This window comes from Solea senegalensis, linkage group LG1, assembly GCF_019176455.1.
Source record: "Solea senegalensis isolate Sse05_10M linkage group LG1, IFAPA_SoseM_1, whole genome shotgun sequence".
Lineage (NCBI taxonomy): Eukaryota > Metazoa > Chordata > Actinopteri > Pleuronectiformes > Soleidae > Solea > Solea senegalensis.
Genome location: NC_058021.1, coordinates 40,667,153 through 40,955,510, shown reverse-complemented (window position 1 = coordinate 40,955,510; position 288,358 = coordinate 40,667,153). Strand labels below are relative to the sequence as shown.

General features: G+C 41.3%; 4 protein-coding genes across 9 annotated transcripts; 2 read left to right on the top strand and 2 right to left on the bottom strand.

The window, feature by feature from the left end:
• Positions 1 to 111,337: 111,337 nt before the first annotated feature.
• Positions 111,338 to 115,905, bottom strand: bambia (BMP and activin membrane-bound inhibitor (Xenopus laevis) homolog a). The gene is made up of 3 exons (XM_044027811.1): positions 115,373 to 115,905; positions 113,607 to 113,897; positions 111,338 to 112,469 (listed from the first exon to the last, which is right to left on the bottom strand). The coding sequence occupies exons 1-3, from the start codon at positions 115,446 to 115,448 to the stop codon at positions 112,054 to 112,056; spliced, it is 783 nt and encodes a 260-aa protein (XP_043883746.1). The 5' UTR covers positions 115,449 to 115,905; the 3' UTR covers positions 111,338 to 112,053.
• A 5,369-nt stretch (positions 115,906 to 121,274) lies between these two features.
• Positions 121,275 to 141,780, bottom strand: waca (WW domain containing adaptor with coiled-coil a). 2 transcript variants are annotated; one of them, XM_044027790.1, is made up of 13 exons: positions 141,523 to 141,780; positions 141,291 to 141,321; positions 140,269 to 140,461; positions 132,771 to 132,862; positions 131,487 to 131,602; positions 131,301 to 131,410; positions 127,693 to 127,947; positions 126,386 to 126,508; positions 126,004 to 126,155; positions 125,456 to 125,580; positions 123,243 to 123,477; positions 123,015 to 123,142; positions 121,275 to 122,921 (listed from the first exon to the last, which is right to left on the bottom strand). In XM_044027790.1, the coding sequence occupies exons 1-13, from the start codon at positions 141,561 to 141,563 to the stop codon at positions 122,852 to 122,854; spliced, it is 1,671 nt and encodes a 556-aa protein (XP_043883725.1). In that variant the 5' UTR covers positions 141,564 to 141,780; the 3' UTR covers positions 121,275 to 122,851. The 2 variants fall into 2 exon arrangements, with proteins under 2 accessions (XP_043883725.1, XP_043883734.1); XM_044027799.1 differs by having other exon boundaries at positions 126,004 to 126,152.
• A 2,401-nt stretch (positions 141,781 to 144,181) lies between these two features.
• mpp7a (MAGUK p55 scaffold protein 7a) lies at positions 144,182 to 272,961 on the top strand. Of its 5 annotated transcripts, XM_044041857.1 has the most exons (21): positions 144,182 to 144,456; positions 180,965 to 181,134; positions 194,742 to 194,860; positions 204,261 to 204,338; positions 211,511 to 211,591; positions 219,541 to 219,672; positions 233,379 to 233,460; positions 233,820 to 233,905; positions 234,643 to 234,717; positions 236,264 to 236,460; positions 236,849 to 236,913; positions 242,895 to 242,942; positions 243,341 to 243,361; positions 243,450 to 243,464; positions 243,996 to 244,028; positions 250,419 to 250,592; positions 255,906 to 255,986; positions 259,620 to 259,713; positions 261,850 to 261,958; positions 263,702 to 263,845; positions 270,706 to 272,961. In XM_044041857.1, the coding sequence occupies exons 2-21, from the start codon at positions 181,098 to 181,100 to the stop codon at positions 270,883 to 270,885; spliced, it is 1,851 nt and encodes a 616-aa protein (XP_043897792.1). In that variant the 5' UTR covers positions 144,182 to 144,456; positions 180,965 to 181,097; the 3' UTR covers positions 270,886 to 272,961. The 5 variants fall into 5 exon arrangements, with proteins under 5 accessions (XP_043897792.1, XP_043897810.1, XP_043897800.1 ...); XM_044041875.1 differs by lacking the exon at positions 242,895 to 242,942; XM_044041865.1 differs by lacking the exon at positions 243,450 to 243,464.
• Positions 167,225 to 173,303, top strand: LOC122768323. Its single transcript, XM_044024243.1, has 2 exons — positions 167,225 to 172,553; positions 172,920 to 173,303. Exon 1 carries the CDS (start codon positions 167,225 to 167,227, stop codon positions 172,355 to 172,357), a length of 5,133 nt encoding a protein of 1,710 aa, XP_043880178.1. The 3' UTR covers positions 172,358 to 172,553; positions 172,920 to 173,303.
• Positions 272,962 to 288,358: the final 15,397 nt, after the last annotated feature.

The following is a 288,358-nucleotide window of genomic DNA, read 5'->3' as shown; positions in this document are numbered from 1 at the left end:
AGCAATAGCTTAGCAAAATCCATCTAGAAACCTGGTAACACAGGTAACGAATCAAACGATCTGGCGACAATCCGAGCAAAGCCTGGAGCTTAAGAGCAGGAGCCAGAGTAATGAGCCGCAGGTGAAGGAGATCAGTGATTAGAAGCCAGCTGGCCACAGGAACAAACAAAAAACAAACAGAAAACACAAATAACAAACAGAAAACACAAAAAAACAAACAGAAATCAGAAAACACAAAAAACAAACAGAAAACAAACATGCAAACTCCATGCAGAAAGGCCCTTGTTTCAACCTGGGCTCGAACCAGGGTCCTCTTGATGCAAGAGTGCTACACCAACCATGTGACCCTATAAAAGACTAAATATTTTAATTCAGTGTTTTTTGAACTTGTGGCTCACTAAAACTTCTAAAAGAAAAAAGTAATATTTACATTTTTTTATTTTAGGGTCTTTCTGCATGGAGTTTGCACGTTCTCCCCGTGTGTGCAAGGGTTTCCTCCGGGTTCTCGGCTTCCTCCCACAGTCCAAAAACATGCAATATGGGCATTAGGTAAATTGGTCACTCTAAATTGACCATAGGTGTGAATGTGAGAGTAAATAGTTGTTTGTCTCTATGTGTGCCCTGCGATGGACTGGCGAACTGTCCAGGGTGTACCCTGCCTATTGCCCTTTGTCAGCCGAGATTGGCACAGCGACCCTCCGGTGGAGGATAAAGTGGTAGATTCTTACTGTTGTTGTGGCTGGAAAACATGAATCTTCATGGATTTTTGACTAGACTATAAAGCCTGTTACACTCACGTATGTACTCCTCTCCTACCAAGGCAAAGTGAGGTGAATCAACCTGCCCATGCACAACTAAGCTATCCTGGCTGCATACTGCATGACTTTGAAAGGGAAGGGTAAAGGTATCAGTTGAAAAGTATGATCAAACTTTGTCATCTGTCGAAAGCCAATGCTTCTTTGTGTGCTACAGTATCAAAGCGACATAGTGTAGGTATCGTCGGAGCATCTGCTTTGATCACTTGACGGCCGGGTGTCTGTGGAGCTCAGCGGCTGACCTTTCATCTGGCCCACAAGCTGCGATTCACTCTGACTGCAGTAATAAGATGATTAACAATAATAACCCCCCAAGAGAAGAGGAGGTGGAGAGTTCTGAGTGAAGAGTGCATAGAGCTGCTTCTTCTCTTCTCCTGTCATCTCACTTAAAATCCCCTCCCTTCATTTCTTACAGACATGACAGTTTGTGTGACATGATCTGCAAACATCATCCCCCCCCTCCCTCACTGGTATGTGTCCTTCATAGGTCCGGAGTGCTCACTGAGCTGCCCTGAACCTATGCTACCAAATTCACCCTGGCTTTGTCGGTTACACGAACGTCAAACCAGGATGAAAAGGCGTGGCTTGGTCGAGCCAGGTGTAACTTGTCCTGATAAGTGCGCGTTCGCGTCTCTTTGAAGTAGATAATGTGTTTGATCACAGACTGTCGCAAAAGTGGACAAGAAGTGTGTCAACAAGCAAGCAACAGCTTAGAAAGCAAACGTATGAAGAGTGAAACACTTGATACATAAAACAGAGATCAATTCAACGTGATTTGTGAAATGACCGATTCATATTCTTATAGAGTGACTTGTGTGCTATAGCAGGTTATGGCCAGTAGACGGTGCTATATGGGTTTTAATGCATGGCCTGCATTAAATCCGGCTGAACAGAAGATACATTTCTGTGACAGTGTATTGATATCCATAGATATCACAAATACATGAGCCACTGACTTTATCACATACAGTTCTGATATCGGGGCAAATTGGGCCTTTATTTAGATTTGAATATCAGAAAATGCTGTTTCAGATCATCTGTGAGTACATGGCTCTGTGCTGTGTGATGCTTGATTTTGGATACTATCACTGGATAATTAATAAATACATCTCCAACAGGTACTTGTCCCGAAAGACTGTGGTCTGTCAGAAAGTCTGTTTTAAGTATCAGAGACTCATCATCTAAAACATCATTGTGACAGAAACACAGATGCCATGAATATTATGAGTATTTTATATAATTGCCCTCGTCGCTGACTTTTGAAACCGTCTTTACAGCCTCAGTTGTTTCTAATCATCTCAACGACTGCAATAATTTTAAAACATAAAAAGAGCTTTGATGAAATACGATCAGTCATGAAATCATATAATCAGAATTAAAATAACACTGAACCACATGTAATCACTGCAATATTTGAATGCAGCCAATTAAAATGATAAAATACATCCGTAAGATCATGAATATGTTTATTTCTGATCAGCTAACTGACTAAATTGAGCAGCAGGATGTTGTACCAGGCTAACAAAGAATAAATCGGCATTGCTTTTGTGCAACCAACTTGAGGCTAAGTTCAGCCAGGATAAGTAACACAGCCAGGCTTAATCCCTTATCCCAGTTTGGTGCAACAGGCCCCAGGAAGCAATGAAGCCAGACGGCTGATGCTGTAGCTGCCACTGTTATGCATCGCTGTGCTGTCACTGTCACCTCTGCATTCAGTCGTATTGCATGCTGCGGCTAGCTTATTACAGTCTGTGTGCCTGCGCTTGTGTTACAGAGTTATTTACTGCAAAGCTGGGAGGAATGAAAAGAGACCTTCATTTTGGATCTAACCTCGCTTGACCACACACCACAAGAAATGTGGGTAAATATATATCCACAAGAGTTCCTTCGCTCGAGTCTGCCGGCCCCGGGGACTTAATGAAATAGACGCTGGAGGCCCCCCCCCCTCTCTACAATCAGCCGACTGAGGCCCAAGGCTCAAATTATAATCAGCCTCAGTTTACACATTGTTTGTTGTGGGGCAATTAGGCCATCCAAGCTCAGACAATGCGGTTATACTTTCCTGCAGCAAATGGCCTGCATCCTGCGCCTGAACGCTGCCAAGAAAACCCTCAAATAACAACGGAGAGAGAGAGAGAGGGAGGGAGAGAGAGAGGGAGAGAGAGATGTGGCTTCTGTGGGTCTTGCCTAAGAACAGGCCTCAACCTGGCTGCATGTTTGTCAGCAGAGAGAATCAGATATGGCCTCATTTCCCTGGAAACCACCTACCATCACCCTCTCCTGAGACTTTTTATATTTTCTTTCACCCAAGGTCATGCTTGCCTTTTGCAAATGATTAGTCTGCACTTTCTATTTTGTGACCCCTCCTGCTTTGTGATTACCGGTACTAGCAGGAATGGATTCATTAATACAAAGATGAAACTGCAGCTGATTTTTTGTCTCTTCAAGCATGCTCAGCGGCAGGGCTGGATTTAATGGGATGTTTTGTCTTTTTGCTCCTCTAATCTTCAGAGTCTCACATGACACTGATTTACTATCACCATGATACAGCGACTTGGCAGAAGATTCTAGTCCCCTGATTGTATCTAGTACAGTGCACAGCAGCACACACAAGATTTGTCAACACATCTGGCATTCAGGCATTCCTTCTCTCTTCTTTCCTCCTCTTATCAACTCCCTCCTCCACCACCAACCCCTTCCTCACCCTTCATCTTCCCTGGATTCACACAGGATCAGAGGCCTCTGGAACAAACATATAACAGTGACAGACAGAAACATTTTTATAAATCAGATCCCACTGCACGATGTCTGAATGAAGATGAAAATAAAAATAAAAAAACTAGAGCAAATTTGTCCAATCCTGTCATGGAATGTGGTCATAGATTCTTGAAGAAAAAAAAAAAGACTAATCTACGTATATCTGTGTATTTCCAGAGGTTCTGTCACGCTACAGCCAGGCTGAACCTCTCCCCATGAACACAGAAGGATTAGTCAAAGTCATGCAGACTCTGACAGGATTAAAACATGTATTGGTATTTCAGTTTCAGCTACTGATGAGGTAATATGAACATAGAGGTCTACCTCAATGGACATGAGGGAATTGTTTTTTTCAGTGTGTGCAGTAGGCAGAGAAGTCAGATATGACTACAGCAGTGGTGCGTTACATGACACGACCTACCAGTGCCGTTCATAAATGATAAATGCTGCAGGGCATTATCCAGCTGAGACTGTCACAGCAGCAGAAACATCACCTGGGACCTGGCTTGAGCAAGCAGGAAGCAGGATGTTTGACAATTCACTTGCTGAAAGTGTCCTTCTAAGTTTTCCAATGAGCTTACTCGGACTTTAAGCAGATATTATACCTGGGAGTTGGCAGGACGATCTCTGGAGAATCTCCTCGGTGATTTTGTGGATCTCTGCAAATCTCTGGAGTCTCCAGAGTTCAGTGCATGTCTGAAAGCAACGTTAGACGGGCTTTATACATTGAAGGAAAAATATAATAATGAAGTAATTTTACTAAAATAACAGTGAAGACATATGTTCTGGCTCAACTTTCCCAGCTAAACTTAGCCATTATCCACAGAGACAGAACTCTCCCTATATGAGCTTTTTCTTTTCTGTTCTTAAAACTATACAATTACAGAAATAAACAGAAGGAAGAAAGCCAAGGGAACTAAGTCAAGAAAATAACATTTATCTTAAAACAAATAGACCAAACACAAAAACAAGAAGACTGCCACATCGTGTCAGTGAATGCGAGAGCAAGAGCGAGGTGGGGATATGACATCATTGTTTTCCCAGAAACAGCATATTGGCTACGAGTGCAAATTGCTTTTATTTGTGTTCCCCTTTTAATTTAGATTTGTTCTCCCGTTCAGTTCAGAGATTTTTTCTTTTTACTCTGGGACAAAAAAAAGCATAAACACATTTTCACTTACTCCTAAACTCGTTTTTGTGTGTATGTCCCCTGGAATCTGAATCATTATACTTTACTGATTTTGCAACGTGATGTGGGACTTGTTTATCTTGAATCGGGACCTTGTAATCTCACCCAGGGACTTTGGAAATCGTATATTGATCAGACTTATTATCTCAATTGGGACTTGACCTATTTATCATCTTTAATTGAGACTTAACTTTGGACTTGAACTTGGTAAGGGATGTGACAATCCTTGAAAGGTGTTTCTTGCTCTCCGAGGCCTGTGGTTCTCAGCTGGGGATCTGCTGTAGGACAGTTGCCGCACGACACTGGATCTTTGCTTCTCCTGACGTTAAACAATTCCATATGGAAACTATTTGAGGCCACATTTCCTCATTTTTATACACACATTAAAACACTGTGTAAGGATTCACATATTGCACAGTCAAGGAAATCAAGGTCACGTCACATTTATCCCTAGCAGGAACAGACCGTACCATTGTAACTGCACAAACCTTGTGTATATTTAGAACTTGTATATCCAAACACCCTGGGTCTGATGAAAATGGCTGCCTCTGGAGAAATGCATGCATGGCCTTTTTAAAAAAAAAAGACTGTCTATACAATAACAAGCTGTGAAATGGGATACAGCACTGTGAGACCACCAGTCCCCACTAGAAGAGAGTTAAAGAGGGGGAAAGTGAATTCAAGTTGTGGAAAAACATTTGCTGGACAAAGAGTCACTGTGCCGCATGAAGTGTTTAAACAGTTTTTGCTGTTTAGCTCAGAGAAATGGCATTGTAATAAACCTCTCACAGCAGGAGATTTTGTTTTCTTTAATAAAAGTGAAAAGCTGACATCACAGTTCATTTCTCAGTGTCCATTCATAAAAACAATTCCGTGAATTGCCACGCTCTTTTTTTAATTTTATTCATGAAGATGAATGGTCCTGCTTGGAAACAGCCCCACTGGCAGTAGTCCTCATGGAGACCAAAACCTGGTCTAATGAGACCACAACCTAATTTCTTAGTAAGTGGTTAAGTTTAAGGCTGCAGTTTGATTAGGTTAAGGTCAGGGTTAGGCATTAACTGGTTATGGTGAAGGTAAAGGATAACACTTTAGTTGTTTAGGCTCAAGTCAATGGAAGTCAATGCAGAGTCCTACAAAGATTTGCTGCTCAAAGTCACTTCACTCTCACACACATCTCAGACAGTTGGTCCACTTTCTGTGCAACAGTAACTAGCTAACACCAGTATTCACCACAACTCAATATCCACATGCTTCTTGTTTTTCCAGTATTTGTCATACCTCTCTCCATCTCCCCCAGTCCAGATCCCACAGTCTCATTACAGAGGCAGGAGCCAGAGTCTCCCATTATCCCAGTCCCTTCTAATTACCCAGCCCATTATTCCCACTGTGAAGATAAAGTGAGACAGGAAATGAAATAAACAGCACAGCAGCTGAAAATGAATGGCTTCTGATTGAGACCACCACTTCTTGTTGTTTGTGGCGTCCATCCACTTACTTGTCTTTTCCATCACTCAGTTGCCGTGTCAGCACTGACTGGTCTTGGTCACAGCAGTTCACTGCCTTGATACTTATTATATACCAACAATCTGCAGCGACTGCAACAGCCAGAAGTGCCTGCTGCATACATTCTCATCCATCCATTATTCTCACTCTTTAAAGTCTCCAAAAGCTAATTGCAGTCAATCCCAGCTGACACTGGGTGGGACTTCAGTAAACCTTGGACAGGTACCCAATTTGTCACATGGCATTACATACAGAATTATGTTCCACACAGTTGAATGGAGTGGTGAGACTATAACAGTTTACTGTTATTAAAACACAACTTTTTGTCCAGTATTTAATTAAACAAGTCTGGGAACCTCTGTGTAAACGGGAATTGCATATGATCTGTTACCCCACACCATTTCAAAGGAGGGGAGGCCTGGTGTGAGACATGATCATAGTCTACATCCATGTCCGAAACGCTGCATGGAAATGATAGTTTGATAAATGAGAGCCAATGTCACTGCGAGACACATTGCTTTAACTGTGGCTGACTGAATGATGCAGAACAGTAGCAAACATACAAACAGCACAACAGGGAAGTCAAGTTCAGGAACTCTAACATTAAGATGACATACTTTCCTGTGTGCACATGAAAGAAAGAAATGGCCGAGAAACATAAAAAGCAATAATATTCCCTTGAGTTACGGCTGAAGTGCTAAGCAGATGTTTTTGCGCATTGATACAAATATCAAGGGATGTGCTGTGGTCTGGATGATATCTTGATATCAGACTTGTCAGGACTCCAGCCGGCAGCCTTCACAACCTGCCAAGTAACTTGGACAACTTGGAGATAAGTAAGATTATCTTTGGTCTCTGAAGACTGACAAATTAAGCCAAATTAACCCAGCATGAGCCTACAGTCAGTCAGGCCATTCGCCATAAAATGTGACTGTAAGAGGCTGTAAATCACAATATTACCTAATAACCCCAATATACTGAACACATACAGGCAAAACAGCTTAGACAGGGAAATCTGACCAGTGGCCACAGGTGAGGTCACTGCCATTAGATGATTCCTATGGAGTATTCAGAAAATAGAATAAACTCCACAATCTTGACATTATGTATACTTTCATTCATTCAAAGAGTGAAAAAGGTTGAAACCATTGCACTGTTAAGCTTAACCTTGAATGAAGCATATCAGTCCAATACTGGTCAAAATTATACCAGAAGGGCTGCAGTAATCCTGTCAGCTGTGCAGACAAACAAAAAACACAACTAATATTGTTTGTGAAAATTTCAAAGGAGAAGCAGCAGCATTACAGTAGAAGTAGTGATTTTTTTTTTGCCAATGGTAAAATAATACCAGCACATACTAGGTGAAATAAAAACTATGAATTAGCTTTTATGACTGCATCAATAATTTTAATTCCATATTTGTATTGGGAATGAGTTATAACATACGTAATATCACATCAAAATGTTTTTTGCTTGCCTCAGTTTATTGGCTTGTGTTTATTGGTGGCTAGAAATCCACAACACAGTGTTTTCCTTGCCTGTTGAAAGTAGTGGATCTCTGAACAAGCTGCAGCCACTTTGTCTCTATTACGTACTGTAAGCCACAGTGAATTGCTATGCTGCTAATGAAATGATAATGAGGCCGTTCCAAGAAAGGTTAAGTCATTTAAATTGACACTGGTGATGAATGAGCTGTACAAATGGTGTCTGTTATGAGACTGGAAAATATTACTACAATATTAGTGATGGACATTCTTTATCTAAGGACATTTTGGACGCGCATGGTATGACATTTTAATGGGAAACAAAACAGTAGACATACAGTAGTCTGTGAGAATATTAGTGTGCAGTGAAAGTTGTATATTTAACTTATATTAGAGAGGAAATCTGAGCATAATTGGCTCCGATTTCAAATTTGGAATTAAAGCAAATTTAATCTTACAGTTAATGGTTCGTGCTGCTTTTCTTGGAATTGGCCCGCACAACTTTTAAGTACTTCTGATTACTGGTAATGAGTTCAGGACATGCTTTCCAAAAGTCTTCACACAAAATGTATCACATCACAGGCTAATGCCAGAGTGATTATGCAAGAAAAACGTTTGCATAAACAAGTGAACCTTATAAACCAATGCCCGTTTTATCCAACTCCCTCACTTCCCCTGACACCATCACTAATGAAAATATCCCTGACCATCACCACTCTCTCTGCTGGCTGGAAACTCAGTGACACCATTACACTCAACTGCATTCCTGCGTTGTGAACTTCTTGGCCCCTGTTTTCTGTTGGTGCAATATTGTTCCAAATAAATAGGAGGGCACAGCTGTTTCAGTCTCGTTTAAACCTCAACTGCACCACAACCAAATGTTGTTCTTTGCTTCCACCACCCCTAGAGATAAAAGGGAATTTTCAGCATTATAGTTTCTATGCATATTGCTCTACTACACCATTTAATTGGACCACTGTCCTTGTCTCAGTGTAAGCACCAGCAGGGACTCAATGTATTGGTTGGAGTAAGATCTCTCTGCTTGTTAGTATTGGTTGTTGTCAATCATTTACGCTGACAGAGCACACATTCAGTCCAAAAACCTACAGGATTTTGCCTTTTTCTCTCTCGGTTTTGTCTTTTTTCTTCTCTGAACTAGTTTCTTCTACTATTTCCAGGTCAAAGTCCAGTGGTGGTAACTGTGAAGCATGCACAAAGTTTCAGTCCAATTGAACATAGGCATCCAATGGTAATTCAGCTCCCAACCACATTATCTGGATGTGTGGATATGACAAATTTGATTTAGTACAATTTCATCCACACTAGCATGTTTATTTTAAAAGTCCAGTTTTAGTCAATAATATCACTTTGTTAACGGTGCATAAATCTACCGACTATGGGTTTATGTCTGTTACTTTTCTCTGTAATGGTACCACCTCTCATCCCACTGTGCAAACAATAACAGCACGGCCTTCTTCCCTTCCCTGTGTCTCTGTTTACCTATGTGTCAAATTAACTGTCAGGCTCCAGTGGTGGTCTGTCTCAGTTAACCAATTTGCAAGGAAGTGTGCTGCTTTTACCTTCCACCGGGATCTAGTGTACCCTTGACAATATATCCAGTTGCCAAGGAAATGTGATATCCAAACAAACGTAGCGGGGGGATTGTTGACTCAGGATATTGCTAATGTTTTACATTAGCCAACACAAGCCCTGGTTTGTCCTGGCTGAGGAATATGCAGCAGGAGAGTGATCCAAAGCCGGACAACTGTGCAGGCTTTTAATAGTGTACAGCATCACCCAAAAGAGATGCACGTTTCCTGTCCCACACAGGCTCTCCTGTGAAATGAAATATTGTAGTTGCCAGAGCATTTGTTATGGCATTAGGCATATGTTCTTATCTTCAGACAGCACTGTTCTTTGTAATGAAACCCCCGCCATCCTGTCTCCCCCGTTTTACCTCCTCTGTCTCTCCTGTGCAACATCAGTATAACACTTCATTCATAATAGGTTTTGTGGTTGTGTGGATTAATATTAGACAGTCACAGAAAATAGAGTATATACTTTGCAAATGAATCAAGCAAACATCTGAAAACAAACAACAAATCATAAATAATGCACTTATTTACCATGGTTTAAATAAAACCTAACTATTCTCTTAGTCTGAATGAAACTAGACATTTAAAATGCAAGGAAATGTGATATTCTGACTGAAACTGTACTAAATTGAATTCCGCAAAGTCAGAATAATACACAATACAATAATACACAAAATGGAGTTGGGAGCCGATGATGATCGACGGCAATGGATGAGAGAACAGAGATGAACAGCAGTGGCGTGCACACTGACATGTGGAAGGGCAGGGGTGAAAATTAAAAGGGCACATACTATGAAACATTACCCACAATCTCACAGGGATAGAATGTCAACACTGAATATCGTTTCCTCTAAGAACACCCTTTGGAACACTGTCATGTAGGGGCAGTGGGGAACTTCATTATGGGGCCCTTTTTATAGGAAACAAAGTTACAAGGGCATCTTATAGGGCACTACTTTTGGATGGATATCTAATGGATAAAATACATCATAGTTCACCCTGGAGGGTACATCAGTGTGCATCTTGTGACTCAAATGGTCACTTTAGTGCGCAGTGTTTGTGTCTGTTATGGCACCAGTGGTCCACCCCTGGTCCACTCCTGCTCCCCCGTGCACCCCACTGATGTACAGTCACAGCTGGCTGAAACGTTCCTTTTCTGTTTGTTGTACACCGAGGATTTTACTTTTGTCCTGTCTGTGTAGTGATCTTGTTTATTTCCACCGACGACTTTCTCTTTCTCTCTCAACACATTCACAATTGATCAGGATGATACAATGCATCTAACTCTGCCACACACACTGGACTCCTCCTTTGCCTTAGCAGTTACAAAGACACTATCAGAGCTTTGTGTTTGCTGTGAGCTGCTGAAACACGACAGGTCAGTCAGTCATAGACAGATGGCGAACAATGTCTTTCAGTAGCTTGATCACTTCAGTAAATCTCAGGACTGCGGTTATCCTTCGCACCTGGCAGCATGGACAGTTTAAGTACACACACATGTAAACCAGCTCGACTTTTCTCATCTACACAGAAATCTGTTTCCAGGGTAAATTTGTCCCTTTGAGTCTTTGTGAGGGAAATAGGATGTGCTTTTTAGGATTCCTTTTTTTGGCAATAAAGCTCATTTACAAGACTGGGAAACAGGCAATGGAAACTCAAACATTAAACAGAAGCTTTTAGTAGCTGCTTTTTCAAACGCATGCAACAGAGCAGGCACACATACAAGAAATACACATGCAATTAACTCAGTCACTTCACCACAAACTAACCAAGGACCATTTGAAAAAGTCAAGCAGAGACAATGGTGCAACTCTCCGGCCGGGTCGTCTGATTGACACACAAGGCTATAATTCTCTGAATTTTGGAGAGGCTTTCCAAGCCATACTGACGTCTCTGAGACTGGAACGAGACAAGTTATGGCCACTGTTTACCACCACAAACTTCCCCATCACTATAGGACAGCCTCTATAAGTAGCACAGAGTAACTGAACAGATGAGGCAGCTTTAATACACACCACCCTAGCTTACCCAAACACACACACACAAGACAGAGCAACACAGAAGAACAGAAGAGAGAGAAAGAGAGGCCACTGTGTAAGAACAACTCCACTTAAACTGAGCCCACCCTCCCCCCCCCTTTCCACACAACCCCCTCCTCCCACAGCAGACACTGGTGCCAAACTGCCGGGTCGTGGTGGCGAGGGCACATGTGGTGTGCGTCTGCGTGTCTCTGCCTGTGTGTGTATTGGGAATGAAGACGCAGCGCCAGGACATACCTTAGGGCCATTAGTTCAGTCCTCGCTGGCATCAGCAGAACACAACTTTAATTGGACACAGTAAGTGCAAGATCACAGCGGCCCCTGCTAGTTTGTAAAATTAGTAAAATTGTCTGTCTTGTCTTTCCAGAGTGTGTCTTTGTGGCGGAAGGTGCGTTTATAAGGGAAATGAGATGGAACATGCCTCTGGAGGGGCTCTATTGTGTTTTTTTTTAATTCTACATTTGAACTTGTAACACAGTCATTTACATTTCAAAAGATCCCATGTGGACTTTATTTGATCTAAATCCAGTATAAAATTTCATCTGTTTAACTGTGAATTTATTGTTGGTCATATTTAATAAAAAAACAAAAAAAACAAAAACATTTTGACCACTGTTATGGAGCAATTTATTGTATTACTTGTGCTCCACTATGCAAATTAAATTTTAATAAATTATAAATAATAATAAATACATTTTATAAATAAATAAATTATTCTGCAGGTGCTGTAGGTTTTAACACTAAAAACCAGTGTGGATGGAGGTGGGGTTATTATTGTTTAAATAAATGATAACAAAGCATGTGATTCATGATGAACACATTTTAAATAATGACTTGCACTCGATACATGGTAGATTGAGAGTTCTTCAAGTTACATTAAACAGATCTAGGCTTTTCCCAAACATTTTATGTGGGTCCTTTAATATAAACACAAATAAATATTGCAGCCACGTGACAAGAGAGCAACTGTGTATTTGGCTATTACCACTGAAGTTTCTGTGACACAATGTTACTAATTAAAATAGATAAACCGGACACACTCTAGGAGGTGAAAGGCTGACCCAGACTTTTATTATATATAATAAAATATATTAATTTATTTATTTATTTATTAGGATTTTTCTCACCATTTTATTTAATAGTTGGCTCAGTGTTTTTTTTTGCCTATGTATGACTTTTTAATGTTTAGGTTTAGTAAAATCAAGTTTTATTGTTGTGCTTTATTATATTTGACCCTCTGTCATGTGTTATTGTTCTACAAAAGGAATCTAGATACAAATAAAATAAGCTGAATTGGTTATGAAAAGGTATGAATGGATCTGTGCTGATATAAAGTATGTGTATTCTGTAGAATTACTGCCTGCAAAGCAAATTGCCCGTTGGGAACAATAAAGTTTCACTCAACTCTACTCAATTCAACAACTCCTCACATTATTCTAAAGCTGGCTTTGGGAATGTTATGTGTGGATGTGGTTTGACTATGTTTGTTTCAAGAAACAAATACATTTGTTGAAAAATAGTATGTTAACATGACCAAAGAATCTGTACTTCAGTGTGCTAATTTATTTTCAATGAAGAGAATGTGAAATGTCCCGTAAGAAATTGAACTAACTGCATCACAAACTGTAATCTGTTCTAACAGACTCATTTTCCAGAGAGTATACTGCAGCAGCCGTAACACTGCTCGATGGAATCCGACATTTCTTGTGTCCAAAACCCACAGTGCCCAAACTGTACCCGAGTGAGCGCTCTACATGTTTATAGAAGCTATGTATACTTTCACAATGTCTGGCTGCAGCGCTGAAATGATCCCACTTTTCTCTTCCAAACAATGGCAGAAATAGAAAAGTGTTATCCACATGAAACTGCCATTTCCATCATAAAAAGGCCACTCTTTGTTTTCCGTGGTTCCTGCGGTGAGAGCGGAGGCCTGTGCCCATGAAGATGAATGAGTCAGTGCATTGATAGCAACTGGCAGAGAAACACTGTAGCTCTTTTGAGCTGCAGAGTCCTTCTGTCCCTCCGCCCGTCCACCCATGCTTCCTCCCCGTCCACCCCACACATGCTCATCAGGCATGTGGATGAGCACAAGAGCCTCCCACAAATCCTCATTTCCCTACAGAGAAGCATTCTCTCATCTCTCCGTCTCTCTTTCGTCCTGAGTGGACCGGCTGCGGTAATGTGTGTGTTCCTGATTCTCTTCTTCCGTGGCGGGGAAGGCATCTTGGAGTTCTGCCTGGACATTTGTGATTCATCAGTGAGTTTGGTTGCTGCCTTTGTTCTTAATGGCACTGGTGGAGAGGGTCCAGTAAAACAGTGATGACGCACTGCTGTGCTCCTGGCGCTCAACCTAAAACGCAACTACTAAACCCCACAATTCCACAGTCTTCACCGCCACCCCCAAACTTCTCTGAGCCTCTGCTTCCTCATGACCTCCTCACATGCCACACCCTCCCACCCACACCAACAAACAAACTCTCAGTCCCACATATCCGCTAACAAAAACCTCAGTGGAACTAAGCAAAAGGAGGCACGATTTGATTTCACATTTCTCAAGAACAAATCACAGCCCCATTTCCCCTCGGCTAAATCTTTTAATTCCCTGGCGTCACCTTCTCCCCTCTTCCCTTCTGTCATCACCACCTCTGGTTTTATGTGATTTTCCTTAAACTCTTCAGTTAGTAAATAAAGTATTGAGTACTTGGAGTCCACATGGAGCCAAAAGAGCACCATGGGATCTGTAGCAGTATGTGTGCGTTTCTGGGCGTTGACGGTGCGTATGTTTTACCCCGGTTCTTTGGTCAGAATTGCATCAGTGGGGTGGCTCATATGTGGCATATCTCACCACGCATGGTTGGAGCAGAGAGACGGGGCAGCTGAAAGAAGTTTAGAAGAGGGCCTCACCATCCAAACACTATTTAAACCGTGCTGTGGCGAGGAGAGGCGAGGAGAGCCAATGGAAATGCACCATAGAAGGAGATGTAGTATCAGGCTACATTGGAAAAACCCCTTGTAGTCGCCATGATGTGACCAGTGGTGACGCTGCAAACGCTAATTGCATATCACATATGTAATAATAATAATAATAATAATAATAATAATAATAACAACAGGACAACTCTATGGTCCATGTCTGATTAAATGCAGAGGCAGTGGATCAAGATTCATTGTGTATTGTTCTCACTGAGGTTTTTTCCACCTAAAATCACAATAGAAACTTCACGTCTGTTAAAATCCTGGCAGAATATTCAATAGTGAGTGTTTGCTATTACATTATTATGATATTAAATAGTGAGTGTTACAATTACATGGACAATTCAAGGAATTCATCCAGTTATCTAGAGCAATCAATACAACACACAGATATTTTTATCCTACTGTTTCCATATAATATACATGTTCTCTATTGTTTTTTCTTTTTTTAAACTTTCTCTTTGAGGGTTGTTTTTTTTCCCACATAAATTAAAGTGACAAAATATTTATTTTCCCAAAAAGTCGTGCACTAATACAAAGTGTTCACTTGAATGAGGGTCTTTATGGGCCCTCTCTGTGCCACCCCTATTTGGTCCGTCTGTTTGGAGAAGGAAATGGGAGGAACTTATGGATCATGTAACGCAATCCAAACTGATTTGGGTCAAGCCATGTGATAGGGAAATAGATTTTTCCATTTTGTTTTGCTTTTTAAATGTGCCCTACACCGAACATTACCTGGCCTGTGTGGCAAGAACTATGACCTTTTATGATTTGTCACTCAAAAGTAAATTCCATTCTTCCAATAACATGGCACAGCTGTTAGTCTCCTTGTAATAATGGATGTATAATAAAAAGTGGATACTGCACAGGGTTCTATGTACGTTTTTTAAAATACAAAATACGATGGATCGTTAATACAGAGGGTAATACTGTAATTGACCTTGTTTGCATTAGGGCTGTATCCTGATATAATCCAAATCCCAGTGTACTTTTTCAAGTGAATTCTCCTGGTTCTTCAAAGAAAGTTTAAATTCAAAAATCATCAGTTTAAGCCCATTACGTGCCATCTAGCTCCGTGAGAAGCCCCAGGCGGGACCAGACTCATCCCCATCACAGACAAAGACACACCTTTGTCTCGTAATTGAAAGCGAGACAATAGGAAGGGTTATTATTTTCAATTTTACCCCCCCACCCCCTTTCCCCCATACACACACTTCCCATTACAGACTTCATAAGACTCTTTGGTAATACTTTTCATCCATCAATAGAATGTGGGATTTCCCCCCTCTGCCTCACAAAGACATCCTATCACTCAGGTTTGCCATTGAGCAAATCAAACATGGCACATAAAATGGGCGTCTTTGTCAGCAGCCTCTATGTGTGGGACTAGGGGCTTATTCATGCTGTAGGGTGAAGGGAGGGAGGGCCTCTCTAACCACTGTAGTTCAGTAACCACAATCATTACAACACAGGTGAATTACTGTACTTATATCGTCTGATGTCTTCTCAAAAGAGTACTATCCTCAAATTCAAACATGCTAACTATCCAGATCACCATTTGTGTCTAATTGTATTTTTCATGTTGTGTATGCGAATAGGACTCCACATCCATCCATCTATTCATTCATTCATTCATTGTCATAATCAATCAGCTCTCTTCTCATCTACACTTCTTACAATCTGTATTGTCTGTTGAGTTTCCTGTATGTAATAAGTGCAGGCTGTTAATGAAAGAATGTTCATATTGTAGCACCAATACAGACAAGCTGAAAAGATTCATCCAGGGCCTTTGTTGGAAATATGATCACATAATAATCTACATCCACAGTTAATTTATTGTGTATTTATCTTAAATCTATGTATGGATTGGATGCAGCTGGTATGAAATGTAATATTAAATGTGAAATGAACGCTAAATTGCAGTCATTGTTTCTGGTGCTACCTCCTGCACCTACAGTGCATGGAGAATAGCTAGTTTCAGGTCTCATACATTTTTGTAAATTGGCCCTAGTGAAATTCACCATTGCATCTCACATCACCAGTTCATTTTGCACTCATCTAGACAACATAAAGACGGCAATGAATTAATTAAAAAGATGTAAATTGTTACAACTACAACAAGAGAAGAGAACGTGAAAAGAATTAAGCAGCATGGGAATAGGGAAGCAAGGCACCTACTGACCTTTCTGAACTGTGCAAATGTGTAAAAGTTCAGGGAAAGAAATCACCGTACTTTAAGTGGCCCCAGCCAATCTCTCTCTGTCTTTCTCACTTTCTGTCTCGTCCTCTCTCCCATGCCGGCCTCTGTCATGCCAGCCTTGGAAAATGTCAGGCCATGGACTGGAGGAGGTCACAGGAGACGAGGAGCGGGAACAAGGGCCAGGGGTAAAAGAACGATGTTTCCTGAGGTTTTCAGACACCATATTTGTCTTCCATTTCTACCCTTTTCAAACAAGTTCAGTCACAGTTCATGAAACAGAGCACCTCCATTTACCATTCTCTTTTGACAAGCCTGTACTTTATGCTTTGCACACTCATACAGTCAAGGAGAGAGAGCGAGAGCTAGTGTGTATGTAAGTGGGTCTTCCTGACTGCCCCTACAATAGGCATGAAACTTTAAATACACTTAACTTCTACTGAAAGAAGAAGAATAACCCTTACTGTACCCTGATCACCACTATGGTAAGTAGAATGAAATCACAGAATCTTTCCTTTTTATAAAAACAGAAATGTATTTACTCATGAAATAAATAATACAGTTTTAATAAAAAATAAAAACGCTCCTGTAAAGTGAATGAAATATCAACGTAAGCAATTAATTAAATCAAATGAAATAGGTTACCAATTACACCTTTACACTTCACATTTCTATCAGTGTTCAAACATATCAATAAACACATTGTGATCAAACAAATCGGCTATTAATTGAACAATGTCATACGACAGCATTTACAAACAATGAACTAATAATACTAATGTGTGTTGTCAACAAAAACTGAGCGCCCGCTTCGCTCGTGAGCAAAATAAAATGGCGCACCGTTTACCTGCAGAGTTGGAAGACCGGAAATGAGAAGATGAAAGCAAACGAAGCTCCGTCACACACCTGGGCTCGTGCAGATGTTGATCCTCTCTGTCCAGACGAACAGCAAACTCGACTCTGTTCCATCGACTCGGCGCAGTCCGTGTACGTGAAGAAACGCCGCCTCGGCCGTGAACTCTATGCTAACGTAGCAGCTACGGCTAGTCGCGCTGCTGAAGAGTCTCTTTACAGTCCAAACAACACAGCACCGACAATGTAGTTATCTGTCCGACAACTTTAATCAGTTAAAATATTGTCTTATAGCCTGGACAACGATTATAACTATGTCATGGAACAAAGATCAAGCTCGGGACTAGCCGTCTGCGCTATCCTTCTTCTTCGCTCGCTCCCGCGCGTGCGTCTTTAGTTCCGGTTCAGAGGTCACGTTTGTAAAACAGTTGGCAAAAAATTCAATATTGAAACAAAAATAATACAGGCCATTGGAAAAATAAATTAAATATTGGCATTATGCATTAAACATTTTTCCATACACATTTTCTTAATTTTTTAAACAAACAAAATTAAAAGAAACATATAGCACAGGGCTACATTTTAACGTGAAATTCACTTATTTTAACCAGAAGAAAGCAAAAGAAGGTGAAGAGGCAAAGGAAAGTGGGAAGCGGGAATGCTGTAAAACAACAAAAAACAACCAAGTCACTATAGAGCAATGTAAATCGACTCATTGAGCCCACAGGAAAACCTGACTCTGCACTTCCCATTCACTCTTTGGAGACGTTTAGCTGTGTTTTGGCTTCTCTTGCCACATTGTTCACATTAATCCAATTTCTAGCCACAGGAACCAGATATTTTCAAATTAAAGGTCAATAAAAACCCACTGAACACTACCATCCCTTTACCAAGAGGAAGGATGTGACTATCTGATGACCTGAAATGATGAAGCTAAAGACACAGATTTCCCTTCAAGAGGTGCAGACCACAACAAAACCAAATCTAGATTGAATATCAAACTTCATTTACCACATAGATAGAAAGCTTGTCTCATTATTTTGCCATATCAACTTAAGAAATGGAGTATTGTGTGTTCATATTGTTTTTAGCTCATATTGCTCCCCCAAAGTGGCCAAAAAAACACAATGCACATTTTTACATGTATTTTTATATAAAAAAAAATACATTTGTCATATTAACATGGATTTACCAAATCTACATACATGTACATACATATGTGAGTCAACGTAAAGCTTCTCAAACATCCAGGCATCTCTCATCTTGATAGATACATTAGGTGATTTATGACTTTAATTAAAGCTTGGTCATTTGGCAAAGAGGTCAGTCCAGTGTGTGTCAATGTGGCGCTGCCTCCAATGATCCATCAAAGGATGTTCGGTCATTCCACGGGACGGCAGACACGATGAGAGAGACAAAAGAATCATTTGTAGGTTAGATGACATGTCGAGATTGAGAGACTTACACATAAACATAGTAACCAAGATAAACGTGGGGCACTGCCTGGGGTTTAGCCAGGGTGGGCAAAGGGGAGCAGGGGTGGTAGGAGGGAAAGACATGGATCAGAGGCACTGACGCCTTCAGACAACAATGCACTGTTTCCCCTGTAATCCTGTGATTCATTGAGCTCAATGGAAGACACTTGATAGCAGATGATAATGAAACTTCAACCCCAGACAGCCTGGCTGCCAGGGGCTTTTCCTCACCAGGCCAACAGCTACTTAATGCATGCTGCTGTCTGACCAGACTGTTCGTCTTTTATTTGCAATTTCTAACACACGGTGGTTATTCCCAGCAATTCTATCCTTCAGGGGACAGGTTTTTTTTAATCTACTACTATCAGCCCAATTCAGAAGTAAAAAAATGTGCTAAGATTCATTGTGTGCATGTCCAACGACGTGATACAAACTTGAAAGGTCTTAGTTCTGGGTGAGTTTGAGGATATTGTGAATTATATCAGATCTCAACACCATCTCTGAACCTATATATATAAATAAATACAATGTTGGCGCTGGTGATGGGTCCAGTTTTGCTGGTATTTAGTTGGTGAGGTTCTAAGGCTTTTACTATTCAAATATGTGTGCTCAAGAATTACCTTTATCTTTTATGAGACACAAGATAGACGCAGGTGCTCTTGGAGGACAAGTTGAACACATGACCTCAGTCTTTCTTTTGTGGAGCAGGAGCTCTGTTTCTTGTAAATGGGTTAAGAGGCCTTTTTTTAAACATGGCTACTAAAGTTCAAAATCATAGACGACATCAACCAAAGCATTTTTATAAAGTTGGAAGGGAGCATCACCCAATCCTGACTGAGTGAATCCAGCTGTATGGCAGTATCCAAGCTGTCATGTTTTATTTGTAACACTAACAACCTTACAAACATACTTATTTGTCCTTATTTAAGCAGATAACGTTTGATAGACCGCGCAGTGCTCCAGATGAAAAGGACATAGGTACTTTTCTTTAGAGCCTGTGTTGGGCCATTATATGCACACTTGTTGTGACTGTAAAGGTGCTTTGCAGCAATGGGTAAAATAAAAGTTTTTTGTGCATTGCATCGAGTTACAATTTGTCTGCAGAAACAGCTGTAGCAACTAGTAAAAGTCATGTTGCAAGACTCCTGTAACTTTACATGCACATGAAATGAAGCCTTGTATTGTCAGTGCTTTTCAGACATCTACACATCCACAGTGTTGTTAACTTCAAACTTAATGCTGGCTGTAGTGTTTAGCGAGGCTAACATGTATGCAGGAAACTGATTGATGCCTTTTTCCCTCACTGTAAGCGTTCACACTCAGCATCGCACAAGCCCATAAAGTTACATTTACAGAGTATAAATGTCAGGGAAGTTATGAGAACAACCACAGGAAGTTAATATAACAAGAAAGATTAATGCTGTTTAGCATTTAACATCAGCAGGGGAAAACAGAGCAGTGAGGCTTGATGCCTGGCAATGTGTGTGGCGACGTTAGAGGGAGATGTCCAAGTTTCACCATATTCTGCACAGGGATTTGCCAGAGCCTATTCATGGTGAGAGAGTGTTCTAGTACACTAGTACAAAGTAGGGAGGGAGGGAGGGAGGGAGGGATGGAGGGGGTGAGGAAATATGAATCTGCTGTTGTTTTACCTCCCCTAGGGGAAAATCCATTGTTTTCCTCTGGTGTTAAACACATACAGAATGAGTGCAACGCAAACACACACACACACTCATGTAAATTCTTCACATATAGCAATACATTTGCACACACAAAGTTCATGCACGTCCATTCTAAGAAATGCCTTAACACACACTGTAAATGCTCTGCAGTCACACACAGCGTTGAAGTGCAGCCGAGCAGAATGTGGTGTGGTGATGACAGGTTTGGCTAAAACTTCATCGAAGCACTAGTTGAACTGGTTCAGTTCTGATGCGCACACACACACACACACACACTCTGCTCTCCGTCCTACGCTGTCCCCTCCCTTTCCTTCCATCCATCCAGAGCACCACTACCACTCAAACCGAGTGGAAGCCATCCACACCCTTCCCAATGTCTCCAAACAACAGTTATTTTCACTTCTTCATATTTTGGTGTGGAAAATAAGGAGTTGGCCGAATGAACAATGACCTTGCAGTTGTTATTTATGTAGCTCATACATCGGCAGGAGATTTAAGGGGAAGTAAGTAATTGTTTCAAACTCACAAAGATACTGGAATAAAGGCCTCTTCATAAGGGCCTTTAGTTACTCCACTGTGTTTAACAGATCTAACTCATTATCATCCTTATGTTTGACCATTTACTTTAAAATGTTTATATTTTCTTTTACAAAACATTCCCAAAGTACTTTAAGGTTAAGTTTTGTAACTGAGTTGAAACCCATCAGGCCTTGTGTAGCCACAACAAACTACACTTCATCAAAGTTTAGAAAAGACTGTAGACTGTAAAAAACAATTGTTGGGACATGCACCCCCTCCATTTATTCTGTACCACCTGAGCCACACCCATAAAGTTAATTGACGCAAAGAGAAAGAGTTCAAAGTGAAGATGTGTTCACTGGCATGTTAGAGCGTCAGGTTTCATGAAATATGACACGTGTCAAGCTTTTATATCTGAACAGGGCAAAGCTTTTAATGTGTCAGCTTAAGCGTCATGAAAATATTATTTACAAGAAATTGTCTTAGTGTCTGGTCCCATTCATACCTGATCTGTCCTCAGTGATCTGATCATGGCCTGTAGGACTGTTCACACATGGCCTGAAAATGTGTCTCCTGTGACCGCATATAATGGGATCTGTGCTTCCTGTTCAGATGTCGTCAAATGAGGATGGCACTCTCTAATCTCTAATCCAGATTGTGGCCAAACACGTACTCAAAACACCTCCAAATGTGTGAGGGGATGAAAGGATCACACCTGGTTCACATGGATTTTGAATTCTGAATGTTTACAGTGTTTGTTGATAAGCTGACCATTTGAGTCAGGTGTGTTGGAGCAGGGAAACATCTAAAACATGATGTGAGGACTGAGATATCCAGCTCTAGGTTTTTACGGAGGATGCCTCGTTTCCCTTGTGCTCGCTCATCCTCCCTGTGGCTTTTAATGCAACTGCTTGGCAGATTCATCTCAGGATGCAGGGTGACGGAGGTTAAAACCGTGGCATGTTTACTCACTTCGGGGCCAAATCTTCGCTTCCTTGGGATAAGACTGGAGAGGGGGGGAAGTCTGCCAGGAGCTGCGGCTCATCCTCACAGACATCATTCCAGTCAGAACTGGAGATGAGACCACCAATTATTTTTATTCTGGGTGATTTGGGTTTCTCTGTGAGGGGTTGGATTAACTATATATAAATCCAAGGAAGTGTGCATTCTGTCCTAAATGCCACCTGATTGCACATTTTCTAGACTTAAATAAATCAGTGCATCTGGCTTTTTAGAGAGAGAGAACTCTAAATCAACTACATGCAAGTAATATCCTTAAACGCTGAGGTGTCTGTCTGGGGAGGGTGTTTCGCTGACTCCAGCTTTGTCCAGGAACAAACCAGGATGTCTCTGGGAGAGGCCAAAACAGCCAAAAGGCAAGGAGGGACAGAGAGAGGAAGGAAGGGAGGGCTGAAAGAGAGGTGTGTTTACTGTTAGGGTTTTTTTTTTTTTACTCTCAATCCGCCAGTAAACAGGAAAAGGGTCATTCTGTCAAGTCAAAAACTTTCATTATAGCCACAGACCAGTCCTGTCCGGAACGGTGCGGGGGATTTCCTGCACCCGGATAGCCAAGTAGCACAAGCAGACAACGGTAGAGGAATGCCAGCTGTCCATCAGCACCAGAGCTGTCCAGCTCGGTGCCATGTGGGTCCCCACCTCATGTCACACTCCCTGACCCAGGCTTGGTGCTGCCAAGTTTCCAACAAAAACCTATTACCTCAATCTGGCACTTAGCGCTCAAAGACACATTCATTTAACTCATTCATTCCTTGAATAAATGCAGCTGTACATATATATATATATATATATATATATATATATATATATATATATATATATATATATATATATATAAATAAATGAATGAATGAATTTGAAAAAATCTGAAAAAGCTCAGGAGAGTTCTCTGGAGACGTGATGTAAATGACCACAGGCTCATGAATCGTGGCAGTCCACGCATGATGCAATGGTGTAAGTGGCATATTTTTCCATAGCTACTGGAAAGTGACCTGTGGGGCAGAATATGTGAAACTGGTAAGAATTTTGAAGAAGAGGTTTGAAAGTATGGGACAGAGTGAGGAGGCCTTCAAATGTTCTCGATAAAATCAAAACTGAAGAGAAAAATAAACTCTGCAGCACAAAGAACCCGTATAACACTTCATCTGTTTTAAGGGGCCTTGCTTATTGCTATAAGAAAGTTTGATGTTAAAGCAAAGGATTATAGAGAGATTAAACAGAACTCAGACTCTGAGGACGTTTGAGGTGCCTGGAGCAAGAAGCTAAAACACAACTCCAACATTTCACAGAAATTTGAGATGACAAATGGATGATAAAACCCTAACCCTTATACAGTTCTGGTTCTACTTGGCTCTACTCTACTCATGGCAATAGCTCATGCTGCAAACTGGGTTTGTATTAACCGAGAATTCTCTCTTTTTTCTACCATAACGGAAAAATCTGAAGCCTGTCTGTGATTATTTGAAGTTTTACGAACTACTATAACTTCATATAATTCATTGTACAACGCTGTCAAAAAGCACCGTAATCGTGTACCCCTGGCCTGTGATAGACCCGCCTCTCATGCAGGTAGAAGCGAAGGCCTTCTCCACTTTGCACACAGATGACAGGTGATTCCAGCGCAGTGTGGTTTCGGCCTTCAGAACCAAGACACAGAACCATGACCGTTGCCTCTGTGGCAGTCTCTCTTGATTATGTTGAAGTCGAAGGGTTTGAGTTCCTTCGGGGGTTCATTTAATGGAGGCAATGTGAACAGTGTAAGAGGCCAACATTCATCCTGGTGCAGAATAGTGTGTACGTGCACATAACCATGTTTGTGCATGTTTGAGAATTTGATGCATGAAGAGCGATGTTTGTGTCTGAAAGTAGCAGCAAGTCCTTATCTGGCCTGGGAAAGGAGATAAAGGGAGGTGCAGGGAGGTGTTACTGAGCCTCTGCAGACTGACAGTAGCACCTAGTATCCTGCCCTGTGCCTCCTCCTCGTCCTCTTCCATACTTCATCTCTCCTCTTCTATCCAGCACTTCACTCTCTTTCTTTATCTCGACTACCTTCTACCTCTATCTTCTCAGCCTCTTCACCTCAAGTCTTCTCTCTCCCCGACCCCCCATGCCCCCCTCATCTCTTTATCTCGGCTTTTAAGCCTCTATCTTTGTGCTTCTCACTGTGCATACCGGAATCCACTGTGGTCATATTCTGGTCTCCACCATGTAAGCCAAGCTTTGAGATTTATGCATTTGCCTAAATTGTTGTTTTGCTATTGTTTTTGTTTATGACAAGTTATAATCACAGTACTTAGACAGTCTGCATGGAAGTCCCTTCCTTCCTTTCCTTTCCTCTTTGCTTACCAGCTCATCATTCACTGTCACCTCTAAATTATCACTTAAGCCCTGGACATGACAGATGGGGCATTATAAGTGGGAACAATACCAAAGCGAGGGTTTGCATGAATATGTCATACGAAGAAAAAAGATCTCTTTGTGGGGAGACCATATCCTGGAAGTCCATTTCAGGAACAAGACTGCCTACTGAAACAGCTGCTGCGGCTTCTGAACCAAAAGAATGATGAAGTTTAAGTCGGAGCAAGAGAGAGCGAGTCCACCAAAAGCATCGCTTCATCCCTACAGAAGAGGGCTACGAGGCCTGACGTCTGCAACAATGCCAAGAGGAGATGATAGGCCGCACTAAAACCAGTCTGAAGTGTCTAATTTAGGAGCCCCGGATGGCTCACAAAATACAGTGAGGGAAAGAGAATAGCTCCCCGGCATGGAAACCGTCTGGGGGGAGTCGGAGCCAGTTAAAACAAACATGGAAATAATTGACATAGCCTTGCCGTTAGACAGATATGATTGGTGTTGTCGGTGCAACCGTGCAAGCGGCAATATAGTAGCTTTGACTGTGATATCTCCCAGTTATGACGCCAGAGTATCTGCTGAGTGTGTGTTATTGGGAGGTCTCCGGCCTCTCCATGTGTTAAAAGCCTTAAACCCATGAAGAGCCAATTAGCTGAGCCCCGCTCGAGGAACGGGAGGATGTCTCACAAAACCCCGTGTGACGCTTTCCACTTCCTGTTTGCACTCCCTTGCTTCCCTTCGTTCGCCTCACTGGGGGACATCTGGGGAACACATTCAATATAGACCTGCTGCCACCAAGTAAACCACACAGTAACAACTAACACACACCAGAGGCGGAGGAAGAAGCGCCGTCAATTTCCTGTCTTTTGAGCAAATGCAAGCATAATAATTCTCCTCTCTTCTCTTCATTTGTACCCCACAGTGTTCATGGCGATTATCCCGGTTGTTACTGACCTGTGGTCCAGGCTAAGGTCAGAGAGCAGAGCGATGGGAGTGGAGATGAGGCAGAAAGTGTCGGGCCAGGTCAGGCCACGGAGAGCCGAGGGGATGTTGAAGGTGGGTTCTTCATATGTAATTATATATTCATTATTATAAATGTTACAAAATCTGAATCATCAAAATAAGTCAATAAACTAAAGTGTCTCTCTGGATCTGTGGGGATGTTGTCCCTGTCGTTAGTCTGTCTCCAACTGTTGCGTTGTCTCGTTTATGTTGAAAATAGCCAGAGAAGTGATGAGTTTCCCTGACATATTACCGGTTTATGTGCCGTCTAGTGCAGTGGTTAACCAACCTTTTTTCCTTGAAGCCCTCCTTGCTTGTGTCCAGGACAAACCAGCCCCACATGGGAGCCACATTCCTTTCCTGTGTTTTTAATATGATCACTGAGAGTCTAAAAGCAGCTCGGTGCCAGTGAGCACCGGTCTGGCTCTGTATTTACTCTTAGTGTATCTAATCAGCTTCCTGCAAGCCCGCTCTGTCTGAGGGCGATCGCTGAACAACGGAATGGTTAACCATTGGCTCCGTGCACCGCAGTGAGACAGATTAGATTTATACACACTCACTGTGCTGGTGCCAGGACATATTTTGGCTGCAGTATCACACTTGTCGTCTAAGTCTACTTCCTGAATAACAGTCGGAATTTTATGGATAATTCCTAACCTTGCTTTTATCTTTTATTGTGGGGGCACCACTATAATATTTGCCATGGTTGCCTTGTACGTCAAAGGACCTGTTGGGCAACCCATTGACATCTGTGCACTTTAACGGTTTCTCTTCCATTGAAATCCCACCTCAGGTCCCAGACCTGTTCACTCCCAGACCTGATCCAAGAGAAGAGTGTGAACAGCGTGACAGGTCAATGGTAAATGGTCAGTATTTCTATAGAGCATTTCTTTTCTTGATGACCACTCAAAACGTCTTTACACTACAGTTTGGCTATTCACCCAGTCACACCCACTCACTCACACATTCACACAGCCATGTGCAGTGACTGTCTCATGGGTCATAACACCCACGGCTGGCCCAAACATTTATAGGGCCCCAAGCTGAATTGCATTTGGGGGTCCCCCCTCCCACCACCTCGGAATAATAATACAGCGTCACTCTGATTTTAACCTTAGAGGGCAGTCACATCACGAGTGTGTGTGTGTGTGTGTGTGAGAGAGGGAGTGACTACACTATTCATTCTCCTACATGTGTTTCAGGTTAAGAATACAGTTGACGTTGACTGGTTAGAAGTGGCAATCTCGATAATAGTTTTCAATTAGATACACACACACACACACACACACACACAAGCGTCACCCTGCAGCCTCCCACTTCCTCCTACCAGACAGCCGTTCCCTTTTAGGTGCGCTGCGATGGCAGAGGTGATAACATGTTGCATGGATGAGGATGAAGATGCTAATGACTACCTTCCATCCACACACGTCCCAACACGCTCTGGTGTGAGAGACCACACTGCGGAAAAAAACACAAAACAAAACAAAACAAAAAACATGTCTCAACACCTTATTTAGTTGAATAAAAACCAGATGTTTGAGATGTTTTACTTGTGTTCAGTGTGAATGTTGTCTGGTGATGATTCTCTCATGGATACTCACTGTCATACTGTAGTGTTGTCTGTCAAAGCCCAGTGTCTTGATGTCCCACGGAGAAACAGTCTGAAATATACACATCTGAATTAGTCCATGTGTCATTTAAAAAACACTCAACCGTGGCATTTTCAAGCAATTCAAACAGAAATGTTTGAATTTATCATGGATTCCATAGATTTTCTTAACGACGGGTTCTTATCAGTCTCAGAATAGATATCCCTCCTCTTTGTTGTTTCTCCTGAGCAGTCCTTTGTGAAACTAGTCAAACAACTGCAGAAGAGAGGATATACTTCCTGTTTACGTGTTAGTATGGAAGCAGATTAATGATGATGATCAACACGCAGATAGTTTTTGTTTGGAAACACAGTATGGAGGGTGGAGCTTGAGTGTCACACCATGGCCAGCCCCAGTAGCATACCCTGCTTTATATTATAAGATTTGTGTATTTATGTTTTAAATAGCATGCCAATATGTTAAAATATTACTAGGTGTGACAGAAACTGATCGACAGTGTGTCCATAACCCAAAGCACAGGTAAGGGGCAGAATATGTCAATGGTACACTCCTGTTTTTCATTTTGAAATGATTATTGAGAAAACTTAAAATGTAACCTTGCTGAAAGGTCAGCAGTTCCACCTCCGCCGTCGCCTAATATCAAATCTGCAGTTGCAAATGAAAGGTTGAAAGTTTTAAGGTTTTATTTCAAGACTTGAAGAATGGCTCCCAACACAGTCATTTTTGTGTCTTTGTCTAAACTTGCCCGCGTGTTTGTGTGTGACACGATCGGAGGCAGCAGTCGCTGCAGATTCTTCTTTTCCCTGGAGCAAACTGTGGCGGTGTGGCAGAGCGCTGAGGTGAGACCACAGACCAGGGGTCTAAGAACAGTGGATCCCTCTGTGAGGAGACAAGAAGGCAAAAGGGGGCGTCTCCCAGTTCCCACCACCCTCCAACACCCCCTTACCGCTTGCTGTAACTCTACGCCACAGACGACCATCAAACCGTGGGTCTTTGCCCCCCGCACCTGCCCACTGATCTCCGGGGTCACTGAGGAGGGGGCAACAACACGCTCACATCCACGCAGGCCCGTCTGGAGGCCTCTCATAGCTCTGCTGGAGCTGATAACTAGCTCACACATTTACACCATCTACCACGATCATAGTCACTGCTGGTGTGTGTGTGTGTGTGAAGCGCTGGTAGCTTTAGCACCATGTGAGAAGAGAGCAGCTAAAATCACATCCAAACAGGAGGCCACAGATTTTATGCACTGATGTATTAGGTTCACGCAGCATTGTTGGATAAGTAAGTATAACGTGGAGGTGGGCGTGGTTTCGGCCGTCCACGTTAGGAGAGAGAGAGACTAATGCTGATCAAACACTCTTTTGCAGCTCTGGAACTTTTTGATTTTGTGTTTAAGTTGGTGCGTTCAACACTGGGCAGCTTCAGTTAAAAATAAATGTTACCTTTCTTAAGTAAAAACGACGTTCAGTATGTTCTAAAATGCACCAGAATAGAACTCTTTGTGCTGTAACAACTGTGGTGCAGATGGGTTCATACCTGCTATTGCAGTATCTGAAGTCTATAAATAAAATCATTTGACGGAATAGTTTAACCACAGGGCATTCTGTAGCTTTCAAAGACAAAAATCATTTTACAAGTTGTCTTGAAAGATGAGGAAATTGAGCAACATCTCCAACAACCTCCAGAACAGCTTGTAAATTGTCTCAGTGCCAAAGAGATGTGAAGAGATTTGCTGGGACTCATTCTAATTGTCGGGGTTATTTGCAGGAAATACAGGATTTAAGAATAGATTTCAAACAAATTCATATTCCATCTTAAAATAGAATTAAATGTTGTGAAAGTAAGATAATTACTTGGAAAATGGCACGGTTTTGGGAAGAGATTTCGATATTTGGTTTTTAAGTTTGTTGGCTGTGCACTGGAAGAAAGATCATTTCACATTTTAGATACTATTCCAGATTCACACTTCTGTTCACCTTCTGTTACTTTGAATATGTACAAAAGCCTTTTCCAAGAGCTAAAACTGTGCAACACGATTGTATGCATGTGTCATTGAAACATACACATACATCTTAAGAGTTTATCTCGACCCAGTTTAAAGCTTGTGTCAGTCAAATACTTGTGTGTTAAAATCACTATCAAATAACACTTTTTTAACCAGTTTCACTTTCAAGTGTGTGTCAAAATGTCACTCTGTGTCCACAGCAGGAAACAATATGCACGGTTTAAGTTGGTCAGACAATGTTTCTACAATTGTTCAGTCAAAGATCAAGAATGAAGCTGAAAGCTAAGTGTCAGATTGTGGAGGAAAGACTAAACAACTTCTCAAGAGAGAAACATCAAGAAACCATGGAACCATGCAGCTGAGGACGCTTTTGCATTTACAAAATTACTGTTGAGAAACACCATGTGAAAATACAAAAAGGTGAGCAAAGGTCTGACACACAGAGGGAGTGAGCAGCAGGTTGTTTGATTTCCCTGTAATAAAGCGTAGGTAAACAAAGCTGACCCATTTCCACTAAGAAGCACCATTAATATTTCCCAATTATCAATAATCCAGTAGGGTGGTGTCTGATATGTGCCCATTTGCCTTCATGTGTTCATAAAACTGGAGCCATAGCAACTCACAGTCTTACATTCCTTTCTCTGAGAACTCGTCGTTAAGACAGAGCAGGGAAACATGGCTCAACTGAAATGTAATGTTGAGTTAAAAATGGTTGTTACACACACACACACACACACACGAACACACCCTTCGCCTCCCCCTCCCCACACTGAGTGGACAGTGAACCACTCAGTGTGGTGTCACGTTTCTGTTTGTGTTGGTTCCACTGTGTCCTCCATGAGATGGACGCACAATTGCTCAGGAACAATAGACAGTGATGCCACGCTGCTATGATTTTTAGAACTTGTTTAAATCTAAATGCACTGACTTGACATTTGTAAACAGATTTGGTTAAAAAGCAACAAAAACCACCGTGAAGTGCTGACTCTGGACTCCCCGGCTCATCTCATGCCGTTAGAAGGTTTTCTCTCGGTACAGTCCAGCTCTTGCGACACTTGAAAATCTCCCCTCATAATTGTCACTGTAAACTTGGGGGGGGATTTTCTCACTGAAAACAAATACGTGCATGTTGTTGTTTTCTTTTTTATTTGCTGAATGTATGTTTAACGTGCTGGTTACTCCACGTTCTCAGAGAAATACACGTTAATATTTAACATCAGACATTAGTTTCTCTTTGAAACCACAGCACTTTTGTCTGGTGTCCATTGATAATTTGCAGCAAAATAGAAAGAAAATAGACAAGCTTTGTTTAATTGCTGCATGATTCATGCTTGTTCTGGATTCCCAGGGCTGTGCATTTAATGTGTCATTAGATGGGCCAAGTGAACATTAGTTTCCAATAGTCCTCCTCACCCTGTCACCCCCCCCAGGCGCTGGAGTGTGGGTGTGATGTCTGCTTCTGGCTGTATGCCCATGTTCTACAAAGAGAGAGTGTGTGTGTGTGTGTACAAAAACTTGTCTACATATTTTATCCGTTGTTTAAATGTCAGGAACACGTTGACTCGTTGCAATATTCATTAATTAATAATCAGAATTTTATTGCCGAGTCGTCACAAGTTGCGACACGCCGAGTTCACATATAGTGAAGAAAAGCAACAGTGTCTACTGTACGATATCATTATATCACAAACCAAACCGTGAACTTAAAAATAGCTTCCTCACTTAAACTTTGACGATCCGGCGGACAGAAATAAAAATAGATGCCAGTAAATATACAGGGTGGTTTTTTTTGTGAAATAAGAAATGTAAAGAAAATGAATTACAGTAAGATACAGTATTTACTGCTCATGGGTAACACTGTTGGTGGCATTTTAACTACATATTGGGATGCAGTATTTCATTGTATTTGTATTCTGAAATAAACACTAACTCCACTCCTCCTGAAATAAAACTGAGAAACCAGTAACCAGACTCAGACTAAATAAACCTCTTTAACAAGTTTCAATGATTTAAGTATCAGTTACAGAACACACACTGCTTGATATACAGATTAAAGATGCTCACGGAAGGCGCGTAAACTCATTATGGGATTCTTTTTTATACAATTCAGCTTTTTTTTTTAACCACAGGGTTGAGGAAAATGCTCTCAAAGTGTTGAATGGAGCATCGATGTAATAATGAGAGTGTGGGTTTGATCTTCTCCACTTTACACTCATTGGCTGTCTAACGTCTTAAGGTTTAGGTTATTTTGTCATGAGTCCGGTAAACTTAAATTGATAAAAAACAAAAATAATGTGACATTCATACTAGGACATTTTCATCTGGCAAACATTTCAGGCCAATTTTAGAAAGAATAAGCATTCACCTGAATACACACCTGAACAAGTTTACCATGTGACCATAAAGGTACTCTGGACATGTGCCAGTGTGAACAGGAAGCAGATTCTCCCCCAAAAAATGTATATAAAAAGTATATAAGCTTGTTGAAAACTATGGCAACTGTGTTATACTAATTATACTAATTATTAATCACTATATCTATGTCGAAGCAAAAGGCAAAATCAGTTATTATTGGTATTATTATTTCATTATATTACATTATAATAGTAATACTATGAGATCAGTTTAATGAATTACTATGTGTAATCTGTCTGTCAATAATGACAATTCAATTCACTCATTTATCAATAAACCTGAATCAGAAGCATTGAAGTTATTGTTGCTCCTCCTCCTCCTCGTCACTAACGCTCTCTTTAAATGTTACAAACAGTGATGACAGCTTCAAGTGATTGTTCATAGTCGGGCATTTCTCCCGCAGCCTTTTCAAACGCCATTTTCAACCTTATTTTTAGAGCTCAGAAATGTGATTCTACTGTTGCCACTCGAGCATTTACAGTATTTAGTTGTCATGCCAGATGATTTAAAATAAAAATAATCACAGGCTTTAAAACTCCATTTTTTTTATAGTGAAGGTTTCTTTGTGTCGCAGCCACAACACAAAAACATTTGCATCAGACCTAAATTCCACATCCGCTCATCTCATTCACACTCACACAGTCCATAAAGAACCAGGATCAAATCACTGATGGTGAGAGAATGACTCCCTCCCTCCTTCCCTCCCTCCCCCCCCCTCCCTCCTGATCCACAACTGCCCCACCGTCAGCAAACACGATGTTGCCCTGACATTAAAATAGAACACCAACAGTGGGTGCCAGTGTGTTGGCAGAACAGGTAAAACACTCATTTTCTAACTGGGGAGCGTTCATATATTATTCTTAGAAGGTTTTACCTGAAGTGCTAACCTTGTAATAAGACAGAGGAGTGTCTGTAGCAGCTAAACAATCACACTCACACACACACACACACACACACACTGAGAGCCAGCTGACTCAGGCAGACTGGCGGGCTGGGGCCAGTGGTGGTGTTGGTGCCTGGGGCCCACGGCGGGTTTGTTTGTGGTTTGTTTGCAGGGTGGTTTGGGGATGAGAGGTTTACCCACAGCGCTCTTCCTGGCACCAGCCTGTCCCAGAGGAGAGAAACCCGCCTCTGTTCCTAGACGGATGCTGTCGCTTTGGGGATGTAACAGGACAGATACTGTACGTGGGAGGAGCACATCCACGGTTCATCAGACGGGACAGTTGGTCAGTTTGAATGTGCAGTGATTAATTAAACCCAGGCACCACAATCTGATTAACACACACCGTGATGAGTGATCTCAAATCATCACTCGCTCATTCTAATACTTCATGTGCCACGATGAAGCAGAAGTGATGTTTTATATCAAATTTTAAAAATAGGTATGTATGTACCGGGCCACAGCGATGTTGTATTTTTAAAATATTGGCTTTTATTTACCAAAGGAAACCACAGAGACATGGGAGAAGTGAACGTCTAAACCGGATCAGTGTAAACCTGTTACTGAAGGACACAATAACTAAAATGAGTCCAAAATAAACAGTAAGCAGACACTTTGGTGACAGACCGTTAATAAAGAACAAGCGCACATGTTACACTGACATCAAAAAGGGTTTGTGTCGTGTCTGTTAATCAATCAAACAATCAACTACTACATTAAACATCAACTTATTGTGTTTAAAGGCCTTTTTTTTTACCCAGATAAAACATGGGCTGTGATTTTAGCTTCAGGTTCCTTTGGTCCTGTATTTGTGGACAAAAGAAAGCGTTTGCAATGCTGTCACTGTGAGGTCTGGGAAACAAGTGAATTAAAGTGTAATTATCATAACTCATGTGCTGTAATGCATGATGAAATGATGTACTATAGATATATGGACAATTGTTGTCCATATATACTGTCATTCATTGTTGTTACACATAAAATGTGGAAATCTGAAACCTGGGAAATCAAAGCAAATGACTTTAATGGACAAATGAGTTTTTATTTATTGTATTTTTATTCTATTCTATGATTCTATCAGTCTTGTGACGTGGTTGCACAGCCTGTCGCCTGCAGCGCGTCATCTAACTTCCATTCCCTCGTGTAAAAATGTCAAACAGATCCTAAAGAAAAGGCTAAAAATAACCTTGTTACCTTGATAATAGATGCTCACAGAAACACACTGGACTGGAGTATTTCCACTTACTTTTTTTCTCTCTCCACAATATCGCATAGACAAAATCCCCATTGTGTTACCTCATCATGGGATAGACAGTGACTTAACAGACATATTCAAAATTGCCACTTTAACCAGTAAGAGGAACAATGTGCCAGTTTTCCTAAACCGTAAGTGCATCGCTCGCAGGCCACTACAATTTGTGCATATGAAAAAGCACTGTGTGTGTGTGTGTGTGTGTGTGTGTGTGACTTCAGCTATTATCCACTTGGTCTGTCTCCACTGTGATTTATTATTATGTTTCCTAACACAACCAGACAGGGCTTCACCAAATGGACTTTCTTGTAATTGTCGTCTAACGTGGAGTCCTCTTAAAAAATATAAATAAGCTATAATAACGGCTTTAAAAACACCGAATTACAAAATCGACTCATCACAGCGACGGGACGATCATATGGACGGCAGCTGAGACAGCAGCAGCAGCAGCAGCAGCAGCAGCAGCAGCAGCAGCAGCGAGAGCGCAGAGAACAAAGTGAAAACAGGAGCAAAACAACAAATATGAGAAAAAGAGTGTGAGAGAGGGAGAGAGGGAGGACAGAAAAGCAGTAAACATCATTTTAAATTTCAGGGAGCCAAGCCTCGGTCCTCTCCAGCTCCAGCCACGTCCATAATAGGAGCCACCTTTAATTTTAAATACATGTTTTGCATTAAAAGAACATATTCCCTTTTGCCATTGGTCTGCCAAGTCAGCGTTGCAGTCACAAATCAATCTACAGATGAGCTCCTACAAGCCTACTGTACATTACACTACACAGCTACTCTGACAAAGCAAGCTTTCAGTTTGTTGAAGAGCTGGAAATATGAGTCATGGGTATTAGCAAGGTCTTAAAAGAGAAATATCCCATGTGTGAAAATGAGTCAGAAAAGCAGCTTAACATAACCAAAACCATAATTGTTATGACTTATGACATAAAAAGTCCAGAGCAGTGAGAACGGGCTGTTTGCTCAATGCCCACTATTACAGTATTACAGTATTACAATATTACAGTATTACAGGTCATATATCTGAAATGATGCTGTAAGTCAACATTTTATTAGAGTCAGTTCATCTCTGGCACCACAGCACACTACATCAGATTGACTTGTATCATATTATCTATCAAGTACCGAGATAAAAGTACGAAGTATCTTACCAGAAAATTACTTTGGTAGAAGTCAAAGTATGTTTTTACAATATTACTTGAGAGAGTAAAGAATATGACATTAAATGTCATGTACTTGAGCATCAAAAGGATTTTTCTGTTATAGAATATTTTTCTAAAGTTTTAGAAGTAAAAGTATTTAAAAGAGTTAGAATTGAGCGAATCTACAACTGGAAGGTTGTTGGTTCAATTCCCAGCTCCGCTAGTTCTTCTAATTTTATAGTAAAGATTAACAAAGATGATCATGGAAAATGTATTGGAGTAACAGTACAACATTTACTTAGGAAATGCAGTAAAAGAAAAGTAAAAGTTATAAGAAAATTTATATAAATAACATAATAAAGTACAGATACATGAGTACATAAGTATCTGTACTTTGTTCCGTCACATATTGGTCAGACAGAACTTTTTCATAGGATGCTACTTCTCTTTAAGGACACATCTATAACTGAAACACACACTATCACAAATATAATATGCATTAATATTGACATAATATTGTCCTCCTCGCATTTATTTGATTAATTGAGTATTAACTTTGGCACGATCTGTTTTTGCACACTTAAGCACGTCCACAGCACAAAGCCAACATTTAAAATGGGGGCACTAGTCTTTCTTTAACAAACTGCGTCAGTAAAAAGACACTTAAGAATCGTATTGGAACGCCTATATTCACATGACTGAATCTTTTCCACATTAGATTAAACTGTATGACTGCAGACATCTGCAGTTAACCCTGAAATAAGGTTTAATACGGCACAAGAGGATGTTTTTGTTTTCTATTCTCCTTAAAGTACGTTTAGTAAGTTAGAAAATAATATTTCATTTCCTGTTTTAATCATGTTTTGCTTGTTTTACCAAATGAGAATTGAGTCCCCCTCACTTTAAGCTGTGCCATGGGTCTACACTGGGCCATCTTGTGCAAGCAGGGAAATCTTTTAATTCAGGTCTACACACAGTAATTATGGGTGATTAGGATTATGCTTAGGGAAGCCTACCCCCACCACCACCACCATTTGGACCAGTCAATAAAGCTGGAGTTGTGTTTATATGAGAGTGTCTGGGCATTAGCTCAAGTCCAATCCACAGGTCATAATCAGTGAAACCCCCCAAAACACACACATACAAACACACACACGCCCTCAAAGTTGTTTTTATGTTCATGTTTGCAGTGAATTCAAATGTCATTTCTGTCACCGTCGGTTTTAAAATAGTTTCCCATGTCGTGTCAGGAGCGTCCTGGGAGAGGTGAAGTGGATTCATGTTTTCCTTTTTGTTTTTGTGCTTGTGCAGAAAATGTTCCATCAGGGGGGAAAAAAAAAAAAAGAGTAAAGAAACAGAATGAGAGGAAAGGAAGCGAGGAGAGAGATGACAAATGAGTCATGAGGAGAGAGACGGGCAGGAAAAGCTGCTGCTTCCTTCTTCCCTCCATCACGATCACCCAGGGGCCGCGTCGGTATTTTTAGCTCTAATCAGAGAGGAAACATCACCTCTAGGTTCTCAGGGGTCAGTAAAGGCAGCATTGTTTGACCCATCAAGACACACACCAACATGGATGAACCCTGGGCCATGCAGGACAGCTCAGGTCAGAGAGCACTAGTTATATAGAATATTATTATATATCTATATAATATAAGTATATAAGTATAATATAAGTTATATATAATACAACTAGTGCTGTCAAGAGATGGAGAAAATGGAGCAATTAGTTAATTGTGATCTGTAATTAACTGATCGAATTAATCTCTTTTTTAATCACACCTAAAAATGACTTAGAAAAGCCCTCAACTTGAGGTATTTTTATTTAAATTCATTATTACATTATTGATGCAGATCAAAAGATTGCTATATAACAAAAAAAGTGGCTTTATAAAGTCATTTATTGTTTTAACAAACTTGAACAGATGTGTTCTTTTGTCAAACTCCAAATAATTAGAAAATACAAATTAAAAATAAAACATCAGGTCCATATAAAGTAGCAGTCGGTCGCAGACTTGCTCATATGTTGATTAACACGATTAAAACACATAACGTGCTAAATATGACTGTAATTAATAAATCGCAATTAACCCTAAATATAACTTGAAATGATTCAATTGAGCATAACCTGAATATAAAATGTAGTTTATTTTATTAGTGTAGGTAACAGACTTTCAGGTGCACACTGTACTTGTAATTGTTTGATTAAATCAGCTAAAACAGCTAATATGAACAATGTCGATAATTGGTCACATGGAAGTTCTGATTATATTACATTATTTTTTAATCATTCAGTGGTTCCATAGCAGTTGCTGCCTTAGTGTAATGTCATTATTTCTTATTTAAGGACGGAACAGAAAACATTTGTGTCCCTTCTGGTTTGATCGCAGTGAAAGACGTCAGTCAGGACATGGACGATTGTCCTCGGGATGTTGTTGTGTTGTGTTGTGTTGTGTTGTGTTGTGTTGTGTTGTGTTGTGTTGTGTTGTGTCAACATAAACACCTTGTGTGGAAAAAACAAAACATACTGGGGTGAAAGTTATTCTCATCATTGTTTTGGATACAGAACAGCACGTAGTGTAAATGTTACCCCATTTTTTTTCCATTAAAAAAACTGCCTTAGTGGCCAAGAAAACAAATATAAGGACCAATAATAAACATGGAGTTGTTTTTTTTATCACCATTACAGAGTGAAAACATCATCAATGACAAGTTTCAGCTTTAAGATATTTGTTTGTGTCAGAACTGAAAACCCTGGACTTCAAAGTGACATGAACTCCCTCTCCACCACCTATTTTCCTTTTTTTCCCCCTTTCAGGATATGGATACACACAAATTACACAGCTCTTTAATCTACTGCAGTGCAAACTGTTAGAGGAGACGCTAATCTTTAATCCAGATATTGAAAATTAGAGGCAGACTTCTTTTCTGGCTGCATCTCTCCCTCTCTGTTTTCCTCCCCGTCTTCAAATGGAGAATCCCTCTCCCAGATCCGCTGGTTAGGAAAATGTTTAGCGGTCGGGCCTTGCTTCCTGTAATTACTCCATTATTCACATCCCACTGGTGGAGAGAGACAGTAGGGCAGAGGGCGCCTGGGCTTTACCCAGAGTATAACAGGGGATTGAGCTCAGAATGTCAGACATGCAAACTGTGGCATTCCTGTTGGTGCTGCGCTGCGACACACACACACACACACACACACATGCATCACTCAATCCGTGCTGTTGCAAAGGTCACTGTCATTTGTGCTTGTTTTATGCAACATGCAAATAATGAAGACAGAATGAGAATAAAGGAGAGGAGAATATCCTGTCAGGCTGCAAACATTCGCTTGTGGCTCAAACCAGTGACTGATCAAAACCTAATTGGATTAAAGTAACTCGCTTTCCAGCCCGTTCAATCTAATTTGCCCGGAGCCGGCGACATAGAAATAACTGTCAATATGATCCGTTCATATTTGCTCCGCCTCTCTCTCTCTCTCTCTCTCAGAATAAGTGGCAGAGCTGTGCAGGAATGTAGAGGCCGCAGGATGGGCAGGAGGATGGGTAGTAGCATGCTGCTCGGTCAGAAATGTTGTGTTTCCGTCATGGTACGGTTCAGTTTGGTAGCATGACACAACTCCGAGTGGTAAAGTCCTGGTTCAGGCTTGTGTTTTGACTCGGAACAGAACCTGTACTTGGTACGCTGGGTGTGAACCCTAACCCTGACCAGCAGCCCTTTTCTCCCCTGCTCGGTTTGTGGCTTTTTGTCTCAACAGGACGTCAAACGTTACCTTAAACGTCCATGGGATATTTACACCAACGCAAGGGAGTGACTTTTCTGTCGTCCAATCAGCGGACTGTTGTGGGTGGAGCCAGTCTAGCTCCATGCTGACCATACTGCACCATTTTGCTATGGTACCCCAAGGGAAAAAAGTAAGTAAGTAAGTAAAGCTTTATTTGTAAAGCACTTTTAAAAACAGCAGTGCTTTCACATACATAATAACAAATACACAGAAAAGGAAGAAAGCAATGAGATGAAAGGATAAAGAGATAAAAAAAAGATAAAAAGACGACATCACATAAAAGCAAGTCTATAAAAAAAAGAGATTTAAGAAGAGATTTAAAAGATGACACTGAGTTCACAAGCCCTATCTCTCTAACGGAGACAGTGTGGTCACCCCTGGTTTTTAGCCGAGGCCTCGAAACAAGATCTAACAAAGATCTAAGGCTGCAAACAGGCTCGTACGGGGTCAGAATGTCCGTCTGGTAAAACCGGTGAGAAATAGAACGCTATGGGCTGGTCATTTTGGTACTATACCTCATGTTAACACTAAAAAAGTCTGCACTGTACTGTACACGTGTACAAGCCGAACATTTTATAACCCTGGACCACACCTACAGGTGCGGAAAAGCAATTTGGATGATGAGAGGGAGCACCTTTGTTTGCCATAGTTCAGCCTTATCTTTATCTGTGGGAAAAGTTTCATTCTGAACAAATGGAGCCGCAAGGGGAGAGAACACAGTAAGATTATTATATGATATGATGTTGACTCTTCTGAACTCTGGTGTCAGAAAGAAACTCGACAGAAACAGACTAAACGAAAGCCTGAGAGTGTTCTGACATGAAAAAAGACATCCAACAGATAAACAGTCCAACAGACTGTGTCCTCAGTCAAAGAGAGCACAGGCCTAACATCATCACAGAGTGTGTGTATAAATGAGTCAGTGTTCAAGTCAGCTGACATCTGTGAGTGTCGTGAAATGCTTCGCATGTAGACAGAGGGGATTTTCTCTCTTTACGCGTGTTTATGCAGGGTGGTGGCACACATACGTCTGTGTAAACACACAAGACGACTACGGCGTACGTTAAAGCAGGTCAAGGGTTCACAGTGAGATTCACTTGTCAACAGTGAAAGACATGTTTTGGTAAAACGGTGGATAGAAGACGCAGACAAAAGAAAGTGATCTGCGAACACTGGAGTAATGAAGTGTCTCTCACCGTGGCCTTTGTGCAGACTCTCACAATGGTCCATGTGATATGGATCCCTCTCAGACGGGCAAAGTGTCAGAGACGAGCTTCTCTCCTCAATGCAGTCAGAGTAATTATGATATAATTTTTCTTCTCACTTTACTCAAAGAGCCTGGAATTGGGCTGGAGTTAGGTGCTGAAAGCATCAACGCTGAAGGGCGTCAGGATTTCACCGCAACACTCTTAAACTCTGGGTATTTCTATGCAGTTCTGTGTGTTTTTGGAAGTTTTTGTACTGATACATTTTCATCATTCTTCATATCATAAATGGATGTGATTGTGTGTTTTTTTATTGCAATAATTAAGTAATTATTCACTAAATCAATCAATTGATAATAACTGACATTTCTCTGACATTTTATGGAACAAATAACTTCATAAAATGAATGTAGAATTATTGCCAGAATAATAGCTAATCAATACAATCACTACTTGTACAACATTATACCTAATGTTTGTTTACTCACTCTTTAAATCTCTAAATCCAAACCTTTAACTCCTTCTCTAATTATTATTATTCTTTATTGCTATTTAATCATGTTGTTGCCTCAGTATGCACAACCAGCAACAGTCTATAGTTCTTATGAATGACCTAGTTTTTAAAATGAACATCTGTGCATTTTTCCTAGATCCATCCCTTAATGATCCACATTCACACCTACATGTTATAGATTCTCCCCATGGCCACGTCTCACCCCTCCAGCAAGGGCGAGGGGGTGTGAAGTGGAAAGACCTGAAAGCCTCTCTGACCCCAGGTACTGTCACTGATGACGTGTCCGAGTGCATCCAGACAAATGTGTTACAAAGGTGAAGTTGTGTTTGCATATTCTTGTTAATAAACCACCAGACATCTGTCTGTCACTGTGTCACTACTAAACAAAGTCCGTTTCATTAAGAATCAGCCTCCAAATAAGCTCATAATAGTGATAATAATGACATGTTACCAACTTTAAACAAAAATGAACCACTGTTGACTGTTTATATTTTCAAATGTTATGAATAAGGGAATGATTTGAACTCAAGCACATCATTGTCCTGTTTTTCAAATTCACCAAGTTGCAAATCCAGAGATTAATCTCTGTTACTATAATTAGGTGCAGCTGCTTTCGACACTGCACTTATTTACTTATTGATGAGCTCAACCTGTCAAACACTAACTAAACATTAAATAAATAAACAACAACAAGTGTTTCCCAGAGGTTACAACAACCAAAAATACAGACAACACTTTCCATCTTGTCCTTCAAGTGTTGTTATCACAGGCTCTAGCGTGCAAACAAGCATCCAAACACTGTCCCCGACAGAAGTCCCACAACTTGTTGACACCCATATGAGCCGTCACCTGGAGCCGACAGGTCGTCCCTGCTGTTTACACAATAGGTCACGTCTGAGATGGACTGATAGTCCTCCTGTCCTCCTGTCCTCCTTGTCCGTGCCACAGTAGCAGACAAATGTATGATGACATTTCTATGCATTACAATCAAGTCACACCTGGGGAAAATATAAAGAAGAGGAAACAAAATGGTCTCAGCAGCCTCTTTGTTCTAGTGGAGCTGGCTGATGGTGAGGGGTGTGGGGGGGCAGACAGAGAGCCGGCCCATGTTTACCTAAAGCACGTGGACTGCAGTGCATGTACAATAGCAGCTCTTTGAGGTTTCGCGTCAACAAGGAAAGCAAGAGTGTATCGATCCCATCCACAGGGAGAGATAAGCTGTCGCCACTGATGAAGTCAGTGGAGAGAGAGTCCGTGGGCTATTATGTTGACACTAACACAAGATCTTGTTGCGAACGGTAGAAGGTAGTCGACTATGACACTGTGTTTCCCTCTGCTCATCAATCACACTTCTGCAGCCGTTCTTGGAGACTTTGTGGTGTGACATTTGTCATTTTAGCATATGATCCAAGTACATTTGTGCTGTAACAATGTTAGGAATATATATACAGTATATATATCTATATATACATATATATATATATATTTTTTTTTTATTATTATTATTATTTTTTTTTTTTATTACAACTTACATAATTTGAAATGTGTGAAACCTGACCGTCACCGAAAACAAAATACATTCATTCAAATAAATAAAACCATCTGTTGCAATACGAACCTCCAAACAAACAAACACACTGAATACGTTTGTATCAAGAAGATTTTGCACTGGTTTCTCTTGGTTGAGTCACATTAGTTTCAGGACTGAGCCTCCAAATGACAGGAAATGCTGAGGAAAAAGATCTCCAAATGCAGATTTGACCAAGGTAAAAAAAATAAATAAAAAAATTGCTTTTTGCATTAACCAAAATTAATACTGTTACTGAATTTAAAATAATAAAGTGGAAAAATTGTCCAAAGCATAATTCAACAGTAGTTTCTGTGGTTCTGTGCAGATCACAGTTTTCCCCATAGGGCTCTCTGAACTTCAACAGAGGCCGAGGTTATGTGAGAGGGGTGAAGTGCAGGTTTGCATCTGATGACAAACTTTCCTTACCTTGTTCCCCTCACTCATCACGCTCATTAGAGCCGGTTTCCGCTGCTGTGCTTGTGGACCTCAGGAACAAAAATCACTCTGGATCACATGTGATATAAGGCCCAGTCCACACGGAAACAGAATGTAAAGTCAATTTTTCATTTTTGTCGCTTTGAAAAAGTTCTCCGTAAACACCGCATCGTTTCAGAATGTCTCCATCCACACGCCTAACGTGACTCTCAATGCTGTAGTACATATGCCAGGCCTGTACATGGCACTGTAGCACTAAAACAGAGAAGGCGTTGAGCGTGCACGCTGTGTGATAAATAAATAAAGCTGCTTTTAAGTATATAGAAACAGAGACAGCATGAACCGAGACCAAAGAGTAGGATGATAACAAGGACAGTCAGGTGGGACTGACATCGTTGCTTTCTCAAAGTATTGTATGGCTACATGAAAACACTGCAAGAGCGGCCTTTCTGGGAACGATTTCCCAAAAAATCCTTCCAAAACGCCATTTCCGTGTGGTTAAAATGCCGATGGGAAACTTTGGTGGATTCCCCTCGACTTATTTTTGTGTGGACAGTTACTAAAAATAAAAGGCGGTTTTGTTTATTTATCTTTGTCTGTTCTCCTTTTAATCAACAAACTTTTGCTGCACATAAGTCAGACTTCCTGTATAATCAGTGTGCAATAGATAAAGCTGTCTGCCCGTCTCTTGTTGAGTCAGTTTTTTCCCCCACTGGTTTCTGACTGACAGTGGCGACCACAGAGAGTCAAAAATCCATCTATGGATTTGAGAGTCCTGTTGCTCGGCCCTCCCTGTCCCCGCTTCCACTCTCTTCCCCTGCCGAATCGATGCAGTGCAGGGACTTTATTGACTCAGGTAAAGGGGTTGTGATCCAGCAGTCAATGTCTGCGTCTGCACAGTGGAGGGAGGGATGGAGACACACAGTGAGCGGGCAGCATTAATGCACCCCTCTTACTGGGGTCAGGGGACCGATGTTTGTGTGTTTGATTGTCCCGTCTCTGTGCACGCACACATGGATGATGCACACTTTATGCCTGTGATGGTGCTCGTGTGTGTGTGTGTGTGTGTATCAGGAATCTTAATATGAGCTGAAGACAAAGGCCTGGGCCTCGGGATGCTGTGGGGCAGACATTGATTATCAGGCTCTGTGGAGCCACTGGTCTGTCTCCGTTGGTGGGAGGATGGCTGGGCTGGTATGGAGCTTCAATAGCTGGGGGCTGCAGGGAGAGACAGCCTGTGTGTGGGGTTGGGTTAAATGGTAATGGTGGGGTGATAGGTGGAGGTCAGTTTGGGAGGGGGGCCTTCCTGCTTCTTTATTGATTAAAGGAGGATGTGACACCCTCCCCGGAGTCACAAGAAGCCAAGAATCCACCCTGAGGTGCTTTACTGCCACTGCCCTTGTCACACCCACTGTTGTCACTCTGCTGACGCTGTTAGACTTCACCACTGGAGCCTGGATGAAAGTCTCGATCACACCTGGGGGAGACGCTCATCTCGCTCAGATTTCCCCAGGTGCCGAAGGTGTCAGTCGTAAGTTTGACTTAAGCTACAGCCACACTCACCCCTCAGTTTTCCTTTTAAATTGTATAAATTCTGCAGTTTTTGAAGCCTGAAAATGGAGGAGTTTTAAAAAAAACAAAACCCTGCTGGGTCCATTTCATTTGAGAACTCTGTGGGTTTGGTTTCATCGTAGATCCAGTCAGCCATATTTTCTTCCTGGTTGGTTCTTATCGCCACATCTTGATTATCTGTGTGAGCAGCTTCGGTATCCTGCTCATCCAAAGCCTTATTCTTGTTGGTCACGCTGGTCCAGTCGTGGTGCCAGCCTACCTCCAGCAGCCGTTTGATCAATAATGGCCTGACTGCCTCGTCTCCGATCCCCCATTCACTGCTCTTCACTTCAGAATGCTCTCTAACCCCTCCATGAATACATCTAATCCAAATGACATTGATCTTCATTTTACTCTTTTCATTTACTTTCAATGAATCCTCATTCCAGCTCTCCTTTGTTCTCATATTCTGCTGCATCATGAAGTAATAGATCAGCGTGTTTCTTCTCTATGCATGTCTGGCTCTTGTCCTGCACCTTACCTTTGTGTTTTTTTGGACTTATTGATTATTACTTTTCTTTTATACCCTATACTTATTTGATGTCCTCTGAATTCTCTTTCAAATTGAAGTTTTCCTATCTGATTTTAGGTGGCATTCCTCTGGGAGATAATAATGAGCGTAGGTGAGGGCCGCCGGCTCACCTGGGGACTGCAGGGCGAGTCTGTGCAGGTTGCTCTTCTCCATTACAACAGACAGCAGGCCAAACAGCCACACTGTGTGATGTGCCAATATGTAGCCTGCTACAAACATGCAATAATGGCAACTTCTCCATTACTCTACCAGTATTTAACGCCAATACATGGCATTTTATTCAAATAGCACAAAAAGCTACTATTGTAGCCTCAAACATCCTGAAACAAGTAACTGAATTTTGTGTTTGGCTGCAGATACAGAGCTAAAATAGGCAAATTGAATAATAATAATAATACAGACCATCAGAGAGAATTCAATTATTATAATTATTATTTTAAAGTCTACCTTGCAATGGAACAGATGATGCGTTTTCCCATTTCAGCTTCCAAAGTATTTTAAAACAACATTTGTGTCGCTGTCTGGTCACGATCATAAAGACACAGCAGTGGGAAAAAGCTGGTGATAAACTGATAATGTTGTTGTGTCATAATAATCATCACTACAGGAAACAAACAAAAACATGATAGACACTGGCTAAATGACTAAATCATCACACTAAAGCAAGATAAAGTGGTGGAAAATAGAATCAAATAGTCAAAGCATGGCTTACAGGGGATTATTGTAAATACAGATTGTGTTATTAATATCACTATTACTAATATATATTATTATTTTATACACTTGCTATTCATACATGCATGTCTACTTTTGTTCATTTGTGCACAGTAGGTTTGTTATGCACCAAATCACCTTGTTTGCAAATTCCGTGTTTGTTGGCAGTAAAACTGATGGTGATTGAGATGATAGTAGTCCAGTATGTACTGTATGTAGTACTCTGTAATATTACCACTGGCACATTATCCCACAGAGGAACATAAATAGCTTGAAAGAATAAAATAATAAAAAAGGGAATAAAAAGAGCTTCATACCAACCTGAGCTCTGCTCTAATCCCACTTTTATACTCTGTGCTGTATGTAAACCTGACCCAGAGGTTATCGCTCAGTCAAAAATGTGGAGATTTCTCTTTTGTTTTGTCAGATTTGAGAAGTTAAGCTGATGGAAAACCCAGTTGTTTTTCTGGATTCTGCACCGAATGCTCATAACATTTAAGAATACAAAGTGGATGTTGTAGTAAAAGAGCGGTTCTTGGTTTGTGCTGTTTACAGTGAGGTAATTGTGTCCACGTACGCTTTGTATTTGAACGTACACAGAAACTAAACATGCTGGATATTTCACTATGTGATTCTGTGGTTTTTACAGAAAAACTGAGGAGAGGAGACGAGAGGAGAGGAGGGGAGGAGAGGAGACGAGAGGAGGGGGGAGGAGGATGCATGGGCATCAGATCAGCAGAGGGAGCTCTTTCTTCCCTCTGTGTGTCTGTGTGTGTCTGTGTGTGTGTGTGCTGCCTCTTTAAGACATTTTCTAGTATAAACACAGACTTGTCAGGACCAGTGGGGACCAAAACTTGGTCCTAATCAGGCAGCACATCATTTCTGAGGAACTGGTTAAGTTCAGGACTTTAAGATTTTAAGTGTTTTTTTAGGTTAAGTAAGGGTTAGGTATTAACTGGTTATGGTAAAGGTTAAGGGTAACATTTTGTTTATGCTGTCCAAATAAATGGAAATCAAATCCTTATCCTCATCCTTAAAAAATTGGTGTGCTGACCTGTGTGTGTCTTGTACGCAGAACTGTCTTTCTATTCACTATCAGCTATAAACACCTCCTGCAGGGACCCAGACATGCTCGTAAATGTGGAAATGACAGATTTCAGTTACAGAGTCACAACGGCATGGTTCTCATTTCAAAAACCTTGACCACATCCATATCTGAGAAAGAGAAAATAAAATATATCTCGTAGACACTGCAGAGAGGGGACCTTTGGCCAACCGTGTGCATAACATGTGAAGCACACACACCCATAACATCATAGTCTTTGACACGGTGAATACCAGTGTCCATGATTAATCAAAAATGATGGACGTTCTGTGTTTTCTGATGCATTTCTGCCCTCTTAAAGATCACTGAGATCTTTTTCTTCTCTCTCTTCCATTGGTATCTCTGTCCAGAGTCAAGAAACCTGATCCACACTCTTGCTTCTCTGCATTCACCATGAAACAACCTGTTCCCATGGGTTCAGAGAGGAAAAGGTCTTGGAACGTCACACTTAATATCATGTGCTGCTGCTCACACACACACACACGGGTGGCTGCTGACCACAAACACTTGATCATTATGTTTCCCAGTAATTCTTGTCATCAGCACATTCAGCCCACACACACACACACACGCAGCTCCCATCTCCTCCAAACTACCATGAACAATTCTACTCATCTACGCACTGTGGGAGGGGTCACCTGGAGGTGATGAGGGGAGTGAGTCTCTATGGCAACAGTAATGAGCGAATGAGGTCGAGTGTAAGGACCCGAGGCTGTGATGCGCTTTATGCCTTTCTTTGTCTCACTAACAGTGGAAATTAAGAGATGCAGGAACAACAGGACTGAGTACACATGACCTAATGAGGGTCCAGGACTGGTCAGGCCTCCGGTTTGCAGGACGGTGGTGCAGAGGAGGGAGTTGGAGAATCAGAGGTGGGTTGAGGTTAAGAAGAATGAATTTTTCAAATTCTAACCCATACGTCTTTAAAATGACACATACTTCTACACAGATCTATAAGAGTCTTTGATTTTATTTCAGTTCCTGATTATGACTATATTAAATCCAAAGCACATGTTTCCCTTTTATAGGATGTTGTGGAGATGCTGTTTTTTTTTTTTAATGTTAAATGTTAAATCAAACATGTTAAATCGGATTCCCTGACATCAGACAAACACATCACATTTGAACATAGTTTTAAACCTAAGAAGGAACATTCATATCAGTGTATACCCCAAAGGTAGAAGGTAATTTTTACTCGGATACATTTGTCATGTGCTACATCGTTACTCGTTACAATTAAAAAAATGTTACTTTTCATTCCAAACACCACGTTATCAGTCACCAGGTTTGATGAAGCTGGCTCATCACTTGATCGCAGCGAGTCAAGCGATCAAGCTTCCGTTCCGCCTGTCACTGCTGCTGCCTGCATGGAGCAACACGTCAGTTGCCGGTTAGTTTGTTTCGAGATGGAAGAAGAACCAGAAACGCCACCTTCAACACCTTCAACTTCTCCCAGTGATGGTGGTGTTGAGGAAGGAGAATCTATGTTTTCATTTGTGGGCGTAAAAGAGCGTTCATATGGAATGAAATGTCCACCCTGCCTCGTGAAATAATGGCCTTCAACAAAGTCACCTTTGTTGAAGACACATATCAAGGTAACTTAATAACTACATGACAAAACAATCTACTTTTACTTTCAGTACTTGAGTAGAACATTTTAAAATAAACTATTAGTAATATTTAAGTAGAAAAATTGTTGAATACTTCAGTACTTCCACTTAAGTGTGGTGCTTAAAGAGCACTTGAGCTTCTACTGAAGTCACTTTTTGATTTACTTTAACTCAAGTCTCGGTCTCTATGATTTCAAAAAGGTTTCAACATGAATCATATGGTCACACAGGTTAAAATGTGTAAAAATAAAAACTTTTAAATCAGTTTTAAACCACTGGGAGACCATAAGCAGCTGGAAATGACATTTGCATTTAAGATGCTTTCATGGCTCCACTCGACTACTTCTTGAGAATTAGAAGATGATCTTTCATCATCATACTGTGTGTCACAGTGATAGAGAGCAGACATGACTGAGAGCTAGATAACTATAAATGGCTGTAAGAGATACTGTGATACTGTGTAATGTGACAGAATTTAAGAATTGAAATAAATGACGCTTGTCTTTAAATCTGCGCCTGTCTACGTGGATTCATTCTCTATAAGAGTCTATATTTACTCCACAGTCTGGTCTGGTCATTATGTTCACTTTGCCTGGACTTGACAGTAAAATTGTTAAGTAGTGAGGTTGTCATCTTTAATCAGGGTTGTCTGTTTTCCTGCCAGGCTGCCTGTCTGTCTGCTTACCCATCTGACCGTCTGTCTGCCTGTCTGTGGATAGGCAAGTTCCAGCTGCCATGTTATTGCACTTGGCTGCCTCTGACAACTTAATGAGATGTTTGATTTCCATGTCAGACTTCCTGCGCCGCCAATGCTCGACTTTTAGCCCTTTGATATTTTGACTTCCCCCTCCTCATTGCACAAAACTAAAAACACACACACACGCGTGCATATCCACAAACACATAACCACACAAACACAACTGACCCCATATCACCAGCAACGCACAGTAAATTCATTTACCCGAGCACGAGCACAGAGGTCAGAGCCAAAACACACACAGTGGTTGTTTGTTTTGACTTTTCAGCAAATTATTTCAATAGTTTAAAGTAAGCAAAAATACTTCTGAGCGACCAAAGGCCTTCGATTCTTTTCATCTGTCACTTCATAACATTTAGACCTCGTGTTTGTCATCACTTGCAGGCCATGAGGACGACCTACCCAAGAGACACAATACTCTCAACTCAGCAGTATCACTTACATGTACTGATGGCTATCTAGTCATCCGCCATGTCTGCTCTCCTTGTCTGTGACATACGATGATAAAATATGTCTTCTATTTCTCATGAAGAGATGACTCCAGGTTGCGGCCCAGCGTGACCTGTTTTAATCATATCCAGTCTGTTTGACTGTTTTGTGTAAAGGATGACATTGTTTCCACCAAACGGCCCCTATTATGTCTCACCCTGTATTTCTGCTCAAAATGGTTGCAATAGTTTAAAGTATAAATAGTGGCACCATAAGCAACATCATAAAAAAACAGGCACAGATTTGGCCTTTTTCACGACAAAGTGGGAAAATTGTGTATCGTTATTAAAACCTTAAAGTTTGGGCTTAGGATTCTGTGTAACATGTTTTTCTGAATGACAGCATCATTCTTTCATGAATGAAGGTAGAGTTTATGCAGCTGCACTTCATAAGGAAAAAAAAAATCAATGCAGAGCCTTGAGTTGCCAGTCCAAGAACTTCTAGTTTAAAAGACAAGCACTGGTGTCATCACTCTAGCCAGGTAGCCAATCAGTTGGGGGAGGGACTTGTCACTATGGTAACCATGCAGTTAATTCATGTCTGTCTGTCAAAGTGTCAAATGTATCCCTGTAAAGACAAAGTACTACCTAACATAGTGAATGAATTGTTGGGAGCGCCGGTACTGATACTGTTTATCGATACCGATACTTATCTCTTATTGATACCAGGGAATGCTTTGTTCTACCTGATACTTTTACATTTTTATTCACAATACTAGTCATTGTATTTCTGCCCAACTAAGCAAATGGGGGAACCCGGATGCCCTGACGGAACATTCACCGCGCTTCAGCTTTCGGCGCTGCAAAAGCGAATGGACCGACTTGGAGACCAAATGGACAAACAGAGTAAGTCGAGTCTACTGAAATGCGACGACTCGCCCTAGCCCAAACAACCATCATAATCTATGATGATTGTTTTTTTCACCCCACGGCACCCCCAGTGAGACGCTCTGTATTCCTATTCTGCCCTCCCTTCCTTCACGGACACCTGTTGATTGTTGACTCTGTCTGGGACCCGGTCAAGGACGTCTCCATGGCAACCTGCTGTGTTATCGCGATGGCATCCCGCGAACTGAGACATTGATTGTGAGGCTACACATACTGTCTTGTCTGTCTTATTGTGCCGTCTTAATGTGTGTATGATTGCTGTAATTTCGCTGTACTTTGGTATGTGTGACAATAAAGGCCTACTACTACTACTACTACTACTACTACTACTACTACTACCAACTTAGTACCAGTTTTCAAAACCATCCTAACCCAGTGCCCTATATGGACACGTCTTATGTATCACAATACTCATTCAGGACCAGAGACAATGTAAAATCAAACATTAGTTTCAATGTAAATAAGAAAATAAGGTGTAATGGTGAGTCAGCAGCAACACTGACGGGATCATAAGTTGTAGATAATGGAGCTGATTATTAACAATAATCTTATTTGCATGGACAGGTGATTTAGAGATATGAAAAAAACAGAGGGAAATATTCAGTGGTTATATTTCCGCTTTTTTCAATGCAATGGTAATTATTTAACATTTATCAGTTAACTTTTATCAATGAATCTTCTCTATAATATAACAAAGACTTGTTTGTGAACAACATCCTCTTTGTTCTTTATGATTAGTTTTCAGGTCAGATTTTAGAACTGTAGGCGTGGAACATGTATTTTTTCTCTATTTGGGAATTTGGGAACATGTATGAATATTCCTTTTTTTATGCCCAAGGCTCAGTAACCAGCAACTGTGAGCACGCTCTGAAACCTTCAGGCTCTGTGTGTGTGTGTGTGTGTGTGTGTGTGTGTGTGTGTGTGTGTGTGTGAGAGATCATGAGGTCATACAGGAGATTATGAACATGCAAATAAGGGAGCAAAGGATTAGGAATTTAAAAGGGAGACAAACACTCTCTGACAGTGTAAGTATTTGAGTAAACACAGAGCAAGTGTCAAAAAAAGTTCAAGCTTTGTATGTGTGTGTGTGTGTGAGAGAGAGGAGACAGTAAGTAAAGGGGGTCATACAAAGAGAAGTCCTGCTGGTCTGGCTCTCTGGACACACTCCCTCTCCCCTCATTAGATGGTTAACCAATGTCCAGTCAGGCACATAAAAAAAATCCGGCCCCTCCAACTGACCATCCGTCTGATTTCCAGAGACAGTAAACAAACGTCCTCACAGCATCAATGCAACGCTCTATGAGAACTCTCTCTGCTGCTCAGAACAATCCAAAAAGACAACTCACAGGAAGGAAAACAGGCCGGGGAGAGATTACACAATCAATCTGCTACATATAACCACGTATAGCATGCATGTCGGTAGCTGCTTGCTAATTACTGGCCAACATCTACACTAGGAGGCTGTTGTGTCACTGGATCCCAGGAACAATCGCCTGATTGTTGTGTGAGAAGATTGGTCCGACAAGGGCCGCCGACTTTCCCCCCCAATTATCCCCATTTAGTGGTTCTGCTTCAAGCTGCCTGGACAGGGATGAGGGGAAAAAGGGAGGAAGCAAAGGAAAAATGAGAGATGTCAAAAACACAAAAAAAATACAGAGGAAAGAAAACTGTCAAACAGTGGCAGAAACATTCTGTGGAAACTTGACTAAGTTCACAGCAATTAGGTTTTTATTTTTGCAGCACCGGTTATTTAGCCTCATGAGCTCGGCTACCTCCCCCCCCCTCCCCACTTACCCAACCAACCAGTGGGGGCAACAGGGGGGAGCAAAAAGGAATGATTATGAATTGAGTTAATGAGCTTGGCTTCGGGTGGGGGTAGATAGGTCAGCGGCACTCTGAGAATTCACCCTTTTCCCCCTCCCTGTAGCTGCTGTTTCCTTCCTCAAGCCTCTTTTCATCATTACTGAGTCTCCAGCAGGTGTTTCCAAAATGTGCTGATTCCTATTGATGGATTCCTGTTGTTAGAAGCAAAATGTGTCAGATTGTTCCGACGTGACTGTACAGTGATGTCAGATCTCTGACAGCGTTGTGGCTACCTCTCCTGACCTCTGGCCTCTTTGCGAGGGAAACGGCATGACGCGTAGAAGATGGAATTTCAACTTCACCTCACAGCAGCTCCTTTTCGTTGATTTGGACCAAAATTAGAGACGTCAAAGCACCCAAGATACATATTAACGTGCACATTTCCTGAGGAGGAGACAGATATTTAGCCTCAATAGCCTGGCTTGGAAACACAACTGGCAGGGATTCAGTGCTGTATCCTTCCCACATGAATTCTCTCTCTGTCTGTCTTTCAGTTGTGATCACGGCAACTGACCAGACTTGTCTAAACTCACAGCAGTGAGCTGTCATAACACTGATTCAAATGTCAACACATATGTAATGTATCGAGTCATAGATTACAGTAAATAACTATAGCTACATTCATCCTACTCTCACTTTTTTTCCATTTACAATGCGTGGATTTTGCTCAAGTGACACCTGCCGTCCACGCCAAAGTGTCGTCTAACTCTTGAAGTTCTTGACTAATGCAGTTGAGTCAAAGACAAAACTATCACCTCTATCCCCTCCTTCATCTATCCTTCCACGTACGGTATGCTGTTGTAGCATAAGAACTGAAACAGAGCCCCGCCCCTTTGGCGCTCAATTGTCCCAGTGTAAAAAAAGTAGTAAAAAAACCTACAAAAAAATACTGTGGGTAAATTGTGAAACAGTTTCAGTAAACTGGATGTTTATTTGACATCATCAAACAGTTTTATTGGCCACAAATAATGTTGTCATGGAGCTCAGGGATATTATACATTATTGTCTAAGATCATTTGTACTTATATTTGTTTTGTATTTTTGGTTTAAACAATTGTACATTAATTTGTAACTGTTTTGGAAAGGTGCTTCACAAATAAAGCTCACTATTATTATTATTATTACTAATGTCAGTGTTACATAGATACAAGAACAACATGTTAAAAATAGTTTCTTACTTTTTAATGTGTTACTCACATTTATTAACCAATAGTGAGGATAAGACAAACAGGAATCAATTGTGAAGCGACCAGGGTATTAGAATAAATAACTAATACCTGCTTTGTTGTAATATTTTGAATTAATAAGTTAATCATATAAATAAAATAAAAATATAAAATATAAAATATAAAATATAATATTATTTATAATATAAAATATAAATAAAAAAGTTATCATATCGGCAAGTATCACCGTTCCCAAGAAGGTTTTACAAAATTGAAAGTGCATGAAATAAAAATATTGAATATAAAGATCTATAAATACATGTCATACATTGGAAAGTCCTGGGAACAGTTTTACAGGCGTATGAAATTGCTTTTTGGGCCCGATGAGGTGTTTTTTTTTGTTGCAGTACCATGAGTGACCACTGGAAAAAGATTGGATGCAAAGCAACGGGGGCTGTGCTCTATCTATGCGGTTCTTATAATACATCCATGGAGTGGAATGGTGAGACTGTGGATAAAGCAAACTTCATGGGTGAGTGGAGCCTAGACGGTGGTCAGTGGAAAAGGGGAGGCGGTTAGAAGGAGAGGGTGTGTTTATGTTTGGCCTGGCCTACTCAGACTGATTTCCCGGTAGCAAAACTGATGGAGCTCCTGCACGTCGCCCACTGACCTCGCCTCAACACTCCGACTTGATCTCTCAACCATGTGACTCAGGCCTGGAGCCACGGGGACTGTAGTCAGACAGACAGGAGGGAAAGAGACAGACAGAGAGAGGCTTGATTCCATGAGTGGTAACATCGCTCACATTTATCAATTTAATTTTCTATCTAATAGAGCCAAATTTGGTGGCTGGAGATTTGTATCAAACCACTTATCTGTACAATTTATCAAGTACCCTCAAAGGCCCGGCTTATTAGCCGAGCCCATGGGGAAGACATAAGGTCAGAACGATGGACAAAAAACCTCTTTCTGTCCTCTTTCTTGGTCTTTAAACCAGGCTGAACTTTTCCATGGCAGATAATAGCAGACTGCTGATCTTCAGCGTCATATCAAAAGACGGCTGTTTCCCACACTGAGGACTGTCTCTTTCCCACAGGATCGCCCCGCTCTGTCTCGCTTTGTCCAATATCAGCCATGCCAAGCTTATCATCAGCACATTCTGACACAACTACTCACAGCTCCCCCACATTCATTCTCTGTTTTCATTCTCCTTCACCCCAAAAATGCACATTCTCACACACACACTCTTTGCTGAAACAAGAGTAAAAAAAAGAAAAAAGAGAAGTCAAACAAAAGAGCTTTTTGTGTCTTATTCAGGCACCGACTTCAGTAAGCAAAGTGAAATAATAAAAGGTCTCAGTTACAAGGCTTTTTATTTGCTGCAGCCCTGTTTGCTGACTCACTCCATTTCACACAGCCTCACAAATGAGCCGTTTCATAAACAGAAGCATTGTCAGAGACATGTTTATCTCCGTCTGTAGTATTTTAGATGATTTTGGGCGCCTCAGCAGCCAGACTGTAGCTGATTGTTGAGAGAGACAGATGGGCTGGACAGAGCAGGAGTGGCCTGCTGACATTTCACTGGCGACAGCAGCAACAGCCTGTGACCTTTCAGATCTGTGTCCTGCACTGAGGGGACACACGCTGCACTGATATGAGTGATAGGGATCTGTGCGTCTGTGTGTGTGTCTGTGTGCGTCTGTGTGTGTCTGTGTATGCAAGACACTGAAGAGTAGACAGTGATGTCTCCCTGACTGCCTGCCTGCCTGTCTGTCTGTCTGTCTGTTGGTGGACAAACAAACAAACATACTCACAGGGTTTGGAGTTTTTTGACGTAACATTGATGCTTTTCGCAGTTTATTGATTAGATAAAACAAACAAAAAGAAAAGAAAAAAGAAAATAAGGATATCAGAGCCACATGTCTTTTAAAAAAACATTTAAAGTAGTTAGACCTACAAGCTATCATGGTTGATTCATGGTGATGTTTTACAGCAGTTATTTTGGATTACTGCTTTGTTCCAGATGTAATCATCTTGTTACTTTTTCCGCGTACACCATCCATAGCTTATTCTTTGCATCCTTTTTTAATGGTATGGCCATTGCTGTCATTGTGGTCAGCTTGTCCAGGTTAGTAGTCATAGCGGTTCAGGAAGTTTTCTCTCCTGATTAAATCCAGTAAAAACATTAAATAAAGCAGTATTATGTAAAAAAAATAAAAAAACAAATAGAAACCCAACAAACTGAAATAATCTACCATATTGGGTCTAATAAAAGAAAACATAAAATAATAAAGTAAAATATGAAATACTTCAGTTAGTGCTGTCAATGTTAACACGTTCATTTTGGCGATTGGTTTCAATAATTTAACGTGTTAAAAAACACAGTTAACGCTGTTTGTTTACTTCCGATGGCGACTGACCCATGAACTTTGGTCACGTGTGCAGGCGAACCGAGCCATCCTGGTTTACAGGACCGTCTACGGCGCAAAGACGGATAATGACAAGGACTTTTAGGTGAAAAGGTGTCCACCAGTGTTTTCTGTGTGTGTTGTATTTCTCTGTGTAAAGATTTACCAACATGTTTAAAACATCAAGATGCCAAATGTGTACTTCACAGAAATTAAACTGTGTTCAAAGTTTAAAGAAATCCATTGAAACAGTCTTTGAATTTAAACATATTTTTGTGTCGATCCCACATTCATTCCATGATTTTATATAAATAAATATCTATTATAAGCTTCAGGTTTATTTTCGTAATTAATTAGTTAATTAGCAAATAACTAGTTTTTTTTTTTTTTTCAATTGATTAATTTCAATACATATGCAGAGTCTCCCTCAGCTCCCCAATATCCCTTAAGCTAATAGTCCTCAGGAACATTCTGGCAAAACAAGGTCATAAATAAGTGTTACTTAATACATTACAGGGGAACGTGGGGTGCAGGACGAGGAAACACACAAGGCGACAAAGGGAGGAGGGCGTTTTTAAAGGAGCATGAAGTGATTAACACCAGGTACAGATGATCAGGGAATCAACGAGACTCGACAAGACAGATGAAGTGACAGAAAAATAAAACCAGGAGTATTAAACTAACTGACGCAGACTAAACCCTGCGTATTAATGAATGACATCATTAATCTACCGAACAATGTGAAAGAGTATGCTTTTGTGTCATTTGTGCAACAACAGAGTCATGTAGCCTTTATTTGCTGTTGCCACTTATTTATGAAACACGGTCAAAACATTTGAACAACAATGGAGCACTAACTAACACTAATACCTGGCTTGTGTCTAGAATTGGGGATAAATATCATCAACATTCACTCCCAGGTCTAATAAGTGCAACCTGTGCAGGTTTTTATCTGCTCTGGCTCAGATTGATTGTTTTCGTTATTTTGATGAACACTGAACTAAACGTCCAACACTGCCTGACATTATATTCTGTGTGTCTTTCTTTCTCAATATCGGTACTGAGTTATTGATAAGCATTGTGTTTTATCTGTGAGGTAAAAGTTCAGTGTTGGATTTGTGCATTAGTCTGACCAAAGTTCATTGTCACACCACTGTCTAACCCAGGACTAAGCCTCAATACTCTCTCCAGAGGACAAATATATTAGATTTAAAACAAGAAAGTAAAGAGATGGTATTATAGTGTGTGGATTAGCTTCGATCATGTGTTGTGACACTTGCTCTCACAAAGTTTGCTGTGGCAGTTTCACCCTTTGCTCCCTAAAGCAAAAAGGTCACTACTGATTGTCATAAGTCTTTTAATGATAAATACATGTTCAACTGAAACAATTCTCTTTTTTAATTACTCCTGTGGTTTATTTTAAAGGATGATTCAAACAGCTGATTGAAACAGATGATTTCCACCAGTATGAGAGAGAATGAGAGAGAAAGAGTAAGCTAACCTGGGAGAAAAGTATCAACCCCAGCATGACTTTCACAGTACGCCATCAGCGTCTTTGCTTTTAGCTGTGTATGTGTTAACACGTCTCACCTGCAGATCATTCTCCTCTGGTTGAGACTTTTTTGAGAGGGGTCATGAGACTTTTTTTAAGGTCCAAAACAGAAAGACCAAAACTAAAATACAAACAGTTTGTTGCCCGTAAACGGACATTCTGACTGCTCCATTATCAGTGAAGCCAATTTTTTTTTCCTTCTTTCAGCTTCTTCTGGGCTATTACAGCTATGTGGTTTGGTGGAAATGTTTAGGCCTGACACAACCATCCCAGCACTTGGAGTTCACTGTATGTGACCAAGTGTTCAATTAACAATGAGCAATGGGGATTGGGTATGCTGTTATATTTTGGGTAAGGGCTCAGGGATAACCCCAGCCCTTGACCTGGTGGGAATTTGGCAAGCTTATGGTTACAAGCCAAGTTCCCTTTACACACAATGAGCTGCTCATTATCAATGAAGCCACTGTTTTAGTTTTAATATGTTCCTCAATCTCTGATGATACATCATGATCATTTTATGTCTCAATACTAAATTTCTTATATTTCTTATGGATAATAACCTTCAACAACAGTCATCACAGTTGGGCAGACTTAAGTTTCGTGATGTCACCACGGTCCTGGTTGTCAACCACGGCTTGGCTGAGGGAACTCATCATTTAGAGAAATTATGGAAAAGTATGACTCCAGTTGTAATAAACAGGCATTTCAACTTCATATACTGTATGTCAGTATTGGATAATGGTGGGTTACATTGAATGACCACAACATTCCAATAAAACAAGCACCAGATCAATAATGATGACGAGTCCCATTATGACCTCTCTTTAAAAAAAAAGTCTGAATGTTCCATCATATCCTCCGTATATAAAAAAGCTGAAATTAAAATGACCAATTGCTTTAAAAAAAAAAACTTTCCTAAGCACCTCTCTCACTATATCATCTACATCATGTGGAGTATAAAGCAGATGCCTACAAAAGACACACTTTGAACAGAGATCACCAAGTGAATAGAGCCCCGTGAGTCGTGCTTTAGTCTAAAAGAACAGGCTTATTTGTGTCTTAACTGAAATCAGTGGCGATGTCTTCACTTCACTTGTTCCCAAAGCAAACATAGCTCAACGCGTTGTTGAGCTAAAGCAGCACACTCCGCGACGACGATCAATTCCATTTTTTTTTCTTAACCACAGAATATCTCATTTGACTTGAGGGAGGAGGGGAAGGAAACTGCTGCGCCAAAGCCGACAAATTAATTAACTGATGGTTTCAGGGTGGGTTTTTTTTAACCTACGTGGCCACAAAAACAAGCTGCCACACAAAATGAAAGGGATAACGCAAAATCTCCTCATTCAGGCTATCAGCATTAAATCCAGGGCTCGAACCGATCAAGTATTTTCCTACGCCTCTCAATTGTTTGTTTAGATTTAGGCTTATGCAGAACTATCAGCCCTCAATTGCATGCATGTCCTCCAGTCTTTATTTTTATTTGAAAAAAAAAAAGAAAAACAGGGAGAAAATTATGGAAACAATTAAAAATTCCCTGAAAGTGCTGTTGATATGTGCTGGACAGGCTTCCACAAAAAGGTTATTGTGCGGCTTAATTGTGCTCAGTGTATTGTGACTGTGGTGGGGAGTGGGGTAAGGGTGCTGCCTGGACCGCGGGCTGAGCCGAGTCCTTATCCTTATGTCGCAATGGTTCCACAGCTGTCATCACTTTATTGTCCCACCAATTACCCATAATTACTCTTGGCAGCATCAACGCCATTCAGTGGCACTAACAAAGGACGCTACCTTCATGCAAGTTTGATTGGGAAAACTGAGAACGTTACAGTGGACAAAACGAAGTGGAATATTTCTTCTTCTTCTTTTTCCTCTTTCCTTCTTTCTTTTTTTGTAATTTTAGTTTCATTTGAAAATGGCACCAAAACAGCAAGCGGTTGTTTTCACTCCCTGTTTTATTAACTTTATTATCAAGATAAATGTGACAACATCGCAGCACATGGATCTGTGATCTTTTGAACCATCTCCTGTTCTGTAATGTTATGTTAGTGCAATGAAGCAAAGTAGGTAAGTGGATCATAACTCATAACTTCAGGCTACATGTGGTAAATCATCCACTGTGAAGCTTACTGTGATACAGTTTACGGCAGATGTTTCTGCTCTTCTAGATATCAAGACTTTATGTGTCTGTCTGCTACTAGTTATCCAAACCATTACAGAGAACACAGACGTGTTCCCATGCTGCGACTGATTCCACTGTCATTTTTCATCCGTGAGTGTCTGGAACAAACTTTACAGCCACGGCTCTTTCACTTAATCATGTTTTATTGCTTCTCTGACCCCCACTGCCAAGAGGAGATGGCAGAACATGGCGGGCCGGGGGCCTTGGACTAATAATTATAAACTAGCCCACTCTTTTCTACTTAGCAACCACATCGTCAGATAATATACAAGGCTGCAACTGAGGTCGAGTGCACATAATGCAACTACTAAAGCTGCTGTTATGAAATATTTCAGTTAAAATATGTGGTGTATATATATATATGTATATATATTTGTGTGCCCGCGGTCCAGGCACACAAATATATTATATATATATAATATATTTGTGTATGTATATATATATATATATATATATATATATATATATATATATATATACACAAATATATTATATTATATGTATATACATACATACATATACATATATATGTATATATATATATATATATATATATATACACACAAATATATTATATATACATACACACACAAACTGTGTACATAGACTGTGCATTGTTAAATAAATGAGCAAAGTGAAGGAGAGGTACATGCTAATGGCAGCAATGGAAAGGAATTTTTTATTTTTTAATATTTACATCAGCCTAAAATACTTGACTAATAAAGTAAAAATAAAACACAAGAACCAAAGCTACAAAGACACAATTTGTAATGCATAAACAGTCTAACATAGGTTAACACAGGCTGCTGGTCATACCAGATCAAGTAAGGCTAAAAAAAGGAAGATGTGTGAGTGTGTTGAATTGAACGAGAAGGTGTTTTATTGCTCATAAATGTAACCTTTCAGCTGCAAGAAGAAGACTGTGTTTTTTCTTCATTTCAACTCCTCTCTCAGCATTTATGTTATTATGCCTATCCCTTTGTAACTCCCATGAGCATAGACCTTGTTTGCCAAATTGCGGTATTTCACGCACAAGCTGAGGAAACGGTGGCACATTGAACAAGGAAGTCCTATGAAAGTCACAAGTGAGTACGATTCTGTGGTGTGACTGCATAACTTTTACACCTCGCCGTGCCAGCATCAATAGTCGCAGCCTCCAAACCACACGGCTCTCACTTCCAGGACATTCAGTGTCAACTAACAACAACATTTCTCAACAATTCGTTTAAGAAGACCGAACCAAATAATATCCATGCGAGGCAAGACCAAGGTCACCTGTCAGCAAGCCTCGCAGCACCGATGCCAGCGCCTCTGGCAGGCTGGGCGGATACAGTCTCGAGAAAGTGGTAACTTTCTGAGATCAGCCAACGTTTTTAACTTGACGTGTGAGACTTGAATAGAGAGGGCTGTGATTTCAGAGCTGATGTAATGTGTCCTGGAAGCCCTTCTCGACGCCATGATCCAGTGAATTTCCTCAAATTCAATTGACTTGTGTGACAGTCTCTGTCGAGCGAACACAGATCTGAAACACGGTTCTTCAGCTCGTGAACGTGAAAGAGGACACAGCTGAAGCTGGGCTCGGTGCAGCCGAAATCTATAAACTGGGAGGAACTGAGCTGCACTCAGATCCCACAGTCTGAATGAAGAGCCTTTTTATGATCTGTTTATGTTAGTCAAAGCAGTGGCCATTTTCCAGCCCCCCTCAGTTTGGTCCCCTGTACTCCCTCCCATAGAATGGATCAGGAAACTGCGAATCCAGCAGCGTGAGAACACAGAAACCAGCAAGAGCTACTGGCACATTCATCTGCCCGATTAGTCAGACACAAATACTCGTTCCACCACTCCACTGCACGTCCCCCTGCGCTGTCCTCACCTGCAGCAATAACTTTGTCACGTCATAAAGTCACAGTCACTAAAACCACATTTCCACGTCCATGCGAACCAGAAGCAGCAAGTGTGGAAGCACCTCAGCGTTGTTTAACTCACCTCAGTTTGCTAGAAGTCTTCAGCTTTCAACAACCGCGCTGCGTAACAGCTTCTTCGTACATGTTGCATGTCATTTGATTGCCCTTTGATCACATAATGCACATATTTATTTTCATGGTTTACGCAGTGGCACTGCTTTCTCAGGCCATGGAGATGCACAGGGCAGTGATGAGAGTCTCCATCTGACACACTCAGTCTGAGCTGAGGGAAAGCAGCAGTGGTTGCAGGCTCCGTGCCGGGTCACAACCGACCCAGCCCTGCCAGGACTTTCTGTTCATTTATTGTATGCTTCCCTTCTTGTTTTATTCCTTATGTTTCACAGAGCTCAAGGGTGGCCTTGGGGTTAAACAAGCATTTCCTTACTTCATTTCCATGTTCTTTGATTAACTTAGCTTATTTCTACACTTCACTTAAATTTAATAGTGCTTTCTTCTAACTGATAAATCTGATTTCAGTGATCTGCCAAACAACAGTCCTCCAGCACGCCCGTATCCCTCAAAATGGCATAATTAAAGTGGAAGTTTCGCAGGCCGAGACTTAATTGCAAAAGCTCAAGCTGCTTTTATATATGTAATTATGGGATTTATACCCCCATCGCTACCTATTACTCTTTTTTATTTTCTTAAAAATGTTCCTCCTCAATTTCCAGTTACATCTTTAACTGGCAAAAGGAGTTCAAATTAAGAGGCCACAGTGGTAATCTGGTTCCTATTTCAGGACATAAAAGATTGAAAAGGAAAAAAAGGGAAAAGAATAGAGAAAGAGAGTGGGCCGCTGCCTGCCACCACTGGGATGCTAACCATTTCCATGTGGCTGTGTGTCTTTGCTAAATCTCTGAGCCTGCCTACTCTTTTTTTTTTTTCTTCCAGCCACGTCCCGCTGCTTCTTCCTCTCACTAAACAAACTTTAAAGAGCATGCATGGAAGTGGGAGGGACTCAACAAGGTGTAAGCACTTTCAGCAGCCAACCACACGCCTCCATCCTGGACCCTGCTGCTCTTTTCCTACCGTCATTGGCCACGGTGGGTGCACAGATGTTCCCGCTTTAATGAGTTTTGCAACCATTAAGTTAATAGTTGTTTATGGCAGTGAAATACAGGAATGTTGGGGGGGGAGTTGAGGCAGGGGGGGGGTGTAGGCTGATGGATTGGGAAGTAGGGGACTTTGGAGAGCGGGCGGGGCAACGTAATAATGGGATGAATATGAGGAGGGTGAATGGCAGACTTTCGGCCAATTGCGGTGGAGACTGTGGCTGATGTTACCAGAGGGACGGAGACCAGGGGCCTCACACATACTCTGTCCTGTACATACATTCACACTTACACACAGCCACATCAACGAGGACCATCAAAGTCACAGAGACCTGGACAGAAAGGCTGTTACATATAGAAGATGAGGCGTGTACTGTATCTCCACTCCGATTGTCTGGATAGAAGACCTGATACAAAAACTCCAGGGTCACGAGTGGCAGAGAAGTATGTGAATGTGGTGCAGGACATGTATGAGGACAGTGAGACAGTTGTTTACAGTGGTGATGGACAGGTTGACCGATGAGGTCAGACAGGAGTCTCCGTGGATGTTGTTTGCAGATGATATTGCAATCTGTAGTGAGAGTAGGGGACAGGTGGATGAGAGCCTGGATAGTTGGAACTGAAGAGAAGAGAAATGAAGGTTATTAGGAGAAGAAGATTGACATTTTTACTAGAGCTGATCGCGATTAATTGCATTAATGTCATCGCTAACTCGTGATTAATCTCAATTAATATTGCACATTTTTGGACGCACGCTTGGAGACGGAGAAGCGCACGGCGCTCGCCGTCAACTCAAAGCGTAACGTTAGCCTACGACTCTCTGGCCGGCTCGCAAGGCCAAACAAGTGTGTGCAGCCTGTTGTTTACTGCAGGAGCCCCCAACATGTAAACATTAGTCAGCATTTAAAAAGGAAGCTTGTTGTTTATAATCTCACTTGTCTACTCTGGATTTATGGAGGCAGTAATGCACAGCATCATGCAGGAGTGTTTTCAGAGCACCAGAGAGGAGCCCCTGTCTTTGTCCACACAGGACCCCAGTGAGGGTGCGGCCTGCTGGTCTACAAAAAGAAAAGTGTCATAAAATAAAAAATACAAACGATGTCATTATGACATCATTACAAAATGGTATTATTGCAATATAAATATTCCCTCGTGGGAATATTTATGCTGTGCGTGTGCAGGGCAGGCATTCTCGTTTCAATGCTTTTTTGTATGCTTTTAATTAGTCTGGTCTATGAGTGTCACACTAAGTTTTGCCTCCTCAGCTGTGGACATTTGACAGGAGGTGGTGAGACCAACCGTCCTCCAGGCAGCTGCAATCTAAACCACAATGTTTCATTACAAAATTCCTCTCAACGCTTCACTGCTCCCTCCACACTACCTGTATGCATTGGCCTAATATCTTAGATTTAACGCTGCACTTCTCCTACCGGTCTCACCTCTGAACAGCTGAGTGCCACAGCAGCTGCCTAATCCCCCAAAACTGTTTCTATCTGCAAGCGGAGCGTCCATCAACAGGAAATTAACCCCAGCCTCCTTGTAATGTGAAACAGCATTGGGCTCCATAACAGCAATACTCATTCACAAGTCTTACACACATACTTGTTGTTGTTAAAAATATGCCCAGACACCTGAGACTGGGGTGAGGATGAAGTCATCAAGCCACATGCCATAGTTTGGATATGGATACACACACACACACACACACAGAACTGCAGGCAGTATTCCCACCAGTAACTTTCTGGCTGTGGAGACGGCGCTGTTATGGCTTCACTGTGGGCAGACTTACAGCTGGGAATGTAGGACGTGCACACTGGAATACCTGGCAAGGCACAAAGTCTGGGAAAGGAATGTTGCATTGACAGAAAGTTATGGATAAGAAACTAGATACTGTTTGTACATAGTGAAAACAGAGGCCACTATTGTCAAATGGTTAAAGGTAGGCATGTACTTTGATTGGTGTGTGGTGAGGAAAGGGGGGGATAAGCGACACATACGTAGGTTTAATACAAGTAGGAAAAATATTAAGCCTGCTGATCCAAGTCCACCTCTATAAGTCAGTAGGAGACATCACCAGAGCTGATAAGGTTTTATTAATGAGTGGGTCACACCAGAGATAACCTCAGTAGTGTGAGTTGCTCACAGACATGCACTGACGTTCATACATGTTCCTGAAACTGTTTAGAGGGGCTGTATGTGAAATGTCTGCAAAGCATTTTCCAGAACATCATCTGCCAGCTCCCAAGTAACATTTCCAGATCAGTTTTCTGCCTCCATGGACAACCCTCACCTTGATGGCCTTGATGCTCCCCAACCTCCCCAAACCAGAACCCCTGCCCAGGGCACGTACACAAGGAAGAATAAAAGTCAAAAGGTAGTAGGTTGTAGGTTTTAGTTCCTATTCTCACAGTGTGTATAGATAAAAAACTGTCCTGTGCTTCCATTAAATCAAAACCAAGATACCAGTGAGTCTTTGGTACTTTTATGTTTCTTACACAACAAGAACGTGATCAGGTGTTTGTGATAAATATCTTACTAAATTGAAAGGTGGCACAAAAAAAGACCATGTGATGTCTGATGCCCTCCTAAGGGGGGCTTGGACCCCAGGTTGGTAACCATGGTCCTAGACAAACTCTGGTCCAAATTCTCCATTCCATCCATGTCTAAAACTACATGATGAATTAACAACTAAGTTAAATGAAAACCAAAGCATCAAGCTCAACATCTAATTGAATGGCAACCCATTCAAGAAATGACCCCAGTTGGGGAATCAGTGATTTAGAGCAATCTGCACAGGGTTAGTCTCAAATGATGTCTTAGAGTCTGACAACCTTTGGAAATGTTGCACCACAAAAAAGGGGAAGAAATCATGTTCACATGCAACATCTGAAACTGATCTGTTTCCCATCCACTGACTTAGTCTGACACTTACATACCCACCAGTATTCACAGAGCTCTCCCAGAGTAACACCAACAATATCTTAAAACCCACAGAGCATGTAATCTCCCCATAGAATAAAATTCCTCAGAATCACTCGTTAACCATAACCTCATCGTGGCTTTGAATCATTCTGAAATCATAAATCCACATCCCCTTAAACAGCTAAAAATAAATGCATATATACTATGTTGTACATGTAAGGAGCTGCACTGTTTGTTAATGGCAGAATGTCATGCGGAGCAGACTGAGTCTATTAGCTGCCGCTTTAAAGCTCTGCACACTTCAAACAAAAAGAGCAGAGAAGAAGCAGATGTTGCTGATTTATTAAGACAACAAGGGAACTGCTAATGGTATCTCCACTTTATTTGTTTTGGCTAATTACAAGGGAGCAAAGTCCATGGGATTGACAGGCACAATACTGCTGAGAAGTTACTCAGGTTTACTTTCTCAGCAACCGCGAGACCGTGAATGTACAGTGGGCTTCAGACAAGAACGGCAGCAGTTTTAAAGGTTCAGGTCAAAGCGGTCGGTGCAGCCCTGTCGTCTCTTCCCTATCGTGCACTTCCATTGTCTGTGAGCTGTGAGCATTTCACATTTTAACAATGCAGCATGAGATGTTCAGTGGACAGTTTCCAGAACATTCAGGCAAGGGGTGGTGCTCACTCTGATTTAGCAGAGGTTTCCCTTCTGTATCCTCACATGGGTTATTTTAGGCAACGTGTCCAAAAAATATGACCGGGGGCTGGCAGGAGACGTTTTCAGACATTTGCCCTCTGGACAATTTCAGGTAAATATGTATCGAAGTGGGTTAATCATGGTCAGGGGTTTTCTTTATGCTTTGGGATACAGTTTGTTGTTTGTTTGTTTTAAATAACCTGTTGATTAAACAGGTCAATAGTCAAAGGCAGTATAAACAGAGAGGGGTGGGGCACCTTTTCGGAAGCTTCGGGAGGGCAGCATCATGGCTTTGTGGGGGTAATTTTCATACCTGTCCTATTGGTAATGGCACATAAATTGCATGGGGCCCCAAACGAGACTGTGAAGGGATTATATGATCCTCCTCCAGTGGAGAGAGAGAGAGAGAGAGAGAATTTATAAGATTTGTTAAGAAACAGAAACACACATTTTCAGAAAAGTGAAAAGTGAATGAGAGTGTGGCCCTGCGATGGCCCGGCAAACTGTCCAGGGTGTACACCGCCTGTCGCCCTATGTCACCTGGGATTGGCACAACACCCGCCTGCGGCCCTCCGATGGAGGATAAAGTGGTAGATAACGGATGGATGGATGGATGTAATTAATACAAATGAAAGATAGATTTACCTTCCGTGCACAACTATCATTCATTTTTTAAAGATAAAGAGGAAAGAAATGATACACCTATAATTCAGATATAACATATTATTCAGAAGCATTTATGTAGACAATGTGTATGTTTTTATCAGTGTGTGTGTGTGTGTGTGGGCACAGTGAGGCCGCCTTGTCATTTACAGTATTTAAGAAAGACAGCGAGTGACTGAGGGCTAACAAAAAAAAAAAAAGAAGGATCAGGAGGGTGGTGGCTAAAGAAAAGAGGGGTTGAAGAGCTGAAGGGTGAAAATTGCAGGAGTGGGATTATGGAAGATTACTGTGCAGAAGCAGCAGCAGGATGTGGGGAAGCAAGAGAGCGTTAGCTTTCATCTGGTCACACAAGACAAAGGAGCTGCCAGTGACGAGCCCATGAAGGTCCCCCTGCAGCCCTAAAGACCTGCTACATGCTTGATGAGGCATTAGGGAAACGTGGTGTGTGTGTGTGTGTGTGTGTGTGTGCGAGAGAGAGGGAGAGAGGGAGAGGGGGAGAGAGAGAGAGAGAGAGAATACATGTCTTATGTAGAAGCTGTGAAAACACATTTATCTCTGGCCTGTCCCCACAACTTTTTGACTTCGTTTTAGGGTTAGGGTAAAAATTGGGTTTAGGTCAGGATTGGGTTAGGATTTAGGTTTCAAGATTAGAGATTTAATTGTGACGGTTAAGGTTAAGGTGATGGACGAGGAAACACATTATTTCTAAATCTAAATCTTTTTACTTTATTAATCCCCTTAGGGAAATTATTTCTACGCAAGAATGCATGCGTGCGTGTGTGTGTCTTAGTAGTGAGACCGGAAAACCAAGAAGTATTTTATGAATGCAACTGTTGGAGACAACAGAGAGCATTTCTGTTGCTCCTGCCAGAAAACAAAACAAATATAGAGATACTTCGGACATTTCCACTCAGAAAGCAGCACTGCCGTCTGTACTCACATGTCCACAGACATAATGATGTCTCTAAATAAGTGTTTGCACTCCTTACAGAAGCCTCTCTTTCTCGTGGCTGAGTGCAGGCAGACGCTCTAATTACACCTCTGCACCACACACTGCTACTGTCTTAGTGTAGGGTTAGCTCAGTTGAAGGCTCTCTTTGTCTGTATCACTGCATGTGTGTATGGAGGTGAGAAAACACAGTATGCAGATGCAACACGGTGAAGACTCAGATTCACCCGTGTTTCCTTAAGTTTAACAATCACCTGCAAATAGACAAACTGGTTCCTGTTTGCACATACATGCCAAGTGCATGGGAACGGTCATGTGATGTACATTTTCAATTGTGTCAGTGTGGCCAAAGATTTCTGCCTCCATAGAATAAAGTCAAAAGGTAGTAGGTTGTAGGTTTTAGTTCCTATTCTCACAGTGTGTATAGATAACAGTGTGTCCTGTGATTCCATTAAATCAAAACCAAGGTATTGCCTTGTTTTCTTTTTTTGATACCGGTGAGTCTTTGGTACTTTTACGTTTCTTACACAACAAGAACGTGATCAGGTGTTTGTGATAAATATCTTACTGAATTGAAAGATGGACCAAAAAAAAGACCATGTGATGTCTTCGGATTAATCCATATTATATACACTTTCAGTATATTATTTTTAAAGACATGTGATTAAGATAATAATAAGCACAAAAAACATCAGAAAATGAACAATAAGCATACACGTGCAACAGCACTTGGCTTTTAAAGGGAAGAGAGGATGACACTCTCACTAGCACCAATGATTAATGAAGAAACTAACAACTCTTTTGAATCATATTCCTGGCTTTGCAGCCTTCTTTCTTGATTTGGACATGGACTGAAGGCACTTTAAACCACGGTGGCTTTACGTTAGGGTGTTTACACATCAGCATATCAGCTACTGCCATCTCTCCCTCTCATTCACTTATTCAGGAAAAGAGAAAGAGAGAGAGAGAGAGAGAGAGAGACTGCCACTGTCATCTGTCTACGTCTTCCGCTCAGCCGTATCTAATGACCACTAAAGGGCCATCTGGACTACCTCAACATATAGACCTTTACTCCCATTTCACCAGCCACAGTGTTTACACACTCGTGTATTCACACACATTTACGTCTCTGGCTTATCTGATCCGTCAATTAATCTCTGTCTGAATGCATTTATATGCTATACATACACAGCCATTCCCATGTAAATGTAACGATTAGCAGCTGCCATGTGCAGGAGTGGATGTGTGCAGCAAATACTCCGTCACAATTTACAGTACGTGCATTTGGTCCATATTGCCCATCCCCCCCTACTTAGTACTTCGTTTTTAAGACAAGTCAAACGAGTCGCTTTAAGACAAAAAATGACATAAAATGTAAAGAAAAATGAGATGTTTGCAGGAGACACCCCTTCCTACAGTGTGTCTCTGCCCTCAGGCCTGTCCTCTGTGTCTGTCTTGGCAGAGCTTAAAGCTGTCTCTCAAGTATCCCTCATTTAAGACTTTAATCTCAGCCAGAAACTAGAGCCACACACACAGCATTAATGGGCTATAATGGCTGACAAAAAGACACAGAACAACCTGCAGGGGCTGCCTGGCTTTTCAAAACCACCTAATTCCAGTGTCTCAACCTCTCCCTTCACCTATTCACCCTCTCTCGCTCTCAGTCTTCCTCCCTACCTTTTCTCCCCCCACCCCTTTACCTCTTCTCGGTCGTATTCCTCTGATCTTACTCTGTGTGTCTCTGCTGGTGTTGGCCGGGTCTGTCAGCAGCAGTATTCCATGAATAGTTGCATACTTGTGCGTCTGACTGAAGCTTTGTTTCGGGACCTGCTGACCCCACAACGACAAACGGGTTCTTCCAGTGAGTGTCCCAGTATGTTTTTTTCTTCAAAAGGAAATAAGCAAAGCAAATAATAAAATCACTATCAGAAATGCTTTATTGATCCCTGGGAGAAATAAGAGCAGTAATTAAAAGTAAAACTATTACACAATAAAATTGTAAACTTCCCAAAATCCCAAAAATGTTTGAACCAAAAATCAAATATCAGAGAATGTCCAAACAAAACAAACTTGTGTATTGTTTTATCTTATTTCCTCTACCATTAATCATCACAACTATCTGCTATCCTAGGTTATATAGCTGTATATTGTCTACTGTGTATAGCTCTACGTCTCTATATGCACAAGACACTTCTTTACTCATGCAAAGGATGTAAACAAAAGACTCCATAGTCTACTGTACGTGTATCATTTGCAGACAGACTCCACCACTGACGGCCTTTTGACTATAATTCCTTTTGTTGGCCTTTCTCTTGACTTAAGAGCTTTCCTCCGATTGTAACCTGAACAGTTTATTATTCTGCGCCACAGCGCGGGCGTGGCAGAGGCTGCAGAAGTAGCAAGAGAGCTGGAGGAGGCTTTGGAATGTGTGTTTGTTTGTTGTTGCTGACTTTAAAGTGGCATGACCTCCCTCATGCTTCAGTCGCAGCCACCCAGAAGAAAGTTTGCATGCAGGACGTATGTGTGTGTGTTTGTGTGTGTTTGTGTTTAATGAATCTCCACACAAAATGTGTCTCATTAGAAAATCTTGCTAAATTCCCTCACTCTCATTGAGGGTATTTAGAAAATAAAGGAAATGAGCCATTTATTTTAATACTAAAAATGACAGAATGAAAAAGGTTTTATGGGTATTGTGGAATATGTGGAATAATTTACATGTAGGAATACCTTATATTATTTCTTATTTCTATTTTTTCTGTTGTTTTCTAACCATCAATCCATTTAAAATGATGTGAAAGTTGCTTGAGATAGACCTCCAAGCTTTTATCTGCATCCACCATTGGCAGCAGTTGCGGAAATTTGACAAGCTGGCATTTTCCAAGTAAAATACACCAGCAACAAAATATGAAAAACACTGGAATGATCCTTATCTGGAAAGAAGTCAAGATACCAAACACATTTTTTAAGTGAACGTCAGTGCTTGATTTCCTTGTGATAATCACCAAATGAGTCACAGCAAACAATTTCATTCATTACATCAAACATCCTGTATCATTTCAAGATAATTCCCTCCCTCTTCCGTCTTCTTGTTTCCAGTGTAATATTATCATGAAGGTACTGACTGAGTCATCTAACTACAAAAGCCAAATCATGTGACAGGCTCCTGGAGCCAGGCAGTACGGGAGGTAGAGTCACAGTCTGGGGGGGGGAACCTTTGGCCACCATTGTATCAAAGAAGATACCGGTTATAAAACAACAATGTTGATGATGCTTCCATAGACAAACATAGACAAACTGTCACCCAGCTATAGTCAAATCCACACACCAATCAGACTCTGCTGCTGCTGCTGCTGCTGCTTTCGTGCTGGTCTTTGTGTCTGTGTTTGTTGTCTATGTTATTTCACCTCGCCCCAATTTGAATGCATGATGTTGCCTGTCATGACAAATATTAAGTTTTAAGGATAAAGTCAACACTAACTACTACATTTCATATTGTTAGAATCATCCTAAACATGTCACTCTGTTCAGCTGAGCTCTCGTATGCATGCATTACTTGATCTGAGTGCTAATATGTATATATGTATGTATGTATGTATATACATACATATATATACACATATATACATACATATAACATACATACATGTATATATAGACATACATATACACAGACATATATACATACATGTATATATATATACATACATATATACATATATACACACATACATATATACATATATACACATACATATATACATGTATATACACATACATACATACATACATATATATACACACATACATACATATATACACATACATATATACACATACATATATATATATACACATACATATATATATACACACATATACATATATACATACATGTATACAGACATACATATATACATACATGTATACAGACATATATACATACATGTGTATATATATATATATATATATATATATATATACATATACATATACATACATACATATATATATACACATATACATATATATACATATACACATACTTGAACATCGGATGCAAATATCTGAGGATGACCTTCTCCAACATTTATCAAAGTCTGAGCTTGCTGCTGCATGCCCTCCCTGGAAGTTTTCCCCTGTGTTTGACTACTCGATAAGTTCAATTAGTCACTGTCTTCCAGCAAAACCAAGCCTAAACAACACCAGAACCCTCCAACTCAGGCGGCCTCCCTGGCTTCCATCAACTTCACAGAGAATCTTCCCTTTTCCTCCCTGCTGCAGGAAACTCGGGTGAGTCGGGAAAATGAGGTTCTACGGTTTCATAAATTATGTTTGCCCTCTTTCAAGGGGAGGGTGAGGTGCATGTGTGTGTGTGTATCACTTTTCTGTGTGTAGCTGGACTCATTAGGAGGCCATATCACAGGGTATGTTCCCGTCACTAAAATACCCCATGCTCCACCTGAATCACAACATGACCCTGCAGGGAACTGGTTTTAATCAGTGTGTGTGTGTGTGTTTGAGGGTTTTACTTACAGAGTATTTATAGTCAACATGCTTGTGAGTGTTGTACTCATTCATTCATTCATTCATTCATTCATATTTCGTTCTGTAAGTAAGTGAACCTAACTGTATGAGAGGAATGTGCACATAAAGGGACAGCGTGCCCTCAGACAGCTAACAACCCTCTTACTCTCCCTGACAGCTCTGGCTTGGCACAGTTTGCTTTCAATCCAGTATGGAGAAATCATTTGCTTCAGCATTGGTGAGCTGCCTATTTCTGAGCTATTTCTGACCAGACTTAAGGATAAAAAGAGAAGAAAAATCCTCATTGTGCCGCAGCACGGCACACTGTCAAGCATGGACACCTGAGATGTGTGTGGGCAAATTGTTTAAATGCATTTCTTTATCTTTTTGACTGAGATAAAAGCTGTTTCGTGTCAGAGTTTGCAAGAAACTTCTATTCTCTTCAGCATTTACCCTATCTCTCTAACTCTCTTGTTATTTCTCTGTATTCCTCTCTTGATCCTATTCTTGCTCACTCTTTCCCTCTTTTAGTTTGCCTTTACAGAGCAGACTATAATCTTGGCTTATGCTCCGGCATCTCCTCCTACCCTTCAATCACATCCAGCCATAATTATGGCCACACCAAGCAGAGAGGCTTCTAAATCATTCTGAAATGGTTTGGCTTCCTGACTCCTTGATTCTCCCCCCCCCCACCCCTTCTTCTCCATCTTAAAGAAAGTGGGAGAGAAGCTTCGTTTGGGCTCGTTCTGAAGGCTAAATTATAAGTCTGCATATGTTGCTCTTTCGCTGAGTCGGCTTTTGATATTTTATCTCGCACTATTTCGAGCGCCTTATAAAAAAAAGAAAAGAAGGACGGGCTGTTTTGGAAGAAGCAGGGAAAATGTTGGTTCCAGCCCTCAAACTGACTTTTCATCAGCTCTCAGTCGATCTGTCATTCTGTTTTAAAACACTCTACACTAACGATGAATATTGAGATGTTGGTTTCTGATAAATAACTCTCCACTGCTGCTTGACAACAGAGCATTTACCACAAAATTGTTCCAAATGTAGTGCCGAGAGGAAACCTTGTCCACACGGAAACAGAACTTTGCCTGTACGATCTTCTTCTCTCACATTTTTAAAAAGTTTTCCATGTCATAGTTTCAAGAAATGTCTCTAAACTAAAATCAATTAGTGACAATTTCTGTATGTCACTTCACTTACATCTAAAACAATGTGATGGGGAAAATTGGATTTCTGCAAAATGCAAAACTAAAGTTTTACTGTCGTTTTAGATAAAAGAGGCAAGCACTTTGTGTTGACCTGATAACCTATGGAGAGGAACAGCAAAGCGAGGCTAAAACAGTGTGATGGTGATGGAGGAAGTTTGAGAAGAATAAAAAACGAACATAAAAGAGAAGAACGACGGAGACAAAGGTGGTGGTTGGTGGACGACATGAAACAGATCTCCCATGTTTTCTATATCTGCCATCCATCAGTTTGTGATCTTCCCTAAATACATTTCTCATAAGTTTATTTGCACGGAGCGAATCCCTGCGAAGGGAAGGAAAACAAAGTTCAAACACCACTAATGTGATTATGTTGAGATCAGAGTGCAGATCCTATCGCTCGCCTCGCTTCAAAAACACAGTCACACCGAGAGCTCCGCAGGCCACCGCACACATATGACGGCCGAGCATTAGAGGCTGCGGTGTACAGTGTCTTGGAGGCAGAGAACAAGGGAGCCAGTGTTTGCTGATTGGATCAAAGAGGAGGTGGTGTGGATGTGATTCATGATTAAATGTGACGTAGGAAAGAAGAAGAAGAATGGTGGAGGAATTTCTCTTTCCTTTTGGTGTAAAGACATTTTCAGACTTGGAATATTAACATCACGAGCTTTGTCAAACCAATGGATTTTGGCCTTTCGAGGAAAGTTCTTCACAATAATCCTGTTTAGCCATGAAGAATAATACATCATTTCTTTAGTTATTTGTTCCAGGGCATGAATTTTGCACAGTAGATGTTTCCTTAAAGAGTTTCCTCTGTTGTTTGGTCATTTATTTTACAGAATATACTTTGATAACTTTTTATATAATGATTTTACTAAACAGTGCAGCACCAAAAATCATGTTTGTTACACCATCTTTAAAGACAGTTTGTCTGTATTCCATTTCTTTTGCAAAACGTGGTCATGTTTATATTAATATATGTGTTTAATTCATCTCTGTGCGTAAAAATAATATTATTGGTCACAGTATTTAATTAATTAAATAACTGATATTGTGTTTATGTTGTAGATGCAGTGTGTGAAGTGGGAAAGAATAAGTATCAGTACCCCTCTTATCCACATGAGGCCGTGTGTCATTAAACACTAAATCGTGAAAATTGTCAGTAAATAAAAGACACCAGAAGATGTTAGTGATGTTATTAAAATAAGTATAAACTGGACACTTTGTTACACATTTTGCCAAGTTGTATATTAACATCATCCTTAACACTTATTTAAACTTCATCCACACTGTCCATTTTATTAGGTGTCCTGTTATTATCCCATGCTCCAGGACACTTAACATTAGTGAAACACCAATAGATATTGTTCTTATTTAAAAAGAACATAAATATTGTACTATATTACAATAAAAACATAAATAATAACTAAAGACAGTAGAATGAACGAGCCACCAGCTCCATCTGAGTCTCCTTACACCTCTGCATGTGAACCAGGCAACAGAACAAATGTTGTAGCAGAGCATGAAGGTGGGTGGGAGCAAAGGGAGGGCTGTTACATAGTCTTTATATTATACCAATGTTCATTCATGAGTTGGAAGGGAGGAACGTGCCAAAAGTTGGCAGAAAAACTAGCTCCCAATCACTCCCCTCTCTCCCCCTTCTCCTGGACAGGAGACAGGCTGTGTTTATGGCCTCTGTTAGTGATTTAACAAGGTACATGACCTTGGGGAAACTGAAGTTTGGAAACAATGTGGGGCAATGTGGAAAAATTCAAAACATAACTCTGGTAGAGTAACACCGTAGATTATGTAAACACACCGCGCTCACACGGTTCGGGTAATTTATCGGCAGTCAGGTAATGGTTATGAGTTTTTGGTGAGCACATGGTAGAACTGCGGGAGGTACACTGAGTGGGCTTGAATAAATTGTAAATTAAATATTGTCAGAAATGTTTTTGTTGCAAAGTATCAAGTGTATTAATTTCTTATTTGTTTCTAAATCAACACTGACAAAAATAAAAGTGTTGACTCTAGTGTGCAACGAGCAGCTGCCTCCCAATCTGCTCACATCTGGATTCATTCACCAAAACATTTTCAATGGTTTTACTGTTCACACAGCACACTGCACCCTCCAATCCGAGACAAACCAGGGCTTTAATGAATGAACAACTATGTCCAAGGCAACATCTATCTCACGGTGTATCCTCAGCAGCACAGGTGCACCAGGGTTAAGGGCAAAGGGGTGAAAGACGCTGTCTGGAAGGAACAGCCAACGGGGGGGGGTGATGATGGAGCAGTTACAGATAGTAACAGCTGAGCGTGTGTGCAGCCATTGCAACACCTGCAGTACCTTATCACCTACCATCTGGCCTATGAAGGACACACAGCAGAGACACCTGCACTCACTCAGACAACTGACTGAGAGGCGAGGGAGCCTCTCACAGGGGACACACTGACCGGGGAGGTGGGGGTCAGTGGACGGAGACGACTTTGGGACAGACACTGGACACATGGAGCCAGTTTGCCTCACTAAAAGCTAGTGTCATGTCTGCAGCATCCCTGCCTTGTCATTATCTGTCCCTGCATGCCCCTAATTTGAGCCTCAGTCGGTCCCTGGGACACCTATAATGATGGCAAGGCGGAGAGTAGGGCTGGTGCCAGTGGAGCAAGCCCTGAGGCTAGCACCAGTGACTCACAGTAGAGGGGAATGAGCACACAAACCGAGCAGGACTTTTAAGATACAACAGCAAATGAGAGGCTACAAATGGCATAAACACGCATGTAAAGACACAAAACACTGCTGAAGATCGTGCACCTTAGCCTGGAGACCTGCAGGCCACTGTGTGTGTGTGTACGTCGTTCTGTTGAAGCCTGTGTAACGGTTGAATCCCGGACTAATTCAAAGCTCTGCTGAGGCCAGCGTGCTGCAGGCGCTACACTTTAATGTCAAGGGGGGCAAGAAGGGAGCCTGCGGTGCGCCGTGCAATTATTAAGCATGATGGGACACGGGGAGAGGAGAACATCTGGCAGCGGTGGACAGGGGCGGGACACATCTCCGGCCCTCTCTCTCTCGTCCTCGGCACAGGAGAGGCTTCGCTTTGATCTCCAGCTGGAGCAGTCTGCTGTGCCTCTCCGGATCAATCGCGCCGACGCGAGATTAGCTTAACCATCGGTGTCATCATACTGCAGCAGAGGCGGCGATCTTGAAGCCTAAGCTACACATTAAAGGCTCAACCTAAAGGTTTGCTGGTCTGGAGGTAAAAGTGGGTTGTCTGTTCACCTCTTAACCCTGCTCTTACTGCACACAGACCAGTATGTCCACGTCTACTCACGTGCTCTCCCCTGCTGCAAGTGTGCACTGTCTAGTGCAACATACTGTCTCTATTTATCAGTGTTCCCACTGGCAGACAGACAGGCCGACTCCCAGATACTAAGTACAGGGTTATACGTTAACTTCAAAGTTCCCCGCACTGTAACCAGTTTTGGACATTTCTTACTGGCGGATCAGTCACTTAAAACAAACTTGCACGCCTTTACGACAAAGGGGCATTCATGCGTTATGGGCTCTTACTATAATTAATTCAGATCTAATATTACAACACACGATGTGCCAAGAGTCACAGAGAGCAAAACATTTACCTAACATTTCACTGTCGTGTTTACACGGCAGAGCTCTAATGTCTTCTAATGATTAGAGCTGTGAAAACATGCCAAAGATATAAAAAAAAAAAGAATGACAGAGACATGTGTTCTCCATCTTGTCATGTTTAGGACATTACAGAGCCTTGTGACATCATATTCCAGTCTCGCGGGCACACTGTCCTTTGTCCAATTAGAAATGTTTTAGAGTAAGGTAATGGAGAACGGATGTGTTCCGTGTAGAGACAAAAAGAGGACTGCTTTAATTGAAAAACTAAACAAAATAGTTAAGGAAATCTCTCTGGGCTCTTTGAGAAAGAGTTTCAATCGAGACCAGGGACACAATTCATTGTAATGAAACCAAACAAAAAGAGAACTGTGGTGTCCAACGAAGCCTTTGTACAAAAATCCAAAAGCACATCACTAATGTCATCTTGATGAAAATATATTTCAGAGCGCTCCCACTTTGTTAAGACATGAGGTTTTATGTACGTTTGCTTTGTTGTGTGTAAGTCACATTGTATCTGATGACCAAAAGCACCATCTTTTATTGAATGGCATTACAAACAGATGGTACATGAAGATGTTTTGGGCACTCTTTGGTCTCTAAAAAGTATTATATTGATACTTCTTTAAGCAGTATTTACTGGAAGCTTTTCAAAGCCCCCGTCTTTTGCATTTGAGGCACTTTGAAATAACAACCAACACAGAATTGTCATGAAGTCGTGAAGATAATTCTGGTTATTATTCTTTCTCCACATTGGTTTCCATACAGTGATTTACTCTTCTTGTAGACAGTGGGTTTGGACTTAATTGGTGAATGTTCTGACCTGTTATCAAAGAACAAACCTTTGATTTAAAGCCTTTAAATGCCCCACTCTATGGTTACTGTGTTCTAACTGCCACAGATAGCATCTTCCTCTTCTCTCCCTTTCTTCTCTAAATATGGGTTTGGGGGTTTCTCAGCTTTCAACGACTAGCTTGAGGCACGTTGAAAGGCCGTTTTCTTGCTGCCACTCCCTACCTGGAAATACAGCTCAGAATAACATGCTGACATCATGTTGTTCTGCAGTTAGAAGGAGGTGAAAGGCCTGCAGGTAACATCCTGGCCAAAGTGAGTATGAAATACTCACAGCAAAACCCATATTAACCCACATGTATGAATACATCAGTGCATCATATGTAGCCACATGACACACGATCATTATTGTAATCTGAAGGTTCCTGGTTTTCCATGCTGTAATGGCAATTAAACCATGTTGTGCTTCAGAGTATAATGTCATTATTTTTCAGTCAATATATAAAATGCTCCTTCCTCTTAGCAAAAGAAAAAAAATTATATTACTTTATAAATTAAGCCCCTTAGCTTAACCATTGTGTAATTCAAAAACAACCAACTGCCGGAAACAAGTCAACAAATAGAATTATTGAACTATTCCTCGGTGATCTGATCATGGCCAGATGTGCACCATCTTAATGCGTCCTGAATGTGCTCTGTGTGCGTCTTCTGAACTCTTTGTTACTCTCTGCCTCACACACACACACACACACACACACGTGCTAACAGGACACTTATCTGTACAGTCAGACTTATAGCAAACATCATTTCATTCTTGCAATCGGTCGTGACGTTAATATGTATTTGAATAAAGGGCGGGGAAGCCCAGCTTCGATCATATGTGGCAACAGGGGACACATCCAGGATGCATCCATTACTGATGTTGGTTAATAATACTAGGTCTGAACCAGGCCAATATTACAGTAAATATTGATTTCTGTGTCTTTCTATATTCTTCCAATTATGAAACAAACTGCTTTATTATTAATTACACAATATTATTTATAAAATAATTGCCTTAGTCTTATATTCGTAACCTATGCACTTTCAGTGGCTTTAAGTGTTTAAATGATCTAACTGCTTTCTTTTTGTATGCAATACTGCTGTATGTACAGCAAAATTACAATTTAATGGTAAGGGGTCACCTTGTCTTCAAAAAGACGTTGGTTTTACTCCTGGTTCCTTGCGTCCGCATGTTGAAGTAACCCTGAAACATTCTGAAGCCTTCATTGCCCCTGACTGCTGCGCTGGCAGTGCATGCGTGAGTGAATATCTATAATATATGATGCTTTAAGTACAAAAGTGCTATATAAATGCAATGGTTTTTTTTTTTTGCACTTTTCTATGGCGTCCCCTGAAATCTTCATTCTTACATTCATCCCATAATAACAGATAATGCACATTGTTGTGATGCCACACGGCCTCTGTAAATCATGTCATTACACTGTTTGAACAGGAGAGGTTAGGCCTAATTACATGCCTGCAGGGCAACCAGAGGTGTTAGAGGCGCCACGGTGAGCTGCAAGCATGTGTATGTAACAGAGGAGAATGTGGGGAATGAGAAAAAGGCCTGCAATAGGAAGGGTCCAAAGGGTTAAGAGGCAGCTAGGTCGGAATCTGTGCCATTCCGTTCGTTATTCTCCATCCAGCCACAGGAACAGGCTGTGCAAACTGACACACAACAAGTTTGCCAGGCAGTAAAAAACGGTGATCTTTGCGCCTGTCGTCGTGCTATTAATCAAAGCGTGATTTACGTCCCGCGCTCCGCATTCTTCTCACCAGCCAACGTCAGACTTCTCTGTCCGCAGCTCAAATGTAGGACGTTTCTGCGTTTTTGAGTGAAAAGACAGACAGGGGTTATGTTTGTGTGATGTGACTTGTAACATACTTTAAACTCTAATCTACAGCCTGTGTAAACAAAGCCTGGACCACCTTTAACACACTTGTACAGTATGGTCTTTGATCAAAAGCCACTTCACTGCAGGGTTGGTGCAATAATAAACCTCTGTTTCATCACAGTAACTTATCTCTGAAGGCCCCCCTCTTTCTCTTAGGAGAGAGATATGACCTTGCAGGGTCTCCTCAGGGTCATACAGACATGGTCTCAGAGATTGAGGAAGTGGCACCGGACCAGGAGATCTTCAGGCAGCTTGTGTGGAATTCCTTGCTCCTCCAAGGTGCTCAGCTGAACGACGGCACACACACACACACACACAGCAGATAACAAATGGGATCTCAGAAAACGGAACATGTTATCATGCAGAGAGAGGGGGAATGATTGGTGGGTCTAGTGCAGGGAGTCTGGAGATGAAATTCTCACAACTTTCCGTGCATATCCTACAGACTGCATAAGGTTCATTCACTTAAGAACGTCTTCTCTTGTTCATGCTATTTTACTGTCACACTGATAGGATCTGCTTGGACGGAGCCATTGTTTGCTACGAGCGACACCTGTGCTTTTCACAACACGAGAACTCAAACCCTCTGCTGTATAAAGGTCCAAGTTCAATGTCTATGTCAATATGAGTCAGTTAGGTCATACCTGCACAGCATACACGACTATGGCTACTAGTCACAGGTAAATATAGTGTTGAGAGTTTGGTGAATTAGATCAAATGAATTAAACCAATTGTTTAATTGAGTGTGGTCCACGCAGAGCAGTTGGGGAGTGGAATAGTTTGTTTTATTTAGTAATTAAAGGGTTGAAAAATGAATCTTTACACTAATAAATCTACGCACTAATAAAGGAATGTATTGTTTTGCATAATTGTTAACAATTTAACCATTAATTTGCCATTAAAAGTCCATGTCACTGCCATAAAACACACTTGATAATTTATCAGTGGGTGTTTGTTTTTTTGTAAGGTCTTCTGTTTATTCAGAGACAGATTTCTTATATAAATACATTGCTCTTGTTCCATTTCCTGTCCGCTCCATCCGTCTTGACTTAAAAGCCAGCAAAAACCTAGCCCTATTAAGGTGATATATATATCTCTAATTAAGCAGTTAACACAGTCTTTCCAGGAAACTACTGCATAGGAGAGGCAGCACCTCTGCATCCCACACTGGCCTCTGTCCATCCCTACAGGCTCCAGCTCACTAACCCTGGGTCTGGGTACAGCTTGACTTTGAGCAGCTCTTTCCCTCTAAACCCAAGGAGACTGCCCTAGACCCCGGTGCACACAAAGAATTCATTGAAAAGCAAAAAAAGCGAGGGAAGACAGTTTCTCAGGAGAGGGACAATGGGCGTTCTCCTCCATTTGGCTTACCCTTTTATCCTTGGACATCCACAAGGGGTGTAATTGTTTGGACACAATGTGATATGGGGCAAAGCTTTAGAAGACGCATCACTTTTAATTAACTGTTGGTAATGATCTCATTATTGGGGCCGAGCAGGTTCCCTGAGGCCGGCGTTGTGAACAGAGGTGAGTCTGGGGTCATCGTTCTGAAGGCCCCACATTAACCGACAAAAACAGGGGAAATTGTCATGCCACCGCAGTGCATTAGCTCACACATCATCAAACTGGACCACTTCATACTCTTTTGTATTAGTTAAACATTTGGATGTTCGATTTCACAACAGGCCTTTACACGGGTGTCATTTTTTTCTTTTTAGCTGTTTATATTGTGCATTTTATGAAACCGCAACAAAATTATAAATAAAAAAACACCTCAGTCACATACACTGCACAAACCGCGCTGCTACAAAAAACTTAAATTGATTTAAATCTTCTTCAAAAGCTCTGGTAATGGAGTAAAGGAATTTTGCTTGGCTGGAAATAGGTTTATAGCTTTTTAATTTATGAGAAATGATAATGTAAAATAAGTCTTTCTTTAACTCATTAATATGACATTGAGAATTTATACCTTTGAAAGTTTTTTTTGCTTGTTACTGATAATTAAAGCTTAAAGTAAGCTGTATATTTTATTAAGACAAAGTTAGATTAGATTATTTCTAATTAGTGCAAAACTAGCTTGCTAAGATTATTTTCCTTTTTAGGCAAAAATAAGAACTTTTTCTCAGAAATTAGCAGCCGAGTTCCATTTCAGATCGTATTCTTGCATTGGTTCATTCAAACCTGGAGTTCTAAAGCTTATTGTACCAGGGTTTATTTTTCTTGGTTGATGTTGAAGTTTTAATTTCTTCACCAATGCAGTGAAAGGTGTTTATTAAGGACAGAGTGTAGAATAGCAATAAACGAGTGTAAGGAGAAATGAGGGATGTTTTAAAGCCAATGGGAAAATGACCGAAAGCCACACTCATGGAATACTTTCTTTTTAGTTTCTGTTTTAGAAAAACAGCCACACATTGAGGAACAGGCTTAATTACACACTGTGTGAAAAAGACACAACACACCTGAAGGCTTGATGGGTGTGGTGAAAACACTAAATCAGTGGCCGTGGCTAATCTTTATACCAGCTCTAATTATGGGATAAAAACGTGTATCATTTGCCTGTGTATGAAAACTGAGGCGCTGGATGACACGGTGAATCCTTCACCATGACACATTTACTGTTCTTAGTTTGTCCTCCAGAGTAAAACGACAGCAGGTTTGGGATTTTCATTTACATCTAACTGACAAAGCCATATCAAGGTTTTATGCTGTTTCCCATTGTGAGTAAAGGAGGCAGTGGCGTGAAGTTCCAGAGGAGAGAAGGATGAGGATAGAGGAGGTAAGGATGGACATTTCCCATCTGACAGGCTTTCCGTGTTAACATTATAATCATGTTTATCATCATAACAATGACACTCAAAGTCTCCAAACCTTTGAAGTAGTTCTAAAAACTTGCCTTTAACGAAATGAAACACCAACATCAGTCAAAGTTCATAGTTCTGCAGGACAGTGAAAGAACTATTTACTATCATAATGATAAGGATTTAACTATACATCGGTGTTTTTTACTCTACTCTAATGTAACTAATAACCAATCACAACAAAAACTCATCATTAAAGCCCCTTCTCTCCTGGTAAAAAAAAAAAAAAAAAAACATGTTCACTAACATCTGGCTTTTGTCTGCAGTGGGTATCGTGCACACGTTTTCCTGCGTGACATTATGACGTGCCCCATTCAAGCTGCACTCTAAATTAATTCAGACACTGCTGACTTTGAAAGAGGGACCAAAGTGAAAGACATAAAAGTGTAACCACAATGTCAGAGCTCTGGTACTTTGTGTTGTGTGTTGCATGTAGGAAAACAGAGAGGCCAACTCCTCTATGGGAAATGACTTAAAGATAGAGTTAAACTCCTCTTTTTAAAAATCTTTATCCATTTTTTTGGCTTTAAGGAGGCATAATAATGACTAACAGGTACACACGGGGAAACATAGGTAACGTGTACTGTTTACAAGGTTGTTTAATGATTGACTTATTGCTTATAGGATCAATTATGTAGTCAAACCAGAGTTTGACCAAACTGGCAAAGGCATGTGCTTTCATTTAAAAGAAACCATACTAATTAGGTGAGACAGCACATGTGTCCTGCTAAGCACTTTTATGGTTAGTTGTTTCTGCTTACCTGTTAGTAGTAACTGGAGCCAACTGTGCTTGTTTTGGGCTATAAGTGATTGTGTTCCTATACAATAACCTGTTTTCCACATCAGAGTGGATTCAATTCCTTAATTGTGCAGAACCTGGTTATTATTAATGCACAAATCACTGACTAATAAGCTGGAAACTATTGTTGTGTGTCTTTAAAAGTGTTTTCATTTTTCATTATTGCCAAGAATCAGTAGATAATCACTGTAGATGTTAAAATCAGCAAAAACCTAAGAATATAATCAAAGAGAGAGAGAACAAATGCCTATTCAGGGTTATTTGTTTAAACCACATATATCTGCGTTACTCTGATATCTGAGCCGTTTAACATTCAACAAAAGAAAAGTCCTGTATTTTTCTAAAGCAGAGAAATCACTCTTCCTCTGAATTAAGGAGAACAAAAACAGTAGCACATTTTAAAAGAACAAGCTTCAGTATTCACAAAAAAATCTGTGGGAGAACTGGCTGAACAAATCTGAGCCGTCCCAGCGGTGAATTTGCCACAACTCATGTTTTATGTGTTCTCTCTGCTCCGCCCGGGGCTACACCGGTAACTCAATTTAAAACATGGTATTACTCTAAAACTGCTTTTATCACCCGAGTCTCAGGCTTTCTCTGTTATTCCATGTTTCTAACAGGGATGAATACACACATTGTTTATTTTATTCATTATTTGGAGGCTCGCCAAGGAGCCTATTACAGCTAATAGACCATTCTGTGGTGCATTATAATATAAACAGAATGTTTTACATGCCCGTAAAGACAAAATATGAACGTGCCTATAGTGAGTCTCTAACTGGATCCATACAGGCCGCAGCCACTCTAAACCCAGAGCAGGGGGAGATGCTGGAAGGCATGCTAAAGCTTCTTAGGAGCTTCAAAGGAGGGGCATTTCCTGGAGTTTTTAAGACTAAACACAAGGAGAGCACGCAACACTGTGTGTGTGTGTGTGTGTGTGTGTGTCTGCGTGGACATGGTCTCATGAGTCAGCCGCCTCATTTCTAAGACCCTCTTTCTAAACACCGTGTGGTGGGCATCCATGTCAAGTGCTGCACTAGAGGAAGAGGTCCAGAAAAATGAAACACTTCACACAGACAGACTCCACACCACGATAAGAACCGAGACAAAAGTTAGAGAAAGGCTGTGAAAGTGTTTTGGCCTCGCTCCTTAAATGATGTGGCATCTCTTGAAATGCTTTCATCTCCCATCATGTCCACTTTGATTCTCCTCTGCAGGTGCTGCACATGAGTCACTAACATGCATATACGAGTTAGTATGGTTGCTGCTGTGAGCTCATGCATCATCACAGGGCCGACACGCAACCTGCTGCCACCTCTAAAACGTCCGTTTGCACGCTATTCACCCATTCATACACCACCTCTACATGCACGTAGCATGTTTTAAGATCATTCAATCGTTCAAACATTACAGAGAGATGATGGTGAGCTTTCAAACACTGCTAAATGTTCAACTAATAATAATAATGCTCATTGTTTATTGATTGTTTTTGACTTGATGTAAGGCGACCTTGAATGCCATGAAATAAAATGTATTCTAATCATTTTCTTGCATTATAATTTGACGGCTTCACTTCTTTTTTGTTATGTAGTATGAGAAAAAGGTAAACATTACTTAAAAACATGAAACTAATAATCACAATAACATGACTGATAAATAATATTTTCCATTTTGACTATATGATTGATTCATTATGTATATTTTACACGTTACAACCGTCCCTATACACTGGGACGGTTGTATTTTGTACATATTTCATAAAACCACATGAATACATTATTTCAACAGTTGGCAGAAGTTTATAATAAAACAAAATGGTTATTCCAGTGTAAATGGTTTTCTGTCCCTGGTCTCCCCTACATTCAAATACACCATGGCATTTAAGACGGTGCCATCCACCTAATTGGAATTGTCATAACTATGATAGTTCTTAATTAGTTCAGCATTTATTTGCTTTCTCGACAGGAAAGTCAAGACAGTATCGATGTGTATAAAGTCACCAACAGTTGAGCAGCATCGATTTCCTCGTCAAACTCTTAGTACAAGGTTTGAAAACATCTGGATTATTGTATCCAGAGCTGGCTGTTACTTCTTATTTCCCTGCTTTTTCATTACAGTAGATGAATTACATGAAAACTTCTACTTTTGACACTACACAGTACTCTAAATGAAGCACGCACATTTACTTTACTCGCTTTGTCATTTCATTGTTGTGTTAATTCATTCTCATCAGCTGCTGTATATATGTTTGTTATGCCTGTTTGTTGACTTTGTGTCATGTTTTGTTAAGTTGACCTCTTGTATTGGGCCCAGAGTTCTACTCATTTGGGCCCAATCTTCTTTATTTGGCCACTTGCTCCATGACAGTCTGACATATCCATTCATTCATCCATATTCTACATTGCTCATACTTTTATTAAGACAATTTTGTAGGATAGCACAATAACGATCTCCGGTTTAAAGTTCTTTTTTCCTCCCAGTAACATTTGTTAGATTATATTTTATTCTCCCCTGCCCAGTGTGACTGCTCTGCTTGCAACACTTGTACACACACACACACACACGCCTCTGTGGACTGTATTGTAATGTGTGTAATGTGTGTGCGTTTGTGTCTGGTGCTAATGGCTTTAGAGTTAATTGATGAATACATCAGTTTAAACATCCCTATGGGGGTTGTCAGTGGACAGACAACATGAACACTGTTTACATAATGAACACACACACACACACACATCACCACATCCCCACAGATCTAGTGAAGCTTCAAAAACCACAGGCCCACCCTGAAAATGCCACTCGTGGAATTACAACGAACACTTTAATTAACACACACACTTACACTCACATCTACCCACGCAGTCTCTCCCTCCCTCCAGCACCACAGTAGCCGTGTGTGTACACAAACTACCGTCTGATGGTGGGAGCTGCTAATTGAACAGCTGCACCCCTCCCATGACCACGTCTCTTCAGGCCTCCGAGAAAGTCTGTCAGGTCAGCACAGTAAATATTTGTCCTATATCTGTGTCTGTGCTCTTCTGCTGACATGAGCAGAGGAGTCCCATCATCCCTAACTCCCTCTTGTCCTTTCTTTTTCATTCTTCTGCAAACAGAGAATGAAAGCGAGGAGCCAGCAGGACAAACAAAACGCAAAGGGTAAACATTCAAAGAGCCGCTTGTTAGGCTTAAACACATGTTATGCATCACACACACACACACAGGGAATGTAGCAGCTGCACCAAAATGCACATTACACTTATTTACTTTGCGAAGACACAGATTTATTCTCTGCAACTTGAAGTGACAAACGAGGCCGAACGAGGGCCTTTCTGCGTGGAGTTTGCATGTGGGTCTTCATGAAGAGGTTATTTGAGAACGTGAGAGTGAATAGTTACTTGTCTCTTTGTGTTGACCCTGCAATGGACTGGTGACCTGTCCAGGGTGTGCCCCGCTTTTTGCCCTGTGTCAGCTGGGATTGGCACCAGCAGCCCTGCGACTCTAGTTTGGAGGATAAAGCTGTAGACAATGAATACTGTATGTCTACTAACGTATGGGTGGCAACAGAGGCTCAGTAGTCTACCGATGTGTCCTTGGGCAGAGACACTTAGAGCTCACATTGATGGTGGAATGCACTGATTCAATGTCTTCTTCTCCGTTTTTGGCATATCCATTACAGCGTTTAGAGTCGTAGTAGGACATTTTGTGTGGATGAAAAATGTCTTGAAATGATGCACCACCTATGCAAAATCTTTTAAAAACAAAAAAGAAAATGATGGTTTCGGGAAAGTCCAGTTAACGTGTGGACAAGGCTTAATTTATGTGATGAAAACAAAATTTAAGACGCTTGAGACGTATATAGGTTTTTTTTTATCATTGATGTTTCCATTAAATTTATTTTAACGGTAACACTTTAGATTAGGAACACATATTCACTATTAACTACACTACAATGCATAAACAGCACACTAGCCCTTTATTAGTAATTATTAAGCACGTATTAACACCTTATTCAACATATTCTACCTCTATTACGACATGAATTAAGATTTTTCCTGATTAAGGAGTTAATACGTGCTTAATAATTACTAATAAAGGTCTGGTATGCTACTTATAGGCATGTTAGTAAGCACCTAGTTAATGGTGAATATGTGTTCCCTTTATTTTCATTACTGCATCAACATAGATGGATTGATTCAGACTTGTGGGGAAAGAAAACTGTGTTTGTAAACAAGAAGAGTGCGGACACGTTTAATGTTAGAACTCAACATTAATGAACAGAGGGAAACAAAAGTGAGGTCATGAGACAGATGAAAACTGTTAGGATCAGGTGTGAGTAAACAGGGGAAAACAAGCAAAATGAAAACGCACACAAAGACGTAAACTAGACAAAATACACAATATATTACATAATAGAACAGAATCAACTGAAAACCCAAACAAAACAAAAAAACAAAAGCTCAAAGAACAGAAAAAAAAGAGCATGTTAGCGTCTTTTAGGTAGTTGTGTTTTTTTTTTCTTTTGTTTACTCATGTTGTGTTTTCATCATGTTAAAAAAAAAAGAAGCAATTAATTCTTCCTCGGTTAACAGCAAAAGCTAAACCCTGTAGACATCAGAACCAAGTGTATTTACGCATTACAGCTTAAGATACAGAGCCTTTGCTGTGGCATTTTGCCCACAGGCCGCTCTCACACTTTACTTCCTTTTATCACCCACTCAGCAACACATGGAAATGTTCGCCCCTGTCTCTGTCCGTGTAAACGTCGGGGATCTGTGTTTACTGGCCATCATGAGTCGGTGTTGGAACGCGGCCTCAGGATGAAACCAGCGCAGACGCGGAGGGAAGATGAGCAGTTTCTCAAGGCTCAAATAACAGGGTGTTTGGGACAATAACAAAAGCTGTCCCGGACACTCAGTCTGTCAGCGGTGGCAGAGGATGAGTGTTTTGTTTGTCCACACTTTGTGGGTAATGTTTTAAAAATGTCATCCTTGATTTGGGCACATCATGTGTGCTCAGTGTAGGTTTCATATCATTGGTTTGGGTTCAAATTATACCAGTGAAAAGAAGAGCATTGCCAATGGGGCATGAATTGATTTATTTAGTAATTTAGTGTTATTGCATATATTTAGGATTTATCTTTTAACCCATGCTACGATGAGTATTAGGGCCACATTGATAAAAAATACTTTGAGGATAAAGTCATACATTTATGAGAATAAAATCGTACATTTACCAGAATAAAGTCGTAATATTCTCACCTGTTGTTTTAGAAGAGGAGAGTTGTGAAGATGAGGGCTGTGGAGCATTTCGTGGAATTGTACTTTAGAATAGGTTGCACAAACGAGGAGATAATTCATCTTTTGGCACATCAGCATCACATTGTATCAGGACTTTGAAATGCAAATCGCCGCTTTTGTGGAGGGTGAAATAGCTTTAACTGGTCCACTGCAGGGTGAGCGGTGGATGCATCAGCGGGCCATTCAGAGGGGTTTTGTGGTTTCTCAACAAACAATCTGACTGACAATTAAGATTTCAGCGGAAAAGATGCGTTTCCTGTTCTCCTCTTCTAAAACAACAGGTTAGAATATTACTATTAATCTCGTAAATGTACGACTTTAATCTCGTAAATTGAGACTTTATTCTCAAAGTCTGTGGATTTTGTTTCCCCTCAATGTGGCCCTAATACTCCGTCGTACCATGCAGGGTAGCAAGAAAATATCTGTTAAATAAATCACCAACTATTTTGATAGTTTTGTGTATATGCAGGCCTTTATTGAAGGGCCCTGTACACAGAAAACTTCTTAAGAACTAAAAAGAAACACAATATATAGGGAGAGTTCTGTTTCTGTGTGGATATGGCCTAATATACAGTATGCTGTACACTCTAATTGTATAATGTGAAACCAGCCACAGAACTGAGCAGCAACTGACCCTGTAGGTGTTGGAAAAGACAAATAAAAAGTAATGTTGAGACAAACGTTGTAATTGCTAGTTCACAACTTTTTTCTCTTTTGCAAACATGTCTATTCCTAAAAGAATTGTGATGTCTTCCCTCCCCCCAGTGTCAGTAGATTATTGAGATAAATAACAACATGTCCATTTGACAGGTCCAGGTCAACCCACTGCGGATCTGAGAAGGCAGTCAGGGCTCCTCGGTTGTCTCTCAGAGCAGTCAGAAAGTCCTGTTGAGCTGGTTGAAACCAGTTTCGGGGTTTAAATGACAGGTCTGGAGCTGCGGGGATTACACAGTTTGGTGGAAAGCTTCTGTTCACAGAAAATGATTGCAGAAACTGTCATTGTTCAAACCCTTTCATGTTTTTGGAGGGTGTGGCGAGAGCGAGGAGTGAATGCTCCGTCAGGTCTGTCACATCTCGATTTACTGTCCAGGGGAAGGTTGTCACCTGTGCTTGTGTGCTCACACCTGTGTTTGTGACGAGACAGAAAAATGCAGCACAAACAAACTTAGCCCTGGAAACCAGCTGCGTCTCCTCACCTAGGTGTGTGTGTGTGTGTGTGAGAATGTTGGCTCACAATCAGGTGCGTCTTATTTTGTTAGTACCACTTAGAAACACTCATTACAACGGTAAACCATTCCCAGGTCGTAGTGGCATTATACATTATCTGTTGCAAAGTGTTTAATTGCTGTAAGCATCACCGTCTATAGGTGATGCTGCCACGTCAATGTATATAAAACACTTTCAGGTTTCTTTTTTCTCTCTATTTGGGTCATTTATTCCTGCAACTGAACAGAAACATTCATGAAGATATTCATCTCACAGACTCCAGAAATCTACACCTTAGTTCTAGGAACATAATTGTCATCATAATCCAACGCTTCAGTTGATTCAAAGGATAACTATTCAGTATTTTCACCCTAATTTAACAGCTTCGGAGTCATGGAAAATTTGCTTATTGTGGAAGGATTGGGGGCTGTTTCCATGATCAGGAGATCTTGCAAAAAACACAAACTACACTCTCATGCCTCCCAGTCAGGCTTTAAGGTCAAGGCAGCGATAGCATTATTCTCGATGTGGCGAAAAAGCATTTTTGACTTACAAAGTTCCAATTTAATACTAGAGGTTATACTTTTTGGTCACGTGACTTTGAGCAATTCAAGTATATTTAGCTTGTCAGTCTTCATCAAATCGAAACTGACCACACATATCCACAACTTGACTCATTTGATGTCGCACCATTTTGCAGAGTACAATGTACAAACTGCTCCATCATCCATCCGAGTTCATACAAAGATGAAATATTAATTTTATGCCACAACAATATTCTGACGTTAGCTCCCTCACTGACTGTTGGATGTGGATGTCTGGTATTTACTGAAACCCAAATCACAACTTGAATTAATCAAAGTGTGAACTATTATGCATAATTAGGTAGTAAACGAGGGAAAACACAGACAGGGCAGACACAATCTCCCTCTGCTCTGACGCCTCCCACATACAGACAGCCGGCCCTTTTAATGCCTTTCTGTCTGTGTGGGCGTGTCCGTTTCAGGCGGCGAGAAGAGACTCTCGATATCATACCCGTACTCAGCTGTACTATACACACGTTTTTGCAAAATCACCCCTCAACAAATATACTTTTGGTTTGTGTGCTACGTCTTCTTGTGAGCATGCAGCTGTAACTCTCCATGAGGAGACACAAGGTAAGAACAAGTGGAGCGATCGCGGGCCCTCACAATGAAAACACATTTCATTTGGAGCTCTAAAAAAAGGAGCGACTTCATTCAAAAGTCTGTCTTCGCCTGCAGCCACGTTAAACGCCACGTTGCCTCTGCGGTGATGGTGTAATAACCATTTTTAGCAGGGCCTTGATGTCGCTCTGTCCAAACACTCACTGTGCTGCGCTGCATCGGTGACGGACTTTTACTGCATTCTTTGAACAGCCATTTTAGAGATGCATGTCATGTCTGGAAAACACTGGCTTTTATCACAGGGCGAAGGAAAATGCATTCCCTCAGCGTTTCTAACTCTTCTTTCTCTGCAGCAGGAAGTCTAATGGCGTCTGAAACTGTAACCAAAACGTGCTCCCGCCGCCCGCCGCCCCACCCTTCTCCACTGCCCAACTTTGATGAGCGTTATTGGGAGTTGGTTCTGTGGAAATGAAAAGGTAGGGCTGCCTCAATGATGTATAATCATCGTGTGCAATAAAAACAGTGGAGAACACAAACCAGGAAGGAGGGAGGAGGGAGCGCCTGACAAAGACCGGGAGTGTGCAGTACGTGGAAAACATTTTTTAAAAAGTTACGTTGGAATGAAAAAGAACGCAACCATTTTAAATTATTAAAAAAAATAAACCTCTGCATCTTCCCCTTCCTGTTTTGCGCTAATACTCGTGTCCTTGCATCTGTTTCACACAGGACGGAGACAGAGACAGACAGAGCCTGTAAAAGCTGCAGCACTGTAGCTGGTAGGCTGCTCCAGGCTGTAACTGGATATCATAATGAGTCGGCCCTCCTGCTGGGCATTTCTTCCTGTCTCTGCTCTGCCTGCAGCAAAGCACACTGTTCGCCCTCCCTCCATTGTCTCTGATTTTCTTTAGGTGGTTTGTATTTTTTCCTCGTCGTTTAACATTTTTATCTCCAGAGAAAATCGGTCCGTTGGCTCTCTTAAAACGATCAAATCGACACGTGCATTCTGTCGTCCGCACGACTACATTTTCATTCAAACACAAACAATCCACATAGTGAAAACAGAAAGGTATGAAAACGTTGCCTGAAAAAGCACTTTATCTTTCATTAATCCTTGTTTGTAACCTTTCACCATCCTTGTTTCTTGTTAGTACAACTTTCTGAAACCAAGCAAACAACTGCAGAGGAGGAGAATCTGCTTCCTGTTTACACTAGCACATGTAAACAGGAAGAACTGAACTCGTCTCGTCTGAATACGCTGTTTTCAGATGAAAACACCTGCTCAACAACACTCCAACACGACAAATAACTATGTCTATGTTTTTATTGATTGTCTGGCTATTCTTTTTCTTAATCTTCAGTTCCCTCCCTTTGTGTTTAATTTCATTTAATTGCGTCTTACAGGCACAAGCCATTCATTTCTGAGGACATGCCCAGCCAGTGCTCTAAACAATGGTTACATACACAAGGTAGTCATCATGGGCACGTGAACGTGGTATTTAAGGTGTTGTTTACCTGGTAGTTTCCCCTGTGTGATACAAATGTCATGTGCTGGTGTGATGCACGCCCCTTCATTGTCATTGGTTGTAGCCACAATCTGAGTTTAAGCTTCCTCCCACAAAAGAACTCCAGAAGATGTCCAGGATATTTGGGGTTAGACATTGTGTGAATGCAGTGGATGAGTATCCAGTCAGATGCATTCACAAAAGCAGGAAAATTGCATGGAACAACACGCCCAGGATGGGGATTTTCCTGCTGTGTTCTCACCTACACTTACTCAAATGTGACGAAGAAAGTGGGAGGAAAGTTTAATAAAAATGTCTGGAGTAACGTTCTCATTCTCACACACAGCCACTTTGGACGGTTTAAAGAGAATTCAGAAATGTAAGAGTGTGGCATGAACGAAAACAACAGGTGAAATGAATTATGGGAGGCGTGCCATGATGACTTCTCATCCTCATCCTGTGATCTCTAGTAATTACTCTTACAAAATCACGTGCTGATTGCACTCTGTTGCCGACTTAACAAGTTGTGTTTCACCGTTGTGACGTAGTAATGACTGTGTTAGATCAGCGGAGGAGATTCCAACACAGTATCGTGCTTATCCAGCAGTAAGGAATGAGAGGCGTGTCTTCTGATGAGCTCACACGGATAAAAAAATTATCTTTATCGTTGACAGTAGAAAAAGAAATGTTCCATTGATGAATAGCAAGATATATGACAACAACAATTAATTTCACTACCTGGATGTTGTATAGCTTCACCAGACAATGTTGAAAACATAAGATATCATGTTAACATCATGTTATATCATGATATCATGTTAACAACGCAACACGTTTGTGGGTTTTTTGAGGTAACCTGAAAAAAATGTTTCCTGATGTTGTCGTTTCTGGCAAAATAAAGTGATTTTTTTCAACTGCCAAATTCAGTGGAAACATGGCTTCATGTGCTCATGAGGACCATCAATCATCTGTGTGTTCAAAACTAGCTGTTGCTTATAAGCCATTGGTCATTTATAGCCACACACCGGAGAAATGGCTAGCACTGCTGTATTTACCCGGCAACAAGAAATACTGTGGCTGCTAATTCAAACAGCTGACAGAACACCACAAGAAATCTGCCTTGACATCATCGATTCATAGATTACCAATTTATATGCAGTGACTTTTATCACTTAGCGTGTGGCGTGTCGTTGGGTTGTTCAATTTTTTTACTAAAGAAATTAAAAGAAAAATAAATTACAGTGCAAATTTACAGTATAGTGTAATTTGTTACTTTCCAGTTTCCTCCCCTGTATTCAATTCTATTCGTAATTGTGTCTATTAAAATAATTGTTGTGACATTTGACATGGGAACGTCGAGAAAATGTGGTTTATGATCCAGAATGTGGTTATGAATTCATGTTTGAGTTTCAGGCATATTTTGTTGAAGCACTTTTTGACGCAAATAAAAAGGAAGAAGTCAACAGTTTCACTACTTGACATATCAGCAGCCATTCTCTCCTCAGGACTTCTATGATTCTCACTTTGAAATTCTCATTGAAATTTCACGTCTTCTTTCTGACATTAGTTACAGTACGGTACATGTTCTTTGTGTTTACCAACATAACCAGACCTAACCATTCTATTCTTTGGCACCCTTCCCTTGGGGTACCAGAGTAAAAGGGTATGGTATGGTCAGGGTGGAGCTAGACTGGCTCCACCCACAACAGTCGTTAAAAAACGTTACTCCTGATCAGTGCAAATATGGCCATCGGGAACCGCTTTCTTCTCATACATTCCCTTAGTGATTGGCTAAATGCAGCAAAATCATCACATCCAGGGAAGCTCAGCAACTCTGGAAGTCAATGGAGCGGTGAGCCGACATGGATGCTGAGTTATTTGCTTAACAATTATAGCCCATTTCCATTTGTATACATTACATTAAATACACTATTGTAGCATTGCCTTGTTCCAGTTTTAAGTTTTACGTAATTATTGTGTTTCCTTGTTCTAGTTCTAGTTATTTGTTTGTTGGTACATTTTTATCCTCTGGGTTTTTTTTAGACCAGCAACAGCCACTGGTTTTGTGTCTGTGGTCACTTCTCTCCATCTGTCAGCGGTAATCACACCTCATGTGGTTCCAGTTTACAGTTTTACAGAGCTGCTGCCATTTCTCACCTCGCCTCGCTCATGATTTCATCATTGCCACTCGCCCGCACTTGTACGCACATACACCTCGAGTTTGTCTCAAAGGTTGTGACGACAGGACACAGAGCTGTCATCGTGTTTCCGCCATTCCTCAGCCAAGAAACACACACACACACAAAGCAATAATGTGGTCCTCGCAGAGTCGAGATTAGATAAAAACTTTAATGATTCTTGTGGTGAAGCTGGACTGTTGCAGCTGCATGTAATTGGACACAGCTATGGTGGAACACGATGTAAACAAAAGAGTAAAAACCTAAAAGGCGAGTGGGGGGGGGGGCAACCAGCATATTAACAGCATTCGCGTGATCATACGTAAAGAAAAAAAACACAGCCCAGCCCGTTTTCATTAAGACTTTTACAGTAGGGTTATGTGCAGAAAAGCACCAGAGGGGAAAACAGGGGAAAAGCCGTCATAGTGTTTGATATTCACGGAGGTGACATCACACGCCCTGAGTCACGAAAACAGGGAAACAGTCGACGAAATTCCTGGACGCTGCTGTGAGAACAAGCAGATCCTGCCAACAGCGGATATGGTTCTCACACACACACACACACTCACTCAGGGGCACATTGTTGTTCTCTCATTCACATTTACACTGTGATAGTGACCAAAATGCTTAAACACACACGCATCACTATTCTGACATTTTATGAATCCAACACAGCGACAGTTGGCGCTGAAGTTCATGAGACTTGAGGTAATGTTTACATGTCTTTGCATGGACGTGTATGCGTGTTATTTTCCAAATGTAGTGATAAGTCTCTTTAGTGAAGCCGCCAAGACTAACCTGATAAAAAACTGGTGGAAATGTCAAGCTCTTCCTATCGCACACAGGAGACGTCGGGCCTTGACAAAACATGGCCTACATTCACAAACCGGATTTTACGTGACTGCTGTGTCTCTGTAAACCAGACTCTACATGCTTCCGACTCAGCACAGCGCAACTGTAAATGCAGCATTTTAATTTAATAGGAACAACTTCTCCATGCAAAGACAAATTAAAAGCAGATGCAGAGGCTTCGTGTTTTTATTTTTTTTCCACTCTGCCAGACTGAGGCTCTGACGCGGTACCAATCTGTCAGCTCACAGTGTTTATGAACTTATTAACAAGAGCGTCGGTGATGGTGTCAGTAGCTCAGACTGGCTCAGTAGATCAGTAGCAGAGTTTGACGGAGAGGTAGCGACTGTTTCTGAACAGAAAGCAACTTGTGTTTTCTTTTTTTCCCCCAGATGGAGCCCATCTATTCCTGATTTTAGCCAGGGAAAGGCCTTGAGTTGCTGTTAAATGCTGTTTAAACTCACAACAATAAATACTTAAGCCAAATGTATCCTGTTTCTCTTATACCAGAACACTGTCCTGAGTTTGTGAATGTAACTTAAATATACAGTACAATATTAGTTTTCATAATTGGGAGAGCTTATTTTTCGGTCTTTAACTTCATCAGCAACACCTGTGCTTTTCCTGATGAAACATAACAAAACATGTGCTCTGAAAAATGAAAAAAAACTTTCATTTACTTCAGAAAATATTAAATAACTTACAGTTGTGACTGCCCTTCAATTGAAATCAGGTCAGCAAATTCAAATTGTTTGGGGTTTTTTAATCAATTTACCCGACACACTAAATATTGATTTGATTTAGATTTTTCTTGTTAGCTCACTTACTGCATTTTGTAAATTGATAAAAAAAACTACTATATATAATTTTTTTTCTTTTTAATCATTCATAAAACACCATTTTAAACTTATCCATGCAGTCTATTTTCAATTTGTCTATAACACTATTTATAAAATCTCACGTTACTAAGTCTTTTTTCTTTTAAAATGTACATGCATTCATAAACTGATTACAATGAATGGATTATGAACAAAGTTACATCAATATAGACCACGAGTAAGTCAAAGAAAAGCAGTTAGGGTTTCTTAACATGTGATGTTGTTATGCTATTTTAATGCCGTTTAATGCTAAGAGACGATGAATACACACATAGCGTAAATATACAAAAAAAACAAACACTGTGCAGTTGAGCGTCATTTGATCAGCGCTAAAGTGCCAGATCCTATCAAAGCCAAGCCGTACCAGGCCGGGCCGGAGTCTCCTGTCATCTAAAAAGGGACAGGAGTTAAGCCAGTGCTTCCTGTCTGACTGCGGGGCTCTCAGGTTCCACCTCTGGTCTAAATTATGTCTGTCTGTCCCAGACGACCACACTAACCCTCGCTCTCTCCCTCCTACGGCATCATCCCCATGCCCACATCCCTCTCCCCCTGTCACTACTCCCCCAACGTGCAGCTTGAAAGATTCCCAGATACCCTGCCCAAGCACAGACTTACGGGAACATTGTGGACAATTCACCTCAGTGGAAGTAAAATTAGAGGGTTAAAAATAAGTTCAAACGATAGAAAGACTTTGGGGTTAATTTACGTAAGAGGAACAAGTTATGGTTCTCAGTAATCATTCTTCCTCACTACGGTAATCAACTAAAGTAGTATTATTATTATTATTATTAGTATTATAATAATAAATATACACTTGGGACACAGTCCAAGGCCATCTTCAAGTCCCCTGACGTCTGCAGATCTAAATGTCTTCATGTCCATGTCCGTGACAGTGCACATGGACTCCTGTGTGGACTGTACAAGTCTATTTGTGCACGCTCCAGTTAGAACAATTATGTTTAAATAGAAATAATTGAAATAGATTAAAATATGGAACAATGAATGTTTTGTAAGTCTTCCCTTAAACTTTGTTGTTGACTGTGTATGAGACTGCAGCAACAAATTGTTTGGGAGCATTCTAAAGGTTTGGTTTAATTTAGGGCCACCCAACTGTTATTTGCCTGGGGTCTCTAAAGTCCCTTGAAATGTCCCCGCCTGCATCGCGCGATCGAAAACAAAGCTACGACTTGCAGCTGTTTAGCGATGCTGAGCACCATGGCTAGAAGCAGTCATGCCCGTCTCTCAAAGAATTCTAAATTCACCATGAAGTGAAAGTTCACACATTAACACATCGTGTTTGTTTAATCCAGGCACAGAATCAAGTGTACAGCTGAAGTACTACTTATTGGCAAACTGTCAAACTCGTCCTTGAAAGTAGGCGGGGGAATTGTTTTTCTTGTACCTTTTAATGAACAGGAAAAAGTCAATCACAAATATTTAATATACTACCCATAAGTAAGACTTTTATATACTTTAGACAAGGGCCTTTATTTACAGGGGTTACCATCTGACACTACAATGTTTCTACAGCAGCCCTAACAGACGAGAGTGTGCATTTTGCATTTTGAAGCAGAAGCTTCAGCAGAAACTAAGAAGAATGACTTCGATAATTTATCGATTACTAAATTAATCGACAACTATTTTGATAATCGGTTTGAAGTTTTTTTCATGATTAAAACTAAATTTCTGATTGTTTAAGCTTCATAAATGTGAATATTTTCTTTTCTATAACACAGAAATCATTAAAAGTGAATCATTTTGGTTTGTGGACCAAACAAAACATTTGAGAACGTCGTCATTTCCAGGTTTGACAAACACCAATCAACATTTTTTTAAGGTTTTCTGATATTTTATGGACCAAACGATTAATTGAGAAAACAACTGACAGATTAATCGATTATAACAATTGTCATTAGTTGCAGCTCTAGCCAGTACTCCCCTTATCAGGCATGTATGTTATATCAGTATAACAAAATCAATAAACAGAAAATTATTAAAATCTTGAGGAAAATAAAATATATCAGAAGATGATAGTGATGTTCACAACATCTTCTAATATCGTTACAATGATTTAAACTTCAATCAGACAGGCCATTTATTTGGTGTGCTGTTATTATGCAATGTTATATTCATTTTGACACTTCTGTCCTCCAGGACACAAGTGTCAAAATGAATATAACATTAGTAAAAAAGTAAAAAAAATACACAAATAAAAGAACCAGTTCTCAAAATACTAAGATTAAGACTGTGTACTGGACAGTACCGGCCTTCAAGTACTGGACACCACAAATTATTATACACTCAACCTTTAATAAACTGATCAAATTTTCAATTTTCCTTATTTGCCTTTAAACCGCTCCTTTTATGACCAATGTTTTTTGCACAAATATTTTGAATCAACTAAAAAAAATAGCTTTTTAAAAGGTGGCATGATATTAGTGAAGACCAAAAAACAAACTGCAAAAACTTTCCTCAGCCAGAGGTTTTTTTTACTCCCCCTGTGGCCTCACCCCCTCCCTGCAGAGGTCTGCCCAGTGTTGGGGAGACAGCCTTAATCTGCTTCTCACTCTTAATGCTCCACAGACGAGGGACGCCAGCATCGCCCTAACCACACAGGACGTTCCTGGCTCCTGGCTGAGTCTCGCAAAGGTTCTGGAACAGTTAGGTGTTGCACGGGCTTGAAAGGAGAGGAGAGAAGTGACGGGTAGAGAGACGCAAGTCTGCAGTAAAAAGCATTTTCCTGTACACCCCCACAGGGGAATCAAAGGAACAAAGAAGGGGGGAAGGAGTGGATTATCAAAACGATCTTTTTGGTGGGGGGGGGAAAAAACTTTAATGTTAAAAAGGTTAGAGTGGTCACGTAACCTCCCACACTGAAAAGAAACACCAGATGAATGCCAGAGGTCTTGTTCCCAGCCTCACAGGTTATGGAATTATAAAGTAGCCATGGAAATATAATGTTATGTTTAATTCAACATGTCTCACGGGAAGTCTAAAGCTAAATAACATGACATTTGCATCAACTTAGTGGAATAAATAAGGTTTGCCGAGGCCACAGGAGATAGATAACCAAGCGTGGCGGATGTCTTATCCCGAAACTCTAAATGGGTTTTAAATATCCTTTCGTGGCTTGAACTTATGAATCTGGTTAAATGGGCTCCTCTTGGCCCCAGGGCAGAGGGGCCCCCGTTAGATATGATCTTCAGTGTGGCTGCTGCATGCTCAGGGTGCGCTTTAACAACAATGGCTCTTCTGAGAGCACCCGTAAACATGTGCCTGGGACCTTGACCCCGGCAGTAAACAGTCTTTCCACCTGATGATGAATAGCAGAGCTCGGGCATGGGCGCGGAGCGCAATGCATGCTGCTCTCCCTCCATCTCCCTGCTTCTCCCTCCATACTCCAACAGGTCAAGTCTGAGGTAACCAAACTTTTGCCACTGTAATTAACACTGGAAATGTTGCATTTTTGTGGTTGTGGAAACAAAAACCCGTTAAGAACAACCATTAGTTAATAGGTCCTATGAAAACAAACACTGTGTGTTCAAAGGTTGCTATACCTTATTCCTGAGTCGTAATGTTCCACTGTTGGAAAATACTGTTGCGTTGTTGAGTGACATGTTCCTTCATTAGCACAAACACACACACACTGTAGTTTATTTTTGATTCGCTCGCACGTATACTGTGCTGCTTCCAGAAACACTCACGAGAACACCACACGTCTGTTAAATCTACAGCTTAATATAGTCCCGTATAAATACAGTCAAACATAAATAAGCAAAGAAAGTGCAAATACAGACGCAGTTTTTACTATGTCACCAATGCGATGAGGTATTCTTTACATTAGACTTGACTCAACAGCCTCATTCCAAGATCCGATTACACAATATTAAGCCTAAGAAGAGCTGGATGCTACAGACATGGACCTTACAGACATGGAGCACTGATATTGGGTGATATAAGACAAGTGTCGCCCTTTTTGTTCCACATGCATGTAGCTATGAATGGTCCAAAAAGAACTTTAGGAAAACAGCAAAGTCTTTTAAAGGTTTTCTTAAGACCTTCCGTTTTTATCGTGGCATCCAAATCCGTCCGTTACATTCTGAGTTACGCTGCTCTCAGACAAACAGAATGCAAGCAAACCATAATCTCCTTTGCAGAGATAATGAAAATAAGTTTGAGATTTTTCTGGTTGAATGCAGTTATAACATATAACATATAACATATAGCAGACGGTCTCTCAGCTCACAGTGACAATCATTAACTCTCACTTGCATTAACACACATCCTCACTGACTGATGGAGTCGAGTGTTGTGAGGCTCAGTTAGCTACAGGGAACCTCCTGACTCCTGCTTCAATGATGAGTGGACAGAGGAAGGCCCCTGTTTATTTTGGTTGACCTGTTCAGAGGCAATCCCCAGAGATAAGCCCCATGTCCTGACATATTTATGTCTGTAAGTCAGCCCCCCGGCCCCCCTTCTGTCCCAGGGAAATGGAGGCACCCTGGGGTTTTTAGAAGGAGCTGTTTTTACGTTCATTCATTTATCAGAGGGGGAAAGTCTGGCTTCTTATAAAGTCATCCACCCAATGTGGAGCAAGTGGATCCGATGGTGGCTCATAGACAGAAAAGTAGAGGGAGGACGATGTAACTCCTCAGAATGGATCGTGGTTGCCATAGTTCCCAGAGTTTCACGGAGTTTTGTGCCAAGATTTTGTCTGAAAACTGAAAATCGTCTTCATCGCTGCACACCTCTAAGAGGCATCCTGCTGAGAGGCTCAAACACTGAGGTTAAGGTGAGGTAATCTAACACTAAAACCACTGGCTGCATAAAACCTGCCTAGAAAAGCAGCCGCAGCACCACAGAGCAAAGAAACACGTCGCTTCGCCTCTGCCACTGACCGTACCGATGCCAGTTTAACCCCCAAGGATTCTCGGTAACTGCTTCACAGTAGACAGGACAGATAAGCAGAGACACTACTGTTTATCTCTGCACGCTGCAGTTTACAAACAGTACACAGACTTGTGAGAGCACACGGTGGCCTGGTGTTGCCCTGGACTCCATTCAACTGATAAAACAAGTCAACTTTCTGGGTGAAGTTTATTTTTTTACTCCAGTCATTATTCAGAAAGTTATTTTTCCACAGGTACTTAATGCTGAAGCAATTATTATAGCTATTCTTGTTATGTGAGGTATAAAATGTATATTTAAAAAAAAATAGTGAGTTAAACTCATTTATAACTTTAAATTCTCTTTTCTGTTTTTAATAATTATCAGATCAATGCCAAATGGTGCGTGCAGGGATACTTATATATCACCTACATGTTTTCATTATGGTTTTCATTATTTTATTTTATTATTTTAATAAAGAGAAGACCATCTGACTGACCTGAAAGGAACTATTGTTGTCTCCATGTTGGAAGAAATATACAGTGTATTCAGGAAGTATTCTAGTCGGATAAGAATTTTCTGTCTGTCTGTCTGTCTGTCTGTCTGTTAGCAGGTTTACCCAAAAACTACTGAACAGATTTGCATGACGTTTTTATTAGAACTGAGGTGTGGTAACCCACTAAAGTACAGAGTTTTTATAGGTGAGGCTGCATGTTGCACCTCCACCTCCCCTTTCCCTTCCAAATGTGTTGGATCCTGCTCCTGATATTAATATAAAAGGCTCATTCTGGGGTAATGACAAACAACAATCCATACAGTCAGGTCAATTTACAAGTAAATTAATTTCAGCTAAGTTTTACACACTGGACCTTTAATAGTGTGGGATATGGCATTTCAGGTTCACATTATGCAGAAATAAAAATGTGCAATGAGATTCTTTGTTCCCCTTATGTTGACACTTGACACTTGTGCACTTTATGGTTAAAGACCATAAAGACACAGAATGGCTATTGGGTCTCAGTTCAGCTGTTACCGGACTCATTATCGTAATATGGTCATAAGAGGTGAAGAAGACGCTCTGCAGGCAAGTATCCGGTTGTACCCCCGAGAGACAAAGACTAGAAACATTGGTGGTGACTGACCATGGCTGATTTGTAATTTACTCCTATGTGAAGTAATTAAATAAAGACCGAACAGTGCCGAACTGTAGATCAGTTAAAAAGACTTAAAAATTCTGCGTTAATCTTTAACATTTAGCAAAGAAAATTCTTGTCATCAAGTGTTCAAACAAGTGAATAGTTAGCCAGAATTGTTTGATATGTAGTAACTACTATATGTCATGCCATGAGGTACAGCAACACTCTTAAAAATGTCTGTAACCACATTGTCAGACAATCATTACTTGGTTGAAGTTGTTTGAAAATGCTAAAATACATTTTTTGGTTGGTGACTCTGCACTCTTGACACACTGAGATCGATTACACTTACAAACACATGTACACAAAAAAAGACCAGAGAAATTGAGATGCTAATAACTTGGGTAACAGGGCTAGTTAGTGTTGTTCAAAGCTCTCTCAATGTAATTGCATCCATACCAAATGCATCCTTTGCTTTGGATGGCTTAAGAGATCCAGCTATCCTCATAACAGCTAATTAAATGACAATCCTTATGCTGAAAGCTGAATAAATGTTTGTTATTGTAGGTGAAAAACACAGTGCAATGTTTGCTGCAGAATCAATACAGAAGTGGTAAAAAGCTTCTGCTGAGTTGTTTGTCAGCTTGCCATTTACTTTAAGTTCAAGCAGCTTTTATTTAGTGTTACTTCCTGTTAGTTTCTTATATTGCCTTTTCTATTATAGTTATAATATATTAGTTATATGCAAAATAGTGGCAAGATTACTTTTAAAATGTATTAATCCAGGAAATAGTGTCTCTGTTAAAATCCTCCATAATGTTATTCGACTGTCTTCCTCCTGATCGATTCACAATAGCAGGTCATTCTATTTGATTTGTTGAGCTGCATTTTTAAAGTTATTTTATTTATTTGTGCATATGTTTTTACATATTTTTACATCCTGACCTCTAGCTGAAGACTTCTTAATTATTTTTCTTGCAACTAAAATGAGCGAGAGGCCAGTTAACATAGTGAAAAACTCATTTGTCGGCTGCATTTATAAGATCCTTCAAACATGTGACAGTGGAGGCGGCCCCTGAATTAGAACACAGTTCATATTTGGACAGACATTAACGCAAAGAATGAAGATAAACTGTGGCTTTACAAAGTATGCTGTTTGCAGATTGTGATACTTAGTGATAGTACATATATGCCAACAACAACTTAACACATGAATCAAGCTCCATCTTTGGAATATTCATTAGCAATTTCACTCAACGAACCTTCTAGTCTATTATTATTTTTCTGATGTGTTCAAGAAGCTGTTCTAGAGAGTGTGTGTGGTGTGTGACAACTAAAATCCTGGACTTTATCTCTCTGCATTGGTGTGGGATTAGACACAATCTCGCAACCACATGTTATTTTAGACCACTTCCTAAATTCTGATAGTGGTTTTAGCCTCGCTCACACAGAGAAGCTGTCAGACTTCTCTGCTTTCAGCCCGGTAATCCCTGGGATCTACTCGAACAATGAACACACAGCCAGTTAGCATCAAGCCTCGAGGCCACGCTGCCAGCCTCAGGTGCACATCTCTGTCAGGGGGAGAGGACTGGCAAGGTGCCAGGCCCAAAAGCTTTGAGGCAGACCGTTAGAATGCATGCAAGGTTTAGGAGGCTGACACATCCCCGGGTACCATTCCTTTTGCAATTCCTGTTTATTAAAGTCTCATTCATGACGCCATGACAGATATTGGTGCTGAAAATGTCATGAAAAAAATATTAATTTTAAGTGTCAACTCATCATGATGTCATTTTTGTAAGCCTCCAGTTTGGTATTTTGGTTATTTGACACTAGAAGTAATCAAATTAGGAAAAGCAGGGGTGCTGTGTAAGTCATGTGACAAGATCACCTTCATGGGACATACGTAACATCTATTTGTCAGTGGGAGCCAGTGAAGATGGAAATGAAGCATACCAGAGCTGCATCACCTCTCTATTTCATGTTACTTTGACTCCAATAAAACAATGCATGGCAATACATCACCACAGAGTGTCTCTTGTTTCTAATTCACCGTTAGCATAAGGCATTAAAGCTTTTGGGCTGAAGTTGATGTCGACTAAAGTAGTTTCAGTCAGTTGTTTGTGTACATATTCACAAGAAAGAAGTCTACCGGTCATGTACGCTACATGGTCCTATTCATGTCACATATTAGTGCACAAGTGGTTTGTGGGACTGTCAGTACAAGGCAGACAACATTGTTCATCCATCTGTCTTCGGGGGCCCTCAGCTGACAGATACAGGAGAGAGGCCTTGGCTGCAGAAAGAAGACGACATGCGTCACCGCCATGCTGACAAAGTGTACCTGCACCTGACACTAAGGACTCTGTGTGTGTGTGTGTGTGTATGTGTGAGATACACAGGCCAGTGGACCTACACACAAGTGTGTGCCATTTTGTTTAGACTCCTGTGTCGGGCATTGCTGAAAATCCATCTTTTGGGAACATAACAAAACTTTTTCACTATTTACACACTGTGACATTCAGCTTCAAGAAGCCCAGGCTGTGCTGTAAACATTCCCAACATTATTATTTTTCATTTGGGGCAGATTTATATTTAAGTGTTGACAACGCACTGGAATAAATGTTTAGATGGGGGAGGGAAGATGGGCGCATGCACTGAAGCCGTCGTTGTAGCCACTGGAAGGAAATAAGTTGGCTAAATATTTAGATTGTGTCTAATTCCCATAGTTGTCTGTCAGCACTGAGGATTGTCGCTGCAGTCATGTAGATTCAGCAGTTTAAATAGTCTCTCTCTTTTTCATATATATACATATATATATATTAGAAGCTGTGTTTATTTTCCCAAGTGTCTCTGTTTGTTTGTGACTGGGAAATGCTAAAGGAGATAGAAAAACCTCATATACATTACTAACTTGCTCACTCCTGTGTGCCAGAGACTTCAGAGAAAATCAGCATTTATAACTTGCAGGGACACATGAGCTGCTAATCTCCTGCTGATTCATCCAAATGACACAATTCAAACATTTAAGTTACAAAATAACACATTTGAATTTGTTGATGGGAGCAGCAGTCGGTGCTGTGATATAAAATCATTGATTTTCTCTATGGACTTTGGTACAAGGAGTGACCTGTTTATAAAGCTATACAAATGTAAGTCTCCAGTCGGAAAAGGCTGTCTAACACTACTACTCGCCTCGCCACACCACGGTTTAAGTAGCGTCTCCACTAGCATAGTACCTGGTACCAGGTACTATTTCTAGTACATGCTCCAGCAAGGTTACAATTATTTCATTTTGTTGATTTTCAGTCGATTGAGTAGTTCAAATTTCACTTAGTATTTTTTCCAAACAAAAGCAAATCTGAGTGTGTGTGTGTGTGTGTAAAATGAGGGGGATATGGAAGCTGGAGAAACACGGTGAGGACATGGAGGGAAGAAAACCAAGGAAAACATACATACATGGATTTAAAAAGACCTGGGAGGTGTGCATCCATTACTGTGCTCAGGTGTTAACAGGTTCCATGTGTGTTTACACTTCATATATTGTTCCACATGCCGCTGCTGCTGTCACAGTGGATACGAGGCCCCTCTGGGCCATTACAGCATTATAGTGAGGGTAGCAGGGGAGCAACAACACAGTGGCAGCACCTCACATTCAGATCACTGTAAACTCTGCTCAAGGAATGGTACCCCCGAGGAAGGAGAACATTAAGGCCCGCAGGTCGAAGGCCTCGGCAATGAAGCTGTAAAAGATTTCTGCTGGAAATCAGCAACAATAAAGAAAAACTGTTAGTGTGGAGGAGGCCACTTGAAGTCGCTTCAAAACAAATTGGGGCTCTTTTGATGGCGGCTGCTCGGCCACCTCATTAAATTTGCATGTGAATACAAACAAGTTGACCACCTAGTGCTGAACAAAATGGGCGATGGTAATGACTGTGCCGCTGCTGCTGGCTCAGACTATTGTGGAGGCTGAGCTGGTGACCGCTGGAAGCCATTGAGGACATGAGGACGCCTGGTTACAACTGCAGACTGAGGCGCGTGTGTGTGATTCAGATGGTATGTGCGTGAAATTGAGCTGAGGTTTGTAAATCACTCTCTAACCACCCCAGAGTCCATAGAGAAAAATAACAATTTTACATCATGGTACACAGGAGTTGATCTACTGCAGCCTCCCTCAGTAAGGACAAATTATTTTGTGACTTTGGTGTTTGAAATGCTTTGTTCGGATTTACTCAGGTGGCAAAAACTAACCAAATGATGCAGTAGAGGACCAGAAGTTCTCATGTCCCTATGAGCTAAAACTGCAGATTTTTGTGCTTTGGTACAAAGAGTTCAGCGGTTTCCAGCCAGAAAAGGCAAATGCTATGAACATGTTCTTAAGATATCATAAACTAAATCTTCTCCCGCACTTTTTAATAGAAAATCTATCAATCTTATATTTAAATATATACAACATTAGTTTGCTGGTGTTTATTAAAAGGTATATCATAGAGCTATTTAGGCAAGTATGTACAGATGCAAAAAATACAGTATTTCACTATACATTTATTAGGTGAATCTTTGGTTAAGTGGCCAAAATATGTTTTACTTGAGTCTCCACTGGCAGCCAAGAGTGTGTCTGTGTCTCATGCTGTGATCTATTTACATTGAAACTCGGAGGTCGGAACTGGGAGTGACGTCACCCCCCAAGTTCAATGTGTTCCAGTTGTATTTTGGGCTAGCCATTGTTAGCAATACCAGTCAATAACAATGCTCTACATGGTACTTTGTGCACAAAATGAAAACAGGACTATGTGTATGAATGATTTACTATGAAATAAATACAACAGAAGGTTCACTCCGAGTTTCCAAGTTGGAAATCAGAGTTTTAGGCGGCATTCCATTGAGTTGTCGAGTTCCAACAACAAATGGAACGCACCCTCAAGTGGCGCAAGGGTCACACAGCTCAGTTGTTGACTGCTTCTCATCAGTACTTGATGCAGCAACACTTCTAAATAACCTGATTAACCTTAAATGCAGAGCAAATTAGGAGTGGGTGTCCTTGTGTCTCATTCTACACAACTGCTTTGTCCCTGTGCAGAGATAAAAACAAACACCTTTCAAGCTTGTGTGTGTTTCCTCGAGGCTCTGTGGCCACCTGACACCAGCAAAGTGGAGTCTGGCAAAAGAAAACAGCAGTCACATTAGGCCAGCCTAGCTGAGGACATTGTTATTATTACAAGTGTAATAGACCTGAGGGAGGCCCCAAGCGTGGGCTGAGCCACGCTAATGCAAGCTGCCGTTAAGTGGTTATCCGCTAATAGTGTTTTCCTGTCCTCCTAATGGAAAGAAACAAGGGTCACCGCTCAGCACAGAGACACAGGCACTTCAGTGAAGCGGACCTCGACTTTAAACTGCTTACAGGATGTCTTTCTTACAGTTGCCCCGGTGACAGGGGGACATTGTAGGGTGTGAACTTTTCAACCCCAAACGGTCCCATCTTGCTTTGTGTGACACAGACGGCGCATAATGCACCAACTGTTGCCCTGTCACAACCACCACGACATTTGGTCTTCTAGAAATGTAAATACAGACTCCTGAAGAATGAGCACAAAAGAAAACTGAACACTGTCTCCAAACACACTGTCAAAAACAAAAAAGCCTCACTGCTTGATGTTTGCAAACACAATTTGCCCGATTCTACCTCTGACACTGACACTGTTAAAACTGTCCCTGCTGACACGACAACAAGGCTCATTTCATCACCATAGACAGTGCTATGAAATCACTGTGTACAACAAACCATGCACACAAATTTGTGAGCATCCTCAAACTACAATACAATTTAAATACACAAGCTGGTAATACAAAGACTATTTTTTAAGATACAATGAAGTGCGTGCCCTGCACCTCCGGGATCCCACCTCCATCTGCACGTGTTGGCCCTCACTTTCGCTGCGCACCACAGTCTTTTGGCGGCAGGGGAGAGGACCCGCGAGGGGATCCTTCCGCACACTCAGTTTTTCATATGTGTATGTGTTATTTTTCCTTTTCTCTAATGTGAATTTCTCTGTGAGATGTGAATTTCTCTGTGAGATGAATAAAATATCTATCTATCTATCTATCTATCTAGGAGTGTCAGAGCCACTCAATACACTGTAATGCAGTGCACATTGTAATGAAACGTCAAACGGATGAAGTATCCAGCACTTTTCAAACCACACGTAAGCTATGGTTATTGTCCCTGGAACTTTTAATAAACAAAGTGACACCCTTGATTTGGCTTAAAACATAGGCCTACCTTCCATTCGTCTGTCTTTCCTTGTGTAGTGGGCGATGGCAGTGTCGTTTGTCCTTTGACTTAAGCTCCAAAAGAAGTCCTTTCTTTATGGACATCAGTACCAAAGCTCCCGGGCGATCCTGTTCGGTACTGTTTCCGGCGTGTGTCTTGATTCGCTCCACGGGGGAGGTGGACACGGGAGCACCAGGCAGATGAGTGGACACAGCGGTGGCGTTCTCTCAGTCAGCTCCTTAAGTGTCACAAAGTGCAGCAGGTCTGATGGGCTCATTGTCTCAAAGTTTGCACATGACTGTAAGTTCAATGTTGAGCCGGCGGAAGTCAAAGTGCAGCCTGTGGTTTTCACAGTGCAGCTTCCGGTATGCTGTGCGCACGTCTCCAACTAATACTAATATTTGGTATTAAAATGCCTTTCCACTTACTACTAACTACTACTAACCTTTTCTTTTAGTTGGAGTTCTGGAGTTGGACTTCCATTTTTTTATTACTTGAAGTTTTTCTGTGAAATGCCGTCTTGACAAAGGCGATGCTATCAAGCTAGCCACAACGTCGCTCTCGTCTCGCAACCTCGCTCAGCACTCGGGGGGGCGTGGTCTGCAGTTAGAAATGCGCCGTTGTTTTTGCCCCGCCCACTTCAATTCAAACCGTGATTGGTCAATTTGCCCATCACTCTCCAAACCTTCTCCGGGAGAAGCTAACCGCCAGCTAACCGGGCCCAATAGAGACGGACGATTCTGATTGGATAACATGTTTCAGGACAGTAACCCTTTCATTGCTGATGGGAACTTGACAGTAAACTTAACTTTAGAACATAGATGAGAGAACATGTATTAAATCTATTGTATTAAATTAAATTACATAGATTTTTTTAAATATATATATATATACATATGTATATATGTATATATGTGTGTGTATATATATGAATACATATATCTATATCTATATATATAGATATAGATATATTATTTAATACTCTCTGAAGGCATAGAAGGCCCTAAAGGTTCTCCACTGGTGTAGATAGTAAATAAAATTCTTCTTATACAATTTCAAAATGCCAAGAAAACAAATATGTGTATCTGTTTACTTACAGAATCATTTTAAAAGTGGACCATGCATGAACTGAATGAAAAACATATGAAATTTGAGACAATATTTCTCCCAGACTTTTGTGTGAAAAAAAAAAAAAACAACTTGTAAATTTTATTTGATGTGGACATAAAAACTGATCTTTCAAACTGAAGTCAAATGATCCAAGAGAAGTATTCTTCCACACCACAGACTGGTCTACTAAACATGTACACATTGGCAACAGCTGCATATGCTGCACAGCAACCTAAAGAATGGAAAAGGTGTCAAAAAGTGTTGAACAATAAATGCTAATTAAGATGTGTCATCAGAGCCTTTCAGAGATGTTTCCAGTGATCTGCCTTTTATTATTCAATTGCCTATGTGTAATCTTGCCTACTGAAGATTTAAATTACACACAAAACAAAATGTTTTACAACATGCATAACTACTGCGGGAATCCATCGTTTGTTGCAGTTAAATGCCTCAAATAGGGCATGAGAGGAAACCGCAGGATGAAGGTGTTTGTGGAAACACATGAACAGGGGGATTCATTAATTGCTGGCTTTTCAAGGTATTTAACAACAATATGAAACATGAAATATCACTATCACTATATTCCATGTGTTTATATAAATTTTTTTAATACCCCATTCATTCCCATTGATCAAAAAACCTGTTTAATCCTGGGTTTAATGGGTTTAATGGGAACTTAAGACCCAGACGGACACACTTATTTCATTTTCGTCTGCTCTAGCAATTCTCCATTTTTAAAAAAATTGGGTCCTCACACAAGATAATTTATTTCATTAAAAGGGTTGATTTATAGAAATAGTAACCACCTTAACCCCATCAATGACCCTTTTTGTATCCGGCACATTTGTGACATCACAGTTCAAGAACAGATGATGCTGGAATGAAAGAAAAAAACACCCCAGGGCATAAAATCCCAGGTATATCGGCTCACTTTAGTGTGAAAGATATAGATACCCTGTAAAATACTGCTGCTCCAGTCAACAAAACATTATCACCATTAATACAGTAACAATCAATGTACTGTACATTGATAAAATGCTGTAATGAAACCATTGACGTGCCAGATTACCAGATTTTATATATTTTTTGCTTCAATCTTTAGACTTAAACGGTCATAACTGTCAATATCACGTTTATCTTTGCTCTCCTGACATAACTCTAGCTTCAGAATGGTAATCCATAACCAAACTACTTCACAGAGTTGACAGCAAAATTAATATTCAAACTCACGTTTAGAGACACTCAGGAGAGACAGTGTTTCCACTGACATTGACCGGGGCAGACTACACTCAGCACTTACTGGCATTAGAGCAAGTATTAAATAAAGAGTGTTATTACTTCCAGGATAAATCCAGCAAATGGGGGAAGGGGGGGGGACAGTTATTTGAAGCTGAAACCTGACCTGTGGAGAAGGTTCAAGAACAACAGAGACAGACGGAGCTGCTCCTCGCTAAACGAGACACGACAAACACACGGAGTACATCAATGCCACTCGAGCTTTGAAAATTGAAAACTCCACGGCTCGTCACATGCTTCTGGTTTTTTACGAAGAGCAAACGCTGTCTCACCACAGTGACCACCAGGTGTAAAACGATCATTATTATTATATATATTATATACCATTTTAAAACAAAACGTACCACAAAAAAAGAAACAAGAGTGAATCATGATATAAATAAAAAGACACTTTTATTGAAAGTTTTTCTTTCACACTCACAATCAAGCTTATAGTCTGATCACAGAGAGATGTTGGACATTCACCCAGAACAAGACACACACACACACACACACACAGTCAGTTTTATCAGACAAAAATATATATATTTATATATTTAAAATCTTTACAATAAGCTTGAATCATGAAACGCACACAGAGGAGTGTGCACACCCTACAGTCAAACACTGACGTTTTTTGTTTTACTCCTCACACAAGTCCTTTTTTGTACCCTGGTGTCAGTGTAAGATTCTTTTTTAAGCAATGACGACTTTCTCTTTTTTCTTTTTTACAAATGTGCAAAATAAGACAGATTTGGAATCCTTCAGCGCTCAGTGTAAAAGTCCAGGATCCACAGGAGCAGTAGTGGAGCTCGCTCCCTCCCTCCACCTCAGTCCTGCCCTCTCAAGCTTCAACACAGCTCCATCGCTGCTTTGCCTTTCATTTTCAAGTAAAGTGCTCCTCTAGTAAAAACCACACGGCAAGAGATCAGTCTCGTATTTGTTTTTGCCACTAGTTAAAAAGTTTCTTTTGAAAAAAACAAAAAAAAAAAACAACTGAAAACGTAGACCAAACAATCCAACGGACCAAAAACAAGGGAATGTCTTTTTAAGGAAAAGGAAAGCAGTCCTGGCAGGTTGTGAGGCGACAGTCACATAGTTCCCAGCAGGAAGTCATACAAACTCCAGCTTGCCGTGGCCGCTGTACATCCCCCAGTGCACCAGAGACAGGATCTTGTCGTTGCTTAGTTCCGTCTGCCTCATTTTGTCACAGGTCAGGCAGCAGTTTTCGTGGCCGGTGACCGGCACCATGCACTCCAGGTCCAGCTTGGCCACGTGACCCTTCTTCGTGTGGTGGCCATGGAAGCTGTAGTGGAGCCGTGACAGCATTTGCTGCCGCTGGTCCTGCAGCCGCTTGTTCTCGCTGCGCAGCATCCTCAGTGCCAGCATGATGAGCAGCACCAGGATGAGGCCGCCGGCGATGGGCACGGCAATCACCGCCGCCCGGAACCACACCTCCTTGGCCGAGGCCAGCTCCTGGACCCGGGTCACCAGGTTTCTGTTGTTGCTCTCCGGCTGGAACCGGCTATCTGTTCACACAGAGATACACATCTGTTTGAATATTCTCTCACGTGATTTCACTGCTTCACATTATTGCTGAATGATTTGGGAAACATCTCTAATTCTGGCATAGATTGCAGCTGCAATTTGAAGTTTCTTTAGCGTCAAATCTTCAGTATTTTCTGTTTAATTCATTAGAAATGCGATGGATTACCACACATTATCATAAACTGCTATCTTCCAAAAAAAGGATGAGAAGAGAGAAATAGTTGAGAATGCCTTTGTTCAATAAAGAAATTAGTAGTTCTACTTCTGAAAATCCAACATATGACACACTAACAACAACACCAATAAAATAAAAGAGGAAATGACAGTGTCAGAGAGCAAAGAGCTGCTGTGTCTGTGCATAGTACACATAAATAACCTAGAGCCTGATTTCAGTATATTCTGCTGCTCTCGCTGAACAAATCCTGCTCTGCACTCACGGCAGTCACCACAGAAAGAGAGTCACACAAGAGTGAGTGAGAAGTGCAGTCTGGGTAAAAACAAATGAGTCACCTTGTCCCAGCTTCAGATCCAAAAATTAATTTGAGCTAATAAACTCTCGACTGCTCTCCTGAGGGTCACATCAGAAAAGCCCCTCAGAAGGACCTGTCTGCCTCTCTCACTCTCTATGCATCCTTTCATAAGTCCCTGAGCTAGTATTTCTGCCCAACATGCAGATTAGTCGGGGAATATTCATTCTACGAGGCACATTCCTTCTCAGTGGGAAAATTACATGGTGCACGCATAATAAAAAGAATATATTTGATGTCTTTCCAAGCGCTTTAGGTAAACTGGCTGTTCTCTGCCTTCCCAGGGCTGGATCCCATTAAAGGTTAAAGTGAAGTTTTGTAAAGCTGGGAATTAGCAAAACAAAAAATAAAAGAGTGAGTATATGGGGGGGGGGGGGTGGGGGTGTAAGTGTGGCCTGTATGTCCATAAACAGCAAAGTATTTGAAGAAGCCTACAGCTCGACTTATTGCTTCTGGAGCAGGAAAGAGGAAAATGGTGCATATTTGCTGAGGAGGAATCGTAAAATCCCCCGGAGAGTCGAATCATTTTAAAAGCTGCTGAGGGGCATTTCATTTTTGCAGTGGATGTTAAGTTGTTTAGTTTTTTCGTACCTGTCGAGTCCCTGGTGTGTGCCAGGTCTTGAAGGCCTCTGTAGTTGCACATGTCGTCGTGGCAGCACTCCAGTGCCGTGGACAAGGCCCCGCTGAGGGCATCCACCGCCCTGGAGTTGCCGCTGCTACAGATGTCTCCGGCGTTGGCGACGGGGTCTAAACACCCATGGGTGAGGGGTGAGTTTGCGATGAGTGGGTCGAGGACCTTGGTGAAGCAGGCGTTCAGTTCTGATTTACACATGTATCCAGTGGCTACGCAGTGCGGTGCATCACAATAACATCTTATTTCACCTGGAGGAGCAGAGGGGACAAGAAAAGGAGGAAGGTTTAAGGAAATGTGCGAATAAAACTTAGACTTTTCACTTTACTCGTGACATGTACCTGATACTGCTTTAAAATGGTGTGAAAAGTGACCTATACTTCAGCTGAGACGTTACAATCCCACTTCCTAGGTTTATTTTACTGTTCGATCAATTATACCAACAGCATTTTTCTCCCCCCATTTCAATACAAAACTACTTTTCTGAAGTTTTACAACCTCATTAAGAGATGTCCTCGCTCTGAAAGTAGCTTCTAAAACGCCCGTACTGAGCAGCCAGGTACTTCAGAGGTGAGACCTCATGAGATTATTCCTCACTTCTTCACACATGCAGCAGCTTCTGGAGCAAATGCTCCTTCTTGTCTGCGTTATAAAACAGGAACTGTGAGCTTATAATTAGTGGTTTGTTTGCCAAAGTCAATTTCTTTCAACCAAAATGGAAACTTGCATGGGGGTGATGCAGGAGTTCCCCCACCACCACCCGGAGCATTACTTGTGGTCAGGACAGCCTGAGGGGGAACAGGGTGCACTGAGGTCCCATCTAAAGAGCTTCCAGCAACCTTATCATTATGGCTGCCTGCTTTTACACAAGCCCACTCATTACTTCATCCATGGCTTCACTTAAAAAAAATAAATAAATAACAAGCACTTTGAAAACAACTCCTACTTATTTTTTTTTTTTGCCGTAATCAGACACCTGGTGCAGTTTTACAGGACAAAACTCTCAACAATGTGTATTCTTCTATATACATTACAGGATTTCTATATGCACTATTGATTTGGTGGTTATTCTGATTTATGAATTTACTTTAAAATACGTGCTAAATCCATCTCTTCACACAGTGGCTTTGATGTGAAGCTTCCAGACACTAACTGTGACTAACTCTGTACTGCAGAGGCACAGTCATCAGATCAGTGTTTTCTCCATGAAGGACTGGAGCAGCAGGGCCCGGGCAGGTCATTTGGAGAATATTTCATTAGAAAGGAGAGGCCCCTTTGTGGGCTAAGAGGGAGAACTGGGGTAGAGCACTGAGGCTTTTCCAGCTCTACTTAATATGTTGCATGAATGGCAGCCAGCCTCAAAACTAAGTTAGGCAGAAGTTATCGAAGTGGTGAGACTGGCTTTTAACTCCATTGTGTGTAACAGTATTACACAGAGTTTGGACATTACATTTAGGGAGTTATGACTGGAAAGAATTGCTTTAGTACTTCCACATGAAAGCACGGCTCTTCAAAAAGAAGAAGAAAGAAGTTGTGGTTGGATTTATTTTAGTCGTTTCCACTGCATGCTATTTGAAACTATTATCACTAAAGGTTAATAAGTATAAATAACACTTGAATTCACTCTTGTTTTGATTTGTTTTTCCTTTTCTTTTCTTCTTATAGTTCAACTGGATTTGAAGAAGTGAAATACAGAGCAGTCCGTTCACAGTGTGCACATTTGTACCTTTGGTGAGAAGAACAGCCATAGCACAGAGTTCCAGTTGAAGCCAAATGGAAATGAAAGTGGACTGACGATCCATTTACACTAAGTTAGTGTCCTGTATATCCAGCAGCAGCAGAGTCGGACGACAAAAGGGCTTTTACATGAAGCTACGGTGAAAAGTGAAGCATTCCTGCGCTCAAACACGACAGCACACAATCCACACCACGACAGGAGGCGCTCAGGAACCAAACCGGAGAGCTTTCCTCACCCGCATGGACACACCGAAAAGTGAGCGAGCTCGGTTTTAAAAGCGGCCCGACATTACACGAGACGCCACAAAAACAAACTGCGTCTTCTTCTTCTTCAAGTCGACACCTGAGACAAGCGGAGGCAGAAATGGGAAATATTCTCCTTAAAAGACAGAAAAATGAGATCCAAATGTGTCAACGCCGCCGCTCCTCTGTGTCGCCGTCGAGCATCACTCGGTTTAGTTCAAGTTAGAGACGTTTGTAAGACCAGAGCCTCAACACACACTCCGAAAAACGCCTCGGCTAGCACCACTAATAGCTACGGTCCAGTCAAGCCCCGCCCCCTGCAACCTGATTGGCGAGTCCACCGGAGGGGAAGTTAGTCAGCGTAAGTAGCAACGTGATCTCCGGTGTGCCCTTTCAAAATAAAGCCTTTTTTCTCGGTTTTAAATAATGTCGACATTTTGTATTTTATTCATTTAGATAACGGCTCTATAAATAGATTTACACTTTAAAATCAAAACAGAATAAATATAAAATGATAAATTAATACTTTACGCAGCTCGTCCGGCTCCATTAAGTGGGCTTTACGTTCTTTACCCCAAGGAACAAACCTTTATTTTGCTTGTCCTCATCACTTCTATTTCCCGTGTCGTCCTGCCCTCTAACTTTGTGACTTGACAACTCAGGTCAAGGCAATCCGTTCATTCATGGTGCTTTATTTCCATAATACCATACTCCATATGTCAGCATTAGATGCCATTGGTCCAGGGGGCAGTCACTCCACTCGGTTAACAAAGTGTCTCACAGAGGGAACTTAGATCCAGAAATGACATTTGTGACGTTATTTAAACTATTTTTTATTATATTTTTTCATTTCTTTTGTGTTAAGCCCACTAACTAAAGCTACATATGGCACATAGCTATATAATGTCGTTAATTGGGAACTTATATTACTGTTTTGTTTTCCTTTTCATTACTCCAACCTTTATCCTTTACACTGTGTGTCAAATAAGGACATTGTTTTCAACATAACACTTTTTTTATTGTGGAATAAATGTTAAAACCAGCAGGCCTTTGCGTTAGTACCTATGTACCTATCATTTTATTATTAAATAAGTCAGCGTCCTGTTGTCAAACAGGTAGCAGCCGTTTACCTGCAACGTCATCATTTGTCCCGCTGACCGCCAGGCTGACGCCGCGCTCAGCCGTTTCGAATTCAGGCAACAAGCCTGCAGCCGCACCGCTGCTGCTGCTGCTGCTGCAGACAGACGTTCACACAAATGAGCAAGGCATGGCGCCACCAAGACACACACACACACACACACATGCACACACACACACACACACACCCTTTAACAATCGACCATGCAAAACATACGTGCGTGCGCCATCTGTAGCAGACGTGTATTTACATGACAGAGACTACAAATTACTTTAGTCTTATAATAACAATAATGATAGTAATGAATTGGTGTGTGTGGGGGGAAAAAAAACAAAATACTACTTTCACAATATGATGTTGAGTTAACAACTTATAAACCATAGGGAGAATATAATACGGTGTTACTCACCTCCTTTCACCCCTGAAAAAGCTTTTGTGACGGTTAAACGTGGGTTTCGGTTAGGCCTTTAGGTGTGTGTGTGTGTGTGTGTGTGTGAGACCCACTCCCCCACGCCTGTAGAAATACAGCAGTGTTTCCTCCTCGGGCCTTAACTGTGTCCAACAGACAGACAAAAACTGGGCGAGTGAGCTTTAAGGGGAACGTACACAATTTACACACTGCAATTACAGTCATTATGTGCAGCTCCACTGAGGCGCCAGTCCAACACTGGCGTTACATCATTCATCTATAGTGAGAGCTGGAGGGCTGAGGACTGACAGACAGACAGGCTGACAGACAGACAGGCTGACAGACAGACAGAAAATACTGTTTGGGGCCACATCACGTCATCCTCATGACCCATATGACTTGTTATGATCTCCATCATGTTTATGCCGTGCGTAATTGTCTATTTGAAAGCGCACGCGCGCGCCTGGACCGTCACGTGGCACTGTGTGCCGTTTGCACTGAAGTGGTCATGACATGTGACATGTGACGTGTTTGGGTTTTCTGTCTGTCTGCGTGGAATCGTCCCATCTCTGCGGACGCTGCCTTCACATGTGATGGCTAGTCCAACAGCACCACCTGGTGGTCAGACGTCATAATAGACTCTGCGTTATACAAAGTACAACATGAGACACGTCCGATGCTTTTCTTTATAAATGGTCAGGGACTTCAGAAAAAAAGAAAACAAATAAACAAACAAATACATAGATAAACAAACAAACAAATGAATAACAGGACAATCTGACAGTATACACACACAAAAAGTAGCACGAGTATTAATATACTATGCATATAATGTCACAACAGATTATTATGCAGTTAACAATGAGATACACACATTACAACAGCAATGTTATGATGATCCTACAGTATCATTATTTCTTATTCAACGTCCAGAAAATACGACATGAATGAACATGAATACAATATTAAAAAAATATGTGTTTATCCTATTTTATCTGCCTTATAACAAAAGATCTGTTACACCAGGTTTATTCGAGACACGCTTTAGCATCACATATGTGTGATACAGTGATCCCACAATTTAACAGAAACTTTCTTTCTTTCTTTCTTTCTCTCTTTCTTTATTTATTTCTGTCTTTCTTTCTTTCTTTCTTTCTTTCCTTTTTATGTCTGTTTATTGATTTCCAACAGAACAAACACACCAGCAGCCAAATGTGCAGGGGGTAAACTAAAGCCAAAAAGAAACATAAACATAAAGCAGGTGGTATTAACACACACACACACACACACACAGAGTGTTCATGAATGAGCTTTATATTTTTCAGCTAAGCTCAACACAGGATGTAAGTTATTGTTCTCAAGACAAAAACACAACTTTGTAAATGTTTGTATAAAGTCAGTGGATTGCCCCTTTAATCCTCAGAGGAGGAAACCCCCTGTGGAAGCTGAGGGAGATTATCTGCTCTGAGCATTCAGATTGAAGCACATGAAAAACAAACCTGTGTGTTTTTGCATGCTGAGAGGATGAGCGTTGACAAGCTTTCAATCAAACAGAGGCCGGGACACAGAGTGGGTTTGTGTGGGAGGGTGTGGGAGGTCATGTAAGTGGGCTTTTAGGGAGTGATTACACCCCACAGACTGCGTCTGCTTTCACACATTAGGAGACGCTCAGAGGTGTCACCTGGTAGAGACAGCCGGGACTTTGCTTAACAAAAGCAGCCTGCTGTCAGGACAACGACGCCTCTGCTGGATGCTGGAGTGGGGGCTTGATGGTGGTGGGGGGGGGGTCAACCCAAGTCTACAACAAAACTACACTGAGCTCGATTCCATTTCTCATTAAAGTCACACAAACATGTGCATCGTTACCCCCAAAATATGAAGCTGTGACCTAAAAACTGTTCCCATCCATGACACAGGAAGATCTGCATCATCAGGTCAGACAGACTTCCTGCGACACCTCCCCGGCTTCCTCTCCCTGTGTCTTTGATGTGAGTCATATCAACGTCTCTGCAGAATCAGAGGGGAGGCAGACTGTCTCCTGTTCCTCTGTGATCTACTTTCTTCTCTTAGCAGATACTGGAGCACATACTCTGCAGCTCTCAACAGGAAAACTGCTCACAGTAGCTTTGATGTTACACACACACACACACTATCTTGAGTTCTTTGAAAGTGATAACATCCACCTTTGTTTTCACTTGTTTTATGCAGAGAATGAATCCAGTCGTACTCTGTGTTCTTCTCCTCGTAGATGACTTTATAGATAACGTGTGTTTGATTATCAGGAGAGCTGATTATCAAGCTACGCTGCTTCTGTGTGAGCTGATATCAGGGAATCGTCCACGAGAAGGTTTTTATGCAGTAACATGCATTTTACTGACACCTTTGTTTTTTGAAATTATTTTATTTATTTATTTATTTATTTTAATCTCATCTCCACATAATTGTACGCTGTGCACCAAATCTGAATTTTCAGCTAAGATGTGTTCACTCATTATTATGATTTATTGGTGTGTCACTTTACTAAAATAACCAAATCAATATGGAAATCAGTCATTCTTGAGAAAAGGGACCAAAACAATGTCTTACATTGAAAAGTCATGAAATGTTTGTATTGAAATAAAACCTTTTTTTTTAAAAGACTTTCACTGCAATTTGTTAAAAGACCAGCACTGTCACCTAAATATGTAGACATGTGTCTGTCCTCAGGAAGACAAACTGCAAACATAAGTGTACAAATGCATAAATATGAATTGAATGGTTTCATAAAATAACAAATATTTCATAAAGAGAACTTTACATTAAATTGTCTGTAAAAAAAGTTCACTTTATGTCAACTTGCCAATTTTGGATAAACATGCTGGTGCACAAATAAAAGTGCTGGTATTCAGTGTTGGGACTGCATATTGGACAGCACCGGCCCACTTCAAGCACTTCTGATATGTACATATTTGAATTATTCTTTTACTATTATGAGTTTTCTGTACAAATGTATGTATTTTTCCATGTATTCTCTCTGAAAACAACTTTTTAAAGCACTTGGTTCATACTTGTTGTGGCTATCAGATTTTCCATCTATGCGGCTGGAATTTAAACATATTCCATGAAAAACAGAGATTTTCCATCTAAGCCCACACCGTAATCTCTGTAAATCCCAGCAGGACAGTAGGAGTGTGTAATGTTATGTCCAAAATGTCAGGCTGTGGGAGCACAAAGAAGCTGCTTTGCAAGCTGAGACAAGAGCAGGATGTGCGAGTTATCTTTTAGATGTGATAACATCAGATCTGATGGACGGGAGGCCAGCGTGCAAGACACAATGCCACCAGCAGAGGTCAGCAGAGTGCATACTTTAAACTGATGAATATAAAAGACTTAAAATGTTTGTTTTCCCATCCAGATCAAACCAACTCTTATGTATTAATGCATTTACAGTTTACAGATGCTCCAGCTATTTCACCTTCATGCATTAGTGGGCAGGTGAATTCAACAAGGGTAGGGACGGCCTTGAAGAAGAGCCAAGTTTCTGTAACAAGGCCATCTAAGCACTGCTAATCATGCTCAGCCCTCTCTCATACAATGTCTCTGTTGCCTTCATCTGTTCTGATATTAAACCAAATCAGCGTGTGGAGCTGAGGCTCCGTCAGCATCATGTGAACATAGAAACATGCCGGTTTAAAAAAATGACACACTACAGTGTTAAAGTACAGCGTGAACATGTGAACGCAACCATCAAAAAACCCAAGAACGTGACCCTGGAGAGGCATATTTTATTTCACTTCTCAATATACTTCAGGAAACAATATACAAAGCAATGTGGTCGTCACCTTCACTGAATGTGTGGTGCGGTTCAGTTCTAGACTCAGTTATGAAAACAAAAGAACACAGCATAAAGGATCCAGCTCTTCATCAGTGGGATGGGACGTGCTACAAAAACAACCGTGTGCGTGACTGACATGCGTGTTGAAGATCTATCTGTTGTTGGTCAATGAGGAGGAAAAAGACTAAAGTGAGACTTATCTTTTAGGTGCATGAGGCTTAAGACTTCCAACAAGGCACTAATGTAAGAACCAAACTTAATATTCCAATAAAATAACCAGTGCTCGCTTTAGTTTAATATGTTTATTACAATACATACATTTCACATTTGACCTCGTAACTTCTGTGTCTTGCGCTGACTGAACTGAACACCTGTGATAAACACACCTGGACTGGGCGCAAATGAGAATGCATGACATCTTTGTGATTGATCACTACAACTGTTATAAATAAAACCTTCTCGCTCTGCATCCTCTCAAACGTTAGCGACTGTACAAAGGAATGAACCAGTGGTAACACCTCGGCTTAGAAAGTCGGCGAGGGGGGAGAACCAAAACTGTTGGAGAACACACACACACACACGGAGATAAACAACCTCAACAGGAGGGTGTGAAGTATTGGAGGTCTGAGGCTACATCCATACTACATATCTGCGTCCAGACGAGCGTTTCAGCTTCATTTCATTAATAAAGTAACTAAAACTAATTTGCTGGAAAATTGCTTATGAGAAAACAAGGGTAGAATAAAAGAAGGATTCCCATTGAGAATCACAAGCTGAAACTGAAATGAGTATTTTAATGGAGCGTTTCATTGAGTCATTCCCAAAGGTCTCCATTTTGGCCCGTATATATTAAAACGCAGCTCTAACCTTTTCAAACAAAAATGGAGCCCGCAGCGTCTGTTTTTGTGGCTCTAAAATGCCACAATTTGTGTTTTTAAAGGAAAACTAAAGTATGGATGTAGCCTGAGGAAATAGTGCAGCAGGGCAGGGCAGTAGGAATGGTCCAAAGCAGCACGCCATCACATCTCTAATTTCTTTTATATGTGTTTTGTCTTTTTTTTCCTTTTTCTTTTTTAATTAGTCACTCCATCACACCACCAGGCACTGTTGTTTTTCTTTTTTTCAGACTGGGAAATGCAGGCGCCACCAAAAGCTGCAAATAGATCACTGAACCATAGAGAGCACCAAGGACACACCTGCAGAGAGGGGGGTGTTTACCACGCCTGAGTACATGTCACAGTTCAGCCAGAGAGGGCACAGCAAGAGAATCGAGACAGTTGTCAGTTTACAGAGACTTGAGGGGGGCGGGAACACTTTTGACACCAGTGTGTTATGCTTTATGCTCGGCTTCTGTGTAAATAAATGGCTTCAAACATCCTCCTCTGTTTACGTGCAGGTCACACATACATGCTCAATGGTTCAATGATCTACGAACGGAGAAGGACGAAGCTTGAAGTCTGCAGACGTGTTAACATGAAGACAGGGCTGGCTGTTGAACACGGCCGCCTCGCGTTGATTAGTTTGGATGTCAAAAGCTTTGATAGGCATGGCTTTCCATGGCTTCAATCTACAAAACATATTTACAACATAGATAATAACATCTACAAGAAATCTACATCCCCGTCAAGGGTTTTTTACAAAACCTGTAAATAACCCCATCCTCCCCCTTCTTCCACAGCAGCTCTTCATTTTTTTTTTCTTCTCCACTTGGGTTTTCCCAGCCCAGCGGTCCAAAGGCGACCCAACTACAGCTCCTGTGTGTGTTAAGACTGGGCTCAAGAGGAACTGAACAACTGCTCTCTTGCCAGCTTCCAACTGTGTGCAATGGGTGTTTCCCCCCTTTTTATCACTCCACCAGAAGTCCTCAGACCATGAAAGAATTCTGATTCTTCAACTTTTCAAGTTCTTTGATTTGCTGTCTCAAAAACAGTATCCTGTGGGAAAGAGGAGACAGAACAAAGTTGTTTAATGGATCATTTCACATGTTGGCACGTGTGTGTGTGTGTGTGTGTGCTTCTGGACTTCACCTCTGCTCACGCAATGTTGCTTGGATTTCACAGACTCTAACCAAAGACCGGAGGTTTTTGAGCTCAGTACAGTTCTCAGACATGCAGATGCTCCCCATGGTGTGCGCCTCTTCACGTAGTCTTGATGCCTTCATCATCATTTTTTATAACACAATGAAGAACGAAAATTAGCAAAATAAAGAAACAAAAATGAATGTACATGAAGGGCAATACATCAATGGCACCGACCTGTTTCTCCGCATGTTCAGCAGGCCAACCCTGCACATGTTTGATAAGATTCTCATTGAAGTGAGCAGCGAGGGTGGGGGTGAAGGAGCAGCAGGGCCGAGCTGATGAGGCGGTGGGGGTGAAGGAGCAGCAGGGCCGAGCCGATGAGGTGGTGGGAGGAGCCGAGGCAGAGTTGGCACTGCTACTGCTGCTGGAGGCGACGTGGTTGGGACCTGGAGAAGGACTCCTCTGACTGCTGCAGACAAGTTGAAGAACAAACGATCCTGGACTTAGGAACTATTAAAGTATTCAAAAGTGCTTCACTTTTGAAATGGCAGATAGTGGTTTCACACAGAGGCATCATTTGAATGTTTGCTGTTAATTGCCAAGGCTAAAAAAGCCACACAACACTGAAGAGCAGCTGCTTGAAGTGCATTAAACACTTGTTTGTTTTTGGAACTTAAAAAAGAAGCAGGAAGTTGTGAAAGATCACCAGCATCAACTGTGAGAACAGCTGACTGATCAAAGCGGCATAGCTAATGGACACAGTCACACTCTACAATGAGGAACACATGGATGCAGGGACTGGAATCAAAAGTTAAGCAGTGCAAAGACCAACTGATGCTTTGTTGCTGTCTTTTTTACTGGAGTAGTGCTGGAGAAGTGTTGCTGTATGCAGTATTTTCCACTGCTGCTGAAGCAGTCTGATGGTATTGGGCATGCGTCTTTACCCACAGAGTCTACCCAACTCTGAATACCTCAACAGTGAAGATGAGCTTTGTGACCTTCATGCTGGTTTTAAGTCAAAAAGAAAAAATAAACAACATATCGGGTACAAAAAGTTTTGTATTGTCAAAGGACAAAGTTGTTCTCAGACTGGCCAAACACACGGGAACAAGGGTTATTCTCCCATTCACCACCTTACACTACACTGAGACCGCACTCACCATTCAGTGCCCAGACAGACTATAATCCGCCAAGACCATCACATTCTTGGTCAGAGGTATGCAAGCCTGAGGTTGCCATAAGTTTATGAATGAACAGAGTAAAGAAACATATGAATTTGTTACATTATTGCTGTTCATTGTCATTGTAATGACTTGGGGTATCATGATTCTCCAAATCCTTGATTTGATTTTCAGGTCACATTTTGATTCTCAATCTTTTTTCCCCTCATTTAGTGCAGATGGGTCTACCATTTTTAGACTTTTCTTTTAGTCTAGGATCATTGGTTTTATGTCATGATAACTCATTTATTTTTTGAATTCTCATTTTGATTGCCTACATGCATGGTGTCATGAGTGATAATGACCATCATTTGTTTTCAATTCAACACATTAAGGCCTTATTGTCAAATTTAAATAGACAATATGAATGTTACAATAACCAGTAAATTGGAAACTCTGTTAAGGCTACTAAATCTGCTCTGCTCGCACCTTTTTACTTGACATTATCAAACATGAAAGACAACATTTTCGTAGTAAGATACGACCTATTTGGCATTTCGTAGCGTTGTTTCAGTACGTTAAACCTCGTCTAGGACACAAGCAAGCGTTGATTCAAAGAAAAAGGTTGGGAAACACTAACAATCAAAAACTGACCCAACAACTGTGCACTCAGTCAATAAATTAACCATCAATAAATATACAACAGCACATAAGTGTCTTGATTAAAAAAGAAAATCAGTGCTTGATTTAATTAGAAATGAACAAATAACAGAAATACCCTATCTTGCAATGTTAAAGTTAAAAAAATCCTAGTATATGCTCTGAAAAGTGTTCTTTCTTGGGCCAAGTCAAAAGTGGTCAAACATCACCATCTTGTCAAAAATAATGAATGAATTAATAATTGTTATAATAATAATAATTGTTCCATTACTGACCAGCAGATGGTGCCACAACACTACACAAGGAAGTTGGTCAAAGAAACACCACCATGAGATGATGGAAATGGATTGTCCCATATTTTGACGGCTAACATGATTTCCACTAACGAGCAGAAAAACAAAGCAAACTCTTATACGATGCATATCTTACACTTTGCCAATGATACACTGCACAGTGAATTAACCAGGAATAACAATATATTAATTAATTCAAACTAACAAACCGCTTATATGAACAGCCAGCTTAAAAGCATCCATTGGTCCTCATTTAGCATCCCAGACAGTTTGTTATTTAACTTTGTACTTGTTGCACGTGTTGAACTTAATTGAGTTGTGTGACGGTACTTACCCTTGACGCTGCAGAGTGCGCGGGGATGCCGTGGTGGTATCATAACTGTGCTGCTTGTCGCTAGAGAGGGTCTGCTGGGATGTGGGCTGTGGATGAGACGCCTGCTTCACTGCTGGTGTGTTCACCTGAACACAGCAAGACAGAAATGCTGAATCAAAACATGTCCTCTGCTCGATTCAGGCCTTATCCACACGCAATACCTGTACGATCTTTGTCATTGTAATTTTTAAAAAGTTTTCCAAAAACCAAAAATGGTGGAAGAGACAATGACTACGTTTATTTTTCATTTCAAAGTTTCGATTTAAAGAGAGACCAAAGAAAAACAAAACAAAATAGTAACTGTAACTTATCACAGAGAGCAATGGTGCTGTTATTTGTTTTTCTATCTGTGACTCGTTTAGTTACTGGAACATCCATGACATCAAAAGAGTCTCAATCATTGCACAGTTGTATCTTTGCAGCATTTTAACTACCATATACATATTACATTTTTGCCATCCTGGCTAACCCAAACTGTTACTGAGGACACTTGATTTGTTTCAACTTACTTTTGTCTGTGAGATGATAGACTGCGTGCTGAGAAGGGGCTTTAGATGACCAGCATTCGTCTGCGGTGTGCTGATCCTTGGAGAAACATAGGACCTAGGGGATGAGGCATCCGATGTTAACGACATTGGTGACTGGTTTGATTGCTGAGCTGCTGGAGAAACACAAAGACAGAAACACAGAAGAATCAATACTATGCTAAAATGCAAATGGTAAGTGGCAACATACGTCTCTGAATACCAATAAAATATAAAAACTGTCACAAATAGATGATGCTTTCACAATAACAATGAATCTCACAGGAAACAGTAAATGAGGGTAACTATTCTGTAACTCTGCTAACTAAAAAGGAACACATAGACTTGTGCAGGGGGCTTTGTTTACCTTGGTTGGAGAGTTGGGCAGCTTGAGAGAGGATAGTAGTGATATTGAAAGCCGATGGTCCAGCAGTGAGGATCTTATGGAGCATCGATTGTAATGAAGCTTGTGTGACAGCAGCTGTGAGGACTATAGAAAAGTAAAAAGACAAACAGTTATCTTGTGCACAGACACACTGGAGTGTTTCCCCCCTAAAACCTTTCTAGGCAGTGGTGCTGTTGTGCTGGTGTCCATGACAATGCCACAAAAGGTGCTGCTTGTTCATTTTTGTCATTTACATCCATCTTAATTTAATTTAAATTAAATTTCAGTGCTTACGCACATACTGTCACATAGAGCTGAATGCACTATATCTGTACTGTACTGTGCAAATAGCAGGTTCGCTCTAGGCCACTTCAACAGCTCATCAAAAAAAATCTCCACCAACTGAAGCGTATGCTATCTTGAGCATATCTGCCACCTCATCTCATCGTTAGACAGCGTTTTCAGACTGGAAACTGAAATTTGTGTTACCTTATGAACACACTCCCTGGACTTAAGTCCATAGAGAAAATCTGCTATTTTACATCACAGCAAACAGGAGTTGATCCACTGGTATCACCATCAGTAAGTTCATATGCATAAGTTTGTATCTTGGGGTTTTTGAACTCAGCAGCTCCCTTGTCCTGGTTCTTTTAAGTCAGCACTGCTCTGTGCAGCCCCTTCGCCTAAGTGTCGGTACCTCATACAATCACACTTGTATGAGGTACAATCCCTTTTAAATATCCCTTTAACTGGTTTTCTCTCATAAGAACGGCTAAATGCTAAAGCTGACAATACATGAACACCGTCACAGCCCGTGGCATACAACCCCTGCCTGCAAATACATGTGGCATGATTTCAGCCCTTCAGCTGCAGCCTTCTGGGACAGACTATCCAAGGGACCGTTTTTATCCCCTTATTTACAATTACTGTGTCACTACTCTCACAGCTGGCGTTTACTCTCATTTTCAAGTGCATCAGTTTGAAGGGCTATTAACAGTTTTGCCTTCAGACATGGCAAGACGCCCTGCTGTACAAACAAGTTATTTTCAAGCAAAGCATCCACCATGGGGGATTCTCCGCCAACACACCACCACGAACCGCATCACACTATAGAGATATCATAAAAAAGGTTCAATAAAGCACCCACAACAGTGGGACAGATTATTTTCTCATGACAAAGTCTGTAACACTGAGAAGACAATACAAATAACACAATGATGGCTCATTAAACAACGCAACCAAAGCTTCCAGAATGATCTATTTGCATTACAGATCTGCTTTTTTATTACCTTCATTGATTTTCCCCATGTCCACACTGGCATTGTTGAGCTGCAGGGCAGTCTGAAGTGCTGGGAGAAGCTGGCGAAGCAGGGTGGGGTCCTGGAGTAGTGGAGGAGCCGATGACTGCAGGACTGGAGACACAGGCACCGTGGATGCTGATGATCCAGCGGGCCCCGATGAGGGATTCAAGCTCCCTGAGCTTGAGGAGGATGACTGGGACTGGGTAGCAATAGTTGTTGGGGGCTTCTCTACTTGGGATGACTCTGTGAAGTCAGCAGAAAGAAGGATTTCAGTTTAGTTGGTAGAGGCTGTTTAAGAAATCCACATTATTCCCCTTTTCAGAGCACCACGCGGTATAGTCTGTAATTTGTTGAATTACGTAAATCTTAAATCGACAGATAATACAAGTTGAATCGGACTTCAAGCCCTCGGGCTGTATCATGAGAAACCTTCAAGCCACTGTGATGGACGCATCCATGTGAGCTCAAGATTACCTTGAAAAAAGTCATCACTCAATTGCTGCGTTTAGAAATACAACCTGAAACTGTACCACAAAGAGGGAAGTAATATATGCATTTTGTGCAGTAAAGTCTCAGTCACAGTCCTCTGGGCACCAACTCATTTGAGATGGACTCAAAGATAAATGTGTTTTGTTGTCAGACGAGTCAGATTTGAGAGCAAGAGAGCGAGTGAGTCATCTCTGTTTACTTAATACCCAAGTTTGCACAGCTACATGTATCCTTCTAAGGAGTCTACATCAACTTCCATTCATTTGAACAACCTAATCAAAGCCTTACCCCGAATATTAAACATTACCAGTTAATGCCTAACCCTAACCTTAACCTACCAACAATTAAAATCTAGCCCGACACCTACTCAGTTCATCAGAAATTAGGTGTTAGGACCAGGTTTGGGTTCCTACTGGTTCTGACCAAGTCAGTATTTATGCCAGAAAAGGTCCTACAGAGGTAACAAATACAAGAACACACAAAAGAGGGGTGGGGAAGATAGCGACTTAGTGCGTCGACTCTGCCTCCATAGGTGTCCGACATCAATCCGACTAAGCGTACACATGCAGGAGTAATCGACTATGAATTGCATTATCCAGGTATGACAGTCCACCTTAGATTAGCTTGACTTTAGTCAGCATACGAGTTAACATGAAATTTAGAACACTTCACCTTTGTCTTTTACAGCTAATATTTAATTAACATCACAAAATGAAGATGAACCCAACTTGCTTGATAGGACATACTATAAAGTCAGTTACAAAACTCTACAGAAGGCTCTTAATGTGGGAAAAAAAACCAGCTGGAACTGCTGACTCAGCATTAACATCAAATGACAAAGGAAGGAAGAGGAGAAATGTAATCCAATCCTGCCAAATTGAGAGGTTAAGTGTGACATAAGGAAAAGCAGATTTAACTACGTCTTAGTTCTTTTATGCCATGGGCCGGCTCTGGTCAACGAACTTGAGTGCACAGACACAGCTTAAAGCTACAGCAGCTCACATCACTCAGCCATTTGTAGTCTCAGTCTTTTGGTAAGCAGTTCCTTAGCATTCATCAGCCAAAGGTCAGCTCAACAACTGTCATCATTGACTTAACATTACTTAAAGCCCAGATAAAGTGAACATCTCTTCTGACTTGGTCACCCCACAGGGCAGTGTGTGTTACTAACCACCTTACCAAATATGAATGATTAAAAAAAGTCCCTCCATCTGCAATGATTTAGCTACAGTCCTGCTCTCCTCTATTACTTTATCAGCATTATCTGTAGCCTCACAGCAGGCCTCTGCTCTTTTATTATGTTCTTCTTCCCTACTTTTCCTCATATTTAGGAATTTTAAATGAAGTGGCACAGCTTTTGTGTGTTTTGGCATCAAGGGAAGACACTTTCTGTGATCAGATGTTGATCGGATAACGCTTCACCACATGCATTTACACCTGATATTAACATACATCTCAGGTGTCCACATCAAGATCCAATTGCTATCCGATCACCGTCATCCCCCTCTGTGCACTGCCATATCAACAAAAACATTTGCCGCATGTGAAGTTGCACTATTATATGGGCTCCTCTTTGCTACAATAGAACACAATACAATGCAGAGGAGTTCATACTAAGGATGGGCGATACACAGACCTGCCAACCTCTATACATTTTGACATTAAACTACGTTACTACGGTGTGTCACTTTCAGTTCAACTGTTTACGTGCACAGGCTACAGTCTGTGGGTCTAACTTTAGCACCTTTAGCCTGCTGGGAAAAGACAAAAAAATCAATCTTATCCCTCTGTCCAATTTGTTCGTCTCGCTAGTTTTCCACGGGAGGGTGGCGCTGAACACCGTTCCAATGCTAAACAGACGTAAACAGGTGCGTGTGTGCGTGCACCTGCAGTTATAATACACAATGTTCAGCAAACCTGAACAGAGGAGAATATCTGGCCCTCAAAAGTATGTTTAAGAGATATTTTTCAGTTATTTCTGTCATGTTCAAGTCCTGTTGTTGTCCATTTGTGATTTTCAGTTAGCATATGTCAAATATATTCAGATTTACATTTACGATAGATCTGATTTAAAGTGAATCAGAGATATAAACAACTGTATGGGTTTCAAAAATAAGAATTGCCTTTTCTTCTTATAGAGTTAAGATAAGATAATGAGTTTTCCTCATTATCTTTTTGTATGGTGAATATCTGACAGAAGTGAGTGGGAAAGTGATTAGTAAGCACGTGAAAGATACTTATTAATTATGTGTCATCAGCCAAAATGACAAACCAAAAGGTCATTGAAAATGGGAGAATTATTTCCTGGGGCTGATAAAATGTCCCTGGGACCCATCTAAAAGACCACCCTTGGGTCCTAGGACACATTACATTGAAAACCTAGCAATATCACTTCTTTATTATCATTTTGGTGATAGATTTATGGTCAAAAAGATTAGGTGTTTGTTTGTCGTCATTTTAATCGTGACCGTGATAAATACCAGAAATGATCGGGATACATTTTTTTTAATCCATATTGCCAATCCCTAGTCCATACAATAGTGCGACTTCAAGCGTCAAACTGAAAACCAACGAAAGCAGAGGAGACCAAAGTTTTGTTGCCACTTTCACATTAGGTCGGAGGCACCAAAATATTCCCATTCCCGTAGCGCTTGTTGGCGGAGTGGAAACACACCGAGGCGACCACCTCCTGAAGTGGTTTGGCAGATCAGATAACAATCCGTCCTCGGGTGTATTTACAACAGAACACTGGAGAAAAACTGTTTTCAGTCTTTACTTCACAATTCCTTACTCCACAAGGAAAGTTTTCCCCATGTTCTCAGCCACCATTTTCTAACATAAAATGTGTGAAGAGGAGAAACTCTGAATTTGTTTTACACAGTATTTAAGCTCAGGGCACTGAGGCAAGTGCATCTTCTGAGGCAAGAAGATAGACTTTTAAGATGGGGAGAGAGAGAGTTCACACATGATATTTTGAACAAGCAAAGGAAATATAAATATAAAATTCAAAAACGCATTAAAAAACTCACTGCAAACTGGTGAATAAACATAGCTTTACTTTACTAGTTTAAAATTTCAATTTAGACGTTTAAAGGAGCAGGACTTACTGGAACCAGTTGGGGCTGCCGTTGATTGCATAGTCTCCCTTCTGTAGTCCCTGTCTTTGGGGAAACTGTTGACAACCGCAGTCTTAGTTGACTCCTTTTGCCTATGCTCCCTGTGAAATAATTATTAGTCGTGTGTCCTTCATATGTCAATATAATCATATACTCATTCTAAATATTTCGAGCTACCTTTCAAGCCACTCTTTGGGCTTCTCCCACTGGGACACCTCTGTCCTGCAGTTGTAATAGTACTTCTTTCCAGATGAGCTGATGTGCTCGGACCAGTCATCACCAGGTTCGTGAGACTGAAAAATAAGAAGCAATTGTTTAACAAGATGAAGGCAAACAAAGAACATGCAAATCTGTTTACAAGGTCTCATGGATGACCTTGTAATGCCGCTTGAGATGAACAAAGACATGAAAGATTTCATAATGTTCCAAGTAACCAACGTTAAACACTTAGGTCTTTAAATACCACTGTATGGTGACTACAGCTTTGTGCTCAGTGGTGGCCTTTTACGGTGGTAAATATTCCACCTCTGTTGTGCTGTCGAGGTCGATGTTTTAAAAAGAACAATTAAAGAATGGATAAATGAATGTGATTTGATTACTGATTAGAGTTAATCTGTAACTGTCAAACAATCTCCAAACACAAGACAATGAATGACAGCACAAGAGAGAGAGCTTGGAATATGACTGTGTTATGTGTGAATTATTCCAAGTCACTGTAGATCAACCTCTCTAGCCATCAGATTTTTCTGTCATGGTAGAAAAATATCCGTCAATGACAGAGAATTCTCGGTTAATGTGACTCCTGGTACATGTGTGCATATTTTGCAAGTAGAAACATTTTGAAACTGCAGAAGAATGTAGAACTGCAATGATACGTCTAGCTCAATCTAATACAATGAATCTTACAACAATGAGATACAATGATATTTTTTTATGCATGACTCTGAGTGACTGTTCCAGCAAGAGCCACAATTGAGTGTGTGTCTATATGTGCTAGTCTTGTGAAAGTAGTTGAGCAAGAGAGGGGTGAGCGGCACAGCCGAGTGTGTGTGTGTCAAGGAGAATCAATTAGAAGACTGCTGTATTATTCTGTAATATGCCTTTTCTAGTTGTAATCTAATAACACGAAGGCTACATGCGTGTATGTAAGAAAATAAAACTGTTAAAATGGGAAATGTTGATTGAAGCATGTGGAAACTAATTAAATCTCTGGCTTCTGATATAAAATGTTTCGATAATTAACATAATATAGTACCATTAAATAACAATTAAACCTTTAACAATATAACATTTACCAAGAGTTACTGTCTGTCTTTACATCAAGAGTGTAAAGACTCAACAGAACCTAATGTTAAAAACGGTGACACTACTGAACAGTGAGAACCAAAAAACAATTCAAAGCAGTGTACTGGAAAAACAATGTTTAATGATCATCTGCCTCCATGCAGAGGCTACACTTACTGTGTCTGAGGTCTTGCTGGGGTTTGAATGGGAGTTGGAGCTATGAAGGGAGCTGTGGTTGTGAGAATTTTCTTGAGGGGAATAACTGGTCCCTGTAACAGAAAAAAAAACAGGGAACGAAAACATCAGTCAACGGCTGAATATAAAAGTGGACTCACAAAAGCCTATTTATATTGAATTATTTTCATGTTTAGTCATATACTCTCTTTCCTAAAATGTCTTGATAGGAAAGTAACAACCACATGATAATACACATGACCAGTCAAAGGTTTGGACACACCTTCTCATTTAATGTTTTTTTTATTTTCATGACTAATTACATTGTAGATTCTCACAGAAGGCATCAACACTATGAATGAACACATGGAATTATGTACTAAACAAAAGTGTGAAATAACACGTTTCATATTTTAGATTCCTCGAAGTAGTCACCCTTTGCTTTGTAGACAGCATTGCAAACCCTTGGCCTTCTCTCAATGAGCTTCATGATGTAGTCACTTGGTTTGCACTTCACAGGTGTGCATTGACAGGGTTAATTTGCGGAATTTCTTGCCTTCTTAATGGGGTTGGGACAATCAGTTGTGTTGTGCCGAAGTCAGGTTGGTACACAGCTGACAGGCTTATTTGACAACTGTTTGAATTCATATTATGGTAAGAACCAATCAGCTAAGTAAAGAGAAATGACAGTCCATAATTACTTTGAGAAATGAAGGTCAATCAGTTCGGAAAATTGCAAAAAAAAAACAACTTTGAATGTGTCCCCAAGTGCAGACGCAAAAACCATCAAGCGCGAAACTGGCTCACATGAGTACTGCCCCAGGAAAAGACCAAGAGTCACCAGCCTCCGACATCACAACAGCACCTCAGATTAGAGCCAACACAGAGTTCTAGTGGCAAACACATCACATCTACATCAACTGGTCAGAGGAGACTGCGTGAATCAGGCCTTTATGGTCAAATAGCTGCTAAAAACCACAACTAAAGAAAAGCAACAAGCACAAGAGATTTGAAATCTGTGCTTTGGGCTGATGAGTCCAAATTTGAGGTCTTTGGTTCCACCTGCCGTGTCATTGTGCGACGCAGAAAAGGTGAACGGTTGGTCTCTACATGAATGGTTCCCACCGTGAAGCACGGAGGAGGAGGTGTGATGGTGTGTTCAAGGACATTTAGGAAATCCCACACATGCACAAACAGCTACAGACAACAAGTATCAGTATTTGCTTTGTACCAAACACAAATAAAAACTCACTGAACTTTTGCTGTGTAATAGTAACAAAGAACACACCTAACCATCAATTACTAAAAACACACACAAAAACAGATTTTGCACAGGCACTGCACTAGTTAAGTTGAACCATTTTTGGTTTGAATTCAAACCCAATGGTATACAGTGTAGAATCATGAATTCGGTTTGGTTAGGTCTTTTTAATGTTTAGTGTGTGTATAAAAGGTGATGGTGAGCCCCGTCAAAGACAAAGTTAACAAAGTTTCTATTCTATTCTAAAAATCAACCTGAGATTTTATTTTTCCAATGGTATCACCCAGCCCTATTAAATGGCAAGACTAAACATGCATGCTGGTGCTCATGCTTTTCTCGAAGCTCTGCCCAACCATTATTTGTGGCCTCAAGTAGTGTACACTCGCAACATTTTCTAAATTGCTTTGGGGATATAATTATGCGTAATCAGTGGGGAAAACCATAAAGAGGAAGGCACACTTGAATGAGAGGCCTCTGGTGGGCACCACTGCCCTAAATGTATCAATATATAGCTCAATGGGGCACTCAATGACAATCTCAATACACACAGTGACTGCAACCGTCTGTGACACATTCAGGAGTACAGAAAATTAGATTACGCACAAATGCATCTCCTCCTAATAAAGTAGCATTCATAAGATAAACTCTTGGTTAACAGTGTACGGTATAAAGCACTGAGAGCAGAGCAACAATGAGAATTCTCAAAATACTATAAAAGTACTGTGCCTAATGGGGTTAGGGTTAGATTATTTTCTCTAACACGCATGGTGATGCCTCTTCTGACCACCATGCCAACGTGTACAGCAAAACCTTCTTATCTGCTCTCTCTCATCTGTATTTTTTCATATCTGGTAAGGTTTATTAGTCAACATTTCCAAGTAAACCTGAAAGCTGAGGACAGACATACATGGTAGTGTAATGCATTCAGCCTGTAGCTAAACATGAGATTGTTAACTAAATCTAACCTACTGACTAACCTGATTACATAGTCTTCATCCACATCCAAAACTACTTAAATGCTGTAGTACAAATGCTAGGCATGTACAGAGCACTATAGTACTGCTACAACAAACCCAAAGCAGGGTTCTAGCCATGATTTTAGTTTAGCATAACGGCGCGGGAGTGCAGCGACCAAGCGGGGGGGTTGGTGCAAAAGGGGAACATTGTTCTACACCATGTATTCTTGATGAGTAATTTTTATACCTTTGTATCTTGGCAGTGTGTAACCTTCACAAAAGGACTCCGACACAAGGTATTTAAACTCAAAACCCAAAAACCTGTCCGACCCAAAAACAGAGAGAACAAATGTTTTATTCAAAACATCACAAAGCAAACCAGTACTACCTGGATTTGATACACAGCTCAAATCTTATCATATTAGAAAATATCACAAAAATGTGACAGGATAACCCTCCCACTTTGGCTAAGATAACTTAAATATCAGATAAGAGATTTAACTTTTTATATTTACACAGTTTATTGTGATAAAAGACCAAAAATGCCTGCAACGGTAACTTAAACATTGTTCTAAAACGTTCATAGAAACTCAATACCCAGCTAACGCCTGCGCCACGTGCCAGAACTGAGCTGGTGAATTTGACATCTTTCAAAGAGTGGCATGCGTCAAGTGTCTACTAACTCTTAAGTTTGTTTCTTTTACCTCAATAAAAATAATGCAATTTAGTGGGGGGTTACAGTGGAGCGATTGACAACGGTTGAGAACAGGACAATTCATGCTTCTAAAGTGGTTTATGCCGGTGAAATTGATACACTTCAGCAAGTGGCTGTCCAGGCAGCCCGGCCTTCCAAATATGGTTAATGTATGCTAACTTCATGATTAGTTCTTGGAATCTAATGGAAAGAGCGACACTGCTGGGAATGATTTCCATGGGCTTGGCAGTTACTTAACAGTGATTGACATCCGAGCACCTTTGTTCTGCACACTTGTGGGAGAAACTTTGGGTGGGAGATGTTACTTACTGCTAATGTTGTAAGTTTTGTGAGAGTGATCTGTAGCAAGAATTTGATCTGGCATTATAACATTATACAAGGAAATACAGCCAAAATAATGTTACACTGATTGAAAAGTAGCTAAGATGAAGATAAGCGACACTAAATGCAGGCACAAAAGAGAGGTGAGATGATACCATTATTGCTTTCCCAAAGTGGTTTCAACACAAAAACCCAAGGCTGGCATTATGAGACTTTCCCATTCTGGGAACCATTTTCAGAAAACACCATTTCAGGCCTCTCAAAACGCAGTCTTTATGTAGACAAAACACCATTCACCTTATATGTGGACAGCCCAAGTCTTAGCTTGGTGGACATTTAATGAAGCAGTATTGTCTGTAACCTCAGTCACATTTTTAAATGTGGTATTCATGTTTTTCCTTGTCTTTTTTCCCTACGGTTGTACTGTACTATTTTAGTTGAGTTTCAGCCAAAAACCATGTATAAAAATGTGAAATACACATTGAAAGGGGAATATTGGGGTCTGTGATGTGACATGAACCATGTCTTTGCATACTTCACACTTCTCAACTGTTGATCCCAAGCTGATTAGAGGCAACTAGCCATGACAATTGAACAGCTCTTAATTCAAGTGTGTAGACAGCCAAGACACAATTGGCGCTTTTTCACAATACAATTCCAGCACAACTCGGCTCAGCACAGCTTGACTCTCCTCAACGTGGACAGAGTCATAATAACACGGCTGCAGGAAAGGTTGTTTTATACATGACGTACAGAAACTACTGATTTATTTTCAGTGTACTGAATCATTAGACTCAAAAAGATTTATTCAGAAAATCGTTAAGTACTTCTTGCATGCCCCGGAGCGCAGACTCCAGCTGACACAGTCAGAATTTTTAAGACTTTTTAATTGATCTACAGTTCGGCATTGTCTGGTTAGATTCCCGTGTCGGACGCAACACTCCTGACTGTTCCAGTAATGACACTCAAGTGGCCAATCGGTGGCCGGCAGTCTGTTGACGGCATATTTAGAATCAGCTCAGCTTGCTTGGAACCAGAGCAGGTACTAAAAAAGTACCAGGTACTACCACTAATGGAAAAGCAGAAAAAACGAGTAGCGTTGTGTCGTGCTAATCCCGGTGGGACCGTGTAATGGAAAACCACCAATTGAGGCATATGACGTCCAATCGTCAAACCAAATTTGAGACAAACATTGTTTCATTCTTATAGTACTGTAAAAGCAAATACTTTTAAAATGTCAACAGAGGTCACTCTGGACACTCTCCTGCTAGTTTCCTGGTATAATCTCTGGTAAATGTCTGAGTGAGCTTATGTAAGAATGCAGCAAGAGGACCAAGAGGTGACCCCACTCACTTGGATCCTCCCAAGATCCCCTGCTGTTGTGAGCGAGTCTGACCTAGACACTCACTGTGTTCATCGTGTCCAAATGGCAAACCTAACATGCCCAGACATTTCCCACAGTTCATGTCCAAAAACTATAATCAGATAAACAAGTCATCATTTAGTCTTTGCCAACAAAGCAGAAGCATGAAAAACCTGACTGGTTTAGTGGACTGCATGTGTTTGCATTAGTAATTTTATTAAGATTTCCTTAAATGAATCAACAGGTATTTTCTGAGGGTCAGAGTGCACCTACAGGATGTCAACACACTAGATATTACTATCACTAGCTCTCACATACTGGAGTTTGTATTCACTTGCAGTGGAGAATTGCCCGACACAGTTCTTTTAATTATTAATCCTCAGGAGAAAATCATGTTGTGTGCTCAAAAGTGGAATCTAAAAAAGCAAAGATAGGCATTGTTTCGTAATTTGCGTCTGTGACACTGTGTGTGCCTGACTCTCTGCCCGCAGTAAACACAATTAGATGAATTTCACTCTCGTAGTATTTATGTTTATGAAAGAAAGCTGCTAGATTGTGGCTCCAGTGAACAACTAACATGGTACATGTAACAATAGCAAATTTGTTCTGTATGGGCCAGTGCTATGTGCAATATCTGAAACCAGAGGGTGCATTCACACTAGCCTTGCTTAGTCCCGAACTGAAGCCTGAAGCGTATATGCCCCGATGTGGTTTGATTGGGTTGGTGTGAACACAGTCTGAGACCTCTGATGCAAACTAAGGAAGCAGACTCGGGGTCCACTTGAGGGAGGTAGTCCCTGACCGCTTACAAGTAAACTCTGTAGATGTTCATCTCTGGTGTGAACACTATCCTCACCTTTTTCTGATAGTGTAGTATTTATGGCTACAGCTTCAGTGTTCTCATCCACATTCCCCAGTGAGGAGAAGGGAGATCCGGGAGGAGAACCACTGATGAAACTGAAAACAGTGCATCCATCCTCCTAGGCCGTGGGCAGGAGGGTGAGGGCAACACCTGCGACTCAGGATCCTCCTGCCTGTGGCGGAGAAAAAGCAGCGAGTCTGCAGGTGACGGAGAAGGAAGAGTTTGAACCTCCCAAACACGGACTCTATTTAATAGTATAAGTCCTCTAACTCTGTTCTGAGGCCCTATGCACACAGAATAGAAACAGATTCTCGATAAACACAACATTGTTTCAGGAAATCCATACAAAATGCCCAAAAAGACTCTGATTGCTCCAGTACATATGCCAGCCATGTACGTGGTGCTGTAAATAAGACAGAATAAACCAAGCCAGGGCAATAAATAAGATAAAAGCAACACACCAAACAAACAAGAAGAGGAAGACAACAAAGATAGCAGTAGTAAATACCAAAGCAAGAGAAAGGTGGGATAATGATATTGTCTTCCAAAAACAGTGTAGCTGTGGTAGCTGTGACGCTACATAACCAAGGTAACACCTCCGACTCGTCCACCAGCAGGAAAGAAAACGGCTCACCTCATTATTATCGTTACTTATACAAGAGACCGCACATAAATCAGGCCAGCTGTTTTCATCATAAAAGTGAAAATTTGCTCTAGGGTGCAGTCAGAGTCAGAGACAGGCTAACAGGTTAACGGGAGACAATTTTACCGAAACCCCAGAGATCCAGAGGTGAATCGCTACTATAAACGTGCTCAAAGTCGCATACGAAATATATGCATAGAGAAAGGCACAAAGCGTAAACTTAGACAAACAAACATTATTTCCCTTTCTTTCCTCTAGCTCGGTTCATTCTGTTTTCTTTACAATTCTCAGCACTTTTAGATTTGCCTTGAACAAAACCATTTGAAAAGTTGTTAGGTAAGAACCCAGCCATAGACCCAACATATAAGACACAATTTTGTTTTTAGAAATCTGCAAAAACAAATTTCAGAAACCTTGTTTGTAGTCCTTCGGGCCATATTTGTATCTTTCGCACTAAAAAGTAACCATACTCACAGGGAGCGTGTCCAAAAGGCCTGTTAGTCGTAGTTGTCCAGTGATCTCTTACCAAGAGATAATTACTACGCACAGAACAGTAACCTTCGTAGTTAAAAATGAGTCCACAAATATTTCATCAGGTTTTCAGTTTGAAAACTCGGCAACACAAAATTTTGTTTGCCAAACGCAACAAGCTGCTCTCCAACAAAACCTAAGATTACTCACATGATTTATCATAAACCATATTTATGTCAGCTTGACTGACAAGTGACCAGATTTTTGAGGAAAACTCTGTTTCCTCATGTGTATAATATAAAAAGATTTAAACATCTCTCCTTGATGAGATTTCAAGAAGTAAATGAAAATCCACTTGTAGCCGCCTCATAACAGTTTACTTCTGACATATGGTCAGTGAAATTGGCTTTTGAACAAATTCAGTTATCAAAACAGACAGTACTTGTTTCGCCTGGCAAGATATGTCCCGCAACATCGGAATGTTTGACATTGTGAGTGGTGTTATTTTACATGCCACTGCATTCGAATTTCACTTTATAGGTTTGCAGATATCATGTAACTGCTAGAAGCTATTGATTACTCAAAACTACCATCCTAATTAAAACAAATATGGTAAAATGCTAACAAACTATAAATACCCAAACTTATTATAGTGCTTATTTTATGAGAAACTACAATAACTGTAAAATCTGAAAGCATTACAAATTAAGCAGGTCGTAAATAAAACATTAAAGCGGCGAAGATTCTGTTAAAGCTCTTGCCTGGCATAAAGTGAACACTGGAAGGGACAGAAAACACCTAACCTAAATCGTGAAGTGCTACAGTAAGCCATTATACCTGTGGCCATCAAAGTTAGCAATACATCGTAAATCTGCACTAATTTTGTTTTCAACAACCCCTGCTTCTCACCTCCATCTCTGTTTCTGGCCCGGTGTGCGTGGACAGCCTTTGCTCTGCTGTGCCCTGTGTTGTCGATATGTTTGTTTTCAGGGCTGTCAGACCTCCGAACCATTTTGCAAGGAGGAGTGACATCTGAAGAGTCTCGCATCTTTTCATGCCGGTGGTCTCCTCCTGGATGGCTCTTTGACGAGTATTTGAGAGTCTGTAAACACATGACATACAGACACAAAACCACCTTACTATCATCCAGTATGTTTTGATGCAGGTTAATTTTATTATCACAGAAAACCTCTCAACCCTCCTTCAGCTTGTTTTTATCATAACTTAATAAAGAAATGCTGTGTCAAAGTACATTTGCGAGAAGTTGTACTATCAATTGAACAAATAACCACATCTATGGGGGTAAATATTAACGATTAGAAAGCCCCTCAATGATTAGAAACCTTTCATTTGTTTATAGTTAAACACTAATAAATAACTTGTTTAGTTTTACTAGCATGCCTGTTTAGACAATGTCATATTTAATACATTAAACAATATTACGACGAGTAAGAAAACAAGTTTCAATCAAATGAATTATCGCCAATTTTAATTGGAAAGAACTGAATTTAAACCTAAATTCAGACATTGTGGTACACATCTCAATAATTTAGATTTTTCGAGAGTCTTTGTTGGCTGAATCCTTCAAATGACAGACTGCGGTCAGGCCCTAATCGGAATGGCTAGCAGGCAAGCTAACAGTAACAGGCTATCGTTAGCTTTGAGCTGCAAAATAACTTGCTCATACCCTTTTCTAAAACCGTTGAATTCGACGAATACGCTCAGTCTATCGCTTATGTACATCATCATGTTTACATTAGGACATGTTTGTTGTCGTTTGTGTGGCAATTCCAAACAAATCCTCCTACTTTGCACTTTATTTTCCGCACTGACTGGGGCCTGTTATGCTCCCCTGAAGCCTGAACTAGAGTGTCCATTTTAATCTTATTTGCTGCTAGCAAGCTAGCAGGCTACGATTAGCTAACAAGTACCTGATAGGGCTGAGAATCTCTTCGGTCGCACCTGCGAAAACAATAAAGACAACGGAGGTGAACACAACTTAAAATGCCAATGCTGAGAAATGTGTTAGAAGTACAGCAACAGCGGAACACACAAGTTTCCAGACACTTATTTTGGTTTCAGTAAAAATGGCGGATTGTCAAAGCGCAGCTGCCGAGGAAAAGAAAATCAGAATAAGTATCGTAAAAAAAAAAAGATGTTTACCCATCGCCGAGTCTCGGTTGTTTCCTTGCATACATTACCATCAATGCCGTGTTAGTGTGTTTGGAGTGGGATGCGAAAGACTGATAATGGTACTGGGTTTTTCTGGTGGATTCTGCGACCTGGAATCGTCAATTATTTCAACCTAGCTTATGGGCAATTCAATGCTATCGGCAGCACTGGTCGAAAGAGCGCCCTCACTCAGTCCATCTCCCACTCAGACAGACACACACAACCTGAACCAACGTCTCCAACTGCCGAGAAAACGTAGCAGTGGAGCTACGCGAGAGGTTGCCAGATATCAGAAAGCCACATACACAGAAAGCCTTCATAACACCACTGGGGCTTAACAAATAAACGAAAGAGCTTCACATACATAAAACACATTCAGAAATTCAGTATTATGTATTCATGCCTCTTCCTTTGATTTCAGATCTACCCGCATCTAATCCACCCTCTAAGGGAAAAGGTTGCAGAAAAAGTTACACATTTCAAAACATACACAAATCAGAATGAAATAACAGTATAACAGATTGCAATAATGTATCAAATAAGCAGAACGTTTTAATTCATTGTCAAAATCGGTAAAACTTAGAAAATAACCGCTGATAATACTACTACTACTACTACTAATAATACTGATAATAATAATAATAACAACAACAATAATATAGGTGGACATGCTGATTCACTATTCCTAACCAGTTACCATATTTTCTCAGGAATACTAATACTGACTTTAATAACAACATCCTCAGTCAGATTTATGATTCACTGTCCATGCTTGGTCAAACAAATCCAATATTTAGAAAAATACTCATCAAATTCGGTTGACAGTTCGGTAGTTAACAAACCTGGCAACCTTGACTGATACCTCCTCCAACCCCTTCTGACGTTAACATCCGGGACACCTTGGCTGAACTCGAACAGTCTTTAAAACTTGTCAAACGTTTTGTTCAGTTTAAAACTGTCATTGTATGTCTACACATGTATGTTTACTGGTAATGTTGCAACATCCAAATGGTTTATTTATTAGGAGGGAAGCGCTGTCGACTTCATAATGATAACAACTATGTGAAGATGGCAGACAGTGACTTGTTCTCTTCTGCCATCTAGTGCCTGTACGGCGATATCGCAGGTAGGACAGACAGATAAATAAAAACACATTCTTACTCATAAGCAATAGTTTTTCTACATACAAATTAAAAATATTAAATTTAACTCTGTTAAGGGCTCCATTTTCATTGTCATTTTAAAAGTACACGAGAAGGGAACCATATTGTCCTATTTTAAAATAACTTATAATAACGTATTTTGTGAAGAACATTTCAAAATACTTTTACAAGATGCTGTACAGGAACAAAAATGGAACTAAATATTAAAACATCAGTAAGTGAATGATATAGGAATGATCCAAAATACCACAGTGTCATTGCCATACATATTATTATAGGCAAGTATAATAGCAAGGAAAATGAAAACTGTGTGCAAAGTAGCCCATTCATATGTTGTGGTTGAATCAATGACTCAGGGGCGAGTATCTGTCAGAAAAAGGGCTGCTGGGCTCCATTGTCCCTGGAGAATAAAGTCCCACATCAGATCCTAGGCTGAGGACAAAAGAAGCTGCAGTTCAGCGTTTTGGCACCCAATGCATTTTAATGTGGGGACAAGAGGGCATGTCAGGGGGCGCTCTCATTGTTAGCACATTTCTGGAACAAGTTCACACAGATAGATTTTTGTGAGTCCATATGCTCAGTCTTCTATTCTTTGCATGGGTGTATCACAATCAATGATTAGACAGATTACACAACTCTGTGCAACATCAGCAATCTTAACGCATATTTGTATTTATTAAGTCATTTATTAGAATATTTTCAGGCAAAATCCACTAGTGTCCTTCTCCAAAGTGGCTTCTCAGAACATAGGCCACTTGTTGTTTCTTAACATTGCCTGCAGAGGGAGCTATCAAATCACTTTTTAAATATTTGGTACAAAAGCAGCACACTCTTGCCGACTTTACCCTAATACTACTACTACTACTACTACTACTAATATTAATAATAATAATACGAATACTAATAACAATAATAATAATAACAACGACAATAAATCATTTATATTCTTCTTCTTCTTCTAATAATAATAATAATAAGAGCAAACAACAAGAGGAAGAAAGCTGGGCAGATTCTCACACGTACGTGGAAGTTTGATTCAAATATCTGCTCGAAATTAGTAAAATAATATATATAAAAAAATAAATAAATAAACAACTTATTAGATGAATTTCATGTTGCATCAACTGTCCCAACTGAGGTTATTAATATCAAATAGAAATGAACTATTCCAAACGAATATTTGGTATAGTTCATAGACAATAGCATGTCTATTTTGTTTTTCTAAGAGAAACGTGTGGTCATGGTGTGGCTGTCTTACTTTCTCCCGTAGACAGGCAGGAAAACTTGTAGGGGGCGGGGTTTCATGACGACAGACAGTGCTACTAACCAATGAAAATACAGCATTGAGTTAGGGCTCGCCCTTACAGAGTTAGTCACGAATGGGAGCAGAGATTAGGCGGTATGTGTGTGCAACGCCTCTATATTGTGTCGAAAGCTCTGTCCGGTGCAGATCTAAGATCAGCGATGTGTCGTCACAATCCCTGCAAACCTACAAACAAACTGTTTCCAAGTCAGCGCTTTGACAGGGCGCCGTGTTTGTCCTGCGGCGAAGCCGAGGCGTTACGTTTTGAAAGGTTGACTCCAGCACATAGTAGTAGACATAGAGAACGGGCATGAGTTGAACAGAGAAAAGAACAGTTTTGAGACTGGGATAACTCTCTTTTAATTCAAGCTCTGTCAGCTATCTAAGTAAAGTCTCGTTCTCGAAGGAACCATTGGAGTACACGGCAAGAAGTCATTTAACACCGACCTCCGATGCAAAGTGAGTACCAACATGTTGTACTGTATTTGGCAACGTACAAGGGATTTCCAATTAGTTTAAATTGCTTTTAATAGAGAATATCAAGCTGCAATGCAGCGTGTCACACCAGCGTGCTTAGGTTCATAGTGTCAAAGTGACGCGTGCTGTGCGTTTGTCTTCATAGTTTATGAGAAAGTGAAAGAAACTGACACAATGTTGCTTCATCACAGCGGCAAGAAGCTGTTGTTATGCTAGGAGTCTCACTCGACACAGTGTGACAGGTACAGTCAGTGAACACATGCACTGACAAAACTTCCTCGTGACACAACTCTGAACTTCCACAAAACACCCACACCCTGAACGCAGCAGCAGCTCCTCCAGGATGTACAGTGTGTCAATGAGACGCTTCTCCAGGGGCAATAGAGCTGGAATACAGTGGTCACACAGGGGCATACAGAGATAATATAGAATAGAAATACTTTATTCATCACCAAGGGGAAATTGTTTTAACATAGCAGCAATACAATACAAACAAAATATTATAAACATAAAATGTGCAGAGTCTAGACAGGGGAATACAGAGGTCGGACAGGGGAATACAGAGATAAGACAGGGGAGTTCTTAAGCAGTACAGTGGGAATACAGAAGTGAGGCTGGGGCAGACGGGGAATACACTGGGAATGTAGAGGGTCTATAGATGGGTGTACAGGGGGATTCCCGTTTCCACTAAGGGCGGATAGGGGAATACTGAGGAAAATACTGAAGGAATACGGGGCGCATGGGGGAAATGTAGAGGGGATACAGTGGTAATACACAGGGAAATACAATGGTACTGCTCAGGGAAATACGGTTTGAAAACTGAGGGTGGATGAAGGAATAAGGATGACATTCACATAGAATACAGAGAGATACAGGGCAGCTGAAGGAATACTGTTCCAGTCTTGATGACCATTCAAAGCTGCTTGACACGACAGTTTTGCCATTCATCCATTCACTCACACGTTCATACAGCACATCTATGTGCAGTGCTTTTCTTCTATCACACATCTTTCATACCCATTCACACACTGTCGGCACAGCCGTTAGGAGCAACTTGGGGTAAAGTGTCATGCCCAAGGACACATCGGCATATAGTGTAGCAGAGCTAGGAATCTAACCTACAACTATCCGGTTGAAATACGACTCGCTGTACCACTGAGCTACCGTCACCTTAGTGGGAATGGGGAATAAATGACAGAATACATGATAATACAATGGGAAACTGCGTTCCAGAGAAAAGTAGAAACGGACGCAAATGCCATTGTTAGAAATACCTGTTGATACAACTATGTGTACAACTTATTTACTGTGAAACAAATAGAATAGAATAGAATAGAATAGAATAGAATAGAATAGAATAGAATGCCTTTATTGTCATTATACAAGTTGTACAACGAGATTTACTTGACTTCACCTTGAAAGTGCATACAGCTAACAACGAAGAACAATAACAACAACAACAACAACAACCAGTGTATGGGTCAAGGACATTAAAAAGAAAAAGTGACCCTAGTTAACGTGGTACGTAAATATGACAGAAGTGCTATTAACAATGAAATAAGCAGTGTTTGTTTGTTTGGGGGTAGCGATCTGGGAATCCTTATGTGAGGTTGCTCAGAGTTTTGAGTTGGAAGTCCAACTTCTGGACGCCCCGACCTCAGAAATCCCAAGTTCCGACTAAAAATGGAATGCAGCATTCAAGAAGCCTCTGTGGCCTGGAAAGTTGTGTGTGGTGACATGGAGCTCGTCACAGGCTGACAGTGACAAACCTCTGAGCGAGCAGGACTCTGGGAGACATCCTAGCACAACCACGCTTAACGCTGTACATCATAATGAAGTTATGCACCATTTTTTTCTGTCTTCCAAAAGTCCTTCCAAGAGCAGTGCTCAGTCATTTTGTAATTGAGGCATTGCTATACGATATAGTCTCAGACTGATGCGTGTGTGTGTGTATACTTTAACATGAAATTGTCCACGTAAGCCCTTCAAAAAGCCACAATATCATTTGCTTCTTTATGTGGTAAAAACGCAGAGAGACCCAAGATGTCAGTAGTAATTTATTGCAAGAAATGATATTGTGTTTCATTGCATGGAGTCATTTGTTCCTTGTGGCATTCTGCATATTCGTTGCTGTCATTCAGCATATGAGAGTTTATTGGCATGTGTATCTTAAAGCTAAATTAGCATCTTTACCATCTAAATTATCATCCAAGATACTGTACCTCAAAGCTACATAGAAGATTAACCTACCTTTTTTTTGTGTAATGTTGTAATCTAACTGCTTGCTTGCCAGGTACAGTAATATGCATATAATGTCCCATATTGTTTACTATTGAGCTAGTTGCTAGCACTGTTATGGTGATGTGACTGTGGGAAAAGGAGAAATGACCTTCTCTTCCATGTATCTGAATGCCACAGAGGGGGGAATCTCCAGAGAGCCATCATTTCTCTGTGTAAAGTCGGAATTCTCTGTGGTTTCTCTGTAGTTTTGGTTTCTCAAGCTCCTTTGCTGTCAGTGGGAATAGCCTAGTTCTTCTTGTAAACCTTGCCTAGAAGAAGGTGGGAGGCCTTGACTTTGAATTCTAGCTGTGCAGGGTGAGTCTCTCAGGAGACCTTGATTATAAGTCTTATAATCCCTGGTCTATGTTCAGGAGGCCAGCAGCTTAGTTTTATGAAATGTCTATGACAGTTCCATTATGCCCTCATTTCACAGATTTTTCACAGAAGATCGAAGCTAATATACATGGTGTTATTAGGCACTCAGTTTCCCCCCCCTGGATATATTCACAGCTTGACTGAAACCGATGCCAGTTTCTTTTTTATGCACATGGTGCCAAGTTAGGCGTGAGATGATTTTATTATTTACCCTTGGTTTTCACCAATAACATTTACATTTAAGCATGTAGCAGATACACACTACATTCAACTTCATCAAATTGATAACTTACTAGATGGCTGTGTTTATTGACCAAATGATATCACCACAGCATCACAGCAAGAGGTTGCTGGTTTGCGTCCAAGGCCTGCAGTCCTTAGCTTTTCGATAAGCTGTCAGCACCTGGATAGTGAGAGGCATTTAGCTTCTCATCTGTACGCAGGTTTTATAGTTGTTATTTTTCTGGAAATGCAGTTTTTTGATGGAAATCTGATTGTAAGGATGTAGTCAAAGGTGGTAATGCTCTATGTTAGAATGTGGTACTATTGAAATCTGTCCACAATGCGAGATTGTTATGACTGGTGCACACATTTTGGTATGATCTGCCATATAATTGCAGTGTTTTAAATGGTGCAAAGTAAACTTGAGTCAATAGGATAGTTTGAGTTACATGCACAAGAAAAGAAGAGGAAGTCAGTGAAACAAACGACTGACCCACTGACGACTAAATATCACACACCAGACAGGTCTTAAAATTCTTAAAACATGTACAATTTGGATGTAATTATTCCATTGCCGAGCCCCTTTATACCTTATGGAGGAATAACAGTGCTCTGTTCGGTACGTTGGGAGGTGTAACAATTGCAATTGCACTTCTTGTGTTAGTTATATGGTCATCTGCACCAGCTCAGACAGAGACTTTGCCTCTTGGTGGTTGTCTGAACAGGTGTCTCGGTGCTGCGGCTCCACATAGCTTGCATTCCCAGGGTTTTGTTCTTGGCTTGGAGGGTCACTGAGTAGAGGGAGGAAGGTGTGGGAACCAGGAATGCTATGTACACAAGGCTCGACTCAAAATTAGTTTGCGTGACCTGCTTGTTGAGACAAACACTCCCTGTCATTGCAACTGCCTGGTTTGTGTTGCTGAGAAACCTGTCAGCAAGCCACTGCACTGTTCACGGCCTGGGACAAAGCTGAGAGTCGCCTTTCATAAATGTTCGTCAGCTGCTGGGCTATTTTCTTGGGAGCTTAAGGGTGGGTAAGATACAGTGGCTCTTAAGACTCTTAATCTGATCATTAGTTAGGATGGCTGTCAGCTAACTCAGACTCACAGGATGTGGCCTGTCTAAAGACAAACCACAGTTGCAGTCATCTTCTATATTAGCTCCAGTGCAAGAATTAACAAATAAAGGAATGCAGCCATTCCGCAACTGTACTGAACTAAAATCCCCCAGGAGCCAGAGAATATAAAGAGGCATTGCCATATTGCTTTGGCTGCTTTTAGTGCTCACTCTGTATTACTCGTGTTGTTTAGAGTTTACTACCCCTTCATGAAGCTTTGAATCATGGGTAAACATACTTTCACTACTTCACAATTGCTAAACTTGGCAACAAATGAAATAAGACTAAAAGCATGCTGTGGCTGTGGCTGAATCCAGTTATAAAGTGTGATGACAGATGGATCAAACCTATTTATGCGCTGCTTATTGCTACTTGCCTGAGGTTTCCTATGCTTACACTTAGAAAACTTAGTGTTGTCTCTTTTTTTGGTAAAATTGAGAGCAACATGCAACATGATAGCATTATTTAAAGATGCTGATAGAAACTACAATAACAAATCTACTGCAAGTGGAAATGACCATCTCTGAGTCAGCGTGTCTTACTTCACACTGGTTATGGTTGCGGTGAACTGATCAGAATATCGAGCAATACATTAATGAGTCCATATCTGTCTTTTTAATGCATTCATCCTTCCATTCATCAAATTATTTATTTTCATGTAATCCTTTTATTTGTCAATTCTATTCTTTCTGTGCTTAATCACATCTACTCCATGGTATCACTAATCTCTGTTATGAGGCTACAGGGGACTTTTGAGCCTCCTGCTGCTCTGCTGATCCCAGACAGAGAGATTAAAGTCATGTACTTGGCATGGACACAGTTGATAAGCATCACCAGTAGTGATGCAGTGTTGTTTTGCCTCTTGCCTGCCTCACAGAGGTGTAGGGTTTCTCTCAGCACCAACTAAGCCGCTGCAGTGCTGCTGCCGCTTCGCCGGAATGAGCCCAGCTAGCAGATGATGGCCATCAGACACCGGATGCTGGTTGCATTCTGTTCCAGCTTATGTACATGAAATGCCATGCTCACTGTGCAGACACACTGCCCTCTCCATTCACAGGGGGTCATCATTTGATACAGAAAGTAGAGGGACTAAAAGTGAAAAGCTCCAGTGTGTAACTTTTCGCTGGTTAGTACGGTTTTCCTATAGCATCGTCTCAACTTGGGCGGAGTCATCATAGCAAGGCTGCATGAAACTGTTGTCAGTTTGTTTTATACGCAACACACAAACAACGGACTAGTGACTTGTAAAGCAGTTATTTTCCGTGTATTGAATCATTAGACTCAGTTAATTATAAACATTTGTTAACAGACTCATTCAGCACTTCCTGCATCATGACCGGAGCAGAGACTCACACACACACAGTCACAGAACTGAAATACAGTGTAAGGGGTTGTGATGCGGCAGTGCTGTCACTAAATACACCAGACGCCTCTGTTGTTAGACATTGCCTTGCTAAATGTTGGAGATTAACACGTCTTTTTAACTGATCTGCAGTTCTGCATCGTTCAGTTTGATTCCTGTGTTGCCAGTTGTGTGTCACCAGTTGCGCTCATGACTCTTCCTCTGCAGACACTCAGTCAGCCAATCAGTGACCGGCAGTCTGTCGCTAATGGAAAAACAAAAAAAACAAGTTGCACTGTGCTGGGACTTGGTGGAAAATTTGGCTTGGCTTGCTTAGTATCACTCACGGCCTTCTTTTTAGCCTAATTGAGTAATTATAGATGTTTTGTGGGTTGGTGAGCAATTTTCTTTATTCAGTGTTTTCACAAAAGCCTTATTTTCTTGCATTTTATTATTACAAAAATATAGAGTTATTATTATTAAACATTTGAATCTAACTTTTAAATGAACAACTGAACACAGAACCGCAGCAAACAAGTCAAATAAATAAATAAATAAAGGCCAAAGGCTTAACATTAGGACACTTTAGATAAAAGAGTGCCTGCCTCCTTTCCTTTTTTTTTACATAATGGTATGACCCTAGTTTGTCCTCACATGTGATTGGCTGCAAGGTGTGCCCATCAAAATAAAGGCTGACGACTCAGCTCTCCCCGATAACAATCGGCTCTTCTCATTCTTACCGGCCCATATGTATGTGTGTATATATATATATATATATATATATATATATATATATATATATATATATATATATATATATATATGTGTGTGTATATATATATATATATGTATGTATATATATATATGTATATACACACATATATATGTATATATATATATGTGTGTATGTATAGAGCACTTTTCTAGTCTTGATGACGACTCAAAGCTACAGTTTTGCCATTCACCCATTCACTTGGTCTGTGCCAGCACAGAAACATGCAATGAGCATGTAGACTAGTGGTGCCGGGAACTGAACTCACAACCTTCAAGTTGAAAGGCGACTCGCTGTAGTCGCTAGTCATTGAAGGCCGTGTGTTTTCTCTGGGGAGGCGGTGAGTTCACTTCGCTGATGTCAAGCTTATTTGTCTAATGCTGTTTTATTTATGAGGGTTTTCCATGCATTATTATCTTGCCTTCTCTCACTCTCAAAGGCAGAGCAGTGAATAATTCAGTATTCTCGGAGCGAAACCGAACCAAAATAGACCAAAAGTGTGTTTACTTGTTTTTGGTTTTGTTCAGTAAATCACAGCAACCACTGAGTATTTGTGTAGTTCTGCTATTTAAGTTATGCCTTTGTTCTCGCAAGTGATGGAGAGTTGACTTCAAGGCCGACTTCACTGACTGGTAATCAAATGCAGTCGATTTGAAAATAAGCCACTGAGTGAAAAAGAATTAGCCATCTTTGTCATTTGATCCCACAGCCTCAAGTATGCGCCGTCAGCATGATGTCACCACACAGTGATGGGTATCCGGTGCTACATTAATGGACCATGAGGTTGCAATATTCAAGCAGCTGGTGTTGATATGTGTGAGCTGGGATGCCACACACTGATCCTGTGACTGTTTTCATACAGTACTTTCTTGCCTTGGTGACTGAAGATGTAGACCACACACACACACACACATAGAGTACACTGATGTCACTACCATCTGCTCTTTGTTGGAACCTTTGCTCATATCACATAGCCAATGCAATTCTGTCTGTTGCAAGCATTGCACATTTAATGGTCACAGGGTTTAGACTCAAATGGGGGTCTGTGGCACACTGCTGGGCGGGCGGGCGAGGGGGTTCAGTAAAACTTTCCAAATTCATCCGTTAATGCTATTTGACAGTGTGGGTGTTTATTTCTATATGAATATATATATATATATATATATATATATATATATATATATATATATATATATATATATATATATGTGTATATATATACATGTATATATATATATTACGACCATGTTTTGCCCAGTTAGATGCCCTTTCCTCTCTCCTGCTGCCCTGATCTTAGGAATCACCTCCAGGTAAAATGTCATACAACCACATGACCTTTCTTGGTCTTCTTGCCGCAGTGATGTTTGATATCATATGCAATCATTTAACCATCTGGTTAAGTGCTGATTACAGCGCTGATGCTCCACAACCTCTTCATTAATCTTATCATATTTGCAAAATCATGACAATTATGGCTGCGAGATACAGTTTTCCATGCATGACCTTGCCGATGTGATGACTGACACGAGACAGGACACAGAAATAGGGAAGCCAGGGTAGGTCGGTATGCTGGGATCTTTCTGATGGGTGGGGTATTGCAGAGACCTTGAGCCCTTAAGAATGAGGGATTTCTCTACAGCAGCCTGTTTCTTTTCAGTTGGCGAGGACACCTTTCAGACGTCAACACTGGCTTTCACTCATTTAATCCCCACCTTTGTGAGTTGGGGCGACTCAAGTAGCGTCAGCTGTGGCTCCGTACACTTGCTGCTGTGTTTTCTTGCTACCTCCATGCGGTTGCAGGCCCGTAAGGCTGAATTTTAATTTCGCCTTTTCTTCTCAGCCCCTTATTTGCCTTTCGACTGCAGCCCACAACAAGTGAAAATGTCAGCAAAGGGAGGCCTGTGTGCCTCACTCTCTCTCACTCCGTGTGTGAATACACACTTTTGTCTCTGAAGTTGAAAACATGTTCCGCAGCCTCTGTGTTTATGTTTGTGTGTGCATGTATCGGACAGACATCCATTCATCTCGTGAACAGTATAGACACAGTCTGTGCCTATTCCCCTGTTGCTCATTGAAAGCAATTAGAGCAATTAGACTGTGAAAACCCCCTCACAACAGCCTATTATAGCCGTTTATGATGCAATCGTCACTCTTTGATGATGTGGCCTATGTGATTAAAAGCATTCAGTCAGTAAGGAGATTGGACTGTGAGCTATCTAAACTGATAATGAGACTGTGTGCTGTATTGTGCTCTGTCAATCAACTTACTTTTGTATGATGGTAACTGCCCATTATGCTATGAATGTTAGCAACTTCTTCAAGTCACTAAAGCTGTGTTTTCATCATGGTACGGTTCGGTTTGGTACAGTTTGGAATGGAAAAGCCCATGGTCAGGCTTGCACTTCGACTGATATGAACTGAAGCGTGGATTTTGTGAACCGTTCCACCCCTAGTACAGTGCTCAGGGGTACCCCAGGGCTTTTGACCTCTCTCTTGGCCGTGGGCTGCCCATTCTTTGCCCATTTTAGTGTGCTGTGTACTCATGAAATTACCAGGTGCCAGTTACTCGGGCACTAATCCGTTCTGAATTAAAGAAGCAACTGCAATAAAATGTTCAAACCCATCTTTAGTTGTAGATAACACTGTAGCAGGATTAGCATAGCTTCTGTAATTTGAACCTAAACTTGCCACAGGTGTAATTTTGTATTTGCCTTTTACTTAAGTTTTTAAACAGCTGTAATCAGTCCCGGCTGCCTGTATGGTACCCTTGTATCAAAGGAGAGGCTGCTAACTTGGCTCCGAGCTGACCACTAATTGAAAGTCCTTTGAGCGGAGGTTTTTTTGGCTTTGATGAAATGAAAGTGTGATATTTATAGTTGGCTTTGAATTGTCAGGAGTTGATAAGCGAAGGCATGTGCACTGTAGGAGTAGTTCACTGTGTCACTGCATTGTCATGTGCACGGCGAGTCCGTTTGGATTTGAATAGAGTTTGAATAAATTCACTCAGCAGGGTGGAGCTGTGGTTTGGTTTCTAGGTCCGCTGGGTCACAGGGTTTGTTTATGGTGAATGGGGAACATGTGTTTTAAGAACGGAAAACAAAACAAAACACCAAAATAAAAACGCAGCAGACATAAATATATACTTTTATATATACATACAATACATTTGGTGGCATTAAGTATTTATTTAAAATTTGGTATTAGCCATAAAATGTAGTGAGCCTGTCAGTATTCTTCCCTCACATTTAAGAGGACTCAGCTAGATTGCATAGATAGTAGAAGGGATGTCACGATCGCGATCGTAAATCAAATATTGATCGAAACGACCTTCGATAGATAGATAGATAGATAGATAGATGTGATGCAGTGCATCCTAGCTACCAATATCATACTTTTTGAAACCCTGTCTCTCACAGTTGCTCATTATAAAAGCTTTTTCTATGCCCCCAGTTTCCTCTCTTACTTCCGGCGTCATCGGCACCAGATAAAGACAAAGCAGCTCTTTCTCTGTCTGTTTAGGAGTCGTCCTTTTAGCGGCTGGATGCTAATCTGACCGACCATCAGCAGCTTCTGTGCCGGTCAGGGGAAGACTGATAGAGAAAGGCTGATATAGATAGCAAAGGCGGGGTGTAGAGGGGTGGCACAGAGGGTGATGACTGGATCATTTGGCATCTGGTGAACAGAGAAGTATTGTGTGCCAGTGGGTCACTGTGCGACAGACCCCTTCTTTACATGGTTAAAGTGGTGTTAAAGCACCAGAATCATGTGGAGTGCACATTTACCAACCGTACACCTTTAAAGAAAACGTAGACAGAGAAATGATATTAAGAAATGCACCATATTTGAACATGTTCTCATTTTAATTCACCTGGGATTGGCTCCAGCTCTCGAGAGGATAAAGCAGTGACAAATGAATGAACTTGCTTGGTGATGCTAGGTTGTAAAGAAAGGTAAATAAATATAAATATACTTGTGGTATATGCTTTAGGCCTTGATCTGCAGTTATTCATTCAAAATGAAACCTCCAACTGTAGATTGCAGATCACTTTGCTCTGGAAAGGCCAGAGCGACTGCTACACACCAGAGGTAAATAGTGTGTATTAATCTTTAAAGAAGGACAGACTAGATGCAGAGTAGTGGCTTTGTTAATCAATCTGAGGCTCCGATGACACATCTTTTTCCACGAGGGTTTTAAACATTTATGGACTGTGGATTGTGGATGGACAGGATGTTGGCAGTTAGATGTAAAACATCTGATTTACACACACACACATCACACGCAGAAGGCTGTGACTGGCTGATTTTCAGCTAATTTTCAGAGAAATGGTGTCAGAGCTGCACGTGCTGTAGAGATTACACCTGACAGAGGGATACAAGTGGTGATACTGGTTGGTAGTAGAAGTAATATTAAATTAAATTAAATTAAATTAAATTATATTATATTATATTATATTATATTATATTATATTATATTATATTATATTAAATTAAATTAAATTAAATTAAATTAAATTAAATTACAAAGTGCACTTATTCCAAATTAGAATCCATTATCAAATGGACTTAGCTCATTAGAGGGCAGTTCCAGCATTGGAGGACAGTTTCATCATTTTATTTATTCATTTTGTATCTAAGTTTAAGTATTAATATACATTTAACCAAAGTTTTGTGTTGGAGTTGGTAAAATTGTCATCCATGTGTAACTTTATCAAAGAAAAATAAATTTTCTCAGTAGACTATTTACAAAAAACTTGATTTAACTCGATTTTATGTGACTTGGTAAATGCTTATTTTGCCCAATCAGCTCAACTAAGGATGATTTGTTCTATCATTAATGAATCTTAATGAATCAGTTATTCTTTCTGCTAATCACTTAGCAGAAAGGAAGATATCCAGTCGTCTGTTATATAGGAGCTGAAATCTGAGAACTTTTTTGTTTATGTCCTTTTGTCAATTCATCAGATATTTATCAAAAATAACGCTCAGAATCACTTATTGATTGTTGCAGAACTACAGCTGACAGATGGGGTAAAGCTAAAGCAGAAAGTTCAGCTAGTTTCCTCAGGCTTGGGTTCTCTGACCAGTTTATTGTGTGAGCTTACCATGTGTTATTCATTGTCCTGGCCCTGCGCAGCATTAACTATATTCCAAACAGATGCAGTAGCAGTGGATTTTGCTGAGTGTTGCAACTTCAGCTTGAGGGAGGGATGAACAAACAGTGAGCTAAGCGTCTGTAGTGCACGCAACCAAAATATCCCGACGTTCACGCACATGTTGGAATTCCATTGGGATTTTTCTTCGATTCTCCTTCTGTCATCAATGTGTCCCCTGTGCCACCAACGGTCTTTTAACATTCCTAGATGAATTCATATTTAATTCTACAAAGTGCATACAATGTGCTTTTGACAGTGTGCAGAACAACCTTTCTCATCCGAGTCCAAACTTCTGCTGTCGTCTAAATCCACACACTCTTCCCTCGGTGGTCAATAATGAACGTACTGTCATCGAGGCTGTAAACTCGTTTGGGTATTTTTATTAGACGATTCTATTACCTTTAAACTACATGTTGAATATCTTGTAAAGAAGTTGAGACTCGTACAAGTTACAGTATGTTTCTCTTTTATGACCCAAAAAAGGGCTTTACTGGACTATACATGGGGGATGTCTTGTATATGCATTTTCACACAAAAAAATGATGGACACTGCTCATTGCGCTCCGAGGACTTTTATACACACTCAAGTGTACGAACAGAATTTGGAAACAAAAGCTGCTTCAGACTGGAACAATCTACAGAACACCCGCAAACTCCAAAATCTTCATTTTAAATTCATTCTGAAGGACTGAGAATCTAAATCATTGGCCTGTCACTGCTTTTAGGCGACTGTCTTTAGGCTCTCTAATGTCTGTTATTGTCTTATTGTAATCTGGATGAGTTGTTTGTTACTGCTGGCCAAGGGCGCCTTGTGGAAAAGAGATTTGCAATCTCAATGGGATTATCCTGGTAAAATAAAGGAAGACACTGTAGCCTCTAATGTAAAATGAAATTCAAAATCCCTTCAGGAGGTCAAGAAAAGTCACTTACAGCCGTTAAGTCTGAGTTAGGGTGCATTTACACCTAATAATCTGCTTCATTGGTCCACACCTGATGGGAATTTGACATTGTTTTATTTTTATAGTTTTGCAATTTGCTCATTTCCCAGCACTGCATTACCTCAGTCTGACAGGAGCCAGGTCCAGAAGCCTCCACTGACTTATTAAACGTTATCTTGGGATTCTCAGGCAAAGCATGAGAGAATTCCTGAGAATATGTTATCCACAAACAGGCTGCTTACTGACTGCTTACTCCCTACTTAGGTTGGGAAATCTGAGACGTGGATTTGTGGCTTAAGTGGAGATTTAGTTTGTTTATCCCTCAAGTTTTCAAAGGGTAAACGCAGTCCTGGTGTTGTTCTCCTTCCACTGACATCACAGTGTTTCCCCTAGGTTTATAGCTGGGGGGGGGTTTAACAAACAGGATTCATATTTAATAACAATACTTTTTACAATAGCTTTCTTTGCTTTCTTTTTTTTACTTTTTTCAACAGAACAATTACTTACAAACGTACAAACAGGAATCGTATCAAATAACAATACTTAAGAACACTCTGACAATATTTTTCTCTCCAACAATTACAACAACTTTACACTGTCAATCTCTTTTGTACAAATTACAGATGTTGTATTGGCTTCATATATAAATATGGTACAAAAGTCAGAATTGGAAAAAGCGTAGCTGCATGGCGATGAAGAAAAGGAAATGAAATATCTTAGCTTAAATTAGATCAATAACATCGTCATTATTTATTAAAAAGAACACGGTCCAGACCTGTTCTATAGGAAAAGTGACCTGAAATGACTTCTGTTGTGATTTGGTGATATAAATTAAATTAACTTAACTTTTGTGCTTCCTCCTAGCATCCATCCGTCGTAACATCAAAAATTAATACTTCCTTTGTGCAGTGCAGAACAAAACATTGCTTTACTGAAAAACAGTAAATACAGTCAGGTGGCGCTAATAGGCTGTATCACCATTGTTTGAAAACACCTGGCAATGACTTTGGTGTAATGGATATTCATCTATATTTTTAGATGAATTTTATCTAGATTTCCACAGTTTTAACTGCATTTAAGGCATTAATGGTAGAGTATACCACATAGCGCACACACAAATAAACACACGTGGCTTTGGGGCTTTTGTGTGAAATCAAATCTCTCTGCATCACAGAGCTGAAGACGCAAACACAGATGATCTCTACTCAAACAAGTCACGGTGAATCCACTTTAATTTTTATCATGGAAACAGCTTTTTGGGAGCCCTGGAACACTATTTTTCACGTTCCGGGGATCTCAAACGCCACCCCTTGCGTTTTCATGTAGATAAACAAATATGCCAGTTTGTCGTGTCATAATCCCACCTCTCTCTTGCATCCTTCACTGTCGGTTATCCTTGGAGTTTCTTTAGTTTGTTCACTTTATTATAACTTTCATTTTCTTTTAGTATACATTGTAATGTTTTATTCAAATGCATCTTTATCTACGTGCACTACGTTTGTCTCTCTGGTTTTGGTGTAGGACACGTACAGTAGTGACACCTACAGGCCTGGCATATGTATTACAGCGCTTGGACTCGTTTTGAGGGGTTTACTGAAAACCCTTTAAATGATTATGCTGCTCAAGCAACTTCTCAGGCAAAAATCCCCTTGTTTTTTTATCCTTATCTCTCAACCTCCCTTTCCATGTCTCCTCTTTCACTGACAAAGCAGCAGAGGGATGAGATGCAGGCTGTGCTGGAAAGTGATATGATTCTCCTCGAGTGGAGGAGGAGGAGGAGGAGGAGGAGGAAGAAGAAGTGCTGACTGTACGTTAGTGTGTGCATGTTCGGAATGTGGAGGAGAGAGTGAAGATGGAGAGGTATGTGTGGGATTGTCAGGCTGCTGACCACTGTGGTGTTTAGTTCCCCACGTAACCTTTGTCATTGCATTGTTGGAGTCCAGTCACTCAAAGACTTATGGTATTTAAATGAGGTGGCTCACACTCTGGGATACTAAATGAGGCATTGTTACTCATGCCCTCCCCCTCCACCACACTTATCCTATCCTCTCCCCTATTCCCAGCAGCCAAACCTCATGCAAAATGACTTGGGGTACCAGGAAATGGGGTTTCACACACACCCCTGTTTTCAGTTATGAGCCTTTTGTCCATAGTACTGTATACCAATGTGCTGGAATGTGTTAATTGGAAGTGATGAAGAGATAAAATAGGTCTTTTGTCAGTGGATCATCCTGTTCTCTTTCCTCCATTCTGCCTCAAGTGTATATTCAGCATCGGGACACTTTCCCAACAGCCATAAGCCGCTGAACTACTTTACGCGAACTTGATTCTGACTGATCTCTCTGTAAATACCGCTGCTTGTATTTCTTCCTGAACTTCACGGTGTCTAACAGTCTAGCTGATAATTGCGTGTCATAACTTGCCCGCAGTAGGTTTGGTGTTAAATTACGAGCAGAAAGTGCAAACACGGGAAAGAAAGGCTTAAGATGAAACATGCACCGCAACGCTTTGGTTTAGTCTTGGAAATTTGTAAAGGTTGTTTTGTATTTCAGAGTGATGTTGTATATGCACTCTGCTTTAGGTTACACTGGAGCATTATTAATGATAGGGATTTTTCCCAAGATAAAACTGAGAGCTTGTAATCAAAAGGTTTGTGTTAAATAGTCGTTCTGTATTTTTTTATGCACTGAACAAACTGCTTTTCCCTCTGTACCGTTTGTGCAACCCGCCGCACACAGACCTGTTTTTACAGGCCATTTACAAACATCTGTGCTAACAAGAAAATATTTGAATATAGATTTTTATCTAGAGCTTATTACTTGCACAAACCCACAATGGTGTAACACAATTTTCAGGTGGAGCCAAATAGATGTTTCCGATGACCCTATCATCTTCTCTTACGCACTATCAACTCCATCATCAACAGTTTTATCCTGCAACCTCTGACTCTAAAAAGTTTTTACCAGTCGCGTAGTCAAATAATATTACTGCACACGCACAAATATTAATGTACAACTGCGCAATATCGGTCCTCGTGTGCATACAAAAATCAAAACCTTTATGGAAACTTTAGGGTTTAATTGGAGAAATTTAATTTAATTGGAGCTTCTGGTCCATGCTGCCTTTAAAACGTTGGACACAAAGGTCAGAGTGTGACTGCTTGTGTTGCACTTGGCTTCACACAGTCGTGCATGGATGCGTAGCTACAGAGTCGGTGTAATCACTGGGAAAAATCACAGCCGTTAATGGCTTTGTAATGACCACTGTGAGGGTTCCTGGAAGGGTGCGTAATCAGAGTCAAGGGGGTGGTTGAAACGGAAGGCTTAGCACACACACACACACACACACACACACACACACACACACACACAGAAACCATCACAAATATAGAGTATTTGGTTGCAGGTTGACCTGTGTGTTGATAATTTGGGAGGTGTTTATTGTTGACATCATTGCTGCATTCACTGTGCCAGCAGGCTTATTCTAACAGCTGTTAAAAGTGCTGCATCTGCAAGTCTTTAAGGTCAAGTTGTGTGTCTGTTTGTGACATAAAGTGATCATGAATGATTCCGTGTGTCCGTCCCACTTATTTACTTTTGTTTGTGTCCATGTTATTCACACACACTGTCTCATACACTTACACTTAGCGAGAGTTTAATGTGTTTAACGTGCGATCCCCGGTCTTTCAGTCGTCACAAAAAACCCAGTCTTTTCATAAATTGGTAAAGACTGTGAAAGGAACAATAATACGGAACAATATTCACAATAAAAAATGTTTTTAGTATTAAATAATAATATTTATGATGCAAAATTAATCTATTAATTTAAAAAGCAGCAACATACGTACAGAAAGGTCTTTTTACAACTTATAAGGACCACTGCCCTTATAGCATGTGATGTGCAGCGTTGAAAAGAGTCATCCTGGAACAGTATTTTGCTGTTTTTCATATACCAGTCTTACAAAAACAAAAAATAAAAAAACAATACCGGTGTTCGGTGTGTATTTACAGTAGCTGTATATGCCCCAGTGGTACAGTCTGCTAGACTAAACCAAATAATGAACTTCATAGTCTGATGGATCTGTGTTTGTGTGTCGCTGCGATGGCAAACTTAAGCTCACGCAGGCTGACTTTATCTTGATGTTCCACAATTTTGATGTTGACTGACTAAATTCCAAAGTATTCCCAAATGGGAGTTGAGACCGCTCACTGTGTTGACGCTTGTTCCTGCAGCTGAGTTGTATTTTACACTTTGTAGTTTGTCGTTCAGTAACAATTTGATTATGTTACTGAATTTAGAATATTTACTGAATGTTTGATCAGATACTGGATCATGTGTTCACCTCGTCACATGCGTCCAGTATGACATAGAACAGGTCACGTTGTTGTTTTTTTGCTGTGATATGTCAAACAGTTTTTACTGGAAAACTCCCTTTGAAAGAACCACATCCTGTCCATGTTACGTTTGAAATACCAGGCTTGGAAACAATCACTAAACAAGTCGATTTAGTGTCAGTGTGTAGTAGATGTGTAGTCATCAGCTTCGGACGTGTGCATGTGGTGAGTTATTAATAAATAAGTGAATGCTTTCTCATTCAGCGTCATTGTCTGAGTTCTGTACAGTGTTTCTTCAGTGAACAATAATCCAAATTTGCCCTGAAAACAAAGCATGAATAGTTGAATTGAAGCGTGCTAACCTAATAGTTTGAATTGAATTGCCAACGTGTCGTCATATTAAAGCTCATACAAAAATGTCTGAAATGATTTGCATCAGCTTCATTATGTCACACACAAGCTCCACTGTGTTTTACAGTGTGTTGCATAATGATGTGTGTTTCTCTACTGATGGGAAAAGCAAATGGGCAGACTGTGGCGTGTGTTTGATGGTAAATGGTGTGTATTTACCAGGGGTGGGGAGAAAATTGTGAAAAATATTGCAATATTTTGCGTTTTTATTGTTTTTTTTATCATATTTTTTAGAGCTGAATCAATTAGTCGATTAGTCGATTACTAAATGAATCGACAACTATTTTGATGATCGATGAATCGGTTCGTAAGCTTTTTTCATGATTAAGACAAGATTTTCGATAGTTTAAGCTTCTTAAATGTGAGTATTTTCTTCATGTCTTTGCTCCGGATAACAAAGAAATCATTAAAAGTGAATCATTTTGGTTTGTGGACAAAACAAGACATTTGAGAACCGATCAACATTTTTTAAGGTTTTCTGATATTTTATAGACGATTAAACGATTAATCGATTAATTGAGGAAATAATCAACAGATTAATCGATTATGAAAAAATTAATATATAATATTTTTAACTGATTTTTTTTGTATTAGAATAAAAACATCAAGTGACGTTTATTGACTTTTATTTTATTGGTTGACAAAATGTTGACAGATGTGTTGTTTTTTTTTTAGTTCAGCAAAATCTCGATAATATCGTATCGTAACCTAAATATCATGAGAATATCACACGGCCTCGGGCGTATTTACTGTGTATAGCAGTCTCGTCTCGATGACCACTCCACTCGGAGCTGCTTTACTCTACAGTTTCACTCACATTCCACAGTTTCACCACATCACTCCACCCATTCATGTGCAGCGCGTTTTTCTAGCGTGCTGCTGGTGCAGCCATTTACCACATGATGAAATATGTGCACCAGTGTGATGCTGTAAGACTTCAGAAGTGAAGGAGGAGGAGCTACCTTGTAAGTGACGTCAGGTTTCTCCATCTTCTCTCTACTAACCCCTGGTGTTGTGTAGGTTGCATGAACCCACACATGAGGTTTCTCTTGTGTCACTTGGGTCAGTGTGTGTGTGTGTGTGTGTGTGTGTGTGTGTGGGGGTCTCAGCTGCTGGTCGTTGCTGCCCATCTGTCTTTCTGTCGGTGTGATCTCCGGGGGTCAGGTTTGTCGCCTCATGGTCTCGCTTCATTAATATCAATGAGCTCATATGTCTACATGGAAATTAAAAGTGCAGAAAAGGCGGTTGAAATGCAGCGGCTGCATCTGCTGGAGGTGGAGGAGGAAAGGGAGCTTTCTTTTTTCTTTTTTTTTGTCTGGCCTTTGTAGATTCAGCTGTGAACATATATTAGGTTCCATGATCTTTAATAACCAATGTGATTATTCACAGAATAACTTCATCTTAACTGTTATCAGGGTAGGGCTCAACAATATATTCATTTTATATCTATATCGTGACATGAGACAAAGATACCACTTGAGGTGGTGCGAACGTTTAGGTGATTTTTTCCTTTGTGACCAAACTTGTTTGTTTCTTCCTCATACCACTCATTACATTAGTCAGGTTAGGATTACTGAAAATAAAAGAAGGAAGAGAAGAAGAAAGAAAATGGAAGACCTGCTGTTTTCACTATAAACCATGGGGTTCCAGTAAAATATAGCTGTACTCAAATCCTCTAGAGTTTCTCGTTGGGCACGATTTTCAGATGCAATAGAGCGTTCTAATATTAGTATGTGATGAAATGATGATATCCATTCGTTAACTGATGAAGAATGAGGGGATAAGAGATAAGAATTTTCTTTGCTGCAGCAAAGGGAACTCTTCTCTGCTGGTTTCATCATTTCAGAGATGAGTCGTCATTTCAGCAATTCAAGAATGTTGGAAGAATGTTCATTTTAGTCCTGATAATATCAGACAATGATGTACTTTTAGAAAAGTTGTAGTGTTCTGGTCACAAAGAGAACATAACGGGCTTGAAATCATCTTCAGTTGATAGATAATATCTGTATATCCTTTTATACTGTAGAAATTGGTGATTATTTTAGTGTTTCATACATTTCCAGCCGATTACTTTCTAATCTGTATTCCCAACTACAGTTATGCCAGTTCAGTCTAACAGTTCCCCCTGTATCTTTTGTTATATGCTGTATGTGTCTTATCTATCTATTATTTTAGTGATATTTTTAATTTGTGTCCACACATATGTACCAGTTTCTGCTATTGCTGCTCTTTTTCCAGTAGAGAGAAATAGGGAAGCTGGAGTGATGTTTCAGTCACGTGATTTTAAAAAAGAAAGAAAGAATAATGTCCATTTCCTCCATCACATTTTTAATCTAGTGAATTAGTCATTTGGTCCATAAAGGGTCAAACATGTTGACCAGTGTTTCCCTGTCTTTTTTAATGTTTTTCTTTGTTTAATGATTTCTTTGTTATATGAAGCAAAGAAGCCCGAAAATACATTTAAGAAGCTGGAAAAAAACTCCAGTGAGTAATTAATTGTCAAAATAGTTGATGAATCGTTGAATCATTGCATCCCGAGCCTTGACCCCAAATCTTTCACCCCTATAGTCTCCATACCCCCCTAGTGTATCTTTATCTGCCCTTGGCCTGTTGTGGAATCTCCCTGGTCCTAAACTATGTCACTCAGGCATCATTTAAACCTGCCCCTTTCATAAGTGCTACTTAAGAGGCCCCGAGTCAGACTGTCTTTGGGCACAGTGAGCGTGAAGGAGGATGAGGGTGCATTAAGGATGCTTAGTGGTTTGGAATCTTCCGTGTGGATGTGAGCGCCCGTAACTGGGGTTGATTTACACCTGTGTTTGTGCCCTGTACAGGAGGGAGGGGGCGGGATTCGAACCCCAGGATTGTGTGTGGTTGCTGACAGGAAGAAGTGGCTCCAGTGGGTGGCACGGTGGTTTAGAGAGACAAAAACCTTCAGACTATTGTAGGGTTTGATTGCTGGATGATGAGTGTGGTTGTTGTTTGTCTTCTTTGGCAGAAAATACATTTCATCCTGTTTTTGAGGATGCAAATTGCAAGTTTTCTGAGAGGCCGTTTCCTCTCTTCGCCGCATGTTCTTTTTGTTTCAGCTCATTACAGCTGCTTTCTGTTACATTCCTTTTTTTTTTGGGTCATAAATCACTTTTATGACGTCGACCAACTTGCATGATTACAAACCAAACAGATGAGACGCCATGTTTTCTAAGCCATTGGTAAACTGGATACAGTATCACTGCAGGACATCTATATATTGCACCAGCTGGGTGGCATCGAGTAATTGTTTGTTTTCTGTCGTAAGCAGCTTAGAAGGAGGATTATCAGTCTGTATGAGTGATGTTTCTCTGTTAGAGGGATGACCTACATCTCATGTGCCCAGCCAAAACATACAGGTTGAGCCGAGAGAAGCATGTAAGGATAATTCAAATCATTTTCTGCATTAATTAGTTGATTGTCAGTCCAACAACATGCAATATGGGGATTAGGTAAATTGGTGTTAATGTTAAGTGTTCATTTTATGGGATTTTCTACGTTTGTCTTATTTTTCAAGACAGACTATGGTCAGACTTCCGTGTAGCATCAAGTACCTCAGCACTTATTAGATTTGCTGTGGTCACTGAAACCACCGTCAGTGGAAAATGATCCCATTATGTTTGTATTTTAAGCTGAAGTCTAAGGTATGGCTTTCATCACAAAACAGCAGAAAACATGTTTGAAAACACAGCATTAAACAACAAACCCTGTTTCTTCCTGTTTTGTTTGCTTTTTCACAGCACAACACATCACTTTCATTACAGCTACTCAAACAAGAGTGGACAAATAACATGAAGTATACCAAGAATAAGAATTATAATATAAATCTGTGTCACAACAGCAGATTTAAACAAACAGAAAAGCCTAAAATCAGTTATTGGGTGAATTGCCTTGGGTTTTTCACTAACTCTAGTACTCATGAGTTAGTGAGAGGGTGAGTGCCTCTCTCTCATGCTGTCACTTAAATGTTTATCTTGCTGGCTGCTGAGAGTGTTATGTATATTTGGATCATCATGGGTGTAATCCAACCGGGTGTCCCACTTTGACCCTGTTTATCTACCCTCTGGCTGTCCTGAGGCACCAGGGTAGCTCCGTCATCTGAGCTCTGACACTGATCACAGTTCAGAAGACTGAGCAGGACCAGGTTTGTGTAGTGAATCTTGTAGAGTTATCCATATTAAAACGAGTCTAGGTGAATCCGGGCGTTATGGGAGTAATTAAATGCTGCTTTTTTGTAAACGGGTCCCAGACTAGGGAAATCTCAAAATGCCACCCTTTTGTTTTTTTTCATTTTTATTTTTTATTTTGAAAATATATTAAACATACATATATTGAAATATCATCCCAAAAGGTGCACACTGACACTGACACTTTGATCTGGGCCACATCCTTCCTGACATCCACACATAAGTGTTTTAGCTCCATTTTACAAAAATCCCTACTAACGCAAACAAACACTTGGGTCTTGGGTAGTGTCGTTCAAACCATTCCGTATGCTAAAGGCTCGGAGTGTTGGTGAAAACAAAATCAAACAAACTCTGGAAAGACCTGTTGAAACTGTCTTGTTTGTGAAGTGGGCTCATAAAACCATTATGGTACATCCTGGAGTGTGTATACATACACCTGCTGGCTCCTTTGTGTTACAATTAGGGCCTGGGAAATGTAGGACGTATTGAGTGAATGAAGTTTAGATTTAGTTTACATGATGAATGCATACTGTTACAGTGTAACAGAGTAACATTGTCAACAGTTAAAGGAGAAAACTATACACCTGAGTAGTTGCTGTTGAGGGAAAAGGAATGTGGTTTTGTGGACCTTTGATGTTATTAGATCAAAGACACTGTGGACCTTTGATGTGTGTATATAAATGGCACTGTGAGCCTTTGATGTTATTATATAAAGGACATGGTGGACCTTTGATGTTATTAGATAAAGGGCAATGTAGAACTTTGATGTTATTAGATTAAGGGCATGGTGGACCTTTGATGTTATGAGATTGTTGAGCTGACTCTCAGAATGGGTCTGGAAAACTACACTTCCCAGAGTTCACCAGCAGCAGCAAACTGACTGCCTGTCACCTGATCAGTCATTGTCACTTATTTGGAGCACCTGTGAAGACACTGAGGGACTCAGCCATTCAGTCAAACAAACTTCAGAGAGAAGACCTCAAGTTCACTCATAGGTTCAGTCCGAAGACGCCAATGGTCGGTGAAACATTTTATTTACTTTCATGGTGTTTGAAATGCTGCTTCAAATGTTTAAGTTTGTTTTACTTTGTAGATTGCCTGAAAAACACACTGAAGCATTGGCTGCATTGATTTAAGTTAAATAGATTTGTGATAAAACAGTATTTCATTTTTGAGTTTGGAAGGTGAAGATACAAAAGGATAGTAAATGTTAAAACTTTATTAAAAAATGTAGAAAATGGATGAAATTCGATTTTATTTTATGTAAAAGGCTTTAATCCATTTAAAATGTTTAATTAATGTTTACATTTATTTAAAATGCATTAAAAAATGTTTAATTAAAATGTTTAATTAAAATTGTAACTTTTGTTTCTGTCTTTCAAGGTTTACAAACTAATTTACCGTCCAGACCAATCAACTGATAAAGCCAAAAGGAAAATAAAAGTGATTGAGTTGGAAATTTGAGTTGTCCTGTGTCCTTTGGATTTTGAACAAGAGGAGGACTTGACAGTTGTAAACCACGCAGAGCAGCCTGGCCCTGAGGATAAACGGCTTCAGATCCAGTAAAAGCTGCTGACGCAGAAGTCAAGATGGCAGAAGAGATCCTGGGGAAGTCAGTCCAGCAGCTCAAAAAGGAGAGGACCATTGCAAAAAGCAGCTTCACAAGACAGGCCAACTTCATTTCAAGAGGAGCAAGCAGCATGCTTCAAGTGGAGTTAAAGGAGGAGTTCATTAAGCTTTCAGACTGCTTCAGAAAGATGCTCGATGCCAATGAGGACTACAGGATTGGATTGGAGGCTGACATTAAAACTGAAGACGAGGACGCAGGTCTTGATGTACAGCAAGAAGCCGACATTGATAAATCTGTAAAAGAAGGTGAAACAAAGTTGAAAGAAATAAGAGACACTGTTCAAACAAACCTGTGGTCAAAGTATGGAGGAAGTGAACTTCCTGTGGCAATCCTGGAAGCAGAAAAAGCCAATGACAAAGCGGCTGATGTACCCGTGGAAAGTGCCAATTTAGAGGGCTATGAAGTGCACCTCGTTCTCTTGGACAAGAGAATAAAGGAAGCCATCTCAGCAATGTCAACATGGGAGAGATGGATCCCTGTGGAATTAAAGGATGAATTAGGTGGAAGAGTCAAGGGCCTAAGAGCATCCTACTACAGGCTTGAATTAAGGAAAGCTGAATTTGCCACTGCGCGGACGATCAATGAGCAAGGCACAGGAGTGAAACTACTACCCCAACCAGCAACATTCACACCAATAGTGAGAATCAAGCCAACCACTCTACCTATCTTCAATGGAAGCAAGAGGGAATATCACAGATGGAGGAAAGCCTGGGAGAGTCTGCAAAAGCAGGGAGAGCCATCCGGATCAACTGAAGTTAAGAAAATTCAACTTTTGGAAAGTGTGGATGACAAAATCTCAAAGGACCTCAGGCTTTCAACCTACACAAATGCCAATGACATGTTCAGAGTCCTGGAAAACAGATATGGCAACAAGTCAACCATCACTGTGGAAATACTTGAAGAGCTGGAGAAGATGCCACAAGTGAAGGGGAACCAGCCCAGAAAGGTCATTGACCTCATTCAGTCAGTGGAGAAGGCCCTAGCGGATCTCACAGAGTTAGGAAACTCTGGAGCCATAAATAACCCACTGGTAATTAAATCAATTGAAAGTAAGTTGCCTGACTTTATTAAAAGAGACTGGTTGATGTTCATGTTTGAACCCAGAAACAATGTCACATCAGACAACCACTTTGACATGCTCTTGAAGTTCCTGAAAAGTCAAGAAGAAATACTAGAGAGACTTGAACAGCTCAGAACTGTGGAGAAGATGGAGAAATCAGATCTTCCAGACAAGAAGTATGACAGGAAGATTGCTTCAACAAAAACCACAAAGAAAGAAGAGCTTGATGAGGTATGTGGTATCTGTGGTGATAGTGGGCACAACAACAAAATCTTCTTCTGTAGAAAGTTCAAAAAACTTAAGCTACCAGAAAAGAAAGCTGTATTGAGAAAGCTGGGAGCATGCAGAAGATGTCTTGGAAACCATGATGAAGAAGGATACTGCAGAGACACTTTCCTATGCAGAAATAAAGACTGTAAAAGGGAAGGTGGTGCCCCAGACCACCATTTTTTCCTCTGCCCAAAAGGAGAAGTCAAAAGAGGGGAAGAGAGAAAAAGTGGAAAGGACTGCAAAGGTGAAAGCAAGCTAACGGAGGAACAAGAGAAGATCTTATCAGAACTTTCCCCAGAAATGGCAGATCGATGCAGAAAGGCTTTCACCAACACAAACAAAAACACAGTGACACTCGACGCTTCAGGCCAATCTGAGCTACTGCAGAGAAATGGGATCTCTGAACTTCCTGTCATCATGATGTTGATGCAAGTCACTGCAAACGCAGGGCAGAGGATTGGGACTTTAATTGATCTTGCTTCAGATACAAACTACATTACCCATAAGGCTGCTGAAAGACTGAGGTTAAGAAGTGAGAAGATAACTTTAGTTGTGCATGGAGTTGGTGGAATGACCATGAAGGTGAACACACGAAGGTATCTCCTCAAAGTCAGAGTCAAGACTCCAAAAGGGACGGAAAGAGCTCATGAAATGGTCTGCTACGGCTTGGATGAAATCGCCAGAGTGCATCAAGTAATTGAACCTGAGAAGCTGAAAAAATTCTTCCCAGAAGTCAAACTTAAAGAGTTGGAAAGGCCAGAAGAGGTCGAACTTCTCATAAGCCACCGAGAGGGAAGACTGACTCCCCAGAGGGTAAAAATAATCGGAGACCTCGTCTTGTGGGAGAGTCCATTAGGGAAGACAGTGGCTGGAGCACATCCCGACTTGTTTGAAGAAGTGGAGGTTGCAGCATATGAGTCCAAAACACACTTTGCTCGCTCCATGAGGGCAGCAGCTGCCAAATATCAAGAAATCACAAGTCCAAGAACTGACACAGCCCAGCTACAGCAGAAGGATGTTGCTCAGACCAAATTTACAGCTGCCAGCAACCGTGAGTTCCTTGAGTGGTGGCACTGGGACAGCATTGGAGCCGCATGTGAGCCAAAATGTGGAGGATGCCGATGTGGAAACTGTCCACCAGGAGGAAAAGAAATGACCCTGGCAGAGGAGAGGGAGCTTGAGATCATTAAAGGAGGCCTCACCTACAAGAAGGGGGATGCTCACACAGCAGCTCCACATTGGGATGCAAAGTATCCTTGGACGGTAGATCCTGCCTCTCTCCCAAACAACAAAGGTGCCGTCCCGGCTTGTTTCTTAAGGATGAAACAGCAACTAAGTAGAGAGCCAGACTGGAAAGTCGCATATGCTACCCAGATTAACGAAATGGTTGAACGGGGCGCAGCCATGAAACTCTCCAACAAAATCATGGACAAGTGGAACGGACCAGTGTGGTACGTAAGCCACCTGGTGGCGCCAAACCCTCATTCAGTGACGACACCAGTTCGATTTGTTGAATCAAAAGCCAAGCTGACACCTCTGGATCAGAAGGGAGAAGCTCTAAAAGCTGAGCTCTGTGGTGCTGTCTTTGCAGCCAGGATCAGGAAGTATGTGGAAAAGCATGCTCGAATGAAGATTGAGAGATGGTTCCATCTACTCGACAGTCAAACAGTCTTGGGAGCCATACAAAGAGTCAGTTATGGGTACAAAACCTTCTTTGCAAATAGAGTGGGTGAAATCCAGAAGGCAGGACTAATGCAAGACTGGTGGTGGATCCCTGGAGATCTAAACATAGCTGACATCATAACAAGAGGGGGCGCTCCTGAAGATTTGAAGGAGAATTCCACATGGCAAAATGGACCAGAGTTCCTGAAGTGGCCATTGGAGGAGTGGCCTATAAAATCCGCTGGAGAGGTTGCAGCTCATGCTAGAGAGAGTGCAAACAAACTCCAGAGGAAGGCATTCTCAGGTGCATTGACAAGAGCTCAAGCAAGGAGGAGTCAGCAGAAAGTAGACCCACAAGCCATCCAGGAAATTCCAAAGATTGAGACTCAAGAGGAAAATCCTGTGGTAAACCCACCTCTTCTAAGAAGGAAGCCCATTGGCTGGGTTAAAGATCTTGTAGAAGTAAGAAGATTCAGTAGCCTGTCCAAACTGGTGAGAGTGATTGCCTGGGTTTGTCTAGCTGCCAAGCAGTGGCTGAAGAGGAAGTGCCGGGCCCCTAAACTGTCAAAGTGGGAGGTAACATCACCCAAGCAAGCTATGCTGACTGTCAAAGAACATGAAGATGCACTCAAGGACCTCTTTCTCGCAGCTCAAGAAGGTATATCTTTTTCAGACACAACTCTAAGCAGACTGGCAGTATACAAAGATGTGAACTCTGGACTGCTAGTTTGTGGAGGCAGAATTCAGACGTTCAACGAAGATAAGACAGCAGTGCCAGTTTTACCATTTGAAGCATGGGTATCTACATTGCTGGCACGAGAATCCCACAAAGCAAACCACGAAGGAGTGGCAGGAACCCTTCTCCGGATGAGGAAGAAAGCATGGATAATAAAAGGCCGTAGACTTGCCAAGAAAATGGTTGACAGCTGTGTGGTCTGCAGGAAAAACAAGGCAAAACAGTGTCAACAAATCATGGCTGACCTGCCTCTAGAGCGAACAGGCCCAGCTTCACCTTTTGAATTCACCACCATGGATCTGTTTGGCCCATATGAAGTTAAAGATGAGGTCAAGAAGAGAGCTAGACTCAGAGTATGGGGGATAGTTTTCTGCTGCATGGCTTCTCGAGCCATACACACTGAAGTGGTGAGTGACATGTCATCTGAAGGATTCCTGCTAGCCTATCAAAGATTCACTTCACTGAGAGGACACCCCAGGAAACTCTGGTCAGACCCTGGCACTAACTTTGTGGGAGCCAGACCTGCTCTGGAGAAGCTTCACAAATTCCTGGACCGACTGAACAGGTCTGAACTTGAAGATACAGCTGCCAAGCATGGTACAGAATGGTCGTGGAAAATCCATCCTGCAGACTCTCCCCATAGGAATGGTGCAGCAGAGGCAGCTGTCAAAGTAGTGAAGCGGGCGTTGAGCAACCTTGGTGGAGATGGCGTTTTCACATGGGGAGAATTCCAAACTTTTCTCTTCATGGCAGCCAACCTTGCAAATGAGAGACCCATCGATGCAAGAACTCAAAGCAGAGAAGATTGTGTAGAGTATATCACCCCGAATTCTCTGCTTTTAGGACGTGCCAATCCAAAGGGAGACCCTGGAGATTTCCAGTTTGACGGGTACCCTTACAAAAGACTTAAACATATTCAAGCAGAGTTAAGCCATTTCTGGAAGAAGTGGAGCCAATTGGCTGGACCAAATCTGTTCATAAGAAACAAATGGCACACCAAAAAGCGAAATGTTGCTGTTGGAGATGTGGTCTGGTTGGCTGACCAAAATGCCCTAAGAGGACAGTACAAGCTGGCTAGAGTGGTCAGTGTGAATGCTGACAGCAAAGGCATTGTAAGAGATGTGCTTGTGAAGACTTTTCCCAGCTATCCTGTTCACATCAAAAAGGAAAAGGCAAAGAAGGGCCCACGAGAGGAAATGGTGAAAAAACCAGGAGGCTTCAAAACAAAATCCCAGCCACAATTCTTCATAGAGATGTCAGACGCCTTGTCATTCTACTTCCCGCTGAAGAACAAGAAAATGAAGGGCTTGTGTGACCTCTGGATTTGGAAAAACCAGGAGCTCAAGTGGGAGGTGTTGAGCTGACTCTCAGAATGGGTCTGGAAAACTACACTTCCCAGAGTTCACCAGCAGCAGCAAACTGACTGCCTGTCACCTGATCAGTCATTGTCACTTATTTGGAGCACCTGTGAAGACACTGAGGGACTCAGCCATTCAGTCAAACAAACTTCAGAGAGAAGACCTCAAGTTCACTCATAGGTTCAGTCCGAAGACGCCAATGGTCGGTGAAACATTTTATTTACTTTCATGGTGTTTGAAATGCTGCTTCAAATGTTTAAGTTTGTTTTACTTTGTAGATTGCCTGAAAAACACACTGAAGCATTGGCTGCATTGATTTAAGTTAAATAGATTTGTGATAAAACAGTATTTCATTTTTGAGTTTGGAAGGTGAAGATACAAAAGGATAGTAAATGTTAAAACTTTATTAAAAAATGTAGAAAATGGATGAAATTCGATTTTATTTTATGTAAAAGGCTTTAATCCATTTAAAATGTTTAATTAATGTTTACATTTATTTAAAATGCATTAAAAAATGTTTAATTAAAATGTTTAATTAAAATTGTAACTTTTGTTTCTGTCTTTCAAGGTTTACAACCTAATTTACCGTCCAGACCAATCAACTGATAAAGCCAAAAGGAAAATAAAAGTGATTGAGTTGGAAATTTGAGTTGTCCTGTGTCCTTTGGATTTTGAACAAGAGGAGGACTTGACAGAGATAAAGGGCACTGTGGACCTTTGATAGCTATGATAGATAGTGATCATATAATTAATAATAATATAATTCCCAGCTTGCAACGTGTGTGTTCGAATCTGTGCTGGGTTCGGAGTGAAAGGATTTTTTTGTTATGTTACTGTTAACGCTATAAACCGTCATCTCCAACTTAGATCAAAGGAATAATATTTCCATGTGTTGTTGATCTGAGAGAGGCTTGGACATAATGTGGATGGAAATATAAACTGGATGTATGACAAGTGGAAATAAATGTGAAAAACCCTTGAAATGACTCTTCCGTGCCTTGTTGATTGAGGAATAGAAACACTACATACGAGTCAAGCCTATAGAAACCTGCCTACAGCCAATAATAACTTTGAGTGGCTTTGAAATGAACGAACATGGTTATTTATTTATTTATTTATTACATTTACCATGAGTTACACAGTGTTGATCGCCATCTGTGAGGCCTCTTCTTTATCTTTGGTGTAGAACCATACAACCATATCTTACAACCATAACTCCTCCATGTGGCCAAACGGGTGTACAGCAGCAGCGACTACCTCTCTCTGTGTTGCCTGCACTGCCTCTATTTCAGAGTGTTTCAGGTAAGTCCAGTCACATGTGATGAGGATGTAGGTTTCCCCGCAATGCCGGCATTCAGAGGGAAGTTCAGATTAGTGAGGCTCACGCTTACCTGCTCTCCTCTTGGTGCTTCTCATTGTGTACACGTCTGATTATTGTCAGAGCGAGTTGCAGCTACAGACTACAATAGTTCTGTGTTGTTTGTTGGATGAAGGCATTGTCCTCTCCCTCCCTTTTAAATAAATACTTCATTCAGGCATGCATTTCCTATAGTGCTTACATTAAGCATTGGAGCATTAATTAATAGCATTAATATTGTTGATTAAGCAATGTGTGATTTTTACTATCTCGTTTCTCTTATTTCTCAGTCCTCCTGTTGAGTTTATTAGGATGACTCATTCTCTTGTCTTGGATGAAGTGAATTGTTTTTTTTACAACGTGACGCTGCGTACTGTGAGAGTGCATGTGTGACAGGGTCAGAGAGAGAGGGAGAGAGGGAGAGAGGGAGGAATTTGTGAGCGGAGACTGATAGTGCCTCCTCTCCTTGTTAATGGGTCAGAGAGAAACAAAGAGCTGCTGTGTCTGCATGAGAACCAGAGGGACGAGATGGGAGGAGGGCAAAGAGGATGGACGAGGTGTTAAGTCACGGAAGTGGTTGTGATTGTTCTAATTATCATAGATGTAACTATTTGTATGGGTTTTTCTTCTAAAAAGGCATCAGAATTCTTTAGAACCAACAAAGTAATGTGTCTGTAGCGTACCAACAATACAGTGCATCATTTATTTGTTTCAAAATAACAGCGCAAGGCCTCTAAACCAGAAAGCCACACTGTTTACTGCACATTTTACTTCAGCACAATGTGGAACTTTGGTTTTGGCTCCACATAAAAAAACCTGAAAACAGTTTATATCAAACTATGGTCATTTAAATGTATTTGTGTGTGTAGGCACAAACAAAACAAACCAGGAATCTGTATGTACATGGCAGTTTTATACCAGTGGCCCCTGGTTGGCCCCTGGTTTGCCCTTGTGATGAAGACATACACCTGCATACACACACACACACACACACTCTTGCTTTTTTTTTTGCCTGCAATGCTGAGTGGAGATTTTTAGTGAAGCGATACCTCCATCTAGTGGCAATTTGTTATCACTACATTTGTCCAGTCTGCAGACAGATTTGTGCAAAGTATTCGATTTTGGTGCCGTTTCCTCAAGCCATTACAATAAATAATGGCTTATTTCATTTATTTTTTTTAGATTTTGCTGTTTCCTTTTTTGAGTTTATTTTTCCACAAATTGTTGACGCTTTATGAACGACACAGCTTTGAGGTGTTTATTCAGTCCAGGAATTTTTATTCCAATGTTATTCTTTATGTTAAATACAAAATGTAAATACTAAACATGTGCTAGAAAAGGCTATAATAAGGGTCCCAGGTCTCGGTGGTTATCACTCCGTTTACTCTGAGTATAAAGTGAAAGAGGGTGGAGCCATGTGAACCTTTAGACAGGGACCGAAACTTGAGTTTCAGGTCTGATCAGGTGAGCGGATGCACCTGCCGTGCCTTAGTCTTCAGAGGCTAGCATGTTGGTTTGTGTGCTGTGTAATAAAGGAGAGGGTGTGCCTGCTCGCTGCTGTGTGAACCTATGTCTGTGTCGCAGGAAGTGAGTGAACGGGTAAGTTCCAGCGAAGCTTTTGTGATCTTCCTGGTTGTTTTTATTGACGCGTGTTGGTATATCACCTCCATTTGTTCGATCACATCGACTCTCTTGCTCTGCTGCTAACTGTGCTTTCACAGGTGAATGCATTTTCACTGCTGTGTATTCGGTCTGTCTGTGGTCACAGAGGAACGTCGTGAAGACAAAGTGACTTTGAACCTCGATTATTTATTGCTCTTGTTATGTTCTTACTAGGGCTGCAACTAAAGATTATTCTCTCGATTAATTGATTAACCGTTTGGTCCGTAAAATATTAGAAGAAAATGTTGATCGATGTTTGTCAAACCTGGAAATGATGATGTTCTCAAATGTCTTGTTTTGTCCACAAATCAAAATGATTCACTTTATTTATTTCTTTATAATGTGGAGCAAAGAAACTAAGAAAATACTCACATTTAAGGAGCTTAAACGATCGGAAATCTTGTTTTAATCATGAAAAAACTTTGTCATCGATTATCAAAATAGTTGTCGATTACGTTTCAGCTCTTTATATTGATATTCTTTATATTGGTTTATTGATATTCATAACATTTTGCTATGAGCTTTTCTCAAGTAAATAATTGGACACCTGGCACAGAGGTTTCCAAATCTCAGCGTTTAGTTTGACAAATCCTCAAGCGTTCATTGCCGCACTCTGCAATAAATATCCAGCTCAGCCTCTGTCAAGCGTTCGAGCTCTCTGACTCACACTCTCCCCACAAGAGTGTGATTTCCTGACAACACATCTTTCCATTCTCTTCCAAACGAGATGTAACTCTATCAGATCTGACGTTTTATCCACAATAAATCTTGTCTTCACACTTCAGCTGTGTGTTGATGTGACTGAAAGGAGAGAAGGATATCGGATGTTTAAATACCTCGAGGATGGATTGGAAAGTTTGTCCTAAACATAGATTTATGTCTCTTTGTGTGTGTACGTGAGAACAAAGGACACTGATACAGATGTATTTTATGTGGAAAGATGGAACGCTTATAAGCAACATGTGGCTGATTTTGACTGAGCTGTCAAAAAAGCCCCAACAAATCTGTGATGGAGCGAGAAGAGGACTCACTGTTCCCACGTCACCAGTAATGCTCATATTGGCATTGATTTTTCGTCAAGGGTTAATCGAGTTCGTCGATATTCCACATTTTCCCCCCACGGTCTGTCTCCACGTGCTTCTCAGTTGCATCCCTATGCTTCTTTCTTCACTCGTTATTACTGTTCATTCCAGGAACACTGGCCATGCCAGCTACCGACAAGGAGACTTAAATTAAGTGGCCCCAATTCCTTGTAAAGCTAACGGTTATTAACAAGAATCCGCATGGCACACGTCTGAAAACACAGGCCCTGTCCTGCTAGCGTCACGCGTGTTACACTTAATAGGAATGGACGTGGTGACACTTTGGCAGTGCAGTGTTGAGACATTATTCAACAATGCCTTTTTCCACAGGAGCAACAGAAAAGGCAAACGGCTGCACGATGTGTGCACAGCCCTGGCATCAAGAGGAGATTTGATTTTCTGTTTTTCTTAAAAAGGTATTTCCATTTCGAAAATACCATGTGGATGAACATTCCCCCCCCGAACCACAGTTTAATACACTGCAATTATGCACAGCCCATTGAAATGTAGTTCCACCGTGTGTCTGTGTGTAAATGAATGTTCACATTTACCACAGCTGGATACACTGAAATTATACTCTTATGATTGTGTCATGTATGGCTGTGTGCATGTGGCTGTAATTCTATCCACTTCTGTCTGTCTGACATTGCACTTTGTGGTCCCCACAAGCCAATATGATGTAGAGTAGCTGAAATACAAATTGATTTTACATCCAATCTGTCTTCACAGCTACCCCATACTGGCACGCCAAAGGGCAACATGGTTTTCCATAAAAGTTCCATACAACTTTAGTCATTATTTGCACATCTCTTCTCGTTCCTGTTCGCTCTCGTCAAACTCAGTAATCAAGGTCATTTGTTACCTGAATGAGAGTAAAATAAAGAAAACCCTTAAGTGTGCAGGTATTAGTTAAAGTACTGGATTATTGCAGTGCTGCAGTGGCATCAGATAAAATCTGACTAATAACAGGTGATAGTAGTTTCACTTTTGTTTTTTTCATGTATTGCATTATGTAAAGTACTGAACATTTGCATTGGATATCTAATCAGATTTGTTATTTTCTTTTCATGTGTGTAGTTCTTGATTAGCTGCATCATTTAAACCAAAATCCTAGTGGAATTTTATTTTATGGGAACAATTTTCGCATTGATGCAAGCATTGTTTTGGTATTACTTCTTGGAACTTAGATGTTGCGTCAGCTGTAGCTGGACCTTCCAGTGTTATTTCTGCAGGGCAAAGTAGTTCAAGATTGTAGTAATCCATGGAAACCAAAACAGTGACTAAAATAATGCCAGAGCTTCACAATGTTGCAACAACAAGAGAGCACGGGCTTGGTAACCTGAAGAGACACTGCTAAATAGATCCGTAATGATGTGACCATGGATAATCTCATTAGATGTGAGTGAATCTGCAGACCCTGAGCCGGGTCAATAGTTTATTAGCAAGCTGGTCCATGGAGCTGTTACCAGAGCAGGTGTGACAGAGGTGGCTTTGGACAAGTGACTGTCATGGAATGAAGATAATCTGAAACATCCGCGGTGGCCCAGGAAAATCTGGCTTTCCTGAACAGAAACATTCCAACACATTAACAGCACTATGGGGAGGTTCTGTTTGCACTGAATGGCAGAGTTGACATCTGTCGTCATGTGTGCTTCCTGTGCAGGTACAGATGGAGGCATCGTGAACGTTCACTTAGCAGAACCTGTAAAGGCTTTGACTTCCCACACACACACACACACACTTCTTTTCCCTGATCAGGATCTAGTTGCCTTTTGGACAACCGCTGTGATCGTTCCACCATCCAGTCCACACATGGGAGGAAGAAACAAAAAGATTTAATAGTAATTCAAGGATTTAAACTGAAAGCAGACGTGGAGATGGTTGAGATGGACCAGAGGTGACAGGTCTGTCAGTCATTCACCTCCCGACTTTGTTGTTTTTCTCACTAACTTCATCCACGTCCAGCTGAGGGTCAGGCGGCTCCACCCGTGCTTACCCCAGGCTGAAGGGACAAGCTTGTTTTTGAAAAATATGACAGGAATAACATTCTTCTACTGCTCCACGTATCAGTCCATCACCCTGAGCTATTTTCTCTTTAAATACTCATTTGACCTCAGGTTTTGTCTTGTGCAGACACAGCCGGTGTCTCCTGAGGTAGAAACATACAAGTGTCTGACTAGAGCAGGACTTGGAGTTATGCTTTTTCAGGGCCAATACTCACTGCAGTAGTTTGAGTTGCCACTAGATGGTGGCAGAGCTGTATGTACAGGCCACACGAGGGCAGTAGAAGGGATATCACATTGCAATTAAGCATATTCCATCGCTTGTCCACATGGTAAATTGTCCCTTTTTACTTCGTGGCCATCTGATATTGTGTGATCCGTCCAGACACAGTAAAGGGCACTCTTACAGTGGGGAATGTTTCTTTAATTCTCACTGTTACGATCCTATCGGGCCCTGTAAAAAGTCCCAGGTGCTCCCGGGCTCTGCAACATGCCTCAGAACGTTCCCCAAATGGAAAGATGGATCCTTCCGCAGATATGGGAATATGTGATCATTGTTTCTTTGAACGCAACACAGGGTGAAAGGCTGATATTACAGCACGACATACTTTAAGAGCGTTCATGCCCCCCTTCAGTCCTGCTCCCCTTGTCTTCCCTTAAGTCTGCCATTCCAATCACAAAGTCTTATGACAAAACCGTGCTCTGTGAAACACTGAACTGATTTAGCGTGGGTCAGTTCCCTTGGCATGAACCCAGTGGCTGTTACGTTCGGTTCCCTGTTCAAACTGGCCTGCTGGAGAGATCTTGTGGTCTTAGCTCGAGAGGCGCCACTGTGCGTCTCTGTTGGTCATTTTAACTTGTTTAATTGAAGTATACAAAAGGGGGGTGAATAGCAATGAAGTCTGATTTCATTTGTACTTTCGTGCTCTTGCAAAGCTTAGGCACACAACTGACAATTCTGGCCTTCAAATTCCTGCTGGCGTAACATACGAGCAGGACTCGGAATGTCGTCTCCCAGTTCTCTCGTTGGAAAATCGCTCCTTTGATGAATACACCATATTTTGTATTTCTCAATCCAGAATGAAAGTATTTGTTTTGTGATATGCTCTCAGTGGCTTGCTCTTACCTGCTCACTTTCCTCGACTGCGTTTTTCGCGGGCGTCGTTTCCACAAGGTTTCCACAGTGGGTTCGGCTTGGCCCTGAGGTGGACTCGCGTCACGGTATGTCAGACTGGCGTGGTGGCAGATCGTGAGCTTCAACCCAGGCAAAACATCAGGATTCACTCATGTGCAGATGTGGATGTGCGGGCAGAGGGAGGGGATTCTTTATTTCTCATCCACTGCTTCCTCCCTAAGATGGACACAGGTCCACCTGGTCCACCTGACCTTTGACGAGGTCCCAGTGAGCTGGACGGCCACAGGAGTGGTTCTGTGTCACAATAACAATCATGCAGCTTTTTTACTACACTAAGCAAAATGTGAGACACCGAATAGCTCGTGATGCTGCTGCTGTTTAGTTTGAGAGCGTTTTCTTTCAGCGACGTGACCTGCTAACAGCACCCACAAGACCCTGCAGTGTAGGTAACTCAGTGTGACTGGGCCACAAGTCATGAGAGCTGACATTTAATGGATCATTAAGCTGGATGCTGAAAAGTTCTGAGAGGATCAGACTTAATTGTTTTCCATTCTCCACATTCGTTCTGGCAGGACTCCGCTTGACTCGGGGACCCATTGAGGTTTCTAGTGGCCTAATTTTAAAGAGGATGTACAAAACATGGCGGTGCAGCGGGTAGCATTGTTGCATCACAGCAAGAAGGTCCCTGGTTTGGATCCCGGTTTGATTTGGGGCCTTTTGTGTAGAGTTTGCATGTTCTCCCTATTGTGTGCATGCAAACCTGAGGATAGTGGGGGGAGCTTGAGGTCATCAACTGCAAAGGCCGCCTGTCTGTTTGCGATGCATGAGACCGTGTTGTGTTTCGGGAGTTTGTCTTCAGACTTCAGTGAGCCTCCGACTTTTCTATTTGTGGTCTACATCCGCTCTCTTCCTGTTCCTGCGCTCTCTGGCTTTCCACCTGAGCGCCATTATTTACAAAGCAATGCTTTTCCACGCCTGCTTGATTTTTCACAAGTCTATTACATTCAGGTGCTTACTTTCCTCCCATTGGATAAAGTGTCCCTTGTTTGTTTCCACTGGAAGCTGAATAAAGTGAGGGATGTGTTCATTTTGGCTCATGTACAAAGTGTGATGTTCACCAACTCAGGCAAAATAAAAATGGGGTTGTAAATGTCCAGAGTCAACTGTCGGTGTCCTGTTAACTCAAACACTCTCGCTGTTTATCACCGGCTCACCTGCACACAAACACATAGTATTTTCTAGTATGGCGTATATGCATATCCATGGCTACGGGTAGCTTTGATGTCCCACAACACACGTACCTGACTGACACACATGTGTGTGCGGCCGTTCTGCCGTTTGACAAGTAGCCTCTAAAATGTTGTTCTCCTGCAGGGCTCCATGGCATAAACCCTGTCCTCAGTTTGAGGTGGTCCCTGAGGAAAACTGCAGAGAGGCTTACCCATCTGACGCCCCGCTGCCATTTTCCACAGCCTTAGGGGAACCCGGGAAGCAGCCGGCAGGAGCCATGCCTGCCCTGGCCACTGGAGCAGGCCACGAGCCAGGTACGTACCCCCTCAGCCAGAACCACAATCTGTAAGTTGAGGTCTTCGACCACATGACGCGAAACCTGTAAAATGTAGTCCCAGCAAAATATACTAAAGCACTTTGCTGGTCTAATTGAAAATTGTATGTCTGACATTGGTGCACAAACACAAAAAATGACTGCTGGCACTTATGATGAATATGTCCTCAGCGTGCCCACCACTTAAAGTCAAACCTACATTTCATGAGAAGTGAATCACTCTTTTGTTGTTTTTTTAAACGTGCGGTTGAAAAACAACAAAATGATGTTCGAGGAGTGCACTGCACGCTGTGTCCGTCCCTTCATCTGTTAAGAGTGTATGCATTAGACTCAGGAACGCGTCAAGCTTGTCAACGCCGAGACAGTTGCCGGGAATCGCCACCTCTCCCCTCAGGAACACCGTCCTCCTCCTCTGCTCCGTGTGCTTTAACGGCCGACTACATCATCCTGCGCGCACATGCACATGAAAAGGACTCAAACCCAACAAGCACAAAAGGACAAAAGGAGGACAGACATAAAGTCCTGCCCTGATGGATAAAGAGTGTGTGCGTTACTGTGTCCAGACTTTTAACAGAGTTACTGTAGCCCCCGTCATTCTGGAAATTTGCGCAGACAAAGTAGAAAGCCAGACCGTCAATTACGATTAGAGTCATTTTGGGCAATTACCGGCACGGGCTCAGGTTTCCAAATAAAACACGTAAAGACTCCCTGGCCCATCTCCCCTGCTTCCCTCTTTGATGGTCCTGTGAAGTTGTATGTGCAGGTGAAACACCAACAATATAGAGGAACATTAGGTCACTCATCTGCACGCCTGGCTGGCCTGGCATTGGGACTTGTGCCAAACGTTTACACCAAATACTGAAAGTATTACACTTGGTATCATAATAATGCTCTTGACGTGAGGATAAAATCCCCCTGGGGTGGTGGAAAGTGTGCTTTGTAGTGTTGTGTAAAGCACTCTCTCCGCTACATCTGTTCTCTGTCAGATCAGAGGATTTCAACCTCGTGTTTAACTGATTACATGCAGAACAAATACTAGAGTTTACCTGTGCAGTAAAGGATATCTGACTAACGTGCAGAAGATATGCTGGAGGTAAAAGCAGCACTGAGTTGACTGTTCTGGATTTAAGCCCACCCAAATCCTTTCAGGACCACTATACCACTACTACAGTTAATATCTATTAAGTCCATATCAAAAAAGCAGTTATTTATTAAGAAATCCACATAGGGTCAATAGGATTAAAGATCTTTTCGTGATATTTTTTTCTCAGCAGTCAAAAACACAGTTTTTCTACATTTTATGGACTGTTGTTGTGCAGCTCTGTATCCCAGGAATATCACTTATTAATTGTGTGTGTATATATATATATATGTATATATATATATATTTTTTTTCTTAATCGATTCTCGATTAATTGATTAATCTTTTGGTCCATAAAATATCAGAAAACCTTCAAAAATGTTGATCGGTGTTTGTCAAACCTGGAAATGTCTTGTCCTCAAATGTCTTGTTTTGTCCACAAACCAAAATGATTCACTTTTAATGATTTCTTCGTTATCCGGAGCAAAGACATGAAGAAAATACTCACATTTAAGAAGCTTAAACAATCAGAAATCTTGTTTTAATCATGAATATGTATATATATATATATATATATATATATCACCTACTTTACCACCAAAGTATAAAATATCAAAATTCAAAATAATATAATTGTGTGTGTTGACTTTCAAACCATCATAGACAAGTTACCGTGTTTATTTGATCATGTGTTATTTAGGATATTTAGGATTTGAAGGACTTGGCTACAGCAGGACTGTCTGCGTCGTTGTGCAGCTTTGGCGTGTAGTTAACAACACATCAACAGATGAGCATAAATCCTCAGGGGCAAACAATAACTCCCACACAGGTAGTGGCTGCCAGTAATCACAGACATTACAGCATGTTGCCAGAAGCCTTGGTGCTTTTCTCTTGCAATTTTGCCATCTCACGACTTCTCAACACCAGCCTCGCTACACACACACACACACATACACACAGAAGATGAAGTACTGCGCTTAGATTGTTTAACATAATGGGGAAAATGTTACCGTTCATATAACTGGTAGCAGATCTCCTATTTCATCACCAGGTTTAATCCGGAGAACACATTCTTGTGTGTGTGTGTGTGTGGAGAGTAAACACACAAGATCATACCATCTCCTTGTCTTTCTCTCTGTGTGAGTTAGAGTCTAATAAATGAAACTAAATATTTACAAAGTAAACTTGAAACACAATTAGATATTGGAAAGACGAATACCTTGAAATATTAATAATAATAATATTAATAATAATATGTTGGACGTTCATTGGTAACAGGTTTTCAGTTGATGATGCTGCCTCTGCTGTCTACGTGTATCTAATCATTCAACATCTAGAAAACCTGCCCAATGCTCACAGAGGTTATGATGTTAGGGTCCAAGTCACCTACACACTTAAATTCACAGTCTCACAAAGCAACTGGGAATAATAATAATAATAATCAGATAATAAATCAATCTTCTGCTCAGATTAATTAAACTGAATACTCTCTGTTCACAGACCTCTGTATGAATTACAGTCCAATACAACAAAGTATTTAGAAAGTACATTTGAAAAACAAATCATCAAATATTGGAGGAAAGTACTCTGACAAATGGCCATAGGGACTGCTGGAAATGCTGTAGTAGTGATTGGGTTTCTGTGACTTATTTGTTTTAATAATGCGTTGGAAGCACATTGGTAACGTGTTTTCAGTTGATGACGCTGGCTCTGCTGTTTGTGTGTAAATCACTTCTTCTATGTGTGTGTAACCTCTACTCTCCATCCTTCTGGAAGAGGTTGTGATGTGGCAATTCACCCGCACACTTGACTGAAGGTGATCAGGTGATCAATCCTCTGCTCAGATGAATTAAACTTACTATCTGCACCCCCACCACCTCCACGTGTCTCCTCCAGACAGCTGCACTTTAGTCCTGTCCCCTGCTGTTCGAGGTCTGATGAAGTATTGTTGTGGGCTCCGTCATGGACAGATAACTGTTACGCCTCTGCTCAGTTTGGCTTGTCTCAGCTCAGTATTTTTCAGCTGCTGCTGCTCAGGGACCCTCAGACGGACGCGACTAACCCACTCCTCTGTCTGGTCCACGACATCTCCTGTGTCTCCCTTCAGAACTTCATTAGCTTCACGGTTAAGGTCCAAGATTTTTTTTTTTTTTTTTTGTATTGTGTGGGTGTCCATCTTTTTTAACCATAAACCTCTGCTCGACTGCGGCATCACAACATGTCAATCAACCTCAAAACGACTCAAACATCTCTAATGTGTAGAAAATGTGATTTTTCCTTTTTATTTTATTTAAAAACATTAAGAATTAGATTTTGATCACTGCTGTCTGAAATGAAAGACAAATACATTATGAGCATTTACAATTACTCGTTCTAAAATTCTCTTTATGTTTGTGACATGGAGTTAATTCAGTAATGATGTACCCGGTCATTTTTAATGAGACTTGTACAGCAACGAGAGTTCACTGTCTGCAGATGAGGAGCTTTCATATTTTCTTAGCATCTGGTTCATGCCATTGAAAGGTCAGTCAGCCTCCTGGAGTGAGAGTGGGTGTTTGCTGCTTGTAGCCGAATTTCTTCCCTGCTTCTGGAATTCGGTGACTGCAGGTCGTTTTGATGGAGGTAGGGAAGAGGTAGAAGGGGATTCGTGGCCAATTAGCTTTCCACGAGGGATTTCTTTGTGTGTTTCAGATCAGTCTAATCAACTATTTGAGGTGATATTGAGAGCTGCATGATATAGTCAAGAAAAACACGTTTTGGCTATTATTTCAGACAGGTATTGTGAGTGCATATAATGTATGTGTGTATATATATATGTATATATATATATATATATATGTATATATATATATATATATATATATATATATATATATATATATATATATATGTATATGTATATATATATACATATATATATATATACATATATATATATATATCTTTCAAATATTGCTACGTATAACAACAACAGTGGTGAAATGTCATACCTCATATGCCATTTCTGTTCCTACATTGTGCCCTTTAAATTAATTAAATTAAATTCCACACCTGAACCCCACACAAAACCCTGCACAGACACTGTCAAACAGGCCCTCCTAAAGACCCTGATGCCCTTTTATTAACCTTATTAAAGTTAACTGTGTTATTCCAAGCTGTACCTGCACGTTCTATCAAGGTTTACAGTCCCCGTACAGCATTTAAAGATAAGGGTGGTTCAGCCATGCACAGCTGCGGAGGAGGTTGCCGACACTCGCATGAAAGCCTGCACATGGAAATCTTTCGATGGGACAAGTCTTTTACCAGATACACTAATAACTTACTGGCAGCATCCGTGCATGTTTGTGAGGGAATGAGAGACGAGTCATTGCAGCCATCTCATTCTCTCCAGTTTTGAACACCCCCTGTTGGAGAAGGTGATGGCAAAATAATGATACTGGTTAATGAGCTGCAGATATTCATGTAGTGATGCACTGTGCCACCTCATTTTCTTATTGCTCCTGTACAGGAATAATGCACAGTTAAAACACACATTTCTTATAATAATGCCCTAATAAGATGAGCATTGTGATAAGGATATGGCCATATTGGGTTTTTTTTTTTCTCTGTCAAGGTTAAAAGTAAAATTTTCCATCCTGATGTCAAGAATCCTGAGCATCTGGCCGTGGCTGGTTTCAACTCATGGGAGACACTGGGGAGGGTTGGGGGAGGACTTTTTGTCTGTGCCGAGGTTGGGGGTGGCGGTTCCTCCGGGAGCTTCCAGCCATTTGTCGTGGTCCCTGGCCAGTAGCCGGCTCTGTGCCTGGTGATACAGTACCGAAACACAAGGATTTGTTGCCACTGGAACAGCTCCCTGTTTCCAGTTACATCAGAAAGAAAATTTCCACATCATTTTACCAAAAAAATAAAAACAACACCGTCAAAGGAAGCAGATGTAAAAGAACGAAATTGAGTGAGTGTGACTGAGAGTAAGAACGATGACTTTTATTTGTTTGAATATGAAGAATTCTTTCTCTCTTTGCAGAGATGTAGAATGACATCCACCACTGCTCCTCTCCAATGTCTACGCGGCACTAAATCAGTCATTGGTGGGCAAGACATGCTCACTTGCATTAGAAAGAACCTGAAAACAGCTTTACGTACCATGTGACATCCAAGGAATGGAGTACTGAGTAACTGTGAGACTGAGGCAGAAAGATTTAGAGTAGAGTTAAAAACACGACTTTTCACAAGTGCTGCCATTTGTGTGTGAGCTAAATGAATACTTGAGGGTGGTGGCATGAGGTCTGCCTCTGATATGGCCAGAACACGGAGGCCTGTGACGGAGATTCTTCTGCTGTTCCATCGCCACAGTAAGCCGAGGTGGCAGGTCATTTGGATCTGGCTGGTTTGTTGTGGCTGCTGCTTCTTGTCTTCCATGTAATAGAGAATCTAAGCTAGATTCAGATTCAAAGTGTTTATTGTCATATGCACAGTAAAGAAACACGTTTCCCTGTACAATGAAATTCTTACTTTGCTGTCCACTCAAAAAACACCAGCATAAAGTAGAAAAGAGATGCTTTTGTAGAAAAAAAAGTATAAATATACATAAGAAAAATATAAATATTACAAATTAACTAAAAATAACATATATGCATAAAATAAGTGTAAACATATGCATATATACAAGGAATAAGAGTATTACAAAAAACTAACATAACATATATGCATAAAATAAGTGTAAATGCATAAAATAAGAGGGTTTCTGGAGGACCTCTTCACACAATCCCTCCTCAGGATTAGAGATTAAAGTACTCCCGAACACACATTGTGATGTCAGACACATCTCTACAGCCATGCGCATGTCAAAAATGTGATTTTTCTTCTCACAAACAAACACGATGTCAGTGTGTTTTTGAATATGGGACGGGGGGGGGAAGCCACATACGATCACATGTGGTCATGGGATCCATGGGATTTTAGTGAATTTAGTGCTCTACACATGTTATCACATCACCAAGGATGGGTGAATACCGGTAAACCGAACGTGGCGTTTGTAAATCATAAATAGATGTCATCTTTTTGTCTGTCCACACTCTTATTTTGACAGCGGGGTGGTAGGGTGCTTCAGACAAGACACCATGTTCCATCTAAATCACTCTATTATACAGTAGACCTGTCGCAGGTGGAATTGTTGACCGATGGACCCTGCACGCTGTGTGCATTCAATTGACTTGATTGGACTTGTCCTTTTGTCCTCAGATCCGTTTCCAATATGTTGACAGTCCTTTGAAGTAGGAAGGTGTAACAAAGCCCGGAGCAGACGATGGGAGAGGTTCTTGCTATGCCATATTAAATGGCATGTCAAAAATAGGACGATATAGATTAAATCCATTTTGAAAGGCTTGGCCTGTCCTGGCTCTGAAAACGCAACTTGGATTCCTTTTACCTCCCTGAATCAGGCATGATCTCATCCAGGGCCATGGATTTTTTTAAGTCTGTCCTGAATAGACAAACTTTCAGAGTTCAGCATGCAGCGGTGAAACAGCCGACATGTGATTGGAGTGACGGTTGATTGCGCCTGGACTCGCCCTCAGTGCTTGAACTCATTTTCCGTGCAGCACAGCCCCAACTAACATCTTGCAAAACCTTCTTTTTCTTCCTCAAACGACAGAGTTATTCAGAGACCGTGACACCAGAATATCATTGAAGATGATGTTGGAGGGCTCTGTCCCCTGACCTTTTTTAATGTGGAGAAGTGGTTTGGACCTTGGAGCTAGTAATGGGAGGCTTGTGGGCTTGAATGGAGCGCGGACTCCTGCTGGTGGTGTTCCTGAGGCCAGACTTCCATATTACCGCTCTCCACGCTTTTCTACTGTCTCCCACTGTTATATTCCAAGCAGAATGCTGCTGGACCGTTACAAATTGTGCTTAAAGATCACAGCATCTGCTCAGCTAATACATCTTGTAATACTATATAATTTTATGTCTCGAGGTTGATGCCACACCAGTGACATGGTCAGTGAATCCAGACAACCGTACTTGTTCCATGCTCCAGTCTGCTCCTTGAACAGAAAGAACGTTTACAAACAGGCACAGGTATAGTCTGCGCGACAGAACATCGGGAGTAGTGAACTGATGACATTAGCCATGTTTCCATCGAGTGGAATGGATCGGTTTGGTACAGTATGTTTTTGGGTTTTTTTTGCATTTCCATAATAATTAGTACCTACTGTTACATTTGTTGACACCATTCCCCTGTGGTACCAGAGTAAAGTGGTTTCTCCTGCCCGCCTGCCCCCGGCGCAGCTCTCGATCGCGGGCAGACTGTCCTCAGTGCGCCCCAACCGCGTCGCGTCATCAGGGCGAGGAGCGTAAATCGTCGTCATTTTTAGGTTCTGATTAACAGATTACGCGCACAATAAGCAGAAATGTTGTGCACGCTGAACGTCTGACAAACCACACACTGACATTGACGTCCATTCTCGTCTCGAGGTGTCCATCTCGTCACTGTCTCGTTATCGCCATGGAAAAAAGGGGCGTCAACAAAATAATTCCGTCATCGTTGACGAAAAACAACACTGCTTGCGTCTACAGAGCGTTTGTAGCGACAAACCACGCGGGGTAACAAGAGCTCCATTGTTGTCTTTTCGATGTTGTCGTAAAAGTGCTGTTAACGCAAGCCTGATCCAGAACTTTACCATTCCAAACCATACCGTACTGCACCAGACTGAACTGTCCTGTTCAGTGTTGGCCCTTTACACTTTTCTTTGCCACCTTTCCCGTTTGCTTACAAGCAGGAATCATCACGGCAGTAATTGCTATTTCATGCTGTTGCAGAGACTCTGAAATCCCTTGTCTTTTCATGGTTCCCCCCTGTGCATTTAGTGTCATCAGTCTTGATGTCTGCACACATGCTTTAATCAGATGTTATTTATGTCAATGTGTTTATCAGATGTTGTGTTGCTTTCCTTTCGGTTCTTGTCTTGTCATGATTGAGGCAGCCTGTCCTCCTCCTCTAAAATGCCGAATGGGCTGCAGTCTTCAGGCTGCGTCTCTTGATGACACGTCTGTCTGCTGCGATTTTTCTCCACAGATGGCCTTCTGTGACCCTGTTCACACCAGGTATTAACATCTGTCCTGAGTAATCTGATCACAAGTGGACAGCTCCGAGTACAGATGTGAACACACCCAGGACACATGTAGGAATCATTTGAGATCTGATCACTCAGATCACATTCAGGAATGGTCTGAAACACATGTGGCCACATTCCTTCAGACGCATAAACACAAATGCATTCTGGGCCACAATGAACGTTCGCCTACTCAGCTGGCGTCCTTTGACCCGATACAGTTTCATAACATGTTTTTACATTTTTCCGGCTTTTGCACTTACGCCACAACACACAGTACCACTTTTTTTTTTTTTAAATGAATCATCAGAAACGTATATAAAAAGTTACACAACAAAACAGCAGGCTGTATTTTATTTTAACCATTTAGATGAAACCATACATCTTTTAGCCATCTGACCAAATTAGATTTTGAGTTTTTTGAGTCCATATGCTTCACTTATAAATCTTATCACAACCAATTTGTACATATACACACAGATTTTCCCACCTCTGTGCTCCCTCTCACAGCAATGCACTCTCCAACACACATACTTATATACACTGTGCATGTCAATCATAGTCAACATGACTAAAAAAAACAAACAAAATTCTAATTTATAAATTTTTTTATTCTTTAAGCGTGTCATTTTTTTTATTGCTTTCCCATAGAAAAACAAACAAACAGAAAAAGGACAATATCTATCCACAAACAATCTGGATTGCCTTGTCTCTACAGTCTCTTCCTGCAACATCAATATTTCACTTCTCATCCTTGAATTTTTGTCTCCTACAACTTCCTTTCATTTTGTGTTGGTGGCTCTGGCTTGTACATTGTACACTAATCACTTATTATTACAAAAATACAGCAATAAATTATGTTTTTGGTGTTACAAATGGAACAAAGTGCCAGTACTGAATGCAGTGCATTGTTAACACTACCTTTCAGTAACAGTTCCACCTTATTGTTAGTCCAAGCAATGAAATAAAACCTTTTAAAGCCATTGCTGTTCTTCATTAGTAATGCAACAAGGAATCCAACTGTAAAGTTGGCAATCTGCTTCCTGTTTACAGTAGCACATACAAGCCAAATGCCCATGAACGCTCTGTATGTATTTAATGTGCATGGATAACATGTCCAGTAGCTGAAGTGCTCATCTGGATGTCGATCTTTAAAATGTTGTTTTGAAATGAAAACATATTAGTGTGACTGTGAGCCGAAGAAAACGCCCCCCCCCAGCAGTCTGGTGAGCGTCATGAACATTATATAGGAGGGAGGTCAGTAACTCATTCAGCAACTGAGAGTAAGAGCGGAACCCCGTGTTCATTTCCTGCATTTGAAAGTTAATTTTGAGCAGACAAATGGACAGTTTGTGGTTTGACTGTTTTGTTTCCCAGCAGTGGTGCATGTGTGCCCCTCATGTGGTGTGTCGGTAAAGAGTGCCGCTGTTCCGATGTCACTCTGTGTTGTTAGTCTCCGTCATTTCCTCATCTTGGACCACTTGAGAGAAATCCCTGAGGTGGATGACCTGTGTGAGCAATTCCATGCATATAATGTTTAATGTATTTCATTGTCTGGGATCTGTCTGTGTGTGTGTGTGTTTTACATAAACGGCATCTGTGGAAAAAAAACACTGTTATTTTCTTTAACCACTGTGGAGGTGTGGGAGTGAGAGGGAAAGTGCTTTTTGGCAGTTTAAGGGGTCACTTCCTCTGCATGGGAAGCGTCGGAGGACCCAGCCTCTCCGATTTCTCTGAAAACTCTCTTCAGCCAACCTGTGTAGCATCGCGCTGGACTTCAGGACCTCTGATCTGGTCCAGCACTCGCCACAACAGAATGTAGTAGTCCACTACAAAACACTGCCAGGTCTTTTACATGCAGCCGCAGCACGAGAGGGTCTGGAGTCGTCTGGCCAAGACAAATCAAACGAAGCCAGGCCTGAAAGAAGAAGCTGGTCCACCCTTTCGTGGTGCAGAGTTGGCGTAATCCCCCCTCTCTCATTTTGTCTCACACTGTTTGTGATGTTACGTATCTATACATATGTCCATACATCTGGCCCGAGATTTATTTCTCTCTTCACTGTTTATAGTGTCTACACACAGTGATTTTACCACCACTGTGGTTGTTGTTTTGGCCGGCTTCCTCGCCCTCGCTCTGCCTCCATTTTTCCTCCTCGCTTGTCCACCCATACAATCTTGCATTTAATTTCAGCTTTGCAGAGTCCTTGTTTAGCTCCTGGCTCCTACGGCTTTTTCTTTTCTCTTTTTTTTTTTGTGTGTTGTTGTTTGAAAGTGGCTTTTCTTCAGGTCGCAGGGTTCAACCTGACACATCGACCCCAGAAGGTGTTTGTTATCAACTCCTCCATTCGTTCATATCAGGTATCAGAGTGGATGTGTTTTCCATTAATGTGCCATTGGCACTTAGGATACAATGTGTTTAGTCCTTTCTAGCGTGGACATGGAGAAATAGTTGTCAGAAGGAATAAAGCGTTCAGTCACAGAGACCGTAGACAGGAGGGGAGACTTTGCACCTGGGGAGAGAAATTGCTTATGACTCTCGCTCTCTCCTTCCCTCGCTCGGTCCCTTCATTCCCTCCTACCTGTGTCTCAGCCCTGCCAATAGTAATGACATTACCATATCTTTTCTCCCCCCCCCACTTTCTGCACCCTTCCTAAACCCCTCACCTCTTCCTCTCGCCTGTCTCTTTAAATTGTTTTTCAAATATATAACGTGAGATGTTCTGTGGGGAGTTTCAGGTTGTAAATGATGGAAGGGCCCAGCTCTGCCCTCAGACAGGCTTGTTGGAGCTAAAACGTTACCGTTGATGAGGACCACAGAAGCATCATCGGAAGAATATACACCCTAGACAATATCACACACCAAGCTTGTGTAAAAACCACGGGGTTGATTTAATAAGACTGCCCCGTGTGTGTGTTAAACGTCTTCCTTTTTCTTTAGTGGCTTTTCTTTTCCTGTTGAAACAGTGAGGCGCTAACACCACACAGAATGTGTACTGTGAGCTGATACAACCTCTGTGTGTGTGTGTGTGAGCTGAAAGATCTCTTGATCTGGTCAAGTAAAGGTTATTAGAGCTGAAATGAAATAAAATTAATAATAGAATAATCAGTTTGATGCTTTTTTCATGATTAAAACCAGATTTTCGATTGTTTAATCTTCTTAAATGTGAATATTTTCTTAATTTCTTTGCTCTGGATAACAAATAAATCATTAAAAGTGAATCAAAACAAGACATTTGAGAACATCATCATTTCCAGGTTTGACAAACACCGATCTTTAAGGTTTTCTGATATTCTGAACGCCAAACGATTAATCGAGAAAACAATCGACAGATTTATCGATAATGAAAATAATCGTTAGTTGCAGCTCTAAAGGATATTTATCTGATTTCCCAGCAGCAGAGGTGCATGACTTCAGCTAAGTTAGACACTGGTTCTCGTGCAAAACATCGTGAGCTGCCAGCATACACTTGCTCTCAGCCAGTCAGCCAGCGTTGTCAACCATTGTTTTCAATCGATCATTCTCAGCTATGTATTACTCCAGTTACACTCTGGACACACTTTTTTTCCCCTCCATCTTTCCTCTTGTTCACTGCGTCCTCAGATGAAAGCTACTCTTAGAGAGGAAGCCAAGCCGCTCAAGTTTGTTTTGATGTTTCAGCGACTCCACCGTGAATGTGTTTACATTTTCAGTCACATGATCGCTGTTCATTCAAAGGCCTTCGAGCGCGGTGCGGTCGTGTATCTGGGGAGGGTTTTCTGGTGCATTAAGCGAAGAGGTCTTCTCATGCATTTAATCCAGCCTCACTGCACCAAACATGGGTCTGACCTTTGACGCAGCTCCTGGTTTAGTGGACGACGGCCGGAACAGAACAGCAAAGGAGTATCTGCTGCAACTCGCCGTCAGTTTTGCTCCAGGACTGTTGTGTTTGGAAGGAACCCTGCTTACTTACTGGTTTTGTGCTCCGTCTCCGTCTGAGTTTACCTCCCTTCTGCCTAATCTTGAAACCATCAGCTCCCCAGTCTGTTTCTCTTTAAACTGAATTTGAATTTTTAGAAGTAGGCCTTGTAGGTTTCAGTGATTTGTTTTTTCTTTTTGGGCAGATTCAGATTTAGCTATAGGTCTGCTGATCTATGCAACAATTATTTTATGCTCATTCTATGGTGATCTATTTACAGTATAGACCACATAGGTTTGGAAGACAGTGTGCCGTTCATGTAAGCTCATGGCATCAGTTGTTATCCAGCTAAGCTTCACTCAACTTTCAAGTCAGTACTTTTAAGTGCATACAGGAGGTTTTTCTCACAACACTTTAGTCCCTTTTTAGCCCCTCTGTATAAACCTTCAGTGGGCAGACACATACCCTCCATGTGTGCTTAGTATACCCCAACTAGGCTATTTCTTTTTAATATTTTAACTTTGTAATATTGGGTAACCCTTTAGATTAGGGAACACATATTCACCATGCAAATTAGTAACATATTGGCTCTTAATTAGTCATTATTAAGTACGTATTAATGCCTTATTCTGCATTGCCTTATTATACAACCAGTAAGCCATTAACTAAGAGTTTTCCCTTAATAACCTCAGAATTATTGCTTATTAGTAATAAGTAAGTGAGGACGATCTCAATATGCTTTGCTTAGTATGGACTTTAAAAGGTGGTAGTATCACAAGAATAGAAAAAGGAGGCAACTTTAAATTAGGGAGACATGTTGGTTAATAAGTGTTCAACTACTAGTGAATTAGTCGTGATCAAGGTGTCACTTTAGTGTGGGGAACATATTCTAAGTCATTTAAATCTATTTGGACACTATTAACACTTGTAGTTTTGTGTTTTGAACAGATCATATTCATTAGGTGTTATTAACGGAGAATAACTATTCTTGTGGTGCAGAATAAGGCATTATAAGTACTTAATGACTAATTAAAAGCCAATATGTTAATAATTTGCATGGGAATAAGCTAATTAATGGCGCATATGTGTTCCCTAATCTAAAGTGTTACCTAATATTGTCACCCTTACTCCAAATTGTATAGTTTCGTAGTGAAATACATTTTCTGTAGGGGCTGAGCCTGTACTGTACGATGATGATGTAATTTTTAATAGCACAAAATAATCATTTCCTCAACATTTATTAACCATTATTACCCTTTGTTATGCATCATATGCATCTTGTTGCCTTTTGTGTCTTTCTCTTTTATGTGATCTGGGTTACATGTTATGTGTTCTTGCACGTCTTCCACTTTTATGCACCTGTAAACTGTGAACTGTATAGACATCTATTTCTGTGCATGTATTGTTGTTGTTGTTGTTGTGTGTTGTTGACTGTGTATGCATGCATTTGTAGCTCCCACACGATACACTGACGCTGTTTCCTCTTCCTCTTCTCCAGGTCTGTATGAGCTGCTGGCGGCTTTGCCCTCTCAGCTGCAGCCTCATGTCAGCTGCCCAGAGGACAACACCTTCCTCCAGAACATGTTTGGGGAGAGGAGCCTTCACTCGTTGATCAAGGTGAAACAAAACAAGTCCTTCATTCTTCTAGAGTTCAGTGCTAAGTTTCATTTAGATATTTATACGTTCCATAACCATATTGGTTTTGCCATGGACAGTTGTTTCCAAAGAAGAAAAGAAGTAATAGGGGTTGATATTGGGGTTCTTTGTAAATGCATGATATTAAACATTTTGGACATTTTACTGTACAAAAAGTCTAATTTCTTTAACCACCATGTAATTAATCTTATGTATAGGAGTGGTGGTTCTGTAATAATAACTATTGAATTCAATGGTAATGTCCTCTCATCTCTCCTGTCTACCTTACACATCTTCACAGTCATGTCCTCTTCCTCTCGTGGGACAGGACAAAAACTTAACCCACCCACCCTTAGCCGACCTATGTGGTTTAAATTAACACACCCAATACAATATTAAGCTCTGCCAGTGTGATTGGGCTTGTGGTCCATTTACTTCCTGTTAAATGAGAGGATGAACACACTTGATATCTGTACGTGCTTGCAGACAGACAAGGGTAATGAATGCAACACATTTTGTCTGTCTGCCTTAACTTCATCTTCACTTGGGATTCTCTGCGATCTGCAGCCAAACTCCTTCACAAACTCCCGCATTTGGAAACAGAACATGAGGTTGTTTTTTTTTTACTGTAAACCAGCTTGTTTTTCAGCTAGTGAAACTCTAACAACTCCTCCAGCTCTTTCTCTGTGATGTAACTGAATTTACTTTATGACACATCTCACCAAAAAATATGTTAGTGCTATATCTGACAGTGTCCCTTATATTTGGACTCAATTTTGAAGGAATGCCCAACATGGTTTCCATGTGCTGGCATGGCATATTTCCACACTGTCTCTCTCCAGCCGGAAAAATGATGTCACAAAGTCAACTGCGCAAAAAAAAAAATGACATGAATTTCATCCCCTCCCTTTAAATAAATCTTTTTTTGTAAGCATGTTTGTTCAGGATCTAAGGTTTAAAGTGCCAATGTGAGCATGTAAAAGTATCTGAACTATGGTACACCTCAGACGCTGAAGTAAAACCGTAATGTTGGGGCCTGAGGAAACCAGATGGGTTTCATTTGATGCCTGGATTGTTATGGATGGCCAAAGAATAAGGCATATTGAACGTGTATAATGATGGGCAGGGCCGGCGCATGTTTGGGCTCTGGCCCCAAAGAAAACACTGCATAGTGTGGGGCAGACTGAATTAATGCTAATGAAGATGGCATTATATTACTGTGATATTTAGCCAGGAACTATGGGTGGAGTTCCCAGACTTTACCTAGTGCTCTTAACACCTCTGATTATACCTGGGTAATCTTTTAAGACAATATTAAAAGGGTTGAGAGTTTAGTTGCTGTTCAGCACAACTTCATGGCTTTAAGTCGAGAACTTTTTTGCTTGAAGTCCGTCCATCATCGACAGTACGTCTTTATTCTCCAAATGACGGTTGCGGGGGCAGATGGGGCCAATCCCAGCTGACGTAGGGGCAAAAGGCTGGGGTTCACCCTAGACATGGGAAAGCCTTGTTTCCATCATGTTACTGTTTGGTTTGGTACAGTATAGTACAGTACAGTATGGTATGGCCTGGACCGGTGAAGACTTTACTTGGTAGGTGGGGCTGCGTCACTCTGGTACCTCAAGGGAAGGGGTCGGTTATTTTGGTACTATTCCAAATGGAAGCACAAAGAGCCGTTCTACTTTGTGGAAACATGGCTATAGAGACAATGGTCAATTTAGAGTGTCCAGTTAACCTCTGTCTGTTTTTGGACTTTGGGAGGAACCTTGGGAGTACCCATAAAAAATCCCCCACACACACACTTTTGTTCTGACTGGGTCACGCACCCGGGTCTTTTTGCTGCAAGGCCCACCATGCCGCCCTGTAGCCCGTTTTTGCTTGAAATAGTTCCAAGTAAGCAGAAACCTTTTCTGGGTGGAAGCTGATCATGAAAGTGAAGCTCTGGATTTTCAAGTCACTTGTCTTTGCAGTGAGTCACGTCTCAGATAATGGAAACTGCCACCACTTTATACTGCAATGAACTAGTTCTTATAGTTGAGGCATATCACTCCCTGAATGCCACCCATTAGAGGAACTCCAGGCACATCCAGCCGGGAGGAGAGCCCAGGGCAGACCTCACTCCTCAGAGAAGAAGGTATTAGAAGTCTCATTTGGCCTAGAAAGGCCTTTGTGGTTTCTAAGATGGAGCTGGAGGGAATAAGAGAGAGGGAGTGTTTGGGTTACTTTGGAAAGTTTGCAGATGGATGGATTGATGGATTGGCTTCTACAAGATATAAATGCCAGCCATACTATTGGCAAAAATGCTTGTACTTCTTGGACGTAGTTTACCGTCTCCATAGTCAATAGAGCTGACCATCAACCAGGCGTTAACCAGGGTTAAATGCCACAAAATGCTTAATTGTCATGAACGGCTTAAAGGCCTTCGAGTGGCTCTCACATGATCAAGTTCAAGCACATTTCAGTGCAAATTGGTTCAAACATATCAGTGAAGATTTAAGCTCATGTAGCCCAATTCTTTATTGGAACTGTTGTAACATTAAAGAGCCAAATTGTTTATTCTCCACAATAAGCCCATCCCACCTATTTCCTTTCTCTTTTATAAGGAGAGAAACTGAGCTGCTTTTAGCGTCTATTTTTGTTAACGTAGAGGCATAAGTGGAAACTGCTTCAGTCCAGACAAGCAGAACTATATGTTTCCTCTGCTTTCTACTTGGTACTGAGACATGAGCCAGCCTGTCAGCTACTGAGCCAAGTGGACAGACATGCAGGCTTTGACTTATACAGAAGTACAGAACAATCATCTCGTCTTACAGCGGAGGTCAGCGTTCAGGACGCGGCGTTCAGGTGAACATGGATAATGTCCGAATAACCGAATAACTGTCCCTTTCCTCTCAAGACCCATGCACCACCAAATTCAGAAATCAGAAATCAGAAAAAGCTTTATTGCCAAGTACGATTTTACACATACAAGGAAAGTTTTATTTGCCACTTTTAGTCCACAAGGCTGTGAATGAGATACTTTGGGATAAAGGCTCAACAGTAGAGAGAAAACACACACACATCATGTTAATCTGACAGGCTTCACAATTTAGGTCTCCCATATGGAAACACTTAGGCCTCCCCTGGTTAATTACGGACGATCAGTTACTGGTCAGTCTGTCTAAAGGGTGAAAGGGGAACCAAAGGAGGTGTTGGAGATGGAAAAATATTACAAAGAAGAAGAAGAAGAAGAAGTAGAGAGACCCACGCAAAGACTTGAACTTAAGTCCTGTCTCTCCTCACCTGCCCTCTCAAGATGGTTGGGACGGCCCCCCCACGTCCCACACATAACCCGATTATGTCACAGAGATGAAACAAACGTCTTCTAATGTCGTCTTTCAGCAGGCCCTCATAGCCTCTCACCGTCTTGCAGACGTTATTGGAGCTGACGTGAAATGGGAACGTTGGGGTGTATAATAGAGATAGCATAGCTAAAACGATGCAGGCAATTTGCCTCTTTTCAATTAGAGCGACGTACTCGACGGTGCTTTCTCTGAATTCCACTCGACTCACTCTTCCACTGCCAAGTTTCCACTGCTGAAAAAGCCACAGGAAATATAATACAATATTCAATTTCCACCTGCATCAGGTGAGGCTCTCTTTTAAAACCAAGTTTCTGTCAGCAGGCCTTTAGCCAGTCGCTATGATCCCTAATTTTGTGGTCAGTCAGTTTACTTTTAAATCTGCTTCTGTTCATTGCTAATAGACTTGGCACCTGCATTGTTACACAGCGATATTATTGTGGGTTTCCCTGCAGTTTGCTTTTCACTGCTTCAGGCGTTTAATGACATGTTAAAGTTGCCACTTTCACCCAAGTGGAAAGTCTCGGTTATTTTTGATGAACAAGCTCATTTACTGACAGACTGGACTGTATTTCTTTGAGTACAAGGCTCGGTTTCCCATGAATACCTGGATCGAGCTGTAGGTGTAGCCCTCCAAGTTTCATGACTCACCTTGTTGTGTCCAACAGCTCTGCTCCATGAAAGAAACCCTAGACTTGCCCTTTGGGCACATTCCTTATTCTTTCCACACCTCAAAACATTACCTTGCTCCTGGTCCCTATTATTAAGAAAAATCATAAAAAGGAAATTGTTCTAAACCGCTCACCCTGCTGAAATAGCTCTGTGAGTTGTTTAAGCCCCACACCCTTTATGTAGAAATAAAACTTACTTAATCATCTCTGGTACAGGACTTAGTGTGCAAACCTATATCACCCCAGAGATCCACTCGCACTCTCTGTGGTCAGCACGTCCTGTGGTCACCTCTCAGGTCTGCATTTGTTATTTCAGGGAAAGGGAACCTTCACAGGGACACCAGCAAATATCTGCTGGTTACTTTGGAGATGCTTCTATCCTCAACAAGACTGAATCATTTCTTTTTAATAGTAATCTAGCAACTGAACTTGTCAATTCCATATTTTAAGTGAAAAATGAAAAATAGTGGAGATTGTTAATACAAGAATTGTGAGCAGGATTTGGTTCACCATGTTGTTTTTTGTTGAAAATATACTTATTCCTGACACATGTTGGGTGGTAATTTATGATTTGAAAACCTCACATAAAATCCAAAATAAATCTTGGTCCTTGCTGTGTTTCGTGTGGTTTTCAAAAAGTTTGACGAGTGACTGTTGCATGAAATAAAAAGATAAACAAACGAACCGGGGACATAATGCTCAAGGCGTGCACGCCCATGTGGCATGCACCCTAACCAGCAGCTCTTGGTTTGTCCCAAACAAGCACCTTTCAATTGAGTCAGATGAATAGACATAAAATGAAGAAAAAAAGAAAAGATTCGGATGGGAACGGATAAAGAAAGAGGTCAGTAACATTCATGCAGTGCGACTTCTGTTGTTGTTTATGTGTTTTGCCAAAAATGTTTCCAACACTATTTAAATCTATGAAATCGCCTTTTGGTAGCTGTCTCTGCTTTAGATTACATGACAACCCCCTGAACATATGATACCACTAGTTAGCCAGTGTGGTATCTTTTTTAATTTTTTTTTACTTTATTATCTGTATTTGTCACTAATAGATCACGAGTACTAATTACCATTTGCACTTCCCATAAGAACAAAGACAGAGGAGAACCAAACACAACAACAAGTCCCATGGTCCTACGCTGCTTTCTGACCTCATGACAGTAGGTCTTTTGTTATTGTTTTGATTGAGTAACCCGAGCTACAGAAATGATATTCTGTGTATTTAAAACCCATTGACTTGAATCACGAGGAGCAGGACAGTTAAAAAGAGGAACGGCCTACAGAGCCACCAGCCCTCATTCCATCAGTCAAACTTTTTTGTGCGGTAATCAAGGGAAATCTCTGGATTGAGCCAGAAAACACTTTTCCAGGTCACTTTGGTCGACCCAATTCTTTATTATTTAAAAAAAAAAGGACTAAAAGTGGAACCAGAAGGTCTATACAATACAAAGCCAATCTTAATTGGACTTGGAGTATACAGTAGGACCCATACACAAAATATGGAAAATGAGATGCAGGATGCCATGCAGGGTATCTTTGGTCTGGGAACTGCCTAAAAAAACTTTTAAAGGCTTTTAAAGACTGTCTGAATAAGTTTAATTTGACAACCCAAAAAATACTCACCTTTGCAGGAGTTGTGTGCTTTTTTTGTATGGAAACTTTGCACAATAAACCTGATAGTATTTTATTTGTAGATTTGTCTGTAAAAAGTCACATCTTCAAATTGTTTTATTTATTCTTGCAATTCAAATCAAAGATATAAAATTTTGCACGTAAGCCTGTCTGTCCCGTCAATATTGATGCTTTACACATCAGTATTTGGCTTTAATTAGTATTTATTTAGTAAGTATTCAATTAATCAACCAACTTAACAGCTACTCCTTGATGATAGTGGGTAGATTGTAGTTTTTAACAGGGTAATGTCTAGATCACAGCACTGGTCAGCTGTACTGTCTGCAGACTGATGGAGAATAGTCCTGTCACTTGCAGTAATTGTTCACAAACCACAGCACGCTGTCCTGGATCTTTTGCTACAGCCAAGAATTCCCAAATTGACTTGCTGTGACAGGAGAGAAAGCAATTCTACATTTTTCTCCGTACGATTCTTGAGCAAACATATCACATCGCGACTATTTCAGCTGTAACCCGGCACGTCTGTCTGTAATGCTCCTTTCTTGTCTCCCTGGCTTGGTGTAGTCTGTCAGACTTGGATGGCTTGACAAGGTGTTCTAGGTCCGACCAAAAGATCAGAACCAGGTGGATTAATAGAGGCCTGATACTGGATCTGCTCCAGTGGGTAGCTGCAGAAAATTGTGCGACATTAGGATTTCTGGGCAGTGGACATTAAGCAGAGACCTTGCGCCTCCTTGCAGGACTCAAAAAGAGAAACACTATCCAGTGCTGTGATCTCCAGACCTTTCCTTCTCCTTCCATCAGTGAACCTCTCCATCTATCAGGCGTTCTCTCTTTTGCACGCTCTATCCCTCTTTCAGTGCCAGACTTCTCTTGCTGCAGTGTGTCTGGATTAGTGTTCCTGAGCCATGACTTACTGCTATACTCTACCTCCATGTTGATAATGCCGACTAGAGGCAGTCGTCGTTCTTTCTTTTGCATGTTCATGAAAAGAACACAAACAAATCTTCACCTTCACCGTGATCATTTGCAGTAGCTGGAGCTCATGTCTGGAGAGGATGAAGATGAAATGTTTTTATTCCAGTTTTTTTCACATGCATGTTTTCCTGCATATTTCCTGTGTGTATTTTAAGCACGTGGGATATTTCTGGAAGCAAACACACCGTAGTCTGAGGGCCTGTCTGTGGAGACTGGGCACACACTGCTCCTATTGTAGCATGTTTTTCTTTTCAATCTCAGTGAAGGTGCACATTCATTCATCTCTACCCAGCTTGTGCATGAGCGACTTCTCCACTCTGGGCTTTGCATGTTTCGAGCCCAGCTCTTCTACTTTGGTTTACAACATTTCTCATCGGTGGAGCTTCAGAGTCCCGGTCTTTGATTCGGCGGCATGTGCCGGAGCTGCACTCCAGTTTCAGCTAAGCCATCCCTGGCTGTAGCACACTGCCTCTCACTGTTTTAAATTCCACCAGGCCACTTCTGCTGTTTGCCAGCAGCTCTGCTGGCTCATCAAGGGGACAGAGAACGCGTTATGCAAAAAGTGGGGTAATGGCTTTAAAATACATTGCTGCATCATAGACAGGCACTTGGCAAGTCTTTTGAATTATAAATAAAAGGCGTGTCAATTTTGAATTTGCTCATAGAGCGAAGGAGAAATTCCACAGTAACTAAGTAAGCCGAGGTGATGGAGCAGCAACTACCTAAGCAGATGTCATTTGTACTGTGGTATGTTGGAGCGCCAAAGTCACTGGTATCCTGTCTCATTTGTTTCATCTGTTTTCTTAAGAAGATATTTGGGACAGATGAAGTAACTGGAGCTGCCGGCCTGTCCTTTTATAGCCTTCCACTGTAGAAGATCACACAGGGTGGAGTTGTTGGGACTTCACGAACACCGCTCTACAAATATGATGTTGCTATAGTGAAAGTTAACAGATGAACATGTCCAGGAGTTGCCCTGGAGTGGCAGACTTATACATTTAATGCCATAAAACACGAGGTTTGCTGTCAACAGTTTGATTCCGGATCTCTGAAATGACTTTCTTTATCTCATTCTCCAGCTTTATCACTACTTTTTGGCAAGTTCCCGTGTCTTCATTCACATCTAAGCTATCTTGTAGCAGCGTCCTCAAGTGACAGGTTTTTCTGTCGTCTGCAGTTAAGCTGAGCAGCCATCAGGCCTTCAAGAGATTACGTCCACGACACGGCTAATGCGCCATGTTTTATTGCCGAGTAATGGCGGCTTTGCACGGGATTTGAACCTCTAAGCTGTCTTTGAAACATGGTTGCTCCTTTGGCCGAGATACTCTTCTATCGGCTTGTGATTTATCACCGGAGACTGTGGGGATAAGTCAAGGCCAACACTTGAACTAGAATGCTGACGGCCGGTCACACATCTGCACAGACGTTGACGCTCTTTAGCTTTTTAAATCTGAAATTGTGTTGTGTTGTGTTGTGATTTAGGTGTTCAGTTTTCTCTGTAGGTCATCAATGACGGCTTTAAAAAAGAAAAAAAAGAAAAAGCCACCTACACATGTATTAATCAGCGCTTTATTGCCAAACATCTCACAGTAAACACTGTGCTGCTACTCCACAGAATCATCTCTTGTTGGAAAACATCGTCTGTGTCGTGAGCAGAAAAACATTTGTTTAACAGTCTTACAACAGATGTTTTAATTGCAAACAGCATCTGTAGCAGCTCATAACGTGACAGCAAACAAACTGCTTTTCTTGTCAATTTCCGTCCTACTGAATAATTTTTTATGGCAAATTGTCACCGCTCCATCTGTGTGTGTGTGTGTGTTTAAGCTCCGACATGTGTGCATTTGGCCCTGCAGACACTAGGGTAGACTACAGACTAGCTGGCCCAGGTCTTTCTGTCATTCTCTACCCAGCCAGAGGGCCTTCTGTTCCGCCATTGTGCTGGAATGCTTTCTGGGACATCCAGCTGGATCTCCAGGCTCAGGGCCCAGCTATCAGTCAGACCTGTGGCCCAGCTCCCCTTCAACAAGCTGGGCTAAGGGGAGACTCAGGATCGCCACCCCCGTCTGTTCTCAGATGGGACCTGACAACAGCCTGTAGGCTGTCAGCACATTCCTGCACAGCTGCTCTTAAATCACATATGGTATGGTTGTAGTGTTGTGTGTGTGTGTGTGTGTGTCTACGCTGGGGCACTAGTGTGCAACTGTGTTTGCGCGTGCGTGGGCACCAGTGTGCACTTGTGTGTATAAATGATTCCATCGTTGTTTTTGAGTGATGAAGTGTTGCTGTGTGTGTAAATGAGTAAACGTTAACACATGACTACTTTCCATTTCAGTAACTCTCCAGAGATGCAGCGTTTTGACTCTCAACATTGTGCAGTTGCAGCGTTGAGTCTGATAAGGAAATGTTTAGCCAATTTAACCAGACTGTTGAAATGATTTGGAATCCTTACCAGGCCACTGGGGCATATCCAGTGCGCGGTGGAAAGCCGGAGTGTTTGCATAACTACTAAGCGAGCTGAAATACTTAGAATAATCTGCTGTGCTTTGTTGATGGAGTCTTTAGCGTGGAAGATCTGTGTGTGTGCAGGAGTGTAAGATGATGCTGACCATGTTTTCATACACGTGTGCTTATAGCTGTGCACACTGCTTTCTGTATTTGTTCAGGTAGAGCTCCTGTTGCCTCTGCGGGCCAGTGTTGAACCCCTCGTCTCTTGCTCTTTTCCTTACTGATGAGCGCTGTGTGTCTTTTCAGATCCACGAATGTCTGCAGCACTATGAGGAGAGCAAACCCACTCCCGCCCTGGACAACACTGCAGCTCTAGCCCACGAAGTGAGTTGTTTGTTCTCTTCAACGACTTCAACTAACACTTTCGTCATCGATTGATCTGTTGATTATTTTCTCAATGAATAGATGAATTGTTTGGTACATAAAAATTGTGTTTCCCAAACCTATAATGGTGGAAGCTTGGGTACATGTGTATGTGGAACACAACATTTTTCAGATGGAACAGTGCTGTGTTGCATTTTATGAACCCAACCCTACGATTGATTACTTTCAAGCTTATAGTGTAACATTTCCAGAGTGGCAGTCCTTTGAAGTAAAACTTGTAATGCAATTCAAACACAAGGTTTTAATGATAAGAGCGGTTAAGCTCAGTAACATTGATTTCATGGTTTGTAAATTCTAACATATTCTCATATCTGCATTGTTCCTGTAATCTGTAATCTGTCACCCTCAGTCTCATGAGGTGTTTTCCTCCAGTCTGGCTTGAAATGACTTAGGAATCAAAATACGCACACGGTCGGTTGCATAACAGACCATAATATTCTGGAGTGAACTCCGAAATGGGTGTGGGACAAAATCGAGTTTTTTTTAATGACCTGTTTCATGTATTTAATGTTAAGTTTATAAGTGAAATACATAAGTGCACTGCAGTGCAGGCACAAAATGCAGATCGAAGAGACAGACCATAAATCTTGTTCATCATTTGTTATTGTTAAACTGTTATATTTTATCAGATGGAGGAAAAAAGAAAACCAGCCAAATCTATTGGCCAAAAGAATGAGGATAATATATCAACCATCGGGTGCTCTGATTACAAGTGATCGTCATCAGCCAGAGAAAAAAAACACACATTGGTCAACCTCTCCTTTACACTCGCCGCCCACTTGCTCTCTGCCCAAAACACCATGGATTCAAAAAGCCATCAATGCAAAGTCAGACCGATCATTTACAGTTGACGTGAAGGTGGATGATGGGAACGCCATGACGACAGAGGCAGACAAATTACACATGATCGAGTCCCATCATATAAACAGAAGTCATGGAAGTGAGGAGGCGTCTCATGAAATGTTTAGAGTTTCAGAGAGGAAGCACCGTGCAGCTCTTCCCCATCGCTGAACCTGTTAATTAGAAGCCATCACATAGACAGTAACAGAATCCAATCCACTGGTCCACTGATGATGGTTTTCTTCCATTGGCCCAACCGCTCTCCTCAAGCTGTGAAAGATATTTAGTATGATTTATTGCACGGACGTCCAGTATGCTGACATTTGTTACAGTGTTGTTCATCTGTGATATTTATCGCAGCCACGTGTCCACGTAATTACGCAATGACACACACACACACACACACACACACCTGTGTAAACCCAAGAACCAGCCTGGCATGGTTTGTGGAGCGGAGGAAAAGCCCTTTTACTGGTGTGTGGTTTTGTTTGAAATCCCCAGCTCTGTTTATTGTAATCAAAGTGCCTCCGACTATTCCACCCCTTCTGAAGAACCCACAGCCATACATCATCCTAATTAGTACTGAGTCAAGAACGAGGGGCTGAGGTTCTTGCAGTCGTTTGGGGTGAAGCCAGAGCAGGAGAGTCCAGAGTGTCCTGAGTCTGTCATGAAAGAAAGTCCGTCTTGTGGTCTAGAGTGGTTTTCCGGACCGTGCCGGCCACAAGTGTCGGGGCAGGAGCCAGAACGTTCCATCTTGGAAGGTTTACACTCACTAATACAGATGACGGCAGTCCCAATTCTCCCCGGACCCTTAACCAAATCAGGCTGAATGAACGTTAATCACAACATTCTCTTGATTGTTCTTTTTCTTCTTTTTGTGGACTTGTTCTGTCTCTCTGTTAGTAGTGGAAAAGCACACTTGCCAAAAAAGATAACACTAGAATTACAATAGTAGCAGACAACATACTGTGAAAGATCACTCTTGTTTCTCTTGCCTCAGACTTCATCTGCCCTCCAAGTTTATGGCAGGAGCCCATAGACCATTAAAGAGACCCCCCAACAATCAGCTTCCATTTTCCCTCCTCCTTACAGATTTTCTCTCTCCTTCTTTTTGTCAAATTACAGACTTTCACATTTATGCTTCCTGGTAAATGCCCCGCAAAGCGTCTCCCTGGGATTATCATGTATCGGGATAAAGCCCAGAGATGGTGTATCAAAGCGTCTCAGAGCACATTGCGATCCAGAGCCCCCCTTCCTTCCTTGGCTCGTGAAAAAACCCGAAAATCCCCCAACCTGGAGCTTTGCACTGTATTTTTAAAGCGGATTGTTTTTCACCCGTGTCACCGCTCCAAAAGAACGCACTTGAAGTGGTGTTTGAGGACTGCGATGCAGTGAGCGAGATCTACAGTCAGATGAAATTCATTTCGGTCTAGGGTTACGGGTAATGGAGGCTTAATTTATTCCCTAACATAAAATGACACTTCAACCCTTGTCTGCCCTCGGCTGCACTGTCTAGCGCACTCAGCAGGTGACTGCCACCGCTCAAAATAACCTGATATGATTGATAATGGGCCCGGGCAATAGATGCTATATTACATGCTTATTAACATGTCAGGGACACACATATGTCCATGCATGTACACACACACACACACACGCACACGTCTCCTTACTTGGTTCATTAAAAGTGAAATGGTAGCACTCCCAGAAAGTAATTAAAATAGGCAAATCAGGCTCTATCCAAGTTAAAAACATGTCACAACAATACTTTTAACTGTCTTTTCTTGTATCCTCCTCCCTTCAAAACACAGTTTCACTCTCTTGGCAAACTTCCCAGCATCTGTATATTAACCAAACAGCTGCTGTTGCTGTGGACGACCACTGGGTGCCATTGGAGAGCACTGATCTGCAATATGTATACCATAATAGGACAGACACACACACACACACACCTCAGAGTCACTGATATACTTATTCACATATGAATTTATGTTTGACAAAGCCCATGCTGTAAATATGCCTTTAAGTCCAACACACCATTAATCTTCTACTGATATTATTAATGTATTTACACAAGGAACTTTTCAAACATGTATTTGGATTGAAATCACTTTGAGAAATGAGCTCCTCCCCCCGATGCTCACTCCCGTTATAATTTGATTATCTGCATGGGAAAAATTCATGCATTCATTATTATTTCCCTTTTAGTTTTATTCTTCTAAGAGTGTGAACGCCAAGATTTGAACCATGACACATAAAGTTTTTTTTTTATTGAAATCCATAAAAATATAATAATACGAAAATATCTCTGACCATAACTGAGTGAAATGGAATGAAAATGCTGCACTTGCGTTTCTGAAGCACTTCCTGCAGTCAGACTGTGTGTTATTGATCAGTTAGACAACACATGAAACCAAAGTGCATTATATCCATCTGATGATTGTTTTTTTGTAATTTAAAGGTTTACATGTTGCAATAGATTAAATACAAGCTATTAAAAAGGTAACTTAAGAAGTCTTGAGGCCTTTAAGGGTCAAGGTGGAGCTATAAACCATGACATTTAACAAATGAAATACAAATAATCCCAGAGGAGAGAAGCTCCTCCCTCACTTTCTGTGATGTCTGAGGATGGAAAATGTGATTCTAAGAGGTGAGACATGGTGGTACGAGAGCAGTGTCGTCAACAATGTCCCGTCTGCCGTCCACGCTGAGTTATGGGACGAGGTGTTTTAATAGGAGTGGAAATGTACTTTTCTCGTGATGAGATGATGGATAAATGCAGCAGCAGAGCAAGAGATGCTCCCTCACTAAAGACCCTCGCGATGCTTCTCTTTCTCGCTGACCTTCACACACGTGTGAGCGCTCTCTCTCTCAGAGTCACTCTCTCTCTGACCTGGCTCTTTCAGACGCCGCTTGTTTTCTCTGTGTCTATTTAATAACGGGAAGTTAATGCAGTGATGAATGAGGGTAATGCCTGGGAAACATTGACCACTGTGACTATTCAATTTCTCTTTCTCCTATCCTGAGGGAGACAAGTGGAAATATTACAGACACTGCACACATGGACACACATAATATATAACCCTATGTATATATATATATATATATACTTTTTTATATATATATACATATATATATACTTTTTTATATATATATATAATATTATTATATATATATATTATAATATTTTTCATGCTCATGTCAGAGCAGATATCCATTTTTCTTTGTTGTGCAAAGTAAATAAACAAAAGAAAAATAGCTGTAGATGGCATCGGCATGTAAGCCAATGAAACATCAGTGTATCCAGCCTACTGTTTTAGTCATTAGTCGTATCAGGGGCTCTTGACGATATATATCAGCCGATACCAGTATTGTGCTGATAATATCGTGCATCCCTGAAGACATGAACTGACATGGCGTCCTCCCTAACCTCTCTCTGACCTTCAGGTCTGCCTCACCTCTGTTGCCTTATTCTCACAGCATCTCCAGCGCCGCCGTCGTTACTCACACAGCTGGAGGTTTTTCCAGCCTCTGTCATCTTCTGCCGAGGCAACATGCTTGTGTTTGCAGGTTGTTTTATTCACCTTATCTGCATCAGTGATGACAACAGAGGCCCTAAAATGATGCATGTGTCTTTCGTGTTTCTTTGTGACACTTCACCATGCACAGACTTTTAATGACTGCAATATGTGTTGGTTAAAAAGTTAACCAGCATTAAAGGTGCAGGGCCTGGACCTTTGTAATGAAGATGGTTTGGTTTCAGTCATGGTTTAAACTCTTGAATAGTGTCCCATTGTTGTAAAATCATGTTTAGCTTTAGTGAGTAAAATATTTGTATTCATTTTTTTTATATCAACATTAGAAATTTCAAATATTTCATCTTATGACACTCCCTTTATAAATACTACAAAAATGAATTAAAATAAAGAAGAAAATTTAAATTCCAAAGTGTGTATCACATATTCACATTTCATCATATATACAATACATAGCTTCTTATTTCAAGTCAAACTGTCAGGAGAGGAATTCCAATGTAGGCCTGTAACTAATGATTATTTTAATAATGTATTCATTTATATTAATAAATAAAAAGTTATTCAATTTTTATGATTTCTTTGTTAAATGGAGCAAATACATTTTTTTATTATAAAAAAACCCCACTCAATCAATTAACCTATTATCAAATTAGTTGGTAATTCATTTAGTAATGATTGATTATTGGTTGCAGCCCTATTTCAGTCATTTAAAAAAAGGTATTAATTTAATAAGATGAATAGTTACATGCATTCGATTGAAGGCTGAATTAACAGAGGAGTCAAGCAACTCCTGCACATGTTACTTGATTATTTTGCACTCACTGAATTCTATTTATGATAAATAAGTATTTTCTTGTTTCATAAATGTTCCAGGGAAATGGCAGGGAGTCATGATAGGCTGTTCACTAACATTTGTCTTTACTCTGTGGTCAATTTATACTTTAGATATGTTCAAATTAGACTTGGACACACACGCTGACACACGTCTGTGAATGTGTGATAGCTCTCTCTCTCTGACCAACATTAGTTGACTCCAACTCAACAGATCTCAGTTGAACACAAGCAGGTCTTTGTGTGGGACACTGCTCCTCTCCACATCCAGTAGCATGATCCAGAGAGACCGTCCATAAATCAGAGTGCAGACGGAGGAGTGTGGCCTGGCCTGCAGAAGCAGACATTCATCATGAATGTAGTATTATAGCTCATTCCCCGCTGCTCACTGCTCACAGGAATTAACTCATTTCTATAGAACAATGATTTCACTGGATACGAAATTAAATCAAACGAAATGTGGCAACAAATAAGGATTCTGGGGCCCATTGCCTCCCACTGCAATGCACCTGATTTAGTACCTTCTCATTTCCTGTGTGATGGTCCCCTGTTGCTTTTTGGCTGCCTGAACGTACAAGTACAGCCAGTACCCTGAAGAGCACAACTGTTCTTTTAGCATCAGGCTTATTCGATCTTACATATTCTCCTCACAGGGAGGAAAAGTTCCTTGTCTTCTGGAAATAAGAGATTCAGCTGCGTAACTCAAGTCAATAGTTTAAAAAAACACACACGGGGGAAAAGGCCAGAGTGACTTTTGCTGTCAATTGCAGATTTTCTAACATTTTCATAACCTTTATAGGCAGCTGTGGCAGTTTGATGTGTAGGGAAAAACTTGGGTGGGGAAATGTAAAAGAACAATGCTTTCCTAGTTTCTAATTGGTGCTTGGATTGAACAGCCCTAACACTCAGATGATCCAGGGGATACTGAACAGCTCCCTGTTTAGTATCAGAGGGTTAGGGTTATTAATCTTAAATAAATAAGGTTCTTCTTTCCTCCTCTCATCTCGAGGAACCTGCTTGGTTTCCCTCTAAAATCTTGTATTGTCTTGAGCTCAGTCTGTAAAGTGTGATTATGTCATTTATTAAATGATTGGGTGCTAGTTATGGACTTCCTCTGAATGGAATTAAACCAGAGATGACATAATAATGTCATCTGTCTTCCAACTTTGCTTATCACATAAAAGTCTATTAGCTTTATATGATATAACCAGTGTATTCCATTAACTTGTGCATATACATATATTCTTGACATACCCTGAGTTTTGACGTCACGGTTTGGTAAAAAGAAAAACATAATATTTATTGATCCGCTGAATTGACTAAAGAGACTCTGTGATGAACAGCTGGTTTTGAATGAACAACATAGTTGATCGAGTTGTAGTGAGCTTTTAGTAAAAAGGGAAAAGGAAAGAGAAGACGTTTTGCACGTACTACTCTGTTGTTGTCCAGCCATTAGATCAAGTAAAACTCTGACACAGCTAAATAAATGATAAATTATTAGGGCATTTCTTGTTTGAAACAAACTATGAAACTGAAACTAAAAAAGTATAAAGTATAACGTGTGCAGGTGAATGCACAGATGGAGCTACACTGTCATATTCACAAAATGTGTAAATGTGTAATTTGGTGCATGATATAAATAGCATCTCAATACAAGTATATGTAATAAATAGATGAATTAATCATAAAGTACTTATTTAGATATGTTATATGTATATATACATATATATGTGTGTATATATATATACCTGACAGCCCTAAATGTAAATTATAGCTTGCATTTAGGAGCGACCCTCCAGAGAAGGCGGTGTTTTTTTTAATTTCCTTTCCACATGTGAAATAGGCTTTCCTGATATTTTGTTTCATAAACGCATTCGTTTGAATAATCTGTCTTCTCCTCTTTAGTTGTCGGAGGAGCTGGAAGGGAAACCGGCCAATGGAGAAATCAAAGAACTTCTCAAACTACTGGCCAAACCCCACGTCAAGGTGAGTTTGGCTCCAGATTTTTTATTTTTCTTTCTTACAGTGTAGACATTCTCTTCTTATTCTAATTTATGTATACTCTTTTCTACTTTTTGTGGACGACATCAGTGTTGTCTTAAAGAAAATTGGCCTCAAGGTAGTTCTGGCATTAAAGTTATGTCATTATTAAGCTTTACTTAAAATAAATTGAAATCAATTCAGGCCAATGCCTTTTATGCATCCATACATTCATGCTTGGAGGCATTTTCAGGTTTGTCCACCAGGCCAATTCTATTGAATGTCATAAAGGTCTTTTTTTTTCACTCTGATATAGGGATGAACTATATAATATGGTGGTCAAAGTTTAAGGTAAATGTAACCACATAAAACATGTGAACACAGATGTTTGGCCATAATTTAAATATTCAGAAAATCATTAATATGGACAAACGAATTAAACCAAAAGACGCTCATTTCTGTCTCCTTGGCTGCAGCTGTTGGTCTCATTAGCCAGACGCAGACAGCGATACAATAAATGTACACCTTTTTATTTTCAAATGCAAAGCTCTGGTTATCCATCAAGCCCTCCAGGTGTTTCAGCCAGACAGAAACACCGAAGTAGAGTCAGACTGCCTCATTTTTAATGCACTGTCATCATGATTATTTGGACGTCAGCTCAGTATGAAGTCCTCTGTCACAATGCACACGTCTTTGCTGCATAATTTATAAATATGCTCTCAACATCAGCAAAAGGGGCAGTTACCTACAATGATGTAATGATGAAATTGTATTTTTAGGTTAAATAAGTGCTCCCTCTCTCTCTCTCCCTACTCAGCTTATGATGACGTGGGTGCAGTATAGCATCAATAGTCCAATGAGTCAGGAAAATGATGAAGAAGAGGCTATTTGGGCATTTTCCATCCCTCATCAATGTTCGCCATGTCGGGTCACTCTAGAGGAAGTATTGCGTAACATCCATGCCAACGTAAAAGACACTTCAACTTCATGTAGGGAGTATAAAACTGAATCCATTATATTCCACCAGCGACCAGCACACGTTCCCACATAGCGATGCTGCATAACTCACACAGCTGCTTTCCTGAAGACAAATGGTTGACATTCATCACAGTCTTGCTCTCCTACTTAGTTACGCAGAGACACTGTGACCTCCTTCGTCTCTGTCAAGCCCGAAATGAAATGCAGCAGCAGACGATCGCCGCCGCCGCCTTTGCCATGAAGCATGCCTGTGTCACAAATGCAGCATTTATCATCATGGTTGTTCTTACAGTCGTGGTATTTGGCGTGACAAAAACGGTCAATCCATCAAAGTACTGAGCTCGTGAAGGTCGTTTGTTGTTGTGTTGTGTGATTGGTATTGATGAAGTGAGAAAGAAGAGGTGGTGGTTGGGCTCAGATGTAAATACACACACACACAGACAACAGTGTCATATTTAAAGGGGCTATATTCTAAGATTTGTAAAACTGCAGCATTTAAGTACCCTAATACCCTAACACTTACCTGATGTTCAAGCACATACTCTTTACACATACATAACTTTGCCACCATCTGATTTAGACTTTTATGAACATTAAACATTAAAAAATGCTAAACTGTGTCAGTGAATTCAGAAAGAAAGAAAGAAAACACCGACTGACTCTAAAGTCATTATATCCATTATATATCATCTAAATCACAGTCATTTTACATATTTTTAACCCTTAATCATCATTTTATGACTCAATACATTTCTTACTTACATTTCCATTCATGCTCGAGTTGGTAAGTGTGAGCTGGCTTCAGTCCAAACACATGCGGAGGTTAATTGGACACGCTAAATTGACCCTAGGTGTGAGAGTGAATATGTTGGCCATGCGATGGACTGGTGACCTGTCCAGGGTGTACCCCAATGGAACTGGATATGTTGTCAGCATCCTTAGCTTTTTGTGAAGATTCTGGCCCAGTTCAGATTATGCCAGTCAATCAGTGGCTCTATGTGGTCTGAATGAAAACACTGGTCATGTTTGTGTCAGGCTTCATGTACCATCTTTTTATTTATTTATTTATTTATGGATATCAGGATGTGAAATCCTGTAGTTTGACTATTTCAAACAAGATAAACATTGTCTCAAGACATCACAGAGCTCGGCTTTGTGACTTCTGAGCTAAGAGAAAACACATTGGTACCAAGTGGTCGCTCTGTTTTTTTTGGTTTCTCTATTGCATGCTGTTGCGCGCCTGTCTCACCACCTCCACACACCACTCAGCCGACCTCAGCTCCAGTGCGGAATCAGGTCAGCCAAACAATTCTACAAGAAACAATGGAAAATATGTGACTACTGCTTCCTCATTGCTGGCCGTGCACCTCAGCAGATGTCATAAGCACAGAAGTAAGGTCAGGAATCTGCGCTATATAAAGTCAAAAACTCGCAAAAAAGAAGAAGAAGAAGACACTCGAGAGTTCAAAGAGAACAGGAGTCGGCTGAAATTCAACTTTTGTGTTTGATAAAGGTATTTTCATATGTCGTCTTCAGAGGTGAACCTACGTTTATAGCAATGCTACGTCTGCGCGTCTTCACACATTCTCTCAACTCCTTGACCTCCCCCCCTGTCTGTTGGTTAAAGTCCATCACCAGGTTCTGAGCATGTGAACCTTAAACCACCGAGCTAAATTCTCCCGCTGCCTTTAGTGGGAACACTGGGTCAACAATGGTCGGTTCCAGCGTCTTGGTTTGGAGAGCTTTTTGTTGTACCATACTGAGGTATGGAGGCTCTTGCCATTTACTTGTCATTGTTTGTCAAAGTGGAGGCAGAACAAGGGCTTCAAAAATGAAACCTTTGTTTCTGTCTACATCTGTCCTCCAGGGCACTTGACACCGTACCAGCCAGGTCCGGTGTGAATCACAGGGCCGGGACTGTAAAACACAAGCAGATGGCTGTTGCCTTTGAATGGCGTCTCTGTGCGATAGTAACCGTATCACTCTTAATTACGGCTGAAATGATCCATTCCTAGGGCGGGGGGGGGATATAAAATCTTCTTGTCTTCCTTTTCTCTTCCTTTTCTCTTTCTTGCAGTCGACTTTCATTTACAATTTGCACTTGAAAAAACAACTTTCAACCGTATTAGCCCCCCTCGACAAGACTAATACTGACAGTGATGAAAGTGCCAATTATGATGGCTGGCTGTACTGTGAGTGTACAGCTGCATTTGTGCTTGCAGTATGTGTTTGACTCGGGGTGGTGCATGCTGAGTTTCAAGGTTTAGAGGAGGGGCGGGTGTCATATCCCAGCTGGCCTACAGCAGTGCCTCCAATGCAGGGTCCCACCCGCCTGCCCGGGGAAGGCAGTTACCTTGCACAGAACCTGCGCTGCCAGCTAAAAACGAGTGGGCTATTGACAGGGCCAGGGGGCTTTAATGAGAGGCCAAGGCCAGGAATGTACAGGCAGGTTTATTTTGTCAAGCACAGTGATCTGTTTTTCTAGGATCCCTATTATACCTAATGAACACAAACACACGGAAACCGAGAAAGGACAGGACACCTGGAAAACAAGGGCGGTTTTGCTTCCCTTCATCTCTCTTTCCGCCTCTCACTCTCCATCAGCTTTCCTTGGAGCTGCAGGGCCGACACAAGTACAGAACTCCACATTTGATCAGGCAGTTAATCCACCAACAGACCCACCAACAGACCCACCAACAGACCCACCAACAGACCCACCAGCTCGCATCATCCCGGGAAGAAAGCCTCTACACATACATACTGCGTGTTGTGTCAAACATACGTACATACCTGTGTAGTATTCCATGTCAGTGGTCAGCAGCCAGGGCATGTGCCATGTGCTCTCTATTAGTGCAGTGCTGTTATTGCTACTTTCCAGAGAGTTTTCACAAGGAATTAGCTGTGGCTCTGTTACAGGTTGTTAGACACAGCCATGGGGGGAGACTGTGGCGGCAGAGAGCACTGCCAGATTTAAGGAAGTGCCATCAGTAAGAGGACACTCAATGGTCAGGATATTAGGGCTGATGGATAGAGTTCAGAGGAAACAGCAACTGGCAGTTTAGTGGAGGAAAGGTCAAGGTTAGCATGAGGAGGAAATATGAATACACAGATGGAGCTGAATAACGTTTGGAATCAAAATTTCGTCAGATACGTTCCTCTGATTTAAGTTTTATTGTTTTTGATGGATCAGATGTGTATATAAGAAACTATACAGTCATTTAAGATGCAACATGGTCACTTGTCTTGTTTGGTCGCCTTACAGTACATAATCCAATGTTTTTCAGTTTACTGTGATATAAAACAGAGAAAAGCAGTAAAGCCTCATTTTTCTTAAACTGGATCCCACGAATCTTTGACATTTAAGTGACATTTGTTACTTGATTTATGACTCGAACCTTTGAGTTCAGGTTGACTTTTACTCACACAAATTGAAATCAGACAAAATGACATTTTGAGCACCATTTCATTTTCTAGGAGGTTAATGCTGCACAGCATAAAACAATTGTCATTCTCATTCAATGGCATCTGGCCTGCAAGAGTATCTCCTACCCTGCTGTGGAGGAGGCTGACCCACAGATGAAACACAGATCGGACTGACAAATGTGACTTATATATCATTGCTATCATAGCAATCTAGCCTCCAATTAGCTGGGTTTGTTGTCTGCACCGAGCAGTTTTCTCCAAAGGAAGTTTTCACAAATGTGTCGTCACCTGAAGCAGTGCCAAAAAAACCCCCCAAAAAACAAGGTACAGAAAAAGAACAGGTGGTCGGAATCTGAATATTTTACAAGGCACTGAATCAAGTGCTGCCTCCATTCATTTCTTTGTCCTCTGTTGTATGTTTACACGTGAGGATCAGCATTATGCATGTAACATGACTGATCTCATCACAACATCATTTATGTGTTTATATTGAGCGCTAGCCGCCATTCAGTTTGCTTTTATTGTCCTCATCTGCAAACAGTTTGGGTTTTCAGCGTTTCCAAGGGAATATTTCAAAACCATAATGAGAGTATCCCTAGATATAGTCTACGCAACAAAAGTGTGTGTCTTTGCATGGTGCAGATGAAAGCCAGGAACACTTTGTTAGCTCTTTTCTGAGAAATGCACAAACTGATGCTGGGAAGATTTTGGGAAAAAAGCCATTAAAGATAAAACTGAAGAAGAGCAAACAAGAAAAAGAGAAAGGATTAATGGCGTTGGAGAGAAGTTTGGACAAGAGGACAAAGAAAATAAAATAAATTCAGGGGGAAAAGAAAAAGAATGAAGGAAAATGTGTAATTATTTGTGTTCAGGGATTTCTATTTCTTCTTTTTTTCTTTCATGTTTTGTCTCGTCTACAGGACAAGTTAAGAGTAAGAACTTTGATTAAAGTTACTATCAGGTTGGATTAAGGGTTACAAGTTGATATCTAAAGCAAGATGTATTTGTTTTGTTTTTTTACCAAAACCTTCTCAGTGTAGATTTAGATCTAAAGATTGAATTTTAAACATTTTTTGAAAGATTTCTGTTTTCTTGTATTTTTTGACCGGTGGTTAAATAAATGTATAAAGCATAAACTTACTGTTGAGATATGTAGGAAAATGTTTCTTTGGAACATAGTTTGTGGATATTTGACCAATGAGTGTAGCTGAGGTTGGCCAATAATAAAATAACAGTAATTATAAGTGAATAATTCTCTTCAAAGCAATATCATTTATATTGTTACAGTGTTTTGACACACACTTTGAGATATAACATATCACTCTACCTTAACGTCTGATTAAAACTCTGTTGCTGGACACTTTTAAAAGTCTTGAGCGACAAAGATGGACAATAAAAGTCTCTTAAAACTTTCCTGTCATACCTGTAGAATAAGAAGAAGCGTGCACCGTCATCGCCTGTTGTTCATTGTCATTGATAGTCTTAATGTAGCTGTTTCATCTTCAGTGGTCAGTTGTATAATTGCATCAACAGCTTTATCAAATTCATCCAAAATCAAAATAAAAGAAATGTAGGACAGATATCAATACAAATAAAAAAAGCGTATGGTTGGTTACCATGGAGATGACTGAAACCTTCCATTGGAGCATATATTGAAAACATCGTGCAACTCATTAAGTTTTGTCAAGCAACAATTATCAAAACTCTCGGCAATGAACTATAAACCAGGCTTAACTGTGACATCACCAAATTAGGGAGGTGCTGACAGCTTGTTTACAGGCACAGTTTCTCACCACCATCTGTGTGGATTTCTATTTTGATCGTTTCACATTTTATTTAGCTGTAGTCCGGGTGAAACCAACCGAGTCTTCCAGCGATTTGATTTCGCTCTGCAGCATTTTGGCCAACATCCGAATCACCTTAAAAAAGGGAACCAATCACAAGCCCCTGGCGTGCTAGAGGAGGGCTTAACACGATGACAAAAGAGAAGCGCCGTCAAACAGCTTTGTAGACATCCAACATGGCGACCACTGACGAGCAGCTGCTTCCATTTTGAAACCATTTCCTCAGAGCTCCCTCAGGCAAAAGATGCCATTATTAGATTGCCATCCCTCCTAGAAAACTACAACAAGCACACTTTTCCATCACTCTGCATAAGTCATCTGGATCATTGGTCTGACTGGCTCTAGGTCACCCTTTCCAGACCCTTTCCAATCCCAAATGAGATTGAGATTTGAATTTAGCAGCTAGACCTGGTCAAAATTGTGAGCTGACAATCATTTTAAAAAATGAGAATTAGAGATAAGCTTTGCTGAGGCTAACCCTGCCCAAGGCCTGATTTCGAAAAAGAAAAAAAAATGCCAAGAAGTAGGCTGAGAGCTGAGTGATGGAGAGGAGGAGGAGGGAGGGAGAGTGGGGATCAGTGCAGGGGGTGTGGTCTGGTACTGATTTCTGACACTAATTTGCAGCCGTGGGGAGAAAGAGTTCATTTACAGTCGTATTAATATTAATATAAATTTTTGTTTAAACACAAAAGTTACTTGTTGACAAAGCAGAATTGTCCTTTAAAGTTGCAGACAGGACACAAGGAAAACACAGAAACAGGTTGTGACAAGTACAGAAGATAAACTGTTTGTGTATCTGTGTGTAATGTGTGTGCCGGTCTGTTTGTCCGTCAGTGGATCCCAGCCGCAGAGACCCGGTTCTGTCTCCTCCACTCATCTGCTCCCAGTTAGCAACATCTTGAACACTGTACTGCAGCATGCTCCCATGTCATAAAACACACAGCTCCTCTTCTCACCATATCATTCTCTCCGTCTCTCTCCTTCTCCCCCCGTCTTGCTCTCTCCCTCTCGCTCCCTCTACTTTTTGTCTTGCACATGAGTTGGAAGATGTTTTTCTCGCCCTCCCCCTTCAACCACGGAAAAAGCAGCACGCGTCCAGCTGCATCTCGGTGCGGACATGGAGTTGTTAAATAGTTTGAAAAATGAATGTCTCAATGGCGTCATTCTTGTCTGTGTCCCGTCTCTTTTTTATGTCTGCTTGTGAACGTGTGAAATATCTGAGGCGGCTGAGAACTTCATTACTTTGAGTTTGCCGCTGTAAAGCGCGGAGCGTCACTTTGGGCTGGAAATGATTGGTACCAAAAACAGTGGCCATCAAAAAGAGTTCCCCCCACCACCAGCACCAGCACCAGCACCAGCACTCCTCATGGACATTGGTCCAGTTCGAGTCCAGGTTGCCTTTAATCAGAGAGATGTATGGAAAGGGGAGCTTGGGCCTAATGGCAATTATTGCATGCAGCTACAAATACTGGCTCTGAATGTTCTCAAATCCATCACTGGGCACTTGAGGGAGACTCCTAATTCACAGCCATCCTCCACACAGTCTCTGCACTTCCTCTGCTCTATTAAGAAGAACGAAATGATTCATTGACCTTTTAATAGAATGTACTGCTCTACTTTGTTTTGCTAAGTCACAAGTGGATTTGATTGATAACCCTTGCCTATTGTTTCCTCCCCCCATCAATCCCTCTATTTCCCCCCATGCTCTAGAGTCTTCTGATGGTCCACGATATGGTTGCCCTGAAGAGTTATGACCCTGAACTACCTCCGCTGCCTGATGACCTCGACGATGATGAGGATTCAGTAAAAATCATTAGACTGGTCAAGAACAAGGAGCCTCTCGTAAGTACCTTTGTTAGTTATCTGGGGAAATCATGTATGATTTGTACACTGTGGTTTTCAGAAGATCCCAGAAGGTTCAGTTAAAGCTGAACAGTTTTCACCTTAAGTGACGTAAAGGTGCAGACTGTGAGCCACAGTTTTCCCAGATTGAGTCTTGAGTCTTTTGCTGCTTATTGTTTCCCTTCTCTTTTCTACTATCAACTTTCAGTCAAACTATAAAGAAAAATTGTCTCCAACACAAATGTATCATCAGGTTTTTCATTATTTATGGTGAATGGCTTAAAATCCTGTCGTAAAATCCTGTTATACTTCTCTGGTTCACTGATCCCTCAATTTCACAGAAACCTCGTGTATCAAAGCACTATCCACACCACAGGTCAAGCCAATACCATAAATGCTTTTGCTTTTGAGGTACTTGCTTGTGGGAATCCAACCCACAACCTTGAAGTTGTAAGCACACCAAAGCTAACCACAATTGCCCTGCTCTTGGCCATGAGTATTTTCAGCCAGTCTAGGCTTGGTGTCTGTGAACGGCTTCCTTTTCTATCCCTGGTCAGTATTGCTCTCTTATTGTAACGTGCCTCTCGTGTCCGTGCTCCTCAGACATCGTCCCAGTCTTCAAAAACCACCCGTCTGGCTAGAACCAGGGCCCTAAGTGTGCAGGAGCGACATCTTGGCTGGAATTCTCATTTTCACCGCCCCCCTCGACATCCTGGGTGTCTGCGCTGTTAGATGAATGCCATACCGTGCATTCCCTGGTCTTGTCAGCTGGTAACCACACCAAACTCAGTTTGTGCTGGTTTCAGCGACACAAAATACTTTAAATAATTATAATTTAAATAAATTATTTATGTGTGCCTGTATTACATGATAATCCTATTCATTCCTTTGTTGTGATTTTATGATTCTTTTAAAATCACAGTATCACATAGTTGCTACTGCTGCTGGGCTCGGTTTCTCTCTCTCTCTCCCTCCCTCTCTCATTAAATGGAAACAATAACATAAAACCTAGTTTAATGGCGTTGGGGAACAGCATGGGATCATGAGCTGCAGCTCTTTCCCTGATTAAGTAACTGATCCTCTCAGTCATTTCACTTTTCTGAGTCCCCAAACAATTATTGACAATCATATAGAAAGTTTCGGAAACACTGATTTAGAGGATTTAAAAGGATATTTTTTATTTTATTTCTATTTATTTTATTTTATTTTTTTATTTTATTATATGTTTTATTTTTCTAAAGGCAAACCCTATATAAAACACAGCAGCAACTCCACAAAGCACATGATGCAATTAAATGGGGACCAAAAGGAATGAAAGGCTCTGTTAATTTCAATCTAAAAATGGATTTCTATGGATTTAAACAATGTTGGAAACATTTTAGCTAAAGTAAGTAGCCTACTCAATTAAAACAGTAGTCTTGTGGGTTTTTGGATGTTTTAATTCAGAAATGTCAGTTTATATATTTAACTGACTTCAGTGTGAACATCAACTGCTCAACTCCTCAGTGGCCTGAGAAATCTCGACCGGTCATCGTATCACTTTGTTTTGTGCCGTGGCCCCGCCCACCTTTCGATCTCTGCCGGACATGCTCTGGCCCTAGCCGCCTCTATTTTCTCTTTGTGGTTTTCGCCCTGACCACCACCTTGGCTCCAGGCCGGCGCACTCCTCTCACCACGCCCTGGGGAAAGGAGAACACACCTAAGCCATTTTTGGATTTCTGCCTGTTGCATGTTCTGTGAAGCTGCTGAGCGTAATAATGTGGCTTGGAGGAATTCTCGCTCTTTCTCACAACACACATTGTCGCGGTAGCTTCCTCTCTCTCGAGCCTGATGTTGGAGCACGTTACCCAAAACCATAATGTGATTTACACCCGCCTCAGTGGGCTTCATCATGTAGCTGGTGTTATTCCGTTACGTGAGTTGATGCATTCTTGTCTGTGATTTGGCTCCTGTGTTAAACTTAAAACACACATTTATGATGTGTGATAATTGCATGGTATTGAAAATGTTAATTCTATAGAATACGCAGTGTTTTTGTTGCAAGATGTTTTAGTTTATAGGTTAAGGGAGGAAGCTGGTTGGCTGTTTATTCAAACTCTATCTAAAAAGAGGAAGTCTATGGGTGAACACCAGGTCAGATCTACTCCTTCATTTCTCCAAATACAGTATACAATATGAACAGTTGTTCCAAAAAAGATTAAATCAAATAACAATAACTTTAACCTTAGAAATAATAGTCTACATTTTTCATCCATAAATGTACTGTATGTTGATATAGCAATCAATTAAAGCAGTATTAAAACAGAAATCACACCATACACTAACTTTTATCCATTTGCTGTGGAGTGGTTTCATTCTTAGGAAGTGTAGCTGCCCTTTAACTACCCAAAGGGCACAACTGCTGCCCATAATCTCCTGTGGCTATAATTTAGGCCTTACCATGGTGTAAACAGCAGTAAGATTTATACTGCCAGCCATGTTTTTTTCTGTTTTTTATAGAAGAAAACAGTGAATACAATTGTGGCTGGGAGCCATCGTAGAAATATCATGTGTAATGGTTTTGTATTTGTCGTGAGTAAACAAAGACAAGGACAATTTTAATCACTGATTAGAATAGACTTAATTTACTGTGACCTCTTTTTGGTCAAATGCTCAGGAGAACTCAGAGAGGGACTCTACACTTGCATCTCCCATCAACCTATGTGTATTTCCCCTTTTGGTCAGAGTCTATGACTTATCCCTGTCTTGTGTCCACTGGATAACTGCTCATTTCCTTTCCCTTTAACACCATAGTCACAGCTTTGTACCTTATATGTCCCTAATAGCCCTTTAAATGAAATCAACCCTAATGAACAGGTCAAATACTCTTGGTGACCAATAAACCAATACAAACCCACTCATTTTGCAGGGTCCTCACCCACTAAAGGTGCCAAATTTCAAATAATCAGCCAGAAATGCTCAAACATGACAACATAACAATGGAGTTACACACTATTCAAGTTCCTTTTAATCCGTTGTTACTTCATGTTGTTGTGTTTTCTGTGTCACTCTCCTTCAGTTTGCCTTTGTCTCATTCTATAACCCGAGATGATGCAGTAACTGGAGTTTTAGTCAGATCATGGGTTCCTTTCCAGGTGAATTGGGATTAGTTGAGTGGTGTGTGTGTGTGTGTGTGTTGAGTAGTTCTGATAAATTGCTATCATTTCCAGTAGCGTAACAGTCAAAATGAGCATAATAATAGCAAATAATAGCAGCACCAATGTTTGTGTTGTACTCCCTCATCTCCCTGCGTGCAAGAGAGCTACATAGACGAGCAGTGTAGTTAGTGTATTTGTGAAGCTTCCCTGTGGTGATGAAGAGTCTCAGGGCAGACTGACTAATGTAGACAAAACTTTGCACAATGCATGTCCAAGAGTTTGGAGCTTGAAGCTAAGGGCCTAAAACATGACCCACAAAATAGTGTTAAAGCATTTGTTGTTATTAATGAAACCTTATATCTACATATGAGTGTCATTTTCTTGGCACTCGTGCAGTGGTGTGCCATAGTTGCTATTTGTAATCCTCACAGTTTGAATTACTGTCTAAAGAATTTGGTAACTACTAGTTTTCTGCCATGGAGAACCCACTACGTCATCCCAAAGTATTCTGGAAAATCCCAAGGCCCCACGCAAAAAAATATGTTAAGGAGCAAAAGATGACTTTGAATGGCCGGGTACACCACCGCTATCCACCGCTCAGGGGGGGGTTGACCGTTGCAATGATGTGAAAACAGTATAGACTGACGAGCCTGCTGTGGTCAGCTCTGCTCCTCTCATTGGAATGTTCTTGAAGCCCAGTGACGCAGATGTAAATAGCAGGCTTGGAGATGCTCGCCTCGTATGCCCCCCTGTGCTCACGTTCCTTTTATACGTCATTTTTCATCTTGATCAGTGTCACTCATTCATCGCCAGACCTCATCACTGTTGGAGCCCTGTTCATTCACTTCTCCCATGCAGCTCATCTTTAGTTGTCCTCCTACGAACATGCTTTCTCTCACTCTCTCTCTCTCTCTGAGTCTCTGTTGCTCCCACTCTTAAATTTGTCTGTTTTTTCTATCTAACGTTTCTCGTTGTGCATTTAAGTTTTTTAGGAAGCTTTGTAAAGTTATTACTGCTTTAGGGTTTCACACATGTATTATTTGATTGTTTGTGGTTTACCAATTATACCAAACAGGTGCGAATTATCATCATTTTCATAAGTAGGTTGAATCACAATCATTAACTTAAACAAAAGCAGCTGTGTAGATTTAAAAGTGGGTGAACAGCAGCCAGACTGCTACCAAGGTGGGGTTGTGGAAGACAATTACATGTCAGGACATACACCATGGCAAGACTGAGTTCAGCAACAAGATACAAGGTAGTTACTCTACATCAGCAAGGTTTCTCTCAGGCAAGGACTCCAACTCTTTTGAAGAAGCACAAACAAACGGGCAATCTTGACAACAGTAGATGTAGTGGTCGGCCAAGAAAACCTGTGGCAAATGAAAAACACAGCATGGTTACTTCCCTTCAAAATGGGAGGATTCCAGCATTGCCATCAGCCCAATACTGGCAGAAAACTGTGGGACCAAGGTGCACCCATGTACTGTCTGGAAAAGTATGGCCATAAGTGGTCTTCAAGGAGGAATTGCAGTCAGAAAGCCATACTTCCGACATGGAAACAAGGCTAGATTCTGGGTGCAGAAAAAAGTGCTCTGGGCTGATGAGTGAAAATGTACATATGTGCAAACGTACTTAGGAGTCACACAAATTATGGATTTCATTTAGATTTCCCTTCTGTTAGCTCACTCTACATTTTGTAACTTGATAAAAAAAACAATTATATATTCTGTATTTTCTCAAATCTAAAAAAAAAATCTGGTATCTTTAGTCCTATAATGGTAAATTGAATATCTTTAGTTGTATTAGCTTTTTGCATTTGTCTCATTTATTGCATAATATTATATAGGCCCATCACAGTATTCTGCAACAAAACTTACATTCAAATGAATCTCATAATTCGTGGTTTGGGAAACAACATAGCTAGTTGCTGCTTTATGGCCCAAAAGAACAATCCTCCATTTGCTTGATTCTTCCATCTCAGGTTGTTGAGCATCACCCTCCACCATAAAACCACTGCGAGCAAGAATGTTACGGGCTCTCCTTCCTCTCCTCTTTTTTCCCTCTCTGCTCTGTGTTATTGCTCAGAGTTGGTTTTCCTATCATGGCTGCTTGTCATTGGGTGTAACTACATGGAACAACCAGACCGCAGCGCCTATTGCATGCATTTGGCAGTGCCAGGCTACATGGCATCCTGACTGGCATCAGCTTGCACCAATCAATACAGCTAACTGGGCTCGGCCACCCGGACTCCTCAGCCACTGGATACCAGTGGATCAGCTGGCCTTTTCATTATAGACCCGCAAATAGAGCTGGTTTGACTGCACAGCTATAGCGCTCGGTGCATTTACAAATATAGATGACATGTCCAGCATTATTATTGTAAAAGCTCCAACTCCATGATTGATGCTGGTGGGTTTTCTTTGCCTAATAAGGGAGTTGGTAATTGCAATGAGACAGGAAAGTCTTGTGATCAATTCAGCTTAGTTTTCCATGAATGGCAGTGGTTGGAATGACTTATTGGCGATTTGACATGCCATGCTTTTCTCATCTGCAGCAGACAGGACAGCCTCTTCTCTCTGACACAATTAGGACGATCACATCACGGCAGCTCTGATTCTATTTGTCTGGAAGCCTTCACATTACAAATACATTCGTTCTCATAGTTGCTCTCTGTGTCCTCCTCAACTTGAAAACCTACCGACGTTCTAACGGCGTAAACTCGGCGTCACAAGTGTAAACATACACATGTTCATAGTTTTTTATTAGTTCTTAATTGAGAACGCTCAAGGGGACATAGATGTATGTTGTGTTTTTCTACAATGATAAAGAGAAGGTGATGACACTGGCTGGGGATTAATGAAGCAGTTAATGAGATTAGAGCAGGCGGCACACATGGTAGTGCTTTAGAGATAGATCCATGTGCTTTAAAAGCGATACATCTGCCTTTTGATGGATTACATGCTGGTGTCTTGGGAATGCTGCAGAGGAAGATGGAGCACCACATTTGAAAACATACTCGCTAAGACTGTTGCATATGTGCGTGTGCAAGTGTTTGTGTGTGTGTGTGTGTGTGTGTGTGCGTGCTTGGGGGTATCTGCTATATGCTTGGTTAGGGCAATCTCTTGATGGAAAGAAAATAGAGCATAAACTATTTACACACACAAACTGGAATTAGTATGTTGAATATATTTGTAATGTTTGTGGATAAAACGGGATCATCCCACTCTGCTCAACTCCAGCCACGCTTAAGTACTTCCCGGTGAGGGTGCAAGACCAGTCTTACTCAAGCCTGATAGACCTGGTGGCACAACCAAGTACTACGGTGTCTTGCAACAGTGCTGGAAAACCAACAAAGGAGCATTAATCCCCAATCTTTGTAGATTGAGATTTAAGTCCTGTAAATGCAATGTGATGGACAACTGGACCTGATTAGATGGATTCAGAATTCATATTCACAGCTCAACACAGAACTTCAATAAAAGAGTTTTTCTTCGCTAAAGGATTAGGCCCACTGCGTACTGTGACATGCAATACAATTAATTCAGAAATGTCCACATTATTGCTAGCGGCAGAGCCAAAGTTACTTCAAAACTTCAAGCTGGGAATAAAAAGACCATTAAGGCTGCACATCTTACAGCCAAGAGGTACTTACTAAAAGGGTGATGTAATTTTATAGGCCTTTCACTGGATTTAAGGTATCAAGTGAATAAAACATATTTAACAGTTGTGATTATGGCTTTGGACGTTTGATGTGTGGGGCCCAGCTTTTATCTTATTTCACTACTTAACAGAGGCAACATGCCAAAAAATTGTCCGGGAGTATGATTTATATTTTATTTAGAGTTTCTCTGAATCAAGTCTGTCGTTGGGTATCATGGATTACCTTTTGGTGGCTTCACTGCAGTGATAGAGTGAGTGAGTGATATGGATACTGTAATATATGAATGTCCATATGCTTTTCTATAAGTTAAGATGATGCAAAGTAAAATATTCAGTGTATGAGATGTCATTTTTGTGGAAAATGCATTGAGAATATTTATGGGTTGCATAAAGCAGACATGGGAAAAGCCCTTGAGTTTGTACATGTGCATGTGCTTTTACAGCACTCAGGTCCAGTCGCTGTTACTCTGCATTCGCAGCCTGTTGAGTTGTGAATGTGAAAACACGCACAGCTCCCAAAGCCACATGTGAGGCATTCCCAGATCCTAATCTCGCGGCCCTCTTAAATACAACGTCTTCCTCCCATCATGTGTAATCATAAACATGGACACACATCCCAGCGCTCCTGCTCTGTTCTGCTCAGTGCTCCGAGAGCCAGAGCGCTTGGGAGCTGAATGGTGGGCATTGTTGCCTGCCGGGCTGGGTGCTCCTCAGCGGCTGTGCTTTTCAGCCACTTTGGAAATGAAAAGTGACATGTGAAAGTGCTGTTTTCTTAACTTTGGATAATGACAGGGAAAATGCTAAACAATCCCAGAGTAGAGATAGACCTCTCCCTGTAACACAACTGTCTCTTTGTATGCACTCTCACGGCTCACGCAGGACATGGAACACACACACACACACACTTTCATTCTCATACAGTACATAATGACTAAATATCTGGCACTGTCCCACTTATAGCAAGGAGATGGTGATTCCACTCAGTCTACATGGTGATTCATGTGGACAGTATGAGAAGAAATACACACATTTGGTGAGAGGCTTGCACACAAATTCACAAGCTCAGATTCACCGGCACCTGTCTGAAATAGTGAGGTGAGCCGCTAAGTGTGTTTTCATAGCAACAGTAGTGTAATGACTTACTTTAACATTAAGATTTAAAGAGGCAGATGAGGAAAAGGAAAGAGGGGGTGGTGGAAGACAAATGAAGGTAAGCCATCCTGTCAGAGGTCCCTCAGCATTTAAACTACCTGGCAGCTCCTGCTGAAATCCCTCCCGCTTGTTGTAATTATCATAATAATGACCAATTTTCCTTTTTCTCAGTACACTAGTTAATTATGACTGGTAGGTCAAGACCGAGGTTAAGGAAATAAAAAAGGGAAACTCAAGCCTGGCTTAGTCTGAGAGTCCGACCAGGAATGAGTGAGAACGGGCAGGGTAGGGGCAGTGAGGAGCTTTTATTTGCAATCAAACAGGTGGGAAGGCATGTAGCAGGTCACCCAAAGGGGACTGGTCTGCTGGGGGTCTCGGTTGCATCAGCTCGGAAAAATCATGTGACATAAAACCTTAAGTACCTTTTGCTGTTCTCAGGCTCCTATTTTCTTCCTCTCTTCCTCTGACCCCCTGCTAATTATTTACAGCGCTGTATTAATCTTTATAGGTGACCGTAACACTAAATGGATTTTTAGCTCATGAGCAAATGCACTGGAGTCTGAGCAACACTGGAGTCTGCAGCATTTGGGGAAAGTCTGAAAGAAATCGTAAATACATTGGGCACAGTGCATGGAACGGTCATGTGTCTTATATGCCGGGGCTCTATGCCATCTTTAGTGAGGTAAGATGAAATGACACACTCCAACACCAGATATGATTGGAAGTAATTGTATTTTAATGTCCAGGAGGCCCTTTCCCACTTTGTATTTTGTTTCTTCATGGTCGACATCTGGTGTGAAGAATGTCAGCATGTGTTTCCACTACACTTGTATTTATACCTCTAAACATACCAGTCAACACAGCAGTCGGCAGGAGTTTATTGTCGCCGTTACACTTTTTGCTGTTTCGTGACATCGTGTCAAAACATGTCGGCTTCTCTCCGCAGACCACTCGTGTTTGTTTTCCCTTGTCACTGTCAATTTGGAGGGTGAAATAATGTTTGTCAAATGCCAAAGTCTTTGGTTTGCTTCACAGGGCAATGTTTTGAGTGGCCGTTACGGGCCGAGTGCTGTGTGTGTGTGTGCGAAATGGAGCAATGTGCTCGTAGGAATAGTGGAATGGCTTTAGTTGTGGCCATGGCTAAGTTAAAGAGGTCCTACGCTCCTTTTGTTCCACTATGGCATTTACTAGCTCGGCTATTCATAGCCTGCCGTAGACCCCAAAGACTTACGATGAGCCAGGCCAAGAAAACTAGCCAGAACTCTCGTCATTCATACAACCATAGTACAAGCCGGCCAGCTTCCATCATGTCATCGAGCCATCCGTCCATCGATCCATTCACTCCATCAACCAGAGGGCACTGTAATTGCCCCTCAACGACTTGGCTTACCAGAACCTCTGTGTGGCCAGTCGCAGCCAAGTTGACATGATGAGTTATACAACATCCAGCTTGTCTTACTGTTCTTATCTGCTCAGTTTCATGGCACTACTGTGCGTCGACAGTTTCTTGGACAGTGTTGCCTCTATTCCATTTTGTCTAATAAACACACTCTCATACGGGAGAGGATCCAAATGCCTCTTTAACTTTTTGCATCATCTGAGGTGTGAGCCATTTGTCATCACATACTCAATGTGTCTGCCAGTCAGTACATCATATGCGCTGGTAGGTTTGATGGCTTGATATGGACAAGCATCACTCCAGCGCTCCCCATCACACAGCAGAGAATAAGCCGCTGCATTCAGGCCAACCCAACAATAACAATCAGAGGCACGTATGTGGAATAGAGCTAGCAGCGCTGGCTGCATATGGAGCTGATCACATTAGGAGTAGAGGCCTCAGATTGCCTTACTGAAAACTAATTGACCACAGCTCGAAGGCCCTCCTCAGGTCAAAATGAACTCCCTCTCATCTCTATTTTTGACTGATATGTCCCTGTACATTCTACTCTTTGTGTTTTATTCCTGCAGAGAGAAACTTTCTTTTATTTTGCTCAAACTGCAGTGATGGTTGATGGTTAATAACATTTTAAAAAGTCCTTGTGTTATCTTTTTCTGCACAAATAGTGGAGCCACTTCATTAAGTGGCCCCTCGGCTCTTAATTGCTAATTTAATGTTGCCCATTCATAAGGTTTAGTGACCGTCCAGCATCCATCAATATGTTGTATTTTGAGCTTTCTCTCAGGCCTGTTTGGCCTTGTACTTCTACTTCTACACACTCAGAGAAACTCCAATGCAGATGCGCTTGCGTGCACCTAAAAGCACACTTACACATGCTGTCACTCATGCGTGCATGTGCTTTGACAGACAGACTTCCTGCACTATTTCTCTGTGCAAGGAAAAATATGAAATGGCTTCCATGTGCCAGTAGGCGTTGAAGGCTGGGTATAAACCGTGTGCTCATGCTTAACTTCTACCCCAGGAAGCCCATCTTGGTGCTTGAGGGTCTTTACCTAGGTTGTACCTTCCTTATGTATGCCTCCCCAGCTTATTTGTGTTCGAACATGATTGTATATGTATTTGTTTAACAGAGCCGGGACTCCTCATTAGTGGTCATGCAAGGCTGAATGCCGATAACACCCATGGGGGGTACCAAGGCACGGGGGAAGGTGATGCTGAGTTCAGGAGGTTGCATTTGCCCCCTCAACTCCAGCTGCTTTCAGTGCTTCCGCAGCTTTCGTCAGACCTCCAGGAGAGCCTCTCACACCCCTTGAGGATTGTGAGAATTAAGGTGGACTGTGTCTTTAATGACATGGAAGGACCCATAATCAAAGGTCAAGAAAAACTTGGGTTTAGTGTTGACCAGTAGAGGTTCATGTGCTGTACTTTCAGCATGGAAAAACATGTTTGAATCTTAATAAGGCTGAAATACTGTCCATGTGAAATTGGGTCACAGTAAAACACAAAACATTTGTGTCATTATGAGGTATTTCATATGCTATATTATAATGTATAAACGTCCCTCTCATATGTAATAATTTATGTTCTTGTTTACATTTGAAAAGCTCAAATATAGTTAAATATAGCTGAAAATATAGTATTATAATGTACGTAGTGCTAGTATAAATGACATGTTGAGCTATTTGTCTCTTCCACTGGATCACGTTCTTTTATCTCCCATTTGTTTTTTCTTTTAGTTTTTTGTTAAACTGCAACAGCTGGGTCAGCCTTTTAAATGCAAATGTTCCTGCGTGACTGTTTCATGCTTTGCCTTTGCTCAATATGAATATATAGTTAAGTCACTGAGGTTAGGAGGACCTCTCGCATCCGAAGACAACAAAAATACCTCACAATAAAGGTAGCAACATATCGCACAAAACTCGGCTGTTTTCCAAAGTATTGATTTAGCTTTGTCCTGACTCCTGGGAGCCTTTACTCCACGAGAACACCTGAATGACACTCAGGTTCTAACTTTCTTGATTAAGGCATACTACATGTAGATAAAGGCAAAGTCTCACTCTCATGGTCAGTCACAATTTGATATGCATATTATATGGACCTCAGGAATATGCTAATAATCACATAACGTGATGTGGTGACATTAATCACAGTCTTGTTTACTTCAGTTTTATTACGACGTCTCCTCTCCTCCACTTTAACTTATCAGCCCTAAACCCGTCATGTACCCAGCCTTTCTTACCTTCCCGGTTGTCTTGGCAGCTGCATCTATCCGCTGGTCTGCCAGTTACCCTCCAGTTTGGCTCGCTTGTGTTGCCACTGGAGCGTTTTGGCCTCCTTCGGCTTTCTTATCAGACGAGAGCTCATTTGGAAGGGATGGTCCCCCCCCCTCCCTTCATAAACCCACAGCTCCCTTGCTGCTGCATTATGTTTGAGGGTAATGGGTCGGAGGAGACAGTTTTACACTGACTTCAGATTCAAATATGTCCCGGCATAATCAAGAAAGTGACTATAAAGGAAACAAGCTTGGGTGAATTTCTGTTTGTTTCTCTTCTGGTGAGAAAACACATAAAGCATGGTGGTTTGACTGGGGATATATTGGTACTTGTTTCCCGTAGGTCTGGGTTCACGACCCCATAGTTTTTGTGTTTGCATGCTAAATGTGCTGCTCTATAATCACCATTGCCACTTGCAATAAAAGTCGTAAAAGTGGTGTTTTCAAATGGCTTCAGAGTTTCAACATGTGATTTAAACCATATGTGTCAAAACACAATTTATATCTACACGCCATATGTGAGCAGATTCCATAGATACTCATAGACATGTGGTGCAGAGCACGTCTGTGGAGTTTTAGCAGCCCATTGTCGTTGCAGTCTTTGGGTCCAAGGTTGCGTCTTTGCTGTTTGGTTAGCCTTTACACTGCCACCAGCCTCCAGGGACCCCAGAGGACATACTTTAAAAAAAAGCATCCATTATACCCCTGAATATCCGCCAGCTCATAGACACAGAGACAGAAAGAAAAAAAATTAATGACCGCATGTCTGAAAACTCCTGTGAGATTTCCTGCAAACTCCGGCGTTGATTGTCATAGTCTGCCCCTGCAAAACTCTATTCTTTCACACACTCTAAAAGGTCTCTCCCTGTCTGTCTGCGGGCACTGTGTCACAGACAGCTGCTTTAAGTCATATCGCTGGGGTTATATGTGACCCTGACACTTGGGTCTGACAGCGCGCTCCCCTCAAGTTGACCCACTCCACTGATTTATCTCCCACTGCAACCTCTCACATCTTTTTAATTACACCCATTATTCTATTAGGTCCACAACTTTCAGCAGACCACTGTCTCATCCTGGTGTCTCTACCTTTTTCATCTATAAACCCAGCTTAAAGGCCTTGAGGAAACCATTATCTAGGAGGAAAACCATTAGGTGTGAATAGGTCATGAAAATAACCACAATGACATGCTAATAGATTGGAAAAGTGGCACAAACCAGAGGCTCCTTTGGTCTTTGAGGAGGTTCTTTTGATATATTATCCTGTGTCCTTCCCATCAGTGCTGGTAGCCAGAACTACTTCAGGTCTGTCAGTGCAAGGCAAACAGGAAAAGATCACAAACCAGGGCAGTGCAGTCATGTTGTTGCACTCCAATGGTCCAGGGCAGCGATGGGTTCAGACAGCTGAAATAAAGCATGGCTGGCTAACAGGGTGAGTAAGTTAGGCTCCTTCCCTGCTCCTTTTTTTGTAATTGGAATAAAAACAATATTTAGGGATGATGGGAATAGCAGCTTAGGTGGAAGGATGAGTTTCAGCCCCTCCTAACTACATGGCGAGTAGATAACACATCTGTCTGGGTCAGGCCCAAGCGAGGATGACACTCACATTGTTGTTGCACTAAGCTACACTTTGCTCTCCTATTACATCCTAAATCCCAGCCAGACTGGTGCCTTTTGGGTGTTTGTGGGAGTGATATGACAGGTCGGTACCCATTAAGCCCAGTGAAATAAGGTAGTTGAAACACTATGCTCTGCTCTGTGTGTCTTTTTGGCTGAGCATCAATATCATGAAGCAGGATAGGGGAGGCTTTAATAACTGTGTGTGTTTGTGTTTGTTGCCTTTTTGACCAGTGTCTGGAATTGTCACTCCCACTCCACAGGGGACCGCAGTGGGAATAAAACCATAGTACTTTATTGTGTTATTGTTGTATAATCTTATAAGAATGTGCCACACAATCTTTTCCCAAAACCATCAGCAAGTAGCTTCCTCGGTGCAGTTCCATTCTTTTAACCAGATATACCTGTGACTGTTTGGATTTCTCACCCTTGTACAAAATATTTGAATTCTCCTTTCTTTCTTTTGCAGGGAGCAACAATAATTCGTGACGACCACACGGGAGCTATCCTTGTGGCTCGAATCATGAGAGGAGGGGCAGCAGACAGAAGTGGTCAGTTCCAAATCTTTTACTCTCTTTCAGATTTGAGTGTGGAATCTGGAGTCAAGTGCAAAAGTGATTTACAATACATCTAAATTGTGTCCAGCATGCAATAGTGAATGAATGCATTGAAAAGTTCGACCCAGTTTCCATTCATTATGTCAAAGGCAAATCTTCACACAATAATATTCAGATTTTCTCCAATCTCTAATGCCACCATGGCGATAAACATTGATCTGGTGTAGAGTACACATCCCCAGGCTTCAGAAGCACTGGGTGACTAGTCGCTAATTTATATCAGGACATGATACAAGTCGTAGAATATCAGAGACTGTGTTGAAATCAGATATTTTTTGTTTTTTGTATGGTAGGACTGATTCATGTTGGGGATGAACTGAAGGAAGTGAATGGAATCCCTGTTGATGACAAAAAACCAGAGGAAATCATCCGTATTCTGGTAAGACTCCTGCATTCACGCTCCTGTAAGTGTGCGCTGTCCAAGGTTTTTCCTTCATGCTCCAGCTCCACTCCCTCAGTGATGGGGGAAAAAAAATCTCTCGAGTTCATCCAGGACTCCAGTGCCTCCTATCACTGTACTGAAAACCAAACAAGGCCTCCCCATCCTTCAGACCACATGCATTGAGCCTCAAAGTCTCCTGGATGACATGGATGCTCAGTAGTTCTCAAAGCAGGCTTTGCCACAGGATTTAAATGTGTCATGAGCCAAGATGGTTCCAGGAGGGGCACCTGTTGAGGAAACGGAGAGTTTATTGTGCTACTTTTAGACATGCACTAAAGTCCAGACATTCTCTGGACATTGTCTAGAGGGGCTGCATTCTACTGCAAGCAATTGGGCAAGTGTCCTACTACCTGCAAACTCAATCCAGAATGTCCTAACCCAATTGTCTCATGTGTGAAAACGGCTTTAAAGTCTAGAGGCCTTCTCAGACATAAAGAACTCAAGAGCAGACAGTAGCTCTCAACACTCCTCCCTCCCATCCCCACACCCCCACACATGATACTGTATCTGTCAGCCAGAATGATACAGTCCTAATAAACCATCCATTGTTGAAAAATCAAACATTTACATTGTTCACTGGATAAGGTGTTTTCTGAAATACTTTCAAAGGAGAATGTCTGTTTTTTTCCACCTACCAAACCAGCTGTGTCTGTCTTGTCTTTCCCAAATTTCAGGCCCAGTCACAAGGAGCTATTACTTTTAAAGTTGTTCCTGCCATGAAGGCAGAGACACCAACCAAGGAGCCAAAGGTAGGTTCTGTCCCTGGCTTCATCGTTAAGTTGATCAGGTTACATTTGTTGACGTAAAAAAAAGGCAAGGTGAACTTCTCAGCTCTAGCGTGATTTTTTTGGGGGGATTTTTGTTGGATAAAGAACCTTGTTTTTGAGCCACAGTGAGAAACTGGTACATGGAGAAGTACAGAGGGGAGCTGTACTCAGCTAGCAGTGGTAATGAGAAGTACAAATAGATTCAGCAGGACCTTTTTGAGACCAGTGCACATTCTTAAATGTTTTGCCTCTTCAACGTCCTGAGTTTTAGATTATTTGAATTGTTAGTTGAGCTCAGCTAAGCCAGGCTTTTGCAGATCCCACAGAGGCGTTGGACAGTAATCCTCTTCAACGTCCTGAGTTTTAGATTATTTGAATTGTTAGTTGAGCTCAGCTAAGCCAGGCTTTTGCAGAACCCACAGAGGCGTTGGACAGTAATCAGAAGTAATCAGAAGCTATTAACATCCGATCACATGCACATTTGATCACAAAAGCCAAGCCTGGGTGAACCCAGCTCAGTCTGCCACTGATTTGATTTCACTCTGCAGACACATCTGGCAGCGAGGCTGTTTTAGCTTCAATCTCCTAAAAGAGGGAACCAAACACAAACCCCCGGTGTGATAGAGTCAGGCTTAATGCGATGACGACAGAGAAGCAACATCTAGCAGCATTTGTATACATTCAACTGTCTTTTGATTTGGCTGTTGTTTCCACTTTGAGCAACTTCCTCCAAGCTCCCCTTGGCAAATGTCGTTAGATGCCGTCACTACGTTGCCATTGCTCCTAGAAAACCACAACATGCACGTTTGTTTGCTTGTTTTCTTTTTCTGGATCAGTGGTCTGATTGGTTGTAGTTCCATCTCCTTCTCCCACGTTTACCTTTTCTCACATATGCATACTTTCCTTCACTTTTTTCCCTTTCCCACATGTACTGAGGTGTCTTAGTGCACGACAGAACTCAATTTGGACAGGAGACCAATAAAGTCTTTTTAGGTTGTCTCTCACCACCCACAACAGGAAAAAAATGTTTTGGAACCAACTTCCTTTGTGTTGATGAGGTGAACCCCATCCTCACTGCCAAAGCAAATTAGATCAACTCCTTAAAGGAAGAAAGCAACCTTTTTTTCAGACTTAGTTTGTTCCTTGGTGTAGAAAGACTTCTGATTTTAGCCTGTGTTTATAATGAAAGTAAATCAGCAGGAAAAAGAAAGCTCTTCATACTGGAGTCTTTCACTCAGTCACTGTTTGTTAAGTCTCACCGTCGTGGCAAGGCTCAGTACAGTTTAAGTGTTGATGGAAGAACGTGGCGAGGGATTTAATTGGCCGGACTTTGAGGGGTTTAATTTCTGATTACGTTGACCTTTCCAGAAAAAATCAACCAGAGTGTTGGTGAAACACCTTCTGTGTTTGCAGTGGGGACTAGAGGGAACATTAATTAACAGTAAATCATTGCTTTTTCCTCTTCTGCCCTCAGTCCAGCTGTTTTTGATATGTTTCCTCAGTCTCCCTGCTTTTGCTTTATTTACAGATGTTTTTGAAGGCACTCTTTGACTTTGACCCTAAAGAGGACAAAGCCATCCCATGTAAGGAGGCTGGACTTGCCTTTAAGAAGGGCTCCATCCTTCAGATCATGAGCCAAGATGACGCAACATGGTGGCAGGCCAAACTTGAGGGTGACGCTAACCCTCGTGCTGGCTTAATCCCATCCAAACAGTTCCAGGAGAGGTAAGATACAACCCCAATGTCACCAACCTCTTCTTTACAATCGTTGTTTTCCTGCGTCACACTGCCAATGGAATGAGTAATGACAGAAACTGATAGCGCTGGTACCGATCCACTTTGGACGGCAAGGTGAAGGAAAATTCTGCACCCAAGAAGAAAGAAAACATGCACAGAAAGGGAAGGAGGGAGGAGAGAAAAGGAAAGGAGAGGGCATTTTGCAAATATTACGACTGTATCACTTCTTTTCTTCTCCTTGTTTCACCTGACAGAATGAACCTGGTGGATACATAAGAGTGAAGTGTAGTGGTTATTATTCCCTGCAGTTCAGGCATGAAAACCCATGTGTCTCTTTTTTTCTCATGTCTTGTAATCCTCTCCTCTATTCTTCCAGGAGATTTGCACAGCGACAACCTGTTGCCACGCTACCGTTCCAGAGGACCTCGAGCAAGCGATCATGTAAGCGATATTATTATAAGAAAGATAATACAGAGGAAGAGGTAGTAACTAGCAAGTGTGGAACTAAGGGATGTTAGTCAAAACTCATACCTGCATTTTACACATGTACATCACTGCGTGCCTGTAGAGCACATGTGTCAAACTGGTGGCCCTCCAATCAATTACATGCGGCCCGCCCACCACTGTGCGAGGTGATGGAATAGAGACAGAATATGAGACTAAATGTATTTGCCGGGAATATTTTTTCATAATAGTAATAAGACATTCGGTTGTAATCATGTCTTTATTAAATGTATTACACTCAACATGAAATTCCATATATTTAAGCTGTTTTAATCACAATTATCCTCGTCATTATTTGCTAAATTTTCAATTTAATTCTCCGTTTTTGTGCATCATAAATATGTTTTTATTGTGAATCATTTTATATCAAAACAAGCACTTTTTGCAATTCTGTCTAATATCATAATGAATTTCTTATATTGACCTCCGGCTACTAAATAGTTGTTTTTTTCCACTTTTGTTCCTCTATGTCGGCCCCCGCTTGACCAGACTAGATGCTCATTGGCCCCCAGGTCATTTGAGTTTGACACCCCTGCTGTAGAGTAACCCTTATTCTAGTACAGCAGAGCGTGAACACAAGGGTGAACACATCAGTTGGAGTACTTTGTAGAGATGTGCTATTACAAGCCTGGACGTAGGCGATCAGACAACCAAGGGATTATAGTTAAATTACCCTTATAAATCAAAGATGGTTGATGGCTCTATAATGAAGACATAAGCCATGTTACACATTCAAAGAGCAGCAGCAGAACAAAAATAGTTGGGGCCATCAGATCCTGAGTTTTGGGTCATGTATAGAAATGAGGCTCAGTGTTGATATGTTCCAGTGAACATAACACAAAAAAACTTCACATGTTTGCAGCATAGCCGTGACTCCACCATTTTCTGAATACAGGACAATTACAAACAGAAATAGTAGCGAGTACAGTTCACCGATTATCCTTTGTCCTGCTGATGAGTACAAAACATTTCTACTTTTCAAGGACTCACAGCACCATGGAAAGACTCCCTTAAAGAATGAAGGAAGCATTTCTTACACCAGACACAATACTCCAATTGCAACAACTGCACTCTTAAAAATGTAACCCTCTTGTTTTGGCTGCTGTTTATACAGACAATGATGTAAGAAACAATGTTGCGTGGAAACGTCAATATCACACCAAAGTCCAATGCTTTAACCATTCAGCAAACTGCCGGTTGAAACCTCATCGAAGCGACTTGATGACGACACACCCAAGGAACCAGATTGCTGTTATGTATACTACTGCTAGGGGGCGCTTGTTTTAAAAACTTACCTATGGGCCGTATTTCCTGCATACGACGCATGGTTACATTTCTGTCTCTTACAAACAGCTGCCAAGTGACAATTTGCTTTATATATGATGAGCTGCACTGCACTAATGAAAGGCAGTAGTGAGGAGGAACCTGGGTTAGTATTCTCTGTAAATCTCACCCAAAGTGTGGGTCAGCCCGCCCCACACTGACCAAAGACTTTTGAACAAAACCAATAAAAGCAAAGTTTGTCTAGTGCAGCTTTAATAGCTAGAGTAATGACAGACATCATCCCTTTGTCACAGTAAAAGTTATAAATACACACAGTGTAACGTCTTACCAGTATTTAGTCTCATTTTTTCTATTCCTTCTGACTTTTCCTCTCCTCCTTGCATCCCTTCACATCATTTGTTTCAATCACTTTGCTTGCTGTCAATCACACGTGTATATATAGTCTTAAATAACACACTGTACTGCTTGTCTCCTTCCTTCCTTTCATTCTGCATTTCCCAAACATAAACTCAGAAATATAGAGCTTGTACTGGGCTTTATTGGCCTGTTCTGGTCTCACAATGACCCCATTGAACCAAAACCCTTTTTTCTTATTGGCCATATTTTTCACTGTAGATTACCACTTTCAAACAGACATGTCCATTTGACTTCTTGCTTCCCTCAACATGGCAGTGAGCCCTTAATGTAATGTGAGTATTTCAATATGTAGCTTTGAAATAACTGACAGAGCGACACTGACCACCTCTAAACTTAGCATTAGTCTCGTTTACCTCAGATTCAAACCCTCAGTTGAGTTATGGATGTTGTCATTTCCTGGTCATGTTCAACCGCATACTGGCATACATGGTGCAGGGTGGCCAAAAATAGCCTGCTAAATAGTTTTAAACAGACAGTGCTGTGAGGTTCTCGCACTATTTCATGTAATGGCACAGTTCCCATTATGAGTAATGGGATTTGTAAAGTCTACCCCCCTCTGCTTCCCTCATGCACAGAGCGCACGTGTTAAATGAAGCCGATTCCACTCCAACTCACACCAATAGAATATAAGTCGCTGCGATATTTCCCTGCTCACGTGTGTAGAAGCCGTTGATGTGATGCTTTCCGTATTTGAAGATTAGCTCGAGAATGATAGCGGCATCAGTTTAAGCAACAAGCTGAGTGAATAAAAGCTTGATGGCCTAAAGGGAAGATAGACGGAGAGAGAGGGAGCAGAGATGAGGTCACATTCAGTAGCAGATGTGGACTGGTGGAGCAGTGGTGGCTAAATCAAGATGGAGGGAGACAAAATTTGGATCCTGGCCCCATAGACGCTGGCCAAGCTGGGCCCTGGGGCCATAAACTACAACCTAATTGAAGGATACCGTAGAGATCCCACTGTTACCAAGTGGAGAAAGAGGTGGTGATTGAGGAGGGGGGTCCCCCTCTCTCTCTCTCTCTCTCTCTCTCTCTCTCTTTCCAGCCCGGGAGCTCCGTCGGCTAGAACAATATTGGTCTTGGCGAGGGGCTACGGCAAGCATTGCCTAACCGTGTCCGTTTACGCCTGACATTTGCGAGATATAAATAATCCCTTTCCTGACTGTTGCCTTTGCCACTTTCGTAGACGCATTCCTTCGGTTATGAAACTGTTTAGAGCGCAGTCAGTTTCGCTCTTTAACCCAATTATGGATTGGCAGAAACAAACTATTTTTACCTGCCTTCAGGTCAACCTGACGTACCTGCCTCGTCCCTTTTTGCCCCCTGTTCCCTACAACTGATACCTGGCTCTGCTCCAGCCTTCCCCATCTGTGTCTTCTGAACATCCTGACAGCTCTCTGGGCTTCCTTACAGCATGTCTGTTCCTCTGTCTGACATGCAAACCTCTCCACTGTCTGATTGTTTGCTTTGGTTCGCAGTCCGCCAAACACGTGGACACACTTATCGCTCACCTTGGGGTCTCTCTCTCTGTCTCTCTCTTTACATTTTGGCACTATTCCTCTACGTTTCTCTCTCTCTCTCTTTCTGTCTCTCTCTTTATTCATTGAGCGAATGAACCATTTCAAAATGGGACCCAAGATTGGCCCTGAACTTCGCCCTGTGTTCAATTTAGCTGTCCATTTCATTTTTTAAACACTTACAGACACAGGAGTCGATTTAGAAATATAATGGGTGTAGGCAAAAAGTTACATTTTATTCTCAAAGGTTAGGGCCAGATAACCCCACAGAGACCACCTTTAAAGTTTTAAAGATCAAGCTGTTACTTTTTTTCCCATCAAAATTCCTACATCTTGGTTTATTGTCAGTATCCCAGTGCTGAATTACTCACAACATTTAAACATGTTTAAAAATAGCCTTATAATGTAGACCAGCTCTGCTCTGTCTTTCATTCCTCTCCTCATCCGGACATCCAGTAATCAGCTCAGTGTTTCAGGGCCAAAAACATTCATGACAAAGATCTCATTCTGTGTCATCTGGAAAAATCCATGTCTCTCGTGTTGATTTATAAAAATAGATGATCAGATGTAGATAACAAAAGAGAAAAAGTAAGTGACAGTGAACAGTCCCTTCAATGAAAAAGCTGGCTAACGGTGAGGGTGACATCAGAGAGCTGACTCGTGGCCATTCCCCTTTCTGTTCTGCCGGGTGTTTAGCTGTGCCACATTTAGATTTAAGTATAATCGGATAGGATCAAACAAAATGAAGGTATTTTTCAAATGGATTGCATGACACACATTAAATTGCCCAATTTGGTTATCATTTACACTGTAGTGGTGGTAAGAATAACAAGGATGGATTTGACCACTGTCCAACCTTAGCCCAAGACCATTTTAATCCCTAAATGCATAATCCAAATTTACACAAAGAAGAAAGACGAGCAACAGCACAGTTTACAGACTGACTCTCCGTTTCATCTTGGACCCATCAAACATACAAAGTGTTTACTTACGCAACAAATAAATCGCTAGCGGCCATATGTTTCCAGGACGAGACAATTACCCAGAGATGAGAATAAAGTTATCTCCAAAATTACAAAAAAATGACCTCAATTGTAAGAACACTGATTTATTTTCTAACAAACCCTCATACAACACTACCCTTATCTCTTTGGTATGTGTGTGACATGTGATATATCTCTAAGTGTGCGTCCTATAAGCTAACTGTTGCTAGACTGCATCATGTCTGTGAGAGTTGGCTGCCTGTGCTGAGAGCAAATGACAGGCTTCACTGCAGACCTGGTTGTCAGTCGTCTGGGCCGACACGTTCAACTCTCACAAAGGCAAAGGACAAACGTTTTTGCTCTCAACATTGAAGAATTCAGAGCTCGATGGAGCCCCACCGATTTACATTCTGCAGCGTTATCGCAGGGTGTTTCATTAGACTGGGAATGTTGGTACACAAAGCTGCAAGGCCATTGGGCAATGGGAACATTCCCGTGGGCAGATAGGCTGCTAGATGAAAGCCTTCCTTAGTGATATCAGGGCAGCACTTGGAAGGGTTGCGATAGCGTGATCATCGACATATTGTCAGCATTTTTCTCCTCTCTTAAGTTTCCCTTAAGTCTCCCACATCTCTCAAGCATCTTCTCTTCCGACTCAAATTTTGGATTATGTGCTGGTTCAACTTAAAATGTCGCATCATCACAGGAGGAGGGCAACAAAACAAGATGTCAGATAAAGGCAGACACATTTGTTTCCACACATCAAAACAATCGCCGCTCTCAGGCCAGACATTTCTTGCATGATTGATCCGGACTGTTGTTTTGGCGAGCCTTGAACATCTCCTTGATGCAACATCTCCTTGAGCTGCAGCACGTTCTGGGAAATGAACACAGTGTGAAACAGTGAAACCCATTGTGTGTTATATGGTGTTATGTATGTTTTGATTTAACCCTGTTTGGCTCAAAATGGGAACATGTGAGGGGGGGGGGGGAGGCATCTATAAGTGCCTCCAAATGTTAACAGCATTCTGACCCAAACAGACACACACAAAGATCCTGCCTCCGCTGCCATCATTGAAAACCGTCGTCTTATGTCTGTGGCATTCTTAAATCTTTCAAAGGTTTGCTTACATTTGGTCAGACTGCTTCCATGTAAAATTAATTTCTCATTAACCCGTAACTGTTAATTAACTCAGCAGCTGAGTTGATTAAAAGCAAAAACTATACCTTTAGTTGTGTCTTTAAAAATCAAAGTGATGGGAAAGACAAAAAGAAATTGACACTCTAACTTTGGAGCAAAGAAATGAAGAAAATAGTAACATTTAAGAAGCTTAAACTATCGGAAATCTTGTTTTAGTCATAGGAAAAGCTTCAAACTGAAAAAAGTAATCAATTAATATCGATTAATTGTTTCAGCTCTAATGATTTTGTTCATCCACAGGCTGATTAAAGATTATCTGCTGATTAAAAGGAGCATCAAATCGCTCACACTTAACCAGAATTGACATGTTTAAGGAAGGTGATCGATTCATAAGATCGTAAAATACCGTGAAAGAGAAGTACTTGAGGCCACCTGATCAAAGATCCACTTTAATGGTGTACACATCTACGTGGATTAGGATTTTACTCGGAAAATTGAAAACATGTCGCTCAAACTGTATGAAAATGTTGTGTTTGCCCTTTGGAGCTTTTGAATGAAACTGTTTTTCTCTGTGTGAAGTGTTACAGGTTGCACCACAGACACGTATCCCTAACTCTGTCTCACTAGGTAACAATGATTATAAAGAACAGAAACATGAATTTAGTGTGAAGGTTCATTTGTCGTAGTGAGACTTAGAAAGAAGAAAGAACTCAAGGTCCTGATACAAGTTGTTTTTACACAACAGCCTTACATGGCCTTCATCAGCAGCTGCTTCCTGTTCACTTTTCATTACATTAACCTGGATTTGGTTTGAGCTCTGCAGTCTGTGATGAAGACCATGGGATTTGGCTGAAACTACTAATAGTAATAGTATTTGACATTAGTATTCTGCCCTCTACTAGATTATTAATGTAGCTGTGATATCTGTAGAAACAATAATAACTGTTGTTATTAGACACGTTTATAATGTTTCAGATAAACAATCAAGCTCATAACTCTTTTTTTCTTTGTCTTGCTTTTCTAAGATGATGTGACGGTAGAGTTTGGTAGGTTTCTTCTTCTTATTCTCTCATCTCACCCTCAACAAACATTTCCGCTAACCGTGACTCATTTCCATCCCTGTTGCACTCACAGCTGAGGAGATTGAAGGTACTTCTTGTCACACGTCTCCCATTGGATAGGCCTTTATAGTGTTACAATACCCCAAATGGTAAAACCATTAACCGTGACCTCTCACCTCTGCTCTCCATCCTCTAACATGCCATTTTCATTAGAGTGAACGTCATCTGGAAAATCAGTCCTTCACACTTTCTCCTTCTGAAATCCTTCACCTGACTTTTAGAAAATAATTTATTTTAAAAACAAACATGCAAAGCAATGGCCAGGAATGTGGTGGAGAACAAATCTAAATTCAGTTCATATGGATTTTTATATGAAGAAAGTAAATTGTTTTATATTTAGGGTAAAGAAGAAAGAACAGTTTATTTAAGTGCTGTTCTTACCACTACATCAGTGGCTATTTCTCTGGACATGTTTAAACTATGATTTTATTTGATTTATTATGTATTTTTATCCGTTTACCTTACCTTACCTACAGCCACTGTCATGTCTTGCTCCTTTGTTTAACGTTATATTGTGCCTCTCTTCTGGCTTTTCCTTTCTTTCCTGTCTCATCACCAGAGGATGCTGAGTATAGTAGCGGATTTCACCTAGGTGAGAGACGCTGTCTTCTTGTCTTCCCTTCTTCTCTCCTTTGTCCTCCCAATGTAGCAGTAGCAGTTTGGTGGCAGTAGTCGTGATAGCGTTAAATGTCCGTGTGTCCTCTTCATTATCCCGCCGTGACTGTTCAGCCGTTTCCTTCCCAGTTTGACCGTGATTGTGTGTGACATGCTTCGCAGAAAAACAGGTATCTGATTTTCATAATGTGCTCGACGTATTCCTCTGAATCCTCAAGTGTTTTCAGTACAACTGATTCAGCTTGGCCTCCGACGTGAAAACACAGTGTAATTCTGTGGTGTAACACTAGCCTACGTTGTGCTATTTCTGCCTGTTTGCTGACAACACGGGTGTACTGGCAGATCTGTTCATAGGTTTGCAGAATGTAGTAGTTATCCTGCTCTGGCTCTGCTGTGGGTCTGAAGACATCTTTGAGAGTGGTTCTGGATGGATTTGGGTTAGAAGGACGGCTTGTTTTCCTGGCTTTGTTCTGGAACTCCAGACGAGGACCAGCCCCGTTGATGTGGTCCCAGTCAAACTTAATGACAATTACCGTGGCTTGCTTTGGTTCAATGGCCCTTTCCAGAGAACTGCTTCCAATTCTGTGATTTGTACAGAAAATGTTCCCCATCATGTTTTTATTACCAATGTCATTTTCCTGACCAATCAGAAGGTATTGTCCCTCCAGAGGACCTCAGGCCATCTTAACTGCCTCAAACACAAATCCTTTCCCCCTCTCTGTCTCACCCACTATTTGGTTTTTATCCAGATCAGATTGAGATTAGGAGATGAACTCGTCCCACAAGTCTCTGAGCACAATACTCCATTTAGACTTCACAGTTTACAGGATAGCTAGGCGCACACACAAGTTTATAAATACAGAGTCTGAACCATGACTGCCAAGCTCAGGCCGGGTCACTTCCCAAGGCTGAACCACGCCAAATGCCAGTCTGTTTTTTTCCACTCCCTTCTATCCCCATCAGACTTGCCCTTACTGTCACCCTGCCTGCACCGGTGGGTCAATGACCTCAGCCTCTCCTCTTCCTTCTTGCTACCCAACAACGTGCAGAACTCTAGCGGCTCAGCAGCGCTTTTGGACTCCAGCAGGCCAGAACGAGGTTTTACTGAAATGAGAGAACCCTAGGAGGAGGAGAAAAAAAATTTGTGAGTTATAATAACATCTTGTCTATGGGAGTACTTGCTGCATGGCTTTTCTGCCTGTTGGATGTGGTTGTATGATTTAATGTTGGCCCGACCCTAAAAAGTTTGAAATCTTAGAACTTACAGATGCTTTTGCAATGCTACTGAGGTTGCATGTGGAAACGATGGAGGCGGTGGGAGGGGGTACACAGTTGTTGTCCTTATTTCAGGGTTTGTTTTCCCTTCATGCCTCTCTCAGTGATGCAACGTCTGTAAGGTCTGCAGCCAAAAGTGATCCTCAAGCGCTACTCGGGGGCGAGCGGATTCCTGTGCATGACTTTAAAGCCAGCAGACTAGAGACTGAAGGAAGGAAAACCGGGTCCCATGATGCCTTTTTACCAATTGTTTCTAGAAAGCACTAAACGCCAGTTTAATGTGTTTCTTTTTGTTGAATATGCATCATATCCCAGTGTTCCGCCAGTGCTTCTCTTATAACCAGAAGAACCTTCACTGGGATATAAATGCACAGATATAGTAACATTTCACGTCACTGTACTTTATAATTCCAAAAGTCACATTGTGAACATCCAGAGAGAACAGAGAGCACACAAGAAACTCCAAACCGGTCAAAGCCGAATGAAGAGTAGCTGAAATATCCATCAGCCTCTCACAATCCAATTATGTCCGAGTTATGGAAAAAATGAAAAAGTTTTATAAACTGAAATAAAAATGCTCAATTTCAAATAATTAGATGAGTTCATCACGCTCCAAATTGTCGTTGTGGATGTGCAGGGGCCAGTGCATTGGGATGAGTGAGTTTTTCCTCCAGTCTGGGGCCAGACAGAGAGGGGACTTTGCTTCGAAAGATTGAAATGATATGCATTTTAATGGATATCCAACATTTGGTTTTTATCAAAACAGGTACATACAGTGGCTTGACAGGTGCGCTTTCATCGGCCTCGGAAACCAATCATTTCAGTCGTTTTAAGAGCAGGAAAAGGGGGATGTGGAACTGACCGTGACTTTGGTGTACAGAGCATCTTCTCTGTCTGAACATCAGACTAATGAGACAAACAGGAAAGCAGGCATTTAGCCCAATTGCTTTTGGCCCCTTTTGACATCTTGATAGTGGCTTCAAGGACTGCAGTGGAAGTAAAGGTAAGCTGCACACGAGGCATCAGGCATCGTTTTGAGACGGGACATTCCTGAGCCTAAAGAGCTCTGGGATAAAACAAACAGCACTCGACATAAATGGACTTCTTGCAGCCAGAGGCCGACAGTGCTGCAGTATAAGCCTGTAACACTTGGATTAGGAGCCCACTTCCCTACTGCTCAGTGCAATGGCCATGGAAAGTACTCCCAGAATGTGTTCTCCTCAGATAACACTTTAATGAGTTCACCGCTGTGACCTGCTGCATGCACATATTTCAAATGTCGCACCAACAAAACTCACCTTTGGCATTGATTGCATTTATTACCAGATGAGTGATGTACATCGTAGCTGGCTGAGGCCCAGTTGGAGCAGGTACTCTGTGTGTACGCCACTGCCGGAAACATTTAGACACTTTATACAATCAAATATCCCTAGATCAGCCACAGAGTCCACTTTACTACTGTAGCACAACCGTTTTCACAGATGCCTCGTAGCAGCTGTGTGGAGGGAGCATCTGAAGGACACATGCATGTTTGTCTGGATATATCCTCTTCTCTTCATTTGCTTGCATCTCCAGATTCCTCGCCCACTTGCTGTCCTCCTCTCTCCTGTTTCTTCAACTTTCCCAATTCCTTTGCGATTCCTCTCCTCTCCAAATCCACCCCCCACCATCTTCATTCCTCTCCCGAGTCTTCTTCTCCTTTCCCCTAGTTTCTTTCTCAATTAATCTCCTTCTCTGATTCCTTTCCTCTCCTCATTCCTCCTGTCTTCATCTTGTCACGACCTTCCTGACTCCTGGAGGCGTTTGTGTAGCACATTGCTTCGACATGCAGTGACACCGTTCAAACCCTGTCTTTACAATAATCTCGAATCCGTAGAAATCCAAGCCTATTTGGATTTGACAGTGTAGCTTCCCTTCCCTGTATGATGCAGGCACATTTTTGTAATTACACACTGGAAATGAATTCAAGCAGCCTTTTGTATTTCTGTCATTATATGAGCGGCAACACTTCTCTCCCTCGTATTCATTGTTGAAGTAATAACAGCTGACAGTGTACAAAGCGTCCTCCATCTCCCTCCGGGACCACGAGCCTTCCTCATCCCATCCAACCAAGACAGTAATGGGCACACATAATGAGTCTGAGAGAGCCCGTAATGCTTCCCACATTTGGTGCCCGCGAACGGGACTGTGTGTGTTACGGCTTCAAACCACAGCGTGCGGCATTGAGCCGAGGGCGTAATCGTTACTTAATCCTCAGCTGCCATGCCTGGTTAATTCCGTAGATGTCATCTCCATTAGACTAAAGGGAGAAGGTCTGAATGAACTCTGCGGTCAGTTGACCTGCTGTAGGCAATGACCCATACTGCAGTGGGACTTCACACCAGGTGATTCCTCTGCCTTACCGCCATTCTTTTCTTTCCCTGGAGATAAAATGGCCCTTTTCTGATCGCCTCCACGTGACGCCTGCAGGGCCTGATGCTTGTGTTGCTCTCAGGCATCTTCTCTTTCAGACGTCCATTGGCAAATGCAGGACTTGAGTGTTTTTGAGTCATCCGTCATTTTCTTTGCTTTACTACACTGTACTTCAACAGTTGCAAGCCATGTCTTTTACAGATGCAGGGTCACAGCAGTTCACAGGGTATTAGTGTCCGAGTGGGCAGTTTGTATTCTCAGCTTAAAACACCAGGCACTGTCTGTGGACGCGATGCTGAATTTTCGACGTGGCTGTAAGATAGTATCACTCTGGAAAATGGGCTTGCAGGATTTGCTGGCGACGTCTAAGCAATTGTGTGTGTGTGTGTGTGTGTGTGTAGTCACAGCTTGTGTTTACTCGGTTACATATGCTCATCTTTTTTTCCTACGTTTCTGTTTCACTGAAAACGTTAGTGCGGACGTGGGTACACCCCTGTGATTGTAAGTTATCACTCTGAGCTCTGGCAGTTGTCCAGTCACGGCCTGGTGCACGTCGTTATGAGGTGCGTGTGTGCATGAGTCTTCAGCAGGGAAACTTTCATTCCGTCCCCTTGGATACACGACGTTCTTCTGCAGAAAACACAACAAGAAATTGCCACCACTCCACTCGGCTCTCATTTCAGGGAAATTCAAAACAGAACTATTGTCAATAAATTGGATTTTGACCTGTCAGGCCTCAGTGGATCTCAGTGCCACACATATCCGACATTCCTTCTCCTCTTGCGACCCGTTTTGCTTGGATCGTCTTGTGACAAACATGTTGCTGTTCCAAGGCTTTCCGTGACAAACAGACAGGCTTTCTTCATTTTAGCAAGACGTGAATCATTCCTTAATTCTGGAGCAAATAAATTTCCATACCCTCTGTCAAATTCAGTCTCCGTCTGTTCTGACGCAAAGCCCCAACAATTGGTTGCATTGCTGCTAGCTGATGCACCAAGCTTGTATTTGTTTACTTTTGTGAAGCACCATGACGAGGGAGGAACAAATCTCCCCATTATTTGAATGGAGCTTTTAAGGAGAGTGCACTGCAGGTCACGTTTATGAACTTAATTCTTGCACACCTGTGTACTCTTTGAGAAGCGTTAGCATTAGTAGCTACCTGGCCTCATTACATACTGACACACGTATCTAATGAATGACTTATAAAGTATTATTTTAAGCCCAATTAGCAAGCGGCCCGTTTGAATCGTGCTGAATAATTCACCATATCTTGTGTGTGTAGGTTTTTACATTTTCAGACGGCTCGCTTTCAATAGGATCTCATTAACATTACATTTGTGTGTTTATTGTAACAACGTCGACCCTGGTGGATACTGGTTACAGTTTCATGTCTTTATGGTAGAAATGCAGATGAGTGGCATGCGCTTTCCACTGTGTGGCAGAGGTTAATACTCCCTGGGTGGAGGCGGGGGGGGTGAGGGGGTGTTGAATGAGTAGATAAACCACAGGAGGAATGGCACCGACGATGTCAGCCGCAATTTGCCCACAGTGGAACAAAGTCTGCCTTAAATGTTTGATGTAACTCTATATACTCTCCTTGTGTACCCTCGTGTATTTATACACGCAAAAACATCGTTACTGTGCTCCGGTGACTTACAGTGTGTTTCATTTGTAAATCAGCATTGGCCCATAGCTCCATTCCTTATTAAGGGACTGTTTGGAAAAGAACGAGCCGTGAAGAATGCAGTCTCCTTCCCTTCACTGCATGTTTGCGCGGCCTCACAGTGGTTTGAAAATGTTGTGGAAAGAATTAAGAGACGGGTATCAGTAGATGTCTCAGCCCCTGATTCTGCTCTCAGTCCTTAATTTCCACGCCGTCCTAATCGTACGCGAGCATGTCGGATCATAGTTTTACGTTCATTGATTACTGATTTGGTGAAAAAATGAAATAAAAGGCAGAAAACAGCCGTGACTATGTGCAGAAATAGGATATTAGATAACCTGAGTTTTGGAGATTTGACTCTTTTTAGTTTCAACCAACATCTGTCGTAAATATGAAACCTTAGTCGTCAAATTAGGACTAAATTCCTACTTTTTGATACTGTCATAGATCATCACATCCAGGCATGTGATCAGTATTATAAGAAACCTTTGCAGGGTCAGGCCGAGTTCTCAGTACACGCCGTAAACCAATCTGAAACGACAAATGTTGTAAAGTGTCGTGTGCACATCCAGCCAAATAATGACACACATGCATATCTCACTGTTATCTTCCAATAAAGCTACAATGTCAAGAGATTGCAAATCACAGCCTGACATTTATGTGAAGGACCGTTCGCTAACCAGCAGTAATTTCACACAGTGAAGCAGCGTTTCGTGATAACGACGTCCAGTTTTTACTGATTTACACAAGAACTCGAGAGGAAATCTGGCTGGAGACACCACAGCTTTCAAAACCTGAACGAACACGGACGAGTCAGTCTCACCACGAGTTAAACGGCCACGTCCGACCATGTTTGGTGTGACTTTCTTACACCTACAGCGCAGTATGACGTCTGGGACATCAGGCTGTGTGCAGGTGTTTGCCTCTGAAGACACTGAAACACTGAAACACATATCAAAACACATGTCTTTTTTGTCTCCGCTACCTTGTGGATTAACACGTGTCTGTCTCCTCCAGCCGGGTTCAGGAGGAGCTTCCGTCTCAGCAAGAGAGACAAGAAGAAGACCAACAAGTCCATGTACGAGTGTAAGAAAAGCGACATGTACGACATGGCCGACGTGCCCACGTATGAGGAGGTGGCCCCGTACCGCAGGCAGAGCGGAGCCAGACACAGGCTGGTGGTCTTAGTAGGTGAGTCAAGACTCTGAACTGCTTACCTCACACTTTGCTTCTCTGGCACTGCATCCTTTAGCATGGTGACAGATTCACATCGACTGGAGTTTTTGTGGCTCCAGAAGCCCCAGGTGGGCCTGGCCTTGCCCTCCCATGACCCCCGGGCCAGAAATGAGCCTCACAATGCGGGGACTCATGTATTTATTCTGGGCCTCCTTGGTTGAGACTTTATAGCACTCACTGGAAATGACAGAGCAGGCGTCGTATTAATCAGTCACATTTAATATTTTCATTTACGACACCTCACTCTTTATGTCCTCTCAGTTTTTCGAACTGATGGAATTGTTAACACTTGCCTGGAGGAGCGGGTGTTCCAGAGGCTTCCAAAGAGCTTTACAACGTGCCAAAGCCTTGAAATGAGTTTCTCGTTGTGTATTTTGTGGCTCGAGGACCAGTGTTGCCAGTTGAATGGCGGGAACATTATGTTAGGCCAGGTGCGGCGATGAAGATGTTAAATATTTCTCAGGAGCAACCGTGCCATCGGTGACTTTTAGGATTTTCCACATAGTTCCTCGCTAGGTTTGTTACTTGAAACAAAAAAATGACAAGAATGTCCCGGACACAGATGGAACAAAACATTCCCTAAATCTTCAGGACGATTCCTTCCAGTTTATTTCCATTCATCAAGAAAAGAGGTGCACTCACTTGGAGTGAGAACTCCAAAACCTGTCTCCATCTTTTCATTTCAGACATTTACTCTATTCATTTACAAAGATTATTCTAGAAATAAATACCTCACACATGCACACATGCTTCATGCAGAGTGGGGTTCTAAAGCCTTGGTTCACTTAAATGCATGGACTTCATCAGCCATGTTGCTAATTAGGAAAGCTCGTTTCCCTGCCAGTGTCACAGTCTCGCACAGAGGATGCTGAACCTCTCCCACCTGTCACGCTAATGTAAATATTCTCAATTAACGTTCATAATTTGGAGGACAACCCATGGACAATTTCACACGCAACGAAGCGGACGGCCAAGGAAAGCTCTGCTTTATGTTTTTCTGCCTCGCTCTCTCTCCCCAGAGTCTCTTGATTTTTTCTTATTAGAAATTGTTTCTTTCCAACCTTTCTCTCTTGCTGCTCTTGTTTTTTTTCCTCTCACTCAGGGACACTGACGTACTTCCCCCAGTATAAGTGTCTGCTCTTCATTTAAAGTTGAAATGGACAACTTTTTTGGCTTAACCTTGTCATTATGATGTTAAAACTGATTGCAATGTCCCCATATAAGCCTTGCTTTTTTATATGTGATCCTTTTGGCACGGCGGCGTCTAAAACTGCACATGCACCTGGTATCTGTTGTGTTTGGTATATGCATATTGTGATGCAACACAGCCCAAGTTGTCTGTTGCCTCTTAATATTAGTATAAATCTATATATTAGTATATAATGGCTGAAACTATTGATATTCTAGCCGTACTCATTTTCTCTATCTAATGATTTCAGATAGAGACAGGTAGACAAAAGCAGCCATTTCCTTATGATGTTATCTGCTAAAATGACAGCGGTTCCTTGCAGCCTTAATTAGCATCATGAGCTAAAGGTCTGTATTATTGTAGGAACTGCAGACAGGATTTAACCCTCCGTGCCTGACTTGGCCTCAGTCTTGTAGTTTTTCCACTCTGCTCCAGCCTTTTCCCCCTCCTTCTGTTATTTTTATATCAAACATCTCCCAAAGCTTTTTCACCACCGCCTTAAGGGTGCTTTTCATTTATGTGGACGCGCAGGTCCGCAGTGCCAACTAATTAATGACCCGCTACCCACCTCTCACACTTGAGTGGAGCAAGGAGCCGGAGATCTATTTCAAAAATAAATCAAGATGCTTATCTGGGTTTTTATACATTTTAATCAGACAGCCAATCCAAACATATTTTTAGACACTGCACGAGTAGCTTGACCAGACCGCTGATGGTTTTGAAAGAAACCGGATTATTTAACCTGACAAGATGGTGTGCTGATTTCCACATTTCCGTGTAACTTAACCCACTGAACTTACAGTAAAATTCTGATCAATTGAAAGTTATGAAAATATTTTGTTCAACGTATTTTAAACACACTAATGCCTAAGTGAATGTTTATGTGGTGTCTACATACATAAAAGTGCAGCTCTATATTAAGACTTTTCCCTATTTAAAATGTAGTAGCTGTGTAAATGATCTCTGTTACCGCCACAAAGTGCTGTCATGTCGCCCTGACCTGGATGTGCATGCATGCTGGGAGGTTCGAGGCTCTAGAGACCCTGAGCTGAGCCTGGCTGGGCCCGGACTTCACCGTCTTTGCTCAAACTGACTGCGATGCACTCTCCATTTAGCCTGTTATTAAGTTATTAATCCAGTAATATTAAAGTCAGCTTCTGTAATGGGTGCAGTAATGAAGTCTGACACTTTTACTGGCACGAGCATCTCTGTGCTCCAGGGCCAGTGACGGAGACAGCTGGAGGAAGGAAAGCAAAAAGCAAATACACAATCTACTGTAACAGTAGACATTGTAAATTATGCCTTTTTGTATTGTGGCCTTCAGATTTCTAAAGCTTCTGTTCTATCGGGGCATTGTTCAACACAAACAATGCACAAAGAGGTGACGTGTTTACGGTGGTGGAACAGGACCAACAGCATTGTTACTGTTTGTAAAATACCTAGGGGTGGGCTTGTTGCCCCCCCTTGGCAGGCGGTGGTACAGCTGGAATGAGCTTTAATTGTCATCTGAGGGATTCTCAAGAAGTCCTGCTGGCATGTGCCGCTGATATCACAAATGGCAAGCCAGGGAGCGATCTACAAGGCGGACATGCTTTTACAAGCACGCATGAGGGGGCAGTTAGTCATTCAAAGAGAAGCACAAATGTCTCTGTTCGTCCCCGGTGCTTCAGCTCCAGTATTCAAGCAAACAAGCCTGTGTGGAGCTTGGCGGCCTGCCGTGTGGACCTTCCACCCCACAGTGATAGGGTTCATAAAGGCTCTTTTACCACGCTCTACCACCTTCAGGACATCCAACAACTCTGGTCCACGGCCTTGTTCAAACAGCACTGCCGCATTCCTGCTGAGCTCCCGAAACAAATTCAAACTGAACTCCATTTCCTCATCTTAATAAATCACCCGAGACCTCAAGCCCTCGGTTTTTTGACTTTTTCTCTCCCTGAAAAAAAGTCCCTCTCCCCTGCTAAGATTGATCGCCGTCTTTGCTTGGCTACGCGCTTGTTTATGCGAGACGGTGACCACAAAATGCCTCGTGCTGTCACCCCGAAGAGGGTCTGTGTGAGTGGGTGCGTGTGTGCACAATGAGGAAACAGCTTTTATCACTTGTCGCGCTGTCGTGCAAAAAAAAACACCCACAAGCATGTGTTTGTGGGTGCAGAAGAAGAGGGTAAGCATGGTTTTTGGATTTGCATGTGTTTGAAGCAGAGATTATGCTCAAGAGCCTTGTTGTCTATACCTATTTATCAGATTGTGCATCATTCCAAAGCCTTTTCACCAGCTCATATGAGATCAGAGAGCACTACACTACCTCTTAAAAATAGTTTGTCCTTTAAAAAATGTTTTTTTTTTTCCTCCTAACCCGCGTCACTGAGTAAACTCATTGTCCGTTTGTATTAGAGGAGCAACCTGCTAAACACATTTGCCTGAAATGAATTTCCAATAGGTTTGATGCGATTGTAGTTTTTGCCCAGAACGTCAGGCATGCAAAGAATGTCAAGCCCAGATCAAGCGCCATCTCTAACTGTGCACACGCTGCAGAGCTGCGGTGAAACACTGAGCCACGCACTTCACTTGTAACTCCAAAACTGAGTCTATGTCCAGTTTGTTGGAGACATTTACGCCAGTCACTTTAAATTAGGATGAAACAGCAGCCTGGTAACCGTCACCAAAACACTGGAAGGGTGGCTCTTCACGGAGTAGAAAGTGAGACAGAGGAAAAACAAGTTCACTTTTACCATATCAGAACCAGAGTGAACACATTTTTTCATTAAATACATAATCGTGTACGTACGTATTCTCTGCATTTTGCATTCGATTAGAAATTAGCCACCAGCTTGTCCTTGTATTATAATATCAAAATTGAAATGATTTTATCAGTTTGACTAAACCATCTCCACATGTTGACCTCTGTAAAAAAAAAAATTGGAACCACAAATGCATCAATAGTCAATACTCAAAAAATGTCTCCTTCCTTCTCTTCTCTCACTCGTTGCCTCGACTTCCCCACAGGGAGCGAGATGGAAAATCCAGCTGACGCACAACAGTGCTGGAAAACGGTTTCTTACCTTCACTGTGAATCTATATTGGAAATGTAATGCTTTGCCAAAGTACAGTGGGAGAGGATGTGGTTAAAAACCACCTGTAACTGTAGAATTCCTGTAGCTTTGTCATATTTAATCAACGTTTTTTTCCTTTTTTTTTTGGCAAAAGATTTTACCCGGTTGATTGTGTTTTAATTTAATATACAATGTAATTAAAAAGTACGTTACAAAACAAAAAATGCAAATAAAAAGAGTATATCTTTACAGGGAAAAACAGCAATACTGTTATAGAAGTACAACAAGTTTGCCCTCTGAAACTGAAAATGAGAGGAAATTTACAGCTGTATGCAAGTATTGACTGGTGTTGATATACAAAATAATGTGTTGGAATTAGATGTTGTAATGAATATTATTATTATATTATTATTATTATTATCATTATTATTATTATCATTATTATTATTATTATTATTATTATTATTATTGTTATTATTATTATTATTATTGTTGTTATTATATTATATACCCCCCCAAAAAATAATGATTGAAAGCAACTCTGTGCCATTTATTTGACCTAATACAGCAGCTTCAAAATCATTATCAGAATCAGAAATACTTTATTAATCCCTGGAGGGAAATTGTTTTCATTACAGCTACTCCAACCAAAAATAAATAAATAAAGAACAGAGATTCACAACCTATACTAAGAGTATGAAAGATGAGAATTATATACAATCGTCACAATATGCAAGACTGAATACATTAAAGATCAATATACAGTATATTAACAATAATACAAAGTATATGTGTGTTTGCAGCATAAATATAGAATGAAGATACAAGTGTCTAACTTAATGACAGTAAGATAATAAGCTTTATACTCAACTTATAATGCTGAATCAACGTCAGATAATCAAAACACAACAACATCATTCAAATTCTGCCGAGTCACTGTTCTGTGTGTTGACCTAGAATTGCATTAAAAACCATTTGACTCCCTATATTGTATGTTCTGTTTCTCATGTTCTCATGTTTGTGTAGGACCCACAGGCGTCGGCCTGAGTGAGCTGCAGAGGAAGCTGTTGATCTCTGACCCTCAGCACTTCAGTGTGACTGTCGCACGTAAGTTCACTCGTTTCACTGTGCCTGTGTGTCTGTGGTCAAATCCAACATTCGCTGAACATCGGCCAGTAGATTCCATTTGTCTTCCACTCGTTCCTCTCTGCTCATTTCTTCTCTGTTGTCTCTGTGTGTGTGTGTGTGTGTGTGTTTTATACATTGTTCCTACTTTAACCTTTTTACCAGACCACAGTTTTCAGATCTGCTATTTACTGGCAAATAGACAGCGTTTGGCCTTCTGCACATATATGTAAGACAGATGGACTGTGAGACATAAGAAAACAACCGTGACCTGTGAACTTTGCCCCAAAACAAAAATGTCCCCAGAAACGATGTTAAATCAAACATATGTATTTTGTAAATTAGGCCAAATTAAGAGCGTCAGTCGGGGAACATTAGCGATGCAGATGTGGGTGTGAGTGTGGTGTACGGGGTTGTAAGTGAGAACAGAACAAAACATAGGCCAACAGACTGAAGTGGCCGCAGATGCAGGCCAGAATGAGTCAGTGTGTGTGTGTGTGTGAGGCAGAGAAAGCTGGAACACAGTGGGAGTGAGGCTTTTATCTGTTTGGAGTGTTACGGCCAGGTGTTATGTATGACGGCACTCATGTAACCACATTTCTTATGCAAAGCAATGCCTCTTTGTTTCCGACATGAAATGACATTATAGCTCGCAAAAAAAGAAACGACAAAAAAGACAAATGTACCGTAATTAAAACACCAGATAAACTCATATGTAATTCATTCATCCATCCATTTTTTACTGCTTTATCCTCCACACGAGGGTCACATGGGGCCTAATGTATTATTACCATCATAGTGAAAGTTTTGGTTACTGTTTATGTTTATACTTGGTAACAAAGCAGTTCACTCGGAGGAAGAGGAGGAAGAGGAGGTCACAGGCCAGTTTTCATTCTAACTTTATATCAAGTGGTGGTGTTGTGTAAGAGCTCAGTTAAGACATGGCTGTGATTGGGGAAGGTTGGGAAATCTGGAAATCTACGTCATCGTAAAGGTACAGTGTGTATGTATGTATGTAAAAACACTGGCTCTAAAATAATGTTAGATAATGTCAGGTGACTGTACTCTTAATGTACAAAAAAATAGTCTAATGTTTTTATCTTCAATTTCTGCTAAATTAAAAAGGGATTTCACCTTCAGTTTCAACACTGGACCTTTAAGTGTATGTCTGTCTTAAGTCTAAAGTCACTGGTTCGATTTCTTCTCTTGTGCATCCAGAGCAGATTCTTGTTCACCGACACAAACTGAAAAAATGCATAAGATGCCGGATTGTATTGTGAGTATATTGCAACCTGTGATATTCGCATAGTGACACAAGGGGAGCAGGTGTGAGGCAGCACAGGCCCGGGCCGCGTGGCTCTGGTCTGACTGCCTGACAAGCTCCAAATGATGGAGGAAATGGCGTTTTTCTGTGTCTGAAGACTTGCCATTCCACTGCTTCACAATTTGGCTCTGAGCTTCTCTGTCTCAGTTTATTTCTCACTTTCTTTATGTCTCTCTCTGTCTCCTCCCCTCCTCAGCCTCCACCCTTTTTCTCCTTTTACGGACTGAAAGACAGCCGTGCCATAATTCTGAACGCTGTCCAGCGCCGCTGCAACCGACTGGCTCGCCCTACTTTGCCAGCATTTTTTAAGTTTTTGTAGCTCTGCGATGTCCCCGAAGCCAGCATGTTGGGACAAATAAATCTTTTTGATTTATTCAGTGAAGCAGGGCGGCAGCATTAGTAATTGTGTTGTTACCATCTGTGGCTTGGAGGGAGTCCGTGACACGAGCTCGAGGAAATACGAGGTTCGCTAATATTAATTGCCGTGTTTGTTACACGCCGTGTGGCATAATGGATGCGTCGCAGCTGAAGTCTGACACTTGAAATGTCCCCGGTATTAAAATCCCATCGGTTCTGCCTTATTTTCTTTCCACAAGGACTATTAATCGTTCTCAAATGTGACCTGTGATGCTGCGTTTAATGGAGCCCAGACACTGTGATTGTGACCAGTATAGGAGACGTATGGCACAAGCCCTGGCTCTCATTAAAGGGAAAGAGACTCGGAAAGTATCTCATCTCCCTCCTTTTTAATGTTTGATTGCTGCCAATGGACACATGGATGTGTTTAACACTTGATGTTGTTTCAGATTAAGCCTGAACGCATTACGCATTTTTTTTTTTGTGCTGGGGAGACCACCATCTCTCTCTCTCTCTCTCTCTCTCCCCCCTTTTCTCTCACTTTCTCTCTGTCCCCTTGTTGCTGTAAAGTGCAAAACAGCCGCCAAAGAAACACAAGGAGCGTTTCCATCAGAGTTAAGGGTTAAACATTTTGAGTCCAGTCCAAGCTTACTGATATTTTCCATGATTTTAGAATGAATGGATGCACATTCTTTTACTGCGCTGTAATTATTTTTCTGTGCCACAAAGCAGATTTCCAAAATACAGTGGTGTCTGGTGTTGGTCATACTACCAAGGGCCTGTTTGGCAAAACAGTCTTACATGTTTCTGTGGTTCAAATCGAAATTGTGATTTTAAACAATGCAATTAGGAACATTTGGAAAGGCTGTGATTAAATTGCTCTGTTTTTGATTCCTCTATGTTCTGTGCCAAGTAAAAACACATTACAGACAAGTGCATTAGAAGAGTATGATATAGGAGTTCATTTTTTTCTTTTAAATGTATAATACATTAAATGCTGAACTTAAGCCTGATTTTAAAAATGATATCACATATCAAATTGTTGATGTATGTCAGAAAAATCACAATTAAATATTTTGGGCTTATAAGTATATGTCTTGTATATGTAATCTCATAAAAGGTTCCTCTGGCCTGCTCCGCGTCTTTTTCCAAACGTTTTGTGGAGCTCATGACTCAAAGTAATTGATCTTCTCTCAGTGTATTCTCCACCGCACTTAGAGTTATTGCTTCTTCCTCCTCCAGCAAGTGACACTTTGAATAAATCACACTGCTGTATTACCATGAACTTTTTTGATCACTGTCATGGCACAGCTTTGGCACACGGAGCGACTCGGCGGAGAGTAAAAGGTGATAAAGGTTTAATAGTTTGTTCTGGAGCTGGTGGGAGTGTCAGATGGGTGAACCCGTCTGACCTTTCGAGTGCTCCTGAGAGTGAGTCAACCTTTCGGCCTTTACAAATCCATCCAGCGCCGCCTGCTCACGTTCGCGCCACGTGCCGCACCCAACCAGCCCCTTTTACAGCACAGCTTTATGGCCAAGTAAACGTAGAGACTTGATGTTAATGAGAGCTCCCAAACTCAATTACCTTACCGTGGCTAACACTGTCGGCTAACGCCACAGTTGCTGTTCCTGCAGGCACTGCAGCCACATTACAAGAGACTAATTTAATAAAAAGCAGTAAACCTCTGCTGAATGTCAGTTAAGTGTCTGCGTTTTTGTGCTGCAGAACTACAGGTTGTGTATTTTATAGTGCTATTACACAATCATATATACAAGGGTTGGCATGGTCTGACGCGCTAATGTTTCAGACTTCCAGAGATGTTAATGAGTGGTTCAGTTTAGATGGTTCCTGCCTCAGGAGTGAGTCAGACAGTCTGGGTTTTGAGGTAATCTCCCTCTCTCTCCCTCTCCCTCTCCCTCTCTCTCTCTCTCAGACACAAGTCGTTCCAAGAGGAGCCAGGAGAGCGACGGTGTGGAGTACCACTTCATCTCCAAAAGTCTTTTCGAGACGGACATCTACAACAACAAGTAGGCTCGAGTGCGGTTGACGTAAAAAGAAAAAACAAAGAGTCCAAACAGTGGACAAAGAGTACAGACGCTAATGATAACAATATTTACCAGTTGAGACGGATAAGAACTACGTGTGCCGCACTTTGTGAACAATACATTTCCAGTTCAGACGGGGCGCACATGGCCAAGTTTAAACAAGTGAAAATAAGGTCACACAATTCTTCTTCCATATGCTGTGGTTACCCCCCATCCCCCCACCCCCTCCATCTGCAAATACCAAGCATTTTATAACAAGTGTCTCTTATTGAATCCAGTCGGCTAAATTTCACAATTTAAAACAACAACAAGGACAAATGTGCACAAAAACAAACAAAATGTTTAGAAATCATTTAAAAGACAAAAAAGATTAGAAAGTTTAACATGCATTGTTGAATGTAGCCTTGTTGGCCTTTTAAAGTGTGTGATATTTTGGACCCTTCATCCAGAGGAAAACGACTAAATCTCCCTTGTATTTATGATCTGGACCACTTGAGGCAGTGCCGTGTGAAACCAGCTGCCTGATCTTGAACTAGCTACTGCCCAGGAAAAAGCCTCTCTTTGCTGTTGTTTGTGTGTCTTTCTACTGAGTGTGAGCGAGTGTTGACAGGACTGGGCACTGTGCTGGTAACAAATCCAGACACTGGCCTCAAGGTCTCCTGTGACAGCTTCCTTTCCTTGGACGCTCTCTCTCTCTCTCTCAGCGCCGCCACACCACGGCCTGCCTTGACATTTGCGGCCAACATATGGAAATGCAAGTTGTAATAGTCTGTAAAAGAATGATTGATGCCTTTCTGCTGGTGTCACACCAGCTGGGCGGGGCCGAGAGAAGATAAACTGTACATGGGTGCATGTGAAGAAACATTTACACATGCAAAGCGTCACGTTGTACGTGCTAAATATGAGAAGGGAAGTCGGTGGCTGGTATTGAGTGTCAGAGCACGCAGAGAGAAGAAGAGACGGGGGGCTGTATATTTAGGCCATGTTGCGGTGTAGGTCGAGACATGCGATGTTTTCCAGGGAGTTGGAGGGGTGAGTGACAGGGCTGTGATGTGGCGTGGATGCGTGGGACACTCCACACTGAAATTACAAGGCAGCAAAAGGAGACCAGGGGTGAGGTGGACTTGTTTGTTTTTTGCCTCGCTGTAGGCAGCAGGAACAATGCCGAAATAAAAGGTCTCTGAACTCTGGGTCCACAACACAAACACGTGTGTTTAACTCAAACAACTTTCCCAAGGGAAGCCTTGTTCTGTGTCAAAATGCCAACAATCCATACTCTCACTGCCTTATTTTAAATCTTTATATCTTCTCCTCTGACGCCTGAAAATTGTGCCGCAAGGTGTGAGGTTTTTGAAACGTGCTACTGTAAACTGTGTAATGAATTTCCCAGAAGAAAGTAAGAGGTTTGTTGAGTTTTAAGCCTTGAAAATGGAAAAGAAAAGTCTTACATGGGGAATTACCATAAAAGTTTCTTTTTGCATGGCATCGGTCACACTGACGCAGTCATTCTGTCCGACACCGGTCCTGAGCAGACTGCGAGTACACCACGTCGTCCTATTAGCTTCAAATTCTTTCCACGTCGTTACTCTGCTCGCTGCCTTTTTCCCCTTCTTGTTTTCAGCTAAAAATAAACCCTTCTGCCTCTTTTTTTTTTTGCTTTCATGACATCTGATTGGTGTGAAAGTGGGAGGATTATCTAGTGGAAAACAGTTTGATTGCTTGCGCCCTCACAGTTGCTTAAGTCCTGCTTGGATTAGAAGCAGCGTTCTTGGTCTTTCTGGAACAAACAGGTGTTACTGATTGAGAGAGAAGCACAGCAGATTACGTGAAAATGTGCTCAGCCAAGGTGTCTGGTTTTTAGGTTGTGCTGTAGAGGAGGAGGATATCTTCTGATCTGTCAGCAGCTGAAAGAGAAACCTACCTCTGTGTATTTGCAGTCTTTTTTTAAATATCATTACATCTCAGGAGTGTGCTGACACAGTCGACTAGATTAGGACGGGATTATAGTGTTTCTCCCATGAGACATTAATGCACATTGCACACACAAAAGTATCACAATTGTGTTTTCTTTCACAACAGCGCTGCTCTTTTCCAATCTCCTTTCATCTCATCTTTCAGGTTCATCGAATACGGCGAATACAAAGGCAATTACTATGGCACGAGCTTCGACTCAATTCGATCCATCCTCTCCAGGAACAAAGTTTGCCTGTTGGATGTTCAGCCTCATGTGAGTTTCAGAAACCCTTCCTTTGCATCTCCTAATCTGGATCCCACCATCTCTCACTTCCTAGTATACTTTTAGACTTATGGCACCTCGGCCTCTGCATATCTCAGAAGCAGATCTCTTTTCTCGAGCTCTTTGGCCTCTTGGCTGCTTCAGCTTCAGTTACCAAAAGCAGGTTTTTAAAGGGAAGGCATTTCGAGGCAGCAATTACTGCTAATTTCCTCTATTTGGAGATTTCCTCTTTGGCTTATGTGTCTTGGGTGGTGGCGATCTGACTCTACACAAATGGCCGGCATGTCGCTAAGCCCCAACAAACCCCATGTTTTGTTTTTCATTGGATAATGACACACAGGCACGGATAATATATAAACCATTATATAGATTAGCGTGGCATGTTCTCAATCCAGCCCTCAGGTAAGGAGTGTAAGTAAAACAACTGTGCTGGCTTATGTGGGCGTATGTACGTTCAGTTTTTTTTTGGTCTGCTTTAGAGCTCGTGGTGATGTAAGTTTATTGTTTTTTCCACCCTACCTCCAGTGGGGATGAGCATTTCAAACAAAAATGCTATTTGATAGTCACTATGGTCTTTAATGGTCAAGATGCATTCAAGAAACCTCACAAATGTCATCATCACTAACCAAATGCTTGTTCCTACGGCCATTCTGTGCTAATATATGCACATATTTATTAGTCATTGAAGTTCTTTATCTTTTTTAATATATTCACTAATTGTCACCTTAACTGAGTGATTTTTTTTTTATAATCAAAGGAACTCCACGATATGCTCATTTTCCAACATGAGTCGTAGATCAGATCATTGTCCGTGTCAAATGTTATTTCTCCCATGTTGACTTGCAGAGCAGCTAATGAAAGCCATGATGAAAGCTCCCCAGGGGTTCCTCTCCTGTCCCACCCTTAGCTTTTCATCCATACTCCCATCACTTGTGGGTTTGGATCCACTGCCTATTAGCACAGTGAGGGGGCCCTGGTCCCAGTGCCAGAGCCAGAGGAGGTCCTTCAATCTGACGCCACCGCTAACCGTCTCTGACCTCTCTGTTACACCGCTCATTCAGCAGCAGATTCGGGGTGTTATTTCATGCAATTGTCACCAGAAAGGCGAGACAAAAAGAGCCGACTGATGTGGACATAAAGCGTATGCGCCACACGCACTGTTCAGGCCAAGGCCTGTCATTTGTTCCATCCACCCATACATTAAACTAGTGCTTCCCAACCTTTTTGGCTTGTGACCCCTTAAAACCAACAAACAGCAACCCCTTGTCATGAGTCAATCTTGTCACTATTCTGGTCTTTTTACATATTTTTCATTCTGAAGAACTGCAGTGAGTAACATTTGAACGTAAACAAAAGTGTATGTGACATTTAAACCTTTGTCAGACGGGTTCACGCGACGCTGATTAAACGTATAAGCTCCTCACGACTCTCCTCACGTGTTCGGATCATTCCTGTGCTGCATACAGGAAGTGATTTGATTTATGTCGACAAAGAAGCACACATACGTGTGCTCTGCTCCCTCAGTCAGGTCTGATAGTATTGCTTGACAGACACTTCTGGTTTTCCTCAGTAAACATTGTTCCTTCTTATTTTATCTCCTGTTTATGAAATGTCTAAATGTTCATTACGTTAATTCTTCATTCTTGTTTTGGACCACGTGTCATCCTCTTCTAGGTTTGCGCTTGACAACTCACTCTTTGTGTTTCTTAAGTGTTTCTCTCTGTCGCTACGCAGACAATAAAGCACCTGCGGACGGCAGAGTTGAAACCCTTCGTTGTGTTCGTGAAGCCGCCGTCACTCGAGAGATTGCAGGAGACCAGAAAGAATGCCAGAACCTTATCGGGCAAGGAGGACAAGGGATCCACAAAGCCATACACGGTAAGCCAATGTCTGGAGATACAATACAATATGGTTAATTAGGGCTTTATTAAGTCAGGATACAGAGGATTATAAAATCTATAGCCACAAACACAAAAAAACATCCAAACATTGTGAAATAAACTTACAGATACAAAAAAACCAAGAGAAACACCATCTATACACAGTGTGTGAGTGATGAGGTCATCCCTTCACACACCTTCATCTCAGCCCAGCGAGGACGCACATGAAACCAATTAGACGGCGTTTCTGTGCGGCTGTGAAGTTGACGAGCAGAGGAGGGGAGGGTGAGAGCTGCACTGAAGGTGGATGATGGTTTTCCCAGCCCCACTGAGCACAACGCTCACTGTGCTCGCCTGTTTGGATCGCTACAGGCAACTACGTAAAAGTCTGCAGCACACGGGGGGGATAACCTGGTGCCACGCCAGGGGGGTGTGAAATGCGAGGAGAGACGGAAGCAGAGAAATAAAGAAAGGCAAGGCTGTCAAAGAGATCAAGACAACATCCATACGACTTTGTTTATGTTTGGAAATGCATACGTTCTGCACCCGGATACATCAAGCGTTTCACAGTCCCACAAATGGAGGACAGACAGCAGGACAATCATTAAGATCCTGGGGGTGATAGCAGTATGGACAAAGTGATTTATTTATTGGTTTATATTACCTTATTTCTACATTTAAAACGTTTACAAAGCACATTTTTGTTATTTCACTGCTCCGTCAAATCTCTCCTAAAGTCCCAAAGAACAAACAAACAAAAAAAAAAAAGGAACACTTTGCACCCTCAGTGGTGATCTCATGCTCCACGAAAAAGTCCCAACTCTTTAAGTCACCGCAAGCTTAGAAATCCTCCTCATTACGACAAATCAAGCTGTCTCTCTCTGCACAACCACTTGGTTTACACAGTGTTTTAAGTTGGGCGTAGCCACTGGCCTCTACAGCAGTGTGTTATTGTGAGCCGGAGCGGCCACAACAATGAGAGCAACAGGAAAACTGTGATATATAATGTGGTCAACTTGAAGGGACCTAAATGAATAAGTAGCAACAAGCACAATATGCTATTAAACATCAGCTGCAGTCTGTCGGAGCCAGTGAGAGATGTCAGTATGTCACTTGTCCTTGAACCCAATAATGAGGCTGAACGCAGTGAGGAACCAGAACTAAAGTTGACCCGTTCTCAACACACGTTGTGTGTTTCTATAATTTGAGTGATGCCTTTATGGCTATAATGTTGTCCTGATTCAACAAGGATCCACAAAGTAATCATTTAAAACTCTACATAGACCTTTATAAGGACCATAATGAGGTCCTTAAACGTCCTGTGGTAACACCAGACAACACAGGACGTCGCACACTGTACAAAGTTGAGATGATTTTAATTGACTTCATATGAAAATAACTCAATGCAGACTTGGGAAAGTCAGTCAGTCATCATCTAACCGCTTTATCCTCCACCAGAGGGTCGCGGGGGGTGCTGTGCCAATCTCAGCTACATCGGGCGATAGGCGGGGTACACCCTGGACAGTTCGCCAGTCCATCGCAGGGCCACACACAACTAGAGACAAACAACCATTCACTCTCACACTCACTCCTATGGTCAATTTAGAGTGTCCAATTTACCTAATCCCCACATTGCATGTTTTTGGACTGTGGGAGGAAGCCGGAGTACCCGGAGAGAACCCACGCACACACGGGGAGAACATGCAAACTCCATGCAGAAAGGCCCTTGTTCCAACCGGGGCTCGAACCCGGGTCTTCTCGCTGCAAGGCGAGAGTGCTAACCACTATACCACCGTGTGGCCCACTTGGGAAAGTCATCCAGCATAATTTACAAGTGTAGTTTGCTGCTGCAAGAATTCAGCAACTGTAGTTAACTGTAGTCTTCAGAAACACGATGATCAATACCAGTATCAGATTATCAGGTTAAATATTATATATTATATAATTTAATATATTATAATAATAATAATAATAATATATAATATTTAAATACACCTGTGTGAAGACTGTGAGACAGAAGGACACCCTGTGTTCCAGGCACATAACAGATCAGGTTCTGTGTAAAACTTCATGTCCACCGACACGACATCAGCCTTGAGAACTTTGCTATGAAAGGCTCTAAAAGTAGAAGCTGTTGTTGGGTGATTCGTCTCAGACGTGCTGGGTCTTCCGCCAGCTGTTTTTCTCTCAGAGAGACAGGTCTGCTTTAATGATAAAGGCTGAGGAACAGTCATCTCATTGTTTCAGCAGAGCAGGCTCACTTTAGACCCATTGTATTAGCTGGAGACCGCTCCGAGTCGGTTTTCAAGGAGGGAGATGTTGAAACTCGCAAAAAAAAAAAAAAAAACATTTGTAGAGATTTCTTTGTTTGATATTTATTGAAATAGGGAATAGAGTTGTGTTTTATTGCTGTGAACATTCAGATTTGTGGGGGGATGATACCTGTGGCTGGCACATGCTGAAAGTGTTGAAAGGCTTTATCGTCCCATGAGGAGATTTTTCCACTTTGCTCAGAATTTACAGCTAAACAGACTCAGATCTAATGAACACGGTAAAGAAAATGGTGAAAATAGACGCCATAAAAACATTACATCGTTTATAGCCTGTAGCAAGGAGAAACATCAGCGGCATGACCAAGCGGAGATTAAACAGCCTAACAAAGTACTTCAACAGGCACAAGACACTACATCATTTCATGTGGAAATTAAGCAATCTAATAGTAGTTGGGATAAATGAGTCCCCGCTGCTTTTCTTCTCCAGTTTGATCCTTCGGAGGTGGCATCAGCTCAAACTGCTCTCCGAGGAGAGCGACCCTGCACGGATCAGTGGATGCCAAAGAATATCCACTCACTCCATCTTGCCCAAATTTCCATTGGCCTCTTTTACCTTCATTAAATTCATCTTTTTGTTTCATCCCACATCTATCTTGTTCATTTTTTCACTCTGTTTTCTGGTTTTCTTTCCATCTCTCTACCCAGCTCCCTGTCCCCAAAGCAGCTTCCTGCTGTGATTAATGATCTTTTACCTTGAATGGCCTAACTGGAGACAGACTCAGAGACTTGCTGCTGGACAGTGGAAATATCACTGGCACATGAAGCAGAGCTCGGTCTTCCAGGTTCATTTAGTTGCCAGGACAGGTCAGAGGGGTTGTTTTGCTGGCGCTGGACACAGTGGTCATCTTTTAAGTCCTGGTCCAACAGAGGGAACTTCTGCAGAGGAGTGTATAGTCACTTAGGGGAATAGTTAAGTCTGTCTCGGAGTTGTTGTCATTTAGACCTCGTTAATACCTGAGTTATCCAATCATGTTGTTTGAGGACGTAGACATCGCTCATAGTGCAGGTTTGAGTGCTCCCAGATCCAGATACAGAATCCACACTCTGAGGTGGTTTGCTCACAGAAAGACACAACCCATCCTTAGGTAGGATTACAGAACCCCACTCTAGCTGACGTAGAACTCATACATTCATTTTATTTGTAGCCACAATATTAACACTGACGGCCACATGATTTATCGATTAATCGATATACAGTAAATCATATCGATTAATCTGTTGATTATTAGTGTTTGGGCTATACCATGTCAGAAAATGTGTGGTCTGTGTTTCCCACATTTGAAATGATTTTTTTTGTCCACAAACCAACATAATTCAGTTTTTAATCATTTATTTGCTATATTGAGCAAAGAAACCAGAAAATATTCACATAAAAGTAGTTTGAACTTTCCGAGATCTTAACTTAGAGTGGAACTCTCACACTGCAAGTGTGTTTGTTTTTTTGCCTTTTTCCTCTACACATGACACCACCGTAAACATCCATCCATCCAGTCTCTATCACTTTATCCTCGGTGTTGTTAAAAGTTAGAAAAAAACACTATAGTTATATAGTTATATAGTATAGACTTTTACTTATAGTCAATACATGGTGTGTGTGTGGTGCCGTAAAGCAAATTGAGTTTCTCGTGAGACTCAAGTCCTGGCAAGGCTGGTTTTCGACTAACAGACGGTAGAGGGAGCGGAGACAGCCCCCCATCTCCCCCCAACAAGCCATTTAACTATCACAATGCTGTCAAATTAAGCTAATAATCCTGCATAGTTCTGCTTTAATTATTAAACACTGAAACCAATTAATCATATTTAATTCTCTCAAGCTCCTTATTTATTGTTTCCCTCTCCCTCTCTGGCCCTTGCACACACACACACACACATGAACCCGCTGACAATCAGACTCATTATAAACATAATTTTGTTCTTGAAAACAGTCGTGACATCAGTGTGTATTTGAATAAATTGCAGGGGAAGCCCAGATCCAACCATATGTGGTCACAGAAGACCACATTGGACAGGTGTGAGCAGTCCTTCTTCACGCTCTCTGATGATGGACGTTAATGCCAGGTCTCTAGTGGCCATTTGGAGGTTGTTTGAGGACGTGTGAGATGGCATGGGTTGGTTTCTACATAGTTGATTATAGATTTATTTTAGACAGCCCTGGGCTACAAAAGGAGACGGGGCTTTTGCTAAGTGTCACATTGAATGAGTGTTTATATTTAGGTGCGCAGCTAATTCATTATGAAGCGGAAAACCACTAGAAACACTGTGAAATAACTCCCGGCTGGAAGGAGCTTCTCCAGAAATGTTGCTGACTTTTCACTTTTAAATAAGGCTGTGTTTATGTGCGTACACATTGTGCGCGTGATCCTGTGGGAGCATGTGTCTTTGACTTTCTGCTGCATGAATGTGCATCTGTATGTATTTATAATTGCGTGTTTGGCAGAGGGATCCACTGCAAAACCATATCTGTCCCAAAGAGTCCAGAAAATAAGTCGAGTGTTAAATGAGAGTTGCCACTTCAGCCCTGCAGTTGTGCTGGGAGCAGGATCAGCCAGAGCCCACATAGCTGAGAGCAGAAAGCCTCAGAGGGACCACCATGGAGAGAGAGATACCTGGGCCCTTTCAGAATACTATATCTATGAATACAGGAGCCCTAGAAATGACCATATTTACTCCAGACCTGGTTAAAAATGTGTTATTTGGCTCTTCCTCTCGGGTAGCACGTGGTTTTATTCTTTACACTGGGTATCAGATTTGCATATTGACTTATAAAACTCTGTATTCCCTGGAAGATTTCCTGTTTAAACTTCTATGCCAGCATGCAACTTTGTATACAGCTCCTTCTTTATGTTCTCATCTGTTTTTACTGGATGTCACGGCATCCAAAATAAGTGCACCGCTAATGTAGGCAGCACTTCAGCCATTGCCCTTATTATGGATAAGGATTCTATGAGTTATGAATCATTGTTGGTAAGTAGGTAAACTGTACATTTATCTTTTAATATATTTAAAGATAAGTAAAATGTGCAATGCAAAAAAAAACACTCACACACTGTAGTTGCATTAGCCTTGTTGACCTTTGATCGCTGGCTGCATATCTATACTGTTAAGCCATTCAAGACTGGGAATGTTATTAAAGAGAAAAACACCTATTTTACAAAAGAGGGAAAGAGGATTTTGTTTGACATTTTTATGACTCCATTGTTTCTAATAACAGCTTGAATTTGTCCATCACACAAGCAGAAGTTGAATGGAAGGTGAACTCTGCTCTGACCAAAACTGCAGCATCACATGTGGTCCCAAGTTGTGGAGTCCAAGTCTTGGACTTTATGTTCAAAGCCATGATTTCAAGCCATACTTTAATAGTTATTCTACAGGATCAAATGAAATAGTTAATTGATGTGAGTGAGATCCGCAGGTTGTTAAACTCACACTTTCTCATTTCATAATCCTCAGATAACCAAGGCGATCTCTTACTCAGATGACCTGGGAGCCACTGAGCTTGAAATGATATCACGATATTCCGTCATGATATCACAACAATGATACTAGTGACGATATTTCACACTATTTGAAAATATAGTGTTTGTTTTGATCTGGAACGATATAGAGTTCACTGTAAATTAAGTCATTTTAACTTGATATTAAATGGTGGGCCACATGAAATCAATTGAGGACTGATTATGACTGAGGTGCAGAAGTGTTTTTCTCTCTCAGATAGGCTGTTGTGCATTATCCTGAAAGATTATTATGGAATTTTTGATCTATTGTACATTTAATGGGAATAATAATAATAATAAAAAACACACACATGCATATCCCCTCCTACTAACACAGCAACTAGTACAGCTGATATCAGACTGATTCAAAGTGATGTACATTACCTGAATACATGGGTAAAATACTTTATACAAAATATCAAGTCAGTCAAAGTTATGCCTTGCAACCTTTTTGTTTTTGAAGACATACTAAGTTCATAATTTTGGTACCCCTAAAGCTCAGTTTCTGCAGATCCGGCAGATTCACGCTTGACCACTCACTTGACGTGCCACTGAACCACCGTCTGCCAGCTGTCATTTCCCCGTCACATAAAATCCAGACTACCAATAATGCAGTATGTCGTACATGTCAGTCTCCTGTAAATTATGGTTATGTTTTGTCTTCTGCTTATTTTGAGGATATTTTTGTTTTCTTTCTGATTTGGAGAACCACGTGGAATCTGTGAAGGAAATTATGAAAATTCCTTGAGGTCAGGTTGTTGTATAGAGAGGTTTTAGTGTGCGGTCAGTGCCAGGGTTCATGTCTCTGGGAGGTTATAACCGACTCCGTATTGGGCCACTTTATGTTTATTTGTGTGTTCAAGGCCATGCAATTTGTGTTTGCACTATGTGAATTATCTCTCCCTCACATTTACGGCGCTTTCTCTTTGCGGCAGATGTGCAGCCCAGAAATGAATGGTCTTTGCATATACTTGTTCCTTCCTGTCACTTTCACCTCCATCATGTTCTCCCTCTTCTCACTCATTCTGCAGGAGGAGGACTTCCAGGAGATGCTGAGCACCGCCCAGTCCATGGAGAATCAGTACGGTCATCTGTTTGATAAGGTCATCGTGAATGATGACCTCTCTGCAGCCTTCAGCGAGCTGCGGTTGGCACTAAGGAAAGTGGAGATGGAGACTCACTGGGTTCCAGTCAGCTGGACTCACTCCTGAGACCCATGCATACAATGCTGTGAAAAGGCAAAAAGGGAAGGGCTCTGACAAAAAATATGCAGGTTTTTATTCTTTTTTTTATATATATACATACTGTAAATATACAAAGTGGGGACGGGGAAGAACGAGTAAAAGACTCCACACAGCTGTGCGGCCTACCTGAGCTGCCCAGACCTAAAAGTACGTTTTTTGTCTGGAGTCGGGTAGGATTTAGATCTCAGCTGCGGTCTGGACATGAACCTCCAGGTCTGACCAGATCTGACAGGGCTGAGGCTAACGGCGTCCCTCCAGAATATGTGCCTTGGACATCGAACTGGATCACAATTTAGGTCACACAACCATGGCCATGAGTTGGAGCTCTTTGGTCCAAACCAGAATGTGGAACGAGCCTGGATCCTCGTAGCACCAGCAGTCCTGCCAGCACATCACCCTCCTTGCCAACCGGGACTCCTTTTTGTAGCGCGTGTATAACATTAGAGCATTAGAAACCAAAGGGATTGGCAACCTACATGTATATGTGTGCAAGAGAACACACATTCTGAGGAGTTAAAGAGGAGAAAAGAAAACATACTCTGTTGTATTATACATCTGTGCTTTCATGACTGTTTCTCCAAACAAAAAATGTCAGGTACTCTCTTAAGAAAGGGCAAAAAGTGTAATTTAATTTAAGAGAAATTAATATATTTTCTAATATCTTCCAGGTGTTTTTATTTGCATACCCTTTACACACTTATCTTAACTCTCTTCTTCTGAATGGTAGCCTAGTCTGACAGCTTTTTACACTCAAGGCATCTCCTCTTTCAGTCCAATGTTTTGATTTCATCACCCTAGTCTAGTTTTCCATCTACAAAGCACATAAAGAGCTTTTTTTTTTATTATTTAGTTGTTATATATTCCATTTAGGAGCATTTTGACAAGCCACCCTTCATAAGAAGGTGCCCAGCATAACAACTTGGCCGTTTAAAGCCCCAGAACTGGACACTCTTGGCTGTCTCTTAGAAGAAAATGTTCACAATTCTGTTTTATAAGGGTGGAGGCTCTATTTTTATTCACATAAAAATGGCTTCAGCAAAGCTGCTAATAGTCGCCTCATAGCAGCACACTTCCAGGATTTCAATTTAGAGAAATACTAAGTAGCCGCTCCGGACTTTATGAGCATTAGACATTTATTGCTAATTTTAGTCTACAGTTCCCAAGTCTAGCTTAATCTTTTCCTTTTTTTTGTACTCAGTACATTTAATATTTATTATTATAGAAAAGAAATGCTTAGCGCTAACTGCTGGGAGACTGATTTAAAATGTTCCATGGTTCTGTCATTACCATTAGCATCATTACAGTTCTTGTAGATTCATGATTCTATTATGCTAACGTTGGGAACAGTTGCTGAGGGTAATCTGATGGATTAGAAGGGCAGCATTTCAAGAAGTCAATGAATATGAATGCTAAATATTCTGTTTGAGCTGCGTCTGAGCTTCATGTGGCTGGAATCAGGGGAGTATAGCCCGCGACATTAATGTTCAACACACACGTCGACACAACTGCACCTCAGTTCCCACCCCCAGCTAATACCCACAATTTATCTAGAGTACACACAAGTCTAACAACAGTGACAACAACAGGCCTGTATATATTATACTGACATGGAGATGTTACGCTCTGGCAGGTTAAATCATTTGTCCATGGGTGATAGACTCTGAATAGCACTTGACATGCTAGCTAACTAGCTGCCAGCTAAACCAGAAACCATTTAACAAGCTGAAAGGGAATTGCTTCTTAGCATTGTGGCGATGGACACACTTCCTTATAAACCAATAAATCAATTCCCCTCTAGTACTTGTATACTGGGACAATGGCTGTAGTCCAGCCCAATAGTGCAGTCTTGCTACAACCATAGCTCACTTTATTGTGTGTAGAAGTGTACTAAGTTAGCCTAAAGTATGTTTAAACTTCTCAGGGCCTATAGTTCATGATGCTCGCTCAGACGCGTACGAATACACTGACAACAGACACATAGAGTATGTAAAGTCAGACCGCTTCAATCTCATTTGGTCTTCAATTTTTATTTTTGCTGACGCTGGACACTATCGGATAGTGTATTACCAAACTGCTAACACATGTTGCCAAGAGCCAATGAAAAAGATTAGGTGGAGCACAGGAAGTGGCCAAAGACGACAGGAAGTAGCGGGAATATCAAAACAACAACTGCGCAAACAACCGACTCTCACGAAATTGTAACAATGTGTCAAGTATCACATTTATTGACTCAATATTAGAACAAATGTTTCACTTTCCTTTCAATAATTTGTTGTGCAAATAACATTTTTGCTTTAGCAATACAAATAACCTCAATATTGCTTCATGAGAAAGTATTATTATTATTTTATTATTATTATTATTATTATTATAATAACAAACATATGAAATGTGCAATTATAACTATAATTTTATAGTTTTTAAACAATAAATACAATTTGGATAACAAAGAATACTTTACCAATATCAATAATTTGCTGTGCAAATACAATTTTTTTGTATTAGCAATAGAAATGCTGTCCCCTGCAAACACACAGAGAGGTCTTTGGTGGCATTTTCTCGTCTTGGGTTTTGGTCGTCGTTAGTCATTGTTCCGTTTGGCTGACGTTGGCTTGTTGTTAGTTTCTGAAACATTGCACAGTTTTCTTTTTGTCCCTTTCTTAAACTTCTCCATTATCCTGTGTAGATTCTGTTGTGGTACGTCACTTAAATGAGTCCGGGTTGCAGCGAGACCAAAAGTTCCGCCTGCCAAACTTTAGTTAGGACTTAAAAAAAACAGAACTCACGCCCCCCTGGAAAGTCTCCACGCCCCCCCAAGGGGGCCCGCCCCACAGTTTGAAAAAGGCTGAGCTAAGCTAATTTAAAGTCAAACTTTTACTTCCTTTCTACTTTTTGATTGGCTTCTCTACACAAAGTGTATGTCCATCTCAAGACACAGCGCCCAAATTCATCATCATATGCTTCTATATTATTATAATATCCATATCTGTGATTTCTCCATTTTTAAAAAGATAATGAGGAATCATAACATTTTAGCTCCTGTTTTTTTTTTTTTATTATTACATTAATTTCCCTTTTAATGTTTGTACTTGTTAATTTCTTAATATCTGAAACATATGTATTTGTTTTATTGTCCGTAATCATGTTTGTACATTCTCCAGAAAATATGTTTAATTTCTTGTTGTAAATGAAACGGTGCTTATGAGGAAAGGCATTTGAATTCACAATATTCTTGATAACTGCTACGTTTTATATTAAAGAAGATCCAACAAAACCTATTTCCAAGGTGATTCATGGCTATAAATGGTCAAACATCTGTCAACAGTAATATGTAAAAAAAAATTGAATAGGGTGAGTAAATGAATCCAGGATTTATGGGATTTGTGCCATTCACATTTTTTCAGTTTTGTGAAGAAAAAAATCCAACAACATCTTTCAGCTGCTCCACTGAAGTTCTCGCTAAGGTTTAGAGTTATGTAAACAGAGCTGACTCCTTTCGTTTTGAAGATGACAGTGCTGCAGCTTTTTTCCTTACCTACAAGCTGATTTTGCTTTTGACTTCAGCCCCCGAATGAAAAATTAGTAAATGTCATATTATTATTCCTAGTGGCTTAGCTGACCTGTGCCTCTAAAATCCATCCTGTCAAATAAAGAAGAAAGCTATGGTTTTTGGAAAAGAATCTGTTACTTATACTTTACTTTTCATGTTTCTGTAAACACATTTTAACTTAAGAACTGGTAAAAAACTAAATGCAAATGAACATTTCATTTTAAACGCTTGTATACGTGTTACCTGCATATTCAGATGGAGCTCCTGATATAGACATTGAAGATTTGGCACATCAAGACTGAAGAAAATGGTCAGAATGCCGTGACTGCTGAAACCACCAGAGCAGTGCAGCCCAATTAAACCCCAGTGTCCTGCTACAGCTGTGTGCCAAATCACTAACTCAGATGTCACCGGACCATTGGAAACCATGGCTCTGTGAAAGGGTGGGGTCAGTGGGGGTGGTGAAAGTGGGCTCTAGAGAAGTTCAGCCTCCAGCCAGCAAAACACCGGAGGATTCGGCAAGACTCTGCTTGATGGAGTTCCAAAAAAGAAAAAGAAAAAGAAAAAATAACCCCCACTGATCCAAATCAGATCTTCTAACCTTCACATTTCCTCTTTTCCACTGTGCTCAATTTGATGACCGTGTGGAGCAGGGGAGGGTTTACTGCTGAGGCGGATGCTGTAAGTTAGAGGAGGAGGTGGCAGAGAAGGTCAGGAGGAGGTAATGGCACTCACTCAAGCTAATGGGAGAGACCATCTACTCCATTCCTTGCTCTCGCTTTGTGTCTTTGTCCCACTCTGTCTTCCCTCCTAATTAGGAAAACAGAGTAACGTGGGGAGACTCAGAGGCTGCCAGCTTTAGGTACGGAAGCACAGTGCTGGCTCATTGTGCCCTCTGAGCTAAGGCAGTCAGAGAGTGAGCGAGGTTTTTCCGCTTCCAAATGCCATCAAGTTCAATGGTCCATGTTTAACACAAGACAAACGCCACACTGCATTGTCTCGGGGGGGTTCAGTGTTTAAGGAAGTGCTTGGACAGTGACATAGTGCAGGTTCAGAGTAAGTATGAACTCGCACTGTAAGACAAAAAAGCTGATAAAATAGAATCACTAAAGGTCAGACACTGGTCAAAATCCCTGGATTGGATATTGTTAAAAGAAAATTCAAAAATCCAAACTAATCCAAAAACATTAAATATTACATTAATGTAAAGAGGCTTTTCTCTTCTGTGACCCTCGTGTGGAGGACAAAGCAGGAGATAACAAGGTCATTTAGAGATGGCAGACTCTGTGGGGTGAAGTAATGAATGAATGAATATTTCCACCAGGTCTAAGGACTAACTTATTAATATATAACAGGTGAAACATAATAGGGATGTGGCTGACTGGAATTCATGGGACCTAAAACAAAGACAAAATAAAACAGGAAGTGACACAAATGAAAATAAAATAAAAAAAATACAATCTAATGCAAAGTTCAGAACATAATTCAAGAAACATCATGAGAAACACATGCTTCCAAACATTATTTAAAAATAAATAAATAAATATTGGAATAGATCATAAAACAATGAAAAATATAACAATTACAATATCATATAAAATAAATAACACATACCAATTCCACTCTAAATTTTTAAAAGGAAAATTAAAACAAACTAAAATTGAACCAAGGGTTACATTTTTAAATTGATGTATTGTTTCTGTGGTGTTGTTTCACCTGTGGTGCAGTTCTACCCATTAACCTACTATTCCTTCTGCTGTAGGTTTCCCTGTGTGTTTATTGGACTGTGCCTGACTCACTAATGTTTTGATAGCACTCAATTTACCCTGCATATGTGAGATACTCCCTAGATCTTATTTTAACTAATGACCAGTGCCTGATACAATGTTACTGAAGGTAGTGATGGACATCCTGTTTTGCTTCTCTGGTCTGTGACATGTCATGAGCGCCTTTAAGATCCCACGCTATTGTTAGAGAAAACAGCCCAAAGTCCGCTGTTCATTTGCTTCCAGCCAATGAAGACAGAAACATGCATTCTTAGGTTTTGATTTCCCCTGACATGGATAACAAAGGTCCGGGGATCAGCCACATATGCAGAGGTACTTGAGTGATGATGTAATGCCCAGAAATGCTGTTTACATTTTGGTCAGTGTATTTGATAAGAGGTAAAAGGCGTTGTCCTGTAATAAGTAGTAGCACAATAACAAGACACTTTCATAAATCTTCATATAATTCTATTCAGTTCTTGCTGCAGATGCTTTGAGATAACAAATGTCCCTCTGTACGCTCTTATTTTTCATCTTTCTCTGCCGTCCCTTGATGAGTGAGCTGCCATGTGAGTAAAGACGGAGCAATGGCTTCTCCAGCTCTGACACGGCGTTCACCAAATCAAAGACCTGCTCTACATCTCTTCCCCAACTGTAATGGTTTAACAGAACGCATTAGGAATCGCACGATTTATAGAGAGTTAAGTCCAGCTTTCATCTCAGATCAGGGTGATTAATGTCGCCCCTGTTGCGCTGCAGTTTAGTCCCATGAATCGCTCTCTTTCTTGCTCTTGTGATGTATTTAATTTCATGTCCATAAATCCATGCGTTAACTGAACCTATTGTTTCGGAGATGAGGGGCTAGATGAGGGGGGGGGGAAAAGTCCGAAAACTCATCCTGTCCCGGGCCAGGAGACGTGTCACTGTGGGTTCCTACTACAGTGTCCCCTGGAACCATTAAAGCTAAATGTCTCTGTCTCACGTTATGATATACCTTGCAATCATTTTGATTTACAACGTTAAAATTACAGCTTCGGGGCCAATATCCTGAATACGGCTCAAACGTGATGCCATTACGACATGACAAATTGTCCATCATGTCTCTTGCTGAGTTTCCCCCTCTTTTTCTCCAGTGTTCCGCTGTCTTGCCTGTGCCCAGCCTTTCATGTGGTGACTCAGTCTATCACCATGGCTTTGACATAGGAGCCAGCCAGGCATGCCACTCTGTTTTCCTCATCCTACCCTAATTGTTTTTGACCATAGACTTTATTGTGGACCAATGAGGCTTCAAGCCCGGATGCTTCCGTCCACCCTGTCTCCTTAGCCTAATTAGTCTCACCATTACCTCATGTGTGTGTAAGCAAAGGTCTTCGGGGCGCATGTTACCTTGAGCTGTATTCCTTAATTACAGGACTTCAGGGGAGTGAGAAAGTGAACAGGGGATGCCCTTCTTTCCTCCACGGCCTGAGAACACCTTTCCACGCTGATGAGAAGGTGTGGAAATCATAACACCATGCTCAGCCTAATAGCCGTAGCACAGTTGACCATTAATGCAGGGTGGCATATTTATACACCGCCTGCCAGGGCTGTGCAGGTTAACTCAACACTGTGTGTACATTTGTAAATGAGTCCAGGGGGTAAAAGTTCACGCTGAGGGTCCACTGCATTGAAAATTCCTCTGACACATGTGGAGCTAAAGCAGTGAACAGGGGCCGAGCTTGCACAAAGGCACTGACTATATCAGATGAGTATGGAGCTGTCCACCTGTATTTTCTTAAACTTTTGCTGCGGCCTTCCCCTGAGCCTTGTTGGCCTCCACTGAAGCAGTTTTAATTACACACACACTGAACTGTCATCTTTTAAAGCTAGAGGTCACGAGAGAAGTTCAGGACCTTCCTCGCGTGTGCTACAAATTAGTCAACACTGCCACGATTTCCCCCGCGTTTGGGTGAGTGAGTGCTTGAAGAAGGCATAAAATATCACCTGCTTTCCAAATGTGTCTGTTTTCATTGCAATGAAGCCTTCCTGTAACAGTCTGTATTACCTTGATAGGCTTCCAACAGCGCTGTCAGTTGAACAAGTTCGTGCAACTTTGTAAAAATCCAGTACATGCTTAAGTAAGTATCAAAACAGTGTTTCTCCATCTTCCAACGATACACCACTCAAATGGAATGTAGCAGCGCGTCCAGCTGGGGTATGAGAGCCCAGCAGCAGTAGCCGTACTGACCCGGTGTAATGATGGTAAGTGGATTACAAGGAGGCCCTGGTCACTGGCCATTAATATTAATTCCACTGAAGTTACCTTCATGTGGCAGCAGCTACAACCACAGGGACTGAGCCCAGGATATCTTCACGATATCTAGAAAACGTATTGCCCTGTGTCGAGCCTCACATGATCCGTCAGCCCTTAAAAGGCCACAGAACCTTTATGTGACTTAAAATAATAATAACTAATATAACATAACATGTATTTTATATGCATTTTTGACGGATCCAACTAAATGTATTTAGGTATCCATAATTACCTCTCAGTCAGTAGCTAGAGAGCTCTTCGGGTTCTCCGGCTTCCATCCACGTGTCCAAAAACACGCAGAGGTTAATTGGACGCTCTAAATCAACCGTAGGTGTGAGTATGTGAACGGCAACCTGCCCGATCTTTTTAGAACCATGTCTACCCATTAATTGTGTGTTTATTTTGTATTCTACAGATAATATCTAGTATAGACTAGTTTTTACATTTTACTACCAAATAATAAATACTTATACTTAGACATACTGTGTATGTGAGCCGATGGGGGGAAATGTTTGATTCCCTTCAGAAAAGTGAAGTCATACGTAGGTTTGATTTCATACAGTGTAGCTCACAAGGACACATCACATTATGAATCTCCTTTTTAAGAAAAAACACTTGCGCGCTGCGTAATACGCTTGCCTGTGAAACCCTAGAGGTTGATAGAATGTATATCTTTTCATCAAAGTGAGTTCCTGCTACATGCCAAGACCTTGTAACACACATGTAGACTTCACATTGTTATTGCTGTGTGCTGGGAAACACGGTGACATGTTAGGAGCTCTTGGCGTCTCTGTATCAACATGGTGAGGCGCTGACAGGTGCTCGACCCAGTTCAGGACGAACACAGATGTACTGCTCAGCTTGTTTCTAGACCCTGAACCTACATGAGCCACACGTTTGGAAACACTGTCATCTTCACGCGGATGAAGGGACGAGGGCAAACCCGGGCTGCATGTGCACACAATCAAGTGCTAGTGCGAAAGAAATTCCTGAGTCATCAGTGTTGTGTAAATCATGTCTTTACTGCATGCATGGATTTTTGCATGGTGGGAGAGACTCTGTCACCAAGGACGGTCTGAAATGGTCTCTGCCTTTCCTCTAGATAGGATAAAAATGGAAGCAGCAGCTGATTGCTAATGGAAATCACAAATACAAATCCTCTAATCTGTCCAGAGGATGGATGGATGGATGGATGGATGGCATTCATGCAGCTCAGGAATCTGAGAGGACACACTCAGGACGCATTTGGACCATTCACACCTGTAATTAGAAGGATCTGCACGTGATCAGATGACTGAGGATGGATGTTACAGATGGGTCTGAGATGGGTCAAAGAGTTGAAAGAATGGTGGAATTAAAAGTGGGCAAAATAACAGTAAAGCTGCACTTACACTTAGTAGAAGTACCCGATGTTTGTTTTTTTTTTAGCAATTTTTGGAAGTTATCAGCACAAAAACACAGGGAGAACATCCTTGAAAGCTCTATTTTGGGTGTGAAGTGCTTGAGCTTAAACCATATGAACAGATATAGTAGCTAGCACCCAGTCCGACTGAGTGCCTTTCTGTATGGAGTTTGCATGTAGAGGTTAATTGGACACTTTAAATTGACCATAGTTGTGAGTGAGTGGTTGTGGATTGGTTGAATCTCTGTATGTTGGCCTTGCGATGGACTGGCAGTCTGTCTCGGGTGTACCCCACCTTTCACCCTACATCAGCTGGGATTGGCTCCAGCTTCCCTCGACCCTCATGTGGAGAATAAAGCAGGTAGACAATGAATTCATTATTTGACTGACCAGTGCTTCCGCTGCGACTTTGTAGATTCAACTGTTCTCAACTCCTTCAAAGTGAATGAACAGCGTTTCGGTTTGTGCCTTCTCTTCTCGCTGCAAAGGAAGAATAACAGCAAGCTGTGCGTTTATAATGGGTCACATCCCTTTATGAGGTGATGCAATCTCCAATATAGAGCCATAGGTCCAGTGAGGATGCTTGTATATTATGAGTCGAGGAGACAAGTGACTGAACCGCCGCGTCTTGCCCAGACCAGACCTGGTTGACAGAGAATCGGTCTGTGAACAAGTCAAGCAGTCATCACTCACATTCCAGGGCGCAATAAGCAAAACAAACCATTAAGTGGTTCACCTTTGCCATGTAATAAATGTTTTACACACAAGTGTGATAACTTTCAGAACTCTGAAACTTTTATGAGGCGCTGCATCAGACAAGCTGAAGTGTCAGGAAAAGAGAGACATGCTCGGGGCCTTGTTAGTCAAATCCGACAGAACAGAAAGGGAGTTCTTCTTCCCCAGCAGTCGGGCCAAAGCCTGTGTGTCATGTGTTAGCAGGTGTTGATGGCAGGGAGTGGTGCTCTAGCAGCTCAGGGAGCCGTTGAGATCTTGGCTTCAGACGACAGGCCCTAATGAGTGACGCTCCCTTAGGGGCAGCTTTGCAGCCAGCCAAGAGTTGAGAGAGCGGTGCGCCTCTTTAACTGAAGCCATCTGAACCTAGGAAATGCCCACAGTCCAACGTCTGGCTGCCTGGCACTATGACCGCTTCACAGCCCCCTAGAGGGGCTCCAGCCGTGAGGCTAAAAAGGAACCCCCAACCCCCCCCAGTCTGTGCAGCAGAGCAGCGGCAAAGCTCACACTCAGGCCGCAGACAGGCTGATTAGTCCTCTGAGTTTTGTGATTAGACTACACTGTTAGCATTGGAACGGCACAGACTGCCTTTTCCTGGCTTGTTGAAATCTGGTTGAGAGACATATAGTATTTCCAAACTTCCTCATCTTCAAAGTGACAAATGTGATACTCCTTTAAGTGCAGCTGTCCTTTTCTTTTGAGGCTTGAGAAGGCTACTGTTTGGTGACGAAAGGCAGGTACTGTAGGTGATAGTGATGACGTGACGTTCAAGATGTGGTTCTTCTGGTTACAACTTGATTTAGAGAAATAAATTAGCAAAATGTTGGCTTTATAATCAGCAACTCGTCCATGTGCAGGAGCTCAAATGTCTGACGAGGACTTGATTTTGTTTATGTTTGTCTAAATGACAGTAAACGGGTGCCTTGGATGCCTCATGGTGAGTATGTTCAAAGTTCGAATCCTGGAGTTTGCATGTGTGTGCCTGCTTCCCAGAGTTTGGAGTTCAGACAGTTAAATTCAGCTTTTCATCATTTAACAGTTTAAAGCTGCGGTGCATAAACTGATTTTTCTTGTTGTTCTTGTTATTATTCTGTTTGGTCTTATTGATGTAACAATATTTGCATGCTGCGTCATTCACCTGTAAACGGACTCTGGCTAGCAATACTATCAGACCTGACTGTGGGAGCGTTTGTGTGTATACAGCTGTAGCACAGGTAAAGGTTGAGTCAAGAAGCATTTATACTGTCAAACATTCGAAATGAGCACGTTTTTAAGCAGTAGAATTCACTTCTGAAACTTTTCACTTGTGCTTTTTTTGTGTTTTAAGTCATAAACCTGTTAGCATCTGCCTTGCTTTACTTATGCAATGTCGCTGTTTCCTTTATCTCATTTTGTCATGAAATGAATCACTTCCTGTGTGTAGCAGAGGACTGTGAGTTTATATCGAAACACCACTATACTGAGAAACACAGTGAGAGCTGATAGGCTTAATCAGCATTGCGTTAAGCCATTTGACAATGCTATGAATGATAAAGAACAGATATTTGTCAATATTATAAAGTTACGCACAACAGTTTTAATACTATTATTTTAATGCTAGTAAAAACGGGGGGGGAATCATAAGAATTAAAGTTTAAATTGACTTCAGCTGGACTGCTTACGTATGAAGAACAAAAAAGATTACTGAGTCTTCACAGACAAGAGACAGCGGTGCACTGTTCTGTGCACAACAATGTTGTCTGCAGGCGAAGTTTCCTCTAAATTGTATTTGTCTGTTCACAGTCTTATTCCTTTCTGCCTTTCAGAAGTACTACATGTCACATTATTCCCCAAGAAGCAGTGTTCCTCTTTGACTGGCCAGGTCTTGGAGCCGCTCCAACACAATGGTCTCAAACGGTTTTCCTCTTACGATGGGAGGACAAGCTACCAGCCTCCTGTTCTGTTCCCATCTCACTACACTTAACAAGTCTTAGTCTATCTGTTCTCACTCCCTCCTCCTTTCTCACCTTTTCCATTTCCATCATCCACTCAGTTTCTATCTTCATCTCATTTCACTCTTCTCATCCATGTGTACATCTTCACCTCCCTCTCCAAAAACAGACCCACCACTCATTCCAGTCTCTCCCCTCCTTGCTCTTTTTCTGTATTACCTCTTGCCTTGGCCTCTCTCCTTTCTCCTGTTCTCAGGAGCTACCTCAGCTTCCCCCTTCATCCTGACACGGGGAGGAAAGGAACAAAGGGCCCCTGATGTCTTCCTGGAGACGTTAAAAGCAAAAGTCAAACGGTATTAGAGCTCCTCAAGCGTTAGTGAGTGAGGCAGTGCCAAACGTGGACGGGCTCTCAGGCCGCACTTTCAAAATAATAATTACACAGTAAGAGATGAAGTGAGAGAGACAGAGGAGCAGTGAGGTGAAGGGAGTGGTAAAGTAAAGGAGAGAAGATCTGTGTTTTTATTTAAGTGTGCTGAAAGTCTTAAAAGAGTAGAACCAGCTGTTATCTCCCTGCGAGAGGAAGGGGGAGCGGGGGCAAGGCGATCAGTTCAGCAGAGTGGATCCTTTATCAAGTAAACAGGTCAAGGTGGGGGCAGCATATCCTCACTTACTTTGGGGGCATTTCTTAACCAGAAATGAGGGAAAAGAGGACGTGCAACATGCATTCTTGGCCAAAGTTGGCCAACTGCCCTTGTTTGTTGTGCCCAAACACTTTTACTGCATGTCGCTATTAGATTAATAACAGTTGTTTTAGTGATTTGGCACAACTTCCAGTGGCTTCAGAAAGCACTCAGACCGCAAAATAGCAATTTCACCCGTTTAAAATTGAATCTGCAGCACAACAAAGCATGCAAAAAGAGAACAGCAAAAAGGTCTGCTTTATTCCTGAAGTCCCTGCAAAAGTCTCCTAATCCAGTTAGCTCTGTCTCGGCGAGAGGGCCTGTGTAGAAATCTACCTTTATTTGATATTGTGCTCACATGGTACATATTACGAAATAAAGATGCTTTTAATCTGATTATCTCAAATCAATTGACGCACAATAACCTTGGCTTGAGTGCGAGTGAGAGTATTCCAACACATAAGCACTGTTTGATATTTGGGTATTTTCAATTAAATATGCTTGATGGGACTTTAGAGATGACGCAGCACAAATATGGACCTCAGACTCTGGACCTGGGCCACAACAGCAAACTTAAATCCATGGTGCTTCACACAAAAATCCAGGTAGGATTTTCTTAAACTGACCTTCTTTTATCAACACTATGCAACTTCTGTTTCTGATTACCGGGGTTATGTCAACATTTCTGATTGGCTGTTATTGTAATAGGTGAGCTAATATCTGTGCTGTCTGTTTTCTGGTCAAAACATGGCTATTTTAATCATGATTTATCAGTATAATAAAGTCTTTTTTAACTATTTCCTTCCTCACAAACTTACCAGTTTGTATGAAATGACACTGTTACAAGTTAGCGACTCATCAGCATTATTTGACAGCTGTTATTTTAAGATTTAAAAGTTGCATTCTGTTGCTTTAAGAACGTGATGTTGATGCATTTACTTTGGGATTGTCTACAGAACCCCTGTCCTCACAGTGGTTGAGGAATTTTGAGGAGGGTGGACAGTTCCAGAAGGATAATGAAATAAGGATGAGAGTAAAGGAGGATTTTGAGCTGTGATGAAGAGAATGAGGATGACTGCGGCGCTGAAGAAAGAACTTTAAGTGGCGATAAAGAACTGCATTCCAGAGCTTTAAACTGAAGAATGAGATGAGGATGAGACTTGTTTACAGCCTAATAGAATAAAAATAATAATAAAAAAACTGTGAACCATAAATGAACACCATCGTTCATTGTCTACCACTTTGTTCATGTGGAGTCACTGGAGCCAATCTCAGCTGTCACATGACAAATTGCAATTTAGAGTGTTCAATCAAACTCTGCGTGTTTGTTTTGGGGTTCTTTGGACTGTGAGAGGAAACCAGAGAACCCAGAGAAAACAGAAATGCAAATTCGATGCAGAAAATCCCTAGTTCAGACCAGGTCACAAACCCGGGTCTTTTTGCTGCAAGACAACAGTGCTAACCACTACTTCGCCATGTCGCTGGAAGGACAACTTTGAGTTAATTATAGCTTCCAGTAGTTGAATTTTGTAGTTCTTTTGGGGTCATCATGGTGCTGACCCAAAACCCAAAGTTCTGTAGTGCCAATACATGCGATGCGAACTTGTTCAGGTTTAGATGAGGTGTATTTGAAGGTCGAATTCCTACATTGTGTTGCTTTATTCAGCGTTGTCTATATTCAACAGCTATGCACTACACTCTAAGACAAAGGAAAGTCATTTTCCTCCAGTTTTGATAAAACTAACCCTTTGAGAGAGTTCACTTTATTTGTGTGTGATAATCATTCGGTCAGTAGTAAATTCTTCGCTCCGTGTTTTTCACTTCAAGAAGCCGGATTCTGCAGAGTCTGGCCAACGCTTGCTGTCCAGGTGCTGATAGAGATTCAGCAAATTACCTAAGAACTCTGGCACATGGTGTTAGCTCGAAGACATGGAGCTTTAACCAGCCACTTGGCATAAAATGCTTTATATTTGGCCAGCTGGTGGAAAATTCTCTCCTCTCACAAGGAAACTCTGCCACAAAACCAAACAAAAAAAACCTGGTGTTGGCCAATGCAGGGGTCAAATCCACAGCCATGGAAATATTAAAGCACCGTGAACTGAGCTCACAAGCCTGTCTGACTTTATATAAAACATGTGATATCAATTGAGGCACTATATGGTGCTTGTTAAACCCTCTGCAGGCCAGACAACGAAATCGCTGGTACATTTTCGCATCATTAATAACGTTATATCCAACACAGATCTGAAAGCCTTTTCTGTAGCACAGAAAACACAAGGTTGTTCGACGCCGTTCAAATCTGCTCATGACATCCATGATGTTCACGTGGCTGCTCATTTGTTTTTCTATTTTTATATTAAATGGCAAACTGTACATATAAAGAAAGCACTTTTCAAGGGCCGGGAATATTCAAGTTTATGGTGATATGATTTTCTCAATGATATGTTTGCTCCTTGCACTTTTCTGGAAACACATAAAAGCTCTTGTAAAAGTGCCTCGGTGATTTTCCTGCAGAGGCCAAGTGTTGCCTTGCAGAATTACAACCAAAATAAACAAGATGTGCTTTAAGTCACGTAGATATGAACTTTGTCATTGGTTTCCCCCGAAGCCCGATGGCACATAAATCTCGTGTGACTTCTATATTTGACAAGCATCATCCTCTCCAAGCAAAGCACTGGCACTAAGCGATCCCCACTTGAAATACTTACTGTACACAGTATTTGAAAGCCACAATTGCAGGTTTATGTTCATAAGAAGCTCAAGCAATGATATTGTTGCGAAAAGATATTCTCAACAGTATCAGGTTTTGTTTGTTGAGACTCATTTAGAGATGATGTTGATTAAGTGCAATCTTGTGAATTTCATCCTGCAGAGCTTTTATGAACGCTGACACACCAACGCACAGTTGTAGGTTAGTGTGGAGATGATTTACACTGTTTAGTGTTTGAGGGATAATTGCCTCCATTATTGCTCTTTTTCAGACACATGTTGTCCATTGGCCTCTTTAACCACGGTGCTTATTTCAACAGTCAATAAATGCAGTTGCTCACAAATAATGAATGATCTCATCGGAGTCTGAGTCAGAAATATCAAAACTTATCAATAGCAACTCAGAGTGTATTTGTAGATTACCACAACTGCTCTTTTTAAGAAAGTTATAGAAAGCTTCTTGTTCATTATAAGTTGTCCGTGCCCGTTGTTCCCTTTGCCCAAATACACAAAGAACTATGAGAAAAGGACAGAGCATCCTGTAGCTTTTTTATAACGAGGCGATGTGGTCATGGCCTCATGTCAGACTCACTTTTACTGTTTTCTATTTCAGAAACGTAACGCAACACATCTTTCACAGGTGCTCATTACGATGACCAGTATCACCTCTTTCTTTTCCCGCTTCAGCTGCTCCGCTTTGTGCCGCAGTGAACAGGATTTGACCCAACGCCTGTAAAAACATCAGAACCCTGCGGTGGATGAATCCAGTGCCGGAGACACGCTCTCCGGGGTTCTCCAGACCGGGAGCAGGAACAGTAGTAGTCTAGTGCACCTCCTCTCCATCACTCTTGTTAGTCACGCACAGCCTTTGTGTATATGTTTAATCTGAGTGTTAATGGAGTGTTGTGGAGGCTGGAGTGACGGTGAGCGGATGCAATCACGATGTCCATGTGTAAAGAGGCTCGGCTGTAGGACCCTCTCTGTGTGTGTGTCATCAAACGCTTTTCCGTGAATTTAATCAGTGGCTGAACTCGGGCTCTGTAGGAACGGCATGGAGAGCAGCTCTGTTTATTATGCCGTATTAAGTTTTAGTCAAAGAAACATCTAAGACCGAGCAGGTGCTTCTGAGCTCAGAGCATATTTGTTTTACTTTGTAAAAGACCCAGACTGGGAAGAGGGTTTCATTTAATCTTCCTTAACAAACAGCAATTAGACTCACTAATGAGACCCTTGGTTAGATGTATTAAGACCCTCATTTATCCTGCGTTTTGTTCTCTTTTTTTCATTCAGTTTTCCCTCTTCTGTACTTCTTTCCCCCCCTCTAGTGCTTCAGACAGGCACAAATGCAGACGTGCGCAGATGCACACGCTTTACGTCAGCTCAGTCTGAGTTCCCTCACTGGTATGTCTGAGCTCCACTGCCTTCAGTCCCACCATGCAGCTCCAGCATCCGTTTTCCAGATCCTCATTGCTTCCTAATTTAGACAGCCTTTGCCTCGTTCCAAATAAAATACCTGCAGGGGGAGGAGAAAGTCATAAATCCAGCCCTCTAAAAACAACAACATCCACAATGATCTCTCTTGGTAATAGAGATGAGCTACTGCCGCTCTCCTCCGGGGGATCTCTGATGATTGATTTACATGCAAGGCTCAGTCCAACCTACCTAAACAGTTCTTTCACCTGCCGGCTGTGCTGCCGGGCTTGCCAGGCAGGAAGAGATTATAGGTGTCATGGCAGAGTGTATGCCAAGCGGGGCATATACCAGAGGAAATGTGTGGTTTTACTGGTTATGAGACATCCCCTTTCTGTCAGTCAGCCTTAAGACATCATAGGTGGGCAGCTGCTTCACAAAAAAAACGGAAACAAATTTGTTCTTTAGGAGGAAAGAAGTTTAATCACATTAAATGAAAGCGAGTCTGCACTTATGAATCATGTGTCCTGGAGCATGTTTGAACTGTCAGTGTCTTTCTGCCTCTGCTTCATGTCACTTCTGAGTGGTTTTTACGTGTGCACAATAAAAATAATAATTCAACACAGAGCATTGATTGAGCATTGATTTTTGTTGTGAAAATGGAAGATTGTGTTCATTTATTGTGTGACAAGGTTGTTTTTTTATTACATCCAAAACTGGACTTCTGTATTACTGGCGCTTCCACATGGAAATATTTTTATTCCCCTTGCCTCTCCCTGTCAAGAAAAAAAAGCTTTAACACACTCAACGTGTGACGACTGCTGTTAAGTTTATTAACTTTGAACTGAGTGAACTCATTTGCTGAGTCTAAACAGAGTATTCACTCAAATAGACTGTTTTCACTAACCAATGTTTGTCTGCAGGACAGCGCCAAACCAGCAGCGAGAGAGGAAATAGTCTCTCAAAT

Bases quoted from the DNA above. Each gene is read 5' to 3' on its own strand.
- LOC122768323 (XM_044024243.1), top strand. From the start codon at position 167,225: ATGGCAGAAGAGATCCTGGGGAAGTCAGTCCAGCAGCTCAAAAAGGAG.
- mpp7a (XM_044041857.1), top strand. From the start codon at position 181,098: ATGCCTGCCCTGGCCACTGGAGCAGGCCACGAGCCAG. The intron at 211,592-219,540 runs GTGAGTTTGGCT...CCCATGCTCTAG, and splicing joins TGGCCAAACCCCACGTCAAG to AGTCTTCTGATGGTCCACGA. The intron at 259,714-261,849 runs GTAGGCTCGAGT...CTCATCTTTCAG, and splicing joins ACGGACATCTACAACAACAA to GTTCATCGAATACGGCGAAT.
- waca (XM_044027790.1), bottom strand. From the start codon at position 141,563: ATGGTAATGTATGCAAGGAAACAACCGAGACTCGGCGATGG. The intron at 132,863-140,268 runs GTGAGAAGCAGG...TTTCTGTTACAG, and splicing joins GGCCAGAAACAGAGATGGAG to GGACCAGTTATTCCCCTCAA. The intron at 123,143-123,242 runs GTCGGTGCCATT...ATGATGATGAAG, and splicing joins CTGAACATGCGGAGAAACAG to GCATCAAGACTACGTGAAGA.
- bambia (XM_044027811.1), bottom strand. From the start codon at position 115,448: ATGGATCGTCAGTCCACTTTCATTTCCATTTGGCTTCAACTGGAACTC. The intron at 113,898-115,372 runs GTACAAATGTGC...CTGCTCCTCCAG, and splicing joins GGCTGTTCTTCTCACCAAAG to GTGAAATAAGATGTTATTGT. The intron at 112,470-113,606 runs GTACGAAAAAAC...CTGTGTGAACAG, and splicing joins ACACACCAGGGACTCGACAG to ATAGCCGGTTCCAGCCGGAG.